Source organism: Leptodactylus fuscus, chromosome 4, assembly GCF_031893055.1.
Source record: "Leptodactylus fuscus isolate aLepFus1 chromosome 4, aLepFus1.hap2, whole genome shotgun sequence".
NCBI lineage: Eukaryota > Metazoa > Chordata > Amphibia > Anura > Leptodactylidae > Leptodactylus > Leptodactylus fuscus.
The window spans coordinates 168,598,724-168,887,081 of record NC_134268.1 but is presented as its reverse complement, the minus strand read 5'-3'; the positions used below and the strand labels follow the sequence as shown (position 1 = coordinate 168,887,081).

The following is a 288,358-nucleotide window of genomic DNA, read 5'->3' as shown; positions in this document are numbered from 1 at the left end:
TATGACATGTTCGAAAATGCTACAAAAAATGGTCTAGGGTCTTAGCAATATAACTTGTCGAGAGAGTTGTGAATAATATAATGGGGTTATCCTTACTATCTGATCTAATTCACACTTGTACCTGAGCTTGTGGATGAAGAGCAGTTGCTATCATGTTTCCCAAACACTACACACATATAATAGAGGAGAATCTGCTCTCTAACTCCCTCTGAATCACCGAAAAGGATCAGGCATGATAGAGAAGCAATGGCTAGTACTGATGTGAATAAAGCACATGGGCTAAAAAAGAAACTTATTAGTTGTGTTTCTGTTTTTCCTTAACTTGGCTCCTCCTCCTTAAGTTTCTATAAGCAAATGTTATATGTTTTCAGAGATATGTCAGTCTGTCTTGGGAGAACAAAATGGGAGTGATTTCAGCATGAATATGCATTTTAGGAGTAAAGGGCAGGAGGGAAAGACCCTGTTACGTGGAGAAAAAAAGCATTTATCTCTGCTCAGATATAATACAAAGTTTCTATATTTGCCTGTACAATTATGCAAATTTTTCTAAAATGTTAGTGACCATTAAAATAGGGTTCAGGAGAGAGGAGTTTTTACTAAGAAACTAAACACAAGGAAGCACAATATAAGATTAGTTCATGGGGAGATCAGAAGTAATGTCAGAAAATATTATTTTACTAAAAGAGTAGCGTGTTCTTAGAAAAACTTCCCCAATGAGTGAATTTAAATTCTGGGATCAATATTCACTATATCTATTCTCAGTTAAAAACAGAACATGAAAAAAAGTCTAAGGTCAGACTAGATGGACAGCGTGATCTTCCAATATCAATCTTCTATGTTTCTAGGAGACAGCAAAAAAAAATTTGTTATATATGGTTGTTATACGTGGTCTACTATATATACATAATGTAAGGCATCAGAATTAGATTGTCATATGTTCAATGGTATTGCCAAACAGATATGAAGTGCCTGAGCCCCCGAAGTAGGGTAAAAGAAGTAGCAGTGTGATGAAGCTATATGTGGCATATGTCATGTAAGGTCTATGGAAAGCTTGAGGACAATTCCTATAGGTCCTATAATGGCTGCCATTAGTGTTCATTGTTCCACAGCATTGGTTTGGCTTGTAGGAATACCATTTTCAGTTACCTTTAGGATCATTTAGGGACATTCTGCTGCAAAAAACGGTCTTTCATTTAGGGCTTGCTGTTCAGAACATTTTTTTTATTTTAGGTTGTGTTCTTATACTTGTTTCAGGCACAGCGCAAACAAACCTAAAAATAGTGCTCTATTGATCTCTGAAGAATGCTTCATATACCGTATGCTAAGAGTATTATGAACAAAAAGAGAAAAAGAACAAGTTCTATTTAGGTGTTATAGTTCTTGAATTTAGAGAAAAGTATTTATCACAGCATGTATTTGAGATCTGTGTAAACTACATTGATACTTTGCAGAGATGGTGCAGATTGTATGATATTTACCAAAATGATCAAAAAATGGCAGGGATATTCAGAATAATAAATAAAACGTAACCTTTATTAGTCAATAATTAAAAACTCCTAATACATAATTGATATTATGAGCTTAGGTGACAGCCAGATAAGAGGGAATTCCTCTTAATGTGTGTAGTTATTCCCTGGATCCACCATTCACCAATGAAAGCCCATAAAAACAACGCCCAAGATATCAGAGCGGATATGGAGATATTGTTTCTATTATTGATGTCAGTTAATACCTGTCTGCTTACAAACATAGGTGTTAGTATGTAAATAGTGACAATATAAAGCCTCCAGTCGCTACTGTATCAAACTGTGGCGTATCGGAGGACAGAAGCACTGTGTGAGAGGGCTAGCGGCATTGTGGTCACCAGTAGAGACATGCAGATCATCACTCTATGCTCTACTGCCGCTTGCACTCTATGAGCACGGAGTCATCACTGCAGGATATAGAAATATCTCCCTATGATAAAAAAAAGGATGTTGCTGGCCTGTACCCAGGGTCTAATCTATGATAGGAGGGCTTATAAATTCACAAACCTAGGGCGGTATATAACAGCTATCCCCTGGTGTATAATGTGAGTGAGGATCTAGCTACTAGCACCGCCTGTACTTTGCCGAGTGTCTAATACGTTAGCTTGCTAAGACCTCTACAGCCTGCATATATCCTAAGTTAGACCAGGAACCTCTCAACGTGTTTCCCTAAGCCTGTCTAATAGACTTAGTTCATCAGGAGAGTAATGACGATATTAAGGACTCCAAAAGGAAGATGTTGCGGTAAGAACCGCAGTTCCCGACACCCTGATGGTGGGTGCCGTTACTTAGAATTTCTGCCCTGGGTAGAGCCTACAGCACATTCCCGTGGCCACAAGAAAAATGACCGCTTACATAGTAAGTAAGCGGCCATTTTCTTGTGGCCTGTGGGCATGCACAGATGGCTCAGCCTGAGGCCTACAAGTTTCAAAACCTGCACCAGAAGAAGACACAGGAAGATGATGTTCCTGACGAAGATGGAGGCAGCACTAGAGAGTTCTCTGGCGGCATTGGGGACGCCCCCCGTGCTGTGAGAGAACTCATTTGCATACTGGCTAAAACCGGTATGTCAAGCGAATGGCGGCCCGGAGAAGACTTCTAAAGGTAGGAGACAAATAGCCTTTCTTAAGGCTATTCTGACGTGGTAGGGAGAAAAAAATGTGTTTAAATGATAGGATTCCTTTAATGTCACATTCTGTACTGTGGTGAAACATTATCTTACAAGATATAGTAGTGTCAAAAGACTTTTTCTTTTCGCTCACAGTGTAGCAAATTTTCCATTTTCATTATTTTTCTCCTCTTCATAGACCTCTCTCTATATAAGATATATTACAAAGTTTCTTATATTTGAATGTACTACTAATTTATGAGATGTTTTATAATTGAAGGGGTGTTTTAAATAACCAGTTAGCAATAAAGTATCACAAAATTCATATGTGAAGCATAGTTGTAGTATCCCTAACACTTACCGTCAGTAAATAACTTTTCATACATGAAAAGTACAGCTTAATATGTGAAATCTTTTAAATAATTCTTATTAAAGAAATACTGTATGTTCTCTTCTCTACTTTTCAGGCAGTTACTTTCTCTATATTAGTCTCCATATAGAGGGGAGCAGGGACAGAATAGAAACTCAAATAACTGATGCTGTTACACTCTGCTATTCCTTTTTTTAAAAAAACACTTCTAGGTTGTAGGTAAGAGGCTACTAGTACACAGCCTGTGGTAATAAATGAATCACTGTGGTATCCCATTCTCTCCTCCATGCTCCATAGAGGTCTGTGTGTTAGGCTGAATAAGGAAAATGTTTGTTCTCGTACCGTGTTTCTCAACATCATTGACGAGTAAATAAGCTTCATATCTCTAAGGTTAGCATGTCTAGCATTTCAAGTTTTCCTCGGAGCACTTCATAACTGCTATGATTAAGGGACGTGTAGTCCTGAAACGCATCAGCGGGTTTTAATGCACTATTTTTTGTAATGTCCTTTTCTTACTTTTTCACTTCTTTATGTTCTTTTTTGTAATTTTATAACGGTTATGGATTAAAAGTTATATTTTATTGAAGTCTGGATGTGCCACGGTCTTCTATCTGATTTTTCGTCTACACATGTATGTCTTTTCTAAGTCCAAAGGCATAGTATCATGCACCCCAAAGACTCTGGAAGAGGTGAGCTACAGTCAAAAATTTCTCTTTTTTAACTAAATGTTTTTACTAGTTCAAACCTCAAAGGTCATTGTAGAAGGTTTGTCTAATAGTAACACACAAATGTTTTGTAGAAATTATGTGTACAAAAAATAGTTGAAAAACTGCAATAGGCATTCACTAGAGATCCACAAAAGTGCTTCCTAGTAGTTGTCCAAAAATGTAACTTATTTTGTTCACGATAATTTTACAATTTCATCCTAATGCACTGTCAGAAAGACTTTGAAATAGCCAGAGATGCCATCATCCCAAGTTATGCATTATTTCCCATAGCCAGGCATTTTTTGCCAGCTTCCAAATGTTAACAGGCTCTGACACAGCAGTGAGCGTTCTGTGTGTGCTGTTTATAAAGGTCATTGCTCAACTGTCAATGAGAAAGGTCATTCCTAGCCCTGCTTGTTTTTGACATGTACTGCGTTGCTGTGACAAGCTAAATATTTTGCAGTCAGAAAACCGTTTTTATGCCCATGAAGATACTGCAGTATGCATGAATTACATTTTTAATGTATACTCATTGTCATATGCCACCATGAAATGAAAGAGATAATTTATTGAGCATTTTAACAGACATGGGGATAATGTCTAAAAATTGCAAAACTGTTATGTTGAGGGAGCCTAAAGCAAGCAATCACTGGGCGAAATGTTCTATTCATTAGCCAGAATTGTGCCAGACTGAAGCAAACAAGAGTAGTGTTTAACAAATATGTAGCTACAATATGCAATATACATAATTATCTCTTCTCATTTGTGGAATTAATACTTACAGGATATTTATACTAATCTAAAACAAAGTGACAAAATATTGTGATGTCAATGTCATAGTGACTAGCTGCAGGAGATTTGTCCTTTTCACATGCACAGTGTATTGTATTGTGATGTAGTTGCTAGCAGTAGTGTCCTTTTTACTATGGTGTGATGTCATACTGATCAGCTACAGAAGAGTGTAATAGACTCTCTGTATGTGTTATTATACTGGGACGCCATGGTAAATAGCTGCAGTGATTGTGTTATTTCTATACCAGGTATATTCAAGTACTTAATGTAAAGGTCCGTTGACCACGTTCCACCACCAACTAAAGGTCCAAACTAGACTAAGAAAAGATAATCCTTTAATAGTCTCACCATGGGGAAATGCAATGTGTTACAGCAGCAGGGATGCTACAATAATAATACAAAATATAAATACAAAAACTCCATGGTAGAGGCATTACAGTGACAGTAGGTACAGATTAGAGATGAGCGAACACTGTTCGGATCAGCCGATCTGAACAGCACGCACCCATAGAAATGAATGGAAGCACCTGTGACGCCGGCCGGCCACCGGCAAAGTCAGCGTCACAGGTGCTTCCATTCATTTCTATGGGTGCGTGCTGTCCGGATCGGCTGATCCGAACAGTGTTCACTCATCTCTAGTACAGATATAAAGTTAAAGGTAAATAATAGTAGAAGGGATATCACAAAAATAAGGATCTTTCAGTTCTCTGTATAGAGTGATCTACGCTTAGCTTAGTGTTGGTTGTACAGCCTAACCACAGCCAGGAGGAAAGACTTGCGATAGCGCTCCTTCCCACACTTAGGGTGAGCAGTTGGTCACTGACTGTACTGCCCAGTGTTATCACAGTTTTATGCACAGAATGGTATTTATTATATTCTTCGAACAAAATGACACATCTGACTAGAAGACACACCCCAGGTTTAGACAAGAAAAATTTGGAAAAATATTTCCTATTGTGGCGTTATACTTTGTGCAGGAGCACTAACATGGCATAATATTGTGTAGGCAGCAACTAATGTTGCATTATACTGTGCAGGGATCAACTGATGTGGCATAATACTATGTTTGGGGGTGAATAATGTGGCACTGTACTGTGCAGGGATCAACTTATGTGGCATAATACCGTGTTTGGGGGTGACTAATGTGGCATTATACTAAACCGGGGCGACTAATGTTGCATTATACTGTGTTGGGGGTGACTTATGTAGCATTATACTTTACTAGGGAAACTAACGTGGCATTATACTGTGTAGGGGGCAACTAATGTGGCAGTATACACTAGGATCTTTACCAAGAGAAAGAAGACAGCATCAGATAACTGACCATTGACATCTCCAAACTATAGATATAAATATAATTTATAGTTAGAAATTATAATAATAATACTACAAAGAGCAGCAGAAAGAAGACAGCATCAGAAAACTCCAGACGAAAAATAGCTGCTATCACAGAGGGACTGTTCCACCCATCAAAAATACAGTCACAAAAAAGGAACTAGAGTCCTGAATAAGGCTAAAACATCACTTTTAATATCAATAGAATAAAAATGTCAAATAATCCCAAACCATAATAGGTTTATAAATAAAAAAATATACATCCTACTAATATTATAAATGTGAAAGTTTGTATGTTTTTATGTTTGTTCCTCAATCATGCAAAAACGGCTGAAAAGATTTGGATGAAATTTGGCACAGATAGTTTGTAACCTGGATTAACACATAGGCTACTTTTTATCCTGGTAAATGACATGGCTTCACAACTGTTATGAATTTATCTTCACATACTATATTAAACTGCTCTTGCCAGCAGGACAATCAGCTAATTGCAGTTTGCTGATAAAGTCAGGTCTGTGATCTCTCTATGTAAATACACACATAACACTGAATCCATTGTGTTCAATCATCTGCATATTATCTGATCTGCATAAGTGTTCTGTGTCCTCTAGGCTGTATTCTCAAACACGGAGATGGGAAACGCCCTTTAAACCAAATTGGCAGTTTCACAATTTTAAACTTGCCAGGAAAACGAAAATCTAATTTGTCGCAAAAGAGAGCTATGCAGGTAGCCAGAAGTCAACAGAGTTCTCCTCAAGCGCAGCTGAGGAGGATTGAGCAAGCTAGGCTTCAAGTGGCTCTTAGAGCAGCCGAAACGCCGGAGCAGGTGGATCATTGACGCTAACAACATGCTCATTATATGGTGTCCTAGTGAGCTGCTGTGATGCTGGAGCAATCAAGGGGACAGAGCAAGGAATGAGTTTAGTGGCAGGCCAGCTTGACAGCTACTGAAACGCTGTAGCTGACAGATTATCAACGCCAAAAACATTATATGGCATCCCATCGATCTGCAGAGATGCCAAAACAATCAAGGGCATGGCGCGAGGAACAAGTTCAGCAGCAAGACAGCTTAAAAACTGCTGAAATGCTGGAGCAGGCGAACCTTCGACTGCAGCAATTTGGTAAATACAGGCTGATCATCGACCCCAACAACATGCAGACGAAGCCGCGATCAGAGGCTAGTATTATATATTTGATACTGATCCCTTTGTTTATTTTTGGTATTTATATACCAATTAAGGTTTGGGATTATTTGGTATTTTTATTCTATTGATATAAAAAGTTATATTTTAGCCTTATTTAGGACTCTAGTTCCTTCTTTGTGACGTCAGACTATAGAAAAGCGGTATAAATGTACATGTATTACAATCTATAGTTTGTTTGTGTTTTTAAGTTTATAATTGACTTACACTAAACTTTCACTCCACTTAATAAGATACTTTCCAGCCAAACCTATTTTTGATAAGATAAAATAAAATAATTCTTTAATAAACTCACCATGCAAAAATTTCAGTGGGTTACCGCAACATAGTAATACAGATACAGGATAATAAAACAGTAATATATTACAGAATGAGACACACATAAACTCAGAATAGCAGATAGGAGAAAATACTAGGAGTCATAGCAGCTACAGAAAAAAGAAAGAAGAATTCAGGATCATTTAGCTCTCTCCTTTCGCTTGGTCTGATGTAGATTATGTAGCCTGACTGTGGTTGGGAGGAAGGACTTTCAATAGCGCTCCTTCTCACACTTGGGGTGAAGAAGTCAGTCACTGACAGTGCTGCCAAGTGGCGTCAAAGTCTCATACATGGGGTGGGATTTATTCTCCAGCATGCAGCTCACCATGTATCTTTGTGATAAAATAAGAAGCTTCACGTCAATCAATTTTAAAGTAGATGAAGGTACCGTATTTTTCGGACTATAAGACGCACTTTTTTTCCCCAAAATTTTTGGGGAAAAGAAGGGTGCGTCTTATAGTCTGAAGGTGGCACCTGGCATCCGCTGTAATAGAGAGGCGGAAGCCGGCAAGTGATAGACGCCATTACAGGTGCCGGGGCCTGAGACATCGCTGCGCTCCTCTGCCCTGCATGAAGCCAGCAGCGGCAGGGGCTCCTCCGTGCCCCCGCCGCTGGCTTCATGCATGGCAGAGGATCGTAGCGATGTCTCAGGCCCCGGCGTCTATCCCTCCCCGGCATCCGCCTCTCTAGTACAGCGGATGCCGGGTCAGTATCAGCGGCCCCTTCTCCCCCGGGGCCGGTCCTCACCGGCCCCGTACCTGTAAAGTTGCAGGCCGGCTCCTGCGCGGCGATATCGCAGCAGCCGACCTGTTCGGGTGACAGCCGGGAGCTTAATGAGGCTCCCCGGCCTGTCACTGCTGTATTAGTATTGCGGCTGGTCTCTATGACCAGCCGTAATACTAATAGACAGAATGTCCCATAGACGGCAATACAGTTGTATTGCCGTCTATGGGACTTGCGATCAAGTGACCGCAGGTTCAAGCCCCGAGGGGGAATAAAATAGTAAAAAAAAAAAAAAGCTTTAAAAATATGAAATAAATAAAAGTTCTAAATCACCTCCTGTTTTTTTTTTTCAATACAAGGTGATCTAAGCAATAGATATCCCCCAAAATGGTATAACTAAAAATTACAGCTGGCCCCGCAAAAAAAACGCTCTATGCATCCCCGTACAGCTGCAGGGTCACCTGTCAATGTGGCCTTGCAGCTGTTGCAAAACTACAACTCCCATATATTAAATATTTTACCAGTTTTTGCTTCAAAATTTTTTTTCCCTATTTTCCTCCTCTAAAACCTAGATGCGTCTTATAGTCCAGTGCGTCTTATAGTCCGAAAAATACGGTAATCTAAGATGAAAAGATAGGTGGCAGTGGGGTGGGAAGTCAGCCAAGAGAAGGAGTATCTAGTACAGGTTTTGCCATGAATTCAATTGGTTTCATGAATCCTTGACCAATTTCTAACTAAGTTACCGATGGACACATCTATAGAAAAGACAAGATAAATGATTCAAGTTGGCAATCTACACTTGACTTTATTAGATGTTATATGTCTTCAAAAACTATGACTACATTATACATACAACACTACCGAGCAGTTCCTTGAGGCCTAATATCTGCACTACCGCAATTAATGTGTACATTATTAATAGAGAAATTTACCCATCTTCCCACTTTACATAACCACTGGAGCTGCTGAGGATTACAGGTAATAGTAATATACCTCAAGGGCTGGCTGTAGATGTGAAATGCATTAGACTCCATTAAAATGCCCATACAATTACAGCAGTTCATTATATATACATTACTCTGTGACCTCACCATTACGATCAATCTCTCCTGTTCCCTGACAGCTTTTATGAGGAAATTAAATCATATTAATGTTTTATACTGAATTCTAACAAGTTTTATAGGTGTTTGCTCCTGAAGTCAACTAATCTATGCACAGGATAGCTGCAGTGGTGTCACCTGACTACAAGAACTGGGGTGTTTGGCACCCAACTCTGAATAGAGAAGTGGTCAGGCCTCATACATCTCTGCTCTATTAATTTCAATGGAACCTTCAGAGATAGCTGATATACAGCGCTTGGCTATCTTTGGGGTCCTATTGAAATGAATAGCGTGGAATTGTATTTTTCCAAATCACTACTCTATTTAGACTGGGGTACAAGTCACCTCACTTCTTGTTAGTTGGAAAAAGGGATAAATTCATTACATGTGCAAAGACCTTGAAATAGTGTTGGTTAAACCAAAATTTTCAGAGTTGTTCACACTAAGAAGTCACTTCTTCCAGTAGATACATATTGTGAGAGCCTGTCTCATCATTAAAGAGGACCTTTCACCACCTTCACTGTTAAATATTATATATTTACAATATTCTCTAGCAGACATGGGGTTAACACTCTACTGACATCATAGTCTTATATTCTGGGGACATGGGTGCGGTTAGAGTAGACCATTTTAGAAATCTCCTTACATAGCTACAAGATGGAAGGTAACACCCACTTTCATGAATATAAATGAGTAAGAAATACACATGTCTGGGTCTGTCTTTGGGAAGACCAGGGGAAGACCAGGAGGTCTGTCTTTGGGAACACCAGGGTGGGTGGTCCAGGCAGATGGACATCCATGGACGTCGTAACCAGCCCAAGTCCACCAACCAGATGACAAGCATGAACCAAGCTGTAACTACAAGATATCCAGATGATTTAACTTCTTTGAAGATGTAAACTATTGACAATTGACTGATATTTGTGTTATTTGGACATTTTCCCTGTTCCTGTGTTTTCCTTCAAGATAGTAATAAACCTCTACACTGTTTTATAACAAGCTGACTTCTTCCTATCGTGGATAAGGCCTACAACACGTGACATAAGTCTATCCCACAATTTCAAGGCCAGGTACGGATATTTAACAGTGGATACAAGTCTCACCGGCAAATACAAGATATTTAACATTCACCACTTCTAGTTCTTAGCATCTGTTAATAGACTTTGCTCCGCTGATTCCAGCAGAGTTGAAATTTTGGTGCCTGATGTGCTGTAATATCAAGAGGGCAGTGTCTGACGGGGGGGGGGGGTGATTCAGAGCTTCAGTCACTGGCCACCAGTGTCAGACATCAGAATCACACCCCTTTCCTGCTCCTGCCTGACACTGCCCACCTAACAGTACAGACCCTAAATAGCATGGCAGGCACCAAAACTCACAGCATTGATAGCTCAGGAATGGTGGGGTCTAGAGAAAAAAAATCTGTGCCAGAATCAGTGGAGCAGCAACTATTAATTGATGTAAAGAGCTGGACATGTTGGAGCTGATGAAAGGTCCTCTTTAAGCTAACAGACAGGAGCAGACAAGGGGTGTGAGCTCTGACACTGGCTGCCAAGCACCAAAACTAACTTGCACTTATTGCTCAGGAATAAATAGGGTTATAGAGAAAATTCTAACCTAACTATGCCTATATAAAGAACTAGAATTGGTGGAGGTGATGAAAGGTCCTCTTTGAGGACGTAGTCAGTTTTGGCCTCAAGGTTCACACCTCATTTTTCTATTATGACTTCTTTCATTTTATATTAAAATAACTTTATAATGCATTTACCTATTTAAATGATTCTGACATTGTACTTTGTGTGACTCTTACATTTTGTTAATGTTGTAAAAGTTTTGCATTTACTTATCAAAAAATAGGAAATTTGTGAAAATTTGGCAAAATTTTAATTTTCAAACTTTGAAACTTTCTGCTTTTTATACAAAAAGAAAAAGTTAAAGGCGAAATGAAAAATGCAACCCAAAGGAAAGGAAAGAAAAGAAATGGCAGTGCCATACATGCTTGCGGCACCAGACATACATGACAAACAGTAGGAAGAGGTTAGGAAAAGTGCTAATGTTAATGAATTACTGCATTGCCTGCAGCAGAATCCCAAACATGATCAATTCCTTGCAATAGCTGTATTAATGTGAGCTGGCCATAGATATACTGTGTATATGATACAGTATATATATATATATATATATATATATATATATATATATATATATATATATATACACGATTATACCAGGTCAAAATAAGTTATTTACAATACTCCACAACAGTTTCTACAGAAGCCTTGGATCCTTTCGTGTTCTATGTTGAGACTGAATGAGAAACATTCTACATTTTCTAATATAATTTACATGATTCTAATGCTAATTCTTTTCTTGGAAGAAACCTTCCCAGTTATAATCCTATCATTCCAAGTAAATTAATTTTAGCAAGTGAGATTTAATGCTTTATCTTTCATTTAATTGTCACATTTTACACGTGTTCCTCAGAATCTCAGAAACAATATTGGTAGAGCTTAAAATAGTTTCAGCGATAACCACCCCTGGAATCACACATGGATTTCTTTCTAACACGGGGTTGTCCTGTTATTTCTCATTGCATTAAATAAGAAGGAAGTGTTATCGTGACAATGAAAGGTGTTGATGGCTTTTAGAAATATATGCAGAAAAGTAACGTAAGATCGATTGAGAATTTACAGCTATGTTGACACTTTGCCCCGGTGTAGTAATAAGTATCTGGTCCTGATGATCGCACCTTCAAGGCAACACCACCATTTTTCTACTCAAATAAATCAAATAAAATAAATACACATAAAATAAAAATAGGAATTGGTTCCACTTTTCCAATAGCTAAAAATCTGCAGTATTGAAGAAATAAGTAACTCGGCTATAAATGTAATATATAATACAATACGAATAAGGAAAATTCTGTACCAATAATATACTGTCTGCATGTCTGCTTATACGCAAAGCAAGTGGATTATTTGCAATCAGTTTCAGCTGGTATGACACTGAATACATTTCATGGCATCAATAAGAATACATAATGTAATGCTCAAAGAAAAGAAATGTCAAAAAACAGACTTATTGTTTCAAAGAATTTTCCACGTTCAGTCCATATTATAACATTGCGCTGCACCTTTCTGGAAGTTGTCAAACCTTCCAGAATACGCATATCAGTGACTCCTTTTCCCTTTAGATACCTATATAATGGCACATTTTATAGTCAGTTTATACAGGATTTTGGCAGAAATTACACCGGTTAAAAAGACTCATCTAAAATTGCACTGAAATTTGCAATATTTGTCGTCATTGCAAATAAGTGAGTGTATAAGGTCTTGTGTACCCATTCATTTCGATATGTTTATTCAGACATCAGTGGGGCAGGGGGTTGAGGACTGTATTTTTATTAAATTAGGCAAAATTCTAGATAAGTGTTATACAGTGTTAGGGAACCCTGGGACGGGACACAAGAGACAGTGAGCCCTAAGCTGAAGCCCCCAACTGACCCTTCCTATTGCCAGACCCTATCCTAGGTAATAGGTGGCAACCACAAAGACAGTCCCTTCCTGGATATGTGAGACACAAAACGCAGACAAGACGGACAACAACAAAGGGAGGTCAGCTAGCCAAGGGTCAGTAACAGTCACGCGATGCAGTGCCAAATCGGAATCCAAAGAATAGTCAGTGAGGAAAGCCAAAGGTCAAGAATAAGAATGCAAGCAAAATAGTGATAGCAAGGAGCAAGTAAGCACAAGGCAATAGCAAGCATTGGTGTGAATGGAAGCCAAGATAAAATAGGGGAGGAAGAACCCGCCCCTGGAGTTGACAGGAAGGCAGGCTGTCAATCACAGGCAAGACAAAATTAACCACTTAATGGACAGAGGCAACAAGAGCAGAGGACGGATGTGGTGCAAATACAATCACAGAGCTAGAGCCGAGTTCACACAGTGCGACCAAAAACTTTAAGCCAAGAACCAAACTGCACCCGCCTCCTGCACCACAGCACACGAGCAGAGGGCGGTGCAGAGATCCGAACAGGCAGAGACGTTACAATAAGTCCACACTTCTATTTCAAAACAGGGGAGGGTGCAGGGCAGCACTCGACTAGCACAACAACATTGGGTGCATATTCACTGCGGGAATTGACCAAACCCCCAAAGACATGTTATAGGAAAGATATGTGATGGTACTCCAAACAATAATCTGCAGATCATTTATTGGAAGTAGTCACATCAAAGGAGACAGTGTATAGCTCAGTTATCCATTAAAGCTGCAACGTTTCGGGAATAAGTCCCTTCATCAGGCATAGGACTCGAAGCCAGAGGTAATGACATGATGTCATAGATAACCATTGGTGGGTGATGAGTAAGGATTGCTTGGCACCACTTATTTCATTCACATAAAATAAGCCATCATTAATTCATGAGGGGCATTAAGACAATGGCCCTCATGAATTAAGACAAGCACGACATATTATATAGGTTTCAGAATGTCAAAAATGTCACTGCATTTTCACAATGACACATGGCAGACTCAGGGGAAGATATATGTGGCAAAGTAGATGGTCCATGTTGGTTTCTTTGGTCATTTTTAGGTATAGTTTAAAGTTGAAATAGTGTCAGACCAAGCAGATGTGCCCTTGCAGCGCTGTACTTACCAACCATGTTGTATCAATGTACATGCACCGCTAAATGGAGTTGTGCAGGGAAAGACTATGAAGGGGAAGCCGTTCTGAAACAGAGCTGGAACCAGTTTATTCTCACAACCCAGAGCAGCCTCGGACCAGCACTGCTCTGACAGCTGAACATTGAGATCAGACACATAGATGGACAATTACCAAACCTCAACTACAAGAATGGCACAGAGTAGATGATTCTAACAACTGCAGCAATGTCATTTTAGATCTCATTTGTCAAGGACCCCTTTATAAATTATCAACATTATTGGGTGCCATGGACAGATGTTTCACTTTCCACAACAATAATTCTAATATACAGTATCTTCCCCACTAGATAGAACAGAAAGAAAAGAAGAACTAGAAAACAAGGACATTGATGGCGTTAACCTTTACTGTAAGTGACCTATGGAGTCCAATCTGTTATCAGGAGCTGAACTCTATATTGTATAGAGCTGGAGGTGCTGAATAATGAAACCATCGGTAATACTGTGACATTTGGACTAATTTATGTCCAGTCATCTGATAATCCTGCACACTGGTATACGGGGAACACTTCAATAGTGAGCTGTACTCTGTAAATTGTTTTCCCTGTATGCCTGTGTACAGAGCCGACTGAAGAATCTGGTGATGATGGGATTGGATGTGTCATAGTTGTGTGTAGCTTACAAAATAAGAAACAGATGGATCAATGTCATCTAATTTTGCAGACAGACATTACAAGCTGTACTAAATATCATATAGCGGTTGCGTGCTTCATGGATGCATACAATAAAAGTAGTCAGATTTTCTTGTCTCGATCAAGATATATAAAGAAAAGGTCAAATGCAAAATACATTAAGAGTCACAAGTAAAAGAAAAATCTGTAAGGTCTTGAGCTGAGTAAATGATTAAGGGAACACAAATAAGCTTTTTTTTTTTACCTGCTTAGGTCTTTTGCACATGCTATGTGAATTTCAGCCCATAATAGTGTGCACATTGTTAACCATTGTTGTGCATTAAAAAATTTGGTATGAGGCTGTATGATCCAAAATCTTATACATATCCCTGGTTACTAGATATTGTTAATAGAGATGAGCGAATACTATTCGAAACGGCAGTTTCTAATAGCACGCTCCCATAGGAAAGAATGGGAGCAGCCGGTGTGCAGGGGGTTAAGCGGCAGGACACGGGCGCCGGCTGTGTCCATTCATTCCTATGGGAGCGTGCTATTAGAAACTGCTGTTCCGAATAGTATTTGCTCATCTCTAATTGTTAACCTAGCATCCTAGTATCAGAGGCGTAACTATGGGGGTAACAGTGGTAGTGGCTGCCAGAGGGTCCGGGACATTAGGGGTCCAGTGGCAGCCGCTACTGCTGTGTTTTTGTTGTTGTTTTTTTAATAGTCTGTTACCTGCTGGAGTAACTTCAGCAGGTAACAGGCCCTATTTACTTACCGATCCTGGTTCCTGCTAACGTCCGCTGGCGCTTCTTCTTGTGTGCAGGATCCAAGATCGGTAAGTGAGGCTATGGGCCCGCGAACCCCACAAACATTATCATTATACTCAGGGGTCTTTTTAAACCCCTAAGTATAATGATCAGAGGGATAGGAGAGGTGAGGGAACATACCTTTACTTCTATGCTCCAGCAGGCTTTGGGCCTACTTGGTGGCATCATTATGCATCGTGACGCTAGCCTGAGTCAGGTGATGTCTGGTCCAACATTGAAGAAAGCAGAGAGCGCGCCAGAGCCCAGGTAGAGGTAAGTAACAGTGTTTTTTATGTTTGTATCCTCCCCAGGGTCTCCTGGGGAGGATACACACAAAATAGTGTGTTCAGGGGGCACTATGGGGCATAATACTGTGTTCAGGGGGCACTATGGGGCATCATACTGTGTGCAGGAGCCACTATGGGGTATAATACTGTGTGTATGTGTGGGGTGGAAGGTCAGGGGAAGTGGGGAGGAGTGTTAGTCAGGCTCTTCAGGGAGCAGGGGGCCCATGTCAAAAGTTCACCACAGGCTCCCGCCATTCCTAGTTATGCCACTGCCTAGTATGAATATATCATACAGAGGGATTCCTGGCACTGATGTTATGATTATGGTAGAGTATACTGTATGTAGGGGGATGATCGTCTGACTGCCTTTGTAGAATAGTGAAGGCAGTGATAGACATGATGTCACATTTCTGTTGTAATTCATTATGTAAACTTACAACTGCTCAAGAATATCTTTGTAAACATTTATAACCACAAAATGTGATTTTAGCTCTGTGACCATTCCAGATTGTCCTATCAAATAAGGGGGTGTACTGCATCATAGGCTGCTGTCTTTCCATATATTTTCGCACTAGATATGGTTGTAACATCTCTGCCTGTTCTGGTCTCTGCACCAACCTCTGCTCGAATGCTGCGGCGCAGGGCTCAGGGAACATAGGAACCTATCTATCCAATTACTAGCTGTCTAGGACAAAGACATCCAAAGTTATGTCAAAGCAAAAGTGATGTTATTATACTCTGGGGTCAGTATAATAGGTGGAGAGCCAGGGGAGGAATAAAGAAAGGAAAAAGCATTCATACTAACTCTCCAACTTTCCGTTACCTCTTTCGCACCTCCTTGTGTCTCCCTGACATTACCTCTTCCTTGCCTCCTCAGTGATGTTTGGCACTGTACTGTGATGTCACGTGTCTGGGGTCACTTCTACAGCCTGTGATTGGGCCTCAGTAGTGATATGGGCACACCCAACATCACGCACTCTTCAGACCCCAGAGTATAGGGCGATGGACATTTTATTTCCCCCCCAAATTAATCTCCTTATGACTCAATTTGGAATATTTGGGTCAAGTCATTCACCCATCTCTAATGATCACCCATATGACATACTGTTACTCCATTACTCGTTACTGCATACACCAAATATTTATGTAAATGACCCCAGCCATGACATACTCCAGCATTACTGACTTCCATATATAACAAGGTGCCCCAAAGCTATCAACTAAAAATCAGTATTCTGATGAATTTATTGTCCAATGTATTCTCTTATAAAATTATACATTTTACAACAATATTGATAAATCTCCCATATATCTTTTGAAAATGTGTTAATACAGACTATGGCAGATTTACTAATGAAAATACATCAAAAACCTGGCATACATGCCTTACACCATGATATCAGCCTTTAGCTGTACAAGTGAATCCATACGTTTATTATGTTATAATATCGTTATATTGTCTACTAATGATTCTTCTATAACCTGCCGTCATGCCCTGTTTACAAAAAATCATATTATTCCAACCTAGATATTGTAGCAGAGAAGTGTTGTAATGCTTGGTGGAATTTTTGATACATAGTCCCGATGGATGTCTTCAGACAAAAACTGAGTAGTGTAAGTAGCATCTGCTAGACTACTATTTATTGATGAAATCATGGGTAAGCGGGCACATGGTTAGCGGTTCATTCTTTCTTTTCCATATATTTTTGTTGCTCTTCCTTTTGTTTCCCTTCTGGTACAGTGTGTTTCATTATTTACATTCACAGGCTGGTTTAGGGATGTCTGGCATTATTATTCACAAACATGACAGATGGGGCGATAAGGAGGAGGATGGACAGACTCTTGGCTAATGAAGTAAGAAATTCGTACTGAAGATACTGCGGCCAATAACAAGCACTGGAGGCAACAAAATCCCAACACTGAAAATATTCTATTCTTAATCATTTCTACTATGGCTAGGAACTGGAGTTACCAGGCCATAAAGGAGTTCCACATGCACTATAATTGTATCTATTCTGTCCACAGACACACACACACACACACACACACATATATATATATATATATATATATATATATATATATAGTGTGGTGTTTGTAAAGTATATCATTATTAGTAATTGCACTCACACAAAGAGGATCTTCTGCCACTGAGGAAACAAACACACTACAGTTTGGGCCATAAGTATGGATACACCCAGATATGTATACACCCAAGGCCTCCGGATCTCACTCTCTTGAACTTCTATCTCTGGGGCCATTTCAAAGCTATGGCATACTCCGTGAAGATCCAGGATGTGGGGCACCTGAATCAATGGGTACAGGATACAAAAATAATGAATAAAGCTACATTAAATATGAGCATACCATTGTTTTTCTTGTGCAATTCTCCATGTGTTTGAAATGTCACATGACCCCCCTTCCCATTGAAAAAAGTAAAGTTGAATCCAAAATGGCAGCTTTGCAGATGGCCGCCATGGGCATCACCCAGCCTCAAATGTTCCCCCCTTCCATGTACTAATATTCCACAAATGGTAAGGTGATAGCAATAGGGAAAAAAGCCTCCCATTGATTTCAATGGGTAGCGCTCATATGCCGGCACCCATTCAAGTCAATGGGAGCTGGTTTTTACACGCTTATTCTGAACGAGTTTTACGTTCAGAATAAGCGGAGCGTATAGTCCGTGTGAAGGCTCCCTGAAAAATAACAATGAAAAATGTCCTTTGAAGTGAATGGGAAGCGATCGCGTGTACGGCTCAGAATGAGCCGAGTGCTGGGCCCCTTCACACAGCGAGCCGTACACGCGAGCGCTTCCCATTCACTTCAATGGGAGCACTCGTAGTGAAAAAAGCAGCCCATTCATTTCAATGGGGAGCGCTCGTATGCTGGCTCCCATTGAAATGAATGGATCTGCTTTATACGCACTGATTCTGAACGTGTTTTAACATTCAGAATCAGTCAGCGTATCAGTAGTGTGAATGCACCCTAAGGAAAGAGTCAGTAATTAGATTAGATCCAAAAAAACATTAGATTACATTAGATCCAAAAACTGTATAAGCCTATTGATATATTTGTTATTTTACTACAGCATACTTTTTTATTGTCCACTATTTTATATTTTGGCTTGAATTTATAATTTTAGAATCATTTCTCATTTTGTTGCAGCAGGTTTTCACTGACAGTACCTTTTTATTTTGTAAATATTCAGATTACTTTCATTAGATTTTGTAGACCTATAAGGATATATGTATAGGCAGCTATTCTATTGATACAGTTCTAATAAATAATAATAATAATAATAATAATAATAATAATAATCCAATACATAGGCAAATGATTGTAGGGTTTACAGACTTTACAGCCCTATACTTCCATTTACATTTTTGCTATTTCAGTCATTGCTGAAAGATTCCACTTACAATCTGATAGAGCAGATTCGGTACACTTCCATAAAACACGTTCTTTCGCTCTTTGGGACCACTTATCTTCTTTCAACATGAACTTAAAAAACCATATAATAACCAGCCGTAAACACCGGCTCTTTCCACTAACATTTTGGCTCTTGTGGTATCGGCTTATTCCCAACTGTGATGGCAAAAAGACTCCATTAACGACCCGAGGACTGAAGACGAGGAACATTTAACACTAGGCTAAAAATTGCTGACTGAGCGTTGCGTCGTTCCCACGAGAGTAGGACAGAGGAGGTTTCTGATCTTGTAGTTTAGCAGACTGTCAAAATGTAATTAAACATCTTCATTCTATAAAAGCATCTTGTGCTCATCTTGGCAGCTTTCATAGAAAACTATATATTATAGTTAAGTATCCATTCCCATTCATTTGATATGTTGGGCTCAGGGAGTTAGTACCTTTTCAGGATAATGTATCCTCTATTATAAAAATCATATAACCTGGATCTCAGCAGTCCCATGTAAGAGTAGGGTCTGTGGTGATAGTTTTATTTAACTGTTCTGTTATAGGAACAGAAAAATGACAAAAGAGCAGAATCTTAGATTCTGCTAGCAGAAAAAGGAACCCATTGAACTCAATGGGAGGCTTTTTTTTCAGCACCAAATTCCTCACCATTTTCCTACGTGGGAATGGACCCTAAGGCCAAGGCCCCATGTTGTGAGCCATAGCCAAAAAGCGCTGTGGAAAAACCACAGCAGAAATGCAACACAGTTTTTCCTGCTGTACTTTTCACAGAAAGCCCACAGAATTTTCCTCTGCGGACTTTCTGCTTCCATTATACCTATACAGAAAATGCCAGCGTCTCCGTAGATATAAATGACATGCCGCGATTTACAAACATGCTACGATTTTTCAGATCGCAACGTTTCCTCTGCAGATTTTTTTATGCAAGTGTGGATGTGTCTACCCAGAATCCCATCCACTTTGCAGGTACTGTACTACCACCTAAGTGATATATGTCAGATTCAAAAAATGGAGCTCTGCCAGGAGGTTGAAGGGGTTAATACAAAAGATGGTTCAAGGTGGATAATAAGTGTAATAAGATAAGAATGATTCAGAGATTTGGACTCACAATAAGGGGGCGTTCACACTACCGTCATTGTCTGACAGGTAGTGTCCGCTCCTAGTGTCCGCTCAAAATCTGGCACGGACATTAGGAGCGGACACTAGCTGTGTCCGTGACACCTGTCATTCATTTAAATGGCGATCGGGTGCGTTCTTTTGCACTCTGTGCTTGTCCTTCACTGTCCGCTTGTAAAGATGTCCGACTTTTCAAGCGGACAGAAAAAATCTACATGTCGGGTTTTGCTGTCTGCTTGAAAAGTCGGACATCTTTACAAGTGGACAGTGAAGGAAGGGCACGGAGTGCAAAAGAACGCACCCGATCGCCATATAAATGAACAGGGGTGAACCTACCCCTTTTGCCGCCCTTGGCAAACTACAGAAAGCCGCGCCCCCCCCCCGGGAGGAGGGGGCGGAGTGTAGGGGCGTGGTGGAGCAAAGGGGTGGGGCTTAGCACCGTTTGCAGGCAGAGAGCAGGCACGGAGAGGACCTGCTCTCTGCCTGAGCGTGAGGGGAGGCTGCTGGAGCAGCGCTGCTTCAGTGGCCTCCCCAAACCACCGCTCGGTGCTAAGCCAATCCAGGACAGCTTGTCCTGGACTGGCTTAGGTAATCAAAAATGCCGCCCTCCCTGGGGTCCTGACATAGCGCCGCCTGAAGCGCTCGCTTCAGGTCGCCTCATGGGAAGTGCGGCGCTGTAAATGAATGACAAGTGTCACGGACACAGCTAGTGTCCCTGCTAATGTCTGTGCGAGATTTTGAATGGACACTAGCAGCGGACACTACTTGTCAGACACAGACGGTATGTGAACGCTCCCTAACAAATTAGGGATATGCAGGAATTACTCTTAAAAAGATCAAAAACGTGAATCCTATTATTCAATCAAAAATTGGCTCAAAAGACTCGGAAGTAAAATGATTGTGATGTTATTACGTTTTAGTTCCTGGAGTTTTCTATTTTTCTTATTTCTTATTCCTTGTATCTTCAGTTGTATATTGAGGTTTTATATTGTCTTACAGAATATCATTCTATGTGGGATTTTCTGCTCTCTTAGCACAAGTGGTTGTGAAACAGTCATATCCGTAATGTAAATGGGAAAATCAATGTATAGAGAATGGAAGATTATGAATGATAATCTGTTTTCCCTTAGCCCAAACAGCAGCACAACTGGGGTATTTCTGCCCCTGTGAGCTGTTAGGACAGGTGGAACTTTTAATTAACTAACAGCTTTACCCCCTATAAAGAGGCTGCAAGACCTCCTCCCCCCCGTGTTAGTATCAAGTATACAAATACAAATAGAAATATTAATACAATATATACTATGACAAGGATCTGGGAGGGAGCCTTGTGCTGCTGTTTGGGCTAAGGGAAAACAGATTATCATTCATAATCTTCCATTCCCCCTACGCCCAACCAGCAGCACAACTGGGGATTTAGCAAGTATCGCTATTACCCTAGGGTGGGAGATCCTGGCAGGCTGATGCCAAGACAGACTGTCCAAATGCTGTGGAATCCGCCGCACGCCAATCCAGTCTGTAGTGCCTGGCGAAGGTCAGCTGTGAACTCCAGGAAGCAGCGGCACATATCTGTTCCAAGGAAAGGGAACGGCTTTCCGCCCAGGACGTCGCCACCGCCCTGGTGGCATGGGCACGGACAAACTCAGGTACCGGAAGGTCTTGAGCACGCAGGGAGCAGGTGATGGCCTCCTTGATCCATCTGGACAAAGTCACCTTGCTTTGACACCTCTATTGTGGCCAAACACATTGATCAGCAGATTTTCTGATCTCCGGAAGGAGGCTGTACGGTCCAGGTAGATCCGCAGTGCCCTGACCAAGTCCAGCTTGTGCATCTTCTCCTCCCACTCAGAAGTGGGGGAGGGAAAGAAGGCCGGTAAGGAAATTACCTGGTTGATATTCTGGAATGAAGGTACTTTTGGCAAAAATCCTGGAACAAACCTCAGCTGTACCCTGTCTGAAAAAAAGGTTATAAAGGGTTCAGAGGCCGCTAAGGCCTGAAGTTCTCCAACTCTTTTGGCGGAGGTTATTGCCAACAGAAAGGTGACCTTGTAAGACAGGTACTTCCAATCCACATCAGTTAAAGGTTCGAAGGGGGGAGCACATAGCCCCTGTAGAACTGCAGCCAGATCCCACCGAGGGACTGGAGGTTGTACCTGGGGTCGGAGTCTGGCGGCCCCCTTCAGGAACTGCTTAATTAGAGGATCCTGTGATAGTCGAGTCTCCAGGAGAGCGGACAGCGCTGAAACTTGAACCTTCAGAGTGGCTGGTGAAAGCCCCCTCTCTAGGCCGTCTTGTAGGAACTCCACAATTGAATTCCTGTCGGAATTGCACTGGTTCACTTCGCACCAGCCTCGGAAAATTCGGGCGATCCTCTGATAGCTCCGGTTAGTAGATTCCGCTCTTGAATGGGCTAGTGTTCTTAGCGCTCCCTGGGACAATCCTCTATCTCCACATACAGCGCGGTTAACCTCCAGGCAGTGAGGTTGAACCTGTCCAGGTCCTGGCAGGGCTGTCTGTTTAGAGTTACCAGGTTGTGGACTGATGGAAGCCTCCAGTAGATCCCTCGACTCATCAGAATGAGGTGGGTAAACCATGCCCTTTTTGGCCAGAACGGCATGATCGCTATTGCCGAGGTCTGGTCCTGCCTGAGTTTCGCCAATACCTTCGGAATCATCGGAATGGGAGGAAAAACGTATGCCAGTTTGAACCTCCAAGGTATTGACAGGGCATCCACCGCCAAAGGGTTGTCCTCCTGGTACAGGGAGCAAAACCTTTCTACTTTGGCGTTGTACTGGGTGGCCATCAGATCCACCTCGGGGAGACCCAACATCTCGGTAAGATGATGAAAGATTTTTGGATCCAGGGACCATTCGCCTGACGTCACCAGGCCTCTGCTGAGCTGATCCGCAAGGATGTTCAAGCGACCTCGAATGTGAACAGCCGACAACTGGGACAGATTCCTTTCTGCCTAGGAAAATATTAGGTTGGTCACCTGCAGGAGAGAGGGGGATCTGGTTCCCCCTTGTTTGTTGATGTAGTGAACTGCTGTTAAGTTGTCCGTCCTTATCTTCACCGCTTGTCCCTGCAGGTGATGTGCAAATGCCAGAAGAGCTCGGTGAACTGCCGTAAGCTCGCGCCAATTGGACGAGCGCGTTTTCTCCAGACGATTCCATGTACCTTGTACTGGGGTCTCCCCTAGATGCGCTCCCCATCCTGTGAGGGAGGCATCTGTAGTCAACAGGGTCCAGGAGGTCTGGACCGTGGACTTCCCATCTCGGAGATGAGACCACCAAGTCAGTGATCGATGGGTACTGATGGACAACTGGATAGGCTTCTGAAGTCCTGAAGGACTGTGGTTCCAGACTCTCAAGATCTCGCTTTGTAAGGGGCGCATCTGTCACAAGGCCCAGGGGACTGCCTCGATGGTGGCGGACATGAGACCTAGGACCTTCATGGCCATCCTGATAGTAACCTTCCGGGTAATGAATAGGTGATGAGCCGCTCGACCAATCTTCTCCTTGCGAGGAGAGGGCAGGGAGATCGTCATACTGAGAGAGTCCAAGATGAATCCCAGGAACTGGATCCGGGTTGATTGAACCACTACCGACTTCTGCCAGTTTACTAGCCAGCCCAGCTCATTTAGTAAAGCCACTGTGGTCTCTAGTTGTGTGGCGAGAACCTCCTTTGACCGGGCTTTTAGGAGCCAGTCGTCTAGATACGGAACTAAAAAGATCCCTTGGAGGCGCAGGGCGGCTGCGACCGGAGCCACTACCTTTGTGAAGGTGTGGGGGGCCGAGGATATGCCGAATGGGAGAGCCGTAAACTGGAAATGAGACAACCTTCCGTTTAAGTACACAGCAATCCTTAGGAATTTCCTGTGGGCTGGAAATACAGGTACGTGGAGGTATGCGTCCCTTAGGTCCAAGGTGACGAAATGATCCCCGGGCTGCAGGAAGGGGAGTACCAATCTGATGGTTTCCATCCGGAACCGTACCTTGTGGATGAACTGATTCAGGTACCTGAGATCGATGATCATCCGCCATCCGCCTGACGACTTGGGAACTAAGAAGACTGGAGAGTAGACGCCTTGGCCGCGTTCTGTGAGAGGAACGGGTTCCAGCGCGGCCTTGTCCACGTACTCCTGAACGGACCTTTCTAGATGAAGTTGTTTGGTGCCCTGAAAAGGGCGAGTTGTTATAAATTTCTCTGCAGGGAGAGAGATGAAACTTATTCTGTAGCCTTCCTGGATCAGTTGCAAGACCCAAGGGTCCTGAATATGAAGACTCCAAGCGGCCAAATGATGGGAAAGCCGGCCGCCTACAGCTGCGGGGGCGCGGGGAAGGGAGGTCGGATAGTCAGAAGGATGAGCGCTTCTGTTGGTCACGGGAGGCCCCACGACCTCTCCCTCTGGTCTGAGGGCCGGAGCGTCTCTGGCCTCGAGAACCCCTTCTGGAAAATCTGCGGCCCCGAAAGGAAGGTCTTCCATTGTTGGAGGGTTGAGGGAGGTTCTTCCCCTTGGAAGGGGCCTTCCATAATTCGGTCTAATTCCCTACCGAATAGCCTCCCAGGCTCGAAGGGGAGGGCGCACAAATTAAATTTGGAGGCATTATCGACTCTCCATGGTTTGAGCCATAATGGGCGTCTGGCTGCGGTGGAAAGCGCCATTGCCCTAGAAGCCAGCTTCGTCTGGTAAAAGGTAGCCTCAGATAGGTGGTCTACCATCAGATTAATATCTGACATGGCTGATAGCAGGTCGTCACGATGAACTCCGGTGTCGATGTCCCTAGCCAGGGAAGACAACTCAGCCCGCAGGCCTGACACCACTTCGCTGGCGGAGATGCCCACCGAAGCCTGGGCGGAGGAGGCTGCATATATCCGCCTCAGGGAGCCCTCGACGCGGCGGTCCATAGGATCCTGCAGATTCGATCCGTCTTCAGACGGGACCACCGTGCGCTTAGATAGCTTGGCCACGGCCATATCCACTTTGGGGGGAAACCCCCATGTTCCCTGCTGGGATTCGGCAATGGGGAACAAGGATCTAAAGCGTTTAGTGGCGTTAAACGCTTTTTCCGGCCGTCTCCATTCTGCCTCCATCTTTGGGACTAAATCCGAATTTGCCCTGAAGGATCTGGATCTCCTGCTGGATCCTTCCCCGCTCTCACGATCCTTTGCCCGGATGGTCTTGAGCAGTCTGGGCATCTTTTCCAATGGAAATATAGATTTCTCCACTTCCTCGGATTCCTCCTCTGAATCCAGCTCCCCAATATGGAGATCCTCCAATGGTGGGAGAGAGAGCTCACTGGGCTCCACTCGAGGTCTTTTTGCCATGTGGGAGATGGTATCTTTAACTTCTCTCATAGACTGATGAACGAAGTCTTTTACCCAGCCGACCACATCACGCAGGGGGGTATCCTCTGATGGGGGGCCTCTGCATCCATGGCAATCTCTATATTCATACCCGTCGGGTAAGGGAATCCTGCATTTACCGCAGGATAAATGCTTCCTCTTGGAGGTCGACTTACCCCGGGAGGGGAGCACAGAAGAAGAAGAGGACATACTAAGGAGAAAAGCAAAATCAAGTTATTCAGGCTCCATATAAGTGACCAGGTCTGCCCGCCCTTGCCCCCCCCCTGCCAAACCTGAAGCCAATACGGTCAACCACCCCAATGTGCTTGAGGGACAAACCGACAGCTTGAGCACCCAGAGAGTGAGCAAGCAAGGCAGTACTGACAGGGGGAAGTTTAAATAGCCGGGCAAACCAAAAAGGGGGCGGAGTTACAATGAGGCCCCCTCACAACAGAGCCCCGAAATATTGAAAAAACCGGGGGCCCAGGAAGCTGGAGATATCCAGGAGGAGACCTGAATACTTCCCCCCTCACCATCCGACCGGAGGGGGGAAGAAAGCACAAAAAAAACGCAGTTCGCGGCGACCGACGGCCGGAGAACCGCGCATGCGCGGCAAACCCGGAAGCGGAAGTTCCACCGCCCGGGAACACGGCCGCGCAATACAGTTCCCCTATGCCGCCGGGGAAGAGAAGTTCCTCCCCACCTCCTGACCCGCCGAAGTGCCGGCAGACACGCGCCGGCACAGGGGGAAGATGAGAGCACCCCAGACGGGAGGAGGCAAGGAGCGGAGGTAAGCTAAGTCGGAGGGAGAGGTGCCCCCTAGTAAGAGGTTGCAACACCTCTCCCCCACCACCACCTGTCCTGTCCGCACAGGACAGAAAAAAACACGGAGGAAAGGAGGTCTTGCAGCCTCTTTATAGGGGGTAAAGCTGTTAGTTAATTAAAAGTTCCACCTGTCCTAACAGCTCACAGGGGCAGAAATACCCCAGTTGTGCTGCTGGTTGGGCGTAGGGGGAAAATATTTTGTTGGTTGTCATGTGCAATACAAAATGTGGGGAGCAAATGTTATAAGTAATTCTGAATATACTCCAAATACAGACCTGGAGATGGGGGTGATCTGCAGGTATACAAGTAAATGTTGCTCCACATAACATGCATCAGATTTTGGATTAATACTTTGCACTCTATTACATTATAAACCCGTGTCCTTAGACTCCACTTGGTAGCAGATGTTGGTGTTTTAAAATAGACCAAAGTATGTTATACTTGGCATCATATATGGGTCAGCATGATTCACTTGGCAATAGATATAAACTACGGTACTGTAACCTTGTGTACATGGAACTATAAAGGTCCCATCACATTACAATATGAGAGATTTCGTTGCTGTATTTCAGGTTTGGCTGGGTAAAATGTAGCAGAATTGAATCATTTAAGTCTATGACAAGGAATATATTGCTTTGAGCATAGAAACTTCTGTTTAAAGAAGTTATGACATAGTGTCATTATCCATCTCATGACTGACCAAACAGTGGCCAACCAATCCTATTGACTTATAATGGGTTTTATTGTGGTTTCTGTAGTATTAATACTGCTTTCCTTCCCCTCACTAAATCCTTTAACAAAATATGAAAAAAAACACAGGGTTCTGAACGCTACAAGTAAATATACTTGCACCCAGGGATGTAACTACCATGGTAACAGCGGTAGTGGCTGCCACAGGGCCCGGAACATTACGGGGCCCAGCAGCATTCCAGCAGGTAATGGACCCTAGTTACTTACCGATCCTAGTTCCTGCTCACGGCCGCCGGTGCTTCCCCTTCTGTGGAGGCCGCTGTGAGCAGACCACGCAACACTATCATTATACTAGGTGGTTCTTTTCAGACCCCGAGTATAGTGATCAGAGGGCTAGGAGAGATGAGGGAACATACAAAAAAATGCTGTTACTTACCTCTCCTGGCTCCAGAAGGCCTCAGGCCTACTTGATGACATCACAGACGTCACATGGGCCAGGGTTTGCATCCTTATGCATCGCAACACAAGCCCCAGTTCAAGTGACGTCTCTTCTCGCCAACATAAGCAGGGAGTGCGCCGGAGCCCAGGAGAGGTAAGTACATTATTTTTTATGTTTGAATATTCCCTTGGGCCTTCGATTATTATACTCTGGGGTCTGAAAAGTTCACCACTGGGTCCTACCATTCCTAGTTATGCCACTGCTTGTAGCAGTTGATGGGTTAAGGTCTGCACCACCCCCTTTCCCTAATGCTGTGGACCCTTGGCAGTGTTGGATTACTCTAATAGCAAGTCATCCCAGGAAAAAAGTATACACATAAGGATAGGTCTGTGCAACTGGCAAAATAACACCATGTATGGAAACAGTGTGGGAACGTTCAGAATATGTTACTAGTCCGAAGTCCACTTTTCCCATGTTCTAATTTCTTCAGCATATAAATTAGTTTCAAACTATAGGAAAGAATTTCTCATATCTTAATTTTTTTTATTCTTCTTTTCAATATAATAATATAATTTGGGGTATTGTTCAATGCAGTGTTCCTTATTCTGGAGAGCGCCTAGTGAGTTTTATTCCTCTTACACTGTATGACAATCCATAATGACATATAATTTTCATTATCTTGCGTCTATGTGTGCGGCTTTATTAAATCTACGCCTAATATTTAAACATTTTGACTTCTTTGTTTTATTTACCCTTTTCTCAGTATTGCTATCTGTCATCCTGCACTGTTCCACATCATTACTTAGCGTACTAAATCTTTTGCACCGTTTGCAGCATGAGCTGAATTACATATTCCTGACTGCACAAATAAAACACAATTTATATAGTCATATCAGAGATTAAAGAGCCCAGAGTGGCATGCTATAGTAGTCTATGACTCAGCATCTGTCAGCAGTGTCCTGAATCACTAACAGGAGTGATTGTACCATTCAGACACACGGCATACTAAAATGGAGAAGTTGTACTCTCATATAATACAGTCAGTGGAAATGAGCAAGGCCAACGTGGATGGACTATTTACATGGCATGTGCATTTAGTTATACAGAGATATAGAGAGATTAGGAAAATAGATAGATAGATAGATAGATAGATAGATAGATAGATAGATAGATAGATAGATATTTACATATATACACATGGACAAAAGTATTGTGGCATCTACACATTACACGTACATTTTCTTTTAGAACATCCCTTTCCAAATCTATTGGCATTCATATTGGGCTAGTCATCACTTTGCAGCTAGAACAGCTTCCACTCTTATGGGAAGGCTTTCTGCAAGATTTTGGAGTGTCTGTAGGAATTTTTGTATGAAGACTCTTTGTGTGGTCAGACACTGATGTTAGACAAAAAGACCTGGCCCACAAACTCTGTGGTAGTTCATCCTAAAAAATGTGATGGGGTTGAGATCAAGGTTTAGTCAAGTTCTTACCTCGAAAACTCATCTAACTATGCCTTTACGGACCTTGCTTTGTGCACTGGAACAAAAAAGCACCTTCCCCAAAATATTTCTATAAAGTTGGAAGCATACAGTTGTCAAAAAATTCTTACTATGCTAAGAATTAAGAATTTCCTTCATTGGAATTAAAGGGAATAAGGCCAACCACTGAAAAATAACCCCATAATATTCTCCTGGCGTCCGTCAAACCCCATACATCAACAATGGAGGGCACAGTGGTGGGGTGCTTTACACCACTCCATCTGACTCCTGGCATTGTGCTTTGTGATGTAAGGCAGCTAAGTTATGGAAACTCATGCCATGAAACTACAGGCTCACAGTTTTTGTGCTAATCTAAATGATCCGGAATTTGCGGTTAGATTAGTATACACTATGTGCCTCAGTACTGACCCATAACTTTCGTGGTCTGAACTTCATCGCTCATTTGATCTACTTCCTAAACGCTTCCATTTTTCAATACTACTACTCCCAGTTACTCATTAAATATTTAGGAAGGAATCCCCATCCCTATCTCCATCTCCATCTCCTCTACTGGATCTGCACTTTGAGTCCTTTGTGTGAGAAAAGCATGTTACAGATATTTGCCATTATTATTACTCTAAAATGCAATTTATAACTAACTCTCACCTAAAGGATTTCATTTTAAAACTGTTATCACATCTATGAAGGTGTTCATACAGTCATTTAATTTGTTGCAACTAATCTATCCTTCTCTTTATAAAATAATAAATTCTATCATATGTGGTATACTGTGGTATATACTCGAGTATAAGTCGAATTTTTCTGCCCAGTTTTTGTGCTGAAAAAGCCCCCCCTCGGCTTATACTCGAGTCAGCAAAAAAAAAAAAATTTAATAAGAGCACTGCAGATATCCTATATTCAGCCAGGCTGAATTCCACGTGGGGGAAAAAAAACTGTCCTCAAGCTCAGGAAAGGGACAGACAGACAACCAAAACACCCCCTCCCCTTCCCCAACACCCAGCAACTACTGCACCCAAAAACTCCGACCATTTTAATTTTTGCATTTCCCCCCTAGGCTTATACTCGAGTCAATAAGTTTTCCCAGTTTTTTGTGGTAAAATTAGGGGCCTCGGCTTATATTCAGGTCGGCTTATACTCGAGTATATACAGTACTCTATATACAAGTGCATCTCAATAAATTAGAATATCACCAAAAAGTTATTTTTTTTTAGTAATCCAATTGAAAAAATGAACCCCATATATTATATTGATTCATTACAAACAGAGAGAACTTTTCCAAGTGTTTCTTTCTGTTAGTGTTGATGAGTATGGCTTACAGCCAAGGAAAGTCCAAAAGTCATTATCTCAGAAAATTAGAATATTATATAAGACAGACTGTAAAAAAATTACTTAACACAGAAATGTTGGCCAAATGAAAAGTTAGTCCAGTAAATGCTCTAAATACTTGGTGGAGGCTCCTTTTGCATGAATGACGGCATCAATGTGGCAATGTGACATGGAGGGATCAGCCTGTGGCACTGCAGAGGTGTTATGGAAACCCAGGTTGTATGATAGCAGCCTTCAGCTTGTCTGCATTGTTGGGTCTGGGGTCTCTCATCTCCCTCTTGACAATACCCCATAGATTCTATATGGGGTTAAGGTCAGGCGAGTTTGCTGGCCAATGAAGCACAGTGATACTATGGTTATTAAACCAGGTCTTGGTACTTTTGGCAGTGTGGACAGGGGTCAAGTCCTGTTGGAAAATGAAAATTCATCTCCAAAAAGCTTGTGGGCAGAGGGAAGCATGAAGTGCTCTAGAAGTTCCTGGTAGACGGCTGCGCTGACTTTGGCCTTGATAAAACCCAGTAGACCTACACCAGCAGATGACATGGCTCCCCAAACCATCACTGATTGTGGAAACTTCACACTAGACCTCAAGCAGCTTGGATTGTGTACAGCAGCCTCTCCACTCTTCCTCCAGACTCTGGGACCTTCCAAATGAAATGCAAAATTTACTTTCATCTGAAAACACCTTTAACAACTGAGTAACAATCTACAACTCTTTGATGATATTCTAATTTATTGAGATGTGCTAGTACTTCATGAGAATTATCTGATGGGAAGAATTGGTAAAGTTCCTTTCACACTGTTATCTCCAGCAGTCAATCCTGTTTGCATCTATTATGATATAGAAATAAAATAATAACAAGAAGGCCAAAAAAAAAGACAAGAAAAAATGGCCATGGTATATCTGCTTTCCTCTCTCTACAACATTAGTTTTGACACGTCTATGGCACTATAGTGCGGATGCCGGGAACACTTCTAATTAATAATTCTCTCTTCTTTATTCTATAGGGAAATGTTCCTTTCAAACAAAATCAGGGCTGAATGAACTTGAAAAATTGCTCAGGAGAATATTCTGCTCATCAAAGACACAGAGAGCCATGGGAGGAAAAGAATGACTTTGGAAAAAAAATGTATATAAAAGGTTACTGGAAAATAGATGCTGCTCGTAAAGTAGTGTCAGAAAAATAATAACAAGCTTAATGTGTTCTAGAACCTCTGTTTCTAGTTTATTGTCTCCGAGACATAAATTCACACTTTTTTACTCCTCCTTGAAGAAATGATAGATAATGTGTACAAGGAGCCAGGAAAATACTGTTACGTACAAATTCTTTAAACAGTGTTTTGATTTAGTCTTGTGCAAGAGTCAGCCGGAAAGGACAGACATCATCAGGAAGATTTATCGTCTGTCATGGACACAAAGTATCAGCTATAATTGTTTTAAGTTCTTTTGATAAACAAAGACTATTCTTTAGCCGTATTGCTTGGAACAAGGATTTCTACCGGCCGGCATTTACATTCTGTAGTTATCTGGGATGTTACACACACGTCTACTTACTCTTATACATTCTGCACCTTTACCGGTATAATCTCGGAATATTTTTTATCGTCCTCCCCAGTGAAAAAATCAATGATAAGCTAAATACTGTTGGACAATTTTTACAGCAATATATCCCTATTGATTTCCGAAAATACTCTTTATGGGTATCCGTTATATAAAATAGTCATCTCTTATATATTTATTGATTATAAATAGAGATGAGCGAAGAGTGTTCTATCGAACTCATGTTCGATCGGATATTAGGCTGTTCGGCATGTTCGAATCGAATCGAACACCGCGTGGTAAAGTGCGCCATTACTCGATTCCCCTCCCACCTTCCCTGGCGCCTTTTTTGCTCCAATAACAGCGCAGGGTAGGTGGGACAGGAACTACGACACCGGTGACGTTGAAAAAAGTAGGCGAAACCCATTGGCTGCTGAAAACATGTGACCTCTAATTTAAAAGAACAGCGACGCCCAGCTTCGCGTCATTCTGAGCTTGCAATTCACCGGGGACGGAGGTTTCCGTCCAGTTAGCTAGGGCTTAGATTCTGGGTAGGCAGGGACAGGCTAGGATAGGAAGGAGAAGACAACCAACAGTTCTTATAAGAGCTAAATTCCAGGGAGAAGCTTGTCAGTGTAACGTGGCACTGACGGGCTCAATCGCCGCAACCCAGCTTTCCCAGGATCCTGAATGGAATACACTGTCAGTGTATTCCCGTATACCCGATATATACCCCCGATACCCGTTCCAACGGTGTGCCCCCCCACCTTCACCCCAGAAATACACTGCAAGTCCCCTAGCAATAGAATTGGGGCTATATACACCCACTATTTTTGCTACTGCCATATAGTGCCATTGTCTCACTGGGAATTCAAAGAATATATTGGGCTTACATATAACTTCAATTCCAGGGAGAAGCTTGTCAGTGTAACGTGGCACTGACGGGCTCAATCGCCGCAACCCAGCTTTCCCAGGATCCTGAATGGAATACACTGACAGTGTATTCCCGTATACCCGATATATACCCCCGATACCCGTTCCAACGGTGTGCCCCCCCACCTTCACCCCAGAAATACACTGCAAGTCCCCTAGCAATAGAATTGGGGCTATATACACCCACTATTTTTGCTACTGCCATATAGTGCCAGTGTCTGACTGGGAATTCAAAGAATATATTGGGGCTACGTGCACCCACAATTTTTGCTACTGGTATATAGTGCCATTGTCTGACTGGGAATTCAAAGAATATATTGGGGTTATAAATACCCTCATTTCTTGCTACTGGTATATAGTGCCATTGTCTGACTGGGAATTCAAAGAATATATTGGGGTTACAAATACCCTCATTTCTTGCTACTGCCATATAGTGCCAGTTTCTGACTGGTAATTCAAAGAATATATTGGGGTTATAAATACCCTCATTTCTTGCTACTGGTATATAGTGCCATTGTCTGACTGGGAATTCAAAGAATATATTGGGGTTACAAATACCCTCATTTCTTGCTACTGCCATATAGTGCCAGTTTCTGACTGGTAATTCAAAGAATATATTGGGGTTACGTGCACCCACAATTTTTGCTACTGGTATATAGTGCCAGTTTCTGACTGGTAATTCAAAGAATATATTGGGGTTACGTGGACCCACAATTTTTGCTACTGGTATAGAGTGCCATTGTCTGACTGGGAATTCAAAGAATATATTGGGGTTACAAATACCCTCATTTCTTGCTACTGGTATATAGTGCCATTGTCTGACTGGGAATTCAAAGAATATATTGGGGTTACAAATACCCTCATTTCTTGCTACTGGTATATAGTGCCATTGTCTGACTGGGAATTCAAAGAATATATTGGGGTTACAAATACCCTCATTTCTTGCTACTGCCATATAGTGCCAGTTTCTGACTGGTAATTCAAAGAATATATTGGGGTTACGTGCACCCACAATTTTTGCTACTGGTATATAGTGCCAGTTTCTGACTGGTAATTCAAAGAATATATTGGGGTTACGTGGACCCACAATTTTTGCTACTGGTATATAGTGCCATTGTCTGACTGGGAATTCAAAGAATATATTGGGGTTACAAATACCCTCATTTCTTGCTACTGGTATATAGTGCCATTGTCTGACTGGGAATTCAAAGAATATATTGGGGTTACAAATACCCTCATTTCTTGCTACTGCCATATAGTGCCAGTTTCTGACTGGTAATTCAAAGAATATATTGGGGTTACGTGGACCCACAATTTTTGCTACTGGTATATAGTGCCATTGTCTGACTGGGAATTCAAAGAATATATTGGGGTTACAAATACCCTCATTTCTTGCTACTGGTATATAGTGCCATTGTCTGACTGGGAATTCAAAGAATATATTGGGGTTACAAATACCCTCATTTCTTGCTACTGCCATATAGTGCCAGTTTCTGACTGGTAATTCAAAGAATATATTGGGGTTATAAATACCCTCATTTCTTGCTACTGGTATATAGTGCCATTGTCTGACTGGGAATTCAAAGAATATATTGGGGTTATAAATACCCTCATTTCTTGCTACTGGTATATAGTGCCATTGTCTGACTGGGAATTCAAAGAATATATTGGGGTTACAAATACCCTCATTTCTTGCTACTGCCATATAGTGCCAGTTTCTGACTGGTAATTCAAAGAATATATTGGGGTTACGTGCACCCACAATTTTTGCTACTGGTATATAGTGCCATTGTCTGACTGGGAATTCAAAGAATATATTGGGGTTACAAATACCCTCATTTCTTGCTACTGGTATATAGTGCCATTGTCTGACTGGGAATTCAAAGAATATATTGGGGTTACAAATACCCTCATTTCTTGCTACTGCCATATAGTGCCAGTTTCTGACTGGTAATTCAAAGAATATATTGGGGTTATAAATACCCTCATTTCTTGCTACTGGTATATAGTGCCATTGTCTGACTGGGAATTCAAAGAATATATTGGGGTTATAAATACCCTCATTTCTTGCTACTGGTATATAGTGCCATTGTCTGACTGGGAATTCAAAGAATATATTGGGGTTACAAATACCCTCATTTCTTGCTACTGGTATATAGTGCCATTGTCTGACTGGGAATTCAAAGAATATATTGGGGTTACAAATACCCTCATTTCTTGCTACTGGTATATAGTGCCATTGTCTGACTGGGAATTCAAAGAATATATTGGGGTTACAAATACCCTCATTTCTTGCTACTGGTATATAGTGCCATTGTCTGACTGGGAATTCAAAGAATATATTGGGGTTACAAATACCCTCATTTCTTGCTACTGGTATATAGTGCCATTGTCTGACTGGGAATTCAAAGAATATATTGGGGTTACAAATACCCTCATTTCTTGCTACTGCCATATAGTGCCAGTTTCTGACTGGTAATTCAAAGAATATATTGGGGTTATAAATACCCTCATTTCTTGCTACTGGTATATAGTGCCATTGAATGACTGGGAATTCAAAGAATAAATTGGGGTTATAAATACCCTCATTTCTTGCTACTGCCATATAGTGCCAGTTTCTGACTGGTAATTCAAAGAATATATTGGGGTTATAAATACCCTCATTTCTTGCTACTGGTATATAGTGCCATTGTCTGACTGGGAATTCAAAGAATATATTGGGGTTACGTGCACCCACAATTTTTGCTACTGGTATATAGTGCCAATTTCTAACTGGGAATTCAAAATGCGCAAGGCTCCCGGAAAGGGACGTGGACGAGGCCGTGGGCGAGGTCGGGGGAATGGTTCTGGGGAGCAAGGTAGCAGTGAAGCCACAGGGCGTCCCGTGCCTACTCCTGTGGGGCAGCAAGCATTGCGCCACTCCACATTGCCAGGGTTGCTTGCCACATTAACTAAACTGCAGGGTACAAACCTTAGTAGGCCCGAGAACCAGGAACAGGTCTTGCAATGGCTGTCAGAGAACGCTTACAGCACATTGTCCAGCAGCCAGTCAGACTCTGCCTCCTCTCCTCCTATTACCCAACAGTCTTGTCCTCCTTCCTCCCAAAATTCCCAAGCTTCACAGAACAATAACCCCAACTGTCCCTGCTCCCCAGAGCTGTTCTCCGCTCCTTTCATTGTCCCTCAACCTGCCTCTCCACGTCACGATTCCACGAACCTAACAGAGGAGCATCTGTGTCCAGATGCTCAAACACTAGAGTCTCCTCCATCTCTGTTCGATTTGGTGGTGGATGACCAGCAACCCACCCTCATCGACGATGATGTGACGCAGTTGCCGTCAGGGCATCCAGTTGACCGGCGCATTGTGCGGGAGGAGGAGATGAGACAGGAGTTGGAAGAGGAAGTGGTGGATGATGAGGACACTGACCCGACCTGGACAGGGGGGATGTCAAGCGGGGAAAGTAGTGTGGATGTTGAGGCAGGTGCAGCACCAAAAAGGGTAGCTAGAGGCAGAGGCAGAGGTCAGCAGCTTAGGCGAAGCCAGGCCACACCCGGAATCTCCCAAGATGTTCCAGTTCGTACCCAGCCCCGAAAAACTCCCACCTAGAGGGCACGTTTCTCGAAGGTGTGGAGTTTTTTTCAAGGAATGCGCCGAGGACAGATATAGTGTTGTCTGCACAATTTGCCTCTCGAAATTGATTAGGGGCTCTGAGAAGAGCAACCTGTCCACCACTTCAATGCGCCGTCATTTGGAATCCAAGCACTGGAATCAGTGGCAGGCAGCAACGGCAGGACAAAGGCCGCCTGCCGTTCACGCCACTGCCACTGCCTCTGCCACTGCCTCTGCCTCTGCCACTGCTGACTGTGCTGGCGATGCACTCCAGAGGACGAGCCAGGACACCACTTCATCTGCCTCCGCCACTTTGTTGACTTCTCCCTCATCCTCCCCTGTTCCTGTCTTATCTCCTTCTCCTGCACCATCAAAGGCACCATCAGGCGCTTCTTTACAACAACCCACCATCTCTCAGACATTGGAGCGGCGGCAGAAATACACTGCTAACCACCCACACGCGCAAGCCTTGAACGCCAACATCGCTAAACTGCTGGCCCAGGAGATGTTGGCGTTCCGGCTTGTTGAAACTCCCGCCTTCCTGGACCTGATGGCAACTGCGGCACCTCGCTATGCCGTCCCTAGCCGTCACTACTTCTCCCGGTGTGCCGTCCCCGCCTTGCACCAGCACGTGTCACTCAACATCAGGCGGGCCCTTAGTTCCGCGCTTTGCACAAAGGTCCACTTGACCACCGACGCGTGGACAAGTGCATGCGGACAGGGACGCTACATTTCACTGACGGCACACTGGGTGAATGTAGTTGAGGCTGGGACTGCTTCCCAAACTGGCCCGGTGTACCTCGTCTCCCCGCCTAACATTCCTGGCAGGGACACGAGAAGAACACCCCCCTCCTCCTCCTCCTCTACCGCCTCCTCCTCCGCCACCGCCTCCTCCTCCGCCACCGCCTCCTCCTCCGCTGTTAGATTGACCCCAGCTACGAGTTGGAAACGTTGCAGCACTGGCGTTGGTAGACGTCAGCAGGCTGTGCTGAAGCTGATCAGCTTGGGGGACAGACAGCACACTGCCTCCGAGGTGAGGGATGCCCTCCTCGATGAGACGGCAATATGGTTTGAGCCGCTGCACCTGGGCCCAGGCATGGTCGTTTGTGATAACGGCCGGAACCTGGTAGCAGCTCTGGAGCTTGCCGGACTCCAACATGTTCCATGCCTGGCCCACGTCTTCAACCTAGTGGTGCAACGTTTCCTAAAGAGCTACCCCAATGTTCCAGAGCTACTGGTGAAAGTGCGGCGCATGTGCGCCCACTTTCGCAAGTCGACAGTAGCCGCTGCTAGCTTAAAATCTCTCCAGCAACGCCTGCATGTGCCACAACACCGGCTTTTGTGCGACGTCCCCACACGCTGGAACTCAACGTTTCAGATGTTGAATAGAGTGATTGAGCAGCAGAGACCTTTGATGGAATACCAGCTACAAAACCCTAGGGTGCCACAAAGTCAGCTGCCTCAGTTTCACATCCATGAGTGGCCATGGATGAGAGACCTTTGTGACATCCTACGGGTCTTTGAGGAGTCCACAAGGAGGGTGAGCTCTGAGGATGCGATGGTGAGCCTTACAATCCCGCTCTTGTGTGTTCTGAGAGAATCCCTGATTGACATCAGGGATAACTCAGATCACACAGAGGAGTTAGGGATAGCATCCGATCCGTCACAGCTGGAGAGTAGGTCCACACATCTGTCCGCTTCACTGCGTTTAATGGAGGAGGAGGAGGAGGAGGAGGAAGAAGAGTTGTCCAATGATGTGATGGTGATACAGGAGGCTTCCGGGCAACTTCGAATCGTCCCATTGTTGCAGCGCGGATGGGTAGACATGGAGGATGAGGAGGAAATGGAGATTGAACTTTCCGGTGGGGCCAGAGGAGTCATGCCAACTAACACTGTGGCAGACATGGCTGAGTTCATGTTGGGGTGCTTTACAACCGACAAGCGTATTGTCAAAATCATGGAGGACAACCAGTACTGGATCTTTTCTATCCTTGACCCCCGGTATAAAAACAACATCTCGTCTTTTATTCCGGTAGAGGGGAGGGCCAATCGCATCAATGCTTGCCACAGGCAATTGGTGCAGAATATGATGGAGATGTTTCCAGCATGTGACGTTGGCGGCAGGGAGGGCAGTTCCTCCAGTAGGCAACCAAGTTCTCACCGGTCCACACAAACGAGGGGCACACTGTCTAAGGTCTGGGACACCTTGATGGCACCCCCTCGCCAAAGTGCCGCCACGGAGGGTCCTAGTGTCACCAGGCGTGAGAAGTATAGGCGCATGTTGCGGGAATACCTTTCCGACCACAGCCCTGTCCTCTCCGACCCCTCTGCGCCCTACACGTATTGGGTGTCGAAGTTGGACCTGTGGCTTGAACTTGCCCTATATGCCTTGGAGGTGCTGTCCTGTCCTGCAGCCAGCGTCCTATCTGAGAGGGTGTTCAGTGCAGCCGGTGGCATCATCACTGACAAGCACACCCGTCTGTCAGCTGAGAGTGCCGACCGGCTCACTTTGATAAAAATGAACCACCACTGGATAGAGCCTTCATTTTTGTGCCCACCTGTGTAAAGCACCCCAACATGAAACTCCATGTCTGTACTCAACCTCTCCAATTCCTCCGCATCCTCATACTCATCCACCATAAGTGTTGCACAATTCTGCTAATACTAGGCTCCCTCCACCCTGATTTCCCCCAACTCTGCTGGTTAGAGGCTCCCTCCACCCTGATTTCCACCAACTCTGCTGGTTAGAGGCTCCCTCCACCCTGCTTTCCCACAACTCTGCTGGTTAGAGGCTCCCTCCACCCTGCTTTCCCACAACTCTGCTGGTTAGAGGCTCCCTCCACCCTGCTTTCCCACTACTCTGCTGGTTAGAGGCTCCCTCCACCCTGATTTCCACCAACTCTGCTGGTTAGAGGCTCCCTCCACCCTGCTTTCCCACAACTCTGCTGGTTAGAGGCTCCCTTCACCCTGATTTCCACCAACTCTGCTGGTTAGAGGCTCCCTCCACCATGAATTGGTCCAAACTGGGCTGTTTAGAGGCTCCCTCCACCATGAATTGGTCCAAACTGGGGTTTTTAGAGGCTCCCTCCACCATGAATTGGTCCAAACTGGGCTGGTTAGAGGCTCCCTCCACCATGAATTTGCCCAAACTGGGCTGTTTAGAGGCTCCCTCCACCATGAATTTGCCCAAACTGGCCTGTTTAGAGGCTCCCTCCACCATGAATTGGTCCAAACTGGGGTTTTTAGAGGCTCTCTCCACCATGAATTGGTCCAAACTGGGCTGTTTAGAGGCTCCCTCCATCATGAATTGGTCCAAACTGGGGTTTTTAGAGGCTCCCTCCACCATGAATTGGTCCAAACTGGGGTTTTTAGAGGCTCCCTCCACCATGAATTGGTCCAAACTGGGGTTTTTAGAGGCTCCCTCCACCATGAATTGGTCCAAACTGGGGGTTTTTAGAGGCTCCCTCCACCATGAATTTGCCCAAACTGGGCTGTTTAGAGGCTCCCTCCATCATGAATTGGTCCAAACTGGGGTTTTTAGAGGCTCCCTCCACCATGAATTGGTCCAAACTGGGGTTTTTAGAGGCTCCCTCCACTATGAATTGGTCCAAACTGGGGTTTTTAGAGGCTCCCTCCACCATGAATTGGTCCAAACTGGGGTTTTTAGAGGCTCCCTCCACCATGAATTGGTCCAAACTGGGGTTTTTAGAGGCTCCCTCCACCATGAATTGGTCCAAACTGGGGTTTTTAGAGGCTCCCTCCACCATGAATTTGCCCAAACTGGGCTGTTTAGAGGCTCCCTCCACCATGAATTTGCCCAAACTGGGCTGTTTAGAGGCTCCCTCCATCATGAATTGGTCCAAACTGGGGTTTTTAGAGGCTCCCTCCACCATGAATTGGTCCAAACTGGGGTTTTTAGAGGCTCCCTCCACCATGAATTGGTCCAAACTGGGGTTTTTAGAGGCTCCCTCCACCATGAATTGGTCCAAACTGGGGGTTTTTAGAGGCTCCCTCCACCATGAATTTGCCCAAACTGGGCTGTTTAGAGGCTCCCTCCATCATGAATTGGTCCAAACTGGGGTTTTTAGAGGCTCCCTCCACCATGAATTGGTCCAAACTGGGGTTTTTAGAGGCTCCCTCCACCATGAATTGGTCCAAACTGGGGTTTTTAGAGGCTCCCTCCACCATGAATGTGCCCAAACTGGGCTGTTTAGAGGCTCCCTCCACCATGAATTTGCCCAAACTGAGCTGTTTAGAGGCTCCCTCCACCATGAATTGGTCCAAACTGGGGTTTTTAGAGGCTCCCTCCACCATGAATTGGTCCAAACTGGGGGTTTTTAGAGGCTCCCTCCACCATGAATTTGCCCAAACTGGGCTGTTTAGAGGCTCCCTCCATCATGAATTGGTCCAAACTGGGGTTTTTAGAGGCTCCCTCCACCATGAATTGGTCCAAACTGGCGTTTTTAGAGGCTCCCTCCACCATGAATTGGTCCAAACTGGGGTTTTTAGAGGCTCCCTCCACCATGAATTTGCCCAAACTGGGCTGTTTAGAGGCTCCCTCCACCATGAATTTGCCCAAACTGGGCTGTTTAGAGGCTCCCTCCACCATGAATTGGTCCAAACCGGGGTTTTTAGAGGCTCCCTCCACCATGAATTGGTCCAAACTGGGGATTTTTAGAGGCTCCCTCCACCATGAATTTGCCCAAACTGGGCTGTTTAGAGGCTCCCTCCATCATGAATTGGTCCAAACTGGGGTTTTTAGAGGCTCCCTCCACCATGAATTGGTCCAAACTGGCGTTTTTAGAGGCTCCCTCCACCATGAATTGGTCCAAACTGGGGTTTTTAGAGGCTCCCTCCACCATGAATTTGCCCAAACTCTGCTGGTTAGAGGCTCAATCCACCCTGATTTTCAAAACAAATGTTGGTGCCAACCTGAACTTACTACAAGGGCCAAATTCACTGCTGGTGACAAGCTCTCCTCACTGCAAGTGCCAAATACACATGTTTCAAGGTGTTTTCCTACTGTCAGAGAGGTGGTATTGAGTGTGTAAAGTGTGTAGTTGTTAGGCTGTGATGTTGGGGTAATAGAGGGTCTTTGGTGTGTTAGATGCCCCCAGACATGCTTCCCCTGCTGTCCCAGTGTCATTCCAGAGGTGTTGGCATCATTTCCTGGGTTGTCATAGTGGACTTGGTGACCCTCCAGACACGGATTTGGGTTTCCCCCTTAACGAGTATCTGTTCCCCATAGACTATAATGGGGTTCGAAACCTGTTCGAACACACAAACATTGAGCGGCTGTTCGAATCGAATTTCGAACCTCGAACATTTTAGTGTTCGCTCATCTCTAATTATAAACAAGCAACGTTAGCAATGGATCACATATTTCAGTGGTATCTGCATCTAAACAGAACACTTCATCTAGTAATATGTAGAGATGAGCGAGTAGTATTCGATCGAGTAGGTATTCAATCGAATACTACGGTATTCGAAATACTCGTACTCGATCGAGTACCACTCGTTATTCGAATGTAAAAGTTTGATGCAGAACCAGCATTGATTGGCCGAATGCTATACAGTCGGCCAATCAATGCTGATTCTTCTCCTACCTTTAGAAGTCTTCTCCGTGCAGCTTCCCCGTGGCGTCTTCCGGCTCTGAATTCACTCTGCCAGGCATCGGCATGCCTGGCAGAGTGAAGTCAGAGCCGGAAGATGCCGCAGGGACGCTGCAAGGAGAAGACTGCACAGAGGATCCAGCCCGACCCTCACTCGTGGACTTGGTAAGTATAATTTGATCGGACGTTGCCTACCCCTGAAACGAGCATTGTCCCCCCCATAGACTATAATAGGGTTCGATATTCGATTTGAGTAGTCGAATATTGAGGGGCTACTCGAAACGAATATCGAACATTTTACTGTTCGCTCATCTCTAGTAATATGTATATATCCACAAAAGTATAGAAAAAATCAGGGCACTCACCCAAGCAGGCATATATAAAATCAGAACTCCTTTATTAAATATCTTCTAAAAGATCGGTATAGCGGGAAGAGGATGGTAACATTTACAACAGCGACGATCTTTTCATGCTTGTCAGAAGCTTCATGCCCGCTCTTAATGTATACAGGTGTGCCGGTCAGAACGGATTTACTGGCAGGTCTCTTTTTTGCCCATAATAATTACGATATCCGTACATACTTCTCATTTTAAGTAAAAATATTTAACACATATAATTTCATTAAAAACAAGTGAATAGAAAAAAACAAATCTCAGTATTTTCTACAGTTACAATAGTTTTATGACTCTCAACCTTTTATACATATCGTCCGTAAGAACATGATTCTATAATAACCACTATCAACATACTTATCCCTATCGTATATAAAGTATAAACATATTATTAGCCCTCTATTTTAAATTAATTTTTCGTAAATAGGCTCAATTGTAAATAAGTTAAACTCCTAAACTATAGTTTAGGTAAATTGAGACAAACATCGGGCTATTCTAGTATCTAATAGAGATGAGCGAACACTAAAATGTCCGAGATTCGAAATCCGATTCGAACAGCCGCACACTGTTCGACTGTTCCAACGGATTTCAAACCCCATTATAGTCTATGGGGGAAATGCTCGTTTCAGGGGTACGCAAAATTCGATAAAATTATACTTACCAAGTCCACGAGTGATGGGCGGGCTGGATTCTCCTTGAAGTCTTCTCCCGGCGCAGCGTAACCGCGTCTTCTTCCGGCTGGAATTCACTCTGCCTAGGCATCGGGGCCTAGGCAGAGCCGACTGCGCATGCGCGGTCAGCTCTGCCCGGTCCGACGCCTGAGCAGAGCCGACTGAACCCAGCCTAAGGGCTCTGGAAAAGCTAAGGTATTGTAAAATTGCAAAGAAATTGTTTGGGATGAATGTACCATGGCGCACAAGAAAGTGGTCAAGGCCCTTGATCGCACCTTGAAAGATCTGCAGGGAACCAAATGTTTAATGGGGGAATTGTTGTAATTTTTGCAGGTGACTTCTGCCTGACGTTACCTGTTCTCACCTAGCGGATAAGCTGAATACCTGTCTAAAATCTTCTTATCTGTGTATACATGTTCAGAAGCAAACTCTTACTACTAATATACAGGTTCATATGATGGGAAATACAACTGCGGACAAATTTACACACCAGCTACTATGTCTTGGAAATGACAGGTTCCTACCGACTCCACAACTGGTCTCATTTCCTGTACGGAAGATTTTTGTGAAATGACAACTTCAGTAATGGAGCTTATTAACCAAGTTTTCCCTGATATTTTAACAACCATCAGTGGCTTTGTGAACGTTCAATCCTAGTACCTAAAAATGATAGTGTCAGCTCCATAAATCTACTAATTCAGGGAAGGCTGCCTGGTCTAGCAACCAGATACATGTCCAATGATTCAGTCATGGAGAGTGAACAAGCTGTAACGTATCCATTGGAGTTCCTGAATTATTTGGAGCCTCCTGTGATGCCACCGCATAAACTCACTTTAAAAATAGGAGCCACAATAATTTTGCTTCGGAACCTTGACCCACCAAAAATGTGTAACAGCACAAAATTGTGCATTAAGAGTCTCATGCCGAATATTATTGAAGCCACTATTCTTATGGGGAAAAAAAGGAAACAAATGTTTTAATTCCTTTGCTACCAAGCGACATGCCCTTCAATTTTAAGCATCTGCAGTTCCCAATCTGACTTACATTTGCTATGACTATGAACAAAGCACAAGGTCAATCACTTAAAGGGATTCTACCATTAAACTACCTTTTTTTCTAATGAACACGTTGGAATAGCCTTAAGAAAGGCTATTCGTCTCCTACCTTTAGACGTGGTCTCCGCCGCGCCGTTCCATAGAAATACCGGTTTTAACCAGTATGCAAATGAGCTCTCCGCAGCAATGAGGGCGGGCCCCAGCGCTGAAAGGCCGATGAGCGCATCCCCATTGCTGCCCGAGAGCTCTTTCCTGCGCCGCCTCCTTCTTCTGCAGCAACTCCGCCTCTTCTGGCTTCTCTTGCTCTTGTAGTTCTATACAGGAGCATAGAGAGGTCACCCCAAAATGGCCGCTGGCCAGCTCCTGTATTAAACTGCAAGAGCGGCTACCCAAAAATGGCCGCCGGCCGGCTCCTGTATTGAACTGCAAGAGTGGCTACCCAAAAATGGTCGCCGGCCGGCGGTCATTTTTGGTTAGCCGCTCTTGCAGTTCAATACAGGAGCCGGCGGCCATTTTGGGGTGGCCTCTCTATGCTCCTGTATAGAACTACAAGAGCAAGAGAAGCCAGAAGAGGTGCAGTTGCTGCAGAAGAAGGAGGCGGTGCAGGAAAGAGCTCTCGGGCAGCAATGGGGATGCGCTCATCGGTCTTTCAGCGCTGGGGCCCGCCCTGGAGACCACGTCTAAAGGTAGGGGACGAATAGCCTTTCTTAAGGCTATTCCGACGTGGTAATTAGAAAAAAAAAGTAGTTTAATGGTAGAATCCCTTTAAAGTAGCCGGCAGTAATTTGGAGAGCCCATGTTTCTCACATGGATAGTTGTATGTTGCTTGCTCTAGAGTGGGTAACCCCGAAAATCTTTTCATATTCAGGTATGCACCTGAAGGTAAAACCGGAAACATTGTTTAACAAAAAGCCGTACAATAGATAGTTGTGTAACTGTAAACCAATGTTACTCTTTGGTCCGTGAGCTACTTATAGATTACAGTGGAGGGGGGAGGAAGGGTTGCACTATGTTGTTAATTGGGTGTAAAGGTTTTATATGTTTGTGTAAAAGGCAGAAATTTTAATTGTAATTTTTTAAAAAAAACTTAAAAAAATAGTTGTAATAGTTTATACTACACAATATGTATTGAATATATAAAATCAATAAAAATGTTGAAATTAAAAAATAAAGTTGTTCACATCAATGTTACGACAAATTAGTAAAATGACAAAATAGTAAAAATTTAAAGTGGAAAAAAGACTGACTGTAGCTCTGAGAATGTCAGTTTTAGTGTGACACTGAAAATTTGACTTTAGCATAACCAACAATTTAACATATTTTCCGCGAGCAAGGCCGCCGGTATTCTACTAGCTAGTATACTTATAAAAATAACAGAGATAAAAATGAGATATGAATTGGAAATGTTGCATCCATCTATAATCAGGAATAGATCTTTTTCCGCTGTATTTCATCGCCCCGTCATTGCTTTAACTACAGCTTGTTGAATTTTCATTTGCAAATCCCTGTTGTTTTCTGTAGCTAAAACATTGTGCACCTGCCGCAACCCACTGGTGACCAAAGGCCAGAAATGATTCTCTTCATTGAACAATAACTGCAATACCCGTTCCACTTGACAGGCACCAGCTGAGGCATGCACACTAGGGGGACAACATGGATGCCAGTACTGGCGGTAACACAAGTACGTGTCAGGCTGCCACAATCATATTAGAAGTGCTTGTTCTAAATATTTAGCTCAGACTCTTTGTTAGGAGCAGATTATTCAGGATACTGTCCAGGCAAGAAACAGATGAATGATTCTAAGAAGTTACTTAATGAGGAGCGATTAATGCCAACCACACATTTGTCTATGTATCCCCTCTTATGTTATAGGACAAGAAGACATATGGAGGGCCCTCTTACTAGATATGTCTGAACTAGATGTTGTTATTGTGTTCTGGAATAAAACTGCTCCAGTGAGTCCAAATGGGATTGGTCATGTAAAGTCATGTTACATAGCCTGCCATTGTGTGTGTTATAACCACTTTTCTTTCGAGGTACTGTTCCCCTTTAATAGTTTACTTCTGGTTTAGTACTTTTAAGGTTATACACACAGGTCACACTATTGTCTGGTCATGGGTGCAGACACAAGAGTGGGGGATATGTCAGAGACTTCAGCATACAGATGTAGCAAAGTTAATCTTGACTTTTCAATAGCATAGGGCATGAGTATCTGATGTGTGGGTTCTGAATCCTGGACCCAAAACAGATCAGCTGTCCTGACAACCTTTGAGTGCTAAAAGATACTGCAATGGATGGGGAATGGATAATAAGAGTGGGGCGTCTGCCCAGACCATTGTACAGTGGTGGTGCCAGGGAATTACAGCTCTGTGCCTATTACTTGAATAGAATTCACTCCCCATCCACTGCAGCAGCTTTTGGCACCCAGTGCCTGCTGGATTGGATTAGCTGATCTGTTCAGGGTCCAGGTGTCAGACCCCCTTAGATCAGATACTGATAAAATGGGAAGAGAGAGAGTTGAATTACAATGATTCCTGATGGTTTGGCTAACATTTTAATAGTCATGTTACGTTTGTTAAAGTTAACTACATTGGTATACTGTATATCTCCTGTCACATCATGTGTCTGCTGAGGTTTCTGTACACAGTGGCGTAACTACCGGGGTAGCAGTGGTAGTGGCTGCCACAGGGCCCGGGACATTAAGGGGCCTGGCGACAGCCGCTACTGCTGCATTTTTTTTTTTAATAGGCCATTATCGTCTGGAGTAACTCGAGCCGGTAATGGGCCCCATTTACTTACCACTCCGGGCAGTCATCGGACCTACTAGTGTGACGTCCCTGACATCACATGATTGGGGCCTTAATCCATATGCGTCGCGACGCAGGCCCGGGTCATGTGATGTCCCGTACATCATTGAAGATGGCTGATATCACCAGGGAGTGCAGTGGAGCTGGGGATAGGTAAGTAATAGTGTTTTTTATGTTTGTATCCCCCTTGCAGCCTACTGTGCTTTCGACAGGCAATACAGGAAGCAAATGTGTGTTCCCAATATGGCCGCCCCAGGAAAGCTTTACAAACAATAAATAAATATAATACAGCTATAACATATACAAAGAGCAAACATTATGTCTCTTGTACAGATCACTGGAACTGAAATCAAACATGAGACAATCCCTTTAAGGGGAATAAAGTTATGTGATGCTTTAAGCATAGCTCTCTTCTTCCAGTAATAACCCTTATTAACATCATTGTCATTTCCATCTCCAGAGTTCGCAGTCCTGGTCCATTTTGAGTGTGAACAGAGCTGACGCAATCCTTACTTTTTGAATTCAGCTATGGCTTTGGGCCCAGAATCTGTTAGCCGTGGATTCCTGCTTAGCTACTACTTATATAACATTCAATGACCGGTTATTTTAAAGCCTTTGAGCTTGTTGGATCATGTCGTCATTGTACCATCAAGGAGACGTGCCCATCTGAACAAGCACATAGTCAGCAATTAGCGGCTGACATGATGGCAGATTTCAGATTTTTTTATAGTCTGCTCTAAAATATATGAAGTGTCATCTCCAATAGGGTAAAAGCAGTTCATCCGCATGTTTTACCAATCTACAACATTGTTGACGTGTGCAATGATAAATGTGAACTTTGCTTAATCATGCCGTGTCTACTTGTCAGAAAAATGCTGCTATGATATATGGATTGAAATCATATCCCGCTTGTAAGATGACCCAGAAAGTTTGGAGTGGTTTGGCTAGCTGCCGAGTTTATCAGATAAGCTTAAGTGAAAAAGCCATCGGAGATAGTCACAAACATGTCATAGACTCACAACCTATGATTTTATCACAATGGATGTTTCTTTTAGTTGCATTTGCAGCCAAATTCAAGGCTTGTAAAATGCTGCAATACTGAGACATTTATTGGTGATAATGAGTCAACGTTCACAATGTACACGTAGACGTCATGACAGTAGTGTGTGAGATGACAAAAATTAGAACTGACCCTAGGGGAAAGAAGAGAGATAATATCCTAACACTTTTGTATTCACAGTATTTTCTGTGGTCTACACTATATCCTGCTATCTGTCCCTGTTATATAGTTATATCAATAGGGAGACATTGAAAATAGAGCTCTCCAACCCGAAAGTAAATGCACAATAATTCACACATGAAACGCACCTAGGTACTTGTAACAGTAATATCAGAAAGTTCAAAGAGTCCGTAATCTTTACTAATCCATAAACACAATCATTTTATATTTTGTTCATTTACATACTGTAAGGGCTGGTTCACACGGGCACAGAGGGGGCGGATTATGGCGCGGAATTTATGTCATAATCTGCCCCCACACAATGGTGATCTATGGAGACCACTAGCGATCTTTTTTTTTTTTTTCCATGAGCAGCAACATGCGGCAAAAAAGAAGCGAGCTGCCCTTTCTTCAGGTGGATTCTGTGGCTCATTGAGCTGCGGCATCCGTCTCGCGGGAGCAGCCTCCGGACTAGGCCCATTCATTTTGGGCCTACTCCGGAGCAGGAAGCTACTGACAGTCGTGGCAAGCATATTTTGGTCCCGATTACCAGTGATACCAAATTTACATCCTATTTTTTCTGTTTTAACCTCCTAAACAAAATCTCAAACTGTGGGGGAAAAAAAAAGAAAATCTTGGGGGTTGCCATATTCTGATGCCCATCACTTTTTTTTATATTTCCGTGCAGGGAGATGCATCTTGTTTTGATGTTGTTTTGAACTGTCCATTTTATTATTTATGCTTTAAAAAAATCTTTGAAATTGCAATTCCAAATCCTGCCACTAAGCCTAAAATAGTTTGTGGCTTCCTGTCTCCTGTAGACAGACCATTGACCCTATTGACTTGTATGAGAGAGTTTTCCAGGCATGCTCTGTGACCTCTCCAGAAGTCATTGCAGAGAGAATGGAGTAGATAAGTTGTGAAATCATCTATTGTGACTGGTGGATTCTGTGTCCTATCTACATATACATAATAGCTGTGATCATCAGTGTACTGATATGTGACAGGGATGCAGTAAAGAAATCTTCTACAGAAAACAGGAAGTATCAAGCTATTAATTGGCCTTGTGGCCATTATCAGAACTGCAGGGTTTTTAGGATTTTTTTTTTTTTTTTAAATATAGATAACAACATGGAAAAACCTTACCACAAATTCTTTAAAAATATGTTTAACTTCAAAAATAGGTAATTTTCTGGTGACACATTTGTGAATGATCTTGCCTGACCAAGCCGCTTGGCTCACCAGCGATCACCCTTCTTACCTTCCACTCATGCCCTGAGTTCATAGAATAATATGAAACAAGCTTTATAAATATTATATATTTATTAACCCAAGTGGGTCGGTACTAGCCACAAATATATACAGGGATACATATCAGTGGATTACAAGCAAATCCAGGTAAAAGTACAATATAATACAGAAAATAGCATTAGAATAAAAGAGTACAAAAGGATAATACCAAAAGAAGATGTGGTCTGGTTCACTGGGGCCTCACTCCTAGGCCTCAGGGCACTTTCTTCAGATAGTAACCAAGCATGTGCTTACATGCTTTCCTGAAACAGAACTCTCCTTGCTTCCTCTTTGCTGAGTGACAAAGAATCTAGGTCTACTATTCAGCATATGGCTGATGCCCCATCCACACCTCCCTTCCAGGTACCCCCCTCCTCCTTCCCACACTGCAGAATTCTGGGAAAGAGGGATGTCTTCCTAGGTGGTGGGAAAGATGTGTGTCTGGGAGTGAACTTAGGGTCATTAGCCCCCTCTCCCTCTCTAGACATTTGTTGCCCAGGGGTAATAAACTGGCTGGCCAGAAATCTCCAATCTGCTGTGATGTAAACATAAAACCACTGAAGTGAATTGACCACCAATGTAAACACAGCTTAAACAAAACTTTCCTAAAGGCATGTGTAGGACTGGTATGAACACGTAAAAATACATTTCCAAGAAAGATACATAACTGAGACTCTCATCATCACAACAATCCCTTTAAGGTTGTTTTTAGCAAAAAGAAAACCTCATTGGTAAAGACTAATATTAGAGATGAGCGAACAGTGTTCTATCGAACTCATGTTCGATCGGATATTAGGCTGTTCGGCATGTTCGAATCGAACACCGCGTGGTAAAGTGCGCCATTACTCGATTCCCCTCCCACCTTTCCTGGCGCCTTTTTTGCTCCAATAACAGCGCAGGGTAGGTGGGACAGGAACTACGACACCGTTGACGTTGAAAAAAGTAGGAAAAACCCATTGGCTGCCGAAAACATGTGAACTCTAATTTAAAAGAACAGCGCCGCCCAGGTTTGCGTCATTCTGAGCTTGCAATTCACCGGGGAAGGAGGTTTCCGTCCAGTTAGCTAGGGCTTAAATTCTGGGTAGGCAGGGACAGGCTAGGATAGGAAGGAGAAGACAACCAACAGCTCTTGTAAGAGCTAAATTCCAGGGAGAAGCTTGTCAGTGTAACGTGGCACTGACGGGCTCAATCGCCGCAACCCAGCTTTCCCAGGATCCTGAATGGAATACACTGACAGTGTATTCCCGTATACCCCATATATACACCCCAAATTCCCGTTCCAACGGTGTGCCCCCCCACCTTCACCTCAGAAATACCCTGCAAGTCCCCTAGCAATAGAATTGGGGCTATATACACCCACTATTTTTGCTACTGCCATATAGTGCCATTGTCTGACTGGGAATTCAAAGAATATATTGGGGTTACATATAACTTCAATTCCAGGGAGAAGCTTGTCAGTGTAACGTGGCACTGACGGGCTCAATCGCCGCAACCCAGCTTTCCCAGGATCCTGAATGGAATACACTGACAGTGTATTCCCGTATACCCCATATATACACCCCAAATCCCCGTTCCAACGGTGTGCCCCCCCCCCACCTTCACCTCAGAAAAACCCTGCAAGTCCCCTAGCAATAGAATTGGGGCTATATACACCCACTATTTTTGCTACTGCCATATAGTGCCATTGTCTGACTGGGAATTCAAAGAATATATTGGGGTTACAAATACCCTCATTTCTTGCTACTGCCATATAGTGCCATTGTCTGACTGGGAATTCCAAGAATATATTGGGTTTACAAATACCCTCATTTCTTGCTACTGCCATATAGTGCCATTGTCTGACTGGGAATTCCAAGAATATATTGGGTTTACAAATACCCTCATTTCTTGCTACTGCTATATAGTGCCATTGTCTGACTGGGAATTCAAAGAATATATTGGGTTTACAAATACCCTCATTTTTTGCTACTGCCATATAGTGCCATTGTCTGACTGGGAATTCCAAGTATATATTGGGTTTACAAATACCCTCATTTTTTGCTACTGCCATATAGTGCCATTGTCTGACTGGGAATTCCAAGAATATATTGGGGTTACAAATACCCTCATTTCTTGCTACTGCTATATAGTGCCATTGTTTGACTGGGAATTCCAAGAATATATTGGGTTTACAAATACCCTCATTTCTTGCTACTGCCATATAGTGCCATTGTCTGACTGGGAATTCAAAGAATATATTGGGGTTACAAATACCCTCATTTCTTGCTACTGCCATATAGTGCCATTGTCTGACTGGGAATTCAAAGAATATATTGGGTTTACAAATACCCTCATTTCTTGCTACTGCCATATAGTGCCAGTTTCTGACTGGGAATTCAAAGAATATATTGGGGTTACAAATACCCTCATTTCTTGCTACTGCCATATAGTGCCATTGTCTGACTAAATCTAATGTCTGCACCTTCTCCAGAATTAAAATAAAGGCAGCGTTTAACTTTCAAATAACACTGCACAAAGGAAGATCTTATCAGCTTGTCTCATGACATGCTACTAAAAAGTGTCATTTGTGTATCTTAATGTAAATATAGTTGTATAAGCTTTTTGGGTTTTAGGCAGTGCCAAGTTATTTATTACCACCCGCTCCCTTATAATGATGATGACGCCAAAGTCACTGTGGGTGTTCAGAGCTCACAGCTTTGGTTGACATTTGTCTTGCTCTCTGTCGGTACCAGCTGTCTTTTTGGATACCGTAAAGTTATGTTGACTTTATTAACAGCTATAGAAGCTTTAGCCAGGTTGTGACGGTGTGTAACCCTAACAACACTAAGTGGGATACACATTAATAGTCAGTCTATGTACGCTAAGCGTATCACTGAAGTAATTTTTTTTCCCTCTCCCCTAATATAAGAAAGGAACAGACATTAGACCTAGACCGGGGTTCGAGGCTTGTAAAAATCCAGTATTATTTGTTCTTCATGATGTGAAATATGTGTTGAAAAGCAACCCAAGATGAAGTCAGCCATGTGTGCCAGTGTGTTACTTGGCATGCCTTTGCTGGCCCCAACTGTAAGGGTCACTCTCCATTTCCTCCATTTTCCACTCCCCTTCACACCATTTGTGGTGAAGCAATGGGATGCACTGAAGTGCACCCTCTAGCCTCGTGTGGGACAGGGACATCAGATGCCACTCCAACCCCCTCGTTTTCCTCCGCCAGCCAACGGTGCGAAGATGAGAGGAGTGTGCTCTGAATGTTTTCTGCCTAGCAGAGGCTAGTTCTCACTTACGAAAATGGCCCCACTTTGACCTGTATATCATGCACAATGGTGTAGGTTTCAAAGAAACATGGCACCAACAAGTTGAAAAACGTGGGCCATGCGTGGACCATGTTTGAGTCTGGCAAGCTCCAGATCTGCTACCAGGTTCCAGCCATTATCACAGGCGCAAAAATGCCAGGCCCCAGGTGTAGCAGGGAAAAAAAAATGCCATCTCAGCCAGGGTGGCATCCCTGACCTTTGAGGCACTGTGCTGTCTGTCCCCCAAGCTGATCAGTTTCAGCACGGCCTGCTGACATCTCCCCACACCAGTGTTACAGCGTTTGCCGCTAGTAGCTGGGGTGGAGGTTGCAGCATCGTAGGGTTTCAGTCTACTCCTGCCATGAATTTTGGCCTGGGAGAGGAGATAGGCCACCCCAGTTTGCACCCGGGGACCAGACTCCACCACATTCACCCTGCCTGTCATTAAAGATAAGCACTGCAGCATCCCTGACCACAGGCGCTTGTCCATGTGTCGGTGGTCAAGTGGACCTTGCAGCAAAGCGCAGAGCTCTGGGCCCGACTGATGTTATGGGACACATGCAGGCGCAAGGCAGGGACAGCACACCAAGAGAAGTAGTAACGGCTAGGCCCAGCATAGGGAGGTGCCCCAGCTGCCATCTGCTGACGGAAGGCCTGGGTATCCAGAAGCATAAACAAACACCAACATCTCCAGGGCCAGCAGTTTATCGATGAGGCTGTTAAAGGCTTGGGCATGGGGGTGGGTTGTGTTGTACTTCTGCCTGCAATGAAAAGCTTGGGAGATGTGGAGTGGCTGGGAAGAGGCGCATGATGGTGCAGGCCAAAAGGGCGCATGAGGGTGAACTCCCCAATGTGTCAGAGATAGGTGTGTAGGTGTCCTTGCATCATATACTTGCACCATACTTGGCTTTGGAAGTTAATTTTGTGCCAAAAAGTGGTTAAGACAGTGTAACCTCAGCTACTCCCGTTACACTGTCTATTGACAACTCCAGCACTGAAATTACCACCTTTGGAAGTGGACCACCACTTCTAAGATCCCAAAGGAAGTAGGCAAGAGATGTGCAGTGCAGAAAAAAAGATGAGAAAATAAGTGTAGGCAGTAGAGCACAGAGGGATTGGAGAGGACAGAGCTGGTGTCGGCCAGGTATTCCCACAACATGCGCCTATACTTGTCCCTCCTGGTGACACTAGGCCCCTGAGTGGCAGTAATTTGTCCAGGGGGGGCCATTAACGTGTTCCAGACCTAGGAATAAGTCTTCCAACAGGGTAGAGTTTTGCATGCCTTTGCTTCTACCCACTGTTTTTGTTGAATTAGCTTCCCTCCACATCTACACTGCTTTAGCCCCTAAACTTCACCCCAGTTTATGCCTTTGCTTCTACCCTGTTTTTTTGTTGAATTAGCTTCCCTCCACATCTACACTGCTTTAGCCCCTAAACATCACCCCAGTTTATGCCTTTGCTTCTACCCTGTTTTTTTGTTGAATTAGCTTCCCTCCACATCTACACTGCTTTAGCCCCTAAACATCACCCCAGTTTATGCCTCTGCTTTTACCCCCGGTTTTTTATGCTTAGCTTGCCTCCACATCCACACTGCTTTTGCCCCTACACATTACCCCTATCCATGCCTGTGCCTCTAGCCATAACTCTGCCACCCATGTCAACTCATGGTGCAGAAAGTGAGGGAGCTGACTCTGAGGAACCCTTGGGTTTTGTAGCTGGTACTCCATCAAAGGTCTCTGCTGCTAACACACCCTGCTCAACATACGGTATCTAGGGTTTGAGCGTGTGGTGACCTCGCACAACAGTAGGTGCTTCAGGCAGATGTAGGCCTTGCTGGAGTATATTGCGGCTAGCTCCAGGTACTGTAGAATTGGGAAAGTGGGTGTCCAAGTGCCCCACTTTCACCCTTATCTCTGCTAATTTTGGGTATGTTTTTAAAAATCGTTGCACCACTAGATTGAACACGTGGGCCAGGCATGGAACGTGTTGGAGGCTGGCAAGCTCCAGAGCCCTCCAACAAGACAAAAAAGCCTGGCCCCAGGGGCAGCGGGGATAAACAAATTACCATCTCATCCAGGATGGCATCCCTGACCTCAGAGGCAGTGTGCTGTCCGTCCCCCAAGCTGATGAGCTTCAGCCCGGCCTGCTGACGTCTCCCCACACCAGTGTTGCAGCGTTTCCAGCTCGTAGCTGGGGTCAATCTAACAGCGGAGGAGGAGGGTGGTGTTTCAGCCCTCCTCCCAGGAATGTTGTGTGGGGAGACAAGTCAGTCTACCACATTTTGCGACCCGGTCCATGCCTCAAGTACATTCAACCACTGTGCCAAGATTAAAAGTTAGCGTCCCTGTCCGCATGCACTTGTCCATTCATAGCTGGTCACGTGGAACTTTTGGGCAAAGCGCTGAACTTAGGGACCGCCTCATGTTTGGGGAAAAGTGCTGGTGTGGACGGCACAGTGAGGTGGCGCAGTAGCCAGCAGGCCCAAAAAGGGCAGAGTGTCCACAAGCCGGGACCCCAACATCTCCTGGGCCAGAATTTTTGAGATGAGGCCGTTGAAGCCTTGGGCATGTAGGTGGGTTGTGCTGTACTTTAGCCTGGAATGAAAGGCCTGGGAGATGGGGAGTCGCATTGCAAAGTGTGTAAACCACACTCAGTTTGTCCTCGACCTATACATTTAGAAATTATCTCCCCCAGCGAGGAACGTGGCCTCGATGGGGGAATTTTTCTAAGGAAGCTAGAAAAGAGGGCATCTTGGGCCTTGCTGGCTCAGGTCTAGCTTCTGTCATGCAGCTGTCTTCTGCCTCTGGACATCCCTTTGCCTCTAGCCACCTTTTTCCCTGCTTAGCTTGCCTCCACATCCACACTGCTTTTGCCCCTAGACATCACCCCAGTCCATGCCTTAGCTTGTACCCCCAGTTTTTGCTGCTTAGCTTGCCTCCACATCCACACTGCTTTTGCCCCTAGACATCATCCCTATCCATGCCTCTGCCCCTAGCCATAACTCTGCCACCCCTGGAAACTCATGGTGCAGAAACTTTGGGAGCTGACTTTGAGGAACCCTTGGGTTTTGTAGATGGAACTCCATCAAAGGTCTGTGCAGCTCACACACCCTGCTCAAGATATGGTATTGTAGGGTTTCAGCGTGTGTGAATGACGGACAACAGCCTGTGTTTGGACAGATGTAGGCCTTGCTAGAGTGTTTTTAGGCTAGCAGCGACTCCTGTACACTTGCAAAAGTGGGCGCACAAGCGCCGCATTTTCAACAGTAGCTTCGGTACATTTGGGTATGTTTTCAAAAAACGTTGCACCACTAGGTTAGACGTGGGCCAAACATGGAACGTGTTGGAGGCTGGCAAGCTCCAGAGCCGCTACCAGGTTCCAGCCATTATCACAGGCGTAAAAATGCCAGGCCCCATGTGTAGCAGGGAAAAAAAAAAGCCATCTCAGCCAGGATGGCATCCCTGACCTCGGAGGCACTGTGTTGTCTGTCCCCCAAGCTGATGAGCTTCAGCACGGCCTGCTGACGTCTCGCCACACCAGTGTTTTAGCGTTTGCCGCTAGTAGCTGGGGTGGAGGTTGCAGCGTCATAGGGTTTCAGTCTACTCCTGCCATGAATTTTGGCCTGGGAGAGGAGATAGGGTACCTCAGTTTGCACCCCGGGACCAGACTCCACCACATTCACCCTGCCTGTCCTTAAAGATAAGCAGCATCCCTGACCACATGCGCTTGTCCAAGTGTCGGTGGTCAAGTGGACCTTGCAGCAAAGCGCGGAACTAAGGGCCCACCTGATGTTGAGTGACACGTGCTGGTGCAAGGCGGGGACGCCACACCGGGAGAAGTTGTGACGGCTAGGGACGGCATAGTGAGGTGCCACAGTTGCCATCAGGTCCGGGAAGGCGGGAGTTTCAACAAGCCAGAACGCCAACATCTCCTGGGCCAGCAGTTTAGCGATGTTGGCGTTCTAGGCTTGCGTGGGTGGTTAGCGGTGTATTTCTGCCGGCGCTCCAATGTCTGAGAGATGGTGGGTTGTTGTAAAGAAGCGCCTGATGGTGCCTTTGATGGTGCAGGAGAAGGAGATAAGACAGAAACAGGGGAGGATGAGGGAGAAGTCAACAAAGTGGCGGAGGCAGATGAAGTGATGTCCTGGCTCGTCCTCTGGAGTGCATTGCCAGCACTGTGAGCAGAGGCAGTGGCATGAACGGCGGGCGACGTTTGTCCTGCCGTTGCTGCCTGCCACTGATTCCAGTGCTTGGATTCCAAATGATGGTGCATTGAAGTGGTGGACAGGTTGCTCTTCTCAGGGCCCCTACTCGATTTAGAGAGGCAAATTGTGTAGACGACACTATATCTGTCCTCGGCGCATTCCTTGAAAAAACTCTACACCTTCGAGAAACGTGCCCTCGATGGGGGAGTTTTTCTGGGCTGGGTACAAAAGGGAACATCTTCGGACATTCCGGGTCTGGCCTGGCTTCGGCAAAGCTGTTGACCTCTGCCTCTAGCTACCCTTTTTGGTGCTGCACCTGCCTCAACATCCACACTACTTTCCCAGCTTGACATCCGCCTTGTCCAGGTGGGGTCGGTGCCCTCGTCGTCCACCACCTCCTCTTCCAACTCCTGTCTCGCCTCCTCCTCCTGCACAATGCGCATGTCAACTGGCTGCCCTGACAGCAACTGCATCTCATCGTCGTCGATGAGGGTGGGTTGCTGGTCATCCGCCACCAAATCGACCGGAGATGGAGGAGACTCTAGTGTTTGAGCATCTGGACACAGATACTCGTCTGTTAGGTCCGTGGAATCGCGAAATGGAGGGGCAGGTTGCGGTACAGTCAAAGGAAGGGAGAACAGCTCTGGGGAGCAGGGACAGTTGGGGTTATTGTTCTGGGAAGATTGGGAATTTTGGGTGGAAGGAGGACAAGACTGTTGGGTAAGAGGAGGTAGAGGCTGACTGGCTGGTGGACAATATGCTTTAAGCGTTATCCGACAGCCATTGCAAGACCTGTTCCTGGTTCTCGGGCCTACTAAGGCTACTAAGGCTAATGAACTTAGGGCTCGCCTGATGTTAAGGGACACACGCTGGTACAAGGCTCAACTCACCCTAAGTGCCAAAAACACTACTGGTGCAAGGCTCTACTCATGCCAAGGGCCTCAATCTCTGCTGGTAGCTCAGCTTAAGGTCCTGTAACTTTGTTTGGAAGGGCTCATGTTAAGGGCTAGAAAAGTGAATTTTGGAAGGTCTTACCACATCACACACACACACACACACACTCAAAATGACAGTTAAGGGTGAGGGCTATTGGATTTCCCATTGTCTATTCCATCCGTGGTTGTCATGGGGAACGTGATTTAAAGGGGTGGCTGTTACTGTTTGTTGAGCTTAAATTGGGGTTTGTGTTCATCCATTTGGGGAGTAAAGAAGGTTTCCAGGTATTTTCCCACTTTGATAGAGGTTTTTTGGAATGTGGAAAGTGTGTAGTTGTTAGGCTGTGATGTTGGGGTAATAGAGGGTCTTTGGTGTGTTAGATGCCCCCAGACATGCTTCCCCTGCTGTCCCAGTGTCATTCCAGAGGTGTTGGCATCATTTCCTGGGGTGTCATAGTGGACTTGGTGACCCTCCAGACACGGATTTGGGTTTCCCCCTTAACGAGTATATGTTCCCCATAGACTATAATGGGGTTCGAAACCCGTTCGAACACACGAACAGTGAGCGGCTGTTCGAATCGAATTTCGAACCTCGAACATTTTAGTGTTTGCTCATCTCTAACTAATATATATAAAAAAATTTTTTTTTTTGAGGAGTCTTTATTAATGGCTAACTAAAAATGATGACATGTTGCGAGCTTTCGGGATACCAACCTGATGAAGGGGTCATTTTAGTTATCCCAAAAGCTCGCAATATGTCATCATTTTTAGTTAGCCATTTATAAAGGTATCAACTACTGAAGACTCCTCAAAATTTTTAATTTTTTTTATATTTCATATCCACTGGCTAACATGGTACAAAGATATTTTTCCTTGGTAAAGACTAAGTGTGTGCACCACTGGAATGACGTGACAGACTCGGGAGATGGGTCCTCTGGGCAGGTTTCCTCTGCTTGCCTCAGTATGATTGGCATCTTGATCTTGCTGACAGGTTCCTTTTAATAAAAACTTTAAATGAATATGATCCCTGTACCAGCAGTGTTCTTCCCATCATTTTGTTGTACTCCACTAGTACTTCAGTCTATTTTACAGAATTTTCTGCACAGTTTACAATATGTTAGAAGATCGGGATTTATTTCATGATGCTCATTGGGGTTTACATGTGTCTGAATGTGTTAGCACAACTTATTTTCAACATGTACTGAACTCTACATAGAAGCTTTTAGGGGAAAAATTGCATTTTTCTGCTTCAGAAAAGCATTCATGTTGTATAAGATTTACAGAAAGTAACAGTGGAGGGTTATGGAAAGGTTTCTTCTTTTCATGTGGCATCACTAATGTGAGTCTGCACAGATTACAGAAGCATGCAGCCGTAGTGTACCATATCTATTATTACCATCAGAGGCAGTAAGTAGACGTATACGTGTACTATATGGGAAGAACAACCTGTGAAGTAATTAAATATTATAAATAATGGAGAAGAAACCATAGAGAACCCTGCTGTACATTATATGTCACATGTTAACAAGTATTGATCAAATAAAATATTCATATTTAAGGGTTTTTGTTTAGCAATAGTACTCAAGTCAGTAAAAAGATGGCGCCGCATGAATGGCAGCCTCAATACAGAACTCTAAGCTGAGAGCGACCTTTATTCTTCCTTTTTCACTCTTATTGTCTATATCTTGAAGAATCTTCTACTCAAGCAAACTAGCATGATGAATTAGTTAACTATATTCGAATGGAAGAACCTGCAGACTATTTTCTGTGTCTATTGTTTAAGCTTGAAGATACCTGCTCGGCTGGAATATCCTGTGTACATGTTCTTTACCATCACCCTACGAGCTAAGGAAAGCAGGGTGAACATGAGGCAGACAAAGCATGGAACATAAACCTACATGGAATTGCAGATTTCTCCATTCAAGTATATATTTTTGGTGTCTATTGCTGATGTGTGGAAGATGCCTATGGTAGGCTGACTGGTATTTCTTTCTTTTACTGTGGACATGTGGGACTCTGTTACAGCCTGGGAACCTACCACCAACCACCCCATGAGTTAAGCAAGCATGGCAAGAGACCAACACCCTGTCGACCTGAATGGCTTCAGACTTCTTCAGGTGGTAGAACACGTGACAGTGGTATGAAGATAAGAGAAGGGCTTGCGATAACAGATGGGGTACTTTTTTGGACATTTTTGTGGTTAAGGAACAATAGTGCTGATGCAAGATATCAAACTATCAGCTGTGAGCAGGAGATCTCACTACCTACCAAAAAACTACCACATGTTATTGTGATAGCTGCATATGTCCCCCTACGTCTGCAAAAAGCTGTTTCTGCCTGTTATGTCTATATTTTGTGACCCCCCCTCCTCGTGTCCTCCAACCGCAGTCGTGCTCTATTATCAACATCACTTCACACAGAGAACTAAATGATCCTTGCTATGACTCCTGGTATCTCTCTATCTGCCATGATTTGGAGTCACCCCCAAAGTTAAAGTGGAAAAACACACTACAGGCTGATCCTACTTTGATGTAATGTCCTTAAAACATGTCAAAATGAGGCTCAGTAGTCTGTGTGGCCTCCATGTGCCTACATTACCTCCCTTCAACGCCTGGGTAAGCGCCTGATGAGGTTGCGGATGGTCTCCTGAGGGATCTCCTCCCAGACCTGGACTAAAGCATCCTGGGCAGTCTGTGGTGCAACGTGACATGCTGGAGGTGCTACCAGGAGACAGGCCAGTGCATCAGGAGACGTGGAGGGGGCCGTAGGAGGGCAATAACTCAGCAGCAGGGATGCTACCTTCACCTTTGTGCAAGGAGGAACAGGAGGAGCACTGTCAGAGCCCTGCAAAATGACCTCCAGCAGACCACAAATGTATATATGTCTGCATAAATGGTTAGAAAACGACTCCATGAAGATGGTATGAGGGTCCAATATCCACAGATGGGGGTTGTGCTCACAGTCCAACACCGTGCAGGACACTTGGCATTTGCCACAGAACACCAGGATTGGTAACTTCGCCACTGGCGCCCTGTGCTCTTCACAGATGAAAGCAGGTTCACACTGAGCACATGTGACAGACATGACAGAGCCTGGAGACATCTGGGACATCATGTCTCGCTCCATCCACCAATGTCACGTTGCACCACAGACTGTCCAGGAGTTGGCAGATGCTTTAGTCCAGGTCTGGGAGGAGATCCCTCAGGAGACCATCTGCAACCTCATCAGGAGCATGCCCAGGTGTTGTAGGGAGGTCATACAGGCACGTGGAGGCCACACACACTACTGAGCCTCATTTTGACATGTTTTAAGGACATTACATAAAAGTAAGATCCGCCTGTAGTATGTTTTTCCATTTTAATTTGGGGGGTGACTCTGAATCCAGGAGTCACCACCAAAAAATCCAATAAATTTGATTCCCATTGATGATTTTTGTGTGATTTTTGTTGTTATCACATTCAAATTTGTACAGAACAAAGTCTTCAATGAGAATATTTCATTCATTCAGATCTAGGATGTGTTATTTGAGTGCTACCTTTATTTTTTTGAGCAGTGTATTTTTAGGGTACTACATCCTGCAATTTTAACTAGCCACTAAGTCAAATAATACCGTCACTTGCCCTTTTTATTTTGCAGCAGTCACCTAATTTACATCACAGGAATGACAGACAGGATTACAATAGAAGATACCACCTCTATAGATAGATGGGTGCTCTAGCAAACATAACATTACCCTGCTTGCACCAAATAACTAACTTATATACTATCTAAAAGTTGATGTTTTTCCTAGCAAGATTGCTCTTTGATACACAATAGAAATTTTCACTACTTTACTAATGACCCCTGCAACAGCACATAAGTGGTTTAGGAGTGATTTGGTGGTGGTAGATAGAGATGAGCGAACACTGTTCGGATCAGCCGATCCGAACAGCACGCTCCCATAGAAATGAATGGAAGCACCTGGCACGCAGACTTTGCCAGCGGCCGGCGGCTTAACCCCCCCCGCTTCCATTCATTTCTATGGGAGCGTGCTGTGAGCGTGCTGTTCGGAACGGCTGTTCCGGACAGTGTTCGCTCATCTCTAGTGGTAGACTCTCTTTAATGGGATTCTATCATTAGATTCCATTTTTCTACAAAGACCACGACGGAATAGCCTTTATAAAGAATATTCCTCTCTTCTTTTTCGGCAAAGGGGAATGCCCCCAGTGCTTTCTGAAGACTCATTTGCATAAGCAATAAAGAAGAAAATTCACAAAAATGGCAGCGCAGATCAGAATAATAAAGGTAGAGGAATAGGCATTATAAAGACTATTCCGACGTGGTCTTACGTTTCTACTATGGGGGATTTGGATAATTTATTACCATGGGTAAAGCAACCCTGGTTCATGGCTTATATAGCACAACCTTACTTAATGGTAAAAAGTCATGTACGGTATGAAAATGAAACACTCACATTAAACTAAATAGGTTAAATCTGTTAGAAAGTGCTAAAAAGGATAGATATTTCAGCTCCGTCCCCTAAACAACTGTGCGATCATATAGTAATTTCTGTGAGATTATAAATGCACTTGAATAACTATTTTCTCCAACAACACATAGAATCTCAGGAGATTTTACAGAAAGAAATCTGAATGCAATTTTATATCCCAATATGCACGAACAACTATAATGTTCTTTTCTTATGCCTGTAAAAATACATTTTCCAGTTTACTGCTGCCGCAGATGGATAATATACTATGTGATAAATATACCCCATTGCTTTAAAATGAGCTGGTTCTGACTTAACCTCTTCATGGCTGGGGTATTCCCCCCCCCCCCTCCCCCTTAATGATCAGGCATTGGTTTTATGCTATCAATCCGTTTACTACATTACAAGCTAATTTTTCCTAATTTTGGGGGGAAAGTTGAATGAAACACATTTAGCTTTGAACTGTTTTATACAAATGTATTAGATAAAAAAATTGTACCGCAGATTATTAAGGATTATGTGAAGGTACTGAGAAAGCAGCCGCCCAATGAGGTTTGTCATGTTAAGAATGAACAATTTTCATGACTTGAAATATGTGTAGCATGGCCAGTTCCCATTCAAAGTAATTGGCGGACACAATAAACATATTGAATATTTGTTGGTACAGTGCAAACATTGGTTTGTTAGCTGCTCTGTCTGTATTATTTATTTTCATATTTAACAAGTGGGGTCTATACTCAGATTATTTTGCTATTTATTTAGTTAATAGACATATTATTACATTAATGTAAGTACAGACTCCAGCTACATCTGTGTTCAGGTTTCCATTTGGGGAATCCACTTGAGGACTCCCCAAACGGAAATACCGAAGGCATTGACAAGTGGTGATTACTGAAAGCACATGGACCGCATAGACTATAATGGGGTCCGTGTGTTTTCTGTGCAGTCTCTGCATGAGACATGCAGAGAGAAAAGTACTTTTCTCTCCACATGACTCGTGCGGACAGCGTGTGGAAAACACACAGATCCCATCTTAGTCTATGGGATAAATGTGCTTTCATTGCTCACCGCTTGTCAATGTGTTTTATTTATCCTGGACAACTCCTTTAAGGCTAGATTCACATGACCAAGTTTCACTTATGAACATCATGTTGGCAGAGGGACTCCAAGCAGTATTGTTATCTATGATAGCCCCTGCCCCCCCAGCAACATAATGTTCCATAGTGATTATAGTATGGGACAGTATGTCACTGGGAGGCAGGGACTCCAGGCAGCACAGATAACAGATAGGAATCCTTGTTCAGGCCAGTAAATCCTGTGCACATACGGAATCTAGCCTAACTTTACAAGGCGCTTGTATATTCAAGTTAAATACACACAGCTAGTACTATTGGTGGCCACTGGTTCTACCTGAGGAGGATACATCACTTTCCCTTAATGCTCTCCTAAATAAGATCCAAGGATGCTGGATCTGTGATCGTATTAATCCTAGCTGTGTAATAGGAATGTATCTCCTCATGGCCCCTTCCCTCTGCTCATAGGCAGCTCAACACAATTTTCAGCACTTCTCTCTGTACATGCCTAATGCCAGCACTCAAGTCCAATTCAGAAGAATACTGTGCATAGAAGCAGAACCAGATTGGTGTCTACATGACAAATTTTTAATGGTTATACAGTTTTCTAAAGATATGTGAATAGTCAAAATAGAGGATCCCCATCTAGTTAGAGGATCTGTCACCAAGTACAAAACACCAAAACCCATACATCATTGGTTCTCACAGAGCCGCAATCAACTTGGCATTTCTATTTTGAAACTACATTCACCTTTTCCAGAGATACAACCGGTGAAAGAAATATGTAAATCAGCTCTTATTCACCAAGTGGGCGGTATCCCCTATTTTCTATGAAGAGATCATTTACATATTAACAGAAGCCATATAGAGGCTACATTAAAAAAAAAAAAAAAAAAAAGATCAAGGGCACAGTGACAAACAACTGATGTATGGCATTTAATATGGTGACAGATGCTCTTGGGTCAGAGCACTGTTTACGACAGATAAATAATTCTATAATTGATTTTCTATTTTCCATGTTACTATTTATATTTAGAAAACATCCTGAAATCAGGGGCGTAAGTACCGAGAGAGCAGCGGTAGCGACTGCCACAGGGCCCAGGCAATTAGGGAGCCTGGCGGCAGCAGCTACTGCTGCAGATATTTTTTTTTTAATAGTCCATTACCTGCTGGAATAACTTCAGCAGGTAACAGCCCTATTTACTTACCAATCCTGCCTCTTGCTCACGGCCGCCGGCACTTCTTCTTTGCTGAGGCTGTGAGCAGGAGCTGGGTTTGGTAAGTGAGGCAGCGGGTCCATGAACCACATTATCAGTATAATGATCAGAGGGTTACAAGGACATGAGGGAACATAAAAAACACTGTTACTTACCTCTCACTGACTCCGGCACACTGCCCACTGATGTTGGTCATTTTCCATGATGGAAGAGACATCACTTGAGCCGGGGCTTTCATTGCGATGCATAAGGACATAGGCCTTGGCCCATGTGACGTCTGTGACATCACCAAGTAGGCCTGAAAGTCTGCCGGAGCCAGGAGGGGTAAGTAATACTGTTTTTTATGTTTGTATCCTCCCCTTGGTCTCCAATTATTATACTCTGGTGTCTAAAAAGACCCCAGAGTATAATAATTGCTCATGGATGGTCCACAATGGGGCACAATACTGTATGCAAGGGCCACTATGAGGCACAATACTGTATGCAAGGGCCACTATGAGGCACAATACTGTATGCAAGGGCCACTATGAGGCACAATACTGTATGCAACTGCCACTATGAGGCACAATACTGTATGCAAGGGCCACTATGAGGCACAATACTGTATGCAAGGGCCACTATGAGGCATAAGGGTGCATGCACACTGAATAACGCCGGGCGTGTATGAGAGCCGTACACGCTGGCATTACAGCAGACTGCCGAACACTTCCCATTCACTTCAATGGGAGCGCTCGTAACAGCGGCGTTTACGAGCGCTCCCATTGAAGTGAATGGGAAGTGTTCGGCAGCCCTGCTGTAACGCCGGCGTGTACGGCTCTCATACACGCCCGGCGTTACGTAGTGTGCATGCACCCTAATACTGTATGCATGGGCCACTATGGGGAATAATACTTGTGTAGGAATATGAATGGGGGGTTCGGGGTCTTCGGGGGTAGGGGGTCCCATGTCAAAAGTTTGCCACAGGGCCCAGCCATGCCTAGTTACGCCACTGCCTAAAATTGTGCAGTTATCCCACTGGCGACTAAGCCCTCAAAAGGCTAACACTGCCTGTTCTAAAGAGATTGCTTTTTGGTAGACATCTTATTATTATCACAGGCAGGATTGCAATAAAGGGTAACACCTATATTTGGATAAAATAGGATCACACAATTCATAATAGGTGAGGGTCTCATGTCCCCTCTCCAGCTCCCCGCACAATGACCTCTCCATACAGTATGTCACTAAGCAGGTGTAGAAAACTCTCTCATAGAAGTCAATGAACGTTTCCAATCCACAGGTTCCAGTGACTGTGACTGAATCTTAGCTCAGACAAAAATATTATCACATAAAAAAATAATTAGTAAAAAAAATTAAAAGTAGGACTTTGCTTTTCCAAGTTGAAAAAATTAGAATGTTCCAAATTACAATAGTTCAGTAAGGCTGGGTTCACACTGGCGCCTGCTCTACGTCCAAGCCCCCAAATCTGCTTAAATAATGCAGAGAGACAAGTCATACATGTAGTTCTTTCTCTCTGCATTTTTTTCACATTTTTCGCACAAAAAACAGGCAGAAGCGAGGCAGAGCCCATTATAGTCTATGGGGTCCACATGTTTCCATGGGTAACCACTTTTTTAAGAGGATTAGATTTCTATTCTTTGGGTCACTATGTGGACCAAAGAAGGGAAACCCAGGCGCAGGTGAGGTGTGAAACTAGGGTAAAACAGTTATCCAGGATGCTGAGGAAATTACCAGAGCAAGCAATAGTATAAGAAGAAGAACTATTACTTCCAGTACCTGCAGAATCCCTGCAACCCCCCCCCCCCCCCCCCCATACCGGTGATCCCTGCTGACCCCGCAGTACTGACACCACGCACATCCCTCATAGGATTGTTACAGCCAGTCACTGGCCTAAGCAGGCACATGCTATATACGCAAGCACAAACACTGACAACAGTAAGTGACTGCAGCATTTATATGTGTAATGTCTATGATGTCATTGCAGCACCAGCACCAAAATCACAAGGTTGGAGTGTTGGAGGGATGGGTGGGTGGACATCTGGGTTGGGGGTAAGTAATAAATAGCATTAAAATATTATATCACATACATTTTTCTAAAATCCCAGTAAATGCTTCAATCATATTTATAAACAATATTCTATATGAAGTATATTAAACTGTAAATTAAAATATTGAGAATATAATTTAAAAAAAAAAAGGATTTTTACTAAGAAAAAGTTGGTGTAGTGTTCGACATGACTGTCTGCATGGGAAGCCAGCTCTGGTTTATTTCTGGGTTACTATCACAATAATGGCAAATACGCCTGACTATGCTCTAATGGCTAATATGACTATTGTGCAATAGAAACTAATATGCCATAAATAATCTGAATCCATTATGAATCCACTCTGCTGAATGAAGTACCAAGGGACAGGCTTTCCCTCATCTTCCCCCTGGCTTTTGGCTAATAGCTGTTGACAGTTTGAGTTCTTACACTTAAGAGTAGATATTTTTATCTTCCAGCATGTGGATTGTACATCAGGCTTCAGCTAAATGTTTAGTTTCTATTTTTTAGCATTAGGCTTTATATTTCTTGTATAGACATATGCAGAACCCATAACTCCGAGAGATGGCACCCATTGACCCAAGCACTCAGTTTGATTTGAACTAGGACTAGATATTCTTTGCTCCTGTCTTGGTACACTAACATCTTATATTGTGCTCTAAACTAAGTATGTTTGCAATAGGTTTTTGTTGAAATAAAAAAAAAAGACATTCTATTGTATTCATGTTAAAGAAAATTTCAGACAGGTACAAATACCCCAAAATAATAGGAATTTATGAAACATTATGATATCAAGAAGATGCAAATATATATGCACAAATGCAAATGCACATACCAATTTTGTACCAAAAATTACACTTATTCCACTATTCATGCCACTTTGTAAAAAAAAATGGGTGGGATGTTGGGGCTAGAAGAGGCCGTGGCTTTCATGGTCCTGCATATTTAACATGGACAGCATGGTGGCTCAGCCCTGGAGTCCTGGATTCAAATCCTGCCAAGGACAACATTTGAAAGGTGTTTGTATGTGCTCCCTGTGTTTGCGTTGGTTTCCTCCACACTCCAAAGAGATACTGATAGTGTATGTAGATTGTGAGCCTTATGTAGGACAGTGACTGTCAATGTCTATAAAGTGCTACGGAATATGATGGCTCTATATAAGTAAGCAAAATAAATAAATTACTTACACCAGAAAGCTGGGGTAAATAACACCTGAAACCAGTGCCGTAACTAGGAATGGTGGGGCCCCGTGGTGAACTTTTGGTATGGGGCCCCCCCAGACAGACGACGAAGACCCCAACCAACCAACATTCCCCCGCATGCGCTATTATGCCCCATAGAGGCCCCTGCACACAGTATTATGTACTGTAATACATAATACTGTAATAAGCTTGCTGCCTGGGGAAGAAGGAGTTACGAGTGCCACATTCAGTGTAGTGCAGTGTTCTCACAGTTCTCACTTAAAACACACTTCACAGACACTGAATGTGGCACTTGTAACCCCTTCTTCCCCAGGAAACACACTTATTATAACTTGGAAAGGAGAAAGAGCAGCAGACAGCCTGCCCTGCATGCATGGGTTAACCTCACCAGTCTCCACTCATTCTCTAGAAGTCCTCAGCGCTGCTGCTTTGCTCACTCCATAAAATGAATTCCCTGCACAGTTTCATCTTCTTCCTGCACCATGTCTCCGCCCCTCCCCATTGTCAGGACGCAAGCTGAGACCTCCCTCCACCTTGAACCCGACACCTTAGGTATCCTCGGGCCTCAAAAAGTAATGTTGCTTTTTTATTTATTTTTTTTGGCAAATTAACTAGTGAGGGGGCCCGGACCCCCTAAGGTGTCGGGCCCTGTGGCACCCGCTACCACTTCTACCGTGGTAGTTACGCCATTGCCTGAAACCAATCCCTTGCTGAAGCAGATTTCAGTTTTTGCTGTAAAACTACCTTGCCTGTAATAACCTATTGTATATTCGGTCATAATCTCAAATACGTTTAAGTCACATTGGTAAAACAAATCTAAATGTCTGATTTACTGTACATGCACAATATATGCTGAAGTTATGTCCAACCTACTTAGAGTAGATGCTATGAAATAGGAAAGATGAAGCAGATATAAAATACAAAGTGATATTTGAGGATGTCAATACATAAGCGTGCCAGAAAACGAGAGAATAATATGGCTTAAAATGATTGTGCAAGACTAAAGACAAGCTGCGAAGATTTAGAAAGAGCTCTCCTGTAATGGGAACATCCAAATCAATGCAGACAATAGGCGCTTGAGCAAGTACTGTGCAGCATTGCTTCCGCACTAAATAGATGTCCTTAAATATGACCTTTTTATAGTAAATGAAAAGCTTCAGTCATGAGGTGCACCAAGTACTGTTCACATTGTGCATTCTACTTTATATGCATACAATTAATATTAGTGCTTAAAGGCGTGTTCCAGAATTTAAATATTGATGGTCTATTCTTAGTATTCATTTTGACTAAAGCATACAGTACGAAACATGTTAAAAGGAAAGCCTGCTGTAACTAAAGTTTATCATGTATTCTTTTAAAGGAAGTGTCAGTCTCAAACATGCTCCTTTTTCTGCTACAAAATAACAGAGGTCATTGCATAGCAACAGTCTGAATTAGGTTCTGGTGACACACTTTCTCTCCATACAGGCTCAGACTGGTTTACATGCACCGATGAACCCCACAGTGGGCCCCGTGCCTTTAGACGTTGGGGATTGGGGGCATATATATAAGAATATTGCATTATATTTATTTATTAAAGGGGCTCTATCATTGGCAGAAATCATTTTTAACTAATCACATCCTTGCATAGTCTTCAGAAAGGCTAATCCATACATACCTTCTGTATGTAAGTTGCCTCAGTAATGTTTGAATAAGTCCATTTTTATTCATATGCTGATTAGCTTCTCAGTGCACAGGAAGTTGTCAGCCAGCACTCGACTCCCTGCTGTGTGCTGTGTATGAGAGCAGGGAGGAGTCAGCAGCCTGTGCTATATATACAGGAGAGAGTGCACAAAGAGACAAAGAAGGCTCATTAGCATATGAATAAAAATGGATTCATTCAATATTTACTGAGGCAATTTACATACAAAAGGTACGTGTGGAATAGCCTTTCTAAAAAACCTAGACGCTGTCAGCGATGAACATAGCGAGCGCTTCCACCAGCAGGACATTTTGGTAATGAAGTCACGCTATCAGGGTCGGTGGAGTACAGCGATGTTGGCAGACTACTGTTGGACGCTTCAGTGTGATTTGTCAACTCATCAGTATAAGCGGAAGTCCACAGCCAAGAAATTTAAACCATGAACATGTTTAACGAATTTTTTGCACATATTTTACAGATATTAGACTTCAAACGGAATTTTTGTTTATCATATAATTATGTATGTTCTATATAATTTCAGTAGCTATAGCCACGTTCATGTTTACGTTTAAAATTCATGTAGCAATAACTATTAAAATACAAGTTTTAGTGCAAAAATTGCATTTCTTATGTTTTGAAGTAATTAATTGAAATATAAAGCTTAAGATCGTGTATATTACAAGAATGGAGGGTGATACAGAAAAAACGGTTTGGATATTCGAAATCAGCATGTTCAAATTGACTAAGATTGATTATTGTATACCAAGATATCCGTGGAAAATTTTTGGTGTTGTTTAGTGTTACAGGCCTCAGCAGTGACGTCAGCTGCAGACCTGAAGAAGATGCCAGCAGAGACAGCGGAGCAACACGAGGCAGGTGAGTACAACTATTTGTTATTTTCCAAGCTTACATGTACAGTGAAAGAAGTGCGGACTGTAACTGTTTAGTTTATTGCATTGTCCACATTATTATTTATGTGTAATGCGGTGCAACCACTACAATGCCACATGTTCTAGTGTAACACCAGATTTTTTGTTAAAACACAGAAGTGTACTGTATGACCTAGAAGCAGGCAGACAAAAGTGAGGCAAAAAGATATGCCGTGAGTTGTGTAAAAAAAACACATTTAATATGTATTATGTACTCTGTACCTGTAAGGGCACTGTCTGCAGAGCTGGATTGCCTGGGTTACATCAAGTACAAGTAGTTAGATAGAATTGGGGTCAGTGGCCCTCGCCGAAACCAAAGAAACTGACAGCAACCCCTATTTGAAATACACTGATATTGAGATTGCTGCACTGTACATTGATCAAGAGCATGTAGAGGTCCTGACTATGAGGTGACTACTGCTCTGGTCTGTGAGAGACAAAGTGACCTGCCCCTCCTGCCTCAGTGCTTAGAAAAACTGCTTGGAACAGTAAGGCTGGATTCATACCAGCGCTTGCACTCCGTTTGGGGATTCTGTCCCCAAATCCACTTGAAAAAGTACTTGAATTTTTTGGGCGGAAACGCACAAGCTGTCCTGGACTGGCTTAGCGTCACCGTCTCAGCAGCCCGGCACAGGAAGCGAGCGGTGGATTGGGGAGGCCCTGTGGACGCAGCACTGCTCCAGCGGCCTCCCCTCACACTCAGGCAGAGAGCAGGTCCTCTCCCTGCCTGCTAACGCAGCTCCACCACGCCCCCTTCATTCCGCCCCTCCCCCTTTGCTCCGCCCACTCCACTCCTCCCCCTCCTCTCGGGGGGGGGGGCTTTCTGTCATCCGCAGATAACTAGTCACCTCCTTTCCCCAATTCTTATGCTTTGCATCCTTCAGTGCATCATCCCAACTGTGCCCGAATCAGTGGAGAGGCTTTCTCTAACCTGATCTAGAGCAATCATTTCTCTTACCTTCAGCACACAATATATTAACTAGGCTCTCTACTGTCAAATTGGCATTCCCCGTCTCTCTACCTAATTTGCATATTGAGCACATTTTTTTTCCTATCAGTATGTCTTTCTAGAAGGAGAGAAAACCATGCAAACACGGGGGAACATACAAACTCCTTGCACATGTTGTTCCTGGCAGGATTCAAGCCCAGGACTCCAGCGCTGCCAGGTTACAGTGCTAACCACTGAGCCACTGTTTTGCCCCACAGCACAGTTGTTTTTATGCTCCTAGAACTTGTGGATTACCAATGTAAAGGACAGCAGTTCCCTTTTCCTTCCTTGCAGACATTGCCTGTAGTTACAGCTGTGTTCTTGCTCCTCTATTACAAGGTGTAAGATAGTGCTGTAATTACAATCTTCATGGATGACATAACAAACACCTTTCTGGTATTTTGACAGTTTGCTGCCACCTTCCAAAGGGACAAATGGGATTGAGAAGAGCCAGGGAAGAGTCAAGATGAAGTAAATGTGACCTCCAATACTTCAAGAATGAGGAGGAAGGAAATAATAGCAACACCTGTTTAATTGTAGAGAAAATGACCAATGTTTCAAGAGCTTTTTTTGGTATAGATATAGTTACTGCTCCACTCACCTACTGTGTTAGCATTATAGTCTTAGTCTTATATAGTATTAGATAGTATTATATCCATCTGTGCTGATGCTAGAATAATCGTCAGGACGCGGAGGAATCTTCTCCGCACCCATTAACTCCCCCACATTGCTTTGGTTTCCTAGGCACATGATAAGAGCTTTAGAATGAAGTATATTTTTTGTATATTATAGTAACTGTAAGTCCCAATCTTGCATGTGATACCACTGATCTCAAAGTTTCTTGGATTTTCTCCTTTAGGATCGGGTATTTTGCTTGGTGTCATACCATTGACTAGATTGATGTTTGCTGCTCTTTTTTCCTGCTCTTGCATGTTTACGTACAGATGCTGTATCATTTTTCTATTTTTCACATCAAACAATGTCTCTCTGTTTACTGCCAATGTAATAGCCTGCCAAACTGCTATAAAAAGCATGGTTCATGAATTCACTTTGTGCTTCCACAGATTTCTCAAGGGAAAGGAGAGACAAAGCTGTAAGTACTATACGAGGAAAGGGTGAGTGCGATACAATACATCTCTTTGTTTCATCTAAGCATACTCAATAAGATATGACATATTGGCTATTATAAGGTATAAGTAATTACATAAAGAATATATCATCAGAACAAATCACAGAATTACACAGATGAAGCAGCATTTATTGCAACACCAAGCAATAGCCATAGGATCATAACAAAATGAAGCCTTCCTCCTAGAGTTCCTTCTGCTCAAACTCTTTTTCCTTTGATAGAAGATTCTTAAAGGGGCTCTATCACTGGGAAAAGTCATTTTTATCTAAACACATGCTTGCATAGGCTTTAGAAAGGCTATTCCACACCTACCTTTTGTATGTAGATTGCTTCAGTGGTCTCTGAATAAGTCCGTTTTTATTCATATGTTAATGAGCCTCCAGCCAGTACAGGAAGTTCCCAGCAGCCTCCTCTCTCCTATTATCTCCTATGTGTGTGATAAAATATAAAAAACAAAAAAAACTTTGCAAGTCTTCAGTAGGTGATACCTTTTTTAATGGCTAACTCATAATGATGACAGAATATGACGTTTCCTCTGAGCTTCTTCTTCAGATATAACTAAAAAACACTCTGTAGAGGCTGCATATTTATGACTAGACACAGGGCTAGAATTACAGGAGGGAGGGGGGAAGAGGCTTATTACTATATACTTATAACAACAAACAATCAATTGCCAGATCCCCCAGTTCTTATCTTAATGGCTGTCTTAATGATGTGTATAAAAAGACATAAACCCACGTGAGATGTTCATCCCATTGTCCAACGTCTGGAATAGGGTCATGGCCTTGTACTCATAAATCAGTCGCTGTTTCCTTGATTTAAAGTTCCCTTTTAAGATCAAGATTTTCATGTCATTGATGATGCTGTGGTGTTCCTGGCAAAAATGATTTGGCACGGGAAGATCAGTTCTCTGTTGTTTGATTGTATGGCGATGTGAATTAATTCTCATTCTGAGTTTCTGACCAGTCTCTCCAACATACAGATTTTCAGTGGAACATTTGGTGCAAATGATCAAATACACCACATTAGGTGTGTTACAGGTGAACGTACCTGGGATTTTATATTCCCTGTTAGAGTTTGGTATCTCTATCTTGTCAGTGGTCAGTATGTGGGGGCAGGTTTTGCACCTCTTCTGTCCACATGGGAATGTTCCTTTGTTAGTTGGAGGTGACAGAGAGCTGCTAATAATCATATTCCTGAGGTTTGGTGGCTGTCTGTAGCATAGGAGAGGGGGGTCAGAAAATATGGATTTTAGACGGTTGTCTTTTTGCAGTAGTGGATGTAATTTGCGTGTGATTCCTCTCAGCGTCTCCAGGTGGGGGTTGTATGTGACAACCAGGGGTACCCGAGTGTTCTCCTGTTTGGTATTGTATTTTAATAACTCCGATCTTGGTATCCTGGTGGCTCTGGTGATTTGGTTATCAACTGTTCTTGGATGGTAACCCTGCCTCAAGAATGTGTTTTTGAGGCCCCCAAGGTGTTCGTCCCTATCTGCAGGGTTTGAACATATGCGATGGTATCTGATGGCCTGGCTGTATACAATGGAGTTCTTTATGTGTTTAGGATGAAAACTATCCCATCTTAGGTACGTAGGGCGGTCAATTGGTTTCCGATACAGCGATGTCTCAATTTTGTTGTCCTGTATCTTGATGACTGCATCCAGGAAGTTTATTTCGGAGAAGGAGTGATTGAGCGTCAGGTTGATGGTGGGATGGAACTGGTTGAACTGTTCATGGAAGGTTTTCAGCTGTTCCTCAGACCCGGTCCAAATGATTAGGATATCATCAATGAAGCGATAGTAGACTATGGACTATGGATACTATGGACTTTTTAAATCGGTATGGAAAAACTCTCTTTATTGCTATATGCTATGTGGGGGGGGGTGCTGCGGTGCCCCCACCAGAGACTTTAATGGACTGTATCTCCTGCCTTGTGGGTACCATGCGTTGGCTGCGGAATCGCCAGGTGCCTAAGGACTGTTTCTGTTTCTAATCTTTTATTCTCTTTAATCTGTTTTATCTCACTGCACTGTAACATACCTTCTCTGTAACCGTATAAGCTTGTGACCGCCAGGGTATATCTTTATATGTATTTCTGGCTGACCTAGTATCGACCATCTTGGGTTAATAAAACTTTAAAACTTTAGAAGGCTCTTCTTGTATTATCCTATAAGGCCCGGTCCTCTCTCTGGGTTTGTGGGAGAGGACGGTATAGTTAAAAAGACGATCGCGGGTTCCGCCTGCGGCGAAAGGCCGGTGGGCCAGCGGCTGCGGTCGGGTGGCTGAGGTGCGGGCCGTGTCCTCGCGCCTTGTGGGGCCGGACGCCGGGGCGGAGAGGGGCGATACGTCACATGGATAAAATTGAACTGTGCAGCGACATGGAGGATTTTTTCAGGAGACTGCGCCTGAGAGAATATTTTCATGACACAGATGACACAGAGGAGACTCAACCTACCCCTTCAGAGATTCCAATCTTAGCAAAAAAGGAGACATCTGATTGGACACTTCCAACTGGACGAAATTTTGATTTGGATAATTACATAGACTGTTTCAGACACATGGTCAAATCCACTATACTGGATACAAATAAAGCACTGCCATCTAACATCAGCACCCAGGAAAGAAGGGCCATAAAATCTCTGAGAAATAATAACGACATCACCATTAAACCAGCGGACAAGGGGGGTGCTATAGTCATGATGAACACATCAGACTACATACAGGAGGCACACAGACAGCTGAATGACACACACTACTACTCCAAGTTGGATTCAGACCCCACAGTGGAGTACTCCAAAAAACTAAAAAAGGTTATCTCCGGCCTATCTGATGGAGCAATAAGCCTAAGCAGCCTCATACCAGCAAGCCCTAGGACAGGGACTTTTTATATGCTTCCAAAACTGCACAAACCTGGGAACCCAGGGAGACCGATCATCTCATGTGTTGGGACTCTCACTGAACAAATCTCTGGATGGGTGGAGGGCACTCTGAAACTCCTAGTGAAGGATACAGCCAGCTACCTACAGGATACTACAGACCTATTAAACAAACTATCCACTATAGGTCCCCTTCCAGATGGAACCATCCTGGCCACCATGGATGTAGAATCCCTGTACTCCAACATCCCACACCAGGACGGTATAAATGCCTGCCAGTTTTTCCTGGAAAAGCGAGGTATGAACGCTGAATCGGTGGTGAAACTGACAAAATTCATCCTCACTCACAATTACTTCTCCTTTGGTGACTGCATCTATTTACAACGGACCGGCACCGCAATGGGGAGCAAAATGGTGCCACAGTACGCTAATCTCTTCATGGCCAAGCTGGAGAGTGACTTCCTCTCCACCTGCACCATTAGGCCTCGCGCCTACTATCGCTTCATTGATGATATCCTAATCATTTGGACCGGGTCTGAGGAACAGCTGAAAACCTTCCATGAACAGTTCAACCAGTTCCATCCCACCATCAACCTGACGCTCAATCACTCCTTCTCCGAAATAAACTTCCTGGATGCAGTCATCAAGATACAGGACAACAAAATTGAGACATCGCTGTATCGGAAACCAATTGATCGCCCTACGTACCTAAGATGGGATAGTTTTCATCCTAAACACATAAAGAACTCCATTGTATACAGCCAGGCCATCAGATACCATCGCATATGTTCAAACCCTGCAGATAGGGACGAACACCTTGGGGGCCTCAAAAACACATTCTTGAGGCAGGGTTACCATCCAAGAACAGTTGATAACCAAATCACCAGAGCCACCAGGATACCAAGATCGGAGTTATTAAAATACAATACCAAACAGGAGAACACTCGGTTACCCCTGGTTGTCACATACAACCCCCACCTGGAGACGCTGAGAGGAATCACACGCAAATTACATCCACTACTGCAAAAAGACAACCGTCTAAAATCCATATTTTCTGACCCCCCTCTCCTATGCTACAGACAGCCACCAAACCTCAGGAATATGATTATTAGCAGCTCTCTGTCACCTCCAACTAACAAAGGAACATTCCCATGTGGACAGAAGAGGTGCAAAACCTGCCCCCACATACTGACCACTGACAAGATAGAGATACCAAACTCTAACAGGGAATATAAAATCCCAGGTACGTTCACCTGTAACACACCTAATGTGGTGTATTTGATCATTTGCACCAAATGTTCCACTGAAAATCTGTATGTTGGAGAGACTGGTCAGAAACTCAGAATGAGAATTAATTCACATCGCCATACAATCAAACAACAGAGAACTGATCTTCCCGTGCCAAATCATTTTTGCCAGGAACACCACAGCATCATCAATGACATGAAAATCTTGATCTTAAAAGGGAACTTTAAATCAAGGAAACAGCGACTGATTTATGAGTACAAGGCCATGACCCTATTCCAGACGTTGGACAATGGGATGAACATCTCATGTGGGTTTATGTCTTTTTATACACATCATTAAGACAGCCATTAAGATAAGAACTGGGGGATCTGGCAATTGATTGTTTGTTGTTATAAGTATATAGTAACTAGCCTCTTCCCCCCCTCCCTCCTGTAATTCTAGCCCTGTGTCCAGTTATAAATATGCAGCCTCTACAGAGTGTTTTTTAGTTATATCTGAAGAAGAAGCTCAGAGGAAAGCTTCGAAACGTCATATTCTGTCATCATTATGAGTTAGCCATTAAAAAAGGTATCACCTACTGAAGACTTGCAAAGTTTTTTTTGTTTTTTATATTTTATAACCACTGGCTAACACGGTACCAAAACAAACTATGTGTGTGAAGCAAACAGGAAGCTGAGTCATCAGCAGCAGCAGGAGCCGTCTCCCATAGAAGACAATAGGAGAGGTGTGCACCTTCTATCGTGCACTAGTCTAATTAGCATATGAATATAAACGGACTTATTCAGAAACCAGTGAGGCAATCTACATACAAAAGGTAGGTGTGAAATAGACTTTCTAAGGGCTATGCAAAGGTGTGATTAGTTAAAAATGACTTTTCCTAGTGATAGAGCCTAGAGATGAGCGAACACTAAAATGTTCGAGGTTCGAAATTCGATTCGAACAGCCGCTCAATGTTCGTGTGTTCGAACGGGTTTCGAACCCCATTATAGTCTATGGGGAACAGATACTCGTTAAGGGGGAAACCCAAATCCGTGTCGGGAGGGTCACCAAGTCCACTATGACACCCCAGGAAATGATGCCAACACCTCTGGAATGACACTGGGACAGCAGGGGAAGCATGTCTGGGGGCATCTAACACACCAAAGACCCTCTTTACCCCAACATCACAGCCTAACAACTACACACTTTACACACTCAATACCACCTCTCTGACAGTAGGAAAACACCTTGAAACATGTGTATTTGGCACTTGCAGTGAGGAGAGCTTGTCACCAGCAGTGAATTTGGCCCTTGTAGTAAGTTGAGGTTGGCATCAACATTTGTTTTGAAAATCAGGGTGGATTGAGCCTCTAACCAGCAGAGTTTGGGCAAATTCATGGTGGAGGGAGCCTCTAAAAACCCCAGTTTGGACCAATTCATGGTGGAGGGAGCCTCTAAACAGCCCAGTTTGGACCAATTCATGGTGAAGGGAGCCTCTAAAAACCCCAGTTTGGACCAATTCATGGTGGAGGGAGCCTCTAAACAGCCCAGTTTGGACCAATTCATGGTGGAGGGAGCCTCTAACCAGCAGAGTTGTGGGAAAACAGGGTGGAGGGAGCCTCTAACCAGCAGAGTTGGTGGAAATCAGGGTGGAGGGAGCCTAGTATTAGCAGAATTGTGCAACGCTTATGGTGGATGAGTATGAGGATGCGGAGGAATTGGAGAGGTTGAGTACAGACATGGAGTTTCATGTTGGGGTGCTTTACACAGGTGGGCACAAAAATGAAGGCTCTATCCAGTGGTGGTTCATTTTTATCAAAGTGAGCCGGTCGGCACTCTCAGCTGACAGACGGGTGCGCTTGTCAGTGATGATGCCACCGGCTGCACTGAACAACCTCTCAGATAGGACGCTGGCGGCAGGACAGGACAGCACCTCCAAGGCATATAGGGCAAGTTCAAGCCACAGGTCCAACTTCGACACCCAATACGTGTAGGGCGCAGAGGGGTCAGAGAGGACAGGGCTGTGGTCGGAAAGGTATTCCCGCAACATGCGCCTATACTTCTCACGCCTGGTGACACTAGGACCCTCCGTGGTGGCACTTTGGCGAGGGGGTGCCATCAAGGTGTCCCAGACCTTAGACAGTGTGCCCCTCGTTTGTGTGGACCGGTGAGAACTTGGTTGCCTACTGGAGGAACTGCCCTCCCTGCCGCCAACGTCACATGCTGGAAACATCTCCATCATATTCTGCACCAATTGCCTGTGGCAAGCATTGATGCGATTGGCCCTCCCCTCTACTGGAATAAAAGACAAGATGTTGTTTTTATACCGGGGGTCAAGGATAGCAAAGATCCAGTACTGGTTGTCCTCCATGATTTTGACAATACGCTTGTCGGTTGTAAAGCACCCCAACATGAACTCAGCCATGTCTGCCACAGTGTTAGTTGGCATGACTCCTCTGGCCCCACCGGAAAGTTCAATCTCCATTTCCTCCTCATCCTCCATGTCTACCCATCCGCGCTGCAACAATGGGACGATTCGAAGTTGCCCGGAAGCCTCCTGTATCACCATCACATCATCGGACAACTCTTCTTCCTCCTCCTCCTCCTCCTCCTCCTCCATTAAACGCGATGAAGTGGACAGATGTGTGGACCTACTCTCCAGCTGTGACGGATCGGATGCTATCCCTAACTCCTCTGTGTGATCTGAGTTATCCCTGATGTCAATCAGGGATTCTCTCAGAACACACAAGAGCGGGATTGTAAGGCTCACCAACGCATCCTCAGAGCTCACCCTCCTTGTGGACTCCTCAAAGACCCGTAGGATGTCACAAAGGTCTCTCATCCATGGCCACTCATGGATGTGAAACTGAGGCAGCTGACTTTGTGGCACCCTAGGGTTTTGTAGCTGGTATTCCATCAAAGGTCTCTGCTGCTCAACCACTCTATTCAACATCTGAAACGTTGAGTTCCAGCGTGTGGGGACGTCGCACAAAAGCCGGTGTTGCGGCACATGCAGGCGTTGCTGGAGAGATTTTAAGCTAGCAGCGGCTACTGTCGACTTGCGAAAGTGGGCGCACATGCGCCGCACTTTCACCAGTAGCTCTGGAACATTGGGGTAGCTCTTTAGGAAACGTTGCACCACTAGGTTGAAGACGTGGGCCAGGCATGGAACATGTTGGAGTCCGGCAAGCTCCAGAGCTGCTACCAGGTTCCGGCCGTTATCACAAACGACCATGCCTGGGCCCAGGTGCAGCGGCTCAAACCATATTGCCGTCTCATCGAGGAGGGCATCCCTCACCTCGGAGGCAGTGTGCTGTCTGTCCCCCAAGCTGATCAGCTTCAGCACAGCCTGCTGACGTCTACCAACGCCAGTGCTGCAACGTTTCCAACTCGTAGCTGGGGTCAATCTAACAGCGGAGGAGGAGGCGGTGGCAGAGGAGGAGGCGGTGGCGGAGGAGGAGGCGGTGGAGGAGGAGGAGGAGGGGGGTGTTCTTCTCGTGTCCCTGCCAGGAATGTTAGGCGGGGAGACGAGGTACACCGGGCCAGTTTGGGAAGCAGTCCCAGCCTCAACTACATTCACCCAGTGTGCCGTCAGTGAAATGTAGCGTCCCTGTCCGCATGCACTTGTCCACGCGTCGGTGGTCAAGTGGACCTTTGTGCAAAGCACGGAACTAAGGGCCCGCCTGATGTTGAGTGACACGTGCTGGTGCAAGGCGGGGACGGCACACCGGGAGAAGTAGTGACGGCTAGGGATGGCATAGCGAGGTGCCGCAGTTGCCATCAGGTCCAGGAAGTCGGGAGTTTCAACAAGCCGGAACGCCAACATCTCCTGGGCCAGCAGTTTAGCGATGTTGGCGTTCAAGGCTTGCGCGTGTGGGTGGTTAGCAGTGTATTTCTGCCGCCACTCCAATGTCTGAGAGATGGTGGGTTGTTGTAAAGAAGCGCCTGATGGTGCCTTTGATGGTGCAGGAGAAGGAGATAAGACAGGAACAGGGGAGGATGAGGGAGAAGTCAACAAAGTGGCGGAGGCAGATGAAGTGGTGTCCTGGCTCGTCCTCTGGAGTGCATCGCCAGCACAGTCAGCAGTGGCAGAGGCAGTGGCAGAGGCAGTGGCAGTGGCGTGAACGGCAGGCGGCCTTTGTCCTGCCGTTGCTGCCTGCCACTGATTCCAGTGCTTGGATTCCAAATGACGGCACATTGAAGTGGTGGACAGGTTGCTCTTCTCAGAGCCCCTAATCAATTTCGAGAGGCAAATTGTGCAGACAACACTATATCTGTCCTCGGCGCATTCCTTGAAAAAACTCCACACCTTCGAGAAACGTGCCCTCGAGGTGGGAGTTTTTCGGGGCTGGGTACGAACTGGAACATCTTGGGAGATTCCGGGTGTGGCCTGGTTTCGCCTAAGCTGCTGACCTCTGCCTCTGCCTCTAGCTACCCTTTTTGGTGCTGCACCTGCCTCAACATCCACACTACTTTCCCCGCTTGACATCCCCCCTGTCCAGGTCGGGTCAGTGTCCTCATCATCCACCACTTCCTCTTCCAACTCCTGTCTCATCTTCTCCTCCCGCACAATGCGCCGGTCAACTGGATGCCCTGACGGCAACTGCGTCACATCATCGTCGATGAGGGTGGGTTGCTGGTCATCCACCACCAAATCGAACGGAGATGGAGGAGACTCTAGTGTTTGAGCATCTGGACACAGATGCTCCTCTGTTAGGTTCGTGGAATCGTGACGTGGAGAGGCAGGTTGAGGGACAATGAAAGGAGCGGAGAACAGCTCTGGGGAGCAGGGACAGTTGGGGTTATTGTTCTGTGAAGCTTGGGAATTTTGGGAGGAAGGAGGACAAGACTGTTGGGTAATAGGAGGAGAGGAGGCAGAGTCTGACTGGCTGCTGGACAATGTGCTGTAAGCGTTCTCTGACAGCCATTGCAAGACCTGTTCCTGGTTCTCGGGCCTACTAAGGTTTGTACCCTGCAGTTTAGTTAATGTGGCAAGCAACCCTGGCACTGTGGAGTGGCGCAATGCTTGCTGCCCCACAGGAGTAGGCACGGGACGCCCTGTGGCTTCACTGCTACCTTGCTCCCCAGAACCATTCCCCCGACCTCGCCCACGGCCTCGTCCACGTCCCTTTCCGGGAGCCTTGCGCATTTTGAATTCCCAGTTAGAAACTGGCACTATATACCAGTAGCAAAAATTGTGGGTGCACGTAACCCCAATATATTCTTTGAATTACCAGTCAGAAACTGGCACTATATGGCAGTAGCAAGAAATGAGGGTATTTGTAACCCCAATATATTCTTTGAATTCCCAGTCAGACAATGGCACTATATACCAGTAGCAAGAAATGAGGGTATTTATAACCCCAATATATTCTTTGAATTCCCAGTCAGACAATGGCACTATATACCAGTAGCAAGAAATGAGGGTATTTATAACCCCAATATATTCTTTGAATTCCCAGTCAGAAACTGGCACTATATGGCAGTAGCAAGAAATGAGGGTATTTATAACCCCAATATATTCTTTGAATTACCAGTCAGAAACTGGCACTATATGGCAGTAGCAAGAAATGAGTGTATTTGTAACCCCAATATATTCTTTGAATTCCCAGTCAGACAATGGCACTATATACCAGTAGCAAAAATTGTGGGTGCACGTAACCCCAATATATTCTTTGAATTACCAGTCAGAAACTGGCACTATATGGCAGTAGCAAGAAATGAGGGTATTTGTAACCCCAATATATTCTTTGAATTCCCAGTCAGACAATGGCACTATATACCAGTAGCAAAAAATGAGGGTATTTATAACCCCAATATATTCTTTGAATTCCCAGTCAGACAATGGCACTATATACCAGTAGCAAGAAATGAGGGTATTTATAACCCCAATATATTCTTTGAATTCCCAGTCAGAAACTGGCACTATATGGCAGTAGCAAGAAATGAGGGTATTTATAACCCCAATATATTCTTTGAATTACCAGTCAGAAACTGGCACTATATGGCAGTAGCAAGAAATGAGGGTATTTGTAACCCCAATATATTCTTTGAATTCCCAGTCAGACAATGGCACTATATACCAGTAGCAAGAAATGAGGGTATTTATAACCCCGATATATTCTTTGAATTCCCAGTCAGACAATGGCACTATATACCAGTAGCAAGAAATGAGGGTATTTGTAACCCCAATATATTCTTTGAATTCCCAGTCAGACAATGGCACTATATACCAGTAGCAAGAAATGAGGGTATTTGTAACCCCAATATATTCTTTGAATTCCCAGTCAGACAATGGCACTATATGGCAGTAGCAAGAAATGAGGGTATTTATAACCCCAATATATTCTTTGAATTACCAGTCAGAAACTGTTTGTTTTGGTACCGTGTTAGCCAGTGGTTATAAAATATAAAAAACAAAAAAAAACTTTGCAAGTCTTCAGTAGGTGATACCTTTTTTAATGGCTAACTCATAATGATTAGAGATGAGCGAACAGTGTTCTATCGAACACATGTTCGATCGGATATCAGGGTGTTCGCCATGTTCGAATCGAATCGAACACCACGTGGTAAAGTGCGCCAAAATTCGATTCCCCTCCCTCCTTCCCTGGCGCCTTTTTTGCACCAATAACAGCGCAGGGGAGGTGGGACAGGAACTACGACACCGGGGGCATTGAAAAAAATTGGAAAAAGTCATTGGCTGCCGAAATCAGGTGACCTCCATTTTAGACGAATAGTGGATTTCAAATCCGGGTCATATGAGAATGTGAACTTTGTGACTATGAGACAGGGATAGCTGTACAGGCAGGGATAGCTAGGGATAACCTTTATTTAGGGGGGAATGTTATTAAAAATAACTTTTTGGGGCTCTATCGGGTGTGTAATTGTGATTTTTGTGAGATAAACTTTTTCCCATAGGGATGCATTGGCCAGCGCTGATTGGCCGAATTCCGTACTCTGGCCAATCAGTGCTGGCCAATGCATTCTATTAGCTTGATGAAGCAGAGTGTGCACAAGGGTTCAAGCGCACCCTCGGCTCTGATGTAGCAGAGCCGAGGGTGCACAAGGGTTCAAGTGCACCCTCGGCTCTCCTACATCAGAGCCGAGGGTGCGCTTGAACCCTTGTGCAGCCTCGGCTCTGCTACATCAGAGCCGAGGGTGCGCTTGAACCCTTGTGCACACTCTGCTTCATCAAGCTAATAGAATGCATTGGCCAGCGCTGATTGGCCAATGTATTCTATTAGCCTGATGAAGTAGAGCTGAATGTGTGTGCTAAGCACACACATTCAGCTCTACTTCATCGGGCTAATAGAATGCATTGGCCAGCGCTGATTGGCCAGAGTACGGAACTCGACCAATCAGCGCTGGCTCTGCTGGAGGAGGCGGAGTCTAAGATCGCTCCACACCAGTCTCCATTCAGGTCCGACCTTAGACTCCGCCTCCTCCGGCAGAGCCAGCGCTGATTGGCCGAAGGCTGGCCAATGCATTCCTATGCGAATGCAGAGACTTAGCAGTGCTGAGTCAGTTTTGCTCAACTACACATCTGATGCACACTCGGCACTGCTACATCAGATGTAGCAATCTGATGTAGCAGAGCCGAGGGTGCACTAGAACCCCTGTGCAAACTCAGTTCACGCTAATAGAATGCATTGGCCAGCGCTGATTGGCCAATGCATTCTATTAGCCCGATGAAGTAGAGCTGAATGTGTGTGCTTAGCACACACATTCAGCTCTACTTCATCAGGCTAATAGAATACATTGGCCAATCAGCGCTGGCCAATGCATTCTATTAGCTTGATGAAGCAGAGTGTGCACAAGGGTTCAAGCGCACCCTCGGCTCTGATGTAGCAGAGCTGAGGGTGCACAAGGGTTCAAGTGCACCCTCGGCTCTCCTACATCAGAGCCGAGGGTGCGCTTGAACCCTTGTGCAGCCTCGGCTCTGCTACATCAGAGCCGAGGGTGCGCTTGAACCCTTGTGCACACTCTGCTTCATCAAGCTAATAGAATGCATTGGCCAGCACTGATTGGCCAGAGTACGGAATTCGGCCAATCAGCGCTGGCCAATGCATTCTATTAGCCCGATGAAGTAGAGCTGAATGTGTGTGCTAAGCACACACATTCAGCACTGCTTCATCACGCCAATACAATGCATTAGCCAGTGCTGATTGGCCAGAGTACGGAATTCGGCCAATCAGCGCTGGCCAATGCATTCTATTAGCCCGATGAAGTAGAGCTGAATGTGTGTGCTAAGCACACACATTCAGCACTGCTTCATCACGCCAATACAATGCATTAGCCAGTGCTGATTGGCCAGAGTACGGAATTCGGCCAATCAGCGCTGGCTCTGCTGGAGGAGGCGGAGTCTAAGATCGCTCCACACCAGTCTCCATTCAGGTCCGACCTTAGACTCCGCCTCCTCCAGCAGAGCCAGCGCTGATTGGCCGAATTCCGTACTCTGGCCAATCAGCACTGGCTAATGCATTGTATTGGCGTGATGAAGCAGTGCTGAATGAGTGTGCTTAGCACACACATTCAGCTCTACTTCATCGGGCTAATAGAATGCATTGGCCAATCAGCGCTGGCCAATGCATTCTATTAGCGTGAACTGAGTTTGCACAGGGGTTCTAGTGCACCCTCGGCTCTGCTACATCAGATTGCTACATCTGATGTAGCAGTGCCGAGTGTGCATCAGATGTGTAGTTGAGCAAAACTGACTCAGCACTGCTAAGTCTGCATTCGCATAGGAATGCATTGGCCAGCCTTCGGCCAATCAGCGCTGGCTCTGCCGGAGGAGGCGGAGTCTAAGGTCGGACCTGAATGGAGACTGGTGTGGAGCGATCTTAGACTCCGTCTCCTCCAGCAGAGCCAGCGCTGATTGGTCGAGTTCCGTACTCTGGCCAATCAGCACTGGCCAATGCATTTCTATGGGGAAAAGTTAGCTTGCGAAAATCGCAAACTGACAGGGATTTCCATGAAATAAAGTGACTTTTATGCCCCCAGACATGCTTCCCCTGCTGTCCCAGTGTCATTCCAGGGTGTTGGTATCATTTCCTGGGGTGTCATAGTGGACTTGGTGACCCTCCAGACACGAATTTGGGTTTCCCCCTTAACGAGTTTATGTTCCCCATAGACTATAATGGGGTTCGAAACCCATTCGAACACTCGAACAGTGAGCGGCTGTTCGAATCGAATTTCGAACCTCAAACATTTTAGTGTTCGCTCATCTCTAATAATGATGACAGAATATGACGTTTCGAAGCTTTCCTCTGAGCTTCTTCTTCAGATATAACTAAAAAACACTCTGTAGAGGCTGCATATTTATAACTAGACACAGGGCTAGAATTACAGGAGGGAGGGGGGAAGAGGCTTATTACTATATACTTATAACAACAAACAATCAATTGCCAGATCCCCCAGTTCTTATCTTAATGGCTGTCTTAATGATGTGTATAAAAAGACATAAACCCACGTGAGATGTTCATCCCATTGTCCAACGTCTGGAATAGGGTCATGGCCTTGTACTCATAAATCAGTCGCTGTTTCCTTGATTTAAAGTTCCCTTTTAAGATCAAGATTTTCATGTCATTGATGATGCTGTGGTGTTCCTGGCAAAAATGATTTGGCACGGGAAGATCAGTTCTCTGTTGTTTGATTGTATGGCGATGTGAATTAATTCTCATTCTGAGTTTCTGACCAGTCTCTCCAACATACAGATTTTCAGTGGAACATTTGGTGCAAATGATCAAATACACCACATTAGGTGTGTTACAGGTGAACGTACCTGGGATTTTATATTCCCTGTTAGAGTTTGGTATCTCTATCTTGTCAGTGGTCAGTATGTGGGGGCAGGTTTTGCACCTCTTCTGTCCACATGGGAATGTTCCTTTGTTAGTTGGAGGTGACAGAGAGCTGCTAATAATCATATTCAGAAACTGGCACTATATGGCAGTAGCAAGAAATGAGGGTATTTGTAACCCCAATATATTCTTTGAATTCCCAGTCAGACAATGGCACTATATACCAGTAGCAAAAATTGTGGGTGCACGTAACCCCAATATATTCTTTGAATTACCAGTCAGAAACTGGCACTATATGGCAGTAGCAAGAAATGAGGGTATTTGTAACCCCAATATATTCTTTGAATTCCCAGTCAGACAATGGCACTATATACCAGTAGCAAAAATTGTGGGTGCACGTAACCCCAATATATTTGAATTACCAGTCAGAAACTGGCACTATATGGCAGTAGCAAGAAATGAGGGTATTTGTAACCCCAATATATTCTTTGAATTCCCAGTCAGACAATGGCACTATATACCAGTAGCAAAAATTGTGGGTGCACGTAACCCCAATATATTCTTTGAATTACCAGTCAGAAACTGGCACTATATGGCAGTAGCAAGAAATGAGGGTATTTGTAACCCCAATATATTCTTTTAATTCCCAGTCAGACAATGGCACTATATACCAGTAGCAAGAAATGAGGGTATTTATAACCCCAATATATTCTTTGAATTCCCAGTCAGACAATGGCACTATATGGCAGTAGCAAAAATAGTGGGTGTATATAGCCCCAATTCTATTGCTAGGGGACTTGCAGGGTATTTCTGAGGTGAAGGTGGGGGGGGGGGCACACCGTTGGAACGGGGATTTGGGGTGTATATATGGGGTATACGGGAATACACTGTCAGTGTATTCCATTCAGGATCCTGGGAAAGCTGGGTTGTGGCGATTGAGCCCGTCAGTGCCACGTTACACTGACAAGCTTCTCCCTGGAATTTAGCTCTTACAAGAGCTGTTGGTTGTCTTCTCCTTCCTATCCTAGCCTGTCCCTGCCTACCCAGAATCTAAGCCCTAGCTAACTGGACGGAAACCTCCGTCCTCGGTGAATTGCAAGCTCAGAATGACGCGAAGCTGGGCATCGCTGTTCTTTTAAATTAGAGGTCACATGTTTTCGGCAGCCAATGGGTTTTGCCTACTTTTTTCAACGTCACCGGTGTCGTAGTTCCTGTCCCACAAATCGAGTAATGGCGCACTTTACCACGCGGTGTTCGATTCGATTCGAACATGCCGAACAGCCTAATATCCGATCAAACATGAGTTCGATAGAACACTGTTCGCTCATCTCTAATAGAGCCCCTTTGTTCACATCCTTCATGGCCACTACATTATGTAAATACATCTGCTTGCATCCTAAGGTGGTTGAGCTGTTCGGCCATGTCCATTTCAGCCCATGTTAATAACCAGCATGATTTGATTGACAAGCCTCCAGTATTTGTGTATAGGGCGAGCCTTGTAAATCAAGCTGAGATGGGCTGGGTGAAACCACTGTGAAGTCGCCTAGCAGACACTTTGTCCCATGCCACCCTCTTTTTGATCATTGGCTATCCATCTATAGGGGATGTAAAAAATGAAGATATTGCCAATTACAAAGAATTAACCCCTTAGTAGTGAGTGCAGCATCTAAGAAGTTAATCAGAGGGAGGGGACACTCTCCAACCCCAGTTGCATGGCACTAATTTTCATGGCAGTCAGAAGCTTAGAAAAAGGTCTGTCATGATAAGATTCCTATTAAGAGGGTATTCCAGGCTTAAAATATGGATAGCCTATCCTAAAGATAGGTCACTTATATCAGATCTGTGGAACTGTGACACACAACACCCACATAGATCAGCCAGTCTTAGCAGTGGATACACAGTGAATGGGGAAGGAAGCAGACAGCGCTGTGGAGTGGTCAAACCAGGTACTGCAGATCACTTTCCAATCATATCCTACGATAGATCAGCAAGCATTATTTATAGCCTAGAAAAGCCTTTTAAGCCCTGGAATGCATTAGGAGGCAAAATATACTGCAATACTGAAGTACTTCACACTATTGTATGAAACTGGTTTCACATCTCTGTTGGAATCTCCATTCAGAGACTCTGTCACAGTTTCCATCTAAAATCCTATTATAGTCAGTCTGGTCTCTCAGGCTCCATTGATGTCTGCTATTTTAGTGATCCATATGTCCATTCTTTCCTTTCTCCGGCAGATCAGAACAAACACCCAGTGCTAATGGTGGAGTTAGTAGCATGTGGACTCTTCCAGGTGGGCTAAAAACACTAGTACAATAAAGTAAAAAAAATGCTTAAATGATCAAAAATATAAAACTCCCCAGTTTCCCTACTTTACACATTAAAAATAACAAAACAATAAAATTAAACATACATTATATTGCCATGTCTGAAAATGTTTGGACTATTAAAATAAAAAAGTATTTATCCAACACTGAAATTGAAATGTTGGAACATTAAAGGGGTTGTCCCATCTCAAGGATCCTATCTATACTGGTAGCTTATGTAAATTGAAGCCTTTTCCTAAATATATTGCTTTACAAATGCTGCTTTGTTTGCCCGCAATGTGGCCTTATTCCTCTCATTGTTTACACTGCGTTGCTATAACCACAGACCTGGGAGATATGACAAGTGACATCACTTACTGAGTGCCGGCAGGACAATCCGTTCAGTTAATTGCAGTTCTGTTGATAAAGCCGAGTCTGTTAACTCTTTATGTAAACACACAGAAAACACAGAGTCTGTTCTGTACAAGAATCTGCAAATTATCTGATCTGTAGAAGTGTTGTGTGTCCTGTTCAGCAGCAGGGAGGGGGAGGGAAAGAAATACAGGAAGTGTGAAGCAGACACTGCAGGCAGAGTGCTGAGACACTGAGATAGGAGAACCACTTTAAGTAATGCCATGAAAATACAACTCATCCTGTAACGTATCCTGTAAGAACAAGTTCACCCAACAACCCAAAACTAAAGAAATCTCATTCATCTTTACACTAACTAGTTTAATGTTATACCACTTAGTACCTGGCTCATTTGATGCCACAATTTTGTGCCAGAAAAATTGTTACATCTTAAGTCAGACCCCTTTCCCAATAAAGCACGTGTCTTTCCAACTAAGCCCTGTCATTGTTAGGCTAGTCAGAAAAAAATTGTCTTAAAACTGTTCAGTCGAGAAATGAACCAAATTGTGCCAAAAATATGTTAAAACACAATAATAAATGTGAGCTTAAGTGTTTCATAGTAAAACATAGTCCAAGGCAATGAGTGGGGTCTGAAGGTATTCCCTGCAGTAGGGGCAGCATGAGACTACTAATAGGTTCCCTTTAATAAATTATCCTGTATCATATTTAATTACATGCATCCTCATATTTTACTGCTATTTTATCACTGTGCAATTGTAACATTGATGTATCTCTCCAATTCTAAATGCTAACCCACAGGCTTATTTTTTGGACTGACCGAGCAGCAATAAATCCTTCTTGAAAAAAATTAATCTTGCAGTACATTTCTTTTCTATTAGATTTCTCCCCCTGTTAGTCTTGCTGAGGTGTATGTAGGATGACACGAGAACCATTTTGTTGATAAAAGCAATATCCTGAATTTGTGTGACTAGTGAATAAGAATGTAGTAAGAGTGTTATCAATCTACAGAAGAAGAGAATTATACAGAAGTTATAGCCTTCCACCACTATGTTAAGGGTGAAGTATATAATGAAGCCGCGTTCATTCCTAAAAGCTTGTCTAAAAGCCATGAATTTCATCTAATTTCCTGTAAAAACCTTCAAAAGCTATTTAAAGGGGTATCCAAAGACTAACCTTTCATTCACATCTGTGTTTGGTATTCTGTTTGGGGAGTCCGCATGGGGACCCCTCGAATGGCCTACCAAATGCAACTGCAAGCGCTGTGCAGTGAAAGCACATGGACCCCATACACTATAATGGTGTCCATATGCTTGCCGCATGCTGCCCGCACAAATCATGTGGACAGGAAAGTAGATTGTGAACTACTTTCCAGTACGCATGATCCCTGCGGAGATCTGGCGGCAAGCACACGGACCCCATTGTAGTCTATGGGGTCCGTGTGCTTTCACTGCACACTGCTTGCAGTTTCTTTCGGTAGTCCGTTCGGGGGGGGGGGGGGGGGTCCTCATGTGGACTCCCCTGGATGGAATACCAACACAGATGTGAACAAAGCCTAACCTATGCTTATGATAGGTTATTACTATCAGATCTGTGAAGAGAAACTCTGAGCACCCTCACCAATCAGTTAATGGAAAAGGTCACAGGACTCAAGCAAGTGGGGCAGCCTTTTCAATGTATAGCAGACATATACATTGCATAGTGGCGGATTCTGGTATTGCTCCTCGTTCCTGTATACATGAATGGGACTGATCTGCAGAATGACCAGGTGGTTGATGCATAGGACTCCACAGTCACAAAGAGGAGGCCACAGCAATAGGAGGCAAACCTCAACGATTTAATATACACATAGCATATGGTTCTGACCTGCTGGCAATGTCATGCCTCTTCTCTAATAAAATGCTTTGGATATGAAAGTAAGTTGTAGGGTCAGACAAAATAATGTCTTTCTTGTGTTACCTTCTTCTTTTCCTGCTCACTCCTTACCCTCCCCTTTCCGTAGACTTCTAAAGAAATGAGTCATCTGAGCCACGTGAACTGCAGCCTGTCTTGAAAGAGAGAGAGCAGGAAATTTCTCAATAAAAGTTGCCTTAGTATCGGGAGGGGGAGCAGGAAGCCTGATATTACAACGTTTCTTTTTTTTTTTTTTTTTTTTTTTTTTAAATGTAGATTAGAGCTCACAATGTACATTTTTCCCTATCAGTATGTCTTTGGAATATGGGATGGAAATCCATGCAAACACGGGGAGAACATACAAACTCCTTGCAGATGGTTTTATGTCCTTGGTGGGATTTGAACACCAGGACTCCAGCGCTGCAAGGCTGCAGTGTTAACCACTGAGCCACCGTGTGGCCCATTACAACGTTTCTTGGAATTGCCTGTCCTATTCATTAAGACAAAGTTAGTCCTATTTAGGAAATGCTGCAATTCCCACTAGTCATGGATAGCACCTTAGACGAAACATTCCCTTACTAGAGCCAAGCTATAATGAAAACAGGGCGCAGACGCTTATACAATAGCTGATGGCAGATACTTTGCATACTCTGTTTGTTGTAGTAGAATGGGAATTGAACCTGGAGAGGTATTATATAAATTTAATTTGAGAACGCTGCTCTAAGCATGAATTTAGTATGCAGTGTCATAGAAGCAATTTAACTTTTGTGTTGATTTCATTTGTGAGATAACTAAATGTCATTCGGAGCTTTATCGTTTGGAATTCATTTGCACACTTTTCTCTCTCCAGCCGGAGTCCTCTTCTGTTTTTGTACCTGAAGTAAAACTTTTTGCAGAAATTAATTAGCCGTCTTTTTGTTTAACTTCCTTTAATTAAAGCCGGATTCAAGAAAATGTTATCAAATTTATTTCTGCTCTGAAAAGAAGAATTTAGGGTTGCTTTTATATTAGTAGACAATGGTAGGCTTTTATAGAGTTTCTTAGTTTTCAGAATGTCCTGTAGAAAAAGAATTTACATTTACATGGACGTGAGATAGCTTTTAGTTGTGACAGATGGTTTTAACATGTGTTTAAGTAAAAGCTTCTGTTAGGCCTCGCTCACATCTGCGTCGGTAATCCATTCGGGGAGTCTGCATAAGGAACGCATTGGCAAGTGGTGTGCAGTGAAAGCACACAGACCCCATAGACTATAATGGAATGGAACACGCAGACAGAAAAGTAGTTCACGATCTACTTTCCTGTCCGCATGGTTCGTGCGCACACCGCACAGAAAGCACACGGGCCCCATTATAGTATATGGGGTCCGTGTGCTTTCACTGCATACCGCCTGCCAATGCATTCAGTAGTCTGTTCGGGGGTTCCCATGTGTACTCTCCGAACGGATTACCGGCGCAGATGTGAATGAGGCCTTACCCTTCTCCGTGACATGCTATGTCCAGATATTTTGTATCAATGTATCTACAATTAAAAAAAAAAAACATCTTTGCAAGTGCTCATTAAAATGTTCTGTTTTTATTTTACATACATGCATGTTACCGCTACAATACGTATAAACAACAGCCAAACCTTGCCTGCTGGATATTTTACAACATCACAAGGTTGCTTGAGCTGGGCCCCACGTAGCATACAGTAAATATCACGATTTTGCTGCAATGTTTCACAGTACCTGCAAAGTTGTTGGGATTCTGGTTAATCCCATCCACATATTGCAGAAAAAGATCCGCACCAGATGTGCTGCGATTTCAAAAACAGCAACTTTTTTGTAAATTGCAGCATGTCAATTATATCTAAGTGCTGGCATTTTCCATATAGGTATAATTGAAGCGGGAAGCCTGCATAGGACAATCTGCGTAAAGCGGTGCTGGAAAAAACACCATGTAGAACCTTCTGCCATAAGGAACTTCAGTGTATTAGTCTTGGTAGTCCTATGATTTACTGTCAAGTTTGCATCTCAAGAGGCCTTGAGAGATCATAAACTTAGCAGAAGTTATAGTCAATACATTGGAGATGCAGTAACTTATTAATTCTTTATAATTGATATATCTGTTTTAATAATCAAGTTATGCAACAGGTAAGATGACAATAGATGAGCAATAGATGACAGTTAAACACGCTCACTCTGGACAGAGATGATAATTTAAATCAAAGATGAATATTTATTTTATTTCAGATGACGCGTCTCGGGGTATAGGAGTTGCTCAGGATGCTCCACCCCTTCGTCAGATCTTGGTTTTTCAGCTGAACAGCATGCAAGTTATAGAATTAGAAAAAAAAAAATCTAAACTTGGCATCTGCTACAGCTCACCAAATGTGATTCTTCAGACCAAACCTGAATCTGTACTACTTCTCTGAGATTTGACTGACTCATAGTGCTCGGTATCAATGAAACTCTGCCACTGAGCATCATCTATGCAAATCTATCAACTGCTGCCCTACAGCTTCATCTCATACATAATAACTGAGGGTATCGGCACACAGGTTTCACCATCTGTCTATTATCGGCTCCGACCCTTTATTATCCACACCTGGTTTAACTTAGAAAACTGCATCAACATACCCTCAATGTGTATACCTGCCAAAAGGGTGTATTGGAACAAAAAGTGGATTGAAAAAAGAGAAGTAGCGCCTGGTGTCTATTCTTACACTCCGTGTGGCTGGATTTGGATTGAAAAACTATATCAGAGAACCTGAATGGGAGTTATTCAGGAACTAGAATAGAATACTAATACAGACAAGTGTTTTAGATTGTGTTACAAAATCAAATCCACATATAGAAACTCATATGTTAAAGGGGCTCTATCACTGGATTTCCGTGTTTTTAGCTAAAGATATGCCTGAATAGTCTTTAAAAAGGCTATTCAGGTGCTGCTAATCGTTAGTAGAAAGACCCCTCCGTTTTTGTTAATTACCGTGGAAATCGATATGTAAATCAGCTCCAGGGTGCACGCTGGGCGTTCCGTGCACCCCCTTGTGTCATACCTCCTGGACACCCACCGCTGCCTCCAGGCCCTCCTCCTGCTTATTCACCGCCTCCATTGTCGGCGGTTTCTATTGAAGTCACGCACGTGCACAGTAGCACTCCCTCTGGCGTGCTAGCTATTCCACATGCTCCAGCACCAGCTCGAAATGTTCTCTATGGGAAAATGGCGCTGGAGCATGCGCAGTAGCTGTTTCTATTGAAATCACGCGCATGCACAGTAGCGCTCCCTCCAGTGCACTATTGCACACGGTCCAGCGCCATTTCCCGTAGAGAACATTGTGAGCTGCACAAACAGCAGAAACTTTAGCTATACCCTTGCACTCAGTCAAGCATGCATGTGCATTGTAGGATAGGGAGGAATAGCTGACAATAGCCATCTACAAGGTATAAAAAATGGTAGTCCATCGAGTCCTTGTTTAGTTAAAAAAATCATCTTTTTTATTAATTCCAGAATTGAAAATATAACAATCACAGACACGAGATGGTGTAGCATGATGTGGTGAGTCCAGCGCTAGCTAGCTGGACTCACCACATCATGCTACACCATCTCGTGTCTGTGATTGTTATATTTAAAATTCTGGAATTAATAAAAAGAAGATTTTTTAACTAAACAAGGACACGCTGGACTACCATTTTTTATACTACAGCATTTTGGATCAACACGTTCCTAGCCGGTGGAATGACAAGCACGGGTGTTTCATCCTCTAACTTGGGAGACAAGGTTCGGGTCAGTAACCTATACACAGTTTATTGACTTTTTGGATTTCTCTATATTACAAGATTTGCGGATTATACTGGGTGGCTGTTGTCTTCTCCTCCTCCCTTTTCCCTTATTATATCGAATCTACAAGGAATGACTTTCTTTAACTGTCAGTGGTCTACATAACAGTCAGAAAGGTCAAAATAAGAATTTTAAGCTAATATGAGCTCCAGTGGTGAAAAATAAATCAATGAAATAAATAATAAATATAGTACATTGTAAAATGAAAAATACAAATAAGTAAAAGGCGAAAAAATTATAAAACAAAAATGCATTCCTAGCCAAACTTGCATACAAATTTCATTAAAATTTTTTAGGTGAACAAAGGGCATGATAGGGCATCAGTTGCTTTTTGCTGGGCATTAACACTTTCCTACCATACAGAGTGTACATTACCCAAACATACAATCATTATCCCTGGCCACCAGGTTATGTGTATGTACCTGTTATGGTCAGCAGGGTTTATTAAAAAACAAAAAAAAAAAAATGAAAACCCTACGGATCCCTCTGGGCCACTGACTACTAACCAACCTGGTGTGAACACAGGCTAACAGTTCCTGTCACTGCCAGCTAAAATAAAGAACCAGGTGCGCTCTGTTAACATTCACAGAGCCCTGTGCAGTCAGAGCAGCCACACAAATAAACAAGCTGGCTAGCCTGAACTCCAGGACTAGCCAGAGACCAAGTAACCCTGTGTGTGGTAGTTCCACCCAACCACCCAGGCAACTACTGTCAAGCCCACTCCCAGTCACCCTGTCTGGGAAGTCTTGCTAGCTGACCCTACTGACTTTTACCACACATACAAGGCAGCATGCTGCCTGACTGTGGAATTGCTAGCTCAGGGGTCATCTACTAGCTAGGGCAAACTAATAATATTTCAGGCAGGCACGCACACTTTTTGAATGAGATCATAGAGCGCCGGGCGTCCAGACCAGCCCCCTTATATAGGCAAGGGGCGGTCACCAGCAGATAGCCCAGCTGCCCAATCCGAGCGTCTATTGGTCGACTCCTATGTCGATCACCCAGTCGACCACGCCCGGCTGCTGCAAGGCGGATTAACCCTTGCAACCCTGGACTGTGCAGAGGAACTGACAGCGACGCCCATATCATGGCCGCAGTTACTGAACAATCCTAACAGTACCCTAGACCTATTTGATTTAAAAAAAAAAAACATCTAAAGCTGAGTGAGGATGGTTCATGTGAAATTAAAATGGACTCTTTGTTCTCCACTTAATAAAGTCGCAATTTAAAATAATATGAAGACCCTACGTGCCCTACAAAAAAAAATAGACTAGAAAGGTTAAATAAAATTTACCTTTGGATTACAACATTCTCAAAGAAGAAATTTTGATCTGGGCTAGAGATGAGCGAACACTAAAATGTTCGAGGTTCGAAATTCGATTCGAACAGCCGCTCACTGTTCGAGTGTTCGAATGGGTTTCGAACCCCATTATAGTCTATGGGGAACATAAACTCGTTAAGGGGGAAACCCAAATCCGTGTCTGGAGGGTCACCAAGTCCACTATGACACCCCAGGAAATGATACCAACACCCTGGAATGACACTGGGACAGCAGGGGAAGCATGTCTGGGGGCATAAAAGTCACTTTATTTCATGGAAATCCCTGTCAGTTTGCGATTTTCGCAAGCTAACTTTTCCCCATAGAAATGCATTGGCCAGTGCTGATTGGCCAGAGTACGGAACTCGACCAATCAGCGCTGGCTCTGCTGGAGGAGGCGGAGTCTAAGATCGCTCCACACCAGTCTCCATTCAGGTCCGACCTTAGACTCCGCCTCCTCCGGCAGAGCCAGCGCTGATTGGCCGAAGGCTGGCCAATGCATTCCTATGCGAATGCAGAGACTTAGCAGTGCTGAGTCAGTTTTGCTCAACTACACATCTGATGCACACTCGGCACTGCTACATCAGATGTAGCAATCTGATGTAGCAGAGCCGAGGGTGCACTAGAACCCCTGTGCAAACTCAGTTCACGCTAATAGAATGCATTGGCCAGCGCTGATTGGCCAATGCATTCTATTAGTCCGATGAAGTAGAGCTGAATGTGTGTGCTAAGCACACACATTCAGCACTGCTTCATCACGCCAATACAATGCATTAGCCAGTGCTGATTGGCCAGAGTACGGAATTCGGCCAATCAGCGCTGGCTCTGCTGGAGGAGGCGGAGTCTAAGGTCGGACCTGAATGGAGACTGGTGTGGAGCGATCTTAGACTCCGCCTCCTCCAGCAGAGCCAGCGCTGATTGGCCGAATTCCGTACTCTGGCCAATCAGCGCTGGCCAATGCATTCTATTAGCCCGATGAAGTAGAGCTGAATGTGTGTGCTTAGCACACACATTCAGCTCTACTTCATCGGGCTAATAGAATGCATTGGCCAATCAGCGCTGGCCAATGCATTCTATTAGCTTGATGAAGCAGAGTGTGCACAAGGGTTCAAGCGCACCCTCGGCTCTGATGTAGCAGAGCCGAGGGTGCACAAGGGTTCAAGTGCACCCTCGGCTCTCCTACATCAGAGCCGAGGGTGCGCTTGAACCCTTGTGCAGCCTCGGCTCTGCTACATCAGAGCCGAGGGTGCGCTTGAACCCTTGTGCACACTCTGCTTCATCAAGCTAATAGAATGCATTGGCCAGCACTGATTGGCCAGAGTACGGAATTCGGCCAATCAGCGCTGGCCAATGCATCCCTATGGGAAAAAGTTTATCTCACAAAAATCACAATTACACACCCGATAGAGCCCCAAAAAGTTATTTTTAATAACATTCCCCCCTAAATAAAGGTTATGCCTAGCTATCCCTGCCTGTACAGCTATCCCTGTCTCATAGTCACAAAGTTCACATTCTCATATGACCCGGATTTGAAATCCACTATTCGTCTAAAATGGAGGTCACCTGATTTCGGCAGCCAATGACTTTTTCCAATTTTTTTCAATGCCCCCGGTGTCGTAGTTCCTGTCCCACCTCCCCTGCGCTGTTATTGGTGCAAAAAAGGCGCCAGGGAAGATGGGAGGGGAATCGAATTTTGGCGCACTTTACCACGCGGTGTTCGATTCGATTCGAACATGGCGAACACCCTGATATCCGATCGAACATGTGTTCGATAGAACACTGTTCGCTCATCTCTAATCTGGGCATTATGGTCTATGATGGGTTAATATTAACTCAAAGCTTTCTAGCGTCATCTTGTGTTTTTTTACTGTTGCAAAAGACTTAAGAAGCTGGGCTCTGCTATTAAAGGAAACTGCCCACTAAGGACCTGAAAAGCATCTTTCTATCACACAGCAGACTCTGACCTCTTGCACAGTTGTGCATCTGGGCTTTCAGTCCGTTCTCCTATCTTGGTTACATGCAGGATCCTTTCTTCTTTCATCTTCGCTTAAGACAATATCAGAAATCTTGGAGTGAAATCTTCAGTTCCTTGTCAGTCTGATATATGAAATATCTTTAATCTGAATGGGACAAACCAACAGTAGACTAATGTTGCTATTAAGAACTCAGATTTGTCAGGGTCACTTTTGAAGCCAGTCCTAAGCGGTGTTGAACATGTTGGTTTCTTCCTTGTTATACAGTTAAACCCATTTCATAGCCTGGTATTAATGCTTAGAGCCCACACTTTGAACTTTCCTATGGGTCCATTCACATGAAGTTTTTTGGCACTTATTTTAAAGCTGAAAAGTGGAAAAAGGAACCCATTGAAGTCAATGGGAAGCTTTTTTTCCACGTGGATTCTGACGTGGATTCAGCTTCAAAATCAGCACCAAAAAACTCCAAGTGAATGGATCCTAACCCAGATAAGACTATATATGGATTTGCAAATCTATAAATAAAAAAATAAAAAAAGATTACTTTAACTGTATTGCTATGTTGGATTGTGGCCAAAACCAGCATGTTTCTGCTCCTATTAAAGACTCCTACACTGCACCAGGGGCGTAACTACCGTGGTAGCAGCAGTAGCAGCTGCCACAGGGCCCGGGCCATTAGGGGGCCCGGTGACAGCCGCTACCGCTGCGGTTTTTTTTGTTTTTTTTTTAAAAGTCCGTTACGGGCCCCATTCACTTGCCGATCCCGGCCCAGATTGGGCAGCTGGGCTATCTGCTGGTGACCGCCCCTTGCCTATATAAGGGGGCTGGTCTGGACGCCCGGCGCTCTATGATCTCATTCAAAAAGTGTGCGTGCCTGCCTGAAATATTATTAGTTTGCAGACCCCCGAGTATAATGATCGGCGCACCGGGAGGGGTAAGGTAACATAAAAAACAGTGTTACTTACCTCTCCACGATCCTGCCAGGCCTCCGTCATTCGTGTCTGACGTCACATGACCCAGGCCAGCTTCCCGGGTCATGTGACGTCTGACGTCATTAAAGCTGGACAAGAGCGGACAGGACAGCCGACAGGAACAGGTAAGCAACTGTCTCTGTTCTTTTAATGGTTTTAATCCCCCGGGTCTCCGATTATTATACTCTGGGGTCTTTTCAGACCCCAGAGTATAATAAATGTTTATAGGTGTCCACAGTGGGACATATGGGGACACTATGGGGGATAATACTGTGTGTGCAGGGGCACTATAGGGGTTAATACTGTGTGTACATTGGACACTATAGGGGTTAATAATACTGTGTGCATTGGACACTATAGGGGTTAATAATACTGTGTGCATTGGACACTATAGGGGTTAATACTGTGTGTGCATTGGACACTATAGGGGTTAATACTGTGTGTGCATTGGACACTATAGGAGTTAATAATACTGTGTGTGCAGGGGACACTATAGGGGTTAATACTGTGTGTGCATTGGACACTATAGGGGTTAATAATACTCTGTGTGCAGGGGACACTAGGGGTAAATACTGTGTGTGCAGGGGACACTATAGGGGTTAATACTGTGTGTGCATTGGACACTATAGGAGTTAATAATACTGTGTGTGCAGGGGACACTATAGGGGTTAATACTGTGTGTGCATTGGACACTATAGGGGTTAATAATACTCTGTGTGCAGGGGACACTAGGGGTAAATACTGTGTGTGCAGGGGACACTATGGGGGATAATACTGTGTGCATTGGACACTATAGGGGTTAATACTGTGTGCATTGGACACTATAGGGGTTAATACTGTGTGTGCAGGGGACACTATTGGGGATAATACTGTGTGCAGGGCTTACTAAGGGACATAATAGAGTGCGGAGGAGGGGGTCAGTCGAGGTCTTTGGCATCGGTTTGGGGAGGGGGGGCCCCATGTCAAAAGTTCACCACGGGGCCCCGCCATTCCTAGTTACGCCACTGCACTGCACTATTATTGGGTTTGGAGGCATTTTAATGGGATCCTATCATTCAATCACTTTTTTTTCTCCCTAACACGTCGGAATAGCCTTAAGAAAGACTATTCGGCTCCTACCTTTCGTTGTCTTCTCCACGCCACCGTTCACCTCAAATCCAGGTTTTTCTCGGTATGTGAGTTCTCTTGCAGTACTGGGGTCGTTCCCCAGTGCTCAAACAGGCCTAGGGCAAAGCCAAGTGCGCATGCTCGCGGCTACAAGAAAAATGTCCGCTTACATAGTATTGTAAGCGGCCATTTTCTCGTGGCCGGCCAATGATTCGGAGAAGACAACGAAATGTAGGAGACGAATAGCCTTTCTTAAGGCTATTCCAACGTGATAGGGAGAAAAAAAGTGATTGAATGATACTATCCCTTTAAACCGGACAGACTCCCTATAATTCATTCATGCATTTTCAGGCAGAATAACAGATGGACCTCAAAACAAAGAATTCGAAGACAACATTCTCCAGAATTTCTAAGGGAATACACGTATTTACTAACACAGTAAGAAATGTTGACAAGTCTTCTTTAAAGGTAACCTTAGGACCATCACAGTATCTAACATCAAGTATATAGACAAACATGAAATCATCAGCAAATATCCAGTGAATAACCTGCTGAAACATTTTATGTCAAGTCTTTTTGCCTGATAGAAAGTTTGTGTGCAGTGTTTCTCTGTGTGATGGGGCCTTTGGTCATTGATGTCTATGGAGAGATGGATGTTCCCTTCTAACCAGGTAGTTTTGTAGAGAAAGACAGAACTGATCCCCTGCCTGAAGTAGGAACAAAGCATCAGACATTGCGAGAATGAAAAATTTAGCAGAAATATATATTTGTTTTTTTACGTAAAGGAGATCTTTGACTTTAGTTTATAACTGAATATTAAAATACTGAAAGCTCTTCATATTTTATGCAGAAATGACTTATTACATTGGAGGGATTTTAAGGTAAATAGTGATATATCCAGCTCTGATTATACATGTAATAAAGAATACAAGATGCAGCAACAAATCTGAAGCAGCCTTTCCAGGAACCGTCAGGGTGTCATGAATCAGAACGTGGCGAAGCAATTCCTCACATCAACAGAAAAATAACTTTCAAGACAAATTGTCAAACTCTGTCAGCAGTAAAACTAAGATAAGACAAGTACCATGTACAGGAGAAATAATCCTACTGAAAGCTTTCTTGTTAGTACTTTTTAGAAGATATATCACCACAATACAAGATTGTTTTACCTCAGCAAAAATTAAAAGTAAAGAGTAAAAGTGCCTTTAAATTTGAGGTCGGCCCCCTGAGTCCAGACTATACCCTTTTGAATGATATTGACTGTAACTTTCGGGTCATCGCGTTGTGCCCCTTTTACCTTCTTCACAAACGTCTACAAAATATTCTGTAAATAATCTACATAGCTTTGTTTGGGGTCCCTGGAGCTAAAAGTTGTGTATGGGGAGAAGGACTCAACTTCTATGTCTTTCCATTTTGCTAAGGTCACATACTACAGCACTCAATCAGAATTATGTTAGTTGACTATACCCTATTGACCTGTGCGGAGCTGAATTATCTCTATACTCTGTGGGGTTCTGCTATCACAGATTGTATTAGCAGTCTATGTATTCCTTGGTCTTGTTCATAACTAGGGATGAGCAAACCAATTCATAAAACCACCCAAAAACCACTATTATACTTTGGCATCTCTTCAGATGCCAGTGTGTAATAAGGTCTAGGAGAGGTGAGTAAACCTAACAAACAGTCTTACCCTCCTCTCCTGGTCCTCTTCAGGCCTCCTGAATAACATCACAAACAGTCTTACCCACCTCTCCTGGTCCTCTTCAGGCCTCCTGAATAACATCATAAACAGTCTTACCCACCTCTCCTGGTCCTCATCAGGTCTCCTGAATAACATCACAAACAGTCTTACCCACCTCTCCTGGTCCTCTCCAGGCCTCCTGAATAACATCACCAGACACAGGCACATTTCACGTGATCACTGAGGCTTGTCGTTGGGCCTCCACAGAGCCTCTAATGTCATTCAAGTTCCGTTTGAAACATAACTACAGGGCAAACTCTGCATATATTCACAAGCTGGGTCTTGTGAGGTTTACCCAACACAAGTCATAACTTCAGAAATCTATCATTAAATTGAATAACTATTTGCCAGGGCTGGAGTTAATGGCCAATATTTATTATGCCCAAAAAAAGAGCATGGTAAAGGTGTGCAAGGCATCAGCCCTGCCAGATTTACCATAATTTACACCAGAAATCTAGCGTATATGTTGGGGAAAATGTACGCCAGTGACGAGTTGGCGTACATTTCTCCCAGACGCACAGCCTCATGGAGGGTGCACCTAATTTATAAGGAGGCATGTGCCTTATGATATAGAGGCACACCTTTGTTAGCTCTAGGGCTATAAAATATGGCATGAGTAACACTAGTATTCATAATTCTGCCCCAATATGTCTACATCCATATGAGGAACACTTATCCACCCTGAGATTCCTGCACAAGGGAAATATGTAGCTTTCGATATATCTACAGCAGGGGTGCCCAATACATCAATCGCGATCTACCGGTCAATCGCAATGGACGTATGGGTCAATCGTGGGATGCAGCCAGGGATCCCCAGTGTCAAAGTGAACAAGCACTCCGGACACTTGCAAGCCGCTCTTAGGGATGGAGGGGGCCGGGGTGCTGCTTGTTCACAGTGCAGGCTGAGAGTCATCTCCGGACACTGGCAGGCGGGGCTGCTGCAGCCCCAGCCTGCCAGTGTCCAGAGATAACTCTCAGCCTACGCTGTGAACAAGCAGACAGCAGGGATCCCTGGGCGGCCACAGAATGCCGCTGTCTCCTGCTCTCACTCTCCGCCCAGCCCTGCCCACATGCCCGACCCCACCCACAGACACACCCTAGCTCCACCCACATGCCAGCCCCAACCCCACCCACAAGAAGTGGATAGATCTTTCAACTTGGTCATATAATAAAGTAGCTCACATGCTGACAAAGTGTGAGCACAGTGTTGATACACTTATTTTGTCCAGATATCTTCTCTGTCCAGATGAGTGGTGATAATACAGACGTGAACAAGAAGCCTTAATGCAAGTCATGTTCTTAATACTCCTCTAGGTGTGTACTTCTTAACCTAAAAATAAGGAGCAGAGCTCTATATGTGATCCAATAATCATATTTGCCTATAGAATGAAAGCCCCTTTAATAGAGCGCTACAGTAAAATAACTAGTTCTGCTGCATAGCACTTTCTAGCAGTCAAGCTGATATTTTCTTCCTATTTCTATTAAATAGATTGTAAAAGAGTGTTTCTTTTATAGAAATGGGGCTGTAGTCCAAAAAAAAAAGCAGATCTGTTGTAACAAAAACAAATCATGATCACTTTTTAGACAGCTGTAGATGTATATTAGATGTTGTGCAGCCAGGAATGTTGTATCTCATTTGCATATGTTGGTCTTTTCCTCCCATCTGCTGCGTTTTGTAAATGTTGATTTTTCCCATATGACTAAGCAGAGTGGGAAGACTCTTCACTATGTCGAGCTGGAGAACTACAGCATGCTGTGTGCTCTAGCCATTTTCTCCTCATGCTGCTCTTCCTCCTCTCTCACAGCTTAAGTCTGACACACAGACTTAGACAGAGATTGTAACATGGTCCCTTCCTCTTTGTATAATAGTTACTATTTTATATCAGACACATGTTTGGTGACTAAAGGGGCTTCTAAACAATCCGAGAGCCTGGAAGCAAGAAAAGATGTACATGCCGATAGAGTGTAAGGACAAACTTTTGACTTGGGCAACCCCACCCTCACACAGCATAATGCCTACCTTCCTAGCCCCAGGGGCATAAATTGAGGGGGTACAGTCTCATTGGGCCCAGGAGCCTTAGGGGGCCCATAAGCACTGGCATCAGTATTGAGATTGAAGCTTTCATCTGGCCCATAAACCAAGGAGACAAACAGATTACCCTACCCACACTAAGGTTGCTTAAACGCCTTAGCTCCCATAACCATCACTATCAAGAATTTGTTGTAGGGATGAGATAGGGGACCCCGGACAAAAGATTGCACTGTGGTCCACAAGACTTTAGTTGCACCACTGTTGGCACCCAAATGGTAAAAGGCCCCCTTAACTGGCCCCATGTGGCAAAATGCTCCCTTTATCGGCACCCACACAGTATAATGCCCAATTTACACAAAGTATACTGTCTCACTGTAGCCCTTACACACAGTGTAATGTCCCATTGTGGTCTCCATACAGGATAATTTCCCACAGTGGCCCCTCCACATAATACAATTTCCCTAGTGACCACTATGGTGTTCATTCGGAATTTTGCAAAAATTTTGTGAATGGCCTAATATTTTGGGGGTTCACCACCCACAACCTACTTCTACATACAAATTAACTGTTGTTTTTTTGAGCCATAAAATGCTGATCTATTACTAGTCTCTCTTCTTTTCTTATAAGGACATGGTTGTTCCTTGTAGGAATGTTCTAACCAGTAGACATGTTTGTAGCACTAACTGAATATTCTTCATGGGTTTTGTAAGTCATGAATAACAGAAGTTATATATATATATATAATGAGAAATAAACTAATTTTACTAAGATCTGATGTCCAGACTATAGTAATGACGTGTCTTCAGGGAGAGGACCTGCTCTCTGCCTGAGCGTGAGGGGAGGCTGCTGGAGCAGCGCTGCTCCAGTGGCCTCCCCAAACCACCGCTCCGTGCTAAGCCAGTCCAGGACAGCTTGTCCTGGACTGGCTTAGGTTAGCAAAAATGCCGCCCTCCCTGAGGCCCTGGCATAGTGCCGCCTGAAGCGTTCGCTTCAGGTCGCCTCATGGGAGGTGTGGCACTGGGTGTAAGATTCGGCACTAAAATACCACTCATGTACAGACAATTTTAAAGGGGTTGTCCAAGATTAGAGAAAAGATTCTTTCCAGACACAGTGCTTTGGGCTAGGGTTAGTATAACTGTAACCCTATGAAGGTGAAATCAGTTGAACTGAGAGGCCAGTCAATACTATTAAACTTGGGGGACACCACGCGGGAAACACACGGACCCCATTATAGTCTATGGAGTGGTTTCATTGCTCACCCCTTTTTAATGCGTTCGGTATTCTGTTCAGGGGGTCCCCAAGTGGACTTCCTGAACGGAATACCGAATGCAGATGCTAACCCTAAGAATGAAGATGTACATAAAATAGTTTAGTTGTGTCATGGGCCTACTGCTACCTAAGTGCAATAGAAAATGCGTTTGTGGCACTCTGCCTTTTGCTCCAGTCATACGGTTTTTTTGTCTCCTGTAAAGCACATGAAACTAACTCCAAGATCCTCTAACACTGATACAGAGTTCCTTCTGTCCTCCACGAAATGTTTACTTCTTCAATGTTGGTGCTGCTCATGACTCCATCTATTCTGACATGAGGTCCGCAGAGTCATTCAGACCGCTACGAATATTGCATAGAGGGACGATTCAGCCCCTCTTCTTATCTCCATCTTCCCCCGCAAAATAAAAAAATGTTTTCAGAATGGTTGTTTTCATGCTGATAGCAGCTAGGTCTGTCATTCCCTCACGTCCCCTCCATCTATGTCAGAATAAGGCCAGGAATTGTTGCATATTGGCAGATGGAGGACCTGATTACTTAAAAAGGACCTTTCGCCACCTGGAGCACATGTGGTTTATATATATATTGGCTTTCATGTTCTGTGCCCCAAGTGAAGAGCTATTGGTGCCACTACCCTAGCTCTTCACCGTCAGAAGGGCGTTTCTGACAGTCAGCAGAGATGAGCGAACACTATTTGAAACAGCCGTTTCGAATAGCACACTCCCATAGAAATGAATGGACGTAGCAGCTTTCATTCATTTCTTTGGGAGCGTGCTATTCGAAACGGCTGTTGTAGTGTTCACTCATCTCTATCAGTCAGGAATTCACTTCCTCACAGCAGTGCCTATTGCGCTGTACTGTGACAGCGGTGAGGATCACCCCCCAGTACTCATCTATGGATGAGTACTGTCAGGAGTGTGTTGATTTCTGTGCACTCTCAGCTTTCCTGGTATGTGCCCTCATGATAGAGATAACAGTGCTATTAATTTTGGCATTGATATCTCCCCACTGTCAGAAGGAATGGCATTAGAGCCTAGTGTCTTCGCTGAGCAGTAAGAAACGCCTCCTCTGACTGTCCATTAATACAGTCTTGTAATGTCAGAGGGGGGTGATTTCACTTTTGGAAGATGCTGGAGCAGAAGGACCCGAATGCGCTGGGAGGACATTGGAGCATCAGAGACAGGTATGACTTTTACTTTTTCACCTCCCCCGGTTGTCCAGGCATTAAAAAAAATGCCTGGACAACCTCTTTAATATTGTGTCCACTTTTTATTGTTATTTTTTATCCTGACGGTTCTAGTTTTATTATCTTTGTAACTTGCATTGAATGCACTTTTTGTATAATAATTGATATATGTTTTTATTTGGGGGTTTTTAATAAATATGATCTGATTTTAAAAATGGAAATCCCACACAGGAATATGATTGAGGAATCAGTGTTTTTCCCATTTAAGGAACAATGTGAATCTAGCCAAACTAGACACCATATGTAAGGGAATTGCTAGGACAGCAATTCCCCAGTAACTGTTTGAATCCTGGGAAGGGACACAAGAGACAGTGAGCCCTAAGCTGAAGCCCCCAACTGTCCCTTCCTATTGCCAGGCCCTATCCTACGTAATAGGCGGCAACCACGAAGACAGTCCCTCCCTGAATATGTGAAACACAAAACGGAGACAAGACGGACAACAACAAAGAGAGGTCAGCTAGCCAAGGGTCAGTAACAGTCGAGCGATGCAGTGCCAAATCGGAGTCCAAAGAATAGTCAGTGAGTAAAGCAGAGACCCGAACAGGCAGAGATTTTACACCATATTTAAATATTAGAATAGTGTCAATGGGAAGTGGTTACATATTATGGGGAATAAATATCTATTTATGGTATTTCACAATTATTTCTTTTAAAATCTTAGTTTTACCTTCATTCTCGTTTTGCACTTTTTATTTGCTGGCAGTGTAATAACTCTATAACTTAAAGGAACAAAAGCAAAATGCAAAAGAAACTAGTTAAAATGAAATGATTGGCTAAACTATTAGAGGTCTGACTTTGTGGTGTCTCAGTACAAACCAGAATTTATTTTCCTGTGGAGAATTGTATATATTTTGCTGTTAAAAATAATTGGCTTCAGATAAAAGCAACAAATGTTCACTGAGTTCAATTCATTTGCTGTTCGCTTGTTACAGTGTCATGTACCATAGAGATCATTAAACAGAAATCAACACAAGTTAGCATACAAGTATTAAGAAGATGTATGCATTACATTTCCAAACGATAAACTTTTCCATTTCTTTAATGCATATATTTGGATTAACTTACATTTATCATGATGGTAGCCTCTTCGGAAAATGGTACACATTTCAGGGATGTGCTGTATGTATGTTCTCCTTTATCAGACAAACAAGACTTACTATACAGTGCAAGTGTCATATAGGGGAATAGATCTCCCTTAGACACTACATTTTATATAACTGCTAACTTCTACTGAAGAGAGTATGTATAAATTTCCCTTATGCATTTGGCTTATGTGAACAATTCTTGATATTTGTAGTGCCTGGGCGGGATGACAGTAAAATAGGCAACAGTGAAATCCCCCTGAAATCTGACCAAAACCATAGAAGGTAAAGGATCAGAATCTTTAATGGTACCTTACTATTTCACAGTGGATTGTTCTGTATGCAACTACTCTTTGTACAGAGAGCTTGCACTCTAGACCATTCCACTAATGCTGAAACATAGTAACCTAACTATAACTTTGGCCTTAGTTGGATGTAATCCATTCCAAATCATCCATCCTTCACGGTTTAACCCAATAACCCTAGAAAGCCAACAGTGTACAGAATTCAGCGCACTATCGGCTTTCCCGTTCTGTGCCCCCGGTGAAGAGCTATCAGTGCCGGTACCGTAGCTCTTCACTGTCAGAAGGGCGTTTCGTTTATAGCACTGTACTGTGAGAGAGGTGAGGAACGCACGCTTCCCCTCCTGATAATACTCGTCCACAGACGAGTACTGGGGGGGGTGTTCCTCACCACTCAGCAACATCGTTAGGCGGTAAGCAACGCCCCCTCTCATAGTACAGCGCAATAGACGCTACTGTGAAGAAGCGCGTTTCTGTCTGTCAGAAACGCCCTTCTGACAGTGAAGAGCTACGATATCGGCACCGATATCTCTTCATCTGGGTCACAAAATGTGAAAGCTGAATTCAGCGCACTGTCAGCTTTCTAGTGGTTTATTACACCGCATATGCCCCAGGAGGTGAAAAGTCCTCTTTAACATAAAAAGTTGAGTGAAACAATGCACCATTTACTAGGAACTAGTAGGCCTGCTTCACATCTGCTTTCGGAATTCCATTCGGGAAGTCTGCTTGGGAATCCCCCAACCAGAATACCAAACACATTAAAAAGCGGTGAGCCATGAAACCACATGGACCCCATAGACTATAATGGGGTCCATGTGGTTTCCGCAAGCAAGCAGCACTTTCTGTTCGCATGATTTGTGAAGACACCATATGGAAAACACAGACTCTATTATAGTCTATGGGCTCCATGTGGTTTCTTAGCTAACCACTTTTTAATGCGTTCGGTATTCCATTTGGGGGGGTTCCCAAGTAGACTCACCAAATGGAATACCAAACACGGAAGTGAACCAGGCTAACTAGTTACTAGGAAACTCAAATAAAGCCAGTCACACTGCATTGTAATGCACATTATGCTGAGTACATTATAACCTTATAGTCTAGTAGATGCACCATTGCAGTGTACCTTGATAAACCCTTTTTAAAGATATGCAAATGAGTGTTTTTGGAGGCTCTAGAATGCCCCCATTGTACTTGAGCCTTATTTGCATATTTATAAAAACAACTTTTTCAAGGAAATGGCACAACCATTGGACTATCTAAAGGTATGAAGGTGCTTCACATCCTGTTGATAGATTCCCTTTAAGAAAGCCTTGTTGAATAAAGTTGTGATAACAAAAATTCAATATAACACATAAAAGGGAACGTCTAAGAAAACAAACATTTTACTGAAGAAGTGTTAATTATTTGTCCTCTATTTCTTAAATACCAAGATGATGTTAGCGTTTATATCTGACAGTACACAGCGCTTGCCATTTCTCATGTCTGGAAAATCAATGCTAAATTTATTAGACGGAGCGCTTATCATTTTCAGAAGGTTATAGATACAGCATTACAATGCATAATATGTTGTATTGTAAAAGCAATGTTCAGTATATACTCTATGCATTTTTACAGAAAAATGGTAACTGAGCTATTACAACACTGCAAATTGAGGAGGAATGTCGTGCGGTTCAATATCGCCTTGGCTTTTATGATGATGTTTAGAAATAATGATACATTCATCTGAATATTTTATTTTGTGGTTGTCAAGATGTGCTGTGGAGCTTACCGAAGCATACAAATCAAGGAAGTATACTGCTAAAATCAAAATGTGGAACAAACAGAATTCAAGAAAACCAAATGAAATTCCAAGAAAAAAAAAATCTTAAGAAGTGAAACATTCTGTGTAACAATAATAATATGGACACTTATGTGCAAATATTATCAACGTTAATAATAGCATATATAGTATATAAAAATTGTTTTGTATTTTGGCCTACTCCATTGGCCCCAGCTGTATTATATACGGATGTTATCTTTTTCTGATTATTTATTAATACATTTATATTTTTATATATATTTGGTTATTCTTCGATATTGTTTGATTTGCTTTCTTTGCCATTACTTTTTCCACTTTTGTTGTTTTTTGTTATATGGAAACTTTGGCCAGAACTACTATTGCGCGATCAAAGATGGTGGGGTTGGGTCCACCAATTTAAGTGACTATAGTCACATTGTATCCACCAAGATATGAAGCTGAACATTGCTTGTTTTTTTGCACCACACTGGGAGTCACATTGCGACTCCATGAACTATCAATGATGAAAGAGTCGCAGGGCAACCCAGCATAAGTTGTAATGGCTCCTGAGACTAATTCAGACCCCTACTGGTCATAAAGTAACCGTATAACATAATATTCATGAAAGATAATATAATAGATAATATAATGTTAAAGGGTACCTATCATATGTGAAAACTTCTGACATTTCACAGTGGTACCTCGCAGGTTTAGATCATTGGAGGTATAGCTATCTAAATTGCTGAAACAAAGGGAAAGACGCTCTCACCTAAGTACTGGGCCTTTTGAGTATGACTGGTGGTCCTTGAAGAACATTTTTTTCTATTCTTTTAAAAACATTTCATCAGAATAAACCAAGAGACTGTTGCACGGCACACCACACTTGGCTGGGGCTAGGATAGGATCCTACTCCATATATCACAGAAACAAAAGAATCTGGCACCTAAGGATATACTTCCGTGTTATAGGTATTGAATCACTAGCAATGCATGGATGTTCTGTTGACTGCACACAATTTAATACATTTCACACTGAAGTTTATCTTTGAGTCCTGGATTCCTTCGGCAGAATAGAGCCAGAAGATAAAGTACAACACAGGAACCACAGGAGACCTGAGAGTATAAAGTGAATGTCAACATTATAGCTCTATTTTACCATTAGGCTCAAAACTCTACATTGATTTATTTCATAATATATCTTTATAAAGGATGAAGCTCCAAATCAATGGTTTACCATCCTAAAAACTTTTTATCTTTAACTTTTTTAACCTCATGAATTCATCAGTGGATGTCAAAGAGCGGGGATCCCCAGTATTTATGAGAATGTGGGTCCCATGTCCCCCAGTTTGCTGAGCATACACAATGACACTCCATTCATCTCTATGAGACTGCTAAAGAGAAGCTGAGTACAGTGCTCACCTACCGCCAGGAGTCCCTTAGAGATAAATGGAGGAGTATTGGATATGCTCAGTCGCCACTCATTTCAAATAGGGAGTCATGGGTTACATATAATAGAGATGAGCGAACACTGTTCGGATCAGCCGATCCGAACAGCACGCACCCATAGAAATGAATGGAAGCACCTGTGACGCCAGCCGGCCGGCTTACTCAGCGTCACAGGTGCTTCCATTCATTTCTATGAGTGCGTGCTGTTCGGATCGGCTGATTCGAACAGTGTTCGCTCATCTCTAATAATAAATAAAAGTTATTATAAAAAATTGTTGTACATTGGGGGGAGAGAAATTAAAAAAAAAAATCAGCAATTGAAGAAATTGATTCTTATCCAAACTATCCATCCATTGGTTTAACAGAGGTAAATTTCAAGTAGGCACATCAAGTTGATCAAGGTTACAAAACATATGGCCATAGGATGGTTTCTATTATACTTTATTACTTATTACTGTATATATAGCAACATTTGATTATCTGGCCATATCTCTTCTATTAACGTTATCCTCTGGTGCACATGTCTATCCAATAGCCCTAACTTGTAAGAAGGGAGAACCTTTTGCAAGGCAATGGAAACTCTATATTAAGTAGGTCCGCACTCCTGGGAAATCCTTTAAAATTTAATTTTTAATTGAACATCTTAAAATCCAGTATACAGGGTAAGAAAAAAAAGAAAAAATCTACAAAACGTGAAGGTGAAAAAACACGCAGAAGTGATTAAAAACCCATCCGGCTGATGCGTTTCTGGGTACTGCTACCCCTCAGTCATAGCCTATTAATACTAAGGGGTAGCAGTACCCAGAAACGCGTCAGCCGGATGGGTTTTTAATCACTTCTGCGTGTTTTTTCACCTTTGCTTTTTGTAGATCTTTTCTTTTTTTTGTTACCCTGTATACTGAATTTTAAGATGTTCAATTAAAAGTTAAATTTTAAAGGATTTCCCAGGAGTGCGGACCTACTTAATATGGAGTTTCCATTGGATTGTATACTCCATGAGTCCGGAGGAGGCGGCCGTGCACCCTGCTAATCCGTGAAGAATTTGGTGAGCTACAGTCTTTATTTTCTTTTCATTTTTGCAAGGCAGGCCAAAATAAAATGTTAAAAAATATTACTAATCTGTTAATCCTCCTGCCAGTTTCTTTGCTTAGTCTTCTACTTTTCTCTATAAAATGCCTCGCAACATTTCTGGATTTTTGTAATCCGGTTTAATGGAATGGTAACATAATACAGTTATTTAATAATAATTTTCAATACTAAAAATAAAATGGCAAAAAAATAAACTTAAAGCAAACCATTGGCAAACATGAGCACAAGATAATAAGGGTAAACAGTTATTTACCGGCAAATTTACTTGAAATATCCAGAACAAAATCACTGGTTCAATTCCCAGAGTAGAAAATGCCAGCAGGACTTTGGAACAAGAGGTCATTAAACTGCCTGTGCAGGATCAGTCAAGAGGAAATGAATACTGCCAAACAATTCCGATCAAACTGGCATGCAGACTGTGCACGACACCAGCATCCAGATCATTAGGGCAGTGATACATTCATTTCAGAAGAGAAACAATACACTTAAAAATAAAAGTGACTACCAATAAAAATGTCCAACATATGACTTATGGGTCTTTTGCAACACAATACGCTATTTTGTAGCTTATATAAAAAATCTCATTACACTTTGTATAATGCAATTCATATATAAACAAAATGTTAATATAATTATATAGAATTATTATAGTACAGTGAAGCCTCTGCTGAAGGTCACCTCTGTAAGAAGACCATAAGGCTGAGGCCCCATGTTGCGGAAATGCAGCTTTTTTTGTTGCAGATTTTGCTGCGGTATTTTGAGCCAAAGCCAGGAGTGGATGCAAAAGGAATGGGAAATATATAGGAAACTCTCATACTTCTCCCTTCTGATCAATCCACTCCTGGCTTTGACTCAAAAAACTACAGCAAAATCCGCAACAAAAAAGGTGCGTTTCTGCAACGTGGGGCCTCAGCCTAATGGGGCTGGCTCAGATTTTCAGTTACCAATGTATAATATGACAACCTCTCTTCTAGAACGCCATGTTCACTGCAATTTTAAGTAGTTGTTTTTAGGAGTTTTAATGTATTTTTGTTATAACAGAAATATGAACTTTTTAACATGTACTATACACTTTATCAGATTTATAAAAGGTGGATTCCTCAACTGAGAGACACTTAGAAACTATGGTAGAAATGTATCAACTAAATTTCATGGTGTATGAATGTCTATTTTTGCTATTGTTAAGATGTTTATTTCTAAAAGTTATCGTGTCAATAATTCTGAACGCTGTGTATATATATATATATATATATATATATATATATGATAGTTAATAACAAACTGAGCATTTTAAAACACACCTCAAATATGTTAATTGTTTTTGGAAATTAATACAACTGGTAAAGACATTCCATTTTATAACAGGTTAAAGTGACATTGTCATCCCCACCCAGCCTGTAGTTTACTGTTTTCCAGCTTGCAGGATCACTGGATACATTCACAAACTTGACAGTCAATAAAAAACTTGTCTAATGTAAAATATCAAATAAGAGGCAGGAAGGAGGGGGGTTCAGCTGCGGGTACTAACTAAACGTTTCAGAACAACACAGCAGAGGCATGGAATAATGTCCAATGTCTGCAAGTTAGACACTTAGACAAGGAAAGTGAAGGGGACAAAGGGAATCTTGTTATGGTCTCTTTACTACTCCCTGTGAGTGAGATTCCTGCTGTGAGAGAGGAGGGAAACAAAGCAAGTCCAAAGAAAGCCAAATATAAGATTATTTTAAATAATCAGATTTTTTTTCCTACCCTATCGATGTATTGAAAATGTTGAATTGTGTTATGTATTATTGTATATATCGATTTAGCAAACTTGGGAATAACAAGAAATGACCTTTGTAAAATATAACAGTTTTTCTAATCTACAGATTTTTTTCAGTTTTCACTCATGACAGGCCATTTCACGTTGTCCTTGAATTCAGCTCCAGAGTGGTTATGATTAGAGATGAGTGAATATCTGAAATATTTTATATTCGTTTCAATTAGCCCCTCAATATTCAACTATTTGAACGAATATCGAATACCATTATAGTCTATGGGGAAAAAAGCTTCATTTCAGGGGAAACCACTATTCGACTCATGCCTGGGGGCATCTAACATGCCCAAGTCTCTGTATTAAGCCATTAATAATGGGGAGCTGACTTTTTATACTATATCTTCAGCTTAAAAGGTACCAGAGTTTTTATGAAAAGTTGAAATATGTGAAGGTCTTGCTTCGCAGTGTGTTCTATGACTGTATAAGCCTTCATAGATGTTGTCCTATCAGTTTTTCTGCTGCTAATAATCAGATTATGACAAACAGATTTTGCATTTCTTTCTCTTGCTGTGGGCATGTACAATAAGGAGCAGTCTGCCCCCTGCCCTATACATTACTGAGAATGTTCTGTTATCCTGCAAAGAATAACCACACAAGCAGCCAAAAGTAGATACAAATACATAGAACACTTTTGTTACATCATAAACTGTCTCCCCTCTCTACTCACTCTGTGAAGAGAGAAAAAGATGGCTCTCTACTCATGGAGATAAGCAAGATGGAGTGGAATGTATCTAAGGACGGACTTCCTTAGTAACAAAAGAGTGAACAGTATTAGAGATGAGCGAACAGTGTTCTATCGAACACATGTTCGATCGGATATCAGGGTGTTCGCCATGTTCGAATCGAATCGAACACCACGTGGTAAAGTGCGCCAAAATTCGATTCCCCTCCCACCTTCCCTGGCGCCTTTTTTGCACCAATAACAGCGCAGGGGAGGTGGGACAGGAACTACGACACTGGGGGCATTGAAAAAAATTGGAAAAAGTCATTGGCTGCCGAAATCAGGTGACCTCCATTTTAGACGAATAGTGGATTTCAAATCCGGGTCATATGAGAATGTGAACTTTGTGACTATGAGACAGGGATAGCTGTACAGGCAGGGATAGCTAGGGATAACCTTTATTTAGGGGGGAATGTTATTAAAAATAACTTTTTGGGGCTCTATCGGGTGTGTAATTGTGATTTTTGTGAGATAAACTTTTTCCCATAGGGATGCATTGGCCAGCGCTGATTGGCCGAATTCCGTACTCTGGCCAATCAGTGCTGGCCAATGCATTCTATTAGCTTGATGAAGCAGAGTGTGCACAAGGGTTCAAGCGCACCCTCGGCTCTGATGTAGCAGAGCCGAGGCTGCACAAGGGTTCAAGCGCACCCTCGGCTCTGATGTAGGAGAGCCGAGGGTGCACTTGAACCCTTGTGCACCCTCAGCTCTGCTACATCAGAGCCGAGGGTGCGCTTGAACCCTTGTGCACACTCTGCTTCATCAAGCTAATAGAATGCATTGGCCAGCGCTGATTGGCCAATGTATTCTATTAGCCTGATGAAGTAGAGCTGAATGTGTGTGCTAAGCACACACATTCAGCTCTACTTCATCGGGCTAATAGAATGCATTGGCCAGCGCTGATTGGCCAGAGTACGGAACTCGACCAATCAGCGCTGGCTCTGCTGGAGGAGGCGGAGTCTAAGATCGCTCCACACCAGTCTCCATTCAGGTCCGACCTTAGACTCCGCCTCCTCCGGCAGAGCCAGCGCTGATTGGCCGAAGGCTGGCCAATGCATTCCTATGCGAATGCAGAGACTTAGCAGTGCTGAGTCAGTTTTGCTCAACTACACATCTGATGCACACTCGGCACTGCTACATCAGATGTAGCAATCTGATGTAGCAGAGCCGAGGGTGCACTAGAACCCCTGTGCAAACTCAGTTCACGCTAATAGAATGCATTGGCCAGCGCTGATTGGCCAATGCATTCTATTAGCCCGATGAAGTAGAGCTGAATGTGTGTGCTAAGCACACACATTCAGCACTGCTTCATCAAGCCAATACAATGCATTAGCCAGTGCTGATTGGCCAGAGTACGGAATTCGGCCAATCAGCGCTGGCTCTGCTGGAGGAGGCGGAGTCTAAGGTCGCTCCACACCAGTCTCCATTCAGGTCCGACCTTAGACTCCGCCTCCTCCGGCAGAGCCAGCGCTGATTGGCCGAAGGCTGGCCAATGCATTCCTATGCGAATGCATACTTAGCAGTGCTGAGTCAGTTTTGCTCAACTACACATCTGATGCACACTCGGCACTGCTACATCAGATGTAGCAATCTGATGTAGCAGAGCCGAGGGTGCACTAGAACCCCTGTGCAAACTCAGTTCACGCTAATAGAATGCATTGGCCAGCGCTGATTGGCCAATGCATTCTATTAGCCCGATGAAGTAGAGCTGAATGTGTGTGCTAAGCACACACATTCAGCACTGCTTCATCAAGCCAATACAATGCATTAGCCAGTGCTGATTGGCCAGAGTACGGAATTCGGCCAATCAGCGCTGGCTCTGCTGGAGGAGGCGGAGTCTAAGGTCGGACCTGAATGGAGACTGGTGTGGAGCGATCTTAGACTCCGCCTCCTCCAGCAGAGCCAGCGCTGATTGGTCGAGTTCCGTACTCTGGCCAATCAGCGCTGGCCAATGCATTCTATTAGCCCGATGAAGTAGAGCTGAATGTGTGTGCTTAGCACACACATTCAGCTCTACTTCATCAGGCTAATAGAATACATTGGCCAATCAGCGCTGGCCAATGCATTCTATTAGCTTGATGAAGCAGAGTGTGCACAAGGGTTCAAGCGCACCCTCGGCTCTGATGTAGCAGAGCTGAGGGTGCACAAGGGTTCAAGTGCACCCTCGGCTCTCCTACATCAGAGCCGAGGGTGCGCTTGAACCCTTGTGCACACTCTGCTTCATCAAGCTAATAGAATGCATTGGCCAGCACTGATTGGCCAGAGTACGGAATTCGGCCAATCAGCGCTGGCCAATGCATTCTATTAGCCCGATGAAGTAGAGCTGAATGTGTGTGCTAAGCACACACATTCAGCACTGCTTCATCACGCCAATACAATGCATTAGCCAGTGCTGATTGGCAGGAGTACGGAATTCGGCCAATCAGCGCTGGCTCTGCTGGAGGAGGCGGAGTCTAAGATCGCTCCACACCAGTCTCCATTCAGGTCCGACCTTAGACTCCGCCTCCTCCAGCAGAGCCAGCGCTGATTGGTCGAGTTCCGTACTCTGGCCAATCAGCGCTGGCCAATGCATTCTATTAGCCCGATGAAGTAGAGCTGAATGTGTGTGCTTAGCACACACATTCAGCTCTACTTCATCGGGCTAATAGAATGCATTGGCCAGCGCTGATTGGCCGAATTCCGTACTCTGGCCAATCAGCACTGGCTAATGCATTGTATTGGCTTGATGAAGCAGTGCTGAATGTGTGTGCTTAGCACACACATTCAGCTCTACTTCATCGGGCTAATAGAATGCATTGGCCAATCAGCGCTGGCCAATGCATTCTATTAGCGTGAACTGAGTTTGCACAGGGGTTCTAGTGCACCCTCGGCTCTGCTACATCAGATTGCTACATCTGATGTAGCAGTGCCGAGTGTGCATCAGATGTGTAGTTGAGCAAAACTGACTCAGCACTGCTAAGTCTGCATTCGCATAGGAATGCATTGGCCAGCCTTCGGCCAATCAGCGCTGGCTCTGCCGGAGGAGGCGGAGTCTAAGGTCGGACCTGAATGGAGACTGGTGTGGAGCGACCTTAGACTCCGCCTCCTCCAGCAGAGCCAGCGCTGATTGGCCGAATTCCGTACTCTGGCCAATCAGCACTGGCTAATGCATTGTATTGGCTTGATGAAGCAGTGCTGAATGTGTGTGCTTAGCACACACATTCAGCTCTACTTCATCGGGCTAATAGAATGCATTGGCCAATCAGCGCTGGCCAATGCATTCTATTAGCGTGAACTGAGTTTGCACAGGGGTTCTAGTGCACCCTCGGCTCTGCTACATCAGATTGCTACATCTGATGTAGCAGTGCCGAGTGTGCATCAGATGTGTAGTTGAGCAAAACTGACTCAGCACTGCTAAGTCTGCATTCGCATAGGAATGCATTGGCCAGCCTTCGGCCAATCAGCGCTGGCTCTGCCGGAGGAGGCGGAGTCTAAGGTCGGACCTGAATGGAGACTGGTGTGGAGCGACCTTAGACTCCGCCTCCTCCAGCAGAGCCAGCGCTGATTGGCCGAATTCCGTACTCTGGCCAATCAGCACTGGCTAATGCATTGTATTGGCTTGATGAAGCAGTGCTGAATGTGTGTGCTTAGCACACACATTCAGCTCTACTTCATCGGGCTAATAGAATGCATTGGCCAGCGCTGATTGGCCGAATTCCGTACTCTGGCCAATCAGCACTGGCTAATGCATTGTATTGGCTTGATGAAGCAGTGCTGAATGTGTGTGCTTAGCACACACATTCAGCTCTACTTCATCGGGCTAATAGAATGCATTGGCCAATCAGCGCTGGCCAATGCATTCTATTAGCGTGAACTGAGTTTGCACAGGGGTTCTAGTGCACCCTCGGCTCTGCTACATCAGATTGCTACATCTGATGTAGCAGTGCCGAGTGTGCATCAGATGTGTAGTTGAGCAAAACTGACTCAGCACTGCTAAGTCTGCATTCGCATAGGAATGCATTGGCCAGCCTTCGGCCAATCAGCGCTGGCTCTGCCGGAGGAGGCGGAGTCTAAGGTCGGACCTGAATGGAGACTGGTGTGGAGCTATCTTAGACTCCGCCTCCTCCAGCAGAGCCAGCGCTGATTGGTCGAGTTCCGTACTCTGGCCAATCAGCACTGGCCAATGCATTTCTATGGGGAAAAGTTAGCTTGCGAAAATCGCAAACTGACAGGGATTTCCATGAAATAAAGTGACTTTTATGCCCCCAGACATGCTTCCCCTGCTGTCCCAGTGTCATTCCAGGGTGTTGGTATCATTTCCTGGGGTGTCATAGTGGACTTGGTGACCCTCCAGACACGAATTTGGGTTTCCCCCTTAACGAGTTTATGTTCCCCATAGACTATAATGGGGTTCGAAACCCATTCGAACACTCGAACAGTGAGCGGCTGTTCGAATCGAATTTCGAACCTCGAACATTTTAGTGTTCGCTCATCTCTAAACAGTATATTAGCTATAAGGGAGACATCTAGTAGCAGAAACTTTAGGCTGGGGCCGCACATAGCGTAAACGCTGGAGTCTGGCCTCGGCAGAAACACAGCAGGAAAATCCTTGGGGTCTTACAGTTCCTGCAAGGTCGATGGGATTCTAGAGAATCCCATCCACACATTGTGAAAAAATATGCACTGCAGACACGCTGAAATTTCCAAAACAGTTATGGTTTTAGAAGTCTCATGGCATTTATACTGATGTAAAAGCTGGAGGTTTCCTTATGTATAACTGAAGCAGAAAGTCCACAGAGGAAAACTCTGTGGACTTTCTGTGAAAAGCACTGTGGGAAAAAACGCGATGTGTTGACCTCATGGCTTTTTGCTGTGGCTAGCTATATGGGGCATTAGCCGTAGAGAGGTTTTTCAGGCAGCCAAGCAGTAAATTACATTTTGGTCCAGAATCACATACTCTATGAAATGAGACTAAGTTGTCTGAAAAGTTAGTGACCATTTAAAGTATAAAATCAAAGCTGATCAAAATTATTGATCAAATCTGAAAAATTTGTAGTTGATCAAATCTTCAATTATATTGCGTTCAGCACTGTGTACAGTATATTTCTCTTCAGTTTGTGACAATCTCTGAAAACATACCATATTGAAGCACGGCAGATCTTTCATCCATTTACAAATTGTAAGCTGCCATCAGTCAGTTTCTATCACACAGCACAAAACACATCATAGAAACATTAAATCTTTCAATCAAAATAATGTATTTTTATTTGCATCTTCCCCCTGTGCAAAACATGTTCAGGTAGCATCAATGTGCAGTAAGGCTGTTTTATATATTATCACACCAGGCAAAAGACTAAGATACAGGAAGTCTTTACATTTAGATAGAAAAGATATGGTATTCAATTTATAGAGCATTTCATTATGCAAAGCATCTCAAAACAAGCGCAGCTCGTCTGATAATACAGTCACTTGCAAGTCTTCGGAAATTTTCTCATGGGATTCACGCCGTCCATGTTATCTTCTTCCATATATGTTAAGCAGCTTTAAGTTAACCAACCATTTCAGTTGGGAGAAAACACAGTAACATTGAGTCTTGTAAAGGTGAAAGCCATCATCGTTTTATTGTTAAAAGGTTCTTGACTCCCACTGGGAAGGAGTAGTATCTAGAAAAAGACAGATATGATAACAACAAAATATAATTAAGTGTCTTTGTAAACAGGATAAGCCCTTGCGTTCAATACTCAGACTCCTCACAAATGGCAGAACTAAGTTTGCAATGACCTCTGTCAGATGTGAGCTATCTACTTTGGCTGATTGATTGATAATAGAGAAAGCTATATAGGATAGCGTTATATCTATGTAAAAGATGGAGCTCTTTAGCAGGATGTGGAATATTCTATGTTTAGTTAAATAAGAGCAAGAAAAAGTTATTATTTTAATGTAATTTTATGTAGAAAAAAGTAAAAAAATAAATAAATAAAGGTGAAGTGGAGTCTTGTAATTGTTATTATCTGCTAAAGATTTATTATACTATTTGTTTTTTGTTCTATTTATGGGTAACAGAATAGAAGGTCAACTTTTTAACCCTTTAATGACCAGACTCTTTCGGTCCTAAATAACCAGACCCTTTTTGCAATTTTGTACATGTTTTGTGGTTTAATGGCATAAACTTTTGGCAGACTTTTTGTAACTTTTTAATTGTTATTTTTTTGTTAAATTGAGAAATCAGTTTGGGTACTTTCACTCTACCTTTATTACCGTCCATTGCTCTCATCCATCATAGTATGAATGCAATAGACTTTAACAGCGATAGAGTTACTGATGGAGAAAGAGCCCCCTCAACAATGACATGTACACAGATGCAATCGCAAAAGGCATGTTGACACTTGGGGTCCTAGGCTCATTGAACAGAATACCTCCAGTTATAAACAATGTTTCATAAATGAATAGTACAGGTGAAAATAATAAACTTTGTAATAAATCTTATTAAAGAAATAAAGTTTTTTTTTCAACTTTTCAGGCAGAGTTACTTTCTACATAGTACTCTATGAAGAGGGATCATGGGAAGAATATGCAAATCTGTCTCCCATGATGTTAATATAGGGAGACAGTGCCTTAATCATGCAGCCCACTAGGGGGCGCTCCCTTTAACATCATGCCCGACCTTCCCAGAGGCCTTTGCTGCAATGATGTGGAATTTTACCAAGTCAGTCTCTCAGCCGAGGACAGCTGTTTCGATCTGTTTGGATCTCTTCAGCCTGGCTGAATGCTGCAATAATGTGGGAAGGCCTCTGGGAAGGTTGGGCATGATGCTAAAGAGAGTGCCCTCTAGTGGGCTGCATGACTGAGGCACTGTCTCCCTATATTAACATCATGGGAGACAGATTTGCATATTCTTCCCATGATCCCTCATAGTGGAGTGCAAATGGCTTAATAAGTCTCCACACACCTATATATGGTGGTCTTTCCCTAAGGAGTGACAATATCCCCTTAATCTAGGAAGAGGGGAAGGTGAGTGCTACAGAAGACACCCAAATAACATAACCTATATATCTGCGGGACTAGGTTTATATGCTTAGTTCTGGTGGCAGACTCCCTTTAATTTACTGACAGCAGATTGGATTTTAGGTGGACGTAGTAGTAGGGCAAGACATGAGTGTGACGGTTGTAGCTAGTCAGCAGCCTATGATGGTTAGCACTGACAGTCAATGTATAAATTAGCAAGCATCAGATACTTGAACCTGTTAGATGTTTTCCCACCATTACAAATGATGGCGTATCCCTAGGGTACCATATAAATCGGTAGGGATTCAGCTGTTGGGATGATACCCAGTGTGAAGGAACAATAAGCCTACTGAAGAATGAAGAAAGAAGATTTTCCTTGTGAAACTTGGAATGTTTAAGAAAAATAAAGTGTAGAAAGTGGTACATGATGGACTATAATGTTTTACCACATTCTGAAAACCTAATACCTCTATCAGACATAGGCAGCATTCAGAGAGCATTTTTTATATTCATTTAGCAGATCCGTTTATTAGATACAAAAAACGGACGCGGGTGCAGACGGATGGCCATCCATTTTTGGATGGACACAAAAGTATGGTATACCATGTTTTTAAGTCCTTAAAAAAAGGACAGAAATGGATTGGGTAGAAATCCAGATCCACCCATTTTTTGCATCTGTTAAATTGATGTGCTAAAACAACGTTATCTGAATACAGCCGTAGCCTAGTGACTTTCCCATATTACACTAACTCTCAGCATGGATAGAATATGGGAAGAATATGCAAAGCTGTCTCCCAAGATGTAAACAGGGAGACAGTGCCTCTGTTATGCTGCCCTCTATTGGGAAGCACCCTGAACATCTTGTCTGACTTTCCCAGAAGTCTTTACTGCATAATGTGGGGTTATAACCAAATCAATTTCTCAGCTACGGACAGTACCGTTTCTGTCTCTTTGGACTTCATCAGTGCAGTCTAGAGAGAACTGATTTGGTGGAAGTGAGAGGCCGAGAGACCAGATTATGGGGATAATGTCACTCCTTAGGGAGAGACCACCTTCTCAGGTGTGTGGAGACTTATACAGCCATAGTTGCTCCACTGCAAGGGAACATGGGAAGAATAGAGATACTGTATTACTGGTCAGGCTCTGAAATAAAGTAAACTCTTTCTATGTCTTACCTGTTTGAAGTTAGATTGTAGTAGCCACTGTCTTCTAAAATCTCTTCAATCATTGTCTGTACAATAAGAAAAAGATGACTTTATATATCTGTTAGACATGGCCTCATGTGGTGAACATGAAATAAAATATTACCATACCTGTAGTTGCTCGTAGGTGATTCCACCATCGAATTCAAAGGTGCCAGCATTTGCTGTTGCTATAAAAAATAAACTTGTTATACACTGTATAAAGATTTTTAATAGTAACATATCTGACTTATATTAATAGCCTTGAAAAAGACTGTTTCAGGGCTACTACCTTCTTCTGGTCCAACACCAGTCCCATTGGTGGTGACAGCAACAGGACTCAATGTGATGTCTAGACAGATGTGATGTCTATGCTAGAAGGGCAAGGTGGGACAAGAGGTGGGCCGTGTGTTGGATAGAGTCCTTTTGGAACTATTTTTGTTGCATGTATAAGGCTTTAGGTGACACATGACACACATGACAACAAAGACTTAGGGAGCCTTCACACGGAGTATACGCTCTGCTCATTCTGAACGTAAAACTCGTTCAGAATGAGCGTGTAAAAACCAGCTCCCATTGATTTCTATGGGTGCCGGCATACGTGCGCATAGGGAAAAAAGCCGCCCATTGATTTCAATGGAGAGCGCACGTATGCCGGCACCCATAGAAATCAATGGGAGCTGGTTTTTACACGCTCATTCTGAACGAGTTTTACGTTCAGAATGAGCGCAGCGTATACTCCGTGTGAAGGCTCCCTTATGGTGCACAAGTAGAACTGTACAATTCAAGACATTCCACCAAAATGTTATATGAAAAGTAAAGTGAATGGAACTAAAATATCCAAATATTCTCTTTAAAGCCTCTCTGAAAACATCGCCTGCTCAAATTGTATTGAAGTACAAACAAGACAAGCCGCAGATACAGCCAGCTGTCATGTTTGTACCTCTTATAGAAGATGCATTTAGTTACATTATTTGGCCTTGCTATAGGAACACAAATAGGCTGTGAAGGCAAGAACAGCAGATCAAAGCCATACTGACTATGTTCATACACACAGACCTCCCCGGCAGAGCATTCTTTGAAAACCACAGCTTTATGCCATAATTTATGATTTCCATTTTTATTGTCCCTTTCTTATATGGCAGCGCTTTGATCTTTACTCAGCTTTGATTACGACAAATCTGCAAATAAAATTTTATATGGGCAGTAATAGCTTTCAATGAAATATTTTATCCACATTTTGTCTTAAACGTGATAGCTTAGGCTTTTAGGATATTACGAGTCCCCAGCCCCTGATTATACCTGTCTATGTATTCTCTCATCTAAAGTGGCTTCTTCAGTTCAACTGATAGCTAGGAAAATTTGCCTGAATTGTTAACCTTGTGGGTAATTTAATTACTACAATTTAATAATACAAGGGCCAGGAACCTCATATAGGTTCAATTTGCTTGGAGTGGAGGGAAGTAAAGTTCAATATGCTGCTTTATGAGTTTTTAAGCAAACCTGTTCTGTCATCGGAGATCAGTGACTTCCCATATGACTGTAGCAATCCATGGCAGTCATCAGCAAAGATTTCTATAATCTCAGGAGACCCCTGCACAACCTGAAATGACAAAAAATTCTCCAAATTATAACAATAATGTATTACATCATTAGGAATTGATTAAAACACTGTGATATTGTGTAAATTATGATACAGTCTAATATGACTTTCTGCTCCATCCAAAATTTTCCATTACAAATTGTCCATATAATGGTAAATCCTGAAGACACCTTTAATATGATGATAAACTTATTTTTCCAGCACATTTATTCTACAACAGCATAAGGCTGAGTTCACACAGGGTATTTTGATCAGGATTTTGAGGCCATATCCGCCCAAACTATAACAAACGGCCATATCTGCCTCAAAATCCTGACCAAAAAGACAACTCTCATTGAAATTAATGGGAGCTGGTCAGTTCTTTTTTCCGGCTCCCAGATAAAAGAAGCGACATGCTCATTCTTTAGGCAGATCCACCTCCTGAATCTGCATGTAGACACTCCCTTCTCCTGAATAGGCCCATTCATTGGGCCTAATCCGGAGCAGAGTGCGCGACTGGATGCCGGTATACTGCACTGGCATCCAGTCGCAGCTACCCGTTTTTCAGTTCGGAAACTGAGGCAGCCTCCGTCTATGTTTCCATACCAAAAAACCCCATGTGAACCTGGCTTGAGGGTAAGTTTACACTGGGTTTTTTTGGACTGGAACCTGAGGCGGAGGTAGCTGCAGCATCCAGTCACGCATTCCGCTCGGGATTAGGCCCAAATGAATGGGCCTAGTCAGGAGTGTCTTCAGGCGGATTCACGAGGCGAATCCGCCTGAAGAATGAGCATGTCGCTTCTTTGTCCGGGAGCTGGAACAAATGGCGCCCGGAAAAAAGAACTGATCGGATCCCATTGATTTCAATGGGAGCCATCTTTTTGGTCAGGATTTTGTAACAATTTGAAAATCTTTTCTTCTGCTGCCCCGCTTCAACAGGCAAACCATCTGATGCTAAGCTGAGGTTAGGCTAAGACAAAACGGATGTGAGTCCTTCGCCATCTCTGCTGACCCTTGTTGGGTTTAAGTGTTACAGTATCTATTGTTTTAAGTGACTTATTAGAATAAGTTGTATACATAAGGAATAATACTGTATCTAACCTATATGTATTGTATGTTTTATATCGTTTGGCTAAGGTCCCACATAGCAGCTGCAGAAAAAAAAAAAGATTGCAGTTTTTCCCACAGCACATTTCATCAAGGTTTCCTCTACAGATTTTCTGCTTCAATTATACCTATATGGAAGCCACCAGCTTCCATATACAGCTGTTGGCTTTTTCTTGTCGCCATATATGCTGTCTTTCCCTCCCAGAAGGTTGCTTTTTATTGTATTTGTTTACCCTAATAAAGGACGTTTTTTATAAGAAAATCTTCAACGGGTGAGTGCCCTTCCTATTTACTCTTCATATTGCTTATTTTTCTGCAGGTATAATTGACATGCGATTTCCAAAAATGCAAAATCGCAGCATTTCCAGCTGGTGGGTGGACAGTAGCTACCATGCACTGTACACAGTGAGTACGGGAGTAATCTGCTCTCTCTCATTTAGAAACAGGCCCGAGACCATGCAGGACATATATAGAGAAGTGCTGACCTATACAGATCAGCCCAACCCTTTCTTTCTTCTGTCATCTCCTGCTGACTCCATAGGTTTCTATGGTATTGAGTCATCTGAGTCATGTGACCTACATTCAGTCTTGAAGTGGTTTTCTGAGTAAAAGTTATTTTATCAGAGGGAGGGGCCATGGAAACAAACTGATAAGATCAAAAACATTTCTCTTTGATAAAATATGTAAACATGTTTGTACTATTTATCCTACTAATATTATAAATGTGAAAGTTTGTGTGTTTGGATGTTTGCGAGTTTGGATGTTTGTTCCTCAATCACGCTAAAACGCCTGGACGGATTTGCGTGCAATTTTCCACAAACATAGTTTTCCCTTAGGATTGAGTCACAGGCTACTTTTGGTGCCACTAAACAACATGGCTTCCTAGCAGGAGACTCACAAAAGCAGGACTCCTAGCCCCAGCTATAGACTCACACACACTGCCTGGCATTTCCTGCCTCAACCTGCCTGCACACGGCTTACTGTCACCTCAGGAGTAGCCCTCACTCTACTCAATCACATTTACATATAGCTTTCCACTATATAACACATCACATTGTAATTACATGTATCTCCTATCACTGCTATATACAGTGCCTGATACATATATACTCCTGTACACAGGCTGTATATACTATATAATTACATGTATCTCCTATCACTGATATATACAGTACCTGATTAGAGATGAGCGAACAGTGTTCTATCGAACACATGTTCGATCGGGTTTTAGGGTGTTCGCCATGTTCGAATCGAATCGAACACCACGTGGTAAAGTGCGCCAAAATTCGATTCCCCTCCCACCTTCCCTGGCGCCTTTTTTGCACCAATAACAGCGCAGGGGAGGTGGGACAGGAACTACGACACTGGGGGCATTGAAAAAAATTGGAAAAAGTCATTGGCTGCCGAAATCAGGTGACCTCCATTTTAGACGAATAGTGGATTTCAAATCCGGGTCATATGAGAATGTGAACTTTGTGACTATGAGACAGGGATAGCTGTACAGGCAGGGATAGCTAGGGATAACCTTTATTTAGGGGGGAATGTTATTAAAAATAACTTTTTGGGGCTCTATCGGGTGTGTAATTGTGATTTTTGTGAGATAAACTTTTTCCCATAGGGATGCATTGGCCAGCGCTGATTGGCCGAATTCCGTACTCTGGCCAATCAGCGCTGGCCAATGCATTCTATTAGCTTGATGAAGCAGAGTGTGCACAAGGGTTCAAGCGCACCCTCGGCTCTGATGTAGCAGAGCCGAGGCTGCACAAGGGTTCAAGCGCACCCTCGGCTCTGATGTAGGAGAGCCGAGGGTGCACTTGAACCCTTGTGCACCCTCAGCTCTGCTACATCAGAGCCGAGGGTGCGCTTGAACCCTTGTGCACACTCTGCTTCATCAAGCTAATAGAATGCATTGGCCAGCGCTGATTGGCCAATGTATTCTATTAGCCTGATGAAGTAGAGCTGAATGTGTGTGCTAAGCACACACATTCAGCTCTACTTCATCGGGCTAATAGAATGCATTGGCCAGCGCTGATTGGCCAGAGTACGGAACTCGACCAATCAGCGCTGGCTCTGCTGGAGGAGGCGGAGTCTAAGATCGCTCCACACCAGTCTCCATTCAGGTCCGACCTTAGACTCCGCCTCCTCCGGCAGAGCCAGCGCTGATTGGCCGAAGGCTGGCCAATGCATTCCTATGCGAATGCAGAGACTTAGCAGTGCTGAGTCAGTTTTGCTCAACTACACATCTGATGCACACTCGGCACTGCTACATCAGATGTAGCAATCTGATGTAGCAGAGCCGAGGGTGCACTAGAACCCCTGTGCAAACTCAGTTCACGCTAATAGAATGCATTGGCCAGCGCTGATTGGCCAATGCATTCTATTAGCCCGATGAAGTAGAGCTGAATGTGTGTGCTAAGCACACACATTCAGCACTGCTTCATCACGCCAATACAATGCATTAGCCAGTGCTGATTGGCCAGAGTACGGAATTCGGCCAATCAGCGCTGGCTCTGCTGGAGGAGGCGGAGTCTAAGGTCGGACCTGAATGGAGACTGGTGTGGAGCGATCTTAGACTCCGCCTCCTCCAGCAGAGCCAGCGCTGATTGGTCGAGTTCCGTACTCTGGCCAATCAGCGCTGGCCAATGCATTCTATTAGCCCGATGAAGTAGAGCTGAATGTGTGTGCTTAGCACACACATTCAGCTCTACTTCATCAGGCTAATAGAATACATTGGCCAATCAGCGCTGGCCAATGCATTCTATTAGCTTGATGAAGCAGAGTGTGCACAAGGGTTCAAGCGCACCCTCGGCTCTGATGTAGCAGAGCCGAGGCTGCACAAGGGTTCAAGTGCACCCTCGGCTCTCCTACATCAGAGCCGAGGGTGCGCTTGAACCCTTGTGCAGCCTCGGCTCTGCTACATCAGAGCCGAGGGTGCGCTTGAACCCTTGTGCACACTCTGCTTCATCAAGCTAATAGAATGCATTGGCCAGCACTGATTGGCCAGAGTACGGAATTCGGCCAATCAGCGCTGGCCAATGCATTCTATTAGCCCGATGAAGTAGAGCTGAATGTGTGTGCTAAGCACACACATTCAGCACTGCTTCATCACGCCAATACAATGCATTAGCCAGTGCTGATTGGCCAGAGTACGGAATTCGGCCAATCAGCGCTGGCTCTGCTGGAGGAGGCGGAGTCTAAGATCGCTCCACACCAGTCTCCATTCAGGTCCGACCTTAGACTCCGCCTCCTCCAGCAGAGCCAGCGCTGATTGGCCGAATTCCGTACTCTGGCCAATCAGCACTGGCTAATGCATTGTATTGGCTTGATGAAGCAGTGCTGAATGTGTGTGCTTAGCACACACATTCAGCTCTACTTCATCGGGCTAATAGAATGCATTGGCCAATCAGCGCTGGCCAATGCATTCTATTAGCGTGAACTGAGTTTGCACAGGGGTTCTAGTGCACCCTCGGCTCTGCTACATCAGATTGCTACATCTGATGTAGCAGTGCCGAGTGTGCATCAGATGTGTAGTTGAGCAAAACTGACTCAGCACTGCTAAGTCTGCATTCGCATAGGAATGCATTGGCCAGCCTTCGGCCAATCAGCGCTGGCTCTGCCGGAGGAGGCGGAGTCTAAGGTCGGACCTGAATGGAGACTGGTGTGGAGCGATCTTAGACTCCGCCTCCTCCAGCAGAGCCAGCGCTGATTGGCCGAATTCCGTACTCTGGCCAATCAGCACTGGCTAATGCATTGTATTGGCTTGATGAAGCAGTGCTGAATGTGTGTGCTTAGCACACACATTCAGCTCTACTTCATCGGGCTAATAGAATGCATTGGCCAATCAGCGCTGGCCAATGCATTCTATTAGCGTGAACTGAGTTTGCACAGGGGTTCTAGTGCACCCTCGGCTCTGCTACATCAGATTGCTACATCTGATGTAGCAGTGCCGAGTGTGCATCAGATGTGTAGTTGAGCAAAACTGACTCAGCACTGCTAAGTCTGCATTCGCATAGGAATGCATTGGCCAGCCTTCGGCCAATCAGCGCTGGCTCTGCCGGAGGAGGCGGAGTCTAAGGTCGGACCTGAATGGAGACTGGTGTGGAGCGATCTTAGACTCCGCCTCCTCCAGCAGAGCCAGCGCTGATTGGCCGAATTCCGTACTCTGGCCAATCAGCACTGGCTAATGCATTGTATTGGCTTGATGAAGCAGTGCTGAATGTGTGTGCTTAGCACACACATTCAGCTCTACTTCATCGGGCTAATAGAATGCATTGGCCAGCGCTGATTGGCCGAATTCCGTACTCTGGCCAATCAGCACTGGCTAATGCATTGTATTGGCTTGATGAAGCAGTGCTGAATGTGTGTGCTTAGCACACACATTCAGCTCTACTTCATCGGGCTAATAGAATGCATTGGCCAATCAGCGCTGGCCAATGCATTCTATTAGCGTGAACTGAGTTTGCACAGGGGTTCTAGTGCACCCTCGGCTCTGCTACATCAGATTGCTACATCTGATGTAGCAGTGCCGAGTGTGCATCAGATGTGTAGTTGAGCAAAACTGACTCAGCACTGCTAAGTCTGCATTCGCATAGGAATGCATTGGCCAGCCTTCGGCCAATCAGCGCTGGCTCTGCCGGAGGAGGCGGAGTCTAAGGTCGGACCTGAATGGAGACTGGTGTGGAGCGATCTTAGACTCCGCCTCCTCCAGCAGAGCCAGCGCTGATTGGCCGAATTCCGTACTCTGGCCAATCAGCACTGGCTAATGCATTGTATTGGCTTGATGAAGCAGTGCTGAATGTGTGTGCTTAGCACACACATTCAGCTCTACTTCATCGGGCTAATAGAATGCATTGGCCAGCGCTGATTGGCCGAATTCCGTACTCTGGCCAATCAGCACTGGCTAATGCATTGTATTGGCGTGATGAAGCAGTGCTGAATGAGTGTGCTTAGCACACACATTCAGCTCTACTTCATCGGGCTAATAGAATGCATTGGCCAATCAGCGCTGGCCAATGCATTCTATTAGCGTGAACTGAGTTTGCACAGGGGTTCTAGTGCACCCTCGGCTCTGCTACATCAGATTGCTACATCTGATGTAGCAGTGCCGAGTGTGCATCAGATGTGTAGTTGAGCAAAACTGACTCAGCACTGCTAAGTCTGCATTCGCATAGGAATGCATTGGCCAGCCTTCGGCCAATCAGCGCTGGCTCTGCCGGAGGAGGCGGAGTCTAAGGTCGGACCTGAATGGAGACTGGTGTGGAGCTATCTTAGACTCCGCCTCCTCCAGCAGAGCCAGCGCTGATTGGTCGAGTTCCGTACTCTGGCCAATCAGCACTGGCCAATGCATTTCTATGGGGAAAAGTTAGCTTGCGAAAATCGCAAACTGACAGGGATTTCCATGAAATAAAGTGACTTTTATGCCCCCAGACATGCTTCCCCTGCTGTCCCAGTGTCATTCCAGGGTGTTGGTATCATTTCCTGGGGTGTCATAGTGGACTTGGTGACCCTCCAGACACGAATTTGGGTTTCCCCCTTAACGAGTTTATGTTCCCCATAGACTATAATGGGGTTCGAAACCCATTCGAACACTCGAACAGTGAGCGGCTGTTCGAATTGAATTTCGAACCTCGAACATTTTAGTGTTCGCTCATCTCTATACCTGATACATATATACTCCTGTACACAGGCTGTATATACTATATAATTACATGTATCTCCTATCACTGCTATATACAGTACCTGATACATATATACTCGAGTACATAGGCTGTATATACTATATATTACATGTATTACCTATCACTGCTATATACAGTGCTTGATACATATATACTCCTGTACACAGGCTGTATATACTATATATTACATGTATCATCTATCACTGCTATATACAGTACCTGATACATATATACTCCTGTACACAGCCTGTATATACTATATATTACATGTATTACCTATCACTGCTATATACAGTACCTGATACATATATACTCCTGTACACAGGCTGTATATACTATATATTACATGTATCTCCTATCACTGCTATATACAGTACCTGATACATATATACTCCTGTACACAGGCTGTATATACTATATAATTACATGTATTACCTATCACTGCTATATACAGTACCTGATACATATATACTCCTGTACACAGACTGTATAGCCTACTAATATTGTAATAAATGTGAAAGTTTATGTGTTTGGATGTTTGTGAGTTTGGACGTTTGTTCCTCAATCACGCTAAAACGCCTGAACGGATTTGCGTGCAATTTTCCACAAACATAGTTTTCCCTTAGGATTGAGTCACAGGCTACTTTTGGTGCCACTAAACAACATGGCTTCCTAGCAGGAGACTCACAAAAGCAGGACTCCTAGCCCCAGCTATAGACTCACACACACTGCCTGGCATTTCCTGCCTCAACCTGCCTGCACACTCCTTACTGTCACCTCAGGAATAGCCCTCACTCTACTCACTCACATTTACATATAGATTTCCACTATATAACAGATCACACTGTCTGTATCACTACATACACAATACAACACATCACATGGTCTGTAACACGACATACACAATACAACACATCACATTGTCTGACACAATACAACACATCACATTGTCTGTATCACGACATACACAATACAACACATCACATTGTCTGTATCACGACATACACAATACAACACATCACATTGTCTGTATCACGACATACACAACACATCACATTGTCTGTATCACGACATACACAATACAACACATCACATTGTCTGTATCACAACATACACAATACAACACATCACATTGTCTGACACAATACAACACATCACATTCTCTGTATCACGACATACACAATACAACACATCACATTGTCTGTATCACGACATACACAATATAACACATCACATCACATTTGCTAGCCCACCAAACTTTTTAAAGCACTTTTACAGTTTCACACGTCTTTGTCCGCCCAATTCTCAACTCACCGCAGACGAAGTCGCGGGTAAAAGCTAGTTTATGAATAGTTTGTTGAAATGATAGGGCCTGTTTAAAATTTGAAAGCAATGATTAACAGACACTTGTTATACTTCCAGTTTTATACTGTGTGATTGAGCCCCCTTCATGTGCTTCCGCTTTTGCGTACTTTGTTAAGATGGCGAAATTCTGGTACATGGTGGGGGAGATGCGTAACCTCCCTGCTGCACTCATGGCCAAGTACTGATTCTACACTCCAGGTGTTATTGTTGCATGTGCTATATACAAACCAAATATTTGATTTCAAAATCTTTTGTATTTTGCTCTTTAATTATTAATTTAGTTATTTGTGGTGTCCAGTGGTATTCTCACATATTAACTATATGAATTTGTTACCCGAGTATTGGGCTTTTTATCCATATACACTCACCGGCCACTTTATTAGGTACACCTGTCCAACTGCTCGTTAACACTTAATTTCTAATCAGCCAATCACATGGCGGCAACTCAGTGCATTTAGGCATGTAGACATGGTCAAGACAATCTCCTGCAGTTCAAACCGAGCATCAGTATGGGGAAGAAAGGTGATTTGAGTGCCTTTGAACGTGGCATGGTTGTTGGTGCCAGAAGGGCTGGTCTGAGTATTTCAGAAACTGCTGATCTACTGGGATTTTCACGCACAACCATCTCTAGGGTTTACAGAGAATGGTCCGAAAAAGAAAAAACATCCAGTGAGCGGCAGTTCTGTGGGCGGAAATGCGTTGTTGATGCCAGAGGTCAGAGGAGAATGGTGAGACTGGTTCGAGCTGATAGAAAGGCAACAGTGACTCAAATAGCCACCCGTTACAACCAAGGTAGCCAGAAGAGCATCTCTGAACGCACAGTACGTCGAACTTTGAGGCAGATGGGCTACAGCAGCAGAAGACCACACCGGGTGCCACTCCTTTCAGCTAAGAACAGGAAACTGAGGCTACAATTTGCACAAGCTCATCGAAATTGGACAATTGAAGATTGGAAAAACGTTGCCTGGTCTGATGAGTCTCAATTTCTGCTGTGACATTCGGATGGTAGGGTCAGAATTTGGCGTCAACAACATGAAAGCATGGATCCATCCTGCCTTGTATCAACGGTTCAGGCTGGTGGTGGTGGTGTCATGGTGTGGGGAATATTTTCTTGGCACTCTTTGGGCCCCTTGGTACCAATTGAGCATCATTGCAACGCCAAAGCCTACCTGAGTATTGTTGCTGACCATGTCCATCCCTTTATGACCACAATGTACCCAACATCTGATGGCTACTTTCAGCAGGATAATGCGCCATGTCATAAAGCTGGAATCATCTCAGACTGGTTTCTTGAACATGACAATGAGTTCACTGTACTCCAATGGCCTCCACAGTCACCAGATCTCAATCCAATAGAGCATCTTTGGGATGTGGTGGAACGGGAGATTCGCATCATGGATGTGCAGCCGACAAATCTGCGGCAACTGTGTGATGCCATCATGTCAATATGGACCAAAATCTCTGAGGAATGCTTCCAGCACCTTGTTGAATCTATGCCACGAAGAATTGAGGCAGTTCTGAAGGCAAAAGGGGGTCCAACCCGTTACTAGCATGGTGTACCTAATAAAGTGGCCGGTGAGTGTATGTATATATCTATATCTATTATATGAATTTGTTACACTAATATTGAACTATCTATCTATCTATCCTGTATATTTATTATATGAATTTGTTACACAAATACTGGACTTTTTCTACATACATGTATCTATATTTCTTTTATGAAATGAATGCAATTGATTTTTTGAGAATGGTTATTTATTTATTTGGTCTTATTATGGTTAATTTTCACTGTTTTGGGTTTTTCCTTTATTTGGGATCACCCTGAGCTAAACTTTGTGCTTTGTTTTTAAATGTTTTTATGGGTTTTTTTGTTGTAGTTTTTTGTGATCATAATGGAACAAAATTTGACATTGGATGTGTGCTTTTTTTTGACAATTTTTAAAAAATTTTTGTATTTTTTTTTAATATTAAACAATCACTTGTACACATCAGGCTGTGTATAAACTGTACGGCAGGTCAAAATAATTTGCAAATAAATTCATGTTTCAGTGACATCATAAATGTGTTGTTTAAGGTCTTTATAGTTTTATTATTATTATGCCTATGTATTTTATTTTATATATTTCAAGGACAATCCATTCCTCCTTTAGTAAACCTAAGCTATTTTGAAAGATACCAAGACAGAAGAAAAATATTTTAAGAGTGGCTACTATGGACAGTGAAAGGGAGCTGTCATTAATAATGAAGGTGTTGCTGACTTTGCTAATGGAGTGACTAATAGTGTCAAATTGATTGAGCACATTCTTCATAGGACAAACGGATGATATTAATTATGGAAACTGAATATTTAGCACTATGTGGCACAGAGGATGCTGATGTGAGTAAATACTGGCGGAATAGTATTATAGGGTCACAAGTTTTATAGCTGATGTTACACTTGTCAAGGTTTTATTTTATTTTGTTATAAAATATCCCTATATATATATATATATATATATATATATATATATATATACAGTCCTATGAAAAAGTTTGGGCACCCCTATTAATCTTAATCATTTTTAGTTCTAAATATTTTGGTGTTTGCAGCAGCCATTTCAGTTTGATATATCTAATAACTGATGGACACAGTAATATTTCAGGATTGAAATGAGGTTTATTGTACTAACAGGAAATGTGCAATATGCATTAAACCAAAATTTAACCGGTGCAAAAGTATGGGCACCTCAACAGAAAAGTGACATTAATATTTAGTAGATCCTCCTTTTGCAAAGATAACAGCCTCTAGTCGCTTCCTGTAGCTTTTAATCAGTTCCTGGATCCTGGATGAAGGTATTTTGGACCATTCCTCTTTACAAAACAATTCAAGTTCAGTTAAGTTTGATGGTCGCTGAGCCTGGACAGCCCGCTCTCAAATGATCTGAAAACAAAGATTATTCAACATAGTTGTTCAGGGGAAGGATACAAAAAGTTGTCTCAGAGATTTAACCTGTCAGTTTCCACTGTGAGGAACGTAGTAAGGAAATGGAAGACCACAGGGACAGTTCTTGTTAAGCCCAGAAGTGGCAGGCCGAGAAAAATATCAGAAAGGCAGAGAAGAAGAATGGTGAGAACAGTCAAGGACAATCCAGAGACCACCTCCAAAGAGCTGCAGCATCATCTTGCTGCAGATGGTGTCACTGTGCATTGGTCAACACTACAGCGCACTTTGCACAAGGAGAAGCTGTATGGGAGAGTGATGAGAAAGAAGCCGTTTCTGCACGTACGCCACAAACAGAGTCGCATTAGGTATGCAAAAGCACATTTGGACAAGCCAGCTTCATTTTGGAAGAGTGGACTGATGAAACAAAGATTGAGCTGTTTGGTCATACAAAAAGGCATTATGCATGGCATCCAAAAAAAATGGCATTCCAAGAAAGACACTTGCTATCCACTGTAAAATTTGGTGGAGGTTCCATCATGCTTTGGGGCTGTGTGGCCAATGCCGGCACAGGGAATCTTGTTAAAGTTGAGGGTGGCATGGATTCCACTCAGTATCAGCAGATTCTTGAGAATAATGTTCAAGAATCAGTGACGAAGTTGAAGTTACGCCAGGGATGGATATTTCAGCAAGACAATGATCCAAAACACTGCTCCAAATCGACTCAGGAATTCATGCAGAGGAACAATTACAATGTTCTGGAATGGCCATCCCAGTCCCCAGACCTGAATATCATTGAATATCTGTGGGATGATTAGAAGCGGACTGTCCATGCTCAGCCACCATCAAACTTAACTGAACTTGAATTGTTTTGTAAAGAGGAATGATCCAAAATACCTTCATCCAGGATCCAGGTACTGATTAAAAGCTACAGGAAGCGACTAGAGGCTGTTATCTTTTCAAAAGGAGGATCTACTAAATATTAACCCCTTCCCGCCGATGGCATTTTTTGATTTTCGTTTTTCGTTTTTGACTCCCCTCCTTCTAAACCCCATAACTTTTTTATTTCTCCGCTCCCAGAGTCATATGAGGTCTTAATTTTTGCGGGACAATTTTTTCTTCATGATGCCACCATTAATTATTCTATATAATGTACTGGGAAGCAGGAAAAAAATTCAGAATAGGGTGGATTTGAAGAAAAAATGCATTTCTGCGACTTTCTTATGGGCTTTGGTTTCACGGCGTTCACTGTGCAGCCAAAATGACATGTCCCCTGTATTCTGTGTTTCGGTACGGTTCCAGGGATACCAAATTTATATGGTTTTATTTACATTTTGACCCCTAAAAAAAATTCCAAAACGGTGTTAAAAATTTTTTTTTCTAAAAGTCGCCATATTCCGACGGCCGTAACTTTTTTATACATAGGTGTACGGGGATGCATAGGGCGTCTTTTTTTGCGGGGCCGGGTGTACTTTTTAGTTCTACCATTTTCGGGAAATGTTATTGCTTTGATCACTTTTTATTCACATTTTTATCAGAATTAAAACAGTGAAAAAACGGCGGTTTGGCACTTTTGACTATTTTTCCCGCTACGGCGTTTACCGAACAGGAAAAATATTTTTATAGATTTGTAGAGCGGGCGATTTCGGACGCGGGGATACCTAACATGTATATGTTCCACAGTTTTTAACTACTTTTATATTTGTTCTAGGGAAAGGGGGGTGATTTGAACTTTTAATACTTTTTATATTTTTTTTATATTTTTTTTTACTTTTTTTTTATTTTTTTTTTTGCATTTATTAGACCCCCTAGGGGTGTTGAACCCCAGGGGGTCTGATCACTAATGCAATGCATTACAATGCTAATGCATTGCAAAAAATCATCATCTCTTTTGCAGGCTGCATAGACCAGCCTGCAAAAGAGAATTTGCAGACCGGCTGGGACCAGCTGTCATGGCAACGTGACGTCAGCCCTGGAGCATGCTCCAGGAGCCGGCGATCCCTGCCAAAATGGCGGCGCCCATGCGCTGCCGGGAAAATGGCGCCTCCGGCGCCTTTGACAGCAGCGCCGGAGGGGTTAATGCCTCCGATCGGTCCGGGGACCGATCGGAGGCATTAGAGCTGGTTGTCTACTGCTTAAAGCAGTAGACACCCGGCGGCTATGACGGCCGCCCGGCTCCCGGGCGGTCGCCATAGTTACAGACCCGACACGCGCCGTACTATTACGGCGCATGTCGGGAAGGGGTTAATGTCACTTTTCTGTTGAGGTGCCCATACTTTTGCACCGGTCAAATTTTGGTTTAATGCATATTGCACATTTTCTGTTAGTACAATAAACCTCATCTCCATCCTGAAATATTACTGTGTCCATCAGTTATTAGATATATCAAACTGAAATGGCTGCTGCAAACACCAAAATATTTAGAACTAAAAATGATTAAGATTAATAGGGGTGCCCAAACTTTTTCATAGGACTGTATATATATATATATATATATATATATATATATATATATATATATATATATATATATATTATAAAAATGAATTCTTGTCTGTCTGTCTGTTCTCTAATGCGAACCAAACGACTGGACCGATCTTCACCAAATTTGGTACAGAGCTACTTCAGATATCGGGGAAGGTTTAAGATGAGACTCCAACTCGCTCGGACGTACCGTTGCTGAGATACAGCATTCCAAACACAATGCCCCCCCCCCCCTAGCCAATACAAACCTGCAAGACTTTCACTCATATTCCAACTGCAATACACACAGTCACTCCACATGCACAATACAACACTGATATCCAAACTGAGATACACGCATCAGAGGATTAGATACACAGATCAGCACACAGTATCACATGCCAGAGGATTAGATACACGGGTCTGCACACAGTCCCACACACCACAGGATTAAATACGCACTTCTGCACACAGTTCCACACACTGAAGGATTTGATACAGGCGTCTACACACAGTTCCACACTCCAGAGGATTAGATATGCGCGTCTGCACACAGTTTTACACGCCATAGGATTAGATACACACGTCTGCACAGAGTACCACATGCCGTAGGATTAGATACACGCGTCTACACACAGTTCCACACTCCAGAGGATTAGATATGCGCGTCTACACATAGTTCCACACGCCGGAGGATTAGATATGCGCCTCTTCACACAATACCACACAGGGGAGGATTAGATACGTGTGTGTGCACACAGTAAGACACTTTGGAGGATTAGATACATGCCTCTGCACACAGTACCACAAGCCAGAGAATTAGATACGCGTCTCAGCACACAGTATCACACGGGGGAGGATTAGATACGTGCGTCTGCACACAGTACCACACGGGGGAGGATTAGATATGTGCGTCTACACACAGTACCACATGCCATAGGATTAGATATGCGCATCTGCACACAGTACCACATGCCGGGGGATTGGATACGCACATCTGCACACAGTTGTACACGCCATAGGATTAGATACACGCGTCTGCACACAGTACCACATGCAGTAGGATTAGATACATGCGTCTACACATAGTTCCACACGCCGAAGGATTAGATACGCACCTCTTCACACAATACCACACAGGGGAGGATTAGATACGTGTGTGTGCACACAGTACCACACTTTGGAGGATTAGATACATGCTGGGGGATTGGATACACGTGTCTACACACAGTTCCACATGCCGTAGGATTAGATACGCGCCTCTTCACACAATACCACACAGGGGAGGATTAGATACACGTGTCTTCACACAGTTGTACATGCCATAGGATTAGATACACGTGTCTGCACACAGTACCACATGCTGTAGGATTAGATACGCGCCTCTTCACACAGTACCAAATTCTGTAGGATTAGATACGCGCATCTGCACACAGTACCACATGCCGTAGGATTAGATACCCACGTCTACACACAGTTCCACATGCTGTAGGATTAGATACGCGCCTCTTCACACAATACCACACAGGGGAGGATTAGATACGTGCATCTGCACACAGTACCACACGACCGAGGGTTAGATGTGCGCGTCTGCACACAGTTACACACGCTGAAAGATTAGATACGTGTGTCTGCTCTAAGTACCACACGGGGGAGGATTAGATACGCACATCTGCACACAGTTCAAAACGCTGGAGGATTATATACGCATGTCTTCACATAGTACCACCGCCAGAGGATTAGATACGCGTTTCTACACACAGTATCACACGGGGAAGGATTAGATATGCACATCTGCACACAGTACCACACGCCAGAGGATTGGATATGCACATCTACACACAGTTCCATACGCCAGAGGATAAGAAACGCACGTCTGCACACTGTACTACATGCCGTAGTATTAGATACGTGCGTCTGCACACAGTTTCACACGCCGGAGGATTAGATACGCGCGTCTACACACAGTTCTACACGCCATAGGATTAGATACGCGCCTCTTCACACAATACCACACAGGGGAGGATTAGATACGTGCATCTGAACACAGTAGCACATGCCAGAGAATTAGATACGCGTCTCAGCACACAGTTGCACATGGGGGAGGATTAGATACGCCCATCTGAACACAGTACCACACGCCAGAGTCATTAGATACGCACACACTTACTGGAGGATTAGATACGCGCCTCTTCACACAATACCACACGGGGAGGATTAGATATGTGCATCTGCACAAAGTACCACACCAACAAGGATTGGATACTTGCATCTAAACACAGTGCTACACGGGGAAGGATTAGATACAGCTTTACTCCAGGTATCCATAACAACTGATCACAGGTTTTTCACTGACATCCAAAATGAGATACACATAATCACATGACGCTTATGGACATACACACAAACCACATACAAAATACACCAGTGCAAAACTGGACAATTCTTATGGGGCCACTACACAAACATAAAATGTAATATACCCGTGCGAAGCCGGGTCCTCCCTCTAGTATATATATATATATATATATATATATGTATTTTTATTTTTTTTAGTTGTGCAAATATATGTTTAAGTATTATCTAAATCAGGAATCAGGATATAGACAGTTATTATTAAATAATTATTGCTGGTGAAGTAGTTATAGCAAAATTCCACCTGTATCTTTAAGGTTTAGCAACTGATAGAGATAAATGAACTCTTCAATCAGCTTTGTGGTAAGGCGTCTGAAGGGCACCAATCCTATGACTGATTCACAGATAAATCCAAATGACTGGATATCCTTAAGTGAGGCTACAGACCACAGTCTGCATTTTGTGCATTTTCCACAATAATTTTTTTGCAGCGCATCTGCAGTCTAATAAAGTGGCAATTAAAGGGAGTCTGTCAGCAGAATCCAGCATCTCAACCCAGCCCCATGGATAGATAATTGAGGGTCACCTGATTAACAGTTTTTCATCTTGTGAATCAGTGTCTCCATTGCTCAGATATCACTGTCTTTGCTCATCTTAACATAACAGCCATAAACAGCCATATTTCAGTAATGGAGGCACCGCTACACGAAGGAAAAACACCAACTAATTCATTTGACCCTATCCTATCAGTCTGGGGGATGGGTTCATATGCTGGGTTCTTTTGACTGATTCCCTTGAGTCATTGAGATTTTCTTAATCTCACGTACGCAAACTTGATATGTACATGAAATTGACAAGTGGTGTGGATTTTAAAATCTGCCGTATGTATATTATCTGTGTGGGTTTTCACTACAGATTTTAACTATTTCAATGTGGAAAATAAAATTGGAGACAAAAAACGCATGTGGTCTTGTCACACATTTTGATGTTGAGAATCTGTAGTGGACTCTTTCCCCTATGCATAGTCAACTGCTAACATCACATTGCAGTGATAAATAATACACCACATCTTTGTAATGTATGCCACTGAGGGGGTGGGCTAGGGGCACTGTAGGGGTGGTGCAGGCAGGAGTTGGAAGGGGTCTAAGTGGCAAGAGCACTACTACAGGGAGCTGAAGGCCCACCGCCAGTGCACAAACTGACCCCTTTCCTAAGACATCAAACTTGTTTTCCTCCAAAGTTACAAAAGTGAGATACACAACACAGGTATACTATTTAACACTGTAATGTAATGTGCTCTGTAACACAATGGTGGCAGTTAAATATGCTTGGGGTAGGGGATAGACTTCCTACTGGTAAAGTCAATCATTATAAGTTAAAATAATATGCCCGATTCTAAACCTAAAACAGATTGCCCCTAAAAACTGTAAATCATTCCTTGTAAATCCTCATAACAGCACAAATATCTTTTATTCCAATAACTAAGATACAGTATACTATATGCAGTAGTCCATGATGTCTTTCTTATATGCATACATTTACAATTCAATCAGAGATGTCTGTCCAGGTCACTCATGAAGAGCAATAATGGCAGTGCCCTTGGAGTCAGGGATACTTGTGAACGTTTATCGAAAGAAGGGGCATTAACAAGGGAATACATTTATTCTTTACAGTACATATCCAAAGATACCCAGAAGGTCTTATATAGCTCTTCGGGAAGGAAATACAGATTGTACTTTATATATTGCAGCTTGAATTACAGTGCCTCTATATTTCCCATTTTAGCATTTTACTTTTCCCTGCAATAAACCATGCTTTGTTGAAAGGATATATATTGATCAGGAATACATCATATCCTATAAAAGTGCATATTACACATATTAAAGGTGCCCATAACATGAGTTTGTATTAAAAGCTCATAAAAGCTCATTGGTACAATAGGAACAAATGTTCTACGGTGATCTCTCAACTACAATAGCCTCAGGATACAATATTTGCTGACACTTTAACTGTAACTTTAAATCGACACAACCTACTAGTCTTCCAATAAATCAGTCCGAAATGTGGGTTATAAACCCATGTTGTGGATTATGGACTACATTTCTCTGTATAAAGGAAGTCTCTGGGCATCATGTCATTCTTTGTTTCTTTTTTTCTTGAAAGTTTTTTTATTTCAATCTCACTTCTAAATAAACTTTTAACTGCTTTGTCCACTGTGATACTAAGGCTGAGGCCCCATGTTGTAGATAAGCAGGGTTTTTTTGCAAATTTTACTGGGTTTTTTTGAGCCAAAGTCAGGAGTGGCTTCAAAAGGAACGAGTAATAAAAGAAGCACTTATACTTTTCCTTTCTTCTCAATCCCCTTCTGCCTCTGGCTTAAAAAAACGCAAGAGATAAACATGAATATGCCACATCAAGTCATGCAACCAAAAATTGTGTGGTTTGTCTGCCACTTGACATGGCAAGAAAAAACCTGGAGGCTAAGGCCAAACGTAGCAGGCTGCAGCCAAAAAGTGTGGGAAAAACCACAGTGGAAAAGTATCGCAGTTAATCCAGCAGCACTTTTCTCAGACAGTCCGGCTAGTTTTCCTCTGCGGACTTTCTGCTTCAATTATACCCAATTTTTCTGCAACGTGTAAATGGCATTTGCTAGAATCCTATCTACTTTTCAGGGATAGTAAAACACTGTGGGTGCCTTGTAGGGCCCCAGCCTTAAGGAGGACCTTTCATGGTTTGGGGCACAGGCAGTTCTATATACTGCTGGAAAGCTGACAGTGCGCTGAATTCAGTACATTGTCTGCTTTCCTGATCTGTCCCCCGGATAAAGAGCCATCAGTCCCGGTACCGTAGCTCTTTACAGTCAGAAGGGCGTTCCTGACAGTAAAGGCACAGATCAGGAAAGCTGACAGTGCGCTTTCCAGCAGTATATAGAACTGCCTGTTCCCCAAACCATGAAAAGAACTCTTTAAGCTAAAGCCTCATATTGTGGAAAAGCAGCTTATTTCGTGGCAGATTTTGCTACCGTTTTTTAAGCCAAAACCAGGAATGGATTTAGCAGAATGGAAATGTATAAATGCTTATTTTATATTGTCCATTTCTTTCCAAGCCTCTCTTGACTATGGGTTAAAAAAAATGCAGAAAACCCTGCAACAAAAAAAGCTGCTTTTTCGCAAAATGGGGACTCTAAGGGTGCCTTCACACGGAGTTTACGCTCCGTGTATTCTGTCCATTTTAGGGTGCCTTCACACGGAGTAAGGCTCCGCGCATTTTGCTCCGTCTTTTTGCACGCGTCTTTTTGTGCACGCAAAAAGATGCACGTTATACGAAAAAGCCATTGAACTCAATAGCTAACTACATTTTACACGTGTATTTTTACACGTGTAAAATGGACAGAATACACGGAGCGTAAACTCCGTTTGAAGGCACCCTAAGGCTAAGGATCCACATAGTGAGCCGCAGCCAAAAACCACTGTGGAATCACTGCTCTTTCTGCAGCATTTTTCACAGATAGTCTGCAGTTTTCCTCTGCAGATTTTCTGTCCCTATTATACCTATACGGAAAATGCCAGCGTTTTCATAGGTATAACTGACATCCTGCGATTTGCAAAAGTGCACTGGAGCCAAATCACAGCATTTTCACTAAGTGGGTCCTTAGCTTAAAGGTCTTTTCTTGCCATATCACAGGACATCAAGTTGAGGACATATCACACATACTTTTGGACCACATGACTTGATATGGAGTACCCATCTTCATCTCTGCTCCATGTGTATGGATTTTATCGAGTTCAGAATGAGTGATCAATGAAGGTCACAGGGGTAAAGGCATTTTTTCACTGTATATTAAAAAATGTGTTATCACTGCTTGCAGTAAGAATTTATGGAAAAAATTTGAAGTAATTGTTACACTGTAAGGAGTCAAAATAGATTATTTTGACCCAGCATAACAGCTATTTTGTCGGTGAAGTAAAGAAATGAAACATCATTATAGTGTGAGGATAATGGCAAATATCCCTCTTTATTTCAAGGTTCCTGAATACCTCAGAGAGACATGGGGAGGGTGAGATAAGGTATTAGTCTGGTGTCAGAAAGTTTAGAGTCTGGAGCTGTAGATACATTTGTACAGTATCATCAAAACAGAAGATATACTACTGAAGATCTGCAAGCAGATGGCTTAGGTCTCCCATACTACATGAAAAGCACACAACATTAGGTGAAGAAAAACATCTTACATTTGACATCAGATTTATTACCATTTATTTGTAAAAGGGAGAGATTTATACCTTTTGAATTTCTGCTTTTAGGTTGCATGGATTGCTCTGGAAACTGAATAGAGATTTCTTGTATCGTTCGACAACTCTTCTTTTCAGGTTATCATGAAGTGCAGGGGGAAGCTGCAGTACATGCATGAAAAATGGTAGAAAATGCTTGAAACCATTACAAGGCATATGATGGAGTAACCAGATTCATGAAATCTTTTACACAAATAATGTCCATCTATCTATCTATCTATCTATCTATCTATCCATCTATCTATCCATTATATAACATTACATACAACAACATTCAGTTTGTATGGTATACACAGGACTGGCATGATGGTGAGCTAGAGGATTAAAGGGGTGCTCTAGTTTTTTGTTGTTTATTTTTAATAATTCTCCATCCATAAAAGACCAGTGGGGGTCTGACACCCAGGACAGGACCCAGTTAACAGCTGCTTGAAGGGACCATGGTGCTCGTACATTGATGTCATTACCCTATAGAAATGAATGGGATGAGGTTGAAATGACATGACGCAGCCACTATGAATAAAGCTGTGTGCAATGTAAACAGTGAAGAGGTCACAGCACTCACAGGAATGCTACGGTTCCTTCAAACAGCTGATCATCATGGGTTGTGGGTGTCAGACACCACTATTGACCTATTTTGAGTAATTTGAGTAAAATTCTGGTTCAAAACTTTCAAGGGAGGCATTTTCGGCTCCGTAGGAGGAATTTTATATTCATTTCCAGCATTGTTCAATGCTATTTTGAAATAAATTTTTACTTTTGAATTCTAACCTTAAAAATTCTACATGAAAAGTAACAGTATATTATGACTGAATGACAGACTATTTTAGGCAGATGATGTACCCTGTGCTTGGGAGACCACTAGGTCCCAGATTAAAAGAATTACTGAACCATGACTGTAATAATTGAGATGAGTTAAACTTCATTTAAAGTTGACTTTGAGCAGTTGGATATTTATCTATGAGATGGTCAATGTAATATATCAGAAATAGATAAAAAGAATCATTATAATCTGTACCTGTGTGATGTAGATAATTTTGTGGAGCTGAATTAATATCTGTTGAATAGGATCACTGATCTGTCGAACTTTTCTCTGTGACACTGCAATACCAGCAGATGCTGTTGTGTAGAAAGCAAAAAAATGTGTTGCATAAGTGGATACAAGGTACACATTGTCTGCATTTATTCAGCTATAGTTTTCTTATTTTTGTAGCGTTCGCCATGTTCCTCACTGTCCATCATTTACCACCATCCCCTGATGGGCAACATGTTTGATGGTCACAGAAAAATCTATGTTTAGTAACATAAGGGTATATAGAATCTATGAAGAACAATGAAGTGTCTATATCTTCATCCTTACAAAAAAATTAATGATGTGTAATGGCTTAAGTAAGCACTACATCAGTAGCAAGTATTAGTTTTCAGTTCAAACATAGTTTAAGCCATATTGATTAATAAAAAATTTACATACATCAAAACTGTGGATAATTTTGTAGCAGTTAGCTCCGTTCCATCTGGCATCTCTCCCAAATGTCAAAGAATGGATAGAAGGATCTCTAATCAGTGTCCATAAACCCCAAATTCCATCCAGTCCCATTTGTGCACCCACACAGTAACAGTGCCCCTTTCTGCCTCACAAACTTTCACAGTGTGCTTTGTGTGGCACATAGTACATGTATACCCACACCGTGATGATATCACTAAAATGCCTCCTCATGGTAAGAAGAAGTGATGGGCCATAGGCTATGTTCACACGGGGTTTTTTGGGCCAGATTTTGATGCGGAAACCGCCTCAGAATGTAGCTCCAAAAAACGCCTCCCATTGACTTCAATGGGAGCCGTTCACTTTTTTTTTCCGCTTTTGTGACGCTCGCGGAAAAATAAGCGACCTGCCCTTTCTTGCCGCAGATTCCGCAGTGTCCATGGTGTGAACACTCCCTGCTGACTAGACCCACTCATTTGGCCTAATCCGGAGCGGAATGCCAAGACTGGATGCCGATGCATTTCACTAGCATCCAACCGCGGCTAGTCGTTTTTTTGACTGGATTCTGAGGCAGTCTCTGCGTCAATCCGGCCCAAAAAATCCTGTGTGAACTTACTCTTATTGCCCCACACATGATAAGGATCCTTTCTTAGTGTCCCCCTAAAAGTAAGGATGACCCCATTAGTTAACTGTTTCTTTATTAAGTTTCTGGGGTCTGATTCTAAGTTTCTGACAAGCAACATTGAGCCTTAAACAAATCTTTGGACTGAAACAACCAACTCCAAAAAAGAAAAAAAAAAAACCCACAAATCTTTAGAGGTTCACCACCTAATACAACCATCTCTTTACTAATTTTGAACTTTTCTGCTAATAAAATTGAGCATAGAACATTTTCATTTACAGTCAAACATAATTTAAAAGAAGACATATGGTATATGGTACGTGTCCAAAGACCTTACATATCCAGAGAGAAATCCCACTGCACCTGCCCCGCAGAGTACTGGATATTCTATATCACGCCTCATCTTACTTTTATGACATAAATTCATCTTGGCTGTTAGTGCCAATAAGTGATAGCACGTACAACGTATAACAAGTATAATAAAGTAGAACACAATAAATAAAAGAGCTCTCTTTAGTTAATAATGTAATATGCACCCTTTTTAGTATATTCAACTAATATGTTTGGAATGAACAGGGAGAATGAAGAGCAATTTAGTAAATCACTTGAGTGATTAGTATTCTGTAATGAATGAAGGACAGTGCAGAGGTAAGGAAATGAAGAAGCACAAAAGTTCATCTTACCCTACTACTATACTCTGTTGGATTGCCATGACCCTACAAGTGCATGAACCACTTAACTGGAGAAGAACAATAAAACGTGTTCTCTTCTTTTCATTTTTTTTCTATGTAGCTGTATGAGGATATGTATAACTGAAGGAACATTTGTACTTTATGCAGATGCCATTGTTTAGTACATATGGAATAGCATTAAATGTACATGTAAGCATAGTGAAAAGAAGAATTTTCACATATTTTATTTATGCGTGTAATTATTTTTTAAAGGGTTATTCTTATCTCAGCCATTCATGGCTCAGATGGGAATACCTTAGTCTTCAGCCACCTGCAGTGTTCATGTGTTACAGGAACTACTACACCTCTCCACACCTATTTCTGGAAGGAACCCCTAAACGCCATCCCATGGCTGCGGCCTAACTCTGTCCACACTGCTAACAGTGGTCGGCTTATGGAGACAGCCAAACTCACTGTTGTCGCTGTTCCCATTCTCTTTTATGGCAGTGATGAAAACTGGCAGCCTGGATCAGCTATCAGTGGGGTGATAAGGCAGTGGCCACAGGGCAGGGTCTATGGAGGTTCATTCTAATGATAGTTGTAGGACCCAGAGATGGGACCTGAATATCTTATGGAAAAGCCTTAATTTTTTTTTTTTCTTATGTAGATTGTGAGCCCCACATAGAGCTCATAATGTACATTTTTCCCCTATCAGTATGTCTTTATTGGGAATATGGGATGGAAATCCATGCAAACACGAGAACATACAAACTCTTTGCAGATGTTTTTTTTGCCCTTGGTGGGATTTGAACACCAGGACTCCAGCGCTGCAAGGCTGCAGTGCTAACCACTGAGCCACCGTGTGGCCCCCATGGAAATGCCTTAAATGTCTCCGGAAGTAAGGCCCCTTTAGGGCGGGTTCACATCTGCGCCTGGTCTCCAGTTTAGCCAATCTGGTCGGTTTCCATCTTCTGCCTTGTGAAACTGGACAGGAGACGGAAACCCGGTGGTCAGTTTTCAAACCTTTTCACTCAAATGAGTTTGTAAAGGCATAAGCATATATTTGCATCACCTTTAGAAAGGCTATTCCAGACATACCTTTTATATATTAATCCTCTCAGCCATTTTTGAATTAGCCCGCTTTTATTGATATGCTAGTTAGCCACCATGGCGCACCAGAAGTCTCTGTGATGTTTCCGGAGCACTGCTTGTGTGAAATGTGTAAAGAGTGTCTAACGTCTGATGTACTACATACACATTATGACTAAATTATCTTTAGTAATTAGAGTTTTTTTGTCTTAAATTAGCTTTTTTCATATATACTTTGAGTTTTTTAAAGCAGCATGTAATTTTTTTTAATTTTTTTTTTTTACAGGCATACACATATGAAATCTTGGAGAAAAAGATTATAATCAAAGAAAATTCAACTAAAACATATATACCAGGATGTTTCAGACTGTGAAGAACCACAGTAGAATAGCTGTGTGCAGGCCATTCTGCCCCTAATGAAGTCGCTAGCTTCCTACTTTGAGACCTGAACACCAGTGAAGGAACTTTCAGAAGAAGATCAATAGGCAGCAAAGCTGAAGAAAAGAAAGGAAGAGATAGTATTTCATGTTATATCGTACGAGAAACTTTCAAGCTTCTATACTCAGGAAGCAAAGAATTACCTGGTCTTGGCTTCGAACTTGTGCTACCCGTGTGCTCCCTGAAAAATATATAGCACAACATTTCTTAGTAAGGCTAAGAAGAAAGTAGGTTTCATTAAACATAGTATGAAATAGTGTCTAAAGATATAGTATAGGAAGGTTTCATGCTGTGTGTGGAAGATTTCTCATGTGTTGGTGTCTATTTTGAAGGGTTTCACACAAGATTTGTCACTTTGCTTTTGTGCAGGGAAAGTCGTTGTGTTTTATTTATAGATATATTTCATGATGCATTTATGACGTGTGTAAAAGGTGCGAAAAAGGGGAACTGTACTCCAGTAAAGGAAAAAACTCTAAACATCTGACAGCAGGGGAATCACAATTTCCTTCAGCTGAAAACAAGATTTATGACGTATTTTGCATCTTTTTAGCACGTTAAATGCATGGAAATATTCCTCAGAAAAAGGCACACAGAGCTAAAAAGGGGTGAACAAAGACACCAAGAAAAAAACCCTCGTAAAGTACAAAGTTTTCCAATCTCTGCTTGTTTTTTTGTGGAAGAACTGTCATTGTATTGCCGTGGCAAAAAATGCTGCGTTTTACATTAAGTATCACAGTATAGAGTCCCAGGAAACATTACTTGCAAAATGGATGGGATTCTAGCAAATTCCATCCACACATTGCAGAACAATTTCCAGCATGTTAATTATACGTGCGGAAACGATTGTGTTTTCTGTATAGGTGTAATAGAAACAGAAAGTCCACAGAGTAAAACTCTCTTTTTTGTAGTGATTCGCTTGTGTGAGGCCTTAGCCTTAGGGCCCCTTCACACGGAGTTTACGCTCCGCTCATTCAGTCACGTATACACGAGCGCTTCAAAACACATCCCATTCACTTCAATGGGAGCGCACGTAAAGCCGGCTTTACACGCGCTCCCATTGAAGTGAATGGGATGTGTTTTGAAGCGCTCGTGTATACGTGACTGAATGAGCGGAGAGTCAGCTCCGTGTGAAGGGGCCCTTAGGGTGGACATGGGGACAGACATCAACCTAAATGTAAGGAATATTTTTATAACAATTTGTTATCTACTGCAATAATCCAATACATAATGGTGGATATTTCCCTCTCTGTTTTGCTTGCTGCACATATAAAAACCCTGTGGTACTGTCTTTTTTTTAAAAAAAATGGAGCGAGGAGGAGAGAATCTGATTCTTCATTGTGATCAGTATGGGGTCTGGATTATTTTTGGCAACTACTCTGGGGTCTGAACTTCTATCCTAAATCCTTCCCATTTATCCACTGTAAGTAAACAATGACAATTCCTACTAAATGACTGCAAGATCTAGAAAGCCACAATAGCGAAAGAAAATAAAAACCTTGTCTAACGTTTCGCCAAACAATGAATACACTTTATTTACTGAAATCATAACGCCTTTTTTCATCTCATCATACTTTCCTACATTTCACAGCGTTGTATGTACAATTCAGCTACAGAGATAACTGTGCCATAACTAACACATGTTCCAATACAAGAAGCCAATTTGAGCTATCTACCTAAATCTTTGGTGACTCCAGGGAACAACTACTCACCAAGGTGAACACAGAAGATCATGTCATATATGTACACTGGCTAATAGACCTAATAGACAAGAATCACTTTGTACATTTTTCAATCAATGAAATGGAGTCGAAAATTGTCACTAACAAGCTTACTCCAATGTTTCCATTACATGATGAAATGTCCACCGTGAATTGTTTGCTCCCTCTCGGCCTCATTAGACTCATGGTAGCTACATACCATTTATTTTCACAGCTCTGTCAGCAAATATGTATAGACTAGCATTGTAGACTGCGATAATGCTGGAAAATGTCCATTATTTAAGTGAGAACTATTGGGTGTCAAGTTCCAATAATACAATAATTAAAACATTCTACAACAATATCATTGTTAGGGCTCTTGGATACAATATTGAGGTACTGTCCAGTTCAACTCTTTCAAAACAAAATAAAAATAAAATTAAATTACTGTATATACTCGAGTACAAGCTGACCCGAGTATAAGCCGACCCCCCTAATTTTACCACAAAAAACTGGGAAAAAACTTTTTGACTCCAGTATAAGCCTAGGGGGGGGGGGGGGGAATACAGCAGCTACTGGAAAATTTAAAAAATTAAAATGTTTTTTTGGTGCAGTAGTTTCTGGGTGCTGGGGAAGGGGAGGGGTGTTTTGGTTGTCTGTCTGCCCCTTCCCTGAGCTTGAAGACTGGGTTTTTCCCCCCTCTTGGAACTCAGCCTGACTGAATATAGGGTATCTGCAGTGCTCCTATTAACCTCTTCCCGACGGAACAGGAGCACTGCAGATACCCTATATTCAATAGAGCGAGCACGATCCAGGCTCCCATTGAAATCAATGGGAGCGTATACGGCGCTCAAAATCTCACACGGCGTATACTTGCCAGGTCATGCGGCACGTTACTCCGTGTGAATGTACCCTAAAAGTACATGCAAGAGAATAATAATACTAAGCCAGTATAAAAAGTACAGAGTTGTGTCTGGAAAATTCTGAAGGGGAAAAATTTACAAATTTATTCAGCTGATCATTAGAGCTATCAAAGTCAGAAGTCCACTGATCTACTATTGATGGCCTAACAGTGGGACATTACTTTAATAAAGTCATATAGTTAGTCAAAATAAGAAAATAGATAAAGAAAAGACATGTCAGATTTTTCAAGTACCCAATGGTAAGAACTTAATATACCCACTTTGTTTGCAATATTTCTCCTCCAGAAGCACTGACACTTCGTTTTAGTGTACCTGCAAAAATAAAAAAATACAATGATACAATTTAATTTTGTGTAATATGTGAATGTATACTCTATTTACATATCTTGTTTTATAGTGTTTTGAAGAATTTTATTGAATTTTAAGATGCCATTTATTTTAATGTTTTGGGCTATTTTCAAACTAGTCATTGGAGGATTAGAACAATGGACATTAAGAGTCCATCCACATAGAGTTTTTTGGCGCTGAAAATCCACATAGAAAAAAAAGCCTCCCATTAACGTCAATGGGTTCCTTTTTCCGCTAGCTTTTTTTCCACATGGATTTTCAATGCCAAAATCCTCGCCAAAAAACTCTGTGTGAACAGACCCTAAAACTACCAGGCTGACGGATACCAATGTAACACTTTCAGTTTGTATCAGTCATGACTGAGCGCAATGATAAAATAAGAACAGAAGGTCTCTTGTGTCAGTATTCTGTTTTGTTGTTTTTGTTACGGAGTAAAAGTGCCGCGTGTCAGATTTGATGGCTGTTGTTTTCATCCTCTGACAGATCAGAACAACAAACATTACAAGATTAGCGTGAATTAGCGCTAGCTTTATTATTTATTACCTGATTAATTTGATTACTAATAACAATAACTGTAATTAGTAATTTCATTATTTGATGCTTTATTACCATCACATATTTATTGTAATTTCTCATTTATTAAATTTATATTTTATTTCGGAGTATAACACATGACAATATAATAAAAGGATGCAATTTACTTTTACATTTAAGCAATTAAAACAAATGCTTCAAAGAGCCAAAAGCAAACTGATTGAACTTAAAGGGGTATTCCCATCACGCTTGTTCACCAACCTGCAGGCTGTGTGCTCTCTTCACTTCCTGGTTTTCTCGGCACATTAGTGGGCAGGGTTTCACTTGCTCTGCTATCTGCTATATTTGCAGTCAGTAATGAGGGACTGGTTGTAAATGAATTACCACAGTATGAAGCTGATGTAGAGGCTGATGTAGCAGAGCTGGATTTGAGTCAGTTTGTAATACATACAGAGGTATCGGACTCCCTATCTCAGCCCTTATCAGCCAAATTCAATTAAACCGACTGATAAGTGGAAGAGCAGGAGATAAGAGCTCAGAAATCCAGGAGCTCTCACCTCCTCCCTCCCCTATCTGAGGAGCTCCATTGCTTGTCTGTGGCAGAGACATACACAGCTCAGAGCTGCTCCCAGCACTCAGCCCCTCCCTCCCCCCCTGAGAGCAGGCAGCTATGTCACTTGGAAGACTGAGCAGATAAGCTCAGAACAGGCCCCATGGCCATAGCTATGCAGTGTAAACAATGAAGTGAATAAATTAAGATAGCGGCCAAACAAAGCAGTTTTGATAAAGCAATGTAATTAGAAAAAGTCTTATAACCACATAAACTAGCAGTATAGATAGGATCCTTGTTATGGGACAACCCCTTTAATCAAAACTTGCAGGGACCCCCATCCTTCTATTGGTTCTTGTTCACAGAAACAATAATTTTGCCTTCTTGCTTTTTGCATAAATCAACATAATTCTCTTAAAGCATTTACATAATATAATATATAAGGAAAAATATTATCTACACTTAAACAAAATTCCCATAAAGCAGAAAATACACAGTAGTGCTTTAATAGCATCTAATGTAGATGTTCTTTAAAGGTTCGTATTACCATACTGTAGGTACGAAGAAATATAGTCAGAAGAGATCTATTGTTAGATACTGGACTGTATATACACATTAGCAATAGAGTCTACAATTATGTGATAACCATGTATGGTATATTTTCAATTCAAACTACTGGACCTGTACATTAAGTGGCAATTTTGAGTGCCATTTTTAACCTTAATTCTCCATACCTGCAACATTTTCTACAATCAAGAACTCCCATTAAGCAGAAAGGGAAAGTAAAAAAGTAGAAATAAAACACATAAATCTGTCTCTTATCTTATCCCTTCCAAAAGTCCATTAAGAAGATCAAACTATAAAAACCATTAGGCTGTGGCCCCATGTTACGGAAACACAGATTTTTTTTTGTTGTAGATGTTGCTTGCAAAACCAATGTCAAGAATGGCTGCAAAAAGAATGTTAAATATATAGGAAACTCTTATACTTCTACCTTCTACTCAGTCCATTACTGACGTAGGCTCAAGAAACTACAGCAGAACCTGCAACAAAAAAAACTGTTTCCACAATGTGGGGCCTCAGCCTTACAATACTTCTCTCACATATGCAATATTGGGGGCTCCTTTACAAGCTGTTCTTATAAATTTCATTTCTTTAAAGAAAATCTGATGCCCCAACCACCATTGTTATATTTATAATGACTAAAAACAAGAATCTATTTGCATATTAAATTCATTCTTAATTTTTTTCCCCAAAATTTTTGGATTTCGATTTATTTAGAAACAGTTAAAGAGGACCTTTCATGTCCTCAGGCACATGTGGTTTTATATATCGCTAGAATCCAGTGCACTGTCAGCTTTCTTGTTATGTTCCCCTGGGTGAAGAGCTAGCAGTGCATTTACCGATACCTCTTCACTGTTAGAAGGGCGTTCATGACAGTTTAACGCCCCTCCTGACAGTACTGTGTGTAGTGCTAAACTGTTAGGGGGCGTTCCTTAAGGCCCAGCCATGACAGCTCCAAGTACTAGTTTATGAATGAGTACAGTCAGGAGAAGGGGGGCGTTCCTCACCACTGAGCGTCATTGCTGGGAGGTAAGGAACGCCCCCTCAAACTATAGCGCTACACACAGTATTGTCAAGAGGGGCGTTCCCAGCTAGACTGTCAGGAACACCCATCTAATACTGAAGAGGTATCGGTAAATGCACCAATAGCTTTTCACATGAGGTACATAACAGGAAAGCCACCAGTCCGCTGAATTCAGTGCACTGTCCGCTTTCTAGCAGTATATTAAACCATGTGTGGCCGAGAACATGAAAGGTCTTCTTTAAATATTTTATATTATGTGAATATTAATATTATTATGTTTTAGTTCTACTCCTCTGTATATCAAATCTTTGATTTCATCTAGGTGACTCATGGTCAAAGTCATCTACTGACCAACATTTAGCATGTGATTGACTCTCCGCAAAGGGTCAGGACAGACTGGAACGTATACAATATAAAATGGCCTGGTGCCGTTTATAAACTCAATACGATTACATTGCTTCTATACGTACTATATCGAAGGGACTCATTTGCACTGGTGCTATGGTACTTTTGAAATAAACAAATTGCTTCCAGCCCCTATGTGTACAAGAACTGGTTAGGGAAACTAGCGAGCATAAGCTGCCAGGAGAATGAGCCAGTTAAAATGAAATGTCACTAGACGTAAAATAAGTTTCTTCATTCTGTGGTTCTCGGTCCGTACATTTGTTAAGGCAGTTGTTTTCCTCCGCCGATTCCGCTCACTCTAATTAAATAGTCACAGTTGATAAATTGGAATGTATGATTGTGTTCTTATGTTTCCATTTGAATAATTGGCCCCATGTTGTTTAAGCTTTAGAAACCTCTTGATTTGCACATTGTTAAGTTTAGTTCTTCATTGAAGAAAAATTTTGTTTTCGCGTCAATGTCTAAGTATTTGGAAGCCTTTGTGAATAATGCTCAGTGAGGGCCATTTTATGAAAAGTAGTTAAAACTCAGAATCTGCTTCACCATCTTTTACATTATGGTTAAAACTCTGCGAGCACATTGGTGGTTTGTGATGTAGCAACTAGCTCTGTTTTTCTGATGTGTATGGATTGTAGGTTCCCAGACACAGGATGTCCCAGTTTTGGCCTCACCAGTCAATTTGTGGTAATGTTGGCCAGTGAAAAACAAATGCCATGGTGCTCTATACATAATATGCTCACCAGTGGCAACAAAATACCAACAAAATATCACATTACAGCATACTTACCCATAGCAACACCAAATACCACAGTGGAGCACAAAAAACCTTCCCAGCAGTGCAAAAACCTCTGTCCAGCAGAAAATACTTCATAGAAGAACCACGCTCCACAGCGCAGCGCAAAATACTTATTCATTGTGCCTAATAGGGACGTAACTACCAAGGTGGCGGCTGCCACAGGGCCCGGAACATTAGGGGGCCTGGCAGCAGCCGCTACGGCTGCATATTTTTTAATTATTTTTTTTAATAGTCCATTACCTGCTGAAGTAACTCCAGCAGGTAGCGGGCCCTAGTTACTAACCGATCCTGGCTTCTGCTCACGACCGCCGGCGCTCCTTCTTCTGCGGAGGATATGAGCAGGAGCCGGGATCGGTAAGTGAGGCTGTGGGCCTACAAACCCCACAAACATTATCATTACACTCGGAGGTCTTTTCAGACTCCCACCAAGTATAATGATCGGAGGCCCAGGGGAGGTGAGGGAACAAGTTACTTACCTGTCCTGGCTCCGGCAGGCTTTCGGGCCTACTTGGTGATGTCACAGACATCATATGGGCGACGCATAAGGACGCAGGCCTGGCTCATGTGACATGTGGTCCATCATTGAAGATGGCTGACATCACCGAGGAGTGCACTGGAGCCAGGGAGAGGTAAGTAACAGTGTTTTTTTTATGTTTGTATCCTACCCTGGGTCTCGATTATTAATCTCTGGCCCCTGCAGACAGTATTATTCCCTATAGTGTCCCCTGAACACAGTATTATGTCCCATATTGGCCCTTGAACACAGTATTATTCCCCAAAGTGGCCCCTGCACACAGTATTATTCCCCATCGTGGCTCCTTTACACAGTATTATTCTCCATAGTCACTATGGGAATATTACTGTATGCAGGGACGATGATGGGGCATAATACTGTGTGCAGAATGAGTCGGGAAGAGGAAGGGGTCGTTCGGTCTGTCGGGGTTTTTTTGGGGGAGGGGCCATGTCAAAAGTTACTAGTTACGCCACTGGTGCCAAATACTATAGTGCAGCGCAACATCTTACTATAGCTGTGTCAAACAAATACCACTGTGCAACATAAAATACCTAACACAACAGTGCAGCTTCACTGGTATCAGCACTACCGTTCTTCCCACCTACCACCTTCCCCTCTATTGGCAGGTACAGTTTCCCCCTTTCCACCTGCAGCTCATTGGCAGTAGCATTCTCTCTAAATGAAACTGTCACGGTTGTGTCAATGCCCGGGCAACCGTGATACCTAATGCTGCTAGCACCTCTATGGAGATGGGGTAGGAATGCTTTCCTTGGCGCTACAATGGCTGACTAGGCCCGCCCTGAGGGTATTGGTCAGCTGTACCTAAGCTAAGCTTGGCCCCGACAACTACTAGCTCTCTAAATGTGGAGACCTAACAGACAGGTGGGGTGAGAGGTGAAAGAGGCTAGGGACTGGGATACTAAAGGCGGTCACCCCTAACAAAAGAATAGGTGCATCTGCAAACGGTAACAACTAGGAAGGGGCAGGCTGGAGAAATAACAGGCGCAGCACAACCATAAGCACACAACAAGAATTTGAGGAGAGGAAAAGTGAAGTAGTGAGGAAAGGGTTTCACAGGACAGGGGCAAAAATAAACCTGAAGCCCTAAACACAAACTCACTAATACCAAAACAGTGGCAGGCAACCAGAAATTCAGGACAGGGGTTGAGTAGAAATGTTGAGGGTAAACAGACTGTCACACAAGACAAAACTCACATCACTTTCAAATCAGCTCCTGAGACCGTACAACTTCCACAAAACACTCCTACTAAGCTGGGCCAAGAATCCTAGTTGGTAACAACGAAAACCGTCGAGGACTGAAACCAGCAGTCAGCCTTGTACAGACCCCGGAACGACTTGATAGGTTGATGGCAATGTCAGACACCTGGAGCTCGCATCTATAGAGACACCTAACCAGCTCGAGTATACACTGCGGCAGATCCTCACCCACTAACTGAACAACTCAGTGGCAAAGAGACCAACCAGAGAGCCACAGGACACCGGCTCAAAACCCCCCGACAAACACCACCACAAAATACACAACAATTTTATAAAACAACTCAGGTCTTGACAGAAACCTTCCACATTTGCAGAAAATCACTCTCTTATTCCACCACTCCCACTCTGTTAGGAACACGGCCGCAACAAGGAGAAGAGATAAGAGAGGAGCCTCCTACCTGTAGTAGTGGTGTATGATGCCTCTGCCTAGAGGCTATGCAAGGATGTGCTTAGCTAAAAATGACTTTTTCCAATGATAGAGCCCCTTTAATAGAGTTACTTTCCATTTTCTTGCGGCAGGATGTCCTAGTTTTTAGAGATTCTGATCACCTACAGCACCGTCATCACCTTAATGTCTTCTTATGCCTTACCTTCTGTTTTGACTTCCCGTGCATTTATATTTAGAGCAATGAATTTTTCATTCAGAATTTTTAATTTGTGACAAAGTCATGTACTCATGTTATCTGGCTTATGACTGTACTACATCACAGATGGATTTGAAAAGGTTTGAGGCATGCAAATGAAGATTACCACAGATAAAATCTAAACATATGTACATGGGTGGAAAAAATTATGTCATTATATATTGGATATTAAAATAGTGGGTACAAGTGAAAAGGACAAGGACATGGAAATAGGGCAACTAATCTTTAGCAACCAGTACTATGCAGGTGGTGCCAAGAAAAATAAGCCCATGGGAGGTATCAAGAGGTCTCACCTTTGTTTTAAGAGTTATGGTCGTTTCTTTTTTTTTTCACAATTTAAAAGTAATGTAATATATCTTATCAGAGAAAAATGCTTCTTAAAGGGAATATACCACCAAAAATCACCTATTTTTTTTTAAATGTTTAAGTTTTCAGGTTAACCCCTTGCTGACATCTGCCGTACTATTATGACAGGTATTAGCACTTTAAAAATGTCCACAATGAAAGCACTCATTACATCCAATGATCAATGTCAAAAAAACAAGAAGGAATCATTGAGTGCCAAATGTGGATGACTGGTGTGACTCACTTTTATACTGAAGCCTCTTCGAAAACATTTTACTAGTGAGGACGGCACCTAACTTTTTAATGATATACACGTGGGGTTAGGTTTTTCATACTCCATGTGTATTTTGTGGAGCCCCCTTTTCTATTTTATTGTTTATCAAAACGACTGGTCTAAATTGTCTTTGCAGATCTTGAACCCTACATGGTCCAGGTAATCATAAGGATGTCTATTATTTTGTGTGGTGTAGTCAACGTGGGCGTTCCTTATAAAAAAAAAGGCCTGTACAGTAGTAGTCTTTTAAAGAAAACCGAGACATCCATCTATAGTCTCAGTGTATTATGTCATTGCTACTCAGTTGACTTTCGACTTTTCTATTACCAATAAAGTTACACTCACTTATGAAGTCAATAGCCTGTCACTAGTCAAAGCTCCCTATGGTGGTTGCCAGGTACATAACACATTAAATTACTAATAAAAGCTAAAATAAGCAATATAAGTCAAGTTTTATTATAAGTTAAATTCACTTACTCATTTTTCCCATGACTCATAATTCTAATATGTCAGATTGTTTGTAAGATGGAATCCATATGGACATCATACATAGAACAATACTTATCTGATAACTGGTGGTGGGAATGTTTATGGACACAATAGAAATGTAGTTTCTTGATACTGTATATTTGATATTAAAGGGATCCTATCTTTCAAACCCTTTTTTTTCTAACACGTCGGAATAGCCTTAAAGGGGTACTCCCACGTCGCATACTCACTCGTCTTTGTTCCTCTAAAATCTTCTGTCTTCCGGCTTTGTTTCGTCATTGGTGGGCGGGGTCACATATGCAAAGCCAAGCGGCGAGATGCCGCCGGCCCTGCGTGCGCGCTCATACACCAGTCTAGTCTTCACAATGCAAATACAGACCCGACAGGGTGTCTAGTCTGTATTAGCATTGTGAAGGTTAGACTGGTGTATGAGCTTGCACGCAGGGCCGGCGGCATCTCGCCGCTTGGCTTTGCATATGTGACCCCGGAGCGGAGCGGAACAGCATCGCTTCTGCCGCTGCTGTCTTCATGAAGGGCAGAAGCATAGCGATGTGCCTGTGCCGGCGTCTAACAGTCCCCAGCATCCGCCTATTACAGCGGATGCTGGGGAGTTAGATGCCGGCACAAGTGAAGCCAGCAACATCGCTATGTGCCTGCCCTGCATGAAGCCAGCAGCGGCAGAAGCGATGCTGTTATTCCGCTCCTCCGCCTCTGCTGGCTTCATGCAGGGCAGGCACATAGCGATGTTGCTGGCTTCACTTGTGCCGGCGTCTAACCCTGCATTGGCGGCCCCTTCCCCCTAAAGCGTAAACTACCCCCCCCCCCCTCCAGGCTCGCTCCCGGGCACTTAGCCCCTCCTCCCTCCCCCCTCAGAGCAGGCTGACACATCACTTGACTCAGGAGCAGCTAGGTGAGGGCTGTGGCCACAAAAAAATGAATAAAGTGAGATAGTGGCCAAACAAAGCAGTTTTGCTGAAGCATTGTATTTAGGAAAAGTCTTACATTCACATTAATAAGCATTATAGATAGGATCCTTGTGACAGGACAACCCCTTTAAGAAAGGCTATTCTTCTCCTACCTTTCCGTTGTCTTCCCGCGCCGCTGTTCTGTAGATTCTTGTCAGTATGTAAATGAGTTATCTCGCTCAAACAGCCCCAATGCTGCAAGAGAATTCTCCAGCGTTGCCTCCATCTTCTTCTGGAACGAGATCTTCACCGCATCTTCTTCCGGCGGTGATTTCTAACTTCTAGGCCTCGGGCCTAGGGCAAGCCGACTATGCATGCACACAGGCCATGAAAAAATGTCGGCTTCCAATACTGTGTAAGCGGCCATTTTTCTTGTAGCCGCGAGCATGAGCAGTTGGCTTGCCCTAGGCCCGAGGCCTAGAAGTTAGAAGACACCGCCAGAAGAAGATCTGTTCCTGAAGAAGATGGAGGCAGCGCTGGAGAGTTCTCTGGCAACATTGGGGACGCCCCCAGTGCTGTTTGAGCGCTGGGGCCCGCCCCCAGTGCTGCGAGAGAACTCATTTACATACCAACAAGAATCAGGATTCTTACAGAATGGCAGGGCGGAGAATACAACGAAAGGTAGGAGAAGAATAGCCTTTCTTAAGGCAATTCCATCGTGTTAGTTAGAAAAAAGTTGGTTGAAAGATAGGATCCCTTTAAAAGTAAAACCTGCCAATACTACCCAAACCATTATACTGTTCATACCTGAATCTGGTCCTTTAAAATAGCAGCTTGAATTATCAGATGTGTCTATTTCATCTTCAAGTTCTGAAAACACATCTGGTAGAAAGAAAAACAGACCAAAACAGAATTATATAATCATCAAACTTATGCAATAAATACAAGTTAATAGCACTGGCAGAATGCTACTGAAATCAAGTAAAATGAGATGACAACTATTCCCCTTGACTATACATATTCTATCAGACCATGAATGGCTTATTTATAATAATGACTCCACTTCAGCCCCCCAGAATCTGAGTAAAGTGTGCTTTCCACAATGCCACTGACAACCCCTAGACATTATAATAGATGAGGTGATGTATTTTAGGAATAAATTTGAAGTGACTTTTGATGAAATGAGATAAATCACTACATTGTATACCGCAATATGTTGTTTCCACACAGACATCTACCCAAATAATCAAATACATTTACTATAATAAAATAGAAAAAAATATTACAATTTGCAATAGAAAAAAAATATTACAATTTGCTGTAAAAATACATATAAAATTGTGGACAACCCCTTGATGAAAAAGCTATGAAAAGCCAGACATTTCAGTGACTGCAGATTCGATAATAAAAAAGATTTTTACAAAGGGCACTAACAGAGCTGTCATAAATCTGTTAAAAATCCCATTGATTTCAAAGGGATTTTATCTGTTGTCTGTTAGTGTCCGTTTACACAAAATCCATCACATGTCCATTATTTTTCGCGGACACAAAAATCTTTTGTGTCCATGAAAAATAACGGTTTGATGATGGATGTTAAGTGTCCGTTATTTTTTAACATTAATGCCTATGGGTAACGGACAGTAACAGACAGGCGTCCACTATACTGTCTATTAAAACTGTCCAAAAAATGTGTTAACAAAAACGGACATCAGTTAGTGTCCATTAATGTCTGTTATGATAGGTGTCCTTTTTTTTGATTTTTTTAATGGACACTATCATAACGGACATCCAATGGTAGTGTCAACCCACCTTTAGCTACACCCAGTATCACACTGTGTATAGCCTAAAAAAAGATTAAACCAGTTATCCAGACAAAATTTGTGGTAACATATTTTAAGGTCCACCATGTTTTATGCATTTTGGTCAAGGTGTTTGAGAAGACCATCTCCATAAAAAAACACTTTTTAATGCAACTTTAGGTGATGATCTCACAAAGGTTCTGCTATAGTTATTTTGACCACAGCTAAGTAAATACTTGTATTATTGCTTCTGGATAAGATGGCAATGCATAAGGATGGATTTTGTGCATCTGTTACACCAGTAATTTCTATTAAAATACCAGGTGGTGTTGTAACACGAGGGTGAGCAGGGTCTAGTAAACATTTTCTTTAAAGGTTCATACTGTCATACTGCAGGTACAAAGAAAAATATAGTCATAAGACATCTACTGGTGGACATTAGACTGTATACACACATTTGCAATGGAGTCTACAATTATGTGATAACCACATATGGAATATTTTCAATCCAACTACTTGACCTGTACGTTCAGTGACAATTTTGAGTGCGACTTTTAGGCTAAGGCCCCACGTAGCGGGCATAGCATAAAAACGTGATGGGAAAAAATGCAGCAGAAATGCATTGCGGTTTTTCCTACAGCAGCTTTCACAGAAAGACTTATACCTATAGGGAAACTGCCAGCATTTCCATAGGGTAGAATTGACGTGCTGCGATTCTGAAAACCATAATGTTTTTGGAAATCGCAGTGTTTCTGCTGCGTGTATTTTTCTGCAATGTGTGGATGGGATTCGCTAGACCACGTCCCTGGCCTAAAACTTATACCTCCATACCTGCTACGTCTATCTGTGGAAAGCCTGCTACCACCGACAAGCATTTCATCTTCTATTCAGTTTATAATTCAAAACATTCTTTACTTGACCATAAAATAACCTTTGACCAATAATAATACCTTTGCCAAGGTTGTCTATGGAGAAACTGTGGTCTGGGAGAAAAACATCAGAACCTTTATCATTGTTGTTTGGTTGTAATAGCCCCATGGGAATGAAAGCGCTCTCTGACATGTCACTTTTGCAGCTTGCTATTCCACTGCTACTGCTGCTACTGCTCATGCTGGTTTTCTCATATTGGTCCTACGAAAAGATGTAAAAAGGAGGCAAACACAAACTTCGCTGTGAACACAAATACATTAAAAACAGATGTAGACAAACATTACAGGGATTCTGCCATCTCTCCAATGCATACTCAGCTTTCACACTTGTTACATAGCATATCATAGTGATAAACAACATAACTTTCCTATTTACGTCACTTTTGTAGAAAAACAACTACCGGTATGAAGTATTAAGCAAAGGAGGCAATTGGTGCACTGGAAGTGGGCCTTCAGCTCCTGAAACACTGCTCTTGTTCACCCTCCAACTGCTATCCCCTATCCTACTCGAGATGGAAAAGCAGTGCTCCACGGAGCTGAAGGCCCGTCCCCACTTCAGGGCAGATCCTGGGAGGAGAGGAAGTGGCTGGATCTGCCCTAACCTGAGAGCCTTGTACACAGTACAGTGTTGTTTTGGTTGATTCGTGTGGCTGGTAGTAAGCCACATGTACAGTTTATATTTCTATTAAGTTAGCGCTCCACTCAGACGAGCAGGATTTGTTTTGCCTTTTTGCCTGAACTTAAGGCTGTATTTTATTTTGCTCATTTTTGTGCGTGACGTAAAGGTTTATTTATTTTGCTGTTTTTCTGAAATAAACCGCTTAGGGCTCGTTCACATCTGCGCCCGGTCTCCGTTCTGCAGGTTTCCGTTTCCTGCACAAAACAGAGGCAGGACACGGAAACCTGTAGGACTCTTTCATACCCATTTACTTGAATGGGTTTGAAAGATGTCTGGCGGTGAGCGTTTTATGCTCTCCGACGCGAAACCGTTTTTTTTAAATCGGACACAGAGTCAGACATGCAGTACTCTGTGTCCGGTTTTAAAAAAGAATCTGCATATTATTTGACCTGCAGAAGTGTTGTCCCGTTCAGCAGGAGGGAGGGGGAGGGAGAGAAATACAGGAAGTAAGAAGCAGACACTGCATGCAGCCTGGCTGAAAGACTGAGATGGGAGAACCCCTTTAACTTTTCTGCTTGTCATATGAGTTTTCTGATGTGACATTTTTAAAGAGCCGCTGTCATGCAAAATGAATGAATGCTTAGTCCTAATTCAGATGGTTCTACTTTTTGTCTGTGGGATTCAAGTTCATATCTACACCACATAGACACATAATAGTGCACTACTTTAATCTGTATTATGAATGACACAGACTTGCAGACCATTGTGTATGATGTTCTTCTGGTCGTGCATGTACTATATAAAAATAGTATGTTTGTTGTTGGATAATTTTTTCATATATTTGTGTGAACTGGCCACATCACACTGTGTATCAGTTTTGCCCGTAGTGTTCTTTTATATACTAGACTCTCTAAAGTCAGTGGTGTGACTCTGAGGTCTCTAACACAGTCCGCTTCTGTCCAAAGCTTTGAGTCACGTCCCTTTACCCACTCTTGTCTGATACCAACCACTTGACAACAGAGAGTCTAGTTAACACATCAGGCACCAAAACTAACTGCACTTATTGCTCAGGAATGCTGGAGTCTAGAGAACAAATTACAATTGCACTGGAAAAGGTCCTCTCTAAGGCTAAGGCCTCATGTAGTGAGCCAAAAAACGCTGTGGAAAAGACTGTGGCGGAAACACATTGTGGTTCTTTCCACAGCATTCTTCAAAGACAGTCCACAGAGTTTTCCTCTGTGAACTTTCTGTTTCTATTATACCTATATGGAAAATACCAGCGTTTCCATAGGTAATTGACATGCTATGATTTATAAATACGCAAACGATTTTCAAATCGCAGCAATTCTGCTGCAGTTTGTTTTCTGCAAGGTGAGGATGGGATTAGCCAGAATCTCATCCACTCTGCAGGTAATGTAAAAAGCTGAATTTTCTCAATGTGGGGCCCCAGCCTAATACAGGTAAAAAGTATTGGATTTTTAAAGAAAAGATTATTCTATGCTGGTAGCTTTAATCCATATTGGAATGTGGTTCACCAGTGACAGCTTAACTCCCATACAGTAATGAATATAAAGACCACCAATTCTCTAAATGTATAATTTGATCCTTCCTTGATCCTTTCAATACCAGTCTGACTGAAAAAATCTATTCTTCTCTTTAACTCTATAGCTTAAACATATGGATTTGTAACGCTGGGTATAAAAATGATCTTGCAATTTATTTCACAAAATGAATGTCATAAAAAAAGAAAACAAAACCCAATGCCAGAATTGTTGTTTTTTTCCTTTCTTCACTTCTCCAAGAAATAAAAAGTAATAAAAAATAAATAAATAAAAAATGTAACTTAAAATACCAATAAAACTACATGTCCTGCCAAAATAAAATTTTTTTTTAAAGAGGACCTTGGGGCACATGCGGTTTTATATACTCGTCTGTGAGGAGGCGGAGTCTAAAGATCGGACCACAATGGAGACTGCTGTGGTCCGATCTTAGACTCCCCCTCCTCACAGACGAGCCTCCGCCAGAACCAGCGTTGATTGGATGAATGCTGTACACTGTATAGCATTTGGCCAATCAACACTGGTTCTGAATCGAATCTTTACTGCGAATAGGAGTAGTATTTGATCGAGTACGAGTATTTCGAATACCGCAGTATTCAGTCGAATACCTACTCGTTCGAATACTACTCACTCATCTCTAGTTACTAACTATGAGACCCAGAACCTCCTATCCAGTATCTCCACAAACCCTATATTTCATTCCATCATATTTGTGGTGGAATGATTCACGCGGGCAGTGCGCGGCAAGCTCATGGAGCCCATTATATGCTATAGGGTCCGTGTGCTTAACTGTTAAGTGCTTGCAGTTGCGCTGATATTCCATTCGGGGGGGCCTTCTGCGGACTCATTTCGGACGGGAGGCAAGCGCTAATGTGAACCAGCCCTAAAAGCAAAGTGGAAGGAGTAGGACACGGCATGGGGAGAATGAGAGACTCGCAGGATAGTATTGCAGCATCCCTCCTACAGAACCAACATTGATTGGCTGAATCCTATACAGTGTACAGCATTCAGCCAATTAACACTCCTCAACTGCACTTCGCTCCTCCTAAACACTCTCCTCCTGCTACTCGTGGAACTTGGTGACTCTCCTTAGTCGAATAGTCGAAAACGCAGTGATTTGGCCGTGGTGAAAGTACCGTGGCTAAACCTGCGTCGTTTTAGGATGGGATTCTGTCTAATCAAATTACATTGCAGACAAAAATCTGCAGCGGAAAAGCAGCTATTTCAAAAAGGCAGACATTTTTGAAAATCGCAACAGGTCAATTATACCCATGGAAATGCTGACCTTTCCAGTATGGGTATAAAAGAGGCATGTACTCTGCAAAAGAAAACTCTACAGACTTTCTGTGAAAAATGCTGCAGAAAAAAGAAATGTGATGAGTTTCCGTAGCGGCCTCCCCCCCTGTGTTTTTTTTTTTGTGCTGCTTTGGCCTTAAAGGAGGTTTGTTAGCACCAATAACATTATTAAACTAGCCCCAGTACTTTATAGTGAACAGAGCCGTGAGCACAGTGCTATAATCTGTATTTATTCTTATGCAACAGAGCAAAGAGTGCATTAGGTGTGTGTTCTTGGTGGCTGAACATCTTGCTCTTTGCTTGGGAAGAAAGGGGAAAAACTCCAATTATGTCAGTGTTGTTGGCAGGGGTATTAAGAAGAAGATCATGTTGCGGGGGGGGGGGGGGCATGGTGCTGTTAGAAGGATCCCTTTCCTTCTGACTAAACATGCGGCAGTCACTATTGACTGCAAAATGTAAGGGTTTAGCTGCCTGGAATTGGAGCTGTCCTTCCCTGGCAGTCATAATAGGAACCCAGCTACGTGTCAGCCGGGCTCCTGGCAGTGCCCGCACCATCAACACGTTCAATATATTTGTCATAGAGAGGGAGAAGGGGTTAATGTACTGACAATTGAGGTGTGGTTAGTGTTTCTTTAAATAAGTAAAATTCTTATTTGCTAGTAATAATCATGTTTATGTACAAGAAGACATAAGATCAGCACTTCTCCATTGCGTTTCCAGTAAATGACATGATTTAAAATGCAAACCACTTACTGCAAACAGAGAATGTAAGTGGATTATCTCATGTACAAAGAGATCTAAATAGCCTGACACAGTGGAACCACACAAATAAATAAACTGCATGCAAAAAAACAAGAATTTACATAGAAAGCGTAAATAGATTGTAAGCTCTTGTGGGCTAGGCCCTCTATCCCACAGTACAGTTGATCACTATTAGGGATGAGCGAACATTAAAATGTTCGATATTCGTTTCAAATACCTGCTCAATATTCGACTATTCGAACGAATATCGAACCCCATTATAGTCTATGGGAGAAAATACTTCGCTACAGGGGATCCCACCATTCGACTCAGGAGGGTCACCAAGTCCACTATCACACCCCAGGAAATGATGCCAACACCCTGGAAAGCAACTGGGACAGCAGGGGAAGCATGTTTGGGGGCATCAAGTACCTTTATTATGTCGGGATCCCTGTCAGCCTGCAATATGCCGGAGCTGACTTTTTCCCATAGGAATGCATTGACCAGCATTGATTGGTCAGTGTACAGCATTCGGCCAATCAATGCTGATTCTGCCTGAGGCGGCAGAGTCTAAAATGAGTCCACAGCAGTTTCCATTCTAGTCCGATTTTAGACTCCGCCTCCTCCGGCAGAACCAGCGTTGATTGGTCGAATGCTGTACACTGGCCAATCAACGCTGGCCAATTCATTCCTATGGCGAGATGAAGCAGAGCTAGCCGTGCGGTTAGCTCGATTACTCCGGACACTGGAGATGAAGCAGAGATGTAGAGATGTAGTAGAGCTGAGTGTGTGCTGAGCTCTGCTACACACGAGATGTGTGTGACAGGAGGAGTAGATGGAGGGATGGTTGGGAGTAGTGCAGAGCTGCTACACCAGAGATGTAGCAGAGCTGGCCGACCAGTTTGCAGTATAGGATACTGCACACTCAGCAGACGATACTGCACACTCAGCAGACGATACTGCACACTCAGCTCAACTACTCCGGAGTTGAGCTGAGCGCACGGCCCGATATAGCAGAGCTGGTAGATGCCAGCTCTCCTACATCGGGCCGTGCGCTCAGCTCAACTACTCCGGAGTAGTTGAGCTGAGTGTGCAGTATCGGATTAACCCCCTCCCCCCCACCGGTGTCTGGAGGGAGTGATGCACTGCGGATAAGGCCCGTCGCTTCTTTTTGCTGCGAGCGGGCGCGTCACTCCCTCCAGACTAGACCTATTGAATGCCCAGCTCCCATTTAATTCAATGGGAGGAGGTATTTTAATCTGGAATTTGACGCAGAATTCGCGCCAAATTCCGGACCAAAATCCGCCGTGTGAACTTAGTCTTAGGGTCAGTGCACACTGAGTTTTTTGGTGCTGACTTTGACGCTGAATCCGTCTCAGAATCAGCCTTTATTTTTTGGAGGCTGATTTTGAGGCGCATTCAGCGTCAAAATCAGCACCAAAAAACTCTGTGTGCACCAACCCTAAGGAAACCACTAGCGTTTCCATAGATATAGGATAGGTTTTGGTAATCACAGAATTTCCTCTTATTGGATTTTTCTGCGATGTGAGGATGAGATTCGCTATAATCCCTTCCACTTTGCAGGGAATGCAAAACCACGCCAAACGACAGCATTTGGTTTCATGATGGGGCCTCCCTAATTAAAACTGTAGGCAATGCACCTCCATTTGCAAATCATAAAATCTCCTTATTTGGCCTACACACAGTATATTGCCCCCTATACTGTCCCCCCACAGTATATTATCCACCCTTACTGGCCTACACTGTCTACTACCCCCTTTAGTGGACTCCACACAGTAAAACACCATTTTTACTGGTCCGTATACAATATATTGCCAGACTGGACAGGAGTGGGGATTGATGGGCAAAATACTGACTGCTACCACTCAGTTTGTGCCAAAGGGTGCTGCCTGAGGTTGTCTCCTTAGGATGCCTCATGGCAGATGCGACCCTGCTTTGAACAGAATATAAAAGAAAATCTTTTCTGTGTGTATTGATAAAGTTGTACAAAGTGCTGCTATGTCAAGCTGAGTTTATTTACTTAAAAAATATATCTGAATTGTGTTGTTTTGGTGGGATTAGGTGTTTTGTAAAATGGACCTTGAATGATCTCTAACAGAAAAAAATCTGAACTAGGTAAATGCTTCCAATAATAGAAAGTGTGAAAATCAGTTTTTCTGACAGTTTCCTAAGGTCAAATTCTCCCAGTAACATGGCACTAAAAAGTGTAAAAGCAAAATACTATACCTATTCAGGCAGAAAAGCTAAAATGACAAATGGAACTGTACTAAACTAATATTAAATCAGAAGTCCACTTTTTAGATAGAAAATGTGAAAATCTGAACTGTAGAGCCTCATTCCCCAGAGGAAACACTAGAAAGTACATTGAGTCTCTGTGCTGCTTGAGAAGGTTTCCATGAATTCTTTTCTTAAAGGGGTTTCCTGGGATTTACAAATTGATGACCTATCTTTAGGTTGGGTCCGCATTACTTGATCGGCGGTGGTCCGACATCAGCTGTATGAACCACCGTGATCTCTTCCCTGTGCTGATGAACAGGTTTTTACTCTAAAGGCCGGGGAAGGTGAAAAAAAAATTAACAACATACGACCTGTCCCAGGTTCTCTGGTGTCCCAGGCCGAATTCCGGTCCTACAGGTCCCCAGGGTTTATTCCGGCCGATTGCTAGGGCCAATAAGTGGCCTAAGAAAAGGATGTCACAGGGGATGTATACTATGTGATCAAAAGTATCCGCACACCTGGCTGAAAATGACTTACAAGTTCATGGCGCCCTCCATCGGTAATGCTGGAATTCAATATGGCGTTGGCCCACCCTTAGCCTTGATGACAGCTTCCAGTCTTGCAGGCATACGTTCAATCAGGTGCTGGAAGGTTTCTTGGGGAATGGCAGCCCATTCTTTATGGAGTGCTGCACTGAGGAGAGGTATCGATGTAGGTCGGTGAGTCCCGGCATGAAGTCGGCGTTCCAAAACATCCCAAAGGTGTTCTATAGGATTCAAGTCAGGAGTCTGTGCAGGCCAGTCCAGTATAGAGATGTTATTGTCGTGTAACCACTCCGCCACAGGCCATGCAGTATGAACAGGTGCTCGATCGTGTTGAAAGATGCAATTGCCATCCCCGAATTGCTCTTCAACAGTGGGAAGCAAGAAGGTGTTTAAAACATCAATGTAGGCCTGTGCTGTGATAGTGCCACGCAAAACAACAAGGGGTGCAAGCCCCCTCCATTACCGATGGAGGGCGCCACGAACTTGTAAGTCATTTTCAGCCAGGTGTCTGGATACTTTTGATCACATAGTGTATATGAAAGACATCCTGGGTCCTTTCCTTAGGCCACTGAGGCCAATGTGTGGTAGGTACATATGTGCCTGTGTCATCTCCACTTCAAAAACATCTCCAGAATACACCCTTTCCTTACCAGAGATACATTAAAGACACTTATCGTCGCTCTGATTCATTCTTGCCTTGACTACTGTAACTCCTTACTAATCAGTCTTCCCCTTACTAAACTCTCTCCTCTACAATCTATTCTGAATGCAGCGGCCAGGCTCATCTATCAGGCTAGACGCTACAGCGATGCCTCTGGTCTGTGCCAATCATTGGTTGCCTATTCATTACAGAATACGATATAAACTTATCACCCTCATCCACAAGGCTCTCCACAATGCTGCACCTCCCTGTATTTCCTACCTCATCTCTGTCTAACACCCAACCCTTGATCTCCGCTCACTCAATGACCTAAAATTAACATCCTCTATTATCAGAACCTCCCACGCTCGTATACAAGACTTCTCCTGAGTTGCACCACTTCTCTGGAACGCTCTACCCCGGATAATCAGATTAACTCCCAATTTATACAGCTTTAAGTGTAAACTAAAGACACATCTTTTCAGACAGGCCTATCACAATTCCTAATATAAACCCTTCCGTACTGTAATTAGAATCCCTAAAATGAACACTCCTCTGTCCCCGCTCCCACATTACATGATGCCATCTCAGGCTAACTTTATACAGTCCTATGAAAAAGTTTGGGCACCCCTATTAATCTTAATCATTTTTAGTTCTAAATATTTTGGTGTTTGCAACAGCCATTTCAGTTTGATATATCTAATAACTGATGGACACAGTAATATTTCAGGATTGAAATGAGGTTTATTGTACTAACATAAAATGTGCAAAATGCATTAAACTAAAATATGACCGGTGCAAAAGTATGGGCACCTCAACAGAAAAATGACATTAATATTTAGTAGATCCTCCTTTTGCAAAGATAACAGTCTCTAGTCACTTACTGTAGCTTTTAATCAGTTCCTGGATCCTGGATGAAGGTATTTTGGACCATTCCTCTTTACAGAACAATTCAAGTTCAGTTAAGTTTGATGGTCGCCGAGCATGGACAGCCCGCTTCAAATCATCCCACAGATGTTCAATGATATCCAGGTCTGGGGACTGGGATGGCCATTCCAGAACATTGTAATTGTTCCTCTGCATGAATGCCTGAGGATTTGGAGCGGTGTTTTGGATCATTGTGTTGCTGAAATATCCATCCCCGAAGTAACTTCAACTTCGTCACTGATTCTTGAACGTTATTCTCAAGAATCCGCTGATACTGAGTGGAATCCATGTGACCCTCAACTTTAACAAGATTCCCGGTGCCGGCATTGACCACACAGCCCCAAAGCATGATGGAACCTCCACCAAATTTTACAGTGGGTAGCAAGTGTTTTTCTTGGAATGCTGTTTTTTTTGGACTCCATGCATAATGCCTTTTTGTATGACCAAACAACTCAATCTTTGTTTCATCAGTCCATAGGACCTTCTTCCAAAATGAAGCTGGCTTGTCCAAATGTGCTTTTGCATACCTCAGGCGACTCTGTTTATGGAGTGCTTGCAGAAACGGCTTCTTTCTGATCACTCTCCCATACAGCTTCCCCTTGTGCAAAGTGCGCTGTATTGTTGACCGATGCACAGTGACACCATCTGCAGCAAGATGATGCTGCAGCTCTTTGGAGGTGGTCGGTGAATTGTCCTTGACTGTTCTCACCATTCTTCTTCTCTGCCTTTCTGATATTTTTATTTGCTTGCCACTTCTGGGCTTAACAAGAACTGTGGTTCACAACCCTGTGGTCTTCCATTTCCTTACTATGTTCCTCACAATGGAAACTGACAGGTTAAATCTCTGAGACAACTTTTTGTATCCTTCCCCTGAACAACTATGTTGAACAATCTTTGTTTTCAGATCATTTGAGAGTGGGCTGTCCATACTCGGCGACCATCAAACTGAACTGAACTTGAATTGTTTTGTAAAGAGGAATGGTCCAAAATACCTTCATCCAGGATCCAGGAACTGATTAAAAACTACAGGAAGCGACTAGAGGCTGTTATCTTTGCAAAAGGAGGATCTACTAAATATTAATGTCACTTTTCTGTTGAGATGCCCATACTTTTGCACCGGTCATATTTTGGTTTAATGCATATTGCACATTTTATGTTAGTACAATAAACCTCATTTCAATCCTGAAATATTACTGTGTCCATCAGTTATTAGATATATCAAACTGTAATGGCTGTTGCAAACACCAAAATATTTAGAACTAAAAATGATTAAGATTAATAGGGGTGCCCAAACTTTTTCATAGGACTGTATGTACAGGCACCATCTGCATGTTAAAGGACACGACTGGTGACGGTTCATACAGTCACCCCCTCTACCCCATAGATTGTAAGCTCTTGCGAGTAGAGCCCTCACTCCTATTGTGTGAAGTGGCTATTTCTTTGTAATGTATTTTTATGTCTGTACTTGAACCCTACATAATATATATATATTAAAATGTATTATTATTATTATTATTATTATTATTATGAAATGTATATCAGCTATGAACTGGCATGCACAGCCCCGTGGAGGGTGCATGTCATTTATAAGGACTCATGCACCTCATTATAAATGAGGCTCACCCTCCACTGACTCAGTTAATATTGCCAGTCTTCATAAATGTGCCCCATTATGTATCTTCCTTTAACCCATTTGGCACCTAGCTTTTTCCTAATAAAAGATTATAGGGGATTGTATTGCTGCTGAATATGGTGCAGTATAAAGTACACAAAGGTCAGTAAACAAAAGGCAAGAAAACATGGGGGGACAAATTTCTCTAACCGTGCTGTCTTTGCAATAGTTAAACAATATGACAATACTTAGAATGATGGGCTTGTGGCTTTGATTCAGAAAATAACTGGGTTAAAAGACATAAGTATAAATCAAACATGCTTTTGTAGAATGACACCTCAAAAAGCACATTGTAAGCAGTTCTGCTTTATAGGATTCTCTCTACGCTCCATTATTGCAAAAAATATATAGATACCGTATTTTGTATACTACTTTTTGATTCATTTCTGAGTAATATGCAAATCCATCAGCCTTTATAAATGTATTTTACAGGCAATTCTTCTTTATATTATTGTCTGAATACTTGTTTTGCTGACAACGTCCTATGTCACATCAAAAGGTATAGAATCAAATGGTGAAAAAAGGCTATAAAAGCAGGCTGCGTATGAAAATCATTACTGGGAATGTTTATAGGCACTATATCAGTGTCAGGAAGGTGTTAAATTTTACTGACATTTTTTGACTGAAAATTTCATTTCATTTTCATGGTCAGCAAAAGTGCTGACAAACGGAACTATGGCATTCTGTTTAGCAAATTTTCATTTTAAGATACCGTATATACTCAAGTATAAGCCGACCCGAATATAAGCCGAGGCCCCTAATTTTAACACAAAAAACTGGGAAAACTTGTTGACTCGAGTATAAGCCGAGGGGGGGAAATGCAGCAGCTACTGGAAAATTTCAAAAATTAAAATGGTCGGAGTTTTTGGGTACAGTAGTTGCTGGGTGCTGGGGAAGGGGAGGGCGTGTTCTGGTTTTCTGTCTGCCCCTTCCCTGATCTTGAGGACAGGGTTTTTTTCCCGCCTCTTGGAACTCAGTCTGACTGAATATAGGGTATCTGCAGTGCTCCTATTAACCCCTTCCTGACGGAACAGGAGCACTTCAGATACCCTATATTCAGTAGGCCAGGCACTTTCAGACACAGGGATACCTAATGTGTGTTTCACAGTCATTTTCAACTTTTATATGTATTCTAGACAAAGGAGTGATTTAGAACTTTTATTTGTTTTATTTTTTTAAAGCTTTTTTTTTTCACTGTGCTGAAAAATTCGGCTTATACTTGAGTATATATGGTACTTGCTTCCTCGGAAGGATAAGAGGAATGACCTTAGCTTCGTGAAGAATAGTCACTGTTGTTCTTGTAAAATACACAGCAACCAATGTTCTATGAGTCAGTAAATCACAATATTCTGATATCTATGTTCAGAAAGCAGATTTTGGAGAGGAATCTGAGGCTATGTTTACAAAGTGGAATTTGGAGAGGAATTTGAGGCAATCTTCGGCCTTAGATTCCTCTCTGAATTCTAGCCCTATGGATTCCCCCACAACTTTGCTTGCTTATTAGCCTTAGAAACAATGGGGCAGATTTATTATAAAAATATAAACTATCTGGAATTTTTTTTTACTTTAATAGGAATCTGCAGCATATAGAACTAGTATAGAACTAGGGGAACATTATTTGGGTCATTTACTGTTGTACTTTTGCTAATTTTCATAAACATTTTCTAAACTTTACTAATCTAACTATAAAATAATTCAGTCCTAGTTTATGCTAAAATAAGGCATACATGTCTGGCACCAAATTCATTATGTGTTTTGGGCTAAGACCACATGTAGCAAGACACATCACATTTTTTTCCACAACGGTTTTCATTTCATTTTTGCATAGTTTTCATCTATGCCCCTATTATCCTTTCTGCCACTATATACAGATAATGGCGGTGTTTCCTCAGGTATAATTGATGTACTGAGTAGAGATGAGCGAACACTGTTCAGAACAGCCGTTCCGAACAGCACACTCCCATAGAAATGAATGGAAGCGGCCGGCTCGCGGGGGGTTAAGCGGCCGGCCGCCGGCAAAGTCTGCGTGCCAGGTGCTTCCATTCATTTCTATGGGAGCGTGCTGTTCGGATCGGCTGAAACACTATTGTATGTATCTGCGCATGCGCTGAATCCAGAGGCACGCTGGAAATTGTAAGATTATAATGACCTAGTGATGTGATGTGAGTGTGATAACTAGTGCAAATGCAGAGTAAGTATCAAAACCCTGAACACTGTGGGGCACTCAGGAATAATACTGTACTAAGGTTTTTTTTTCTAAAAGCACTATGGAAAATGCTGAAAGCACTTATTTTGATGGCACATTCATGGCCACAATACTTCCATTATGGTAGACCTTCATAATCTTCCTTAAGTAACACATCTCAAACAACAGTCCTGGCATGTACAAGGGACTTAGTCACAAGAGAACTTTATGTCCTTACACCAGTTACACATAGCAATACAGTACAATTGGGTGTTACCTCTGCTGCCATAGGGCTGGTTCACACCTGCGCCTGGCCTCCACTTTAGCCAATCCATCGGGTTTCCGTCTTCTGCCCCGAGAAACTGGACAGGGGACGGAAACCCGGCGGTCAGTTTTCAAACTCATTCACCTAAATGGATTTGCAAAGTGAAGTCTTCTAGCCAATGTACCCATTCAGCAGTTATATTAGCACATTATTTGAGGAGTCAAAGAACAACATCTTAATGACATATTAATACACTTGTCCGTTAATTCATTGCCATAAACATTCTATACTTTGGTACTCACATAAGGTAGTGATGCATGGCGATGACCATATTTTACAGTATTTTTGTTAGCTTCAATGAAATATTTTTGTGCTCGCTTTCTCTCTCTCTCCAGTTTTTTCTCCAGGGCAATCTGACTGGAGGATAAGCTGTCCATGTATCTCATCATGACATCTGAAATTAAAGCGCAAACCTCTACTATGTCCGGACGGAGATCTGCGTCTGAGGTCAAGCACCTATGGGTAAGTAAACTGAGTTAGAGATATATTTAACAAGTAGATTTTGCTGATATTATGTGAAAAGCACAACATGTTCCAATACACATACCAGGGCATTGCTAAATATTTCCTTTGGTAAAACTGAAATTTAATATATAAATTTCCCTTCCCTAAATGTAATAGTCAGAATGTTATAATTGAATTAATTGTGGAAATTTTCATGGTCAACTTCACATTTCCTGTGAACTTGCCACTATATTCCATAGTGTAAGGCTAGGTTTACATCTGCATTGGAGTATCTTACTCTGCCGTAAATTCCGTCTCAAATAGGTGGAGAGAAAACTCCTGTATGGAGTCCTGCATGGTGTCCTTAGAGGTCTGCGAGTAACCACTTTTTTTTAGTAGACAGGCTCTCCGTTGTTTGGATCTCCATGTGGACCCGAACGACGGACTTCGTTTAAGCACTATGGATTTTTTCCCCCCAACCATTACTATGATCAATTACCAGAATCTTTCCCGTTTTAACCCCTTCCAGCAAACAGACATACCAATAACGTTCTAATTGTGATCCTAACCCCTATATGGTGTCAAGGTAGTTTACCTACTCAGGACTCCAAGTCTGCCATACTTTGCCATAACCCCAATGACTTGTTGAATAAAGTTAAAATATTATTTATACCCCATAGTAAATGGAATAAATACAATTTTCATGCAGTTTTACTTTTTCACATGCTCCAAAACAAACAATATAAATCCCTGTAGTAGTGGCATTCAAAAAAGTACAATTCTTTCTACAAAAAATAAGCCACCCTACAGTTATATCAATGAGAAAATGAAAAAGTTAAGATATCTGCTGCATCATAATGCAATCTTATATGTCATATGTCAAATTTGTTAACGTAATTTTTCATACTCTATTTTTTTGGCTACTGCACACAGTAACAAACACTATATAGGGAACCACTGTTATGCATTCTTAGGCCTCGTTCACATCTGCGTTGGTAATCCATTCGGGGGAGTCCGCATTGGCAAGCAGTGTGCAGTGAAAGCACATGGACCCCATAGACTATAATGGGGTCTGTGTACTTGCCGCACGAGTCATGCGGACATGAAAATAGGTCATGAACTATTTTCCTGTCCGCGTGTTTCGTGTGGACACCGCGAGAAAAACATACGGACCCCATTATAGTCTATGGGGTCAGTGTGCTTTCACTGCACATCGCTTGCCAATGTGTTCGGTAGTCCGTTTGGGCAGGTTCCTATGCAGACTCCCCGGAACGAATTACCGACACAGATGTGAAAGAGGCCTTACCTGGTAAAGCCCTTATTGGCTTTGTTAAAAAAAAAAAAAAAAAAACAGAGCAAAAACTGCAACAAAAAAGCTGTGTTTTGTCAACGTGAGACCTGACCCTAAGGCCCCACTTAGCTGGCCACAGCCAAAAAGCAAGGTAGGAAAAACTGCAGCAGTGATGCATCACGTTTTTCCAGCAAAGTCCACAGGCATACAGGCATTTCTGTAGTTATAATTGACATGCTGCAATTTACAAAAATGCAATGTTTTTTGAATTTGCTGCATCTCCGCTGTGGATTTTTTTCCTGCAATTTGTGGATGAGATTAGCCAGAATGCCATCCACATTGCAGGTAATGTAAAATCACAGCGTTTATGCTATGTGGGGCTCCAGCCTTAATAAGGACAAATAAAGCATTGTAACATTTCAGAGTGCTAACAAAATGAATATTATATTAAACTGTAGCACCTAGCAGAAATGAAGTCCGTATATCCAAGTTATTTTTATTTAATGGAATATAACAAATTACATTTCATCTTTGGATTGTTTACAATATCCATTAGAACATTTCTAATTTTATGTGAAGACTGGTTTTCACAAAACAATAATGGTGATGGGTTTATGAGTGAGGTTATAGATAAGACTTCTACATTGCCTTTCAAGCTTGACAGAAAGGACTTATAGCAGGTAAACACTCTTAATAATTCTGGTACTCTGATAAAGTCTTTTCACTAATGTCTGCGCTTAACCGCAAAAAGTCATTAGATTAATTTTGAGCTGCACTGCTAATGATGAAAAGAGGACAGTGGTGAAACTAGCTCCCCTGCTGCATGAGGCGGTCGATCAAAAGGCAGCCCCCAACCCCCCCCCCTCCCCCTCTGGACTGAAGACTGGGGGGGAGGGGGAGGTTTTGGGGGGCGGCACGATTAGGTTTTTCTTTTGATCGTCCACATCAGATAACGGGGGGAAGGTAGGCGTCTATATATATTATGTCCCACAGCGGCCCACTGAAACCTCTATTATGCCCCACAGTTGCCCACCCAATTCTATTATGCTCCATAGCCGCTGTGGGGCATAATAGTGGTTGCAGGGGGCCGCTGCAACTCTTTATTTAAAGGACCCCCCCCTCGTTTTTATAACATACCAGTAAAACTGATATGTAAATGTCCCTGTCTGTGCACTCCAAGCCACCGTGCACCCCCCTGCGTCATACCTTGAAATCAGCCCCTCTTTAGCTTGCGCACCGAAAATTCCCCAACTCCAACAGCGACAGTGTCTGCAAACTATCACCTTCATACAGGATGGAGCCCCTCCTCACATCACAAATCCTGTGAAGAACGCTCTTTATGCACATTTTCCCGATGACAGGATTTTGAGCCGCTCATTCCCTACAGCGTGGCCACCGCGCTCTCCGGATCTCACTCCTTGTGATTTCTGGTTGTGGGGACACTTGAAGGAGCATGTTTATCGGGGGAATGTCGAAACCCTGCCTGACCAAAACACCGCATCACGTTGGAAGTGCGCAGTATCTCACCAGAGATGTTATACGCAAGCATCGAGCACGTTCTGTATAGGATGACTATGCTCACCATGCATGATGGCGGTCACATTGAACAGTCATGCTAGTCGGTGGTCCAAATGGGACATCCCCAAGTATCGACAGACGGGTTTTGCGCCGCACGCTCACTGTACAGCACCACATTATCCCCTGGTGGGGAGTTTAGGTATTAATTTTTTTTTTCATGCCGTCCGTTCCCCCATGCCTTGATTAGCACACATACAAATTTTCAGGCAATTCCGTCCATTAGGTCAGCCGACACAAAACACCAAACACCTGAGGTTATTTTATGGCCACCCTGTACAACATACATACCTATCTACACACATACAGGATTCACACAGTATATAAGACACATAATGTAAACACATATAAACATATTTTACCCAAGAATATATACTTACCTTTGGGTACATGGACATGGAGGAAACTCCTGTGCAGCTCTGCCTGACAGTTGAGTAAGCTGTGACAACGCAAGAGACTTCTCCCCTCACACTCCGATGCTGAAGGGGAGGGGCGGCACAGCAAGCTGATGTGTGCAGGGAAACTTTTACAAACAGCGATCAGCAGCCCCCCTCCCTCCTAACGCAGACCCTGGATAGATGCCGAATTTCAAAAGGACCTTTGATGACATCATCACTGACATAATGAAAGGTCCTTTAACTTTAATACTGTTTAGGTAAAAAAAAAAAAAAGTCCCGTGGCTGCTGCCCCCTCCCAAACTACCGCCCTGAGGAAGCTGCCTCACATCGCCTTATTAGAGGTGCGGCCCTGATAGAGGAATATATAATGGCTTCATGATATGGGAAATATCAGGAAAATATAGTTGCAAATGTAGTGTATATAAACGTGGAAATATCCCCTTATCATGGTCACAACTTAGGAGATCATTAGATGGATATCTGTACCATCCATCATATAATTCATATACCAGTAAACTGGAGATAAGCTGCAGTAATATGCTACAGCCAACACAAAGACTACGGAGTCATCTTCTTTGTGCTGCATACACTGACAATCCTAAGGGTAAGGCATCAATATCTAAAGATTGGACAGCCTCACATTTCTGTTTTACGTCACAGTATTCCAAATGTCCTGCTTAAATATAGCTTTAGCATTTACATTACTCTGTTTTGTATTGATTTTAATATATTAAACCCTTTCTATGCCTTGACATAGCTGCAGATCTAGATGTCAAGGTAAATTGGGTTTCCCGAAATACAGTTACGTCACAGTGACATACGCGCTCAGGAGCTTCACAGCTGGGTTCCCACTATCAAGAGTGGCGATAACGCTGATACCGATCATGGCCAATGTAACCTTTTTTTTTTTTTTTGACACGGTCAATGCAAAACACAGTGTCTAAAAAAGGGTGCCAATAGGTTGACAAAATGGGTCTTGAATTGTGACAATGAAAAAAACAAATCAAGAATACTTGGTTGTGACGATCCAAGATCAGAATGAGCGGAGTGTATACTCAGTGTGAAGGCTAACATTGTTAGCTTTTCCCACAATGCTTGGCCAGTAGCAAAGCATTGTGGGAAATAATCACCGATCTCGATCTCACCTAAAAAGATCATGTTCGGAATTCCGATCGCGATCGTGAAATTTTCTCTATCGCCGATCGGAATCTGATCTTTTCCAAACACGATTGCTCAACCCCAGTGTGGACACCACGCGGAAAACACACGGACTCCCCAAACGGAATACCGAACGCAGATGTGAACCAGACCTTATAAGACATTGAGTGATATTTCTGTCATTCTGGAAGTTCTCCCTGTATATATTTTTCCATGAAGACTTTAATAAATTTCCATGTTTTTATAAGAAGCCGAGTCCTCCAGTAATGTTACCTTATGGGCCAATATGTGAGTAATAATTGACCTGAATGTATAGTATTTTACAAGGCCTAACACAGCACTAGCTCCTGCTTATGTTCTGTTACAGGTACTACGTCTTCTATCACCTCTTTTGTAAGTGATAAAACTTACGTTTATAGATAATTCACTAAATTACCTTTTAATTGTGTTTGAAACTTTTTCTGAATACAATCCATCAGGGACTGGAACATACACTGCTTCTACTATCTGAAATAAAAAGAAATAAATGACTACTTTTGATATGGCAGATTTTGATGGTTTCAAGTATAAAATGAGCAACACTTGGGAAATGTTAAAAAGATGTTAAAACAAAAATGTTCAAACATTTAATTATGTCAAAGTCAATGAATTGAGCTAAAAAATCTGCTCACCTCTGATGTACTGTCATAGAAAACACTATATTACAGCTCCTAATGCCGCAGCATAGCAGTGTGAATGGAACTCTCTCCTGAAATATCTATTGCTCATTATTAGCCAAGTCTGTATAGATGCATTTACACATTTACATATTCATATGCATTGTATTTAAACATGAATGTGTCCTTGTTATGCATATACAGCATTGCAGAAGAATGAAGTTGTCTTTTTCAAATACTATTTTCCAGAATACTGAGTTAATAGACAGACTTCCATTCTTCAGTACATGGAAAGCCCATCAATATTCATGTAAACTGTGTAATGCTTTAATATTCCCAGTGGAGGTGCTGTGAGCTAATTGAAAACATGCGGGCAGGGTCACACAAAAAGCAAGATCTGATCTTACAATATTAAAGTGGTTTTCCTATGAACATGACCAAATTTAAAGTGGTTGTCCCACTGAAGTGAATGTAACGTCACCAGTCCTACCCACACTCAGCCTGGCTGCAGTCAGGTTGAATGTGGCGTGCCAAAAAGATCCTTTCACTTTTCCTTGTGTAACAACCCTTTTAAATATGGATATGCTCATGGGAAAATATCTCTAGGTTAAAGAGGACCTTTCACCTCCTGGGGTACATGCGGTTTTATATACCGCTAGAAAGCCAACAGTGCGCTGAAATCACTATTGGCTTTGACGTTCTATGCCCCCGGTGATGAGCTATTGTGTCGGTAGCTCTTCGCTGTCAGAAGGGCGTTTCTGATAGTGAGTCAGTAACGCCCTTATTCACAGTAGACTCTATAGTGCTGTACTGTGAGATAGTACCCTCTTGATAGTACGGGCCCATAGATGAGTACTGGGGGCATTCTTCATCGCTCAGCATCATGGCTGGGTGGTAAGCAACGCCCCCTCTCACAGTACAGTGCAATAGACGCTACTGTGAGGAAGGGCGTTCCTGACTGACTGTCAGAAACGCCCTTCTGACAGCGAAGAGCTACAGTACCGGCACAGATAGGCACTGAGGGCACAGAACAGTGCTGAATTCAGCGCACTGTTGGCTTTCTAGCAGTGTATTACACCGCATGTGCCCCAGGAGGTGAAAGGTCCTCTTTAAGATTCTGGGTAGCAAAACGCAGCTAAAAACACTGTGGAAAAAATGCAACAAAAAAGCATTGCAGTTTTTCTCTTTTTTCCACCCCCCCTTCCCCGGCTCCATGGTAAATCTATAGGGAGAGCACACACAATTCTGCAGGGGTTTTTTTCCACAATGTGTGGATGGCATCAATCAGAATCTTATTCACTTTGCTGGTACTGTAAAACGCATCATTTTTTTCTACAGTAGGAAAAAAAGTGGGGCGATAGCCTTAAATTTACTGTTTACCCACTACCTGTTATGTGTACTGTATGTAGGTGACTAATGTATTTCAATGGCTTTAAGTATATTTCACAATATTCGGATTAAAATGTGTACAACAGGATTTAACATACAAACTTGTCTCTGGCAAGTTGGTACATTTGATATTATAGCTTTAGTATCACATGATCAGAGATCCAGGTTTTCATTGCATCCAAGTTCTTTTAAATATTGCTCAGCTCCATTATGTTACAACTAAGAACCTCTAGTAGCTTTTCTAGCATTACGTGAATAAAGTCTACAGATTTAATAGACAAATACATGTTGGATACTGGACTAATTCTTTCTTCATTTTCTGTGGTGTGTTGGCCAAGCATGTCTGTGTATTCAAAGCAGCAACAGGTGAGTTGGACTATTTCTTGCTACACACGTGGACAAAATTGTTGGTCCCCTTCTTGAAAGAAAAAACCCCAATGGTCACAGAAATAACTTGAATCTGATAAAAGTAATAATAAATAAAAATGAAAGTCAGACATTGGTTTTCGCTTCAACGATGGTTCCCTTAAAGAGAACCTTTCATCAGATCGGGCACATGCAGTTCTATATACTGCTGGAAAGCTGACAGTGCGCTGAATTCAGCACACTATCGGCCTTCCCGATCTGTGCCCGGTGTAAAGCGCTATCGGTCCCGGTACTGTAGGGCTTTACAGTCAGAAGGGCATTTCTGACACTTAGCCAGGGACGCCCTTCTGCCCAGCAGCGCCTATCGCGCTGTGCTGTGTGAGCGGGGAGGAACGCCCCCTCCCTCTGCTCACAGTGCTTGTCCATAGACGAGTATTATCAGGAGGGGAGGGGGCGTTCCTCCCCAGTCTTAGAATCACATGATTCCTGTAACTGTCAAGGAGACTTCTGCACCTCACAGCAGGTATTTTGCCCCCCTCCTCATGAGCAAACTGCTCCAGTTGTCTCTGGTTTGAAGGGAGCCTTTTCCAGACGGCATGTTTCAGCTCCTTCCAAAGATACTGAATAGGATTTAAGTCAGGGCTCATAGAAGGCCACTTCAGAATAGTCCAATGTTTTCCTCTTAGCCATTCATGGGTGTTTTTAGATATGTGTCTTGGGTTACTATCCGGTTGCAAGACACATAACCTGCGACTGAGACCAAGCTTTCTGACATTGGGCAGCACATTTCTCTCTAGACTCCCTTGATAGTCTTGAGATTTCATTGTACCCTGCACAGATTCAAGACACCCTGTGCCAGATGCAGCAAAGCAGCCCCATAACATAACAGAGCCTCCTCCATGTTTCACAGTAGGGACTGTGTTCTTTTCAAGATATTCTTCATTTTTCCATCTGTGAACATAGAGTTGATGTGCCTTACCAAAAGGTTTGATTTTTGTCTCATCTGTCCATCGCACATTCTCCCAGAAGCTTTGTGGTTTATCAACATGTAGTTTGATTATTATTACTTTTGTCAGATTCAAGTTATTTCTGTAACCATTGTGGGTTTTTCTTTCATTAAACAAGGGCTACCAACAATTTGGTCCACGTATGTATATGCTGAAAGACTTCTTTAACCACACAGGCAAGTTTGGGCATTTAGGTTCAACATTGTTTTTTATATTTTCCATCTCCACCTTCCATAATTCGTAATTTTTATGACTGGTATCCTGGCTGCCATGGCAAGGAGAACCAAGGGATTAAAAAGGGGAGGGGGGAAATTATTCTTGCCTTCTAGCCACCCAGATGCCGGGATCGCTATTGATCATGGCATCTGAGGGATTTAGCTGCAGGAGTCAGAGTATTTTCCTACCCTTGGAGCCTGGGATCCTGGAAGTCATGTAGCAGAGACAGCTCTTGCACCTACTACAGCTCTTTACCATACTATTATAGTGCTGGGCGTTAACTATTCACTCAGTGTAATAAAATAGTATGGTGCAGAGTGTTGATTTAGAGCAGAGGTTCTCAAACTTATTTTGTCTACCGCCCACTTCGAGAATTAATTATTTTCTAGCGCCCCCCCCCCAAAAAAAAATTTTTTTACTTAGTCCCCTAAATGGCGTTACACGAGGAAACGCGCGTTAAGCGTAAAGGAGCGGTAAAGTTTGTGATAACAGCAATAAAACAATTTTAAAGGGGTAGCCTCATGAAGCTTGATCTGCCTTCTAAGCTGCCTAAAAATCTTCTTTCTTCCTGTTTACTCGTGTCAATTAGCCCCGCCCCCAAATTAGTGTGTAGCTCCGCCCACCACATAGCGTGATCCTATGGGATGACTGAAGGGCCTGTGATGTCATCAAAAGGTCCTGTAGACTTGGATTTACCTTGTACGGAGTTTCCTAAAGGACCTGGCTCCTCTGCCCACTAGCAGCCTGCTCTATATAATAAAGCTTTATCCTAGTGAACAGAGAGACCAGGTCCTTTAGCCCAGTAGGATTTAGACTGCTTTATATAAGAAAGCAGCACTTATTCCACCCCCCCCCCCCTCTATCTCACAGCAGGGAGCTAGGTGACGTGTATGTGATGTGTATGTGTGGTGCAGACACAGGCTGGCTCCGTACACTCAGCCCCCCCCCTCTCTCCCCCCACACAGCAGGGAGCTACGTCATGTGGCTCCCTCAGCAATGAGCAGGGGGCCAGGTGCTAGTGTCCATAATGAAGTGAATAAAGTAAGATAGTGGACAAACAAAGCAGTTTTGCTGAAGCAGTGTATTTAGGAAAAGTCTTAAATCCACATTAACAAGCAGTATAGATAGAATCATTGTTATGATACCACCCCTTTAAATTAGCCATCGCCCCCCTAAACCGCTTCAACGCCCCCCAATCTTCTCTGTGCCCTTTACTGCCCCCCTATAGGCCTCCAGTGCCCACAAGGGGGCGTTATCGCCCACTTTGAGAAAGACTGATTTAGAGCATGTTACAGGTGTCCTTGCTCTAGGAAAGTCAAGACAGTTGGTATGGCTACACCCATTGAACAAACACCATCTGCTTTGTTAAGGAGGACAACATTGCTTGACTGACCACTCAAAATACATAGGGTCTTGCCACTATGGGAGATCCCATATTTGGGGGGGGCACTCATTTTTCTTAAGGTATCTGTTAAAGTCTTTGCAAACCTGCGTACTTTGGTTGCTAAGGACAGCATATTAGTGCTGTGGAAAGGTGGATTCAGAGTGGCCATCTGATAGAGAATACAGCCTGCTGCCCACACATCAGCCTTTTCCCCATATGGTTCACTTTTTACAACTTCTGGGCTGCAAATAAAAAAAGAAACATTACAAAAAAAACATTACAAAAAGCTCTGGTTATTGATGGAAAAATAAAGGACTAATTCCATATATCCAACATATTGGTCCCTTAAGTTACAATGACCTCAGTAAACAATATTTTCAACATACCATTATCTTTCTTAGAACACTGAACACAACATACAATGCTTGGCTGCAGGTTACAACAGACCAGTATAATCATTTCACTGGTAAAACCCCCATATTATCAAAGTGTATACACTGGCTGAGTAGTAGCGCCTCTCCACAGTATAGTACGGTACTACACGTTCTGTTCGTCGCTTTATCTGTGCCAGAATGTGTAGCTACATGAGACATCTAATGAGAGAAGCTCCATATTAGTTTTCAGGTGCACTGTACATATGTTTGGGATCATGAAAAAGTTTCTATCACCATCAAAGAAAGGTATTCACAGTTTCCGACAGTTCTCTATGAGTGCGTAAAATTTACTATTACTTATTTGATGATTTTTAATTAATCTTCATTTTTCTATAATTTCCAATGCTCTGAAATTACAAAGGTTACCCTGGAACCAAATATTGTAACCTAAAAGACCAGTGACATAGAATTACATTGTACTGTCTTATTCACTAGTACTTGGAAGATTCTTCTTGCAGACACAGCTAATGTAGGAAATGACAAAGTCAGTGATCTCTGGGAAAACTATACAAAATAGTTATCCAGTGAAGGAAGAAAAGTGTCTTTACAGGGCTATTAACAGCTATGTTCAGCCTATATTGGCTACAGATGGGTTTCCAGGTTTGGTTCATATCCTTATTAATGCAACAAGGCCCTATAATGGTTTGGCATTGCTTACAAAATATTCACCTAGGGTGTATAATACAGTATAATGTCTCACAGTGACCCCTCCACACAATATAATGTCCCATAGTGGCCCAATGTGGTATAATGTTCCACAGGGGTCTCTGCACACAGTATAATGTGTGGATGACTAAGGGCTCGTTCACATCTGCGTTGTGAACTCCGTTCTGCAGGTTTCCGTTTCCTGCCTACAACAGAGGCAGGAGACGGAAACCTGCAGGAGTCTTTCTCGCCCATTCATTTGAATAGGTGAGAGAGATGTCCGGCAGTGAGCGTTTTAAGCTCTCCGCCGCGAAACCGGGTTTTATAATCCGGACACAGAGTCGGACATGCAGTACTCTGTGTCTGGATAAAAAAATCCAGTTTCGCGGCGGAGAGCTTAAAACGCTCACCGCCGCTCACGGCCGGACCCGGTCTGTGCTTTCCGTCTTCTGGCATGCAGAAGACGGAAAGCACAGAACGGAAAGAAGAACGCTGGTGTGAACCTAGCGTAAACCAGTTTTTGTTATGAATTTTCCAAACATTTCATGTTCGAATGCCGATACAGTGGATTACGAGATTTGATTATAATTAAATTGGACAATTTCAGGCCATGGGCCCCAGGCTATAACCAATTTCTCCCTTTTTATAATCTGAAAGATTTCTGACTGGTGGCAGGGACTCAATGGAGAGCATTTGTGGATGGCACTTATAGAGATTCAGTAGCAACACTTTTGGTGAGGCACCATACCTAACACTCAATGGCGGGCACTGATACTACATGTACTTGGTGATAAAGTGGTTAAATTAATACCACACTGGGGCAACACAGTGGCTTAGTGGTTAGCACTGCATTCATCCGTGCTGGAGTCCTGGGGTCGAATCCCGCCAGGAACAACATCTGCAAGGAGTTTGTATGTTCTCCCCGTGGATTTCCTCCCCTTCTACAAAGACATACTGATAGGGAGAAAAAAAAAATGGACATTGTGATCTCTATATGGGAATCACAATCTACAAAAAAAAATAAAATTAATACCACACTAAAGCCATAAATCAACTCAGAGAGTTGTCACTGCTGTTTGCTAGCTGTTTACACATTAACAATGGACATTCCATATTTATTTTCCATCATTGGAATAAAATAATGCAATTCAACTTGTGGACTGGCCCATCTCTTGAAGGAGTCCAACAATGCCCAATGGCCCAGACTCGCCATACTAAGATCCATTTGGTTTCCATAATGGTGTTGGACATTTTACCAGCATGAAATAGTGCAACATGCTGCATTTTTTTTCTGGTATTTTTGAAAAAATATGCAACGACATCCTGAGATGTGCGCAATGTCTGATGCTGATAACATTCATAGATAAATGGATATTGCATAGATATTAATCTATCTTTCTGACTTTTAATAGGCAAGAATTAAAGCCTATTACCGAGCCTCCTCGTAGGCTCACGCTTGCCATATACCATGACTGATGGGTTCAGTAACTGCTTTATGATGAACACTATGGTCAGGTCAGGAAGTACTTGGAGAATATTGCCCTGTCAGTAGGTATGTAAATTACTATGTTAAATCTTTTTAGTGGATTGCTTGGAAAGCAGCGAAGTTCCTATAAATTTACAGGTTTGAAGAAGCATCTGGCAACTCTCTATAAGCTGAAAATTATTTATTAAATATGTCGCGTGGCACTGCCAACTCTAGTAATACATTTAATAAATAATTTTCAGCCTGCAAAGGGTTGCCAGATGCTTCAACCAACATGCCAATTTATAATTCCATGACCACTTCAATAAAAAGGTCTACGAATATAGAGAGTTCAACCAAAAATGTTGTTTCGCAGTTTGCAGAGTGACTTGTGCATACATTACAAAGCTCTATGGGCATTAACTTCTAAAGACCATATTGCATTAAAAATGGCTAGTTATTATAAATGATCAATTACTGGAATATGATAAGTATATTATGAATCATGTCCAATTACTAACTAAAGTGTAATCAAGAGATCGCAATAATTACCCAGAGTTTTAGCTATCTGCTGGTGATACAGCTTGTAATAAAACCTGAGCTATTAATTCATATTTCAGCATTAATTCTAATTCTTATGAGTTATTTTTACATAGAATGCAGTTTTTCCCACATGCATCAACCTTTTTGGAACTATTTCATAGAAAAATTAAAAATTAGACCCCAGTGCCACAATCACCTCCCTGCTGTCTGGTTATGCATATTAACACTTTCCCCTCCCCCTACTGTGTCAGAAAGTGCTCTTACTCGCTGAGCCTGAGGCAGCCCATACCTTTCTTTCCCCTGTCAGGACTCCAGACTATAAAGTATCTTCAGCCCTCTCTTTATCTCTGCTATGTTCTTCTCAGGCAATGCATCTACTATGCGAAATATTATAATCAGGGGCATAAAAAATTGGAAGCCCATCTTATTGGCACTCTTAATAAAGCAGCCTTTGTAGATAGCTTAGTTGTGTCCATAGCCTAGTTTACTGGTTAGGATTTGTAAGAAGGTGACAGGCAGGGTGCTGGAATCTCGCTATATCTCCTCCAGGTTTTTAACTTATGTGTGGTCCAGTGTGGGTCTTGAGTAGGCCTCAGCTCCAGGTGTGAGTCCTTGGCTCATTATTGTGCCAGAAAAAGACTGCAGATTCTACACTCCAATGCAGGTCCATGGAGTGAAAGGAGGTGTGTGGTTCTGTCCTATAAGCCTGAGTCCAGTGAGACAAAATTGTGCGTGTTTTGCTCGTGTAGTAAGCCACACGTATAGTTAGGTTAACATTACTATTTAGTTATTTGCTCAGACGAGCAGGTTTTTATTTTGTTTTTGCCTGAAGTTAAAGCAGTATTTTGTTTTGCTCTTTTTGTAGCTAAAGACAAGGTTTATATATCTTCCTGTTTTTTTCTAAATAAACGGTTTGCTCCACATTTTGTGTCCATCTTGACTGTTTGGGTTCGCACCACTGCTTCTACCAAGCTACCATCCCCACAGATTATAATGAGTTTGTATTCACAATAATATTTGTTTTTATACTGATAAAGTATGCAAATTGTTCCCAACACAAGAATAAACACTACATTCACTAATATTGTCATATGCAAAGAAAATATGGGGCTTTTCCCACAACACAGAGAAACAGAGCCTAATTCTGGTTTCAGTTGGGCTTAGTATTTTGGTTATCAAACTCTTATTTTTCTATTTAAAATCCTTTTTCTAGAGTGTGAACATGAAAGTCTCAGAATGCATAAAATAAGGAAATGAAGCAGAATACACCAATACACCTTATCACTACCTTGATACTCCCACATTTCTTGGGAGTATAAAGGTATTGGTGAATCTCAGATGGAAAATTCCTTCCATCAGCTTTCAGTTTTTTAGTCAGATAGGAAAAAGCAAATCAGTTGAAATCCTGAGATGCAAAAACGCTTTAACACTGAGGCCCCATGGTGCGGAAACGCAGCTTCTTTTCTTGTAGATTTTGTTGCAGTTTTTTGAGTCAAACCCAGAGGTGGATTGAGCAGAAGGGAGAAGTATAAGAGCTTCCTATATATTCTCCATTCCCTCTGTAGCCATTTTTGGTTTTGGCTCAAAAAAATGTAACAAAATCTGCAACAAAAGAACCTGCGTTTCCGCACTGTGGGGCCTCAGCCTAAATCTTACTAATAGAAGACAGTTTGGTGCAGGGGTTCCTCTCCTATAATATCCATGCTCTAATGGATGTTATGGTAAAGAGTTCCTTTTCTGAGACAACAATTAAATTTTTTTTCACTTTTAAATTATACTTTTAAGTAAACTTTTCTAACAGCCTATGAAAAAGCATGAATACCCAAATGCCCATCACACTCTTAACCTTTTTATGATAATATATTCTTTTGATTTTAGATTAAAATATATGATAAACCCAAATAACCAGCAAATATCAGAACAGAATTTCAAAAGAATATGTTTTAAAAAGAAAAAGATAAAAATATATCTATGTATTCATGCAATTGTTCTTTTAATAGCTGGACAATAGCCTTGGTGCTTAGCAATTATACAAAGAGACCTAATTCAAGGACAATTACTTAGAAGAAAAGGAGTACAATTTATTAGATATTCTAGAAAAGCTCTTATTTAAACTGTTCATTTTCAAGTAGTTCAACTGAAAATGATAATAGGAAAGAGCAGTTCTGTACTTTCAAGATTTATTTTTCTACTATATATCACACACACATAACCCTGCCCCATATGACCAAAAGCCCCGCCCCTGCCACACCACCCCCTGCCAGGCCATGGAAAAATGGTCTTGCTTGAAGCCGGTCCCTGGTGCAAAAAAGGTTGGGGACCACTGATATAAAGGGTTTTTGAGACTGATGACCTGACTTCTAACATCTGGAAGAGCCATACAGGGTGGTCTGTCCCATAACAGTACAGTGGATGGAGTCAGAAACAGCTCAGCTCTTATTAACTTGAAAAAGTGTTAATAGTGCCAGTATTACATAAGACTAATACAGGAACCGACTAACATCATCATAAGGATTCATAATGCTATAAGCTATGGTCTTGTTCTGTATTTTTACTTTTTTTTTTTTATACAGTAAAATAGAGGTGAGCGAGTAGTATTTGATCGAATACCTCGCTGCCATAGAATATTCAATGCGCTTAACCCCTTGGTGTTCGGCCGCTTACACGCATTCCTATGGCAGTGAGGTATTCGATCAAATACTACTCGCTCATCTCTACAGTAAAACTGTTAAGGTTTTAGCACTGAATTACACTACATATGAAAAAAAGAAATGTGTAACTACTGTAAATCTCCAAAGTACACAAATAAGAAAGCTGGATCTGTGGATTAAGAGAATAGTAAAGACTGTGGATGGAAAAATACAGTTAATATCACAGTATCCTGTCCTTACTTACAGGAAGAATGCACAGAATATGTCAAAGGAAAATGTAAGAACTACATTTTCTTAAGAAATCAACTACTACTTGCTAAATGAAACCTTGTAAAATCAGGCTCCAGTAATATGCCTTGTCAGGAAGCTGTGCACGACACAGGTCACTGTGAGGCATGGAAAGACATGGAAAAATGGATCAGAATAACAGATAACACCACGATGTGAGAACACAGCCTAGCACTAGTCTTTATATAGCATTCTAACTAAAGTGACCAATAAATCAAATTTTATTTAAGGGAGGTGTATACAGGTCAGAAGAAGATACACCTTATCAACTGGGACCCCCACTGATCACAAGAACTGGTGTACTGAGGTTTGAAATAAGGTTGAGGTCAGAAATGTGCACCCTTTGCTATGTTCAATTCAGTGGGGTCGTCTGTGCACAAGGGTTACTGTATATACTCCAGTATAAGTCGACTTTTTCAGCACAGTTGTCATACTGATAAAGCCTCTTCTTCGGCTTATACTTGAGTCACGCAGCACAGGACTGCAAGGACCTGCATAAATTAAGTGAAGGGGCGTGTCCTTCAGTGGTTGCTACAGTAATGATATAGGACACTCCCCCCTTCACTAGCAAGAGAGATAAAAGCCCGGGAGGTGGCAGGTTCCTGCTCCTGTGTCTGCACCCAGGAGAGCTCATACAGTAAAGTGAAAGTAAAACACACAGGTACATACTGGAGTTACAATTCTTAGTAATGTCAGGCATTTAAGGTTAATCATTTAATTTTAGTAACTCCATGTGCCTCACATTAATAGCAGTTAACCCCATCATGTCCCTCACATTAACCCCTGTGTGCCCCATATAAGGGTTACTAATATGTGAGACATACAGAGGTAATAATAAAGTGCCTTAATAATGTTTAATGTAATAATTATTACATCCATGTCTCTCACATATCAGTAACCCACTCAGTTAATGTAATTTTATTTGTATCTATTTTAATTTTTGAAACTTTCCAGTAGCTGCTGCATTCTCTCTCTCTCCCCCCACCCCTCCAGACTTATACTCGAGTCAATAAGTTTTCCCAGTTTTTTGTGAAAAAAATAGGGGCCTCGGTTTAAATTCGGGTCGGCTTATACTCGAGTATATACGGTAATGTGTTTCAGCCAGAACACCCCTGTAACATTCATACACAATTATTTAATTAGCCCAGTGCATGTTTATTTATGTACCATGTAAAACTGATGGACACTTACCAGGAGTAGAGAATCGTTCCAACAATAGACGTTAGTTTGTTGTTTTCTTGCTTCTGTTTGGCAAGGCCAAAATCAGCTACAAAATGACAAATGTAGTTAATATTAATATGTACCTACCAAAAACTTAAGCATCTATTTTTACCGTAAAACAATCAATTTGCATTCCTGTAGCTGTGGAGTTTTGTCTGTTTCATTTGCACGTTTTAGTAAAGTGCCATCTGTGTATTTTTTACACCTACTAATGCACCAGTTGCCATGCATTTTAATAAGCATTTCCCACATTAATAAGAGACAAGAAATCCCAGTCAGAGCTGCAGTTTTCTGTACCAGCTTGTTTAGTTATATATGTTTTGATAGTTTGCTATAATTAGTTGTTTTCAAATTAATCAGCATACAGCAAATATAACTTAGCTAACTCCATTTTACAGAAATAATACACCAAAAGGCAACAAATGCAGATCTTCTAAGAAGAGACCAATAATAAAAAACAAACGAGAGCAAAAACATAATTACATCGGCCTAAATCCCATAACTTGTTCCTGATCTGTCTAGGACATTCCACCCAAAATTCACCTGTTCTTCTACTCTATTTCTATATATCAGGCTAAGACAGTGGTATAGCAGCAATGGAATCAGGATTTAGCAAAAAGATTTTCTTCTTGAGTGTAAGGGGTCTGTTTGTCAACCATACAGACACCAGAAGTTCAGGTTGCATGGACACAAGTTTTCCAAAAGGGAAGATAAATGTCTATTACAGTTACTAATGACGATTAGACATGAGAAAGATAAGCCTCCCTTACGGTCTACATATGGGGGAGATACAGTAAAACACTGTTCTTCCAGCAGGTAGAGATGGTGCTGTCTATAGGTGTCAAAGTGATACTGTGCTGAGGCGTCATGGGATTGATAGAAAAACATAGATAAGGTGCTATTCCTCTATTATACCTCACTGGACGATGCAAGACTGTACAAGGACATACAGGCATATGGTAACTGGGAATACCCAATGTACTCATAAGTTTCTAGATAGAATAACAGAAAAATGGCACAACAAGAAGCATGCACCAGAACTGTTATACTGTGAGTACAGGATGCTATGTCTTCACCAGCTCTCACATATCAGCAAAGCTTCATTCCTCAACTGATTTCCCATTCTACAGCCAAAAAGGAATCTCTTCTCTAGTGCTGACTGACACTGATGCTGAGGAGTGTATGATTCCTCTTTGCTGCAGAATCTGCCCTAGGTTCTCTCCTTCCCTTCTAAACTCCTACAAACCACTTGGCTAATAAATCCTAATTAGCGTAAAAACTAACAGGGCTTATAGCTTTGGAACGGCTGAATGGAATTGGAAAAACAAACCAGTTGAGAGATGTCATTGGGCTTTTGAGATCATGTAACAGGTCCTCTTTCATTTAAAGCAGAAATCTCCAAATTATTATCATTACAAATAGATGTCTTGGGGAGTGAATCTCCCCCCCCCCCCAAAAAAAAAAAAAAAAAACAGGATGTGCTCTCCTCTTTCAGAATAAAAGACTCGAGGTTACAACAAAGGTTGCCAAATATGAAAATTTATTGAAAATCCTCTGTATCATACCTCTAAAGTTAAAGGTATGCACTTGATGCCACCTATGAATGTATTGTAATGGTCTGATATTAACTATACAGATCCGGTGGGGGGGGGGGGGGGGCACTCCAATCCCGTCTACTGTTAAGAGTATTTAAACCAGTTTGAAGGGTGTTTTGTCTGCTAACTGTACATAGGAAATACTGAAGTTGTGCTGAAGATTACTGTTTGATATTCTCAAGTATTTGGTATATTGTAAGTGTTTTGTAGCTATCAGGTCTGAATGAAAACTGCCTAAAATGTTATTTTTCATAGCAGAACCCAGCTGAGCCACTTTCCCCCTTCCCTATTTACCTCTAGTCTAACAGATTGATCAGATTTGCAGGTAATTGTTTATTAAGGATCGTGGTACTCCTGTAAAGTATCTGACACACGGCTACTAAAGTCAATGGGGAACATTGGGGGCATCACTTCTCTATTACTTATTGTCAGTGGCGTAGTTCTCTCTATGATCAATTATCCTGTCACTGCAACTCCTCAACCTCTACTGATGAAGAGACAACCTATGTGAATAGATTCAGCTCGAGCAGCACTGCTGAAAATGGATCTGCTCAAGGGTCATATAGAGACCCGTTTATATACTGTGATACTTCATCATTTTCTATGGATTTATTTTTAAATGAAAAGAAAAATGGGGAAAAAATTTTTGTGACTTTTATTCCCTTATTGACCTTTTGTTGCACAGCTGACAACTTGGTCGTGTGGATGGGGCATTAGTTCAATATACTGGAGGGAATGCCTTACACATACACCCCCAAAGCTGTGCAAGATGGCAAAATAAATCAAAAGGATTATCCACTATCTAATATTGATGGCCTATCCTTAGACCAGCAATATTAAATATGAGATGGTCCAACAACTTGGAACTGCTGCAGATCATCTGTTTTGGGACAGTGTAGGACTTGGTAACGTTTACATGCTGGGAGCCACACTGCTCACTCACTAAACAAAGTGTACTGGTGAGTTTTGAACTACAATACTGCCCCATACACTTCAGTGAGTCAGCGCTGCAGTACCATTCTTGCTATGTATAGTCCTGGCTGTAAGCTTTGGCAACTAAAATTTTTTCCAGAAAATGAAATATTTCTCCCAGAAAATCATTGCAGTTATATATGTTTTGTTTTACACATTTATTCAACATATAAAAACTGAGGAAAAAAAGACAAATTGGACATAATTTCACACAAAACTCCAAAAATGGACTGGACAAAATTGGTGGCACCTTTTCAAAACTGTGGGTAAATAACATTGTATCAAGCATGTGATATTTATTCAAACTCGTGTGTGGCAAGTAACAGGTGTGGGCAATATAAACATTACACCGGAAACCAGATAAAAAGGAGACAAGTTGAGTCAATCTTTACAAGTCCATCTCCACAGATCTTGATGTTCCTTAGTCCACGGTGCGCAACATAAAGAAGTTTACAACACATGGCACTGTAGCTAATCTCCCTGCACGTGGGTGGAAAAGAAAAATTGATGAACGCAGGATAGTCTGGATGGTGGATAAGCAGCCCAAATTAGATGCCAAAGAAATTCAGTTGTCCTACAGACTCAGGGTGTATCAATGTCAGCGCTAACTAACATTTGAATTAAATGAAATGCTTTGGCAGGAAACACAGGAGGACCCCACTACTGGCACAGAGATATAAAAAAGCTAGACTGCAGTTTCCCAAAATGTACTTAAGCCAAAATCCTTCTGGGAAAACATCTTGTAGATGCATGAGACCAAGATACAGCTTTTCGGTAAAGCACATTAGTCTACTGTTTACTGACAATGAAATGAGGCCTACAAAGAAACGGACAAAGTACCAGCAGTCAAATATGGTGGAGGTTCAAATATGTTTTGGAGCTTTTTGCTGCCTCTGGCACTGGGTGCCTTGACTGTGTGCAAGGAATCATGAAATCTGAAGATTGCCAAAGGATTTTGAGTCGAAATGTAGGGCCCAGTGTCAGAAAGCTGAGTTTGCGTCCTAGGGAATGGGTCTTCCAGCAGGACACTGACTCCAAACATACTTTAAAAAAGCACCCAGAAATGGTTGGAAACAAAGTGCTGGAGAGTTCTAAAGTGGCCAGCAATGAGTCCGGATCTAAACCCCATTGAACACCTGTGGAAAGATCCTAAGGCCGGGTTCACACGGAGTATTCTGGCTCGTGATTTGGTACGTAGACACCACGGGATCTTTTGCGGGCCGTATATGCTCCCATTGTTTTCAATGGGAGCCGATACCGTATACGCGGAGCTATTTTGCGGCCGCCGCAAAATCACGGCCGCAAAATAGCGCCGCGTATACGGTATCGTCTCCCATTGACAACAATGGGAGCGTATACAACCCCGAAAAGATCCCGCGGTGTCTACGTACCAAATCACGAGCCAGAATACTCCGTGTGAACCCGGCCTAAGATTGCTGTTGGGAGAAGACACCTTCAAATATGAGAGACCTGGAGCAGTTTGCAAAAGAAGTGTGGCCCAACATTCTAGTTGAGAGGTGTCAGAAGCTTGTAGATGGTTATAGGAAGTGATTGATTTCAGTTATTTTTTCCAAAGGATGTGCAGCCAAATATTAAGTTCAGGATGCTAATAATTTTGCCTGGCCAATTTTTGGAGTTTTGCATGAAATTATATCATTTTTGGATTTTAAATTTTTTTTTTTTTTTTTTTCTTATTTCATATTGTTCCAATACACACAAAGATAATAAACATGTGTATAACAAAACATGTGGAATTGAAATAATTTTCTGTGAGAAATACTTCATTTTCTGGAAACATTTCAGGGGTGCCAGCACTTATGGCCATGGCTGTATATATGCGATATAACAGATTCTGTGCTAGAAGTATTACAAACTACTAGTTCTGGACATTTTTAAAGAGGACCTTTCACGTCCTTGGGCACATGCGGTGTAATACACTTCTAGAAAGCAGACAGCGCACTGAATTCAGCACACTGTCGGCTTTCTAGAGGTGTATTACACTGCATGTGCCCCAGGACGTGAAAGGTCCTCTTTAATACTGTTTCTGGAAGTATACAGTTTGGATGTCTCCAACTTCTTATCCAAAACAGGAGCTTCCAAGTCAAAGAGGACAATCTGCCTCTTTAGAGTGAAGACCCAAGTAGCGTAAATGATGCAGTTTGGCCATGGTGGAAACGCAGTAGCGAAAACCACTGCGTTTTACAGTCCCTGCAAAGTGGATGAGATTCTAGAAAATCCCATTCACACATTGCAGAAAAATTTCCACAGTGGAAATGCTGTGATTTTCAAAAACGGAGCGTTTTTGGAAATCACAGAATATTAATTATACATAAGGAAACACTTGGCTGTTTCCCTATAGTATAACTGCAACAGAAAATTTGCAGAGAAAAAAAATCTGCGGATTTTTCTGTGAAAAGCGCTGCGGGAAAAACCACATGGGTCTGAGCAATGGTTTTTCCTGCAGCACTTTTTTGCTGTGGCCTTCTACGTGGGGCCTTAGCCTTAAGGTTGGGTGCCTTTTTCACCCATTCAGGTTTTGGCCAAATGGATTTGTCAGGTTTGAGGTTTGCTTCTGTTTACTGTAATAGACAAATCCATTCTATTACAACTTACGGACTGGTGAATTGGCAGATCAAGCAAAACTCGGCGTCTTACAATGCAGGACACTCTTACAACCCTAACCAGCTTTTACTGCAAACGGCTCTGTAATATAAATATTGGCTTTCCTTGAAGGAACACCCTCCTGATAGCTCAGCATGTTTCTATACTCCTTATTAAAAGGTAGTTTTATCACATACAAGAATAGCAGAGCTAAAAATAAAACCGGAGCATAAATCTAATCTAGGTAGATATCAAACTAATTAGAAGATTGATAGTTATGTGTATGAATATCTGGAATACTGAAACATACTCAGCTTTCTCTAGAAGCAGACAAAAGAAAAAGATTACGTGGTGTGTATATAGAGCAACAGCGCCATGCAGTGGCAAATAAGAGAATAGTCTCTGGTAGTCTATACAACTTTTATGATGAATTAACCAGGCATATTTACCACAGTCAGACTGTGAGGATCAGTAGAAGAAACCAACACTGGACTATAATAGGAGGATTTGTTCCTGATTTTTTAAAGAAAAGTAGCTGGTTTCTCTTCAATAGAGAGAGTGACAGTACAAACACAGCCATTACATATCCTAGATATAGAAGCAGTATCTACGTATTCTCAAGATCAGTAGAGTCTGATGTCTTCTGTCATAGGTAATTACGTATTTCTTGCAGATATGGCATATAGATACAGAGTGGTTGGTACCCTCAGTTTTTCTGACATAAGATGTTACTAGGTTCAGACACCTAGGATATAGTACAATGTAAAGTCAAAGTAAGATCAGATTTTTCTGAAGCAGTGTCTGGTGTTTTCCTCTCAAAACTAGGAACACCTGGGAACAATCAATAAGGGCCTGGTGAGTAATGTATTTTCTAGCAAGCGGTCGATGGTAGGAGACGGATGTGGGCATTGCAGTTTTCTAAGTATTGTAACTCAATTTTCTGCAGAAATAAATATCTGTCTATTACGCCCAGATGCGGATTTTAGATACAAAGTTTCTTAGTTACCTTATTTTGCATTAAAGGGATTCTATCATTAAAATCACATTTTTTCTCGATCGCACGTAGGAATACTCTTCTCCTACCTTTAGATGTCTTCTCCGCGCCGCCGTTTGGTAGGAATCCCGTTTTTTGTCTGTATACAAATGAGTTCTCTCGCAGCACTGGGGGTGTCCCCATTGCTGTGAGAGAAATCTCCAGCATCGCCTCCATCTTCTTCAAGAATGGCCTCTCTGCACATCTTCTTCTGGAGCTGGGTTCAAACTTCTACGCATGCGCAGCCGGCTCTGCCATCGGGGCTCGGGCAGAACCGACTGCGCATGCCCACAGACCACAAGAAAATGGCCACTTACACCAGCTTACTGTGTAAGTGGCCACAAGAAAATGGCTGCTGGCTCAGTGGTTAGCACTACAGCCTTGCAGCGATGGAGTCCTTGGTTCAAATCCTGCCAAGGGCAAAAAACTATCTGCAAGGAGTTTGTATATTCTCCCCGCGTTCGCGTGGATTTCCATCCCATTCTCCAAAGACATACTGATAGGGAAAAATGTACATTGTGAGCCCTATATGAGGCTCACAATCTACATTTAAAAAAAGAAAATGGCTGCTTACTGTGTAAGCGGTCATTTTTCTTGTGGCAGTCTGCTCTGCCCAAGGCCTAGAAGATTGAAACCCGGGACAGAAGAAGACGCATGAAGAGAGCGTTCCAGAAGAAGATAGAGGAGTCACTGTAGAGTTTTCTCGCAGCATTGGGGACGCCTCTAATGCTGTTTGAGTTTAGTGGACTGCCCCCAGTGCTGCGAGAGAACTCATTTGCATACCTACAAGAACAGTTCCTACGGAACGATGGCGCGGAGAAGACAACGAAAGGTAGGAGAAGAATAGCCTTTCTTAAGGCTATTCCGAAGTGTTACTCAGAAAAAAAGGTTTGTATGATAGGATCCCTTTAAATACAGTAACATACTTAATTGTGTTAGTAGTAAAAGGAATATATGTATAACATGATGGTACAATTGTCCTTGTCAAAGGGGGCGTTCCTACGAAAGCTTGCACAGTCAACACTGACTGGACAATGTCAGTCTGTGTAGGAATACATTTCTAGCAGGAATTACAGAGGAATGGCATAACAAAGAGTTCAAAGAGAAAATGATCCAGAAATGTTAAGATAGATGGATGGAATGATAGATAGATAGATAGATAGATAGATAGATAGATAGATAGATAGATAGATAGACTTTTTATTAGCCCACTGCAATGTTTCAGTCCATAAAGGACCTTTTTCACTGCTTAAAAATGTCCATCATAGACTGAAATGTTGCATTATGATAATAAAAAAGAAAATCCTTTTGTTTTTTTGATATTGGAGTGCTGCAAACACTGCCTACAGTCATTGGTTCTGGATTGTGGAACGTGCACAGTTTGCTCTTGTTTGGTGCTGCTCAGATAGATAGATAGATAGATAGATAGATAGATAGATAGATAGATAGATAGATATTTTGTATGCTATGTGTGTGTTGCTATATAAAATCTTATTTTGTTTTAGACGATTAGTGACGTCATGATTTGATAAGAATTTAGAATTTTCCCCACAACAAGAAACCACAGACCACAGACCTTGGTAATGGCTTTCTTGGACTGTGGTGACGTGGTGGTAACTACATAGACTTGGAAAGGCAATCTTGGACAGACATGTAGTGATACATTTGTTGTCTTTGGACAGTTACTACATGGACTTGGAAAGGTTGTCTTGGACAGTCATTACATAGACTTCTGAAGACTTTCATGGACAGTCAATAACTAAATAGATGTAAGAATGCTGTATTAGTCACTACATAGGCTTGTTGAGGCTGTCTTAGTTACTACATACAGATTGGAAGGCTGTCTTAGGCAGTCACTTCATAGACCTTGCAAGGTTGTCTTGGACAGTCACAATACAGACCTTTGAGTAAGGCTGTCTTGGACAGTCATTAAAGGGGTTTTCTAGGCAGAAAATATATATATATATTTTTTAGAAAGGTCTGTAAGTTCTAGTACTAATAGGTTAACAAGTACACCCATACACCATTAGCAGTGTTTGGCGTGATTACTGGGTGCATCCTCTGCCTTTGTTTACTTGGTGCAACTTCCTGCTGTGCAGCTTCTTGGGTAGCTTCTAAAGTAGTTCCCTCTCACTCAACTCCCCCCTCTTCTCTCATTCCATTACACTTCCCCGCCCTGTCTCACTAGCTAAACTATCCCTCCCTCTACAAGCCCCTCCCCCTCCCTCTGTCTCACTAGATAAACTATCCTGCCTATTACTAGACCCTCCCATCCTCCCCCCGTCTCCCTAGCTAAACTATACCATACACTACTAGGAAGAGAGGGAGAGGAAGAGGGAAGGAGCCATTCCCAGACAACCCCTTTAAATTAAGTTCAATCAATCCACAATGAGTGTTTCCTCTTTTGTTGGCTGGTAGGTGTCAGGTCAAGAGTTGTAAATAAGCGTAGATGTGAACACTTTGTCTGATCACTGCCCTTGTAAAAGAGTTTTGGGCTCATGCATGTTTAAACTTAATGTGTACCAAAGCAACATTTGCTGCATTAAAACAGTAGGAAAATACAGAAAAAATATGAAATTCAAGCTTGTGTCGGAAAGCCAAAGTCCTGGGTTAAGGGAAATTCAGCCCAGCTAAAAGTTCAGCTGAAGACAGAATACCAACACAGCAGTTACTCAGATGACATCAAGATGTAACCAAGTATAAATAGGGGGCCACATAAAAAAATGATGCCTCCCATCAGTAAACTGCCACTGTCCAGTGTTGGACTATTAGATAAATTATATTTGTAATACCTCTGAACTAAAATTTCAAGATCACTGCTAAGTTCTACAGTGTGCCATTCAGAGGTTACAATAGTGCCTGTACAGAGTCAATTTTACTCTTTGAAAAAGGTTTATTAATATGCATGAATGGCCAGTCTTGTATTTTCACGCTACTTAGTCTATCAAGAAATAAGAGGACAACGGCCATGTACAAGCTAGGTCTCCAAAATACGGTGTGTGCCTTCCTGGAGGTGACTAAGTTAGGAGAGAGGCTCCAAGCAGTAATGTAATATTGAGGTGAAAAAACAAGCAATTTAAAAAGATTTCTTATAATTGTCTCTGAGGGAATCTCCAAAACTACAAAAAATACCAAGAAAAAGATTGGTAATTGATCTGGCAGAGCAGTGACTGACTTACTGGGGCACCCTAGAGGATAAGACAGGTGATTCCATTGTGTATTTGCCATACATGAGATAGGTGAATGATGTCTAACACATAGAATATAGTATACATGCCCCTGGCCTGTTCCTGTTGAGATTGTTTTTTACACAAGCAGGAGTGCTGTTAAAAAAGGAGCTGATAAATACGTAGATAGATAGATAGATAGATAGATAGATAGATAGATAGATAGATAGATATTAAAGAAAAACAATTGCAGCAGCACCAGCAAATCTGGGGATCATCCCACAAATTGCACGGCAGAAACCCCTCTCCAGGCAAAAGGGTTTGCAATAGAAAAAACAAACCGGTCTGTCAGCAACTCGTATGGATGGAAAATGTCCTTTTATTGGAAAAAGCAGTACACCACGTATCGGTCCACACTGGGACCTTTTGGCACTTGAGAGAGATCCTAGTGTGGACTGATATGTGGTGTACTGCGTAGAGTAGCAGACCACCTTGCTTTGCTGGTAGTAGACACACCGCCTACACTGTGATGCTGCCCCCTTGCTTATGAGAAGACTAGTTGCAGCCATGTATATATTTACAAGTAATGTAAAATTTTACTGGCACCACAAGCCACTGTAAATGGCATACACTTGTTAATGTTGGTCTGAGATTTGGGTAGCTATGTGCCCTCCAGAAATCCTGGGCTAGATAAATAGATAGACACAGATACAGTGGCATGCAAAAGTTTGGACACCCCTGGTCAAAATCACTGTCATTGTGAACAGTTATGCCTTTTGAAGATCATTTCTTCTTCAACGTGCTTAACATAAAAGATGACACATTTCCAATGTATTTTTTGGTGAAAAAAATATTTTCATTTTTTACATTTTCAAAATAACAAAAAATGAAAATGGCCTGATGCAAAAGCTTGGGCACCCTGCATGGTTAGTACTTAGTAGAAACACCTTTGGCAAATATCACAGCTTGTAAATGCATTTTGTAGCCAGCTAAGAGTCTTTCAATTCTTGTTTGAGGGATTTTCATCCATTCCTTCTTTTGAGGTCTAGCCAGAGATTTCAAAGATGTTCAGATCAGGGGACTGTAAAACCTTCAGCTGGTGCCTCTTTAGGTAAGCTATGGTGGATTTTGATGTGTGTTTAGGATCCTCATCCATTTGTAGAAGCCATCCTCTTTTTCAATTTCAGCTTTTTTACAGATTGTGTTATGTTTGCCTCAAGAATTTGCTGAAACTTCATTGAATCCATTCTTCCCTCTATCCGTGAAATGTTCCTTGTACCATTGACTGCAACACAACCATAAAGCATGATTGATCCACCCCAATGCTTATTGGTTGGAGAGATGTTCTTTTCCTAAAATGCCATGCCCTTTTTCTCCAAACATACCTTTGATCATTGTGGCCAAAGAGTTCTATCTTAACCTCATCAGTCCACAGGACTTGTTTCCAAAATGCATCAGGATTGCTTAGATGTTGTTTTGCAAAATTTTGATGCTGAATTCTGTGATGAGGACACAGGAGAGGTTTTCTTCTGATGATTGCACAGGAGGAAAATCCAGCACCAAATCAGTTGATATATAAAACTTAGCCTTTATTCATATTCCATTAAAAGGTTCTCCAAACAGCAACCATCAAGTAAACGTAAGTGCATAGATGTTACATTGGCATTTGCTATGCGTTTCGGGACTAAAAATGTCCCTTCCTCTTCCAGCTGGACAAGTCCACCGGCTTCCGTGCACATCGGTCTGAAGATCACCAATGTGGTGTATTTAAGGGTGAGATGAAAAAATCTTTGTTTTCTTCTGATGACTCTTACATGAAGGCCATATTTGTGCAGGTATCACTGAATAGTAGAACAATGTACCACAACTCCAGAGTCTGCTAAATCTTCCTGAAGGTCTTTTGCAGTGAAGTGGGGGTTCTGATTTACCACTCTGACAATCCTACAAGCAGCTGTCTCTGCAATTTTTCTTGGTCCCCCACACCGTATCTTGACCTCTGCTCTTCTTCTAGCTGCTATTTATTAATAACACTTCGAACTAGGGAAAGGGCAACTTGAAAACACTTTGCTATCTTCTTATAGCCTTCTTCTGTTTTGGGCGTCTCCACAATTTTCATTTTCAGAGTGTTAGGCAGATGCTTGGAAGAACCTATGGCTGCTGTTTTTTGGCAACGGGTTAGAGGAGGCTGGGGATTTATAAAGCTGTAAAATTTGCATCACTTGGCCTTTCCTAACAATGATAGTGAACAAGACATAACCTGAACTGGATAATGAAGGTCTGAGACCCTGGTCAAAGTTATCAGAAATCTACAAGGGTTCCCACACCTTTGCAAGGTACTCCTTTCTCTTTTTCACTCTAAAATTGTACTCAAACATAATACACTGATATTGGTCAATATTATAGACAAGGGCATTTAACCTTAAACTTTATGCCTTTTACAAATCACTTCATCTTCAACTTGCATAACTGTTCACAATAACAGTCATTTCATTGGGGTGTCCAAACTTTTGCATGCCACGATAGATAGATAGATAGATAGATAGATAGATAGATAGATAGACAGATATGTGATTGACTAAAAAATAGGTAGTAGACAGAAAAGTAAGAAAGGAGGAAAGAAAGACAGAAAGGAAAAAAAAGCTAGTTATATATGTGCGAATGTTTTTCTTTTGCGAGGTTGAATACTTACTGACTGTTACTTTATCCTTTTCTCCCAGCATGATGTTGTTTGGTGATAAGTCTCTGTGAACAATCATTTTCTCTTTGTGCAAATATCTCAATGCTAAGCATAACTGAAACAAAAAAGGAACGTGAAAAGCCATCTACCACTGTATAAAATATTACAGTGCACATATGTACATACCATAAGACACATTATCTAAATGATTTGTAAATACTTGTTTAGGAAGGACTTATAAAGTGATGGATAATATTAAAAAAAGTAATTCGACTAGTCACCCAAATATTGCAGTTTTGAGTTATATATACAATATTGAGTAAAGTTGGAATTATGTTAGTACATCTGTATGAGTCTGTAATTGTTTATATTTTTCTCTAGATATGAATATAGAAGTATAAGGCTATATTAGGTTTTCTATTTTTCAGGGTTAGAATCCTTGGCACTTTAGTGATTTTTTAATTGTTCTAAATGTGTAATTTTTGTGCATATATAATAAGTTTTAGCTTAGCCACATATTTATTGCTTTGGCTGTATATGTATATATATATATTTTTTTTTTTCTTTTTCTTTCCTTCTAGAATTCCTATTAAAATATAATAATTCACTTGCCCACTTGTAATTCTGGCATATATCTGTAAATTGCCGATTGTACTTCACATGCAGCATGTTTTTTTATGTTTATAATGACAAAAGTGATCTAATACAGCAGTTTACTATGTGGTCAGATTTGTGATCAGGCCTGATGTCAGACATTTCTATAAGCCAGACAGAGAAATTTGGCATACTATGGGTGCACAACTTGGACATCAACTGTTACTTGCTCAGACGACCATGCTGCAACAGACGTGAATTAAAAGCACAGGCAGCACACGGGGAACACGGAGATGTCCCTCATGTGTTGCCCATGCAGGGCCCTGCTTCTGCGTCTCCTTTCATTAAATGAAAACAATGGGCCATAAAATAGGAAAGAAATAGGACCAGTTCTATGTTTTGCAGCCTGGAGTGTCGGCCCACACACGGGACTGTGAAATTCATAAGCATGTGTACGGGCCCATGGATAATAATGGGCCAGTGTGCTATCCATGAAATGCATGGATAGCACACTGAGCACAGCCACGGTCTGCCACAGCCTTAGATATTAGTATCTTAGAACATCTAGCGCCCTTAATCCTGTTAGGGGGCATTCACACGATGTAACGCGAAGAATCAGCGCTGCAAAACAGAATCCCGTTGACTTCAGTGGGTTCCGTTTAACGTGCGTAACACATTGAAATCAATGGGAGGCTTTTTAACCGATTGATTTCAATGTGTAATACGCGTTAAATGGAACCCATTAAAGTGATTGGGATTCAGTTTTGCAGCGCTGATTCTTACGCGAGTTATCATGCAAGAATCAGTGCCGCGTTACATCGTGTGAGTGCTCCCTTAGGGACAGAATTCTGAACTTTCACAATTATAAGCATGGATTGGAAGCTTATGTTTGTATTTGCATAAAGCATATTGCTTTTGTGGTTTGAGGGAAGGAGATTATATAGGCTCTTCTTAGGTGTCCCTTAATGTATGCTGTGCACTCCACCTTCATGCTACATGTGATTTCTCCAGCCTCTTATAAAAGAACTCTATGACTTATACACTCACCTGTGGAGGGAGGGGAAGCTTAGGCGTTGAATATTTGATAATATGGGGTTGTTGTTGTTTTTTTAAGTAAAACTGGCACAATTAAATAAAAAAAATACTTGAATACAAATATTTTGAGAAGTTATGTTTACCTGTATAAAAATGTGCCAAAGTCGTTCTTCTGTAAGTTGCTGCTTTTTCTCCTTAAGAGACTTCAAATGCTCACCCAGAGGTGCCCCCTCAATGAGCTCCATCACAATGTACAGTTTGTCATCTGAAACACACATTTTGGAAAATCTATAAATGATGTTAACCATAAAACATCAACTATTTGCAGTAAGGTTGGGTTCACATAGCACTTTTTAAATTTGGAATAGCATACTTTTTTGCAGTAGTGAGCAGGACGTCTTACTATGCATTTCAGCAGAGCAGCATGTTTTTACTATGACACTAAGCCACAAGTTTTCATGTGAATAGTCAATAGTTTCAGGTGAAATGCATTGTAACATGCGCTACTCATTGCTGCAATCTAAAAAGGTCTTAATTACACAGACCAGTCATATTAATGTGACCACTGCCTACTTTTGACATCAACGTTAAATAACCAATCGCAGACGGCACGTGTCATCAGCCATCTGGGTGCAGTCATCATTGTGGAAGGCACAATGGATCAACACAAGTATGCATCTATCCTTGCGGACCATGTTCACCCCTACATGCCAATTTCCTCAGGATGATGGCATCTACCAGCAGGACAATACAACGTGTCATAAAGCTCATAGTGTACGTGTTTGGTTCGAGGAGCACCAGGATAAGTTTACCGTACTCCCTTGGCCAGCAAATTCCCCAAACTTGAACCCAATCAAGAATCTGTGGGACCACGTCGATCAGGTTTTTCGCACCATGGATGCTCAACCGTGTAACCTAGTGCAGCTGGCCATGGCACTGGTGTCGGCATGGCTCAAAATCCCACTGAACATCATCACAGCATCCCCTCTCTTCCTGCACACCTCGCAGTGGTCCGCTCTGCCAAAGGTGGTTATTCTGGATTTTGACAGATGGTCACATTAATGTGACTGGACTGTGTAAAAAACCACTGTGTGAACCCACACAGGGTTGAGGCTGAATCCCCACATTGAGAAAATACTGCATTTTATAGCCCCTGCAAAGTGGATGGGATTCTGGTTAATTCCATCCACACATTGCAGAAAAAAATCTTCAGCGGAAATGTTGAAATTTCAAAAACACTCACGTGTTTCGAATGTTTTGAAATGTAGCTACATTGTTTATATGAACTATTCAATATGAACTTCTCTTGGCAACATCTTTACCCACTTAATTTGTGTCTGATTCAATACACAATGGGGCAGATGTACTGAAAATGTGACAGAATTATACAATATCCATAAAATTATTAATATTATATAATTAGAGGCATAGTTTGCTGCATATTTACTTTCACAGCAATACAATAACTAGCTGGAGTTGGTGGTTTTGTCTACCGACTCCATGGCTCTGTGAACAAGGTACTGAAAGTGCCTGAAACAGTTTATAAATGTAGTATATGGCATGTAGACTTGTTTTTTTTGGCAGAAATTATTCCACCATACAGGACTCAGAGCTAACTGCTTCCAGCTCCGTATCCTGTACAGTACACACACTGGACACATCCCCAAACCTACACAAGCTGTCGGCCACCACCGATCAAATAGTTATGACCTTTCCTAATGATAGGAAAATTCCTGGACAACCCCTTTAATTTCACTGACAAGTACTTCAATTAAAATTAATTGCTATAGATTTTACTATTGTCCTTAAAATACGGTACTTACTTTCTAAGAATGTCCTATAATAGCGCACAATGTTTGGATGGCAAAGCTGTAAGACATAATATGAAGACATAATATACAAGGTACTTATAACATTATCTTACTAGATATTACAACGGTGTAACAGTCTAGAAAATATCCTGGAGGGTAGAATTAAAAATGAACAAAACTAACAAAACAGAAATAAGTATTGTTGTGCAAATCTTCTTTTACTGCATAAATACAGGTCAAAAGACTTTACCACATCGGTGAACCCCATATGGGCTCTATGTAAACCCCTTTTGCAAAATTTAAGAATTTCTGGGCTAGAATTGCCCAAGTTCCTGATCATATTTTATGACTTGCAGGTCAATGTACATGAATCCATATATGTCCACAAATACATGATTATTCTTTAGGAGGTGTCGTGGCTATCTAAGGTGTCATAGTGTTTGCAGTTAACGAATTAACTGACATGATCCTCAATTGGGAATCACTTACTTTAACCTGCCTACGAACGCCATCTGTCATTGAGGAATAGAAACAGGACATTCACGTTCTACAGCAGGATGTCACCCCTGATAGGAAACCTAAACTGATCACGTGCATGCGTTGCCTTGCACACACGAGGTCATTTTCATGGTGCAGTTCCCAGATTATTGAAAAAAAAAAAAAAAAATTTGGGCAGTTAATGGGTTAATGTAGTGTCATCATTCCTTTTTGTTTCACATTTGCTGTACACACTGGGAGAGTTCCTACTTGCACATACTAACGTTATCCATATACCCCCATGCAACCAGTCTCCCTTTGGCATACACTGGCCTGGGCCAATAGGTGTTTGCATACCTTTTTTTGTTTTGTTTTTGACAATCTTTAAAGTGTAGATAAAAACAGAATCTTACTCATAGTTTTTAATGAATCTTCTGGCAGACCTTGACTTATGTGAACGTGCCTCCTGATTTATTATATGGATAATGGTATTCATGAGCTCTTGATGATTTTTACAGTGTCATATGAAATCTGTATTGAGATGTTTGCATATGTCTCTATGGAGATAACTATTGATGTATTGCACATATTACACACCCAATGAACGTGAAGGTTAGGGTATATATAGTTGGTGTGTATAACCATATATATGCTTGATAAAGGCAGGAATTCGTGCTGAAACGTCACATAATATGCACTTTGTGATGTACCCTATTGGTCTTCTCTACATATATACAGTAGGAAATTTCATTGCTTGCTTTCAGGGGATAAAATGATATGGGTTCTATGTAAGGGTCAGCGCACACAGAATTTTTTGGCACTGATTTTGACGCTGAATCCGCCTCAAAATCAGCCTCCAAAAAGAGCCTCCCAATAGAGTTCTATAAAGGAAGCTTTTTTTTTTGTAGGCTGATTTTGAGGCAGATTCAGCATCAAAATCAGCGCCAAAAAACTCTGTGTGCACTGACCCTAGGGGCTTCACAGGGAGGACTTTCTGTCATATAATGCCATTTACCACCTGATGTTTGTAGTGACAACCTTGAACTGGAAATGCATCGGAATCACGTGCTGTTTTTCTTGTCGGCGTGAAGAGAGCAAAATCTACTTTTATGACTCAATGCGAATGTGTACTTGGTAGAATATTTAAACAATACTAGGTATTACAGTCAGATCTCAAGACGTTCTATTAAAACTGAGCAAATATTACACAATTTATATTCATTTTTATAAAGGGCACAATTAAAATACAATTAGGAGGGGAAATTGATTTCCAGTGCTTAAAGAAGCCTGCAACATTGTTCATTATACAGGTAATTTTCTCTATATTAGCTCTGCTTCACATCTTCAGGTAAGATATTGTGTTGCCATAATTGAACAATTACTCTCCATATCTGCAAGGACAATGATAGAAAATGAATCATAGATCATAAACTTAAAGGCAAGTGTACCTGCTCTCTGATGATTGTGAGCTCAGACACAATGTTCTCAGCGCTGCTATCTCGGTCTCTTTTGTCTTTACCAAACGCTGGATTGTGCAAATTAATTTCTTTCATTGCAAAGAGATTCTGTCCGCTGCGTTTCTTGACCTACATAGAATATTATTACAAAAGATGAATGCATCAAAACTGAAAAGGCTAGACAATGGCGAGTGTACTCTACACAAGTGTTTTATCAATGAATTTTATGAATAACTTATACAAAGCAATTAAAATGAATATTATAAAAACCTTAAAGGCGCTGTTTTACTTCAGACTCAACACCATTTAAAGGGACTGAAGCTGCAGCTCCCCAGGACCACCAATATAATATGAACAAGGCTGCAGCACCCCCTCCTACTACTTGAGTAAGAACAGACTGTACATGCTCCCCATTCACTGTTGCATCTTTCGCAGACTTGAGACCACTGGAACAGCTAATCTTTGGGGGTGGGGTCCAGGTTTCAGACCCCGCTGGCTAAGATACTGATGACCTATAACAGAACTAAGATACACATTACTCCAATGTAGTTATGGTGCTCAAGTAGGGTTCCATTCTATCTTCAATCACCTGTATATACTTGGAACACAAAGAATATATATTGCATGTACCGGTAAATGGTTTTATTATTAGAGGAAGGTTGCATAAATTTTTCAGACACATATTGCACGGTGAAGCAGTGTGCTTGACGTAAATGAACACGCAGGAATGGCTACATTCTAGCCTAGTGAATGACACTGACATAACTTGCATTTCCTTCCTCTATTAATAAAGCTGTACTGTGGATAGGTCATCAGTATGCATCATCTTCTGCTGAACTGATCCATTTTCGGGTATCAGGCAGACAAAGATAAAGGGCTAAGCAATCTTTTGGCCTATTGCACACCAGGTACAGAAGGGAGTATCCAACTCCAGCCAGCGGTCTTACAGCAAGACACGGGACTGTCAGGAGTTGGAAGGGGAACAAAGCCGATCTCCAGAAGCACAAAGAAACATTTTTTTATCTACACTATTATAGCTTTCACTATATTATGAAATAAAATAAGACCAAGACAAAGCAGGAGATAAAAGGAAGAAGAGCCAAATTTTTTTTTTATTTTTTGAGCATTTTCACTTTTTTTTTATGTAGATTGTGAGTCCCACACAGAGCTCACAATGTACATTTCTCCCTATCAATATGTGGAATATGGGATGGAAATCCATGCAAACACGGGGAGAACATAAAAACTCATTGCAGATGGTTTTATGCCCTTGGCGGGATTTGAACACCAGGACTCCAGCGCTGCAAGGCTAACCACTGAGCCACTGTGTGGCCCCCGAGCATTTTCACTTTTTAGTGTTTCTTTACTGATCATTATATAGCAGGGGACACCTGACTGATCATTAAATAGAGCAGGACATCTAACTGATCATTATAGAGCAAGACATCTGACTGATCATTATAGAGCAAGACATCTGACTGATCATTATATAGAGGACACCTGACTGATCATTATATAGAGGACACCTGACTGATCATTATATAGAGGACACCTGACTGATCATTATATAGAGAGGGACATCTGACTGATCATTATATAGAGGACACCTGACTGATCATTATATAGAGAGGGACATCTGACTGATCATTATATAGAGGACACCTGACTGACCATTATATAGAGGACACCTGACTGACCATTATATAGAGGACACCTGACTGATCATTATATAGAGGACACCTGACTGATCATTATATAGAGCAGGACATCTGACTGATCATTATATAGAGGACACCTGACTGACCATTATATAGAGGACACCTGACTGACCATTATATAGAGGACACCTGACTGATCATTATATAGAGGACACCTGACTGATCATTATATAGAGGACACCTGACTGATCATTATATAGAGGACACCTGACTGACCATTATATAGAGGACACCTGACTGATCATTATATAGAGGACACCTGACTGATCATTATATAGAGAACATCTGACTGATCATTATATAGAAAACACATCTGACTGATCATTATATAGAGGGGGACATCTAACTGATCATTATATAGAGGACACCTGACTGATCATTATATAGAGCAGGACATCTGACTGATCATTATATAGAGGACATCTGACTGATCATTATATAGAGGACACCTGACTGATCTTTACATAGTGAGGAATACCTGACTGATCCTCCTTAAACAGAACATGGCAATGAAGAAATTTTCAACAGGCGAAGTACATATAATCTTTTATTAAGACATCTGTATGGTACAACTGGTAGATCTACATTATAAAAATCACCTTATATACACTCCCAAAAGCTCCACTCCCAAGGTGGTCTAAAATGGCATAATTTCCAATAAATTTTGTGGGTGCTTTATTTAAATTGATGCCTTCAATACTATCAGCGACTTGTTTCAGTTCTTCTTCCTGGAAACCACATAAAAAATCTTTTACATTTGGTCGGATGATAATTACATTAGATTTTTTTAACAGGATTTTAATTGCAACACTTACTGGTAAAGAATTTAATTTACAAACAAGGTCTTCATAGGCACTGATCTCCCGAACATAATGTCCAATATCAATGAACATCTCAAACAGATCTGGTGGAAAAAACCTGTAACAAATGTAAATGACATATATATTAAATGCAAACAAGTATCACACGGTTACACTGCTCAAGGTGCATTTCCATCTATGGCTGGACTGGAAGTGCAGACATATTGGTTGTAACTTTTCAATTAGCTTCTCAGCCACAAATGCTAATTATGATTTTTTTTTTAATGTACACATAGTTAGCCAGGCTTGAGCCTGTTTGCCAATGAGCCTGTTCACACCACACCAGTATAAAAATATTTATACCTTTCACTAAATACATGCTGATCAAAATATACTGGATTCCCCCCAATACATACAATACTGTTGCGGAGGCTTAAAAATGACTTTTTAATGTTTCTCGCACTTCCATTATGTCTCCGTTAGTTGCCTAAGCTTTCTAGAATGTCTTGGTACTGTCTGATAAAATAAGGTGTAAGGTCAGATTCCAAACCAGTGACTACCAGGCATGTACGGTATATGTAAGGTCTATACATTAAGAAGGGGACTTGTTATGGAACACTATAAACTGGTGAGATATGCTATACCAGCATACCCATAGCCCAGACATATTCTTGGAGTCTCATCATCTGTGATTTGCCTGTATACCTTCGGGTATCAGCTAGCAGACAGTAGGTTCACTCTAAGCTTGCAAAACTGTGCTTGTATTCTTATTTATCGAACTTGCTTTCTTGCTTATTTTCTGTCCTTTTCAGTAAATCTCTTACATCAATACCATTCATACACAATAGTCACTCTGTCACCGTAGCTCCTAATAGATGTGACATATGTGACAATTTATGGCACATTTTCCTTCTCCAAATGCCAAAGTGATGACATAACAATATTACCTACAGTGCAGCCATTTCAGAGTTCCATTGAAAAGCTGCCCTGGACGGTTTCCATGAGGACCCCAGACTCGGCTCCATGAAACTGAAGGGTTGTGGTATTCCTCCATTGTAAATTATTTTTGCACATATTTTACATAGAATATTGCTTTCTCTAGTATTACTTTTCTTGCTGTTACTGTATTTTACATGTGCATACTTTACCTTTTGAACAGATCTCGATTTCTTTCCATACTGAAGAGAAATCTCAATGCTCTGAACGCGTAACACTGTGAGATGAAAAGGGAAAAAAAGGCAGAGAAGCTAAAATATTTATGCCACAACAACGAACAGTATCGCCCAGCAGGATCCAGCATAATAATTCATTACTGCCAAGTACAGCATTCATTTCCCATAGTCTGTGATCTTAGGCCATCTGGCTGTACATCCTTATTGTAGAGTTCTTCTACCATCTGGAAGTTTGTACTACAACTATCAAATTTAGTAAAATGTAATTGCATGCTAAATATCTGGAAAGGTCTGCGGGTAGGATGAATTTATTCTGAACATTTTCATGCTTGCATTGATATGAGACCATGATTAAAATGTAAAACTAGAATTAGAGATATTGTGTAATATAATCACACCTTACAATGAGATACAGACACAAAGTTAATAAGATAATAAAGTGTATGTTCAGTTATATACTCTACAGATATAAAAGATATAAAAAGTTCTGCAATTCATGCTTTGCATGACTTATATTGCAGTTTCTACAACACTCTAGTAAACTTAGGCTACTTTCACACTATCATTTTAATATAAGGGGTTCTGAGCTATCCAAGGATCAGAACAAGAGATATTAACCTATTAATGCCAATACATTGGTATCTGTCATTTGGGCAATTTTAATAAGTGTGATTTATAGGTTTCTCTGGGAGCTCCAGGCATCCCCTGCATTTGCTTATATGGGTAACTCCCTGCTCTTTTATGCTACAGCTACCATGATGCATTGCTCTCACACCCCTCCCCGTTTCCCTAGCTAGCCCGCCCACTACTAGCCCTTCCTACCTAACTAAGCCCTCCCCCCCCCCCACCATATTTACGTGTCTTCCTGTGCAGCCGGCTCCTTCTCTTTTTGATGTCTGCCGGCGCCTATGCAATAGAGCCGGAGTACTGGCAAGCCAGCACTCCAGCTTTATTGCGCAGATGTAAGAGGCCGGCTCCTTCTCCTCATCAAGTAGAGGAAGAGCCGGGCCCCCTGAAGGAAGTGATATTTTGTACCCAGAAGATCTGGACAGGAAGATAGGTAAGTATGATGGAGTGTGTGGGGCGGGTAGTATTGATGACATTCCGTTCCCGGAAACAGGAAAACAGATGGCCAATGGAAAATCTGAAAATGTGGCTGATCTGGGTAAATATACATTTTTGATAAAGTTAGTAAGTTAGAAGTTAGGCCGGGGAGGGTATTTAGTTTAGTGTAAAACTATTGCTTTTTCCAGGGAAAACCCCTTTAAGACTTGTCTATGTAAAAATAATGTGGTAGATAAATTTAAATTACTGGGCATTAGACCAGGATCACCAGATGTGCAAAATGTTGAATGAAATTATAATCTTACCTGTAACATAGTACATTTGCTTTTAATACAGTCATGTTGTCTGCTTGGTAAAATCAGCATACCAATAATGTAAACACCGTTCTCCTACATAGAAGATGCATGAAGAAATACCTTTGCTTTAGAAACCAATATTGTAAAATACAAAAAAAGATGCATTGTACTACATTAACCAGGAATCAATAAATCAGTAAAAACTAAACAGTAAACTGTAAAATCATGTCACTTAAAGGAACTGTTCAGCCAGAAGAAGAAAAGTGAATTGTAAGCCACTATCTACAGGGGACGGTTGCCTGTTTATTTTCCTCTGTGCTTTTTTTTTTTGCTCATATCTATTATGGCAGGGCTGGGAAAAACGTTTAGCTGCAGCATCCACAAAGGATTCTAAAGGTAGTCTGAGACACACCCCCTGTCTCATCATCAGTTCAGGCTGCTGCAGTCTCTTTTCTGCTGCAGCTCTGCCTGCTCAGATTGGCTGTTGTGTAAGGGCTAGTTCACACAGGGGCAAGGAGGCGGATTTTGACAGCGGATTTCACCTCAAAATCCACCTCCATACAATGGTGGTCTATGGAGACCACTAGCGTTCTTTTTTCCGCTAGCGGCATGTTGCCACTAGCGGAAAAAAGAAGTGAGCTGCCTTTCTTCAGGTGAATTCCGCGACTCAGCTGGCGGCAGCAACCTCCGGAGTCAGCCCATTCATTTGAGCCGACTCCGGCAACGGTCGTGGCAGGCGGGTGACGTGGCTCCCCGCGTCACTCTCAGTGCCAAAATCCCCTTCCCCCATGTGCAGGGGTGAGCCTGCTCCTTTCGCCGCCCGAGGCTAACTGCAGAAAGCCCCCCCCCGCGAGGAGGGGGCGGATCGGGGGCGTGGCCGGCGTATCAGGGCGTGGCCGTGTGAAGGGGCGGGGCTTAGTCCAGTTCGCCGGCAGAGAGTAGGCCCGGAGACTGCCTACTCTCTGCCTGAGCGTGGGGGGAGGCTGCTGGAGCAGCGCTGCTCCAGTGGCCTCCCCAAACCACCGCTCGGTGCTAAGCCAGTCCAGGACAGCTTGTCCTGGACTGGCTTAGGTTAGCAAAAATGCCGCCCTCCCTGAGGCCCTGGCATAGCGCCGCCTGAAGCACTCGCTTCAGGTCGCCTCATGGGAGGTGCGGCACTGCCCATGTGAACGCGCCCTTACAGTCTCAGCAGGCAGGCAGTGCATGAAGAGCTGATATCTAATGCAGCAAGGGCAGAGGGGTTATCAATTACGGACCATTACCCTACCGGTGTCAGAAAGATGATCATATGCACATATACAAAAGAAAATGAGTCCTTGTTACACAGCCAGATAAAGGAGCCTAACCTTTTCTTCAATTACCCGTTACACACTATCACTTTGGCAACATTTTGTTCTTTCTTTACTTAGCAAATCAATATTTTATAACATCCCACAGTACAATGTGCTATTAATTGAGCAATAATTCTCAAAACTGGGCATTCCAGCTTGACTCATGAACCTATACTGCAGTACACTGGCGGAAACTAAGTCTTATATGGAACAGTTAGCAGATGTATATTCTAAATTATACATGAAAATAAAAAGCACTAAAACTGCCTTGCCAGCTAGGATTTCTGATGGGCACGTTTGTTTCAAAAGGTTTATACAAGACATGTTTTTAGAAAGGCTGTCGTGGGATCCTTTATGGAAGAAAATATGAGAAAGCTTCTGGCAACTTCTTTTACCTCTTTCTCTTTGTATTTTTTTATTACCTATATGTAATTTAATATAGATGGTTTTTATCCACTTTTACCCACAAGTTTACCTGTCATTTCCTTTCAGAGCTATTTAAGATTATAATACAGGGTCCAGATCAGTGGCATAAGTACCAGGGTAGCAGCCATAGCGGCTGCCACAAGGCCCAGGAAATTAGGGGGCCTGGCGGACCCCTGATGTATTTTTATTTTTTAATAGGCCGTTACCTGTTGGAGTAACCCCAGCAGGTAACATGACCTATTTACTTATTGATCACCATTCCTGATCCTTTACTTCCCCTTCTGCGTCCAATATCATGTGGCTGGGGTATAGAAGGGGAATTGGAAACAGTAGTGAGCAGGAGAAGGGATTGGTAAGTGCGGGCGCGGGAATGCGCACGCCAACAAATACTGCTATTATTATACTCCAGCGCCTTTTCAGAAACGATGATGAGTGGCACAGGGGAGATCCACTTTGACTCCCATCAGTCTTTGGGCCTCTTTGGTGATGTCACGTGGGTCAGGCCGGTGTTGTGTTACATAATGATGCCAGCCTGGTCCACATGATGCCAACACTGAAGAGGGCCGAAAGCAACAGGGAGTGCAATGAAACCCAGGATAAGTAACACTGGTTTTTATGTTTTTCACCTCCGTTGGGCCTCCAATCATTATACTCTGGGGCAAAATACTGAGTTCGGGGGGTCAATGTGGAATATATTACTGTGTGCAGCGGCACTATGGGACATACTACTGTGTGCAGGAGCCACTATGGGGCATAATACTGTGTGTAGGAGCCATTGTGGGTCATAATACAATATGGAGGGGCCACAATACCATGTGGAGGGCCACTGTGGGACATAATGCCTTGTGCAATATGCTGTGTGGAGGCTAGGAAAGGGGGACCTATGTAGAGGGGGGGCAAGTCAAAAGTTTGCTCGGAGACCCAAACTTTGCTAGTTACGCCCATGGTCCAGATACCTCATGTGATTGAAACTGTTGTGACCAATAGCTGGCCAATTATGCCGATAGTTACCACCAAAATCGTGCAGCCATGGGTCGCAGAAGGTGGGTGTGTTTTGGCTGCACACAACTGCAGGCCATGCTGTCGCAAAAAGCCCCAAAATTACGGGCCAATTAATTTTCTAATATACAGTAACCCCTCTCTACTCTAGGCTATATATGTATGACAACACCTATTAAATCAACCCATTAAGTTAAATGCCCCAATTAAGGGAGCCTGAGAAACATGGTGAAACGCACATTGGAGAGGGTGGTCTGAGGGCCAGTGTGGCTGGGGCATTAGATTTCCTCACACAAGGTTAGTATTTGTATTATGGTGCTACTGACTGTATTTTGCTACTGTCATTGGTGATTCATGTCATGTATTACGTTGAATTGAATTGTGACATTGTTTATATACAAATATATTTGCACCATGGTTATCAACTGATAGTATCTTCTATATAGTTATTTTGTAGCACTATTTGCTTGCAGGAACCTTTTTGGGTTATCTTTGTATATCTTGCAGATATTGGGCATTTGTGTATTAGCAGCTGCTATTTTTATTGTAATATATCTAGCAATTATTAGCAATTAATTAATTGATTAATTAGCAATTAATATCTAGCAATTATTGTCAGGTATTGTTTACAACCATATATTGTTTCTTATATGCCGCTTGGCACATCATGAAATTCCCCATCCATCAATACCTGCAGACTACCATATAATATTTTTAATATTGTGATATTTTCTTTTTTTAATACATATATTTTTTAACTTTCAGATTATATTAGTCTATTATAATATTAGTCTTGAGAGTTGCCTTCCTGTAAATGTGCAAAGAAATATGAGTGTACCTGAACCACTTGATGAGCGTTTGTGTCATTGAGCACAAGTTCGGTAAGAGCTGCACAGCAAGCTAGAAAGAGAAAGAGACTTTCCAGATCATTAACATTCAGCATACATAGCTGCAATATGGTACAGTGCATTAGTAGGGAGACAAAACCACAAATTGCAGACTTATATTAATAATGTATTTTTGTCAATCTTAGTGCTTAAGAGCTAAACCGGTATAGGTGATAAGTGATAGATAATGTCTCCTGCCTCTAGCAATAAATTGCTAAGAAACTGTATATTAGTACCACAATTAATATTACTTTAGGATGCTTATGAAACCAAAACTATCCAGGGGCATGACCATAGGGGATACAGAAGTCCTTATTCCCCATATGAGTAGACTAGTTAGAGGGTCCAGTTACAAACTTTTCATTGGGCCGGAGAGGCTTCAAGTTACACCTCTGTAAATCTCAATCAAACACTGGCAATCCAGTCTGTATCATAAACAATTTCTTTCATAATCTGAATTTTTAACAGGATTGTATGGGAATTGGAGCAACCCAAGCCGCTGGTGCTTTTCCACCTTGTGCCAGAAGCCCTGAGCCCAATCAGTGGTCTTATCAGTTACTAGAGAGGGAACGGTGATATCACTCACATACATCACTGGTTCCTTAATAGCAGCAGATGAAGCAACTAGGAACTGGCACAGACAACAGACTGCCAGAGACAGATGAGTCTGCTTTTTTTTATTATTATATTATTATTATTTTTTTTTTATTTTTTATTTTTTTTAATTTTACTCGTTCCCTTGCCAACCTAGAGGTTGCTCAATTTCCTGGACAACTTCTTTAAGGAAGGGGCCCACGTAGCATAAACACCACAGTTTTGGAACATTGCAACATTGCTACACAATATGGAAAAATACATGCCGTGGACATGCTGCGATTTACAAAACCTTTGCAGTTTTGAAAATCACAGCGTGTTTACTATACCTACAGAAAAAACTGTGGATAGGTATAATGGAAGGAGAAAGTCCGCAGAGGAAACAAACCTCTTTGGACTTTCTGTGAAAGTGATGCAGAAAAAAAACTGATGCGTTGCTGCTGTGTTTTTTCCCACGTCGCTTTTTTGCTGCAGTCTGCTACATGAGGCGGTACTATTCCGTTATCGGGCCAGCAGCAGCGCAGTTCAGCAGCAGCTTTCGGGACAGCAGTTCAGCAGCGGGAATTACAATGACATCCGAGGACTGCTGGCCCGATGCTTGTGCCCAGTAACCAGTACATCGATGACCCCCCTCCCCCATCCTTCTCCTCCTGCCAGTGCTGCCCCCCAGCTCTCCTTACATCTTCCCCGTACCCTCTCCCCGCCACACGACTAGGCCTCACCTCAGCGCTAGTACCGAGACCGAAAGGAAAGACACCGGGGCTCAATCCAGGCCCTGACAAGAAACACGCCGACTATAGGAACGGTGAGCTACAGCGAGCCGGAGGGACAAACTTTCTGCAGCGTCCGGCGGCTATCTAGTAGCATTCATTGCTCAAGATTTACGGTGAGGCCTATTACAGGGAGAGGGTACGGGGCAGATGTAAGAAGAGCTGGGGGGCAGCACTGGAAGGAAGAGGAGGATGAGGGCATCGATCGATGTACTGCCTACTACACACAAGCACGGCCTCTATCATCGGGCCAGCATCGGCTTAGTCATGTGGCGGGGAGAGGGTACGGGGTAGATGTAAGGAGAGCTGGGGGGCAGCACTGGAAGGAGGAGGAGATGGAGGGGGGGTCATTGATGTACTGGCTACTGGGCACAAGCATCGGGCCAGCAGTCCTCGGATGTCATTGTAATTCCCGCTGCTGAACTGAACTGCTGTCCCGAAAGCTGGTGCTGAAATGCGCTGCTGCTGGCCCGATAACGGAATAGTACCCATGAGGCCTTAGCAAATCTGCGTTGGTAATCCGTTCGAGGGAGTCCGCATTGGCAAACGGTGTGCAGTGAAAGCACATGAACCCCATAGACAATAATGGGATCCGTGTGCTTTCCACACGGTCTCTGCACGGAACATGCAGACAGGAAAGTATTTCATGATCTACTTTCTTGTCCACATGACTTGTGCGGAGACTGTGTGGAAAGCACACGGACCCCATTGTAGTCTATGGGGTCTGTGTGCTTTTACAGCACACCGCTTGCCAATTCGGACTCCCTCAAACGGATTACCAACGCAGATGTGAACAAGGCCTTAGCCTAAGGTGAATGTACACATTAGACTTGCATGGGCCAAACCTACTGATTTCACCAGACTGCCTAATATATGGTATCTGTTCAGGTGTTGAGCATTCGTTTAACCTAGGGTGGGAGATGGTCAGGCATGTTAAAACTAAATTGAATTGCAGCATGCCTGATCTTTTTTTCTCTCTTTCCATACTACACAATGTGTGCATATTATGGAGCGTTCATAAGAAATAGTTGTCATCCAAATCAGCATAAAGTCAACAGGTGCTGAAAGTTTTAAACTTTACAGTTGTAGATTGAAGAGCAAAAAATAAGTCAGATATGATGGATAAAAACTTATTGTATGTGCTTACTCTGATATCAGAGCAATACAACACGGCTCATTTCAAGGCACTGCTCAAGTAGGAAATATGTGAGTCTCCATTGCAGATTCTGTATTTTTTGACAAGAAAAGCTTGTACACAGTACCAGACACCGCTACAGAACACAACAGACTCCACTGTGCCAATGAAGTATACCGTGTATTTAACCTGGTTCAGCATTGCAACTTCTTTTAAGTATGAAAGCCACAATGCTGTGAACAGAGCCTACTTCTTTGGTATCCAAATACTTAAGATCTTGCCTTACACAAATATGAATAAAAATGTATGCCTACAGGGTAAGGAAAAGCATTTTATTAAATCATGTTTATTATGTTAAAGAGAAAACAAAGCAACTTGCCAATAAAAATGATAAATCAAGGTGGTGAAAACTGTGGCTATATATAAACAAGACGTCAGCTGGCGACAACTTTCTCAACTGATGTCACTTCAAGTGGTTATGTAGCTGTAATGACTAACAGCTCTAGTACTAGTTCTAGTACTACACCCATATAACACTAAGGGGTTTACCAGTAGAGGATGGGGGAATAATTTTAAAATACACATTACTTACTTTATTTATTTAAGGCAGTACTGTTATATAGTCAATAAGAAAGAATTCTATCGCCAGAAAATACCTCTAGAAGAAAACCAATTTTCCGGAAAACAGTGAGGTAGATTTACCAATACTGTCTGAGGCTGAGGCTTTTCCCTTGTTTTAAATCTACTCCTGGCTTTGGCCAAAAAAACAAAAACAAAAAAAAAAAAAAACAGCATAAAGTGCAACAAAAAAATGCTGCGTTTCTGCAACATGGGGCTATAGCCTAAAAGTAAGACAGTACAAACTTAGATTAACCTATTCCCTGCCGACCATGTAGCTACACGTCCTCCCAAGGTGGCAATTCTATAGCCTATCACGTAGCTAACATGTCCTTAATACTAATGCCGATATCTCAGGACTGGATGGGGCTATGATGATGGTTTTAGATTCATTTTAAAGATGAGAATTTCATCCATACCAAGGTCTTCATGATATCCCTTACAGTTCCAGAGCGATTTACTATTGAAAACGCTATTTGGCATTGAGATCCAATTGCAGGACTCAATTCCTGACAGCATTTTCAACAGTGAATCGCTCCGGAACTATAAGGGTTATCATGAAGACCTTGGAATCATAGATCTTCCTCAAGTAGAGCCGACTGCGCATGCCCGCGGCCATTTTTTGCTCAGTATGCTCTGTACTCCGTAGAACTACACAAATGTACTGCACATGCGCAGTACGCTCAAGTAAGTGACCATAAAATGGCTGCAAGCATATGCAGTTGGCTCTGCCCGAGGCCCAATGGCAGAGCCAACTGTGCATGCCTAGAAGGCTGAAGCCCAGCGCCAGAAGAAGAAGCGGAGAGAGGCGTTCCAGAGAAAGATAAAGGCATCACTGGAGAGCATTGGGGACGACCCCAGTGCTGTTTGAGAGCGTGGGTCCGCCCCCAGTTCTGCGAGAGAAGTCATTTGCATACAGAAGAAAACCGGAATTTCTACCGAACGGAAATTAATAGGTGCCGCTTTACTGATTCCAGCACACTTGAAATTATTTCTGAAGCCCAAAACATTTTGCAATCAGTGCAGTTCTTTTCAGTGCCTGACATGTTAACTAAACTCTCTAATGTCTAGTGGGTGATGTCAGACAGAAGAAGGCAAGAGTCAGTGACACAGAGCTCCAATTAGAGACAGACAGTGTCAGAGTTCAGTCCTGCCCCCTGTGACTGCCCGTGACTGCTCCTGCCTGAAACCACCCACTTAACATTGGAGAGTCTGTTTAGGATATCAGGCACCAAAGCTACACCACTTATTATTCACTAATGCTGGGGGCTACAGAAGAAATTCCAACTGCACTTGAATCAGTTGTGGGACACCTATTAAAGGATGCAAAGACCTCGAGTTGTTGGAAATGCTTAAAGGCTCTCTATTACATCTAAGCAGGTTAATGACACATTCAGATGTGACTTTACAGTATTTAGAAACTTATATATACATTTACCCCAATTTCCATTAGTTTATGTTTCTTTGCACATAACAGATAATGTTACCTGCTTGGAGTGAAACAGTGTTTTCTTGTATTTCTCTTGGGCTCAAATCTTCAGATAAATAAAGATGCCGAATCCGGCCTGCAGCGTTTGCACTTGACAAGCTCCCGATAGACGAACGATCAGAAACCAGATACTGTTCCCTGGAAAGACGTAAAAGTGATATATTACAAATGATATGGTGTTAAACAAGAGCTTTCACTGGCATTGTGATATGATTAACTGGCTGTTCCTGGCTGTTGTGTTAACATCTCTTGTATTTTCACATTTGAAGAAAGTCAGATTTTTTGTGCTTTTATGTCTAGTGATATACTATGTAACAATTTCAAGTAAACATCATAATAAATGCAACCAGAGGAAAAAAAAATCTATCATCCTCAACATTTTCGTATCAGTTTGCTTACTTAACGGGGTTGTCCCATCACAAGGATCCTATCTATACTGCTTGTTAATGTGGATGTAAGACTTTTCCTAAATACATTGCTTCAGCAAAACTGCTTTGTTTGTCCACTAGCTTACTTTATTCAATTCATTGTTGACACAGCCCTTGACTTATCTGCTCAAAAGTCAAGGGATGTATCTGCCTGCTCTCAGGAGGAGGGAGGAGGGGCTAAGTGCACGGGAGCGAGCCTGTGTACCTAGCTATTCCTGTGTCTACACCATGTGACCTAGGTCCTGCACTCAGATAGGGGAGAGGAGCTGCTTTCATTTCTGAACTGTCTTCTGTTCTCCCAGTTATCAGGCTAGCTAATTCAATTGTGTTCATTATGGCAGAGACAGGCAGCCTCTGTATGTAACACAGAATGGAGTTGCTGCTGCCTGTACTTCATAGTCCAATATGGGTGGGCGGAGCTACATGCTAATTTTTTTTTTTTTTTTTGGGGGGGCGAGCTAAACGGCAGGTTGCATGTGAAACCCCGCCCACCAAATGATGCAAGAAACCAGGAAGAAAGAAGATTTTACAGTAGTGAAGACTGGTGAGTATGCGACGTGGGAATACCCCTTTAAAGGTGACAGATAGAATCATCTGCTTAAAGTGTGTACTTATTGTGAAGTGAGGGGGTTAGTTACCCCCATTTAGGTTCTAAACAAATCTAGTCTAAGCTTTGAAAAATAAGGGGAGAGGAGCTAGCATATACAATGTTACAAATGTGCAAAAATTCTGTACCGGATGTGTATGAATCATAATAAGGGCATTCAAATTTGCCAGAAGACGAAAAGAAAACCAGTTCCTTAGGATAAGGCCCCATGTAGTGAGCAGCAGCCGAAAAATGCTGCATTTTTTTCCTGCACTGTTTTTCACAGAAAGTCTACAGAGATCTGCTGACTTTCTGACTCTATTATACCAATAGGGAAACCAGTAGCGTTTCTGTAGGTATAATTGACATGCTGCAATTTACAAAAACACAAGTACTGTATTTTAGAAATTGCAGCGTTTCCTCTGTGGATTTCTTCTGCAATGGGTGGATGGGATTAACCAGAATCCCATCCACTTTGCAAGGACTGTAATGCGCAGCGTTTTTTTTTGCAAGCGTATACACTGTTTCTAGTATTTTCACCCTGTAGACCTTTAGGACAATGTGTATTTTCTGAAACAAAACAATCATACCCTTTCAAAATGTGGAGCAGCTGTTTGATCCCACCCCACGTCCGAATTTCCACACTGATTTCTGGGTCTTCACAGATCTGAACCAAGATCCAGACAACGCTCCACAGCAGCTTTAGGTGGTCAGAGTGAAGCAGACTAAGAAGAGTTGGAACGCCATCGTAAATCTTCACTTGTTCCTTTACATCAGACTCTGAACAGAGAAGACGTAGGAGCTCTGCTGAAAGCCTGCAGATTAAACAAACATATTCATCATGTCATGTTTTCAATTACTTTTTCCATAGTCTCCGAAGTGAAAATAATGTGACACTGTGTACGTAGCTTTTGCATTTCTTGACAAATTTTGCTGCTAGTTCAAGAAAGATAAACGAGAAAATAAAAGGTAATAGCGTAAAAGAGGAGTGAAACAATGTGTGATACTCGAATGGCATCAAATCTAGTTTAGAACACTCTTGAAAAAAGGCCAAGAGCAAAACTGCAACTTCAGAAAGAATGATAATCCCATATGTTAAAGGAGCTGCACCAATCTATTCTGTCATACACAAAACATATACATCTACACCTAATCCTCATGAATCATCCCTCACAAAGAATGTAATCTTCAGCTCTTTTGAGTGTTTTTCTGCTTGTATTTGTTGTTTTTTTTAACTTGTATTTGACTTCTCAGTGCAGTTTTTGTATGTTACCACATATATAGTTTTTATTGTTATGTTGTTAACATTTCACTGATTTTATACACAATTTGTATGCCTTATCTTACCCAAAACAGGTTGCCCATTTATTTTTCCTGACACTTTAGACTTAAGTGTATATGTATTTTTCATCTATTTTTGGTCTAATACAATACTATACATATAGAACTGAGAAAAACAAAGTATTCCCTCTTTGAATTCTACGGTTGTACATATCAGGACGTAATAAAATATAACCTCAGATGAACAACTCATCACCTCCCAGAAGCCATATCCGTTCACAAACTGTATGAGGGCATCATTTAGGCTGAGGGCTGGTTCACATCTGCGTTTGGTATTTCGTTAGGGGAGTCCGCTTGGGAAAAAATATAGACGACCAAGCATTTTCAGACACAGGGATACCTAATTTATATGTGTTTCACAGTATTTTCTAGTTTTATATGTATTATAGGGAAAGGAGGTAATTTAGAAAAAAAAAAATTTTACTTTTTTTATTTTTTTTTTTTAACTATTTTATTAGCACCTAAGGGGACTTGAACCTGCAATCATTTGATTATGATTTGATTTGATTATGGGCAGCACGGTGGCTCAGTGGTTAGCACTGCAGTCTTGCAGCACTGGAGTCCTGTGTTCAAATCCTGCCAAGGGCAACATCTGCAAGGAGTCTGTATGTTCTCCCTGTGTTTGCGGGGGTTTTCTCCGGGTACTCCGGTTTCCTCCCACTCACCAAAGACATACTGATAAGGAATGTAGATTGTGAGCCCTATATGGGACAGGGACTGACAATATCTGTAAAGCGCTGTGGAATATGATGGTGCTATATAAGTAAGCATAATAAATAAATAATAATAAATAGTTGATTGTAAGTCCCATAGAATGAAATACAAGTGTATTGCAGTCATTGGGAGATTCCATACATTACTACTGCGGCTGGACATAGACTAGTCACAATAGTAATATTCCTATGACAGGCCTGGGAGCCTTCAGCAGGCTCCCAGCTGTCACAGGAACAGGTCGCCTCCTGTGACCTCCACGCGGACAAGCTGGCCTGCAACTTTAAAGGTGTGGGGACTGGTCCCGGGGGCTATTTTTAAACTTTGGGGAGTCTTTGAAGTATTAATGCCTGCGATCAGAGAAGATTCTGATTGCGGGCAATAGCTCCAGTGTCTCCGCTGTACATTACTATTGCTATGGCAACCGCTCTTCAGCAGAGGGACCACCATTATCCTTATAGACCCGGCATCTGCTGTAATAGAACAGCGGATGCTGGGGAGGTTTTTATAGTCCATACTCTGACTATAAAACGCACCCCCATTTTCCTCCCAAATTTGGGGGAGGGAAAAAAGTGTGTCTTTGGTCCAAAAAATACGGTAATTGTTCATGCCCATTGTCATCAAACTTACCTTTTAGAGAGCAGATCATATTCTTGCAGTATCATCATCAGACTTTCTACGATACTGAGTTCACTAACTGCAGTTCTGCATTCTGGGCTGAAAAAATAAAAACAACCATTTCATACAGATGTCCATTTAAGACCACAATCTTTTCACCGTTTTACAGGGACTATGCATGTACATTTCCTGATCTACTGTATAAAATATATATATATATATATATAAGTAATTGGTCAAAGACACAAGATTTTTAAAGAGACTATTTGGAGTATGAAGTATACTAGCTTCTGGTTCAGATTCTGCATGTTTGGAATCTTAAGGTGCATTCACACGGAGGAAAATGGTGCTGAATTTGGTGTGGAATCCACGTCAGATTGAGCGCTGAAAAAAAAGCCTCCGATTGACTTCAATGGGTTCCTTTTCTGCAAGCATCTGGATATTACCTGATCTGCATACGTATTGTTTGGGCCCCTTCACACGGCATAAGCGTGCCGCTCATTTAAACATGTATACACGTGTCCGAGCACGGCGCTTCAAAACAGAGCCCATTGATTTCAATGGGAAGCGTGCATATATGCCGATATATGCGCGCTTCCCATTGAAATCAATGGGCTCTGTTTTGAAGCGTCGCGCTCGGACACGTGTATACGTATCTAAATGAGCGGCGCACTTACACCATGCGAAAGGGACCTTATACTTCCTGTGTCCTGTTCAGCAAGAGGGAGGAGGGGGGTGAAATACAGGAAGTGAGAAGAAGAGACAACAGGCTGAAACAGTGAGATATGGCAGATTTGCTGCAGAAATTTCTGTTACCAAAATTAGTTCTAATAGTGTTGCTGGTTGAAAAGCAGACTTGTAAAGAGTTAACATTAGAAATAAAATTAAAAAATGATTCGTAAGAGGGACCTAAGACCTCACTTTTACCAGTGACTCACCTTTCAGCCAAACTTGTAAGAGCAAGGAGGGCGCCCAGTAACACATTACTGTCTCTTGCAGCTAAGAGTCTCACAAGGGTCTGAAAGCACAAAAAAAAATAGAATGACTGTATATGAGGGCAACAGGGTTAAGTGGCTGTCAGACACTGATAGCAGTGGTGAGGCTATATGTAAAACGGTCCATCTTTAACTCTATGAGTGCATAGACGGCTGCAGAAACTCTGGGCTCCCTCTCTTACCTGCCCTCCCCTGCTACTCCAAAAAATTTAACAGTATAGTGAAGCAAAAAAGAAAACAAACTCCGTAAGCAATATCCCTTCACTCTATCCATATCCCTTCACTTCTGCCAGCATATTTATTGATCATGTTTGATTCAAAGGAGTTAGCTGTAAGTATCAGTCTTGATAGTCTAAGCAGGGTCAATGTTGTATATCACAACCCCACTTCTACCACTGATCTCATGTGGAAAAATAGCACCTCTCAAGACCACCATGGGGTAAATGTACACCAGCAGACAGCTGTCCATAGAGTATACTTTTTTTTTTTTTCCCATCAGTATGTCTTTGTAGAATGGGAGGAAATCCATGCAAACACGGGGAGAACATACAAACTCCTTGCAGATGTTGTTCCTGGCGGGATTCAAACCCAGGACTCCAGCGCTGCAAGGCTGCAGTGCTAACCACTGAGTCACCGCAGTATACTTTCTTCACTGGGCGGCAGGTAGAATTATTTAATCAAGTACAAAAGAAGGTTAAATATTATACAATAAAAGACATGACATTTTCTGAAATACTTTGTGTTTCATTTCCTCATTAGTTTCAGTGGATAGAACATTAATGTTATATCTAGACCCAGATCGGGGAATAGTAACACTCCTCAGGGAGAGTGTGCACCTTCACAGGTGAATGGAGATTTACAAGCCATTTCTGCTCCACTTGGGGGTTATGGGAAAATAATATGCAAATCTGTTCTCCAGGATGTAATTACGAGAACCATGCCTCTGTTTGCTGCCCTTTAGGGCCAGCCCCCTTAACATCATGCATGACTTTAAAAAGTCTAATAACATAATGCGGGGATTAATGCCAAACTAGTATTTCTATTCCAAAAGGAACACATTTTCTGCTGCGGACAGCACTGTTTCAATCTGTTGGATCTCTTCAGCGCAGCGCAGGGATACTAGTTTGGCAGAGTGAAGGTGCACACTCTCCCTAAGGAGTGTTACTATCCCCCTGATCTTGGTCTATAGTCTCTTACTCTGTTCAAACTGTTCTCCTAATTACATCCAAGAGAACAGATTTGCATATTTTTTCCCATATCTAGACCCATGCCAGCTGTCATGATCATGGCCTCACATGCTGAGCTTGGAGACTGAACTTTACCATCCTTATCTACTCCCTGAGACCACTTTTTACCTAAAGTACATTTTCTGGAAACCACATCTTTAAAATTAAAAGGAATCTCTGTTTCTTTGTCATTGGTGACACCATCCGGTGATCCTGTATATAGATGAACAGAGCTGCTCCCCCTGGAACCAGAGGCCTAGGAAGAAGGGAGTATTATGCTTCGTTCACACTTGTACCTGATATCCGTCCGCTTGCAAACAGTTTAAAAATAAAAAACGGTTTGGTACAAAAAGGATACCAAACGGTTACAGAATGGATACCAGACTGTCTTTTTAGATGATAGTCAATGGGTGTCCGTCAAAAAAACCGGACCATTTGTGTCAGTTTTCTGTTAGTTTTTTTCAGTTTGTGTCCGTTTTTGACCAGTCCATTTTTTTTCTTCTTTCTCCTTCTTCATTCTGAGCATGCGCAGAGGAAAAAAACGAACTGCAAAATTGACACTATTTTACTTTGCAATCTGTTTATAATCCATCTTCCTTAGACCTCAATGTTAAAGAAAATGGTTTTGAGGTGGTCCATTCTGCATCCTTATTTTTCATACGGACACAAAGTCCTGCAAGTCAGACGAGCAGATAAACGGCGTGAAGGGTCTAAATGCACACCTGCGGATTGGTTTAAAAACCCATTGAAATGAATTGGGTTTTAAACAAACTGGTTCCAAATAGTTTTTCTGATCTTAAGGCGGATTCACAAAGACCGGATATCAGGCGGAAGTGTGAACGAATCATTAGTTTGTTATATTTATAGCCAGACTAACATCAGTATTAAATAATAAAAAAAGGGACAACCACTTCAATGTGCCCATAGACTCATGATATATGTTATTGTCCTTCACCATCTCTTACTTTGTGCACGCCACTCTGTATTACCCACTCTCTTTGATCTTTAGCAGCAGCAAGTTTTTGAAAGATATCTGTAAGAATAAAAAAAAAAAAATTGTTTTATAGCAAGATTAGAATGAAAATGATTTAAATGAAAACAAATCCTAATAACGTTGTTCTCTAAACGTCTAGATCAGGGGTCCTCAAACTTTTTAAACAGTGGGCCGGAGGAAGAGCAGGTCGCACAGATATCGGGAGCGGTGCCCTCCAATAGATAAAGTGAAGCGCGCTACATGGCCTGGCCCGAGCTCCCCAGGAGCTTCATTATAAATGCATGCCTGCCGGCGTTGTCGGCGGGGCCAGACAGAAGTGCTTGGCGGGCCGCATGTGGCCCGCGGGCCGCAGTTTGAGGACCCATGGTCTAGATAATGGGCCTTCTGGATAAAATTCAGCTCGTATGAAAAGTGTCAGTTACCCATAGCAACAAACCAGATCATGCCCTTCATTATCAAACCTAGTGATAAAAAGGCAGTGCTGGACACCAAGCCTTTATGTGAGGTCTATCGTGCGATGCCAACAAGTTGATTCCAAAAGTGAACCTTGCTTTACAGTGCTTATAAAGGGTTAAGCTATTGTAGTGCTAGGAGTGTTTGCTATGCAGTTTTATTTTTTTTCCATGGCCTTAAGGGGGGGGGGGGGGGGAGTATACAGTACCTAGCATCCAGGTGAATAAGACATTTAGAAGGAGCAATGTGGCAATCTGTCAGTTGACAGCAGATCTGGATAAATCAATTTGTCAGATAGAAGCCAAGTTCAGAATATACATAGTCCCTCAAATTCTGCTTTGGAGAAGTATAGTATGAAGTCTAGTAGTCACCCCATATGCCAGGGCCACACTGTTAAAGGAAGTCTCCCACCTGCCCCTAGACTAGACCTGGGCAAAGCCCAGCCCGCGGGCCATATCCGGCCCTCTGACTGATTCAGACCAGCCTGCACAGCTTGACTAGGGAGGCGTGTCTAGGGAGGCGTGTCTTAGTGCCGGCAGGTCAGTGCAAGAAGATGGAGACGTGTGGTGTGTGTCATAAGGTACTGAGAGGGGAATGTGAGATGCAGGGTGGAGAGTGTGTGTGTGTGTGTGTGTGTGTCTATATGTGTCTGAATGTGTGTGTGTGTGTGTCTCTATATGTGTCTGAATGTGTGTGTGTGTGTGTGTGTGTGTGTGTCTCAGTAACCTAGCGGTAGAGATGGAAGGGAAATGTTATACTAGGGCAGAGATGGCAGATGGAGGGGGGACATGAAGCTGGGGGAGAGATGGAGGGAGGACATGAAATGGGGAAAATGAAGGGGGATATGAAACTGAGGGAGATATGGAGGGGTACATGAAACTGGGGGTAGATGAAGAGGGCACTTAAACTTGGGGGACATTAAACTGGGGACAACTGGAGGGGGCATTAAACTGTGCAGGTAGCTGGAGGGGGACCTGTCTGCCTCTAGTTGCCCCCAGTTTAATGTCACCCTCCAGCTACCCCTACGGTTTAATGTCTGTTTCCAGCTTCCTGATTTTAATGTCCCGCTCCAGCTGTCAATTTATTGCCCCCTCTAACTACCCCCACTGTTTAATGTCCCCCTCCAGCTGCTCCAGTTTCATGTTCCCTCCAGTTTCCACCAGTTTAAACTGGTGCACCAGGAGAGGGACCTAATACTGTGGGGCAGTTGGAAGGGAACATTATAATGTGGGGACATATAGTGTACGGGTGACTGTAGGAGGATTATACTTTGTGGGGGCACATGGAAAGATGATTAGGAATGGGCAGAGTCAACGTAGAAGCGGGTGGAGCTAAATTTGCAACAGCACGGCCCTCTAGCATAGTTTCAATTACTTATGCGGCCCCATAGGAAAATTAATTGCCCACCCCTGCCCTAGACTATGTAACTACTAACACTGAATTACACAGCACATTACAGCACACCTCTCAACTTTCAAAGCACAGAAAGAGGGACAAAATGTGTGGCGCTATGTTGTCTACACCCATTCTCACCCATTTTTCCATGTGTCCCCACACAGCATAATGCTCCTGCAGTCACCCTAACATTTTATGCATTACAGCATGAAGCCCCTCTCCTCTTTCCCCAGTTTAAACTGGGGGCAAATAGAGGAGGTCATTAAACTGGGGCAGCTGGAGGAGGACATTAAACTGGGGGAAACTAGAGGCAGACATGTCTCTTCAGCTACCCCCACGATTTAAAGTCCTCCACCAGTTGCCCCAGTTTAATTTCAACCTCCAGTTTAATGTCCACTCCTCCATTTACCCCCAGTTTAACTGACCTCCTTCATCTGCCACCAGTATAATGTCCCCTATTATCTCTCCCCAGTCTAATGTCCCCCCAAACTTTAACATAATAAAATCACTGATATTCGCCTCTCCTCTCTCCCCTTATGTCTCTTCTCCTGGACTGTTCAGGGAACTGCAGGAGCAATGTGAGTGGCGTCATCGCATCACGCCTAGAGCTCCCTTGGCCAGAGCGTAGCGAGGAGAACAGTGGTGAAGCAAGAGCTGTCCACTCCTGCTTCACCATTGTATTCAACTCATCTGCGCCCTCTCCAGACGCAGATGAGTTAAATCCAGGATATACCTCACACTGACCAAGACCATGGGACAGGACCCAAAATCCGTGACTGTACTGCAGAATCCGGGATGGGTGAGAGGTATGTTACAGTGACCTAAAAAGGTATCTTGTTTTGTAACGTTTGTAGATTTGGAGAAAAGCATCTTTGACATTTTATGTAAATGAGGCAATTGGTGCACAGGGGGTGGGACCGAAACCCTCAGAGCACTGTTCTTGCTTCTCAATTAGGATGTGTGATGTCATGGCAGTGGGAAGAACAATTCTGGTGCTGCAGGCCTTAGATGGTAGGGGTTTGGGCAGCAAAAGCATTGTTGCTGAGAGTTGAAGACTTCAAAGTTGTTTACAACAGTGACATATATGTAACATATATGTTATTTATCACTGTGACGTGCTCTGTAACATAGTGTAGACAGTTGAATGTGTTTGGGGGAGGTTGTAGATTTGCTGTCGTTCCTGTGCATCTTAGATAAGTGGCTGTTTATAAATTTATAAATGTATACAGGAAATAAAAGTAGGTCCTTAATTCTCCCTCCCTCGAACAGCACCATTCTAGTACTAAAGGTTTTGGTCCTCACCAAATTTTATTCAGAGATTAATGTTGTGACCATAGGCTAGTTCTATATCCCTTCTTTATATTACAGTTACAATTGAGTTCCCTGAGTAAGTTTTCACAGTCATCTGGGCAGGAGAATATTGCCACCCCTCCAGTATCCACATGGATCACATCTGTACAATCTTTCTGTTGCTCTACTAGCAATATATATTATAAAATATTCTTTGGCAAATATTCATACTTACAAGTCATATTGACCAGCTTGTCAACATTAAATTCATCTTCGCCAGATGAAAGGTATGTATTACAGGTTGTCTGCATGTACTGAAAATAGAAACAGTCATTCAACAAATGCCCAGCAGAGGGCACATTAACACTAAAATTCATGCATTATCTACGTGGCGCAGTAAAGAATGATAGATGGTTACTTCAAAGCCTGCAGGTCTGAATGGCTGTAGTTTATTTGGTACAGTTTATGGACTAAAATGAAAAAAATATACCAAAAATTCAGCTTTATTTGTTACGGTTTAAAACACAAAGCAAACTCAGGCTAAATTTTCATGTGCAGATTTTAAGGGGGTTACCCGAATCAAAAGTTGTCAACTGGTGCCTCCGTTGCTGAGATATTGCCATTTTTATCAATATGCAAATAAGTGACAGGTAAGAGGAAACGCTCTATTTGCTGCTCTTGAGTTCATTTGTATATTGATTAAAAAAGGCAGTATCTTGTCCAAGGGGAAACAACATTTGATTCTGGTGCCAGTAACCTATTTATCTATGAGGCTGGGTTGATATGTATAGTAAATCCTTATACTTGAAAGACAGAAAGAGTTACTAGAATCTGTAAATAACGTTCTATGATAAATAACATGGAGCAACTCTCACCTGGTGTCTAAAAGAGCAGCTCATCCAGGCACAGGTAAAGAGAAGTACAATAAGTACAAGAAGCCCCTTAATCTAAAATCAGTTACTTTAATAGATAAGCATAAAGAAAATGCCACAGCCATACCACATAGGTCATATCTGTACTCATATTGATAATACAACCTGACAATGAGTGATTTAAAGGGCCATACTGAGGATAAGGCTATTGGTCACTCCATAGTTCTCAAGTGTGTCATGGTCTGACCAAGCAGGGTCCCTTATATATAGTGTGAGAAGGTGACAGGCAGAGTGCCGGAGTCCTGGTATATCTCCTCCAGGTTTCTGACCTATGTGTGGTCCAGGGAGGGTCTTGAGTAGGCCTCAGCCCAGGTGTAGGTCCTGGGCTCATTAATGGGCCATAAAAGGCTGCAGAGCCTGCACTTCAAGGCAAATCCTGGGACCGAGAAGAGGCGCTTGGGTCTGGCTATGTTATCTGTTTGTTGTTGTGACTAGTAGTAAGCCACACGTATAGTTAGCCTTGTTCTGTTTAGTTAGTACTCAGACAAGCAGGTTTTTGTTTCACGTTTTTGTACTTGAAGTGAAGGTTTATTTTATTTTGCTATTTTTTCAAATAAATCTGTTTGCACCAGATATGGTGTCCCTGTCTCTGACTGGTTGGGTCCGCATCATTGCTGCTACTGAGCTACCTTCCACACACTAGATACCCTCCCTATCTTGCTATGATTTTGGTTTCCCCCGATGAACCATGGAAACGAGGGGAAATCAATTGGGATTATTTTACTGCAACTTGGACAACTTTACTGCAATTTATGGGCATTGTTAATTTCATTTGAAGATATATGGACTACAGGATCCTTCCATAATATTGGAGCCTGATCTTTCTGGATGACATTATCACTACAAGTATAGATACAACCTTATGTCATATGATTTTTTTAGTGGTACTGTCCCGAAAGCTGGTGCTGAAATGCGCTGCTGCTGGCCCGATAACGGAATAGTACCTAATAAAACTTACCAGTGAATTTCCTGCACTAGTTAAGCTAATGTTCATTCTGGTTCCCCATTGCTTTTGCAGAGGGCAGTGGGGGAGGCCAGAACTCTTGTTCCTCTGTCTCCCCTGCAGGTGCTCTTGCTCTGTTATTTCATTTACTCTCCAGAGACTCAAGCCACAGCTCCAATCAACAGAATGGCATTGGTCACATGACTGAAAGTTGGATTGGCTGAAGAGGAGACAGGAATAAGATTTCTGTCTTCCCAAAATGCCCTCCACAAATATAATGAACAGAGCTCCAGGGAACAAGGGTCTGCATTAACAATAGAGCTTAACCAACACAGGGAATGATCTGGTAAGGCTGGCTTCACATCTTTTATCGGAGTCAACTTTCACCGGAGTCTCTGGCACAGGTCCCTCTAAAATTGACAGATAAAGAAGTCCTGCAAACTTTTTTGTCCAGTGGACTCCATTAAAGTCAATGGTGTCCCCCAGTTTTCATTTGTACACAGACGCAGGTGTGAAAAGTTCCACAGTACATAAACATAATCAACCATCAGCTACAAAATTAAAGTAAAAATAAAGTAAAGATATGAGTACCTGTGCAAGAATGTCAACTCCATTAACTTGATGAAGAACCCCCTAATTATAAAAAAAAAAAAAAAATAATTTATCACCTTAACAATTACATCGTAGACTAATAATATCATGTATTATTGTTTCATTAAATTGGGGGCAGATATGTCAGTGTGTACACATATAGCAATTCAAAGTGTGTATACGTTACTGTTACTTTGATAAATGTGTTAGGAAAAACAGGATTGGAAAAGCTGTGTTTCCAAAAATGTGTGTGTTTTTGAAAAGCACAGCATGTTCATTTTAGGTACAGAATCGCAATATATTTAATACGGGAAGAAAAACAATGAGAAAAAAAAGCAGCAAAAACACAATAAAAATTGCTGCAGAAAAAAAAAAAAAAATTGTTGTATTCCGCAGCAATTTCTAGCTACATTTTGTTAAGCAGGGCCTTAGAATCTGAAATACAAAAATAAATAACTTCGGAACACATTTAACGGTTAATATGTTGTCCATAGTTTCTACAGACGTGATAAATTGGCCGCTATAGTCATGTTACATGTCATCATTCATCACTGTTTTATTGGATGTCATTATGTATGTAGCTGGAAGAACCATGAAGAAAATGCAGCGGATTGGTTACAAAATACTCTCTGACTGTCCCAATCATCTGAACGTGGCTAGCAGAAAGCCATGGGATCCCACCAAAAACAGCCCTATTCAGACTGAACTGAAATATCTGCAACAAATCTACCTATCTAACGTCAAAGTGACCACTCCTGCCATGTCTGTCTGATTTTAAAATAGGGAATTGCTAGACATGGGAACCCTTGATGTGGGTTACAAAGTTATGTGTTTTGGATAAAATCATAGTTATTAATGAAGTCAGGACTTGTTATGTTGGCTGAGGGAAATGGGGTACTAGTGTTTTTGGGGTGTACATATATAGATGCTGGACAGACTGTCTGACCTCAAGGTTTGGGAATCATAGCTAGCATTGTGCACCTCACATTAACATGGCACCTTATATGCTAAGCAACCATTAGCATCATAGACTGTAGGTGTGCACATGTGCAGCCTCCACCATATACCATGTGGGCATGTCTGCATCCTGCAGTGAACCATTGCTTCATCTAATGTCAGGTAAATATGGCCTCATTGATAGAAATCTTGGCATGCCTGTTTCAGTAAATATAAGACAAGATGCTCCAGAATTGTATCTTTACATTGTTTTACTCTTCTGTTATTCCTCCTGGAAAAATAACAATTGTTGCAAAAAAAATTGACAACTGGGCGTGGACATTGCCCTTGAGTATGCTTAATGTACACTGAATCTGTCAGGACTGAATGTACACTTACAGCCTGGTGTGTGGTGGATATTATGTCTGGATATTAATAAGCTTATGTATTTCAGTAGTGATGTGGTGATGATGATGATGGTAAAACATGTCTGCCATTTAGGCTAAGGCCCCATGGGCCGTAATCGAAGCACTAAAGCGCTGTGCAAAGTACCGCTGTGTGAATGCATTGTGGTTCTCTCTGCAGTGCTTTTAAGAGAAAGTTCACTGAGTTTTCCTCTGCGGACTTTCTCTTAACACTATATCTATGGGAAAGCCGCCGGCGTTTCCGTAGATGTAATTGACATGCTGCGATTTGCAAAGCCACAACGGCTTTGCAAATCACAGCATGTCCGCACTACGATTTTTTCCGCAAAGTGGGGATGGGATTCGCATGAATTCCATCCACTTTACCTGCACTTTACAACACTGTGATTTTCCCCGCAGCATCTCCGCTGCGGGCAAATCGCGGCGTTTACGTCCCGTGGGGCCCCGGCTTTAAAAAGCTATACAGTACCAAGCTGGGTAGAGACAATCAGTGCCTCTGCTCCTTTGTTACCGGAATCTATGGGGTCTCAGCACCTGGACTCACCAATACATGTCACCAGTGGCGTAACAATCGCGGTCGCAAGGGATGCGACCACAACCGGGCCCAGAGGGGTACAGGGTCCGCGACAAGCTGGAAATGGCCGGAGCCCCGGACCACCATGACAGTGGTCGGGGAACGAGGCTTTCCCCGACCGCTATACATGTTAACAGAAAGGGGCCTCCTCAGGACCCTTTCCAGTTCATGCCAGCCCATGGTAGGTGACTAAAAATAAAAAAAATATTTATACTCACCTGTCCTGGGTTCACCATCTACTGCGGGATTTTCTGGACGGTTTCTGAAGTCACGCGCCCCAGACCTCACTCCCTGGGGTGTGTATGATTGGTTCCAGCAGACACATGGGGCGAGCCGGCATAATGACGTCATCACCTCCCACGTGACTGCTGAGGCCCAATCACAAGCCCCAGTAGGACCTCAGTTGCAAGACAGAAGAGGAATGAGGATACCCAGGAAAGGTGATATAAGGTGAGTATAAGTGTTTGCTTTTTTTAATCACTTCCCCTCCATCTCTACTTATTATACTCTGAGGTCTGATCTCTTGGGAGCTCATAATACTCTGTGGGAGCCACTGTGGGCATATAATACTGTGTTGGGGCGAATGTGGAGCGCATAATACTGTGTGGGGGCCGCTGTGGAGGGCATAATACTGTGTGTGGGCCGCTGTGGAGGGCATAATACTGTGTGGTGCCTGCTGTGGAGAGCATGATGCTGTGAGGAGGGGCACTATGGAGCACATAATGCTGTGTGGGGGCCCGCTAAGGAGCACATAATACTGTTCCCAGTATTGTTTACATTCTGGCGCTGCTCTGCTCACTCACCATATTCTTGATAACTGCAGTTGTGGGTACTAAAGCTGTTCCCTCTCAAGTATCAGAGTTATCTCTGCAGCACCTGTGACCGTCCACTATCAAGACTTCACTCTAGGGAGGGGGCCCCAGACAAAAGTTTTCACCCGGGCCCAGAAGCCTTTAGTTACACCACTGCATGTCACTATGACATGTCAATAGACTGCTAAAATGATATATCACATTTTCATTTTAAAGGAATACTAAACCTAGAAAAGGATGATTAATGTAAACAAGAAATATGTCTGTCTGATGTCTGCAGCATTTTCTACACGATCCTGTCACAGTCAGTCGTTTACAAATCCTGCAGGTGTTCGCTACTAGAGATGAGCGAGTAGTATTCGATCAAGTAGGTATTGGATAGAAGACTACGGTATTTGAAATACTCGTACTTGTTCGAATACTACTCGCTATTCGCAGTAAAGATTCAATTCAGAACCAGCGTTGATTGGCCAAATGATATACAATGCTGGTCCTGCAGGATGAGTAAGGGCCGGTTCACATTAGCGCTTGCCTCCCTTCCGGAAGGAGTCCGCAAGAGGATCCCCCCAAACGGATTATCAGCGCAACTGCAAGCGTTGTGCAGTTAAAGCGCACGGACCCCTTAGACTACAATGGGGTCCATGTGCTTGCCGCGCACTGCCCCCACGAATCATTTGTGCGGGTAGTGTTCTGCAAGCACACGGACCCGTTATAGTCTATGGGTTCTGTGTGCTTTAACTGCACAGCGCTCCTCCTAAACACTCTCCTACTGCTACTCGTGGACTTGGTGACTCTCCTTTAGTCGAATAGTGGTTTCCATTGAAAAGAGCATTTTTTCCCATAGACCAAAATGGGATTCAATATTCGATCGAGTAGTCGAATATTGAGGCTCTACTCGAAACGAACCTTGAATATTTCACTACTCGCTCATCTCTTTTCGCTACCTGTTGGTCTAACGCAATCATTGACTAGCTATACGCCCAAAAGTAGAGTCATTGCAGAAAGCAACTCTCATTCTTAGTTTCACCTATGGACCATAAGATATTGTTTAACATCAGAGAAAAAGTTACAGCAACCATATAGTTTTTCCAGTGGTAAGAGTATTATTGCTTTGAGTATAAAAACAATATAGTTTTGTCACTGTGAATGGTTAAAATGATGGGGAAGAGTATGCAAGCAAGTTTTCTTGGATGGCGCCAGATTTTCAAGATGCCTTGTGACATACCTTGGGATATAAGCCAAAACAGAGTGGCACATCCCCAGTTGTCTCTCCTCCATCGAGGAAAACTTATTTCTATATTCCACCCCAGGAATTCCTAGAGGAGTATTCGTAACCTTTAAGATTCCATATGCCTACAATCTCAGTCACCACAAGGAGACATTGTAACCCTTCAGCCTAAATTTATGTTAACAACCACAAATCCCAGGTTGTACATGTGTTTCTATGAATAGATATATACAGACATTAAAATGGTTCTATCAGCTTAATATGCCCCCTATGCAGGAGCAGCGTATTACAATTGAAGGTCTGTACTACTAGTAGCCATGATGGCACAATAATGTCATTGGCTATTAGAAGCACTGACATAATACACCAAACACTTGGTTTATAAGTCCAGTGTATTCATGAGGACAAGGCACCCACTGCTTTCCCCCATCTCTTAGGGTGGTGACTGACAGACCGCTATGTATATGTGCATACACACCATGCTGATAGCCAAGGAAGAAGAGGAGTATATTGGACTATTCTTTCAGCGCTCTAAGGGAGAGTTCACATGGAGTAACGTGCCACGTGATGTGGCACGTATACGCCGTGTGAGACTTTGCGGGCCGTATACGCTCCCATTGATTTCAATAGGAGCCGGGATCATTTACGCGCAAAATCACGGCCGCAAAATAACGCAGCGTTTACGATCCACGCTCCCATTGAAATCAATGGGAGCGTATACGGCCCGCAAAGTCTCACACGGCGTATACGTGCCACATCACGCGGCACTTTACTCTGTGTGAACTCTCCCTAAGTAGCCAAACAGAACAACACTGTGCTATTTTGGCTACTAGTAGTACGGACCAGTAGCTGTACCAAGACTCCTTTCCATGGGGCACTACATTAACCTGACGTATCTGCTTTAAAAAGTAATTTTAAGACAACTATACCTGATAAAATGGGTCCCGGATTAGTAATCTCATACAGATCAATACGCGCAATAAATGAACAGATGGAGCTCTGTCTATCCATTCTCTGTGATAGGAGAATTAAAAGAAACAATAATAAGTGATTAGCAACATATTTTAGAAGTCTTGATCTAATTGTTGAACTTGCATAACTAATTAGATCATTACGCATTAATAGTTTTCTGTGTAATATGTGGCTGCTACATTGCCAGCTGATGCTTTGTGGAACATACAGTGTGTGGGAGATAAGCGTGGGCTATATTACTGTCTATGTCTATGGCTATTAATGGCTGAGCTGGGAGTAAGGCCAACAAGGAAAATGAAATGATTTAGGTTTGGAAAGATGTGAAAGGCTGGCATACAACAAAACTTGACAAGAATGTCTGGAATCCCAACACTCCAGGAATAAAGGCAGTTTTACAATTCCATGTAGTTGCACACTTTTTGTTTTTTAGGATCAGATATTTGAAAAGAGAAAAAATGCAATGTTATATAAATCTCTGCACATTGTAGAATTATAATAATAGTATAATAGTAATTTGTAAAGATAAGAATAAAAAACAATAATATATAACAATAATATAAAAACATACAAAAATCTTATTTTACCTGCATCCAAGCCTGTTCTTTATCAGTGCCATGAATATGTCAAGGAATAAGTTATGCTGAGCGTGTTGGCTAAAATTTCTTTCATTTTTGTAATTAATGCTGGAAGTTAAAAGAAAAATAAAGTAAATAAATATACGTTAAAATATATTGCATAAAACATAAAAGTGACATAAAACCTAACACTTGTCATGTGTTCTGTTCATACATTTAAAAAACTCTTGGGGGGATTTATCAAGCTCTGTGCGCCAGTATTCGAATTAACAAAGTCCCAAAAAGGGACTCTATGACTTTTTGCCCTTAAAGAGGACCTTTCACCACCTGGGGCACATGCAGTGTAATACAACACTAGAAAGCCGACAGTGTGCTGAATTCCATTACGCTGAGCGGTGTGGAACACCCCCTCCCTTACTCCTGAGGGGTACACTGGGGGGAGTGTTCCTCACCGCTCAGGGTCATGGCTGGGCGGTAAGGAACACTCCCTCTCACAGTACAGTGCTATAGACGCTGCTGTGAGGAAGGATGATCCTGATTGACTGTCAGAAACGCCCTTCTGACAGTGAAGAGCTACGGTATCGGCATCGATATCTCTTCACCGGGGGCACAGAACGGGAAAGCCGATAGAGCGCTGAATTCCACGTACTGTCGGCTTTCTAGCGGTGGGTGTATTACACTGTATGTGCCCCAGGAGGTGAAAGGTCCTCTTCAAATACACAAACATTTTAAGACATTTTGCATGCTTACATTGCTCAATCAACTTTTGAAAAATGGGTGGGAAAGGCAGTGTGGTTGGCTTGTTGAGCTGATTTATCAATACAACTTTTTAAAGAGGAACTTTTACCGCCTCTACCAAGTCCAGCTCTTTGAATCATTAAATAGACACTGTTCAATTTCTTGTGGCACAGTTGGAATTTTTTTCTCTGGCCCCAACGCTCTTGAGCAATAAGTGCTGTTAGTTTTAGTGCCTTAAATACTATTCTACTCTCAGGTGGGAGGTGTCAGGCAGGAGCACACGAGGGGTGTGACTCTGAGCTCTGACATTGGCTGCCTCTGATTGGAGCTCTGAATCAGCACACTCCTTGTCTGCTCCTTCCTGTCACTGCTCACCTGACAGTACAGGGCCTACATAGCACATTCTGGTACCTGGTTTAGATTTTCAGTGTCATTTACACCAGTTTTCTGGCCTAATTAACAAAAAAAAAAATCAATGGGCCATGCCCTTGTCATGCCTACTTTTGGGCAATGCAAAAAATAAAGTTGGAATTTTGTTGTGCATAATAAATCTACTCCGAAAAACTGACTTTAAAATTTTTCCTTATGATAGATCCCAACCCACAATTTTTAAGTCTATTTACAGACAAAGTTTCTGTAGATAAAACAGCATCGTCAGCATAATGTCACTTTACAAAATGTATGTGAATACTGTGTGACAATTGTACATGCTTTCATGTACCCACTAAATCCACGCAATTACCAGTGGAGTATTGGCAACTACTGGAGACAACTGGCCTAACATGTTTAAAGCCTAACTCCCATTTTATTTTTTATTTATTTTTTTGCTATTATGTCAGGGGTAGGGGAGTTTTGGTGAACATTTTTGTAATATACTTTATTAACCTACCAACTTCCCAATAATAGAAAACAGGCTGTAAAGTTCCCATTAGCAATGATCTAACTAAGCATTGTCCATATATACATGTTCTCAATGTACAGTAGTACACAGAGCTGAAGCATTTACCAAAGGAGATGGTCGCTTCAAATGGCTGTATCTCCAGGTTTATACCACGTAGAAAAATGGTTCTCAGTTTTCATATGTTGTCATTTATTGAAGTACTAGTTATATAAGAATTATACATATAACTAGTTAAAAACACAATTGGGAATGTGATTTTATATCCAGCATAAACTGCTGCATATTAAGTTCAAATTCACAATTGTGTTTTTAACCAGAGATATATCAGGTTCTGTTATAGATAGTACTTCAATAAATGTAATCAAATCAGCTTTCTTATCATACCAGAACCATTTCTCTAGGTGGTATAAAACTGGAGATACGGCCATTTGAAGTAACCATCCCCCTTTTAGCTCGGCATATTCACAATACAACGGTGTACAGACTTTCCTTAGTAACAGCTCAGTTAGGGGATTGCTATGGAGAATGTTACAGCCTGTTTTATAATAAAAAGGATGTTAGATTCATACTTTCAACTATATTACGAAAATGGTCACCAAACCTAGCGAAAAAAAAAGGGAGTTAAACTTTAAGAGTCAGGGGCATACATATAATAATGTTAGAGGGAGTCTCCCGGTATTAAACCAGTAATACTGATGGATAGGTCATGCAAAAACAAATTTAAACATAAATAAATATGGGTGTATTCAGACTGGTGGCATGCCTGAAAAAAATAACTTTAATTGCATGTTGCATCATGTTGGCAAGAATTTTTTAGACATGTCTATGCCAGAGAAATGTCCTGGCTCTCTTTCAGTAATTCTTTCCCAACACTTCCCCTTGCAATGGGACTGACTGTTATAGTGGTACATTTTAAGTGCCATCTAAATCCTGCCTTGTACTCTGCCATTGAAATCTTATGCATTTCTTCTGGCAATTAACATAAGAGCCACTAGAGCTATTACACAAGGTACAAGGGGGAGTTGTTGGTGAGGGATTGTTGAAGAAAAGCCAGGACAAGTCTTTGCTATGCCATGCCTAGCGGACCTAACCAGGACAGCGCAAGACACAATAAAAGTGTACTTTTTAGGTATGTTACTGCCATTATCACCACCATAGACAGGCCGGTACTATTCCGTTATCGGGCCAGCAGCAGCGCATTTCAGCACCAGCTTTCGGGACAGCAGTTCAGTTCAGCAGCGGGAATTACAATGACATCCGAGGACTGCTGGCCCGATGCTTGTGCCCAGTAGCCAGTACATCAATGACCCCCCCTCCATCTCCTCCTCCTTCCAGTGCTGCCCCCCAGCTCTCCTTACATCTACCCCGTACCCTCTCCCCGCCACATGACTAAGCCGATGCTGGCCCGATGATAGAGGCCGTGCTTGTGTGTAGTAGGCAGTACATCGATCGATGCCCTCATCCTCCTCTTCCTTCCAGTGCTGCCCCCCAGCTCTTCTTACATCTGCCCCGTACCCTCTCCCTGTAATAGGCCTCACCGTAAATCTTGAGCAATGAATGCTACTAGATAGCCGCCGGACGCTGCAGAAAGTTTGTCCCTCCGGCTCGCTGTAGCTCACCGTTCCTATAGTCGGCGTGTTTCTTGTCAGGGCCTGGATTGAGCCCCGGTGTCTTTCCTTTCGGTCTCGGTACTAGCGCTGAGGTGAGGCCTAGTCGTGTGGCGGGGAGAGGGTACGGGGAAGATGTAAGGAGAGCTGGGGGGCAGCACTGGCAGGAGGAGAAGGATGGGGGAGGGGGGTCATCGATGTACTGGTTACTGGGCACAAGCATCGGGCCAGCAGTCCTCGGATGTCATTGTAATTCCCGCTGCTGAACTGCTGTCCCGAAAGCTGCTGCTGAACTGCGCTGCTGCTGGCCCGATAACGGAATAGTACCGACAGGCCTACAGGAGTTTGCCTAAAATAAAATCTCAGTTTTTATAAGTTTTTAATCTCAATTTTCCTTATTTTAATATGTACCGTATATTGTTAGAGAGTGAAGGGTGTAGTCTAGGAAGACAGGTATATTCCAGCCAGGCACCTAAGGGGTGTATGGTAAAGGCCCACACCAGGGAGGTCAGCTGACTAATCAGTCCCTAATAACAGTCTGAGGGTGCATTCACACTACGGAACGCCAGCGTGTATCACAGCCGTACACGCCGGCGTTACAGCAGGGCTGCCGGACACTTCCCATTCATTTCTATGGGAGCCGGCATGCGAGCGCTCCCCATAGAAATGAATGGGCTGCTTTTTTCCATTCATTTCTATGGGGAGCGCTCGCATGCCGGCTCCCATAGAAATGAATGGGAAGTGTTCGGCAGCCCTGCTGTAGCGCCGGCGTGTACAGCTGTGATACACGCTGGCGTTTCGTAGTGTGAATGCACCCTGAGTGTGAAGACTAGCAGGGTGGCACCACACTGACAGAGTTGAACTGTCCAGACCGGATCTCCAAAGCAGGTACTGTGCCACCTGTTGTTATTGCCAAGGTGGAAGACTGGTAGCCAGTCTCCTGTATAGTCAGGGAAAAGTTTCCTTAGGTTTGTTAGTTTCTCAGCCAAGAAGGATTTTGTTTTGTTTATCCTGTGGCTTTGCAAAAGCAGTGTATGCGTTACATGTGAATAAAGCCTGAACCTGTGTGTAATCCAGTGTCTGTGTCCCTGTTTCCTGCACTGCTACAAGCATCTACCTGAGCAATTTGCCACAATATATATTTTAACATATATAGTATGTAAAGAGTTCACTGAGACGGAACTGGATATATGCAAAACAGCCTTCCTCTATATATGTGTATATACAGTACATATCAGGCAGCACTCCAAGAATCCACGTGACAAAAAGTGTATACTTCATTATCCCATAGATAGATAAACAGACAATTATATAGATATAGACATACATGGGAAACATATAAGCAATAATTTTGTAAGAAATATCTTTGCATTTTTGATCCTATTTCACAAATGCTACAATTGTTTTTTACACTGTAACATTTGTGGGATAATGGTCTCATATTAAATGGATTCTCCAGTCTTTGAAATACAATGGGTGGAATTTATCATGTTAGTTTTCTGGTGTCAAAATGGTTCAATTTTGGTGCACGTTCATTTGTGCCACTCTATTTTTGGGCTCGCTTGCTATTTATTAAAAAGGTGAATTGAGAAGGAAGGTGATCTAGGCAGGCCAGGGAGGGGACACTTTATATCTTCTCTCCAGTAGGTGAAGGGAAAAAGCACAGAAAAAGAACACCATCTCAGAGTTTTGGTTACACCAGGTCACTGAACTCCATTATAAGGGTAACAGGGCAATTTGTCAATCACGTGTTATCCCCCTAATGCTCAAGTTTGATAGATTACTGGGAGAGACTGGGGAGGACCCAGTGGTTATGGTCCACACTAATACCACTGACAAGGTTAGAAGTAGGTGGAAGTATCCTAAAAATTATTTCAGGGTTTTAGGTCATAAGCTGAAGTAAAGGACCTCAATAGTAGTATTTTCTGAAATACTACCTTTACCGTGGAACACAAATGATAAACAGTGTAGGCAGAAGGGGCTGAGGTTCTTGGAGAAAAGGCCTGACTTTGTCTATAAACTACAGGGGTGTAATGAAAGGGGCATCATTGCACATGTTACAAAGAGTTCAGCCATCTTACAAATCACTTGTCAGACCACACATGGAATATTGTGCACAGTTTTGGGCACCTATGACCAAGAAAGAAATAATACCGCTTAAGTGGGCTGAGAGGCGAGCAACCACAATAATAAACGGAATGGGTGGATGACAGTGCCCAGAGAGATCATCAAAACTAAGGTCAGTACTTTTTATCAAACGTTAGTACAGATATAACTGAGCGGAGCTCTTCATACCCAGGACGTAACATGGGGACATCCTCTACATATAGAGGAAAGCATGTTTCTACAAAGACACAGAAGAGTGGCCTTTACTCTAAGAGTGGTGAGCCTAAGGAAGTCTGTTAAAGAAGAATGTGTAATGGATCTGGATCAACACGACAGAATAACAAGCTGAACTGGATGGACTTCTGTTTTCAGCCTTACAACGTTACTATGTTACTAATAACACCAAGTAATCGCATTCAAACTCTTCATAGACTGGGGTGAGAATAAAGTAGGGTGAGTGCAGGCACTTACTGCTCTGTGTCCCTTCTCTTCGCACAGTAACTAACAAATCTTACAGACAAAAGGTTATGGAGGAATCATACAACTTGGGGGGAAAGGGGGGTTCCTCAGAGCTATGTTTAGACTTGTTTTTATGTCAATCGAAATGGAGTCTTCATTTTTGTATGTTTGGTTGTAAGTTTTCGTCTCTTACCTTTACAGGAAATAGATGGATTGTTCAACCTACCTAAATTTTTCAAGTTCGACAGATTCAGTGGATTCTTGCCACTGAGTTTTAGGTGTGTGGTTCTTCCCAAACTTCTGCTGAGTCTTTGGCGTACCAGTACCTTTCAAAGCTGGAAGCTTCAAACAGAAAACATATGAGTTCAGGTTTAAAAAAATGTTATGGTTATTATCTATATTTTAAAATCCTGAAGCTCTGCACCAGCATCCAGTCGCATCTACCTGTATTTTGGACCGGAACCTGAGGCGGCCTCCACCTCCGGTTCGGGTCCAAAAACCCCCGCGAGAACTTACCCTTATTCAAAACTTCAGAATTTCCTATGAGATGACCAGTGAGAGTACAATCTTTAATGTCTCTAAATCATAAAAATATACACTTTTGATATGGAACATGGTAAGGGTTGGGGAGGGACAGGGAGGCTACATGGTCTTTCTTAAAGGGATCCTATCACTCAGACATGATTTTTTCTAAGTACCACGTCTCCTACCTTTCGTCGTCTTCTCCGCGCCACCCTTCGCCTACAATCCCGGTTCTTGTATGCTCTCTCGCAGAATTGGGGGCGGGCTCCAGCACTCAGACAGCTTTGGGAGCTCCCCAATGCTGCGAGAGAGCTCTCTCCAGCGCCGCCTCCTATTCTTCAGCAGCGTCATCTCCTATTCTTCCGGCGGTGGGTTGTAACTTCTGAGGCCTCGGGCCTTGGGTGGAGCAGTCTGCGCATACCCACAGGCCACGAAAAAATGGCCGCCTGCACAGTATTGGAAGCGGCCATTTTCTCGTGGCCTGTGGGCATGCACAGACTGCTCCGCCCAAGGCCTCAGAAGTTACAACCCACCGCCAGAAGAATAGGAGGAAGATGACGCTGCTGAAGAAGAGGAGGCGGCGCTGGAGAGACCTCTCGCAGCATTGGGGACGCTCCCAAAGCTGTCTGAGCGCTGGGGCCCACCCCCAGTGCTGCGAGAGAGCTCATTAGCATACCAACAACAATCAGGATTGTAGGCGAACGGCGGCGCTGAGAGGATGACAAAACGTAGGAGACGAATAGCCTTTCTTAAGGCTATTCCGACGTAGTACTTAGAAAAAAAATCATGTCTGAGTGATAGGATCCCTTTAACAGCTTTCTTCTAGTTCTATGTTTATGATTTATACTGTGTAATTTTAGAGATTACTGCTCTCACCACTGCGTGCTATAATTGTATTTAATAAGCAAAATGTTTGGAAAAAGGAAACAAAATGATATTTACATTTGGAATGTGGATTCACCGTTTCTAATAACTAAATACTAATTATCATCACGGAAATATATAAATGAGGGAACAACAACCTCTTTGCTCCCAGCTTCTCATAGACATTGTTGATTGTACCAGGATGCGAGAACATTTTTAGAAGGTAAACAATGTACAAACGAATTCTTAGGTGAATAACACCAGGCTGTTGTGTTTACTAGCTAATGTGTCCCTGTAGTATAATTTGCTTGTGCAAACCTTTGTGTCCTGTAAATTTGGGGTTTTGTAAAAACTAATTAAAGCAGTGGCAAGAATTAAGCCACAACATTACAGTAGAGGGCAGTAGTTTAGGTTGAGATCTTACTTTTTTACCGTTTTATGATTTTATGTGTGCTTCATTAGGATGTCAATATTACAAGACCTAGGCTCACTAGTCACTGACTGTACTGCTCATATACACAAGACTTCTGTGGATGGTGCTGCCAATTTCAATGGGATCTTTCCACAAGAATATTGCCAACAGATCCCCAGCCAACCCCTATAATCGAGAATCGTTGCTTTCATCCACCCCAAAACATCTGAATGGAGAACTAGTGCAAATACCAGATCCCTGTTCCATGTAAACCTTTTACCACAATTATTCAGTATGGTGGAGTCAGAAGTCTTATTCTAGTGATGGGTGGGGGTGACAGTGATAACCCCCAGCGATCATACATTGATTATCTATTCTGCAAATAAATGATGAAAGGTTCTTGGTGGGATAAAAACAATTAAAGGTAGTCTAACACCACCACCAAAATAGCTTCTAAACCATTTATATACTGTTGTAAGGCTGGTTAGTGGTTTTCATATAAAAGAGGACCTGTCATTTCTTTTACCTTTTTCATTCAGTAAATACTTGTGTTTCCCATAAAATAACATTTTTTTTTTCTTAAAGTCTATGAATGAGTTCTTGGTCATTTTGGCATTATATCTTTTATTGGCTAGAATCTCCTTGTTTTCTCTTCCGCTGTCTTCACTTGCTCTCATATAGTGCACAGAAATTCATCTAAGAAGCTGCTTGGTAGCTAGTTCTGTGGGTGTTGTCCTAATGGCTCATCAATAGAGATGAGCGAGTAGTACTCGATCGAGTTGGTATTCGATCGAATACTACGGTATTCAAAATGCTCGTACTCGATCGCTGTTTGAATGTAAAAGTTCGATGCAGAAACAGGATTCATTGGCTGAATGCTATACAGTCGGCCAATCAACGCTGGTTCTTCTCCTACCTTTAGAAGTCTTGTAGTGCGGGCATGCGCAGTCGACTCTGCCCAGGCCTGATGCCTGGCAGAGTGAATTCAGAGCCGGAAGATGCCGCGGGGACGCTGCAAGGAGAAGACTTCTCGGAGGATCCAGCCTGACCCTCACTCGTGGACTTGGTAAGTATAATTTGATCGAATGTTGCCTACCCCTGAAACGAGCATTTTCCCCCCATAGACTATAATAGGGTTCGATATTCGATTCGAATAGTCGAATATTAAGAGGCTACTCGAAATGAATATCGAACCTCGAACATTTTACTGTTTGCTCATCTCTACTCATAAATACTCATTTAGGCCGGGGCCCTATGTAGAATAAACGCTGTGATTTTCTTGTGGCAGAAATGCGGCAGAAAAAAAATTGCGTCATTTTACAGTCAGAGCAAAGTGGATGAGTTTCTAGCGAATCTCATGCCTTCTTTGCAATAAAAACCACAATGCGGACACATGGTGATTTCCAAAAGCGGCACGCTTTTGGAAATCGCAGCATGCCAATTATACATACAGAAACGCCAGCTGTTTGCCTATAGGAGTAATTGAAACAGAAAGTCCGCAGAGGAAACCTCTGCGAACTTTCTGTATAAAATGCTATGGGAAGAACATAGTGAGCCACAGCCAAAAAGCACTGCAGGATAAAGCATGGCGGAAATGAATTGTCGTTTTCCTGCAGCGTTTTTTCCCAGAAAAACTTTCTACTATTATACCTATACGGAAACGACCAGCATTTCCGTGGGTATAATTGACACAACGTTTTTGGAAATCTCAGCACTTCCGCTGTGGGTATTTTTTTGCAATGTGTTGATAGGATTCACTAAAACGCCGTCCACTTTGCAGGGACTGTAAAACGCTGCAGTTTTTGATGTGGTATTTATGCCATGTGGGGCTTCAGCCTTAAGCAGAAAACTTATTGAATTGATAAGAATTCAGCCTATGCAAGTGTTTATTTGCACTTAGGCAGCTACTCATGTGGATCACTGTGAAAAGGGAACACAGCAGCTTGTGTTATATGAGAGAAAGGGAAGACTGCAGAAGAAAAAGCAAGCAGAACTTGACTATAATAGATATAATACAATAACTTAAAAAAATTATCACAGACTTGCACATAGCCTTTAAAATCCTATACGGAGTTGCTCATCTCCAACTGAGTGTAGTAATTTCCCTTGAATTTTCATATTGATATTTTTCCATAAGCAATAACAGAGGAAGAGAACAATGCTCAGCTGACAGAAAAGATCCTCCAGAATTATTAGTTTATGGGAAATAATTGACTTAAAAAGGATCTCTGCCATCTTTAACAATTCTAGCTCTATACATCAATTAATAGCGACTGCTCCACTGATACCAGCACAATCAGAATTTCTTATTTAGCCCCCACCGTTCCCGAGCAATCAATTAGTTAGTTTTGGTGCCTGAGGTGTTATTTAGACTCTGTACTGTCCAGGGGGCGGCAGAAGCAGACAAGGGGTGTGATTCTGAGCTCTGACACTGGCTGCGTCTGATAGGAGCTCTGAATCACACCCCTGTCTGACATCACCCGTCTGACATTACAGAGCATCGGGCATCAAAAATACTTGCTCTTCTCGGGAATGGTGGGGGCTAAAGAAAAAAATCCAACTGTGCAGGAATCAGAGTCTTCTAACATATGCTAAACACTTGAATTGGTGTAAGTAGTGAAAAGTCTTCTTTAAACAGGACTTGTCACAAATTACTCCTGACATGTCTGTTTTACTAAATACTGTACTTGAGTTCCCCTTTATATATTGATTCTGGAGCAATTTCTATAGCTCTTAAGTTATCCCTACAAGAAATTGATTAATAAATATTGACAACTATATATATATATATATATATATATATATATATATATATATATATATATATATATATATATATATATATATACACACAGTTATATTTGCTCTTTGCAATGGTCCATGTCACACAGTGACACTATTTATTTGGTTTCCCTCTGTAGGGCCACTCTCCATTGATAAGGGAAATTACAACAACCAGCTGTTATATTATTCATGCTGTATATTTCCAGGAGGAATATTCTTCTTCTTATCAGAGCAGTGTGTCTGTACACAAAATGACACACCCCATTGATAACACCAAATTTTCAATTTATTGAAAATTTGCAGAAGTAACAACAGAGGAGCAGCACACCGCAGAATACTAAGAAAATATAGTCGAATTATTTCATGGTAATAGAAGTATATTGTAAACCAAGTAAGTCAGAGGAGTTGATCAGGTCTTGTTTAAAGGGAACCTGTCAGGTCAGTTTGGGACACTAAACCACCCACAGGTCCTTACAGACCGGACTTTAGTGTCCCAAATCACAATGTTTTAAAAACCATCTGTGCCTGAAATTAAAAAAGAAAATTAACCTTTATACTTACCTAGAGATGAGTACGATGAGTCTCATCAGACTCATCTCTGGTGCTCCCATCACTTTCAATGAAGCCAAGGACATTCAGCCCTGCTTCACTGTGCAAGGGCCAGGGGTATGGGGCATGCGCACTGAAGCCAAGATATAGTCATTCAGTGAAGAACTGTGCTGGCACAAGGAGTACAGCGGCAGTGTAAGTATAAAGTTTTTATATTATTATTGCAGGCACAGATGGCTTTATTACAGTCCTGTAAAAACCTTTTTAAAGCTTTGCACTATTAATAGACACTTAGCCCCCTATTCTCAGGACAGGGAATAAGTGTCTTGTGAATAGGAGATAAGTGTCCATAATGGCACAACTCCTTTATGTTATTATTACAGAATCAATTAGAAAAAAGCAGCCAACATAGCTTGAAATAAAATCCATTTTACCTGCTGTTTGCTAGACTGTACATTTAACAGCGACCAAAGTCTTTTGATGTCAGAACATTTCCTACAAATGTACAAAAGTTAAAGATTACAGAAATACATAGGAAATACTATTTGGCTTTTAGACGTGCATTCTTTCTAATAAAATTACTATCAATTGTATTCAATTTTTGGGCAGTGTTACAGGCATTTTAGGTAAAGTTATTTTCATGTGACAAATAGCATAAGATATTTAAAGGGGTTGTCCCATAACAAGGATCCTATCTATACTGCTAGTTTATGTGGATATAAGACTTTTCCTAAATACATTGCTTTATCAAAACTGCTTTTTTGGCCGCTATCTTAATTTATTCACTTCATTGTTGACACTGGCCCTTGGGATTATCTGCTCATCTGTCAAGTGATGTAGCTGCCTGCTTCTGCCCATCTTCAGCTTTTCCACTTATCAGCCGGTTTAATTGAATTTGGCTGATAAGGGCTACGATAAGGAGTCCATTACCTCTGTATGTAATGCAAGTGCACTCAAAGCCAGCTCTGCTACATCAGTTTCTACATCAGCGTCATACTGTGGATCATAGCAGATAGCAGAGCAATTGAAACCCCGCCCACCAATGTGTGAAAAATCCAGGAAGTGAAGAGAATACAGAACTTTCAGGCTGCAGAACAAGGGTTATGGGAATACCCGTTTAATTACTAATAAGAAATAATAAGTACACCTGATCAGACACAAGATAGGAGTCTGTATGATACATCACTGTAATGTCTATAAAGACCACCCCTGACATTTCTCATTGGAATAACACAGTTGGATTATAACCTATTCAGGCATTAGTTTCCTCAGAGATCAATGGTCCCAAAGTTGGGTCAATGGTTAACTAGACGCATACTAAGGATACGTTAAAGTGCTATGTTATATAGTTATTAGGATGATTAGTAAAGGTAAAAATGAAACTTTTGTACGGCATTCCTCAGAGGTGGATCTTTACAGATCAGTGGGGCTCTTACAATATGTCTATTTACTGCAGCACAAGTTATGTACAATAGTCCCTTACAATAGATTCTACGTCCGCACTCCAGAAAACTGTGGTGGAACTGGAGGCCAACTTCACATTTATAGTGCAGTTCTCTATACAAACCATGGATAAGAATGGCACTATGAACAGAAAATGTCAAAGAGGCTGCCACCTTTCATGACAGGGATTGTTAAGGTCCTCCACCAATCAGTAAGCCGTGGCACATCCTAGGGACATGTTATAATGTGCTTAAAGAGGACCATTTATGTCCTTAGGCACACACGGTTTTATACGCAGCTAGAAAGCTTTCCCATTATGTGCGCCAGGTGAAGAGCTAGCAGTGCATTTACCAATAGCTCTTCACTGTCAGAAGGGCATTCCTGACAATCTAACTGGGAACGCCCCTCCTCACAGTACTGTGTGTAGCGCTATACTGTGAGGGGGCGTTCCTTACCACCCAATGATGATGCTGAGTGGTGAAGAACGCCCCTTCCCCTAGTGCTAGTCTATGGATGAGTACTGCCAAGAGGGGAGGGGGGGGGGGCGTTCCTCACTGCTCAGCATCATGGCTGGACAGTAAGGGACGCCCCCTCACAGTATAGCACTACACACATTACTGTCAGGAAGGGTGTTCCCAGTCAGACTGTCAGGAATGCCCTTCTGACAGTGAAGAACTATTGGTAAATGCACCGATAGCTATTCACCCGGGGCACATAACATAGCAGCACATAAAATTGCATATGCCCAAGGACATGAAAGGTTCTCTTTAAGTAGATGAACGCTGTTTAATTCTAAAATCCTTGCTGTCTACACATACACACATCAGTAAGCTCTTTTTGCAAGTAAACATAAAATTACTGTTTGAGATGTAGCAGGAGATATGGGGCCCTGTAACAGAAACAGGAATGCTGTCTCCTACTCATTACTGCAGATTTTTTGACTAATAAAATAAAACATAAAAATAAACACTTAAATGCTGTGGTGGATGCCTACACCTGCAGCAGGATGGCTTACTGACTCAGTGGTTAGTACTGTGTCCTAGGATCAAATCTTATTATGATCAAAATCTGCAAGGAGTTTACACGTCCTAAAGAAGTCATAGTTGGGTTTCTGACAAATGTCAGACCTGCATTTATGGTCATATCAATTGGCAACCAATCAAGACAAAAGACCGTCACCACCAACGCAAGGTTCACACTCGTGTTCGAGTCTCCTTAGGAGACTCCTTCCCAGATTCCATTTAAAATCGGCAGAGAGAAAAGTCCTACAAGGAAGACTTTTCTCTCCACTGGATTCAGTACAAAAGCAGCGGAAACTGGGTAAAAACCACGTGTAACCGCTTTTTAAATGGACATGGTTTCGGTATTTTGTGTCCCAATGCAGAAGGAAACCCAAACGCTAGTGTAAACCTAACGTAAGATGGTTAGAGAAAATCTCCAAAACTTTCACTTTTAATTGTCTTTGGATTTAAATATAGTTATGTTTATGGAAAATCCCTTTAATTTTCATTTCATTGAGTAAATTAAGTGTGTGGAAGGGAAAAACTCTTCATATGTTTGTCCTAGTTTAATTCTTGTAGTTATTTATTTTTAAAAACTTCCTTGGGACGCACATATTAGAAATACAAACTCCTTTATTGCCTGTACAGTACAAGTTATAAAGGACAGATATGTGTCAACAAAACTAATACAGTCTCCAGGAAAAAAGCATATTTCCTTTTCCTAGTGATCAGGCAGAGGTAAGTTCTCTGCTGGCCCATAGCAATCTACACAAAAAAGCACAAGTGTGCTGCAGAAAACAGAAAATAATAGCCTACTGTGTGTGTTTAATGACCAGAATAAAAACTGTAATTAAGATATTTTTATATAGATAATAACAACATAAATGTTATAAAAAAAAAAAAAAAAAAATCAACATACCACTAAAGTGTTTATGATTAAAAACATGATTTAATTAATATGTAATTTTTCAACAATACAATTCAATCAAGGTAATAAAACCAGACCTAAAGATAACATAATGTTATTGCTAAACTTACAACTACATTTAATCAAAATGAATATAAAAAGTTAAACAAACACAAACTAAAAAGTAAAAATCACAAACCTTGAAGCTGCCCCTTGACTTTTCTTTTCAGAAATTTTTTCCGTTTTTTTCCCTTTCTCATCGTGATCTGGCATCATAAAAGAACTCAGTTCATAGAACTAAATTTTCTATTCCTGAAAAAAAAATTTAAAAAATGCATTTGTACAACTTTCGTATGGGCTTAATTTTCATGGCGTTCACTATATAGCCAAAATGACATATCACCTGTGTACTGCGTTTCGGTATAATTCGGGGGATACCAAATTTAGATAATTTTATTTAGATCATACACTTGTTTTACATTTCTGTGTACAGGGATGCATAAGGCGTCTTTATTTTTATTTTTTTTTGCAGGACCAGGTGTACTTTTTAGTTATAACATTTTGGGGAAGGACTATGGCTTTGATCAATTTTTATTCAAATTTTTAATCAGCGGTGAAACAGCAAAACAATGGTGGCTTGACAGTTTAGATTTTTTTTCCTGCTACGGTGTTCACTGTACGGGAAATATATTTTTATAAGTTTGCAGACCGGGCGTTTTTGACCACAGGAATATCTAGCGTGTATGTGTTTCACACAGTAATTTGTTACTTTTATATGTATTCTAGGGAAAGGAGGATTATTTGATCTTTTAATTGTTTTTTTTAAATTTAGATTTTTTTTAGTTTATCTTTATACTTAACTTATTAGACCTCCTAGGGGTCTGATCATTAATGCATGTATTGCAAAATACCGGCATTTGTATGACAGGCTGCATAAAGCATCCTGCCACAGAAATGAATGGCAGACAAGCCTGGGAGCTTTCAATAGGTTCCTGGCTGTCATAATGGATCACTGGTCCCAGATCTTGTTCCGGTTGCCGGCGATCCTTGCTTAAGTGGTGGCAACCTGCGGCATCACCTTTGACTGAGGCAGCAGGGGCTTTAATGCCCATAATCAGTGCAGTTATTGCAGCTACTCAGCTCCCGAGCTGCTGCTGTATTTAAAAGAAGTGATAGATTGAAGTGTCACAAAACTTTCTGTTTATGTCCGTTTTTGGCACATTGTTTTTTTTTTTTCTTTTTTCCCCTTCATCTTTATCCTTTATTTTGAGCATGCGCAGCGAAGAATGAAGAGGGGAAAAAACAGACTGCAAAACTATCCGTTGATAATCCAGTTGTGTCTGCCTTCCATAAACCTCAATGTTAAAAAATAAACTAATTGGTTGCTGCCCACCATGTATCCTTATATTTTGGATGGAGCAAAAGTGCTGCAAGTCTGACTTTTGCCTCTGTCCAAAAGAGTGGAAATGCTCAAAACGCAGACCAGTGGACGGTTTTATCCATTGAAATCAATGTTTTTTTTAAATGACCCCGTTGTAATTTGTTTTCATGATCTTTCTACAGATCACAGAAACTGATTAGGAAACACCAATGTTGATGTGAGCCCAGCCTACGGAGAAAGTACAAGGAAGGGCTTATTCACTCAACAATGAAAAGCATCCATCTGACATCTGTTTTTGCAATGTCCATAACCTGTCCGTTTTGAGAACACACTGATTTCTATATGTCTGTTCACAAGTCCAATTCATGATTGACTGTTAACAGACGTAAAAAATAGTCACATTGTTCTATCTTTGGCTGTTTCACAGATACATGGACCCAACAAATTATTGGATCTGATTTTAGCTGATGTAAAATGGATTGAAGTCCATTTTACGTTCAGTAAAAGCAAACAGTTAAAAATTGATGACACTCTGCCATTAAAACTGATGAACTGAACCGAAACGGATGGGAAATGGGCATTAAAAACGGACATGTATATCCTTTTTAAATGTCCATTAGATCCATCAAAAGCATCATTGTCATGTGTATAAGACCCAACGAGGGTCTATGCTTGAAGTATGGCAGCTGGCACACGTATGTCAGACTTTATTACTCATCTTCAGACTTCCTAATTCTGGCTTGATTCCCACCTACAATACGGATTTTTTTGGATATGGGGATCACAATGTACATTTTATTTTATTTTTTTCATTTAAGTATGTATTTTGTACAATGGGAGGAAATCCACAAAAACACGGGCAGTACATACTCCTTGCAGATGTCGTTCCTGGAGGGATTCGAACACCCAGGACTCCAGCGCTGCAAGGATGCAGTGCTAACCACTGAGCCACCGTGTTGTTCCCTACAATATGGATCTTGTTCAGGTATCTATTCACACTCCAGTTCTAGTATGGCAGCCAGATGACGCCGCTCGTAAGCATGAGGTTAGGAGTGTTTACAAATTAAAGGCGGAGCATCACTTTAAACTTATGGACCTGCAGTGTGTACAGTCCTATGAAAAAGTTTGGGCACCCCTATTAATCTTAATCATTTTTAGTTCTAAATATTTTGGTGTTTGCAACAGCCATTTCAGTTTGATATATCTAATAACTGATGGACACAGTAATATTTCAGGATTGAAATGAGGTTTATTGTACTAACAGAAAATGTGCAATATGCATTAAACCAAAATTTGACCGGTGCAAAAGTATGGGCACCTCAACAGAAAAGTGACATTAATATTTAGTAGATCCTCCTTTGGCAAAGATAACAGCCTCTAGTCGCTTCCTGTAGCTTTTAATCAGTCCCTGGATCCTGGATGAAGGGATTTTGGACCATTCCTCTTTACAAAACAATTCAAGTTCAGTTAAGTTTGATGGTCGCCGAGCATGGACAACCCGCTTCAAATCATCCCACAGATGTTCAATGATATTCAGGTCTGGGGACTGGGATGGCCATTGCAGAACATTGTAATTGTTCCTCTGCATGAATGCCTGAGGATTTGGAGCGGTGTTTTGGATCATTGTCTTGCTGAAATATCCATCCCCGGCGTAACTTCAACTTCGTCACTGATTCTTGAACATTATTCTCAAGAATCTGCTGATACTGAGTGGAATCCATGCGACTCAACTTTAACAAGATTCCCGATGCCGGCATTGGCCACACAGCCCCAAAGGATGATGGAACCTCCACCAAATTTTACAGTGGGTAGCAAGTGTTTTTCTTGGAATGCTGTTTTTTTGGACGCCATGCATAATGCCTTTTTGTATGACCAAACAACTCAATCTTTGTTTCATCAGTCCACAGGACCTTCTTCCAAAATGAAGCTGGCTTGTCCAAATGTGCTTTTGCATACCTCACGCGACTCTGTTTGTGGCGTGCTTGCAGAAACGGCTTCTTTCTCATCACTCTCCCATACAGCTTTTCCTTATGCAAAGTGCGCTGTATTGTTGACCGATGCACAGTGACACCATCTGCAGCAAGATGATGCTGCAGCTCTTTGGAGGTGGTCTGTGGATTGTCCTTGGCTGTTCTCACCATTCTTCTTCTCTGCCTTTCTGATATTTTTCTTGGCCTGCCACTTCTGGGCTTAACAAGAACTGTTCCTGTGGTCTTCCATTTCCTTACTATGTTCCTTACAGTGGAAACTGACAGGTTAAATCTCTGAGACAACGTTTTGTATCCTTCCCCTGAACAACTATGTTGAACAATCTTTGTTTTCAGATCATTTGAGAGCGGGCTGTCCATGCTCGGCGACCATCAAACTTAACTGAACTTGAATTGTTTTGTAAAGAGGAATGGTCCAAAATACCTTCATCCAGGATCCAGGGACTGATTAAAAGCTACAGGAAGTGACTAGAGGCTGTTATCTTTGCAAAAGGAGGATCTACTAAATATTAATGTCACTTTTCTGCTGAGGTGCCCATACTTTTGCACCGGGCAAATTTTCATTTAATGCATATTGCACATTTTCTGTTAGTACAATAAACCTCATTTCAATCCTGAAATATTACTGTGTCCATCAGTTATTAGATATATCAAACTGAAATGGCTGTTGCAAACACCAAAATATTTAGAACTAAAAATGATTAAGATTAATAGGGGTGCCCAAACTTTTTCATAGGACTGTATTTCACACTCATCACAAGTGTCATGCGTCATAAGCTTGTCACATTAACTTCATTCTTCTGCTGTTCCTAGCTTTAGGTAATGACTACTAAAGGTAATGTAAATGGTAATGTCTACTGAACAGGGATAGGCATTGTGTAAATACACTATAGACATCTGAGCTCCTGAGTAACTATTTATATAAGGTGGGATTATTTATCTTAAGAAAAGATGTGGTCTAATGAAAGGATAAGGATAGGGATGGTCAGTTAGTACCTACCAAGCTGAGACATTGCTCACCTTGGAATAAAAGGGTCAATATCAACAGCTGAGGACTCTGGCGACTGGAGCCTGAAACAGACCTCAAATATACACTGAAATGTAGGAATCATCACTCATAGGCAGATCCTGCCAATAAACGGTATCAAACAATTATACATATCATATTCCAAGCACCATATCTTTACTCTAGAGATTTGTTCCTCTGGTTCTCTGTTTCAAAATGGCCGATGCCATCTTTAGGAACGCAGTCTGTAAGCTTCTAAGCTCTGGCATGGGATGGACCAGCACCATTGTCAATGTGCAATCCAATCTTCATTTCCTGCAGACATTACAGCTTTCACTCAAAGAGACACCTTAGCCAGTGACTGTTAAAAGGGAACTTTGTCAGTTGTTTTAATTCTTTCCACCATAAACTGACACCTTTATGTGCAGGAACAAATCTGTAATTTTTATATTGCAGCAAAGTGAAGTTATAAATGTCTGACAGAATAAAAAGTTCTATGAATATTACCCTAAGTAGTCACGGTGTGAGGGGAGCGCTTCAGCCTAGTCACACTGTCCCCTTGTCTCTCTCTCTTCACTCTCTGCTCAGAGATATCAACCACATCAAAGATGTCAGCCACGGCCAGATGTGATTAGCAATCGTATGACTAGACCCACCGTGACTACTTAGATTATATGACTTTTTATGCTTCTAAACATTAACAACTTCATTCTGCTAAAATAGAGAAGATTATAGTTGATAGGATCCTTTTTAGGCTGAGGCCCCATGTTGCAGAAACGTGCATTTTTTGTTTTAGATTTTTGAGCCAAAGTCAAGAGTGAATTGAGCAAAAGATAAAAGAGCTTCTTATATATTGCTCATTCCTTTCTAAAAAAACAAACAAAAAAAAAACCACTGCAACACATCTGCAACAAAAAAAGCTGCGTTTCCACAACGTGAGGCCTTAGCCAGAAGCACATTCCAGGATTGTGAAAGAGATCAACAAGTAAAGACTAGCAGGGGTAACAGGCAGCATCAAGATGGGAGTGGTGGGTGATCTGTGTGGTGAATATTGCATACGTTTATTTTACCTCTTTGAAGTCTTTTGTTAAAAACAAGAAAAGAGAATAAATCATCCACAGGATAGACCAACCAATCCCGATCACATGCCATGCATGCTACCAGAAAAACTGCAGTGGAACAGCGTTGTGGTTTTTCCCGCACCACTTTTCACAGATAGTTCTCAGGGTTTTTCTTTTCAGACTTTCTGCTTTAATTATACCTATAGGGAAACCGCTAGCATTTCCCTGGTATAACTGACATGCTGGAATTTACAAAAACGCAACGGTTTTAGAAATCGCAGCATGTCCGCTACAGGTATTTTTCTGCACTGTGTAGATGGGATTTTACAATTAGAGATGAACTTTGTCTCTTTCAACCCTAACCTGCCTGGTGGAGCACCATACTTACATTCATAGGAGGCAACAGAGGTCAGATGTTTATTCCCAATCCCACATGTGAAAAATTTACACCTTTCAGGAGGCCTTAAATCAATCCAGTGGTGAACAGAGAACATACCGTATATACTGGAGTATAAATCGACCCAAATATAAGCCGACCCACCACAAAAAACGGTAAAACTTATTTACTCGAGTATAAGCCGAGGGGGGAAAATGCATGACATTCTGTTTGTGCTCATGTTAATCCTAGCCGGCTTCAGGCCTATATGGTAATATCCCAGATGTCAGGTGGTCTGGAATATTACCATACAGGCCCAAAGGTTGTGCTGGGGCATTATCATACAGGCCCAAAGCCTTATGGTAGCAGTAGCAGCCTGTTGCCATACAGGCCCAAAGCCTGTGCTAGCAGTAACAGGCTATTACTACTACTACAGGCTTTGGGCCTATATGGTAATATCCCAGACCAAGTGACATCTGGCATATTACCATATAGGCCTGAAGCCAGCTAGGATTAACATCGGATCCCGGAGAGGTGAGTAAAACTGTTTATTATTTTCTCTCACCTCCTCTGGGACTCTGATTATTATACTCGGGGGTCTGAAAAGACCCCCCCCCCCGAGTATAATAATAGCGACAGTGGGATCGCGGCTGGGGCTCGGGCCTACTCACTGCCGACCTCTGCGGCCTATAGTACAATGTGACGCAGGGGTCGGCAGGCCCGGGGAGGTTGGTAAATAGACCGATACCTGCTGGGAATACTTCAGCAGGTAGCGGCCCATTATAAAACAAACAAACATTAAGTTCTCATACTTACCGACCTCGCGCTGCTGCTCCCGCTACTGCTCATCTTCTCCCACAGGGGCTTGTCTTCTCCCGCGGCTGCTCCTGCGTCTCAGCGTAGGGGGCATGAAGACGCCGCCTATGCTGAGACACAGTAAGATGTCATTGAGACACGCCGGGTGCGGGCCTGAGCTAACGTGGCTACGTCACCCGGCGTTTGATGTAGTCGGGGGAGGGGGCCGGGACTAGAGCGGAGGCCCGCTGCAGCTGAGTCAATACGGTCGAGTCAATTACCGTATTGACTTGAGTGGTAATTTAACTGGTCCGCAGTAAAAGACATCTGTGAGAAGGCCGCTGAAACAGCGCTGCTGCCGATAGGTGGTCAGTGAGGCAGCGCTGTCTCCAGGGCCGCCTTAAGATGTTTCCAAAGCAGAGAAGATTCTCTGGAAACATCTTGGGGCGGTCCTGGAGGCAGCTCTGCCTCCCCACTCCACACCTATCGGCAGTATTTACAGATACAGTCCTATGAAAAAGTTTGGGCACCCCTATTAATCTTAATCATTTTTAGTTCTAAATATTTTGGTATTTGCAACAGCCATTTCAGTTTGATATATCTAATAACTGATGGACACAGTAATATTTCAGGATTGAAATGAGGTTTATTGTACTAACAGAAAATGTGCAATATGCATTAAACCAAAATTTGACCGGTGCAAAAGTATGGGCACCTCAACAGAAAAGTGACATTAATATTTAGTAGATCCTCCTTTTGCAAAGATAACAGCCTCTAGTCGCTTCCTGTAGCTTTTAATCAGTTCCTAGATCCTGGATGAAGGTATTTTGGACAAACAATTCAAGTTCAGTTAAGTTTGATGGTCGCCGAGCATGGACAGCCCGCTTCAAATCATCCCACAGATGTTCAATGATATTCGGGTCTGGGGACTGGGATGGCCATTCCAGAACATTGTAATTGTTCCTCTGCATGAATGCCTGAGTCGATTTGGAGCAATGTTTTGGATCATTGTCTTGCTGAAATATCCATCCCCGGCGTAACTTCAACTTCGTCACTGATTCTTGAACATTATTCTCAAGAATCTGCTGATACTGAGTGGAATCCATGCGACCCTCAACTTTAACAAGATTCCCGGTGCCGGCATTGGCCACACAGCCCCAAAGCATGATGGAACCTCCACCAAATTTTACAGTGGGTAGCAAGTGTTTTTCTTGGAATGCTGTTTCTTTTTGGACGCCATGCATAACGCCTTTTAGTATGACCAAACAACTCAATCTTTGTTTCCAAAATGAAGCTGGCTTGTCCAAATGTGCTTTTGCATACCTCAGGCAACTCTATTTGTGGCGTACGTACAGAAACGGCTTCTTTCTCATCACTCTCCCATACAGCTTCTCCTTGTGCAAAGTGCGCTGTATTGTTGACCGATGCACAGTGACACAATCTGCAGCAAGATGATGCTGCAGCTCTTTGGAGGTGGTCTGTGGATTGTCCTTTACTGTTCTCACCATTCTTCTTCTCTGCCTTTCTGATATTTTTCTTGGCCTGCCACTTCTGGGCTTAACAAGAACTGTCCCTGTGGTCTTCCATTTCCATACTATGTTCCTCACAGTGGAAACTGACAGGTTAAATCTCTGAGACAACGTTTTGTATCCTTCCCCTGAACAACTATGTTGAACAATCTTTGTTTTCAGATCATTTGAGAGCGGGCTGTCCATGTTCGGCGACCATCAAACTTAACTGAACTTGAATTGTTTTGTAGAAAGAAATGGTCCAAAATACCTTCATCCAGGATCCAGGAACTGATTAAAAGCTACAGGAAGCGAAGGAAGGCTGTTATCTTTGCAAAAGGAGGATGTACTAAATATTAATGTCACTTTTCTGTTGAGGTGCCCATACTTTTGCACCGGTCAAATTTTGGTTTAATGCATATTGCGCATTTTCTGTTAGTACAATAAACCTCATTTCAATCCTGAAATATTACTGTGTCCATCAGTTATTAGATATATCAAACTAAAATGGCTGTTGCAAACACCAAAATATTTAGAACTAAAAATGATTAAGATTAATAGGGATGCCCAAACTTTTTCATAGGACTGTACATTTGCAGGTTTTTCCCGAGGTTTATACAGCAACACGGTTTGCCACATACAGCATACAGACACGTGAAAGCAGAAAGAATAAGATCTGATGAAGGGGTGGTACTTGTAAGGTATCGAGATACCCCGAAACGCGTTATCTTCAAATAAATCCATTTAATCCTATCTTCGCATCAACATTGTGTTTACAGTACGGAGCGCAAAATTGGTTCTTCAGTCTGGGATTAAGTCCCAGTCTTCCTGTGTATATATTCTCGGCCTTGAGCCGTGCTACCGAAGACGCTGCCATACAAATACGGTATTGTGACACTCAGGTGTGTTTTTAAGAAAAGACATACAACGAGTGTGTTGACAGCAAAATTTTATAAGGACATTTATACAGACATTATGTCAAACTCCTGTTAGTGCGGCCCTACTTGATTTCTTTCCTCTTCCTCATATTAAGATGTTTCCAAAGCAGAGAAAATGCTCTGGAAACATCTTGGGGCGGTCCTGAAGGCAGCTCTGCCTCCCCACCTATCGGCAGCAGCGCTGCTCCAGCGGCCTCCCACAGATGTCTTTCACTGCGGACCAGTCATGTGACATTTTTAATTACCGTATTGACGCCCAATTGTAAGCCAAGGAGCACTTTTAAAGCACAAAAACTGTGCTGAAAAACTCGGCTTATACTTGAGTACATATGGTACATTAGGTCATTTCCATCTGGCCAGCTACTGATATCAGGAGACACTTGGGGCAAATTTATTATTATTGGCGTATTGTATTGGAGCAGGGAAAGTGAGATTTACGAAGAGACTGTTGGACGTTACTGCACCACAATGGATTTATATAAATCCTATCCATATACTGCAAATAAACAGTGCACGGTTGAAAGATTTTCTTAAAGGGTTTTCCAGGCTAAAAATATTGATGAAAGTTCACTAATATAAGATTGGTGGGGCTATGACCCACCGATCAGCTGTTCTCAGCTGATACACAGGGAATAGAGCTGGAAGTAGACAGTGCTATTGTAAGGGAATTGCTAGTTGTGCAATACCCTAGGGATGCTGCTGGAACAATGGAATAGAGACAATGAGTCCTAAACTCGACCCAGCCCCTGTCTCTACTTAATTTCCGCAACTGTCCTAATGACAGGATCAACTGGGCGGCGATCCCTTCCCTGAATAAGTGCACACAGAAAAAGACAAGTCAAACAACACAGAAGAGGAGTCAGCAAGTAAAAAAGGCAGAGAGACAAAGCAGTACAAAATTGTAATCCAAAAGAGTAGTCACAAGGAAAGCCAAGGGTCAGAGGTCAGTAATACAATAGTAAGGTAGTGAGGACAAAGTCACAGGACAGTCAAAATAGTGAGCAAACCTGTGTGGGCTGATGACCTGTATATAGTAAGTCTAGGACCTGCCCTAGACTTGGTTGATAGACAGGCTGTCAATCACACAGGGTAAGATTAACTATTTGATGAACAGAGGGAAAGAAGGTGCAGGAGGTGGGTGTGGTGAAAATTCAGTTACAGAGGAAAGGTAATAAAGCAGTGTTCACACAGAGCAACAAAAATCTCTAAGCAGAAAATCAAACTGAACACTAGTGATGAGCGAGTACTATTCGATCAAATACCTCGTGGCATAGGAATGCGTGTAATCAGCTGAACACCAAGGGGTTAAACACTTCAAATATGCAATGCGTCTAACTCCTTGATGTTCGGAAGATTACACGCATTGCTATGCCGGCGAGGTATTTGATCTCTACTGAACTCGCCTCCTGCACCCCAGCTCACGAGCGGAGGGTGGCAACAGAGACCCAAACAGGCAGAGATGTTAGAGCTGTTCTCTGTGTGTTTGTTAAACCAGGTTGCTGCAATCTCCATTGATTTGAATAGGAGCTAAGCTGCAGTGATTCTGATCCACCACTACATAGAGAACAGCACTGTCTGCTTACTGCTCCATTCTCTGTGTATCAGCTGATTGGTGGGGGAGGCCTGTGTCAGGGCCCCACCAATCTGATACTAATGACCTATCTTTAGAATAAACCATTAATATTTTTATCCTGGAAAAGCATTTTTAGACTAAGGCACCATGTATTGGGCCGTAGCTAAAAAGCGCTATGGGAAAAACCGTGGCGGCAACACATGGCAGTTTTACCAGCAATGTTTTCACAGAAAGTCTGCAGAGGTTGGTTTCCAAGCTTCAATGGTTAAAAATTAGAATATTATTTTACTAAAAATAAACTCCTACAGTACTCCTGCTTTCTCTAGACATAGCTATAACCTTTTTTTGTGTATGATAGTGGGCGGAGGCTGCCCCCTTTTTACAAGTAATAATTTCATTTGTACTTTGTTTCAATAGATCTCTAGCATTATATACAGCAATGTTAAATAAGGCAGTGTCTATATCCCCAAATTACATCTACCATACACAATAAAGAATAGTATCCTGCACACCATGATCTGTATGCAGCGGTTTTATTTTTGACAATCTAATTTCGGCTGGTGTCATACTGCCTCTTCTAAGCTGCCATCACATCTCATCTAGATTTCACACCACACATCCTACTTTACACATTGCATCTGCGCTCTATTTTTACACACCTCATTTGAGACCTCAGTCCATACTGTGTAGATCACATTCCCCAGCAGAACACAATGGACGTCACATTAGCGGCAGGTGTCATCTCACATTCCAGGTTCATGTCTCTGCAGCAGTATGGCTGGGATAAGTGTGGACACAGGGTCTCCGCAGAGGTAGACACATCAGAGGCCAGTATAAGCAGCCATACCCTGTGCTATAGGAAATATTCCATTATCCCAATCTCCTGGAGTGTGATAATCCCTCATTAGCTGCAATCACATTTTCATGTACTTAATGCTGCGGCGTCCTATCGTGTAAGTAATTGCATTAGATTGTTGCTGGCCGAATACATTACAATACATTTAATCCCTTGATGCGCTGTGTAAGCCCCACATCACGATATTCATCTGGTACACAGCATCAGCCAGATGTTACATAATGGGAAAGCATACATTGTCACTTACACTCTGCAGTAGGTGTTGTCTCAAGCTCCTTCACATCCCTAATGTCACACCCGATGGCATGGATTGACAAACTGGGAAACTACCAAGGCCCCAGAGGACTAGACCTCCAGGAGCAACCTGAGAGCGGAGCAGAAATATATTTTTATCAACTTGCAGTCCCAGCAGTCAGGAAGAACGGTCCTCCACCATAGAATTAAAGTAACTCTTAAGTCACCAGCCATTATTTAGCTGTGAACAGATTAAGAGAATATTTTCTGGATACTGAGTATTATTTAGCCAATATACAGATATTTAGCCAATATACTGATGAAGTGGAATTCGATCCGAATTTCAGGAAATATTCGATTTGCATCGAATCCGGATTTCCTTGTGTATGATGGTAATAAATTTCACAGCTCTGATCTGGGGTTTTGACCCCTTGGATGCTGCCGTCAAACATGACGGCGGCATCCAAGGGGTTCAACCATGCTACATGTCCCTCTCGGCACTCCCCACAACAAGAACGGGGGTGATGTCTTGATTAATAAAAAAATACTGATACTCACATGTCCTGGGCTCAGCATCCACTCCGGAGCTCTTCCGGCCGGTGACTGAGATCCTACTCCCTGGGCCTGTGATTGGGCCCCAGCAGTCATGAAGACCTTGCTGGCGTAATGACGTCATCGTGCCCCACGTGAGTACAGAGGCCCAATCACAGGACCCAGCAGTGACGTCTGGGGAACAGAACCTCAGTCGTAAGGAAGAAGACGAGCAAGGAGGACACTGCAGACTGCTGTATACCCAGAAAAGGTGAGGTAAGGTGAATATAAGTGTTTGTTATTTATAATCACTTCCCCTGGGCCTCTGACTATTAAACTCTACTGGGGTCTGAGGAGACCCCAGAGTATAATGTAACACAAACTCAATACATGTGTATTGCAGTGTATAGGAGGCTGTCAGCCCGAGCACACACATAGGCTGATAGTCTCCATTCAAGGCAGGATCAAACAGGTATGCGGGAAGACAGCAATGGGGCAGACCCCAGGCTGCCAAGGAGCAGCTGCACCCCGAAAATGTTGTGGGGGTACAATCGGGAATCCAATATGTAATAAAACAGTTTCTATGCGCGTGCCATACTTCCACGTGGTTTGCAGGAAGTCCTTCCCAGCAGCACTGTACTATTAGCATGAATGTCAGAAAGGGGTTCAGGTGATTTGCCTCAAATTCATTTGGATCAAATCGAATAGTATCAGAAAATATGGCAAAGTTGCCAAATCAAACTTTTGAAAAATTTACTCATCTCGCAGGTGGATTGGAAAAAAAAAAGACCTATGGATTTTACTTTTACGTGTTAATAACTTGCATTGGGCAAACCCACTGTGAATTTTCAGGAAACTTACAACAGAAAATCAGATTACACCCATGGATTTGCATATGAACGCACGTGTTCACTAAGAAAAAGTTGTTGTTTTTTTGGTTATGCATACCTGAAGGGGTATGGCCCAAAGTCCATGGGGGTACCTCCCACAGCAGATCCTGAACCACGGAGAAAGTATGGAGCAGTGTGGTGTAATAAATGCAGCTTACCACTGGCTCCTTTAAACATCTGTGGAAGTGGGGGCAGGGTAGAGGCCATTATACTGAAGGTGGGGGCAGTGTGGTGGCCATTTTACTGAGTGTGGAGGCCATTGTAATGATTATCGGAGCAGTGTGGGAGCCAATATAAAGAGTGTGCAGGCAGGATGGGGGCCGTAATACTGAATGTGGTGGCACTGTGGGGCAATTATACTGAGTGTACATGTGGGAGAATGTGTGGACCGTTATATTACATGTATGGAACTCAATAGAATATTATACTGAGTGTGGGAGACAGTATATTATATGCAGGGACCATTAATTTACAGGTGGGGCACTGAGGCAATGAACGAACCAGTCTACTGAATGTGGAGGGCAGTATATTACATTTGGGGGCACTGAGGAGGCTCCAAATAAAGCCTTTATAAATTATTGCCAGTAGATGGTACTTTGCTTGAAAAGGTTTAGAAACACTGCTCTAGAGGGCATAAAAAGTAAAAAAAAAAATATATATAAAATTTTAATTTACCAACTTTTCCTAAATCACAAAAATAAATAAGCAAAATCAAACATACTATTTTATGCTTATGGCCGGTCTATAAACATATAGAAATATTTATTTCCTACAGTGAAAGTGAATAAGTCCAAACCGTCATTTCAGCCCCCCCCCCCCCCAAAAAAAAAACCAAGAACAATAAGATCATACAAACCCAAAATAGCATCAATGAAAACCACAACTTGCCTTGCAAAAAAGATAATGCTTTATACAGCTCCGTACACAGAAATATAAAACAGTTATGTTGGTCAGAATACGGCGACTCAGTTTTGGATTTTTTACACATTATTCTGTCTAGAATCTGAACACTGCCAAAACAAAAGCCATAAGAAAACAGCACAATTATAATTCCACCCCATTCTGAATTCTTACTGCTTCCTAGCACATTGTACGGAATATTAAATGGTACCATTATGAAGTACTCTTTGTTGCGCAAAAAATAAGCCATTATACAGATGTGTGAATAGAAAAATAAAAAAGTAATGCCTTTTGGAAGGTGGGGAGTAAAAAAATTTTTAAAATAGCTATGGTGGGAAAGGTTAAAAATATCTTCAAAAATATGGTTAAAGGGGTATTCCCAGGTATATGATCATATCTATATTTGTAGATAATTAAAAGTTAAACATTTTTGCAAATATAAGTACTTAAAAATTCTGCAGAGTTTTAAAGATTTTCACTAATCATCTTAGAGGTGACAGTCTGTTATCTTGATCGGTTGACAAAGGATACGACCACAAATGCAGAAACTTTCTATGGTCTGGGACTTGTCAGGAACCCAACTATGATTCTCCTATTGTAGCCGGGTTATCAGGCAGGGACGCTACATGTATCAGAAGATATCATGGCCACAATAAGGCTCCGGTCCCACGGAGTAACGCACATTCAGACACATATAGTGTGAGCGCACAAAACAGATCCCATTCACATCAATGTGTGCCGGCTCACGCACACTACTCATTGAAATCAAAGGGTTAAAAAGCTTCCCATTGATGTCTATGTGTAGCGCCCATAAGTCGGCACACATTGAAGTGAATGGGATCTGTTTTGAGCGTTCACACTCTTGACACGTGTATACGTGTCTGAAAGCGCGGCGCGTTACTCCGTGGGAACGGAGCCTAAGGAAATCATTGCTGATTTTCTGACCTTAGAAAGTTCCTGCATTCATGGTCGTGTCCACTGGCAACGGATCAAGACAACAAGACTGTGACCACAAGATAGTTAGAGGAAATCTTTAAAACTCTGCAAAATGTTTAATTACTTATATTTGCAAAAATGTTTCACTTTCAATTATTTACAAATTTAAAAATAATTATTTTCATGGCATTACCCCTTTAAGACGTCATATGTTCACCATTGTTAGGCTATAAATTGTTGGAATAAAGTACATCGTCCAAGGGGAAATTTTCACCATGTAAATTTGTGTTATTATTTATTAATTATCTATCAATTTATCTATGTAAGAACAGACATTTATGAAGCTGCCAAGAGTATGAAAGAACTCAGGGGTTACTGTTGGGCAGGTAGAACATATTTAGAAGCCGATAGAAAACTTACTAACTGCTGTAAAAGCACCTGTCTCTGTGTGCCTCTTTTTCCCTCTCACTATGCTCCTCTTCTCCCTTCCCTCTCCATAAAATTCTACAGACACATGTATACTGATACTTAAAGGGGTTGTCCATCAAAAATTGACACCCAAATTATTTTTTAAAACGCAATGGTTGTTGAAAAGGAAAATAAAATTCATACTCACCTTTCCCTGTTGCTCTGGTTCCTCACCACGTGGTCTGGTCCCGAAGCTCCATTGTTGTCTGGAATTAGGTGGAATTACCTGCTGCACACGACCCCTGAGGCCAATCAGAAGCGTCAGCAGGCGGTATCCGGATTCACAGACAGGCGAGGAGTTCCACAGCAAGAAGGCAGCCGAGCTGCAGGACCAGACCCCACCAGGAGTACACTGGAGCACCGGGGACAAGTGAGTATGGGCTTTGAGTAACCGTCAGACAGTACTCATCCATAGACTTGTACTGGAGGAGCGTTCCTTACAGCTCAGCTCATCGTTGGGTGGTAAGGAACGCCCCCTCTGACAGTACAAGGCTATGTTAGAGTACAGTCAGGGGGCATTTCTTATAGCCCAGTGATGACGCTAAGCCTTGAGGAACACACTTCTGACATTGGGGAGATATCTGCGCCGTTATAATAGCACCAATATCCCCAGCACCGGGGCACATGCTAGCGGAAAAAAGAACCCATTGAAGTCAATGGGTGGCTTTTTTTTTTTTCAGCACTGAAATTCCACACCAAATTCCTCACCATTTTCCTCCATGTGAATGCACCTTTACTTATATAGATGACGGTACCCTGACAATCTTATTTTTAAGTGTCAGTCCTTAAAATCTCCTCATGAGCCCCGGCTCTCCGTTACATTACCAAATTCACTCTCCTCCTATCACTTATACATAAAATGTTTTTATCTAATTTTTCTGGTCTAAACCTGGGGTAGGTCTTAGGGCTAGTTCACACGGGGCCAAAGGGGCGGATTTTGATAGTGGAATCCACGTCATAATCCGCCCCTTTACAATGGTGGTCTATGGAGACCACTAGCGCTCTTTTTTCCGCTATCGGCAGTTGCGAGCTGCCCTTTCTTCAGGCGGATGCCGCGACTCACTGAGCCGCGGCTTCCGCCTGGCGGCTGCAACCTCCAGCGTCCGCCCATTCATTTGAGCCGACTCCAGGGTGGGGGAAGCCACAACCGCGACATCGTGGCAGGCGGGTTTTTACCATATTTTGACTTGGCTCCCCGAGTGAAAATATGGTCAAAACCTGACCCACCGCCCCCCCCCGTGTGAACGAGCCCTTACAGTCAGACACATCATATTTGTCTAAAATACAGTAAATACTGGACTACTCAGCTCAGACCTTTACCTGATGAACCCTGGGCAGCGGAACTCTACCAAAGTAGTTGTGTACCCCAGTCTAAAACTGCCAGAATTTCTAACGTTAAGGCCCCACATAGCAGGCCGCAGCAAAAAGGCACTATGGGAAAAATTGTGCTTGCTCCTGCAGCGCTTTTTAGACAAAGTCCACAAACTTGGAATTGATAGTGTCAAACTGTGCCAGATTTTTCAAAGTGTCTGATTCTGTTTGCTCAATCTTGTAAGGAGGACTTTTCTTTCTGCCAATTTTAGTATAAAACTGGTGGAAACTCGACGAGCACCTGGCAGACACCATTACAACAGGTAAACAGTGCAGCCAGGCACTCTGTCTTTTGGGATCCCCATGTGACCTGAATGACAGAGCCAAACACTATTGTGAACCTAGTGTTAGACTGTCTAGTCCAGGGGTCGGCAATTTTTTTTTGTATTGTGTACTGATTAAAATAAATAAATAATTGAAACAGAAGTTTTCAGCGTCATAAAACAAGCTTACTTGACTAAACTTGTATTTCAGTGGGATCCTTCTCTGGTTCAAGGTATAAAAGCAGTTGTTGCCCTCAGAGCAGGCCAGCTCGCGCCCAGACATAATGTCACATCTCAGGCTTCCCCCTTAGTACCTCCTGGTGAAACACATTTGAGGCCTGGTTCACATCTGCATTCGGTATTCCGTTCGGGGAGTCTGCTTGGGGACCCCTGAACAAAATACCCAACGCATTGACAAGCGCTGAGCACTGAAAGCACACGGACCCCATAGACTATAATGGGGTCCGTGTGTTTTCCGTGCGGTGTCCACACGAGTCATGCGGAGAGGAAAGTAGTTCATGAAGTACTTTTCTCTCCACATGACTTGTGCGGACACCATGCGGAAAACACACGGATCCCATTATAGTCTATGGGGTCCGTGTGCTTCCAGTGCTTACTGCTTGTCAATGCGTTGGGTATTCTGTTCAGGGGGCCACAAACGGCATACCGAATGCAGATGTGAACCAGGCCTGAGAGAGCCCTGTGCCCTGTAGATATGCCTGAAGTGCCGGAGGTTGCTGACCCCTGGTCTGATATAACATTACACCACTTGAATTAGTAATTTTGGCACATTTCTGGTTCATGTTTTGGCACGGCACACATCATCACATTTTAAAGTTGTCTAAAATACTGGAGAAATGTGGTGCCCAGCAGGTTAGGGATTGCTCACATGGGTCTCTATTGCTGAGGAGCGTCAGGTGAATGGGGGTAATGGACGGAGTGGCTCGCACCGCCGGTTATCAGGCTGAATCTACTGAGGATGAAGAACAAGCTGGACGGGTATCAGCAGTGCCCTGCTTCAGTCTCTGCCTGACATGGGTGGCAGATTCAGGGCGGAATGTGGCGCTGAAATCCACATCAAAATCAGCCCCACTGCTGTGTGAACATCCACCTAGACAGACGGTGCGAGTTATGGCTACATTGTGGCACATTCTGTTTAGTAAATCTCCCTCATTGCAGTGTACAGCATGGACGCCAGGGTCCTGGGGCAAACAGCACAAGTCTGGTGAATCCTGTCCCTGGTGCAAAGACAATTGATCGGTGGGGGGTGGTATGAGATATGGGGGGGGGGTATTTTCTGTGGCACCTTCCCAGTAACTAACCAGTAAGTACATAGTAAACCATCTTCATCTCACTAAGGTTTGGGCTGGCAACATAGTAACGTGCTCCACTACTGAGGTCTCTACAGCCAGGTGACACTACAACACCCAGCATCATGCTCCATCCCGGCCGCAGCCCCCGCCGTGTACTCACATGCTGCAGTGCTCGGTGGCCGCTCCGCGGGTCCCGGCTGCCGGTCTCCCTGGTAACGGTGTAAACAGTGACGACTGGACTTAAAAAAAAAAGAGACCCAGTGACGCAGTAAGGGGCGGAGCCAGGCAGGCGCACACCGGGCACACTCCGGAGCTCAGGCGCTTGTGGTCCTGTCACCTGCAGTCAATGGGCGCAGGTGTACAGCAGCGTGTGCAGTGTATAGTGCAGTGTATAGTGCAGTGTATAGTGTAGTGTATAGTGCAGTGTATAGTGCAGTGTATAGTGTAGTGTATAGTGCAGTGTATAGTGCAGTGTATAGTGCAGTGTATAGTGCAGTGTATAGTGCAGTGTATAGTGTGCCTCATGTTCTGCGGACTGCATTGTGAATAGTGCATTCGCTATTCTAGTCTGGGAAAGCTGGGTGACAACTCCTGAGGGAGCAACAGTGACGGCGGTATTGGTTGTCACAGAGCTTGTACAGATAACAATATGGCAGCCATGTCAGCTCTCCTCCAGCTTCCCTGAGGTCTCAGTATGTGGGCATGGTTTATTAATATTACCACAGTGGGGGGGATTACTATGATTGTTGCACAGTATAGTGAGCCCTGTATGGTGCTGTCTGCCTTACAGAATTGTGTGGTAAAAGCTCCCTTGACAACAACCACTGGAGAACAACAAATAGAACGCCTCTTATTGGTAGATGACGCGATTCAGGGTTTTGGAAAATGTTTAATACACCAAAACACTAAATGAGCTTATACATCTGCATTATGCTGAAGTATGGAGGCCAGGCACTGCAAGGTGGATGGGAAATCCCATGCACATATTGCTACACGCAGCGGATGCACTGCAATTTTCAAAACTGTTGCGTTTTTCTAAATCATGGCATGTCAGTTATACCTACAGAAATGCGGTTTCCCTATAGGAATTTAATGGGAGCAGAAAAGCACTTCAAGAAAAAACACAATACATTGCCACTGCTAGTTTTGTCTGCAAGACTATTACTGTGGCTTTTTGTCCAGTTTCAGACCAATACTGAGAGATATATGTTATTTTTTGTATCATGAAAAGTTCTATTTGTACAATTTTCCAATATACTTTCTGTATCAATTCCTCGTGGTTTTCTAGATCTCTGCTTGTTGTCATTCATTCTGTTACTGTCAGTGGATAAAAGTCAGTCCATGCTCACGTGATATACAGTCCATGGTCATGTGACATACCATGGACTGTATATCACATGCCTATAGATTGTATATCACATGACCATGGATTGTATATCACATGACCATGGACTGTATATCACATGACCATGGATTGTATATCACATAACCATGGACTGTATATCACATGACCATGGATTGTATATCACATAACCATGGACTGTATATCACATGTCTATGGATTGTATATCACATAACCATGGACTGTATATCACATGCCTATAGATTGTATATCACATGACCATGGACTGATTTTTATCCACTGGCAGTATGCAGAATGAATGACAACAAGCAGAGATCTAGAAAATTGCCCATTACTGGCCCCTCCCCATGTCTCCCTAGCTAACCTATTCCGCCCACTGCTAGAATACAGGAAAAGGGGAGGAGCCTTTCCCCGGACACAGAAAGGCTTGGTAAGTATTGATGGGGATAGAGGAGTGGGAAGAGTAATGATGATGTTTCGTTTCAGAAGCGGTGAAACGGAACATCACCTGATTATCAGAAAGTGTCCCTGGGGTGGTCATGTGACCGCTCCAGGGATATGGATAATTATAGATTTTTTTTTTTAATTGAAGTAAATTAAAAGTTAGGTGCGGGGAGGAAGTTTCGTTTAGGGGTTAATTCTCAGTTTATCCTGGACAACCGCTTTAATGTTTACAGGACAAATTGTATTTCCTATTTGTACCATTTATTATTTTGTACAATGTGCTGAGAAGCTGAAAAAAATCAGAATGGAGTGGAATTGGCGAAAAAATGCATTTGTGCTACTTTTTTTAGGGGCTTCCTTTATACCAGCGGTTCTCAACCTGTGGGTACTGAGGATTATATAATACAGTGGGGGGGGGGGTACTGAGGAGCATATAATACAGTGTGTGTGGGGGGGGGTACTGAGGAGCATATAATACAGTGGAGGGGTACTGATGAGCATATAATACAGTGGGGGGGGTTACTGAGGAGCATATAATACAGTGGGGGGGGGAATGAGTAGCATATAATACTGTGGGGTTGGGGGGGCCGTACTGAGGTGCATATAATACATTGGGCTGGGGGGCGTACTGAGAAACATTTAATACTGTGGGGTGGGGGTTGTACTGAGGTGCATATAATACAGTGGGCTGGGGGGCGTACTGAGGAGCATATACAGTGTTGGCCAAAGGTATTGGCACCCCTGCAATTCTGTCAGATAATACTCATTGGTATTATTATCTTTATTTAATTTGTCTTCAATGGAAAACCACAAAAAGAATTGTCAAAAAGCCAAATTGGATATAATTCCACACCAAACATAAAAAAGGGGGTGGACAAAAGTATTGGCACTGTTTGAAAAATCATGTGATGCTTCTCTAATTTGTGTAATTAACAGCACCTGTTACTTACCTGAGGCACCTAACAGGTGTCGGCAATAACTAAATCACACTTGCAGCCAGTTGATTCAACCTGTGTCCTTGTGTGTACCTCATTGAGCATGGAGAAAAGAAAGAAGACCAAAGAACTGTCTGAGGACTTGAGAAGCAAAATTGTAAGGAAGCATGAGCAATCTCAAGGCTACAAGTCCATCTCCAAAGACCTGAATGTTCCTGTGTCTACCGTGCGCAGTGTCATCAAGAAGTTTAAAGCCTGTGGCACTGTGGCTATCCTCCCTAGATGTGGACGGAAAAGAATAATTGACGAGAGATTTCAACGCAAGATTGTGCGGATGGTGGATAAAGAACATCCAAACAAATTCAAGCTGCCCTGCAATCTGAGGGTACAACAGTGTCAACCCCTACTATCCGTCGGCATCTGAATGAGAAGGGACTGTATGGTAGGATACCCAGGAAAACCCCACTTCTTACCCAGAGACATAAAAAAAGCCAGGCTGGAGTTTACCAAACTTACCTGAGAAAGCCAAAAACATTTTGGAACGTTCTCTGGTCAGATGAGACAAAAGTAGAGCTTTTTGGGAAAAAGGCATCAACATAGAGTTTACAGGGAAAAAAAAGAGGCCTTCAAAGAAAAGAACACGGTCCCTACAGTGAAACATGGCGGAGGTTCCCTGATGTTTTGGGGTTGCTTTGCTACCTCTGGCACTGGACTGCTTGACCGTGTGCATGGCATTATGAAGTCTGAAGACTACCAACAAATTTTGCAGCATAATGTAGGGCCCAGTGTGAGAAAGCTGGGTCTCCCTCAGAGGTCATGGGTCTTCCAGCAGGACAATGACCCAAAACACTCTTCAAAAAGCACTAGAAAATGGTTTGAGAGAAAGCACTGGAGACTTCTAAGGGAGCATTCACACGGAGTTACGTGCCGCGAGATTTGGCACGTAGACGCCGCGTGAACCCTTTGCGTGCCGTACATGCTCCCATTCATTTCAATGGGAGCGGGGAGCGTATGCGCCGCGCTAGTTTGCGGCCGTGAATAAATGCACGGCCGCAAACTAGCGCGGCGCATACGCTCCCCGCTCCCATTGAAATGAATGGGAGCGTGTACGGCACGCAAAGGGTTCACGCGGCGTCTACGTGCCAAATCTCGCGGCACGTTACGCCGTGTGAATGCTCCCTAAAGTGGCCAGCAATGAGTCCAGACCTGAATCCCATAGAACACCTGTGGAGAGATCTCAAAATGGCAGTTTGGAGAAGGCCCCCTTCACATCTCAGGGGGGACCTGGAGCAGTTTGCCAAAGAAGAATGGTCTAAAATTCCAGCAGAGCCTTGTAAGAAACTCATTGATGGTTACCGGAAGCGGTTGTGCGCAGTTATTGTGTCTAAAGGTTGTGCTACCAAGTATTAGGCTGAGGGTGCCAATACTTTTGTCCATTTTTGGAGTTTTGTGTAAAATGATCAATTTGACTTTTTTTCATTCTCTTTTGTGTTTTTTCATTGCAAGTAAAATAAATGAAGATATTATTACCAAAGAATTTGTGCTTGCAATCATTTTCTGGAAGAAAACGAGTATTATCTGACAGAATTGCAGGGGTGCCAATACTTTTGGCCAACACTGTAATACTGTTGGGTGGGAGGTGTACTGAGGAGCATATGATACAGTGGGGTGGGGCGTATTGAGGTGCATATAATACAGTGGACTGGGGTATGTACTGAGGAACATATGACACAGTGGGCTAGGGGGTGTACTGAGGAGTATATAATACAGTGGGAGGGTACTGAGGCACAGATAATACTGTGTGTGGGAGAGCGTACTGAGGAATAAAATTATTTTTTGGTTTGGGGTCACCGGAACATGAGGTACTGTATTGCGGGGTCACAGCATTAGAAAGTTTGAGAATCACTGCTTTATACGATGTTCACTGTGCAGACAAAATGACATATCACCTGTATTCTATGTTTCAGTACAATTCTGGGATACCATATTCATATAGTTTTATTTACATTTCAACCCCTTAACAAAAATCTAAAACTTTGCAAAAAAATAAATTGTGTTTTGTAAAAGTTGCCATATTCTGACACCCGTAATTGTTTTTTTATACTTGCATACTGATATACAGTCCGTGGTCATGTGCTAGACACACAGCGGTACAGTTCGTTACCAGGCAGTTGTCTCATTACTGTCCTGTGTGGACTGTATATGGCAAACAGTTGGAAAATTAAAATTGAAGGAAGAGCTACCATTTAAGCTATACCTTTCCCCTCAGGATAATTAAGGTCGAAGATTATATGTAGCAGAAGGGAAAAAAATAAAAACACAGGGTAGGGGGCGCTCCTTATTGGAACCGTAAAGATAGAAACTTTTGTGGATGTCCGATCGGAACCTCCAGATCTGAGCAGAAACCATACTTCCCAATATTCTGGGGATAGTCTATGGAACCAATTCCAGATGTATGATGATATGAGGCTCGCAGAAACACCCGGGGTAACCGACCGGCAAATCAGGAGCTGTACGATGTCGGTATTAAATTAATTCAGTTATTGGTTCATTAGACATCATACCACTTCACACCCATAGCCTGTTTCGTGTTTATGAGGAGTGCACCACCGGGATTTGTAACTGATTTCAATTTCCACAATACAGTCCAAGATTGTCACACTAAATCCCCCTTGCACATGACCGTATGAAAGGTCAATGTGCTATCCTGGTTTTTCCTGCATAGCACATTGACCCATTCATTTCTATGGGCCCATACACATGACCTTGAATTACATGGTCACTGTGCAAGCCGAAAGTACGTGCCACAAAATATGGAACTGGTCCTATTACTGAATGAAAGGCGCCTCGGAAGCTCTGCCAGTACACGGGCCCTTCATTCCTGGCCGCCGGTTAGCATATAGTTGTTTGAAACTGGTTTAAGGGAATAGAGGAGCAGGGAGAAGTGATAAATGGACTGAAGCAGATATGAAAACAGGGACATTTTATTGGAGAAGTGGAAAGGCCATGAAGAGAGGTTAACATTTTTTAAGTACTCTTTATTGTTAGGGGAGATGAGAGAACTGTATACTTTATTAGCACATGCCCCATACAGCAGAAGTCCATTCACACGGAGGAAAATGGAGAGGAATTTGGTGTGGCATTTCAGTGCTGAAAAAAAAAAGCCTCCTTCCCTTTCAGCGCTGAAATTTCACACCAAATTCCTCACCATTTTCCTCCTTGTGAGTAGACCCTTACTGCCAGGCAAAGTATTGCCTAAGCTTTATTTTACTTTGCTTTATCTCATGTCATCCCGAGTTGACACAAGTTACAGGGAAACTCAGCAGCTCTACCTGCAAATAAACTGAGGCTGAACAGAAGTTGGATTTTGGCAAGTGCACTTTCATCTGGACAAGTCTGGTTCGTTCATGATCTGGGCAGAAGACTATTGTTCTGCCCAACTTCTTTCTCCAACCCATTAAACAAATGTATTGGTAAGGTCACTGTAAATAGACATTACATGGCCTTGGAGAGATGAAACATTTTAAAAGTACAATGAAGAATTGAACAAATAAACTAAGAATCACAATACAGACGGAGAGTCAGATACACGGGGTGTCCGAAAAGTAAGTACACAAAATGAAAGGGTGGACTTTAGCTGGTCTATGAAGCGGTTTTTTTAATTAATGAACATGTGACCGGAAATGCACCCTGGCGGCGCTTCAGGTAGACCAACATAGGAATGTAAGCGTATTCGCTTTCAGGTATTTTATTGACATAAGCCATGCATCGAATTACATGGGTGGAGCGAGCAGACATGCGTCTGGCCTAAGATGCCACAGATGGAAACGCTAACGTGGCAAGGAGGATATATACAGAGAAACTTCCTAACTGTCGTCTGCCGAATCAATGTACATTTGTCACCACTGACCGCCAGCTTCGCAAGCATGGAACATTTCAAGCACCTGATCGCATGGGCCGTCCTCACTCTGTGCAGGCCCTGAAGTTTGAGGAGGATGTCCTCCAGAGGTTTAGAGAGAACCCAAACACCAGCACGCATGCTGTCTGTGAATGGGTGCGTCAATCCATCTCCCAACATTGCACTGCTTGCATTAAGGCAGGCGGCCAGCACTTCGAGCAATTCTTGTAAATAAGTAACAGTGAGTAAACGAATTTCCCATTAAAGCGCTTTCTCTTCTTCGTTTCTCCTTTCACATGGTGCAGCGAGGGATAGAAAACTGACATCTCTGTCTACCTGCAGCGCAATAACGGTGCATTTCCACTCACGTTCATTAAAAAAAAAAAAAAAAAACACTTCATATACCGGCTAAAGTCCAACCTTTTCATTTTGTGTACTTTGCGGACACCCTGTATTGTAGCTAGAGGTAAATCTTGCAGTGAAACGTGGGAGATAAGGCGCCTTCCACATTCTATCTCTTGCCACTTGAAGGAAGTTACTTAGAGATGTTTCTAACACTTGTACTTCAGCGATTCTGAGAGATTAATAAATCTCTGGTAATCACTAGAAACATCGGAAATATAATCTAACAAAGGACGAGAGATTGGCGCTGGATTCTAGGAGGAATAAAAAGTAAATTTCCAATTGCCGCACCTCACTAGGGAGGATTACATAACGGAGACTAATAATATTCTATTAGATGCCTCTTATTAGGAGAAGTTTTCCATAGATCCGTCTGATAACTAGTAGAGTACAATGAATTGGTTTGTTATACTACTCAAAGTGTTACTGAATAAAGACGTACAAAAATGTCTGTTAGGGCTCGATTACACGGGCATAGAAGGGGCAGATTATGGCGCGTCATCCATGTCATAATCTGTCCCCTCACAATGGTGGTCTATGGAGACTGCCAGGTTACTTTTTTTTTGCGAGCGGCAGCAAAAAAAGAGGCGAACTGCCCTTTCTTCAGGCGGATTCCGCGGCTCATTGAGCCTACTCCAGAGGAGGAAGCTGCGACTGACAGAAGCCGCGACAGTCGGGTTTTAACCCAAGAGTGACGCGGCTCCCAACATCACTCTCAGTGCCAAAATCCACCATACTGCCCCCCATGTGAACTTAGCCTTAGTCAGACAACTTTCCAGATACCTTCATTTTCATCCACAAATGTTTGGCTAAACCTCCTGGTTGTCCAATTGATTCTTTTACGTATATAACTTCTTATCCCATTAGAAGATGTATTCTTACAAGAACATATTTACTGTCTCTCTTCTTATTTATGGGTTTCCTCTCACCTACTTTGTTGAAATCACTAGATCCTCCGTCGATGCTTCCGATGTGGGACTGAGTTTGCAGCAGAATGTGTAATGGATAATAGCTGGAGTGACATCCCAGTCCCATACAATGATGACCACACCTCTATGGGGCTTCTGATCCATTCTGTTATAAATGACATGGAGCAGGATAGGACCTGCTCTATAATCATCCATGTCATCAGAATAGAATGGATTTTGCCATAATCAGCTTGCGTTTACTCCATGTGAACGGCCCCTTAGGCTAAGGCCCCACATGGCGTCCCGAGTAAAAACGGTACAGGAAATGCATTGTGGTTCTTCTCGCAGCGCTTTGGACATATAGAGGTTTCCTCCGCAAACTTTCTGCTTCAATTATACCTGTATGGAAACCCTCAGTGTTTCTACAGGTATAATTGATATTCTGCAATTTGGAAAACCGTGACAGTTTTGGAAATTGCAGTGTGTGTGCTGCACGTATTTTCCCACAAAGTGGGCATGGGATTCGCTAGAATCCCACTCACTTTGCTCTGACTGTAAAACGCTACGTTTTTTTTCTATGGCAGGCAACCACAGCATTTACGCCATGTGGAGCCATAGCCTTTTCTTAGTCCTGGACAACCCCTTTAATGATTGCAATTCCTCCTAGTACTGAGCATATGAGACATTTCTTAGCCACTGAGGTAAATGGCAACTATTTGTATCCAACTATTTGGTGAAAATGATAAAATCATGATTTTTAAGAATGATCAAATCCAAAAACTCAGTTTGCTAATCTGAATAGTAGAGTGTAAATGTAAGGCTGGGGCCCCAGATCAGTACCAGGCCGCGGGGCATGTTGCACGGGTCCACATACCGGTGGTGAGGAGTCAGCAGCTGCTGTGGAGCTGGTGAGTGCCCGGGGTTGAGCCAGGACCCACCAACCGGCTCCACAACACTGACGCTTGGTTGTTGTTCATCAGGATAAGGTGAGCAAAGTGCGAGGTTGAGCCGGGACCCGCTGTATGTTCGGGATTCTAGTACTATGCAGGACATGCAGCGGGTCTTGGCTCCACTCCGCACTCGCCTACCAAACTTTGGGCAACTACATTACACGTCACTTGTCCCTGTGACGTGTAATGTAGCTGTAGTGAGGCTGTAGTGAAGTTAATAGCAGCATTAGGAGTGATATCCGTCATCAGTAGCCATCTTCATAACCTGCAGTGTCCGTCAGTTTGCACTTTCTCTTGTGTTTTCATATGTACAGGATTCTAATCTACACCCCCATGCTTAACCCCACCCCAACCACACCCCTTCCCTGCCCCAAAACCCCCCTCCGGTCAAACCGGTCAAATTTTGGTTTAATGCATATTGCACATTTTCTGTTAGTACAATAAACCTCATTTCAATCCTGAAATATTACTGTGTCCATCAGTTATTAGATATATCAAACTGAAATGGCTGTTGCAAACACCAAAATATTTAGAACTAAAAATGATTAAGATTAATAGGGGGGCCCAAACTTTTTCATAGGACTATATATATATATATATATATATATATATATATATATATATATATATATATATATATATATATATATATATACACACACACACACACATACCAGAGATATGTAATATGAATAGGTATTAACTTATTTGGGTCGTATGACAGTCTCAAAAGCAGAAAATTTTAAATTCAGAAAATTGCTCATTTTTCCCCAAATGTCAGAATTTTTATTTTTTTAAAATAATAAGGCTTGCTGAAAAATATATTTCTCAATATGTTTGTATAGTAGTTTAAGATCCATTTTGTGAAACCTCCAAACTCCCTTCACAGACAGTTAAAGGGAACCATCAAAATGCTGTCCAATCTACCTGTATCATTTTCTACAACAAAGGGAGCTCAGCAAATTGATCTAGTTTTATGCACTAATCTAATATTATTGACTGAAAGCCCTGCGGATTCTATGACTACGAGAACCGTGGGCGCTCCTACTCAATGACTGACAGCTCTTCCTGTACAAGCATGCATACAGATACAGCTGTCAATCACACAGCACCCACTGGAATCCTATTGTCAATCATGGTACACCCACTAGACTGACTCTATAGGAGCCTTCATATGGAGTTTACACTCCGCTCATTCAGACACGTAAACACGTGTCAAAGTGCCCGTTGTAAAACACAATCCCATAGAATTCAATGTGTGCCGGTCTTATGCGCGCAACACATTGAAATCAATGGGTTTAAAAGCCTCCCATTGATTTCAATGTGTACCGCACGTAAGACCGATACACATTGAAATCTATGGGATTGTGTTTTACAGTGGGCACTTTGACACGTGTTTATGTGTCTGAATGAGCGGAGCGTATACTCCGTGTGAAGGCTCTCTATGACTGTACTATTATTCTAACAAAATACAAAAGAGACACCACATATAGAAATTTCAGTAGACTTTTATTGCTTTCAATCAACTTTGTCTTTTTATACATTACAAAATATAGTTTGCATTTTTTTTCTAAATTTCCAACAGATTATAAAGGCAGGGTTTTCACATCTCAGGTAGAACAAGAAACTCACATCTTTGCCATAAAAACTAACAAAATATAATTTATGGTTTTGGAACTCGCTTTGGATTTTGTTACAAAAAAAAAGAAAAAAAAAAAAGAAAACACTATCGTCAATACAAAAAAAAAAAAACAAAAAGAAAAAACAGGCATAAAAAAAACCTGGTGCTGTGCTTTCATAAAGTTCTTCAGTATAGTAAATACTAAATGGCTATGCTCAGGTAAATTAACCATACAATGGAAGACAACACAGCCATGTCCAAGATTGGAAAGATAGGAAAAAAAAAAAAGAAGAAAAAAAAAACATCTTATTTGTACTGTTATATGAGAAAATGACAAAAGCTGCAGGTAAACGTGTCCATGTTTCAAGTTTGGATCATGTTCGACGCACCAAGTATCATACAAACTCGCACCACCCATTTAATCCATATGTTAAAAATATACAAAAATACTTAAATTAAAAACTGCCTTTAAATATATTACCGTACTAGAAAGGGCGTATACCCAACCGGCAAGAACACATCTGCTCGTTCATGGAATCGGGGGCCATTAACTTTACATTACAGGTCTGACTATAGGAACGTCAATGGAAGTATTTCTAGACTTGTTGTAGGATTCAAGTCAACAGCCTTGATGTCTTAGATTTTTTTTTATAAAATAGCGCAAAAAAAACGGCCAACAAATGTATCTGAATGCGATAAGTCTTGTTTAGTAAATCCATGTCTCAATGTATGAAGGGTGAGATGCCAGCCTACAAAGAACAGAATAAAATAGGGCAGCCGGCATAGATTTATTGTGTTGAAAGGTTCTTGATATCAAGGGAAAATATAGATTTACTGAACTAAAACACAAAAGGGAACATAAAACCTTACATATAATACAACAGTTATTACAAAAAAATACAGAAATATTTTCCTGCACAGAGAAGAGAACATTTCTATGGTCAGATGATGTGACCAAGAGAACAAGTCATTACACAAACCTGTAACAGAGGAAAATGAATCAGGAAATGACAGAATGTAATGACGCCGAATGTAATCTCATTCCCCATTTCCTTGGCTCCTCCATCTGTAAATGCAGAATACAGCAAGCTGGAGGGACTGCTATATAAAGCAATAGTCTGTCATCTGACTAGGACATTGTATAACCCCAGTGACTAGTACAATAGTGAGAAATATTAGGAAACCTACAGACGCAGACAACCCAAGTCACCTATCATATGAAAAAAACAACAACACATAAATAAAGCTGCAACATCTAGACTTTATGTGTTGTAATGTGAAGCTGCCGCAATATTTTTGCATTTTTTAAAAACTAAAAAAGTGTTTGGTTTTTTTTCAAATGCATTTTTCAACTGTTATCACTAGAGATGAGCGAGTACTATTCGAAATGGCTACTTCGAATAGCACACACTCATAGGAATGAATGGAAGCGGCTGGCACGCAGACTTTGCTGGCCGCTTAACCCCCTGCATGTCGGCTGCGTACATTCATTGCTATGGGTGCGTGCGATTTGAAACGGCCATTTCAAATAGTACTCGTTCATCTCTAGTTATCACAAAATGCTAGAAAAAAGTAGACAAAATGTCCTTTGAGAACCAAGTCTTATAGCGACAACATACTTGATGGTGGGATCAGTTCTATGGTGGCTGTAGACCTTAGAGGGGCTCTATCATTGGGAAAAGTCATTTTTAGATAAGCACATCCTTGCATAGCCTTTAGAAAGACTATTCCACACCTACCTTTAGTATGTAAATTGCCCCAGCAGATTTTGAATAAGTCAGTTTTTATTCATATGCTAATGAGCTTCCACCGTGCACCGGCAGTGGCTATGTGCACTGTCTGTTCTATGTGTATGTATAGCAGAGGCTACTGTGCTGATGACACGTTTCTGCTGTACATACACATGGAGCAGACTGATCACAGACACTTCCGGTGCATGGTGGAAGCTCATTAACATAGGAATAAAAACTGGCTTATTCAAAATCTACTGAGGCAATTTCACACCTACTTTACTACTAAAGGTAGGTGTGAAATAGTCTTTCTAAAGGCTATGCAAGGATGTGCTTATCTAAAAATGACTTTTCCCAATGATAGAGCCCCTTTAAGTACTCATTCCTCAGCTATTCCTTCTTTTCTCCCAGTTCATGTTCCAAAAATGATGCCCAACTGCGTAGAGTGAGAGTGCACAGGCAGAGGGGAATTATAGTCTGTAAACATTCGGGTAGGTTTAATTTTAGCATGCATAACTAATCCTCCCCTCCCCTGACATCTTTTATCAGAGAAGACTTGGCACACCCTCATACACATTAGATGGCTGGAATCTAGTTTTTATCCAAGTTTGCAATGTGTATGGCCCTCTTAAGTCTGTGTGGGCAGAAAAACTACAATTGATGGATTCCCACTACATTTACTTAGGTAACACTGTTGAGTTGGTTGAGCTAATGGAGAAACAGTAAGTAACTTAGAGCTCAGTTGTATGATAGGGAAGACATTTTAGGATGGGTCCACATGCTAGTTTTTAACAGGTATTTATTAGAGATGAGCGAGTATATTCGATCAATACCTCCCCTCCATAGATATTGGGGTTAAAAAAAAAAAAAAAAAAAGGCGCCAGGGAAGGTTGGAGGGGAATTTCCCGCACGGTATTCATGGTATTCAACCGAGTACACCAATAACTATGCAAATGGAGGTATTCGATTGAATACTATTCGCTCATCTCTAGTATTTATGTTATATACGTGGTTGTCTATTTTATCAATTTAGAGGAGAAGGCAACACAGAAAGGCAAGTGTAGTGTCTGCTGCGATGCCTAGGGGTCAGATTCACACAGTGTTATATAGTTTGTCTGCTGAGATTTAGCAAGGATACAGTCACCTAGAATGAGATCCGCCATCTTTGAATTTTTTTGGTGCAATAGTTACTAGTCTTTTCAGTTGTCTATTACACTAACAATCCTTCCTTAAAGAAATGTTCACAGAAAGCTAGTTTGTCTCTTGCCTGGTGCCACTGAACACGTATGGCTGATCTGAATGTATACAGCAACCAATAAGGACTAAAATACATATGGCTTTATTGTTGGAAAGGTTGTTCAACCAGACAATGCTTGTTCAACCAATATCCTACATTTATCTAATATGTACAGCTGCCTTTATAAACAGCATATTGTACCAAGAGTTGACGTTATCCATTAGGATTGGAGGTCCCAGAGGATGGACCTCCACCACAATCCTGAGAACAGGTGCCCCCTTTTCCCATCCAGAGACAATGTCAGGCCAAGCCCATGCACTGTTGCTGCATTCATTCTCTATGGGAGTGCTGAAATTGACAAGACACCTCCGCAGAGAATGAATGGAGCAGCAGGGTGCATACTGGGCCCGCCACTCCATCAGGAGGACTGAACCCCCATTCTCAGAACTGAACGGGGGAGCTGGACCCCACCAATTATATATAGGATAGAGAAGAACGTCAAATATTGTTACAACCCTACAGTAATAAAAGCAACAAAACTCTATGACAGCTTCCAAGTTTAGTGTAGTGTATGATTG

The 288,358-nt window shown here is 42.4% G+C and overlaps 1 protein-coding gene across 1 annotated transcript; it reads right to left on the bottom strand.

Moving 5' to 3' along the window:
• Positions 1 to 120,032: 120,032 nt before the first annotated feature.
• Positions 120,033 to 256,177, bottom strand: NEK10 (NIMA related kinase 10). Its single transcript, XM_075271366.1, has 36 exons — positions 256,104 to 256,177; positions 252,988 to 253,048; positions 247,649 to 247,764; positions 241,621 to 241,719; positions 240,994 to 241,078; positions 236,090 to 236,131; positions 233,859 to 233,937; positions 230,457 to 230,524; positions 228,209 to 228,288; positions 227,283 to 227,369; positions 225,191 to 225,415; positions 223,585 to 223,724; positions 218,932 to 218,993; positions 215,347 to 215,430; positions 213,953 to 214,017; positions 212,820 to 212,922; positions 212,604 to 212,732; positions 210,278 to 210,415; positions 208,365 to 208,410; positions 206,685 to 206,806; positions 204,925 to 205,027; positions 192,838 to 192,913; positions 185,733 to 185,862; positions 181,039 to 181,109; positions 175,979 to 176,192; positions 163,011 to 163,191; positions 161,069 to 161,143; positions 151,852 to 151,903; positions 149,115 to 149,152; positions 148,887 to 149,027; positions 145,687 to 145,787; positions 144,663 to 144,773; positions 124,413 to 124,512; positions 123,042 to 123,094; positions 122,904 to 122,959; positions 120,033 to 120,386 (listed from the first exon to the last, which is right to left on the bottom strand). Exons 1-36 carry the CDS (start codon positions 256,175 to 256,177, stop codon positions 120,335 to 120,337), a joined length of 3,459 nt encoding a protein of 1,152 aa, XP_075127467.1. The 3' UTR covers positions 120,033 to 120,334.
• Between the last annotated feature and the right edge of the window lie 32,181 nt (positions 256,178 to 288,358).

What these genes read in the sequence shown, in the direction of transcription:
- NEK10 (XM_075271366.1), bottom strand. Translation starts at nt 256,177, where the DNA reads ATGCCAGATCACGATGAGAAAGGGAAAAAAACGGAAAAAATTTCTGAA. An exon ending in GTTTCAAACACAATTAAAAG is followed by an intron (nt 176,193 to 181,038) that starts GTAATTTAGTGA and finishes ACTTACCCATAG; the next exon opens with GTGCTTGACCTCAGACGCAG. An exon ending in AAGTTCGAAGCCAAGACCAG is followed by an intron (nt 149,028 to 149,114) that starts GTAATTCTTTGC and finishes TCTTTTCTTCAG; the next exon opens with CTTTGCTGCCTATTGATCTT.